Source organism: Acipenser ruthenus, chromosome 18, assembly GCF_902713425.1.
Source record: "Acipenser ruthenus chromosome 18, fAciRut3.2 maternal haplotype, whole genome shotgun sequence".
In the NCBI taxonomy this organism is placed as follows: Eukaryota; Metazoa; Chordata; class Actinopteri; order Acipenseriformes; family Acipenseridae; genus Acipenser; species Acipenser ruthenus.
In genome coordinates this window covers 11324297-11606263 of record NC_081206.1, presented here as the reverse complement: position 1 = coordinate 11606263, position 281967 = coordinate 11324297, and the positions used below count along the sequence as shown (strand labels likewise).

At 41.6% G+C, this 281967-nt stretch overlaps 9 protein-coding genes and 2 pseudogenes across 13 annotated transcripts; 5 read left to right on the top strand and 6 right to left on the bottom strand.

Annotated features, from left to right (window-relative positions):
* Positions 1-19663: 19663 nt before the first annotated feature.
* Positions 19664-25934, bottom strand: LOC117963755 (zona pellucida sperm-binding protein 3-like; annotated as a pseudogene).
* A 3597-nt stretch (positions 25935-29531) lies between these two features.
* Positions 29532-31002, bottom strand: LOC131698624 (zona pellucida sperm-binding protein 3-like). Its single transcript, XM_058991215.1, has 3 exons — positions 30598-31002; positions 29885-29997; positions 29532-29655 (listed from the first exon to the last, which is right to left on the bottom strand). The coding sequence occupies exons 1-3, from the start codon at positions 30979-30981 to the stop codon at positions 29616-29618; spliced, it is 537 nt and encodes a 178-aa protein (XP_058847198.1). The 5' UTR covers positions 30982-31002; the 3' UTR covers positions 29532-29615.
* A 16459-nt stretch (positions 31003-47461) lies between these two features.
* LOC131698710 (collagen alpha-1(I) chain-like) lies at positions 47462-71763 on the top strand. Its single transcript, XM_058992168.1, has 4 exons — positions 47462-47727; positions 48056-48091; positions 68800-71108; positions 71726-71763. Exons 1-4 carry the CDS (start codon positions 47462-47464, stop codon positions 71761-71763), a joined length of 2649 nt encoding a protein of 882 aa, XP_058848151.1.
* A 6178-nt stretch (positions 71764-77941) lies between these two features.
* LOC131698709 (zona pellucida sperm-binding protein 3-like) lies at positions 77942-255379 on the bottom strand. The gene is made up of 8 exons (XM_058992167.1): positions 254950-255379; positions 253738-253841; positions 81284-81461; positions 80147-80258; positions 79911-80002; positions 79117-79307; positions 78407-78544; positions 77942-78051 (listed from the first exon to the last, which is right to left on the bottom strand). The coding sequence occupies exons 2-8, from the start codon at positions 253742-253744 to the stop codon at positions 77942-77944; spliced, it is 828 nt and encodes a 275-aa protein (XP_058848150.1). The 5' UTR covers positions 253745-253841; positions 254950-255379.
* LOC117426036 (uncharacterized) lies at positions 107055-126095 on the bottom strand. The gene is made up of 5 exons (XM_034905505.2): positions 126027-126095; positions 111629-111774; positions 109758-109968; positions 109458-109639; positions 107055-108066 (listed from the first exon to the last, which is right to left on the bottom strand). The coding sequence occupies exons 1-5, from the start codon at positions 126058-126060 to the stop codon at positions 108004-108006; spliced, it is 636 nt and encodes a 211-aa protein (XP_034761396.2). The 5' UTR covers positions 126061-126095; the 3' UTR covers positions 107055-108003.
* Positions 139129-143528, top strand: LOC117427708 (zona pellucida sperm-binding protein 3-like; annotated as a pseudogene).
* On the top strand, positions 178301-202843 carry LOC117970024 (casein kinase II subunit alpha-like). 5 transcript variants are annotated; one of them, XM_058991212.1, is made up of 14 exons: positions 178301-178467; positions 187615-187653; positions 187696-187842; positions 188654-188765; positions 190219-190320; positions 191352-191402; positions 192196-192255; positions 193447-193530; positions 194794-194904; positions 195875-195976; positions 198736-198836; positions 199556-199704; positions 200935-201009; positions 201597-202843. In XM_058991212.1, exons 3-14 carry the CDS (start codon positions 187742-187744, stop codon positions 201704-201706), a joined length of 1158 nt encoding a protein of 385 aa, XP_058847195.1. In that variant the 5' UTR covers positions 178301-178467; positions 187615-187653; positions 187696-187741; the 3' UTR covers positions 201707-202843. The 5 variants fall into 5 exon arrangements, with proteins under 5 accessions (XP_058847195.1, XP_034773819.1, XP_034773816.1 ...); XM_034917928.2 differs by having other exon boundaries at positions 187615-187842; positions 192199-192255; XM_034917925.2 differs by having other exon boundaries at positions 187615-187842.
* Positions 206524-224048, bottom strand: LOC117968456 (tumor necrosis factor receptor superfamily member 5-like). The gene is made up of 9 exons (XM_058991214.1): positions 223863-224048; positions 217217-217295; positions 215860-215976; positions 214778-214924; positions 212967-213060; positions 211786-211844; positions 210305-210406; positions 208067-208092; positions 206524-207645 (listed from the first exon to the last, which is right to left on the bottom strand). Exons 1-9 carry the CDS (start codon positions 223911-223913, stop codon positions 207442-207444), a joined length of 879 nt encoding a protein of 292 aa, XP_058847197.1. The 5' UTR covers positions 223914-224048; the 3' UTR covers positions 206524-207441.
* LOC117968454 (zona pellucida sperm-binding protein 3-like) lies at positions 247843-253728 on the bottom strand. The gene is made up of 6 exons (XM_058991216.1): positions 253496-253728; positions 253274-253377; positions 253045-253136; positions 252257-252447; positions 251542-251679; positions 247843-248104 (listed from the first exon to the last, which is right to left on the bottom strand). Exons 2-6 carry the CDS (start codon positions 253274-253276, stop codon positions 248025-248027), a joined length of 504 nt encoding a protein of 167 aa, XP_058847199.1. The 5' UTR covers positions 253277-253377; positions 253496-253728; the 3' UTR covers positions 247843-248024.
* Positions 255380-257177: 1798 nt separating the features above from the next.
* On the top strand, positions 257178-264478 carry LOC117968963 (zona pellucida sperm-binding protein 3-like). The gene is made up of 8 exons (XM_058991210.1): positions 257178-257610; positions 258391-258503; positions 258733-258836; positions 260338-260516; positions 260639-260753; positions 262088-262278; positions 262703-262840; positions 263766-264478. The coding sequence occupies exons 1-4, from the start codon at positions 257227-257229 to the stop codon at positions 260469-260471; spliced, it is 735 nt and encodes a 244-aa protein (XP_058847193.1). The 5' UTR covers positions 257178-257226; the 3' UTR covers positions 260472-260516; positions 260639-260753; positions 262088-262278; positions 262703-262840; positions 263766-264478.
* Positions 264479-266862: 2384 nt separating this feature from the next.
* Positions 266863-273136, top strand: LOC131698623 (zona pellucida sperm-binding protein 3-like). Its single transcript, XM_058991209.1, has 9 exons — positions 266863-267298; positions 268082-268194; positions 268425-268528; positions 270420-270597; positions 270712-270826; positions 270955-271046; positions 271683-271873; positions 272454-272591; positions 272960-273136. The coding sequence occupies exons 1-9, from the start codon at positions 266915-266917 to the stop codon at positions 273088-273090; spliced, it is 1446 nt and encodes a 481-aa protein (XP_058847192.1). The 5' UTR covers positions 266863-266914; the 3' UTR covers positions 273091-273136.
* Positions 273137-281967: the final 8831 nt, after the last annotated feature.

The window sequence follows — 281967 nt, the reverse complement described above, 5'->3', positions numbered from 1 at the left end:
GAGACAGAAGGGGAACATTAAAGCACATAATCAGCATGAAAGACGAGACAGGACACCAAGCACCACCCCTGAAGTGAAGCAAGAACAGCAAGCTGACTGAGCGAGACCAGAGAAGGCGGAGGTTAATTGGCAATACAAACGACTGAGATCCTGGACTGCCACAGTCTCTAGAGATGGGGAGTGTTGAGATTACTTCCCCTCAAAGTTAAGTGCTGCTTTCTTAACTCGCTTTATTTAGTTTAGTTATTTTATTTTTAAATTCTTTGTTTGAAAGCTACTGAATATAAAATAAGTAACAACGGAATGTACTGCACTCCTCAGTTTTTGTTTTGTTTATTTATTTTGTAGAGTTCTGCTTCTGCCACGCCCCTCTACACTTCAACTGCAACTTCATGAGTTACTTTCTTTGCACACTATTTCGGGCCTGTAAGCAATTGACCCAGAGACTGATTTGCATTCTTTTGCATGATTTGGACTGGTTTCTAACTTGTTTTTTTATTTTGAACTATTATTGTAAATGTATTGATGATATTTTACAGCCTACTTTTAACCTTTTATTCACTGTTTTAATAAATACAATATATTTATAATTACTTGTGGACCTCTTTCTTTTTGCTGACTTCTCAAGTTCAAATTGTTGCTTTCCTGAAATACAAAGAACCTAAACTTTTGATAATTGTTCGTTGTTTATGCAATGAACTGGCGTAGTTGGACTACATAATGAAAATAAGATAATGCCTCTTTTATTTATTTTGATTTGTCCTCTCTGCATCTGAGTGATGTGACACAAGCATCAAAAAGGAAGGGGACACCTTAATTATGGGAGACTTCAACTTCCCAAACATAAATTAGGACCACATGACCTCAGACAACAGTTCAGACATGGGAATGATAGAGTTAGTGCAAGATTGTTTCTTATCCCAACTGGTGAATGCTCCAACTAGGTACAATTCATGTCTAGATTTGGTATTAACAAAAAACTAAGCAAGGATACACAACTTACAGGTAAGAATAAACAACCAGAATATGATAGTTTGTGGCAAATAAATCACGGTAAAAAATCAAAGCCAATGGTATACAAATAATGAAGTTGAAAACAATTGGATTCAATTTAGGGATATCATGTTACAAATGCAGGATATAATTATCTCAAAAATGATACAAGATAAACTTAAAAAAATAATTGGAAAGACATAGAGGAATTGGAAACATAGAGGCATTGGAAAGACATAGAGGCACTGGAAACACATAGAGGCTGGAAAGACATAGAGGCATTGGAAACACATAGAGCCTGTAAAGACAGAGGCATTGGAAACACATAGAGGCATTGGAAACACATAGAGCCTGTAAAGACAGAGGCATTGGAAACACATAGAGGCATTGGAAACACATAGAGCCTGGAAAGACATAGAGGCATTGGAAACACATAGAGGCATTGGAAACACATTGAGACTGGAAAGACATAAAGGCATTGGAAACACATAGAGGCTGGAAAGACACAGAGGCATTGGAAACACATTGAGACTGGAAAGACATAGAGGCTGGAAAGACACAGAGGCATTGGAAACACATAGAGGCTGGAAAGACATAGAGGCATTGGAAACACATTGAGACTGGAAAGACATAGAGGCATTGGAAACACATAGAGGCATTGGAAAGACATAGAGGCATTGGAAACACATTGAGACTGGAAAGACATAGAGGCATTGGAAACACATAGAGGCATTGGAAAGACATAGAGGCTGGAAAGACATAGAGGCTTTGGAAGAATACAGAAGAGAGCAACAGGGTTCATTCCAGGATTAAAAGGCATATCAGACTGAAAGAGCTGAATCTGTATAGCCTTGAAAGAAGGATAGTCACACACGACCTAATAGAGGTATTTAAAATTGTCAAAGGGTTTAACAAAGTAACTGCTGAGAATTCATTTTCACAGATCACAGAGAACACAACCAGGGGCCACAGGTGGAAGCTGAAGAAGGGCATATTCAGAACTGAGGGGGGCGGGGAGGAGGAGGAGCTTTTTCCCAGAAAGGGTGTTGAACCATTGGAGTAGGCTGCTGGACAGAGCTGTTAAAACAGAGACTATTGGATCCTTCAAGAAAAGACTGGATGCTGTCATGAGCAATACTGTATAACCCTCTCTGGAGAAAGGGCAGTCCATCTAGCAACGGATTCCCAGAGGTTTCATTTCCCCTACTAACCTGGTTAGGGCTTTTTAGTTTTTACTCTCCTGAGTGCTAATGGACCACGCAGGCACTCGTTATTGAAGTTCTTATGTAATATGTTCTTCATGTGATTAACAATACAGTAGATTCCTTGTATAGGAACAGCTCCTAAGAGAACACTTTGCCTAAGAGAACAGATTTTTCCCATTGTAAATGTTCTGGCTAAAGGAACAGGAACTTTGCTTAAAAGAACACCTTCTTGGCACCAATAGGGATTCGTTCACAACAGATACAGTACTATTTTATAGTAACCTGATAACTCATCATCATGAAACTTAAATTAAAATGGTTAAATCAGTCTTTTCCAAAGCAACTTGTCATCACAAGAGTCCTGAGGCACACTGACTGGTTTATTAACTCTTTCCAGAACCGTGTCATATCATTGACTCGTTTTGTATTCTGATTTCCACGAGTGCACCTCATTGCTACAATATGCCATGTAAACAAACGGTAAAATGCGCCGCAGTTTCTCTTGCTAAATAAAGTTGGAAATTGTTTGAGAGCTTGAAAAAAACCTGAATCAGACACAAGTCGCCAAGCAATTTGGTGTTTTCCATTCTGGTGAGTTGCCTCACCATTCTGTTAAACAATCTGCATGTCTTGTGTATTGCTGCTGCAATATACAAGACATCTTGACAAGTAATACATATATATTTATGTATTTATTGCTTCATATTGGGCAGCAGTGTGGAGTAGTGGTTAGGGCTCTGGACTCCTGACCGTAGGGTCGTGGGTTTAATCCCTTGTGGGGGACACTGCTGCTGTACCCTTGAGCAAGGTACTTTACCTAGATTGCTCCAGTAAACACCCAACTGTATAAATGGTTAAGTGTATGTAAAAAATAATGTGATATCTGTATAATGTGAAATAATGTATAATGTGATATCTTGTAACAATTGTAAGTCGCCTTGGATAAGGGCGTCTGCTAAGAAATAAATAATAATAATAATATTGTGTCTGGTGGCTAACTCCGTCTATGATTATAGAACACTTTGCTTACTTCCCAAGGAGGCGACTGTAGTAGGATATGGTGTAAAATTGTTAAAGTGTAAAAGAAATAAACACAGTATTTAAGTAAACACACATATCATTTAATTACATCACAGTTTTACATAGCAGATTGAATAAAATCATAATCAATTTACTGTTTTAGTGCGTCATTCAATATCACAATGACAATGGGCTACATTCAATATCAATGACACATGCAATTAGTAAAAAGTGCAGAAATCTGTCAGTACCAGTGATATACTGATTAGAGCAAAGTGAAATCAGAGAAATAAATTAGTTAAATACAGGATGGCTTCAAAGATACACCATAAGCATGGTACATTATATTGAGCCCCACTCAGAGCTGATGGCCTCTCCAGTTATATGTCTGTCTGTTACAGGTCTGCAGCTTAGGTAAGTGGCTGTTTAGTGTTCAGGGCAGTTCACTGTGGGAATACTGAGGGAATCTGAGGGATACGTTATCATGCTCTTCCTTCTGTTTATAGTGGTTTGTGCACCATATGGCTTAGGAAGTGATCAAGACAGTTTATATAACCAGTAAGGGCTGGATGTCTCATTCATTCATAAGATAAATAATATTGAAATGCCTTCTTTCTTCTTAAATTCTATATTGTCATAATGTATATGATTGATTGTGCTGCAAAAATAAAACAAAAAATGAAGTTTATAAATCTGCAAGGTTAAAAATTGTTATTACTAGTCGTCCTTTTTGTTCCAGTGCTAATGTGTATGTATACATGTGTTTGTTTTGCGGTGGTGTTGGCAAGGTATATTCGTGTCTTCCAGGAGTCATTAACTGTGTTGCTTTGCTAGGCTATAGTGGAATGTACACTGGAAGTGTCTCTGGTTATGGGACATTATGCCATCTTGCTATGGTAGCACTATACAAAATATGATATATACATGCCCATTCTATTATGATTTTGATGTAAACAGTGAATATGCTATCCTTTATTTTCCAGGTCAAGTCCATTAATCCTGACTCCACATTATTCACTAAAGAACTACAGCACAAAACTTGTAATTTTGAAAAAGAGGACAAGCATGGAATACTTGAGAGATCCATCATGTTTTGCTTTCAGGGCCTGAAAAGGATTTTTAAATAGTCAAGTTTATACAAACATCATACTAAACAACATGTTAGGATAACAGATGAAATTTCCCCGTCCTCCCCGACCTCTCGGTGGGCTTGAATATAAAACATTATTTTGTGAGCAACCTACAAGAAAATGCCAATTATTTGCGTTTCTTTGCACAAAGAAAAGACTGAATGCCAATTTAAGAATGTTTTAAGTTGTTATTTATTTTACTACCTACCGAGTAGTAAATATGTGTAGTGGATGTAAACTCTTGCTTTATATAATTATGTATTCACTACAATTAGGACTAATTAGGGCTAATTCGTCAAGACATTTTTCTAAGTTATTCATTTAGGTAAAAGTATTTTAGTAAGTTGCAGTCCATCAGCGTGTTTTTAAATTTTGAAATGTGTGTATTTGTGTGAAAGGGTACTGTACATTTAGCATTGACACGAATAAACAAATACATCCAACTTCAAGTGCCAGAGCGCTCTGCCATCTCTACACTGCTTAATACATCTGACAACACAAATAAATAATCAGATTCATGTTATGCACTTTTCCCTGTGGGCCGGGCCCCGAAGCCCTTTTCCCAGTAGAGGCCTGGGCTTTGGGCCCTGAAGCCCCCATGTTCTCGGCGCCTATGCTAGAGGCGCAAAACAATTACATTCCAAAAGTAGACAAATCAAAATCTAAAACAAAATGGTTTAATAGATCAATAAAAAAAATATTCAGAGAAAAAAGGCACTTTACAGAGCGTTAAAAGGGACCAAGAACAAAAGTACTTGGAACTGCAAATGCAAGTCAAAACGGAAGTTAGAAAGGCCAAAAAAGAGATAGAAATGAACATTGCTGTGGCTCCGGTAAAGGCGCTCCGATTCGAGTCCAGGCTATTCCATTGCCGACAGTGGACGGGAGTTCCCAGGGGGCGGCGCACAATTGGCTGAGCACCGTCTGGGGGATGGGGTGGTGGGGGGTTTAGGTTGGCCAGGGTGTCCTCGGCTCACTGCACACCAGAGACCTCTTCAGGCTTGCCTGTAAGCTGCCCAGAGCTGCGTTGTCCTCCGACGCTATAGCTCTGGGTTGGCTGCATGGCGGGCCTGCAGTGTGTAAAGAAGCAGTCGGCTGTTGGCACACACTTCGGAGGACAGCCTATGTTCGTCTTCGCCACTCCCAAGGGGGTGGCGTGGGGGTGGTAGCGGTGAGCTGAGCCTAAAAATAATTGGCTATTCCAAATTGAGGAGAAAATGATAAAAGCAATTGGCGACTACTAAATAATAAAAAAATAATAATAAAAAAAGAAATAAACATTGCCAAAGGGGCTGAAACCAATGCCACTGGAAAATAGTATTGCAGGGGGTTATGGGAGGGCTGGTGGCAAGGGTAATAGTTCCAAAGGGCTCTCTTGATTACTTCAGTCTGGATTTGTAATTTCTCAAAAACAAAAACATTTATAAACAACTATTTAAAGTCTCTGAGGGCAGTGATTCTCTGGCGGTAAAGCTTAGCGATGGAAACATTTTAAAACTGTTCAATTGAATCTCTTCTTTTCACAAACCCACAATAAGCAAGACACACAAAAACCCCTTGTGCTTCTACCCTGCCCAAGCTTTACCGAAAGGAAGGAAACATCTCCTTTGTTATTTATTTTTTATCTCTGCTCATATAGTCATTGAGCTATGTGGTTATTGAATGACCACCGCACTGTAGGCTGTAAAGACTGACTTGGCCCATACTGTAATTTTAAATATAGCATGCACCATTTTACAAATATTTAGATGATGTATGTGTGTTTTATACCTGTTTTGTGTTATGTGCAAGTTGTGCAGTATATTTGAGTAATTGTATTCAATATCGTATACCAAGGTTTTTTTTGATAGTGTAGCATGCAAGAGGGGCAGAATGTACAGTGTGCATTATTCACAGGTCTTATAAACTAGCTCTGTAGGTAGAATACTATCAGGAAGGAAAGCATGTGGTACCAACGTGGTTTCTTCTTGATATCCCTTGCTAAGATGTTCAAGAAATGACAGTGAAACATTATTTAGAAAAGAATTACGTAAGTGAAAATGTTGTAAGCCGTCTCTTATTATTATATAGGTGGTGTCACCATGTGCAGTTTGCTTGACAACCTGCACACGATGTATTAACTGATTATAAATAACAAAGGAGAAGATTGTACTCTCTTATGGTACCACTGTAAAAGATAAAAAGGTGTTGTTGGTTTTTAACTTTAACAAATCCTTAACAGTGACCCGATGATTTCTCACACGTGATCTATAATGTTGCTTATGCAATACATTTGGTATTACCTTTTCCAGTGTGAAAGTTTTACTTTAAATTCAATTTCGATGTTTGTAAGCTTATTTTACTTTTACTCATCTTTTTTTTTTTTAATGTTTGGATTTTGTTGCCTTCTGTTAAGTTATCAGACCAGTGATTTAATGTGATTGGCTTCTCAACAAACTTTTAACAAAAGGAGTACCCTTAAAACATTTATCAGTACGATCTCACAGTGGTATCAAACAATAAGAAATAAATAAATGAATACATGTTTGGAACCGCAAGCAAAGATCCACCAACTTATCTATTTTTTGTATCGGGGGTGTTTTATTGGGTTTTATTGGTTAAAACCAAAAATCAGAAGCTCTAAACATAGCCCATTGAGGCTGGAAAGGGGTTCATATGTTTGTACAGCTATAACAGCACATTCACATTACTACCATTGGTAATTATTAATAATGTACAGTTATCTAGAGCAACGGAAAATATGTTCTATTTACATTAATTGGTAGCCAATAAATAGGCACAGTAAGTCTGAATCGCCTAACAAATGTTGTGTGTTTACTATTACAAAAAACACCAAAAATGTGACAGCAAATGATTTTTATTTATTTTTGTTTTATTTGTTTGTTTTTAGCTTTGATTCCCTCAGCAAAACCAAGGAAGAGGTGTTACTTGAAGCTGAGCTTGGTTTTAACGATGGCGATATCTTTTGTAAGTATCTTATTTTTACTTTATTAATGTAGGATATAATTCGTAATACACTAAGATTAAATAAGTTAAACATTAGTGATCCACCATAACATTGTATTTTTCATTTGAAATATTAGGTATACTTGAGCTCTTTCATTCACCTCACACAGCACAATTTCCAGCCACTCCCAGTTTATTAGGCAAGAGCTAGGAAACTGGAAATACTGGAACCTAACAGATCCTAAATACGTGGGTTTTATTAAAGGAGGAGGCAGAAAATGTTCCAAAATAACTGAACGATGCATGCTACTGGAATTACTAGTCATTTCTGAAGATATGTCAGTTATATACTGGTCATAAAAATGAAATATGTCATACTTTCTCATGACATCATAATGAAAACAGGGACCATAGTTACAATAAAGTGAAAACAAAAGAGCACAACCTCAGAACCTTGTACAGTGGGAGCAGCATGTTCCTACCCAAGCACTGCAGGCTATAGGATGTGTGTTCAAGTAAGTAAATGCTTTTGGAAGACAAACCCTTCGCAGCTACAAAACAGGGCGTTTTCTTACACAGGAATGTTTGTTTGTGTTGTTGTTTTTAACTCAGCCAATCGTTGAATGTTATTTATTTTTGGCTTCTGTCCTGGTCCCATCACAATGTGAAGTGACATGTGTGGATAATAGAATAATATCCTTATTAGTATCATTGCAGGACCACAGCGTATTGGGAAGCAACTGGATTCATAAATACATGTGTTATTGGTTTTATTTGCATTCAAACGCATGAGAATTATATGTAGCCTAGGCTAAAGTAAGATGAAAATATTTAGTTCAAAATGAAAATCCGGTTATACACACAGGCCAGAACATTCAGTATTAATGATGCGGTGGTTGATGTGAATGGTCTAGTTGTTGTTGATTTAAACTCTATAAAAGCATGTACCCTCATACTGTACTGTTAGTGAGTGTATATAAATACATAAATACAGTCAGCATGCATATAACCACCCTATAAAATGTTGACTTCGGTGTCGGTTATTGACTTCATTTTGGCCCCTTCCAACCCTTGTCCGTTTTTCAGGGAACACAAAAAACACACAATATAAAAAATACATAGCTGAAAGGACTGTGTTTATAAATAAGTAGGCCTCCATTTAGATGTACTGTATTGGTTTTGTTGGTACAGTACTATATTTTCAACAGAAGTATTTTAATTCAGAACGATATGATTCTGAAAATATCACTTGACTAAAGAGTCAGTAATACAGTACATACTTTTAAATCATATTGTAGCAGTTTTTAAAATTCCCTCTTACCGGCCCAACAGCAAAATGAAATCACAATGTCACCCATGCACAGAACTGCGTACAACGTAAAAGGTAATGCAGTTTGGCCAGTGTTGTTTTTAGAGTGGCCTTTACCCTGAAACCCAACAGATGTCTTGCCAGGAGGTTGTCGAAAATGAGGCAATATAAAAGACCTCTTGTCAAAGATTGCATTGTATAGAAGAACACACTTCTCTATTGTAAATAGTTTAGCCAGCAATGATAGGCATTGAACCAACCTCTAAAGAACCAGCAGGAATGAAAGGTGACATTTTTTGGGAGCTCCCTAATAGCCTTGAATGTATTAAAGGATAAATCCATAATGTTTGAATACATCCCTTTGTTGAGTTTATTTTGTATTCATTTTGAAAATGATTTATTAATACTTTTATTTATATAACATTGTTTGTATAATCCATGCTAAAGCTTTTTTAATAGGACCATTTAAACGGCACCATTGTAAACAATGATAGCCCCATGCGTGACATGGCAACCGATGAGCAGACAGATGTAGCAGGTACGCAGGTTTTACTCTTGTGGTTATGCACACCACACTGCTATTCACTGAGAAGACAATAGAAACATGAAAAGTCTTTTACAACAATGCAGAATGCAAGTCTACTTTTAGATGTGGAGATTAAAAAGAAAAAAAAGAATTGGCTACAGTTGCACTAGCCATAAAGAATTACATTTTTTTATCTCTGATTTAGAATGTTTGTTTTTCTCTGATTTGCGAATCAGATTTTTCAAAAAGTTAAATAAAAATATATATTTAAAAAATACATATAAATAGTTACTTTGTAAAATGCTTTAACACAGACAATGCAAGTGTCCTTTATATTATTATTATTTGTTTATTTATTTAGCAGACGCCTTTATCCAAGGCGACTTACAGAGACTAGGGTGTGTGAACTATGCATCAGTTGCACAGTCACTTACAATTACGTAAGACAGAGCACAAGGAGGTTAAGTGACTTGCTCAGGGACACACAATGAGTCAGTGGCTGAGGTGGGATTTGAACCGGGGACCTCCTGGTTACAAGCCCTTTTTCTTTAACCAATGGACCACACAGCCTCCTCTTATACCAGGACATAAACCTTTGTTTTGTGTGACAAGGGATAAATAGAGTTTCACACAAAATAAGTTTTTGCTCAAATGAGCCAACTTGGTATGTTTACATACCGTTGTCAAGGGAAAGTGTGTTTGAAAACAAACAGTGGAAGTACTTCTAGGCTTTGGATGTCAACTACGATTATTTGTTTCTAGTTCAATCTATTAATGTGATTGTGATGTCATTCACCACATACTGTAGTTAATGATGTAATGATCTACTATTCCTTTCTGTTTAAACCTTCAGGCATCCTGGTACTGAGTTTATTTATCCATTTATTTTCCTTTAGTCTTCTATATTGTACATTGTCTAATTTTTTTTTCTAAAACTACGAATTTTAGGTCATTCATGTTATTCATGTTCTGCTTGTTCTTTGTAAAGTGCTGAACCACTGGTTCATTTACTTGTGTATTTCTTATGTTTGATCAGTGATTCTGTATGCGTTCTAATATGTATACATATTTAATTGTATTACATTTTTGGCAAAATATACCATAAACAAGGTTGCTAGTTTTGCATGAAGGATTTTTTAATCTTTACAAATATACTTGCATACCTTGCATTTCAAAAATAGTTTGGAAGCATTTATTAGGTATACTTCATAATTCTGAGAAAATTGGGAAAAAATATTTCCGAAAGCGCCGATTGTGGCTTTTAGAAGGGATGCAAATTTAAATGACATTATGGTACATAGTAGACATAAACGGATCGTAGACACATTAAAGGACATTAAAACCTGTAAGAGCACTTGTAAGGCATGCAAATATATTTGTAAAGATACAACTGAAATCACAAAAAGAAATTACAATGCGTTCAAATATGTATGTATAAAGAAACACACAATCTAGTTATTATTTTTAATGACCTTCTTGTTTTTGTTTTGTTTTGTTTAAATAGCATACAAACCTGCAGAGTTCTTGCTAAATTCTAAATTGTTTGTTATCTTTAGGGAAACGGAAGAATTTTCTTTTTGTTAACTATATAGATGGAAATGAGAGTTAATGTCTTTCTGAATATGCTTCAAGCCATTAAGTCATTGCATCCGCGTTTGTGTTACGATTATTTTTAATCCATGCTTTTTTACAGTACCAATCAATGATTACGAGAAAACGCCTCACTTGAATTTATAAGCACATAGCCTGATCTCTGCCTTAGCTTTTACTGTGGAGTCAAAAACTCCAGCCCTGACTAACAAAAAACGACCATAAGTAAATTAATTAAATGAACTGATTGGTTGGTACTGCAAATGCGTGGGTTGAATATAATCGTAGAGGGAAATATGACTGCCTGCCGCCGAGCGATAAACGCCTAGTTACAGTTCTGCCTCTACTGTTTGTTTTCAAACACACTTTCCCTTGACAAAGGTATGTAAACATACCGGGACGTTGGGAAGCGGGCTCTTTTCAGCAAAAAAAAATAAAAAAATATCAGAATAATGAAGAAACGCCCAAATTGAATTTAACCGCTTTATACAGTTTACAGTAGTTCTTTCAATACAACTTCACATTATTGTTTTGAGATTCAGCTTTTATTAGGGAGCTCTCCTGAAACCCTTGTTTAATAAGAATACAAGGTATTAATGCTTGTGACAGAGTGAATGCGTGAGTGACTCCAGCTACTCCACTGGCTGTAAGTGGTTTAGACTTGCTTACTCACTCTTCAGTATCCAACCCTGGGCTGTGTTCTCTCTCTCTCTCTCTCTCTCTCTCTCTCTCTCTCTCTCTCTCTCTCTCTCTCTCTCTCTCTCTCTCAATTACATGTTTAGTCTCAGTTAATCTTGTTTTCAATCTCATATTGATACAATTACTGCATCCTAGTATTATTATTATTATTATTATTATTATTATTATTATTATTATTATTATTATTATTATGCAAGAAAAAAACCATCATAAATCCCGGCTTTCTTTTTTGCTGTTAAATTGTTTGATCCAACTGCACAATCACAAAGGAATCGGTTTATTACTCACCTTACTGTATTTCAAATTAAACGACATATTTTTAAAATATTTCCTTTAAAAGGGTATCCGTTATACTCATATACACATGAACTGGTTTTCATTGCTGTTTTAAAAAAAAAAAAAAAAAAAAAAAAAAAAGACTTTTAAAATAAATGCGGTCATTGAAGTAAAATTAAAAGGTCGGAAGCTCTCCACTTTGCAACAGCATTGGTTATACAGGGTGTCCCACTGCAAGTAGCCCAGTCGATGATGGTTATATTTTCTTGTGTTTTCGTTGTGCTAAAGTGTTTTACAATGAGGAGGTTTGCCGGTTCAGTGGAAAGCTGGGGCTGACACAGGGAGATTCAGCCAAGTCAGTACAACGATGAGATGTTTGATGAGGATGGATATCCTATTGACGAAGGCCAAGATAAAGAGATGATAGAATGGAGACAGGGAAAATAGATTCACCATTGCAAACAAGATGATGGAATGCATTGGAAAGAAGGAGAATTGGTGGAAAAAACTTAGAAACCATATAAAACACCTAAGAGATTAAACCCTTTGAGATGGCTGACACAGAACTGGGAAGCATAAGTGTCACGGGTGACAAAAGTGTGTGTCGATTGTTATTTAATTTTTATTATTTCTTATTATTATGATGATTTTTTTAGTTTTATTGAGTTGCTTTTTCTTCTCACAATTTGTCTATTTGAATTGATTTGTTATTTAGACCACGATTTATGTACTGTGTTTTATTGTAATTCACTATTTCATTGTGTTTCTGTACACTGCTGCTGGATATTCCTCAGACCAACTGTCATTGTAAATTATAAGAAGCTGTGCCGTATTGAATTCAGCACTAGCCTCTTTGGCTGTCAATCATTTTAAAATTGTATAAAGACGTCGGGTGGAGGAAGAGAGAGTATGGTCGTAGGAAGTGACGTATTAGTTGACGCAGTGAGAGAGAGAGAGAGAGAGAGAGAGAGAGAGAGGCTTTTTATGCCATCAAAAGGAGATTCTATAAAATCAATATACCTGTCAAAATCTGGCTAAAATTAATTGACAGTGTTATCCAGCCCATTGCGCTGTATGGAAGTGAGGTATGGGGTCCACTCAGTCAACAAGACTACACTAAATGGGACAAACACCCAATCGAGACCCTGCATGCTGAACTATACAAGAATACACTGCAGGTGCAAAGAAATACACCAAACCACGCATGCAGGGCAGAATTAGGCCGATATCCAGCTCTTATTAATATAAAGAAAAGAGCACTCAAATTCTGGTTGCACCTTGAAAAAAGTGAACCTGACTCACTCCAGTACAAGGCCCTCCAGACCCAAGAGCTCAGCCCTGAAAAGAGTCCCCTATGCCAGCTGGCTTTGAAGCTCATCACACTGACCCCCTCCAATACTAACTCCAACCAGCTTCAGGTCAGCACTGCTTACCAGCCCCCAATCAGAGTAAACCAAATTATAAAACAAACCAAAAACTCCTATCTGGAACACTGGGACACAGAAATAAAATCCCAAAATAAACTTGATTGCTATCGGGCCCTAAAAAGAAACTACAGCCTAGCAGAGTATCTCTCCACTGTCAGAGATACGAAGCAGAGACAGATCCTGACCAAGTACAGGCTCAGTGACCACAGCCTGGCCATAGAGACAGGCAGACACAGGCAGACCTGGCTGCCCAGAGAAGATCGGCTCTGTGGTCACTGCGAGACAGGAGAGGTGGAAACTGAGATGCACTTTCTCCTACACTGTATAAAATACAGCCATATCAGAGAATCATTCTTCATTAAAATACAAGAAAAATATCCTCTTTTCAGACAAATGGCAGACTCAGAGAAACTTGCTGTCCTCCTAGGGGAGGGACACACAGCTCCAGTGGCTGCCAAATATGTAGCCACCTGCCACAACCTGAGGGGCACGCAGTGACGGCACAATTTAATAGTTTCAATATCATTATTTCAATATTTCAATTTCTGTATTATTATTATTTATCTTCTATTTTATTTATTATTATTTTGTTACCATTGTTCCTTGTTTGTATATAGATGCATCTGTTCATAATATGTATGTATTTGCTTTGGCAACACTGTGGAAAATAAGTCATGCTAATAAAGCACTTTGAATTGAATTGAGAGAGAGAGAGAGAGAGAGAGAGAGAGAGAGAGAGAGAGAGAGAGAGAGAGAGAGAGAGAGAGAGAGAGAGAGAGAATGCAGTATGGCAATAAGTTGTAATAGTTTTTTTTTTTTTTTTTTTTTTTTTGGTGTCTAAGCTTACTGTTAATTAATATATGAAATATAGCTTTGACACCACGGATGTTTTTGTGTATGGGAAACTCGTTGGGACAGGAATGATGTCAAGTCAACGATTGAGGAATAAAGTTCCGAGTGATTTGAAACGTGCAGGACCAGTGAAGACGGTTTGCAATTTCGAATACACAAATGGTTATTTAATGCGTGGAGAGCAATCCCTATGAGTTTCTTTTTTTAATGCGTGGAGAGCAATCCCTATTGAGTTTCTTTTTTTAATGCGTGGAGAGCAATCCCTATTGAGTTTCTTTTTTTAATGCGTGGAGAGCAATCCCTATTGAGTTTCTTTTTTTAATGCGTGGAGAGCAATCCCTATTGAGTTTCTTTTTTTAATGCGTGGAGAGCAATCCCTATTGAGTTTCTTTTTTTAATGCGTGGAGAGCAATCCCTATTGAGTTTCTTTTTTTAATGCGTGGAGAGCAATCCCTATTGAGTTTCTTTTTTTAATGCGTGGAGAGCAATCCCTATTGAGTTTCTTTTTTTGTTCAAACAATTGAAGCTGCGGGTAGTGGTTTGTTGCACGAGTCTGTGAAAGCAACGTGGATTCTGCTTGTTGTTTTAAACTAGCGAGACTGAAACCTGGAGTTTTCTGCATATTGCTGTATTACTAGCGAGACTGAAACCTGGAGTTTTCATACTGCTGTATTACTAGCAGGACAAACCTGGAGTTTTCATACTGCTGTATTACTAGCAGGACAAACCTGGAGTTTTCTGCATATTGCATTACTGGCGAGACTGAAACCTGGAGTTTTCATACTGCTGTATTACTAGCAGGACAAACCTGGAGTTTTCTGCATATTGCTCTATTACTGACGAGACTGAAACCTGGAGTTTTTTTGGTTTTGGTTTTTTGCCTGCTGGATTGTTATGGAGTTGTCCTGCACGTGTATTTGAGGAGGACGGCTGACAACTGTAGCGGGACTTAACCAGTATTATGGAAGTTCCCATCGTTTCTTTTTTGGGTAAGTGACTGTTTAGATCTATGTCACTTCCTTTCTTACTTTGCTTGACTTTATTATAGCCTCTCGGTCATTATTACTGTTACATACCTTGATGCAAACTGCTTGTTTATTATCTGTATGTTGGTTGTTGGTGTAATGACTTGGAAAATATTGCCTGTTTGAAACCAGGTATATTTATGACCAGATTTAAAGAAAGTGTTTGATTATTTTTATTCTAATGTTTTTTTTTCTCTCTCCATTTTAAAACTGTATTAACTGAGTTTCTTTGCATATGAATCAGTTAAACTGAATTGCTATTTGCACAACCTGTGATATGAATAGTTTATGAATGTTTGTTGTATTAATGGCATAAAATTGATTCTTTGCATATGAATCAGTTAAACTGAATTGCTATTTGCACAACCTGTGATATGGATAGTTTCTTTGCATATGAATCAGTTGAACTGAATTGCTATTTGCACAACCTGTGATATGAATGTTTGTTGTATTAATGGTATAAAATTGGTTCTTTGCATATGAATCAGTTAAACTGAATGGCCATTTTCTCAATATGTGATATAGATGGTTTGTGAATGTTTGCTGTGTGTAAAGAACTGCATCCAAGGAATAACCATAGTTAATCCATTAGGAGGGCTCAATATAAGTAATTTAATTACCATTTAACTATAAAAAATCTTATTGGCTATTCAGTTTAATTGCCTGTGCTATGCTTAGGATAATGCAGAGACCATGTAAATTGAGAAATATACCAGGGTATGTTTCTTAATAGATATGTTATCAGTAACTGGGAACTAATTGAGTACTAAAGGTGTCAAGGAAAAATGCTCTGAAATGTGTGTTTTGTGTAGTGTAAAAAAGAAAATGAGTGACAGTACTGGTTATGGAATAAATGTTAATTGGTGTTTATTTAAAACCCTATTCTTAAGTTATCAAGAGTCAGTTGCAATTTTTATATTATAGGGTCACGTAGGTAGAAACTTGGTTTTGCTACAAGGTCCGAGTAACAAGTTGTTTTTTTTTTATTGGGAAGTTTATATATACTTTTCTGGCACCCAAACGTTATTATTAGGCCAATTTCGTTACACGAACGACTTGTTGATTCAATTCCAGGTGCAAACAATGTTTATATAGCCACTCACTATAAAGTCAAGTTCAAGTTTCAGTTTCAGTTTGAGATTGAAATCGGGGCGCTGCAAGCAGCAGCATACAACCAGGAGAAAGGAGAGAAATGATCAATTCGGGTTGCCATCGGAAGCTGCATATGGATGAGTGAGGTGTGGGGAAAAAAACCAACTGATTATACTTCCCGTTGTCCTCCTTGGTGTGGGTGGAGGGCTGGTTGCTGTTCCCCTGTGTGCTATAATAGGAATAAAATATAATCGGATAGAATTCCTTATTTTCTTTAAACATAAGGTGTTGTAGTCTGGCTATATTCTTTATACGGGGTATTTGAAGCAGGTTATCAACCCCCACCTGGCATCCTCGCCGGTGACATAAGCAGTATCCCCTGCCCGACTTAAGCCTGTACTTGTATCAAGGCCAGGTGCCATTTGCACCTAGTTTTAAAGTTCAATGAAGATGACAGCTATCTCTGGGGGACGTAAACAAACTAGAATGCAAACAAGGCCCTGATTACGCTGAGAGTGCAGAGGGCTGAACTACTTTTAGACTGCACTAAACAAACTCTAAAGAGTAGAACTGAAAATGAGTGTAGGACTCTACAGCTTTCATACATTAGAATTACAGAAAAGTTTAGCAGCAGCGACATCTAGTGCTCAGCCCCATAATAATTGTGTTCAAACTAATCTTAAAATGTTCTCAGGGAATAGACTAGCATATTAATGGCGATATAACCATTGCTTTAAAATTTTATTACCATTGTCACTGGTCCACCTTTTATTAGTATTACTTTGGATGTGTGTGTTTTCTCTTTGTTTACTAGCAGCCCCACATCCCATTTCTCAGAGCGTCCATTTCTCAAGGAAGAAATAAACAGTGGTCGTTATTCCGCTATTTTGGCCCCAAAACTGCCTTTGGTGTCTTTTGTCCGCCGCCACCCCAATATGTAGAAACGTTCGTTTGCCCGTTTGGCAGGGCACCTAAAAATGTAATCCTGTAAGCTGCTAGAGAATAGTGTGTGTGTGTGCGTATACAGTTGTCGTCCAAAGTTTAAAAAACCCTCATCTATGGAATTGTAACACCCTAAAATGAATGTTGAATATATGTATATAGTACATTCCTACAGACACCACTATTTATTTATGGTAACTATAGATGGTACATATTCTTCTGATTTCTAATAGAAAAGAAAAAAAAGTTCCAAAACAAACAACTGTCAGTTCAGCTTGTTACAGTTCCGCCCTGCTTTGTTTGTGTTGTGTTCTTGTATCCCTGAATAACTATATTATCAAAGAAACAAGAAATCACCATTGAATGTGTGTAACACAAGTATACATTGGGATACCTTTGACAAACAACTGTGGATATTGGCAAATTGCAATATACGCTGAGCCCTTCAGGGTGGAAGACTCACTCAAATAAAGATATGAATGCATAATAATAATAATAATAATAATAATAATACAAGCTTCTGTTCGGGGAATGGGGAAGAGCTGCCAGTCTTACGCTGTCACTGGAAGAATTGAATCAAGCCTTTGACAATTCAAAAAGCGGCTGTAAATATCTCTGCTGTATTTGTAAGGGTGTTTTGAAAGGCCCTTTTATTAGACATAGTGTACATACCCTGATTAACAGTAGTACTAGAAATAATAAAAACTACGTGCCAAGCAAGTACATAAAGGGGAATTAGGGCCTATCTGATTACAACATTCATTTCAAACAACAAAAGCGAACTCACTCTGGATAAAAGCGCCATGCTAGAAATAAAACGTTGTATCCCTACTGAACCCACTAGGGCAGAGAAGCAAGGACAACAATATAAAGTTAAACTCTTTATTTAAAAAATAAAAACAAAATATACATTTAAAAAAAAATTCCAAACACGGCGTCCCCAATCCCGGTAATCATATACAAATATGTTATAGTGATATAGATTAACTATCACTACAATATTATATATATATATATATCTCTCTCAAGACAGGTGCTGAATATCATTCTGCAACCAGTGAACAAAAAAAAAAAAAAAAAAATCCGATATTTAGTCCAACTACATAAACAATGCTCGTAGAAACACGCTTTTATTGCATGGAGGTTTTACTGATCGTATTTACCAGTCTAATTATGATGGCGCTGTATGGGAACAGCGAAAAAAACAAAAACAAACAAACTATAGTCTTCTGCAATCAGAAAACCCGTGGTGAACCCCGCTCTGACTCGTGTCAGAGTTGCTGGTAAGTGACGCTATTATGAACTTTGCAGTCTTCTGGGAATTGTAGTTCGGCACGGTGATGTCGTATAACTGTTATGGTCAGTGCTGTAATGTCTGTCGCCGGAATATTGGTGCAGTTTTGGCTTCGCTGTTATGTCATGTAACCATACAATGCCAACATCACAACTAAATTACCCCCGTCTTATTTTCTATGAGATACATTTGAGTAGCACGGTATTCAGGAAGGGGTTTAGCACAGCTATCAGTAGCATGATTGAAAGACTTGTGTTCAAACCCAGTGAATACTAGAAAGGTTGGAAAACTTTACTGTATTTCTGTGCAGTATTGTTTTAGACGTATCAGTAAATGGCTTTGCCATCTGAGTAGGAGCCAGGGACTGCTTAAAGTTTAGTTATTACTCAAGCAAAGTTTCTGTTTTGACACACTGTCCTTGTCAGGACAGACTGGAGTTCTTCTTGGGGGGGGGGGGGACCCCCCACAACTTACATTGAAAGACATCACTGAATTATTGCAAGGATAGGTAAACAAATGGTGAAAGCCACAATTGGGATTTCATATTTTGTGACTAACCCTCAGGACATGCTCCATTTTAAAAGCAGACAGCTGGAGTTAGCCACAACACTTTGGTCTACTGCAGTACTGGATTTATCTTACTTTGCTGGATCACATGTGCCTTTGATCAAGTAGGACTGCCTGAACAGTGGAGGAAGCCAAGGCAACCACTTAGTGTTATTTAAGAAGGCAGGGCAGTTAAAGGAACTTAACTAACCTTTATATTGTAATACTACTAATTGCTGGTTTCATGAACTACAAATAAGGGCAGCAGTGTGGAGTAGTGGTTAGGGCTCTGGACTCTTGACCGGAGGGTTGTGGGTTCAATCCCCAGTGGGGGACACTGCTGTTGTACCCTTGAGCAAGGTACTTTACCTAGATTGCTCCAGTAAAAACCCAACTGTATAAATGGGTAATTGTATGTAAAAATAATGTGATATCTGTATAATGTGAAATAATGTATAATGTGAACTTGTAACAATTGTAAGTCGCCCTGGATAAGGGCGTCTGCTAAGAAATAAATAATAATAAGGAGTCTAGTGTATTTAAATTACAGCACTTCTAGTCTGTTCAGTTTAATGTTCAGTTACACCCTCTACTGGTCTTAAGAACCAAAGATTGAAGTCATATAGGGCAACAGTATAGCACTGAGTGTATAGTTCCACAATACTAGATACATTGCATGCGTTATAGAAGAGATGTCACCTTGTGCAGATTTAGATGAAAGGACTTCTCCACCAAGCATCTATTATGCAACACGCAGCTCCTATAAAAAACACATGACCGAGCAACGACAATAGCTTTGACAAGGCTTTTATTAGTCAAAACCCCAAGATGTACACATTAGGAAGACATGGCGAGCAGTTTGTCACTAGACTGGGAGCGCCTCTTCAGGAACACAGCCAACAGGATAGCGCAAGACAGAGCCAGAGCCACAGCAGAGACTGCCAGCACAGGGACAGAAGAGCCAGAGTCTGAGACAGGAGAGACAGAGGGGTTAACAGGACAGTGCAGGAGGGAAGCTACACCCATTGAAGACTCACGAGTAGCAACTCTGCAGAGAGCAGCACTATCTACTCACTCCTGTACAGAAACATATGGGGGGTTTACATTGGGACTGGGAAACACTCTGGCCTGATGCTGAACCAGCTATAGCTTAGTGTATACACTACTTACAGGAGTAATGGAACAGTAGATGACAATGCAAACTACAAGCACCAAAACTAAGTCTTTCATTTAAAAGATGTACAACTTAACTCAAGGTAAAATACAGAAGGCAGGCTAACCCTCCATTGACAGCAAGCTGGTTCAGAACTCAGTAGCATTGAGAGCTGCACTTACCCTGCACTTCTTCCACAAACTGCAGGGGGTGGTACAGGGACTCCTTACTGAGCACGACAGCATGGTCTCCAACTACATGAACCACGGTCAGGGGGCCAATGGTGATCTCCTTTACATGCACTTGGGGGTCCTGGCCAGCTACACAGAGGGAGAGAGACAGGAGGGCAAGGTTAAGTTCATTGCTGGAGCCAAGTAATGCACTGGTGATTGAGCTACTCCACAATGCAACTCCATTGAAGGGGAGCACATGGTCAAACTCTCCACTGTAAAAGGAGGACAAAATTAGGTTAGAAATGCTTTAGCCCTAGCCAAGCCACTGGTGCCCATTTTCTTCCATTTAACAGAACGCATCTCATTTCCAGTTCAGCACATGCAGATGTGAAAGACTAACAAGTTGTAGCTGCTTCCTGGTATGTGATCCCTTCATGCGTTTAAACTCACACAAATGGTCAAGCTGCAATCAGACCAATTGGCCTACTGCAAAGGTCAGTCAATGTTAATGGCAACCAGTTGAATTTGAAGCAGTGGTTAGAACTCTTAACCCTTTACTGCCCTGGGTATGCTCCCATACTTTCTCAAAGTCACATATTGGACACTGGGCAGTAAAGGGTTAAGACTAAATTAAACTGGAGTTCCCAAGTGACAGTATTTGTGCAGCTTGGTTAGAGTTCCAGTCCTATGAAGAGGCCTCGCTCAGGCTGGGTGTTCAGACAGTACCTGGATCAAGAGAAGCTGCTCTCTTGTGCAGCCACTTTCCACGCCAGTCAGGCTGGTTGATCCCGGCAGGAATCCCCAAGTGGCCCACCTGCTTGGGAGGAGGAGGGTCTGCGAGGAACCGGGGTGTCACGGAGCAGGAGCCAGCATCACAGCACCCACACACTGCAGAGGAGCCGTCCTCAGAGACCCACCTGGAGAAAAAGGAATGCGCAGCAGGAGGATAGGTAAGAGCCAGCTAGTGTACAAAGGACTGTGCAGAGCTACAGATCTGCAGAACCTCCACTGTCCCAACACTCAAGGATCATACATTTCAACCAGTGCACACACAGGGAGGATCCAATATTTCTACAAGAGGATATTGAATAGCCAAACTTGAAATGAAAATCTTTGCAGGAGTATGAAATGATTCATACAGGATTAGAACATAGGGCACGGAATAACCCAGCTCCTTAAATAAATAAACCCACATACCACAAAATCAGTGTGAACAAAGACTTGCATACAACATTAGAAGCACCAAATATGGGTTGCCCACAAATTACATCAATTTACTCCAGGCTGAGACTGTGGCAGAACTTGTACTTGGAGGAGAGCTGCAACTGTGCCAGAGGTAAACTTCCAGGACTGCAGTTTGCAATGGCAAAGTTCATCCCACATGTGCTTATCAAAACTGGAGATGCTGGGATTGCTCGCTTAGGTAGATGAGTCTGCTACAGCCAATCACAAACTAGCATGGTGGAATAAGGGGACAGGGTCTGGATTTAAAGGCTAATCTGTTCAGCAGAGGATCTAATCACTTGCACTGCAAGAGCTTACCTGTAGGTTTGCTTCTGGTAGGAGCACGCCTTGTTGGCTGCATCAGCTGGTTTGTCAGCATTGACTGCTCTCAGTGTGCAAGTCATGTAGATCTGAAACAAGAGGGGAACAGTCATAATGGGAATGTAGTCAAACACCAGACAGCAAATCAATGCACCAGAAGGAAACACTGGTCATTGTAGATTTGATTAAAAAAGGACCCAGGTCTAGCCAAGCCTTACCATGCTCCTGGAATCCCCCTGGAACTTGAACGCAGTGATGTCAAAGCGCAGCTTGTTCAGAGCAGGTCTGGTGAATGAAGAGGAGGAGTCTGGAGACTTGCTATCCATCAGGCAGCTGGGAGACAGGAGACAGGCATGAGGAGAGGGTTACACCTCCAACACACAGCATTGAAACAGGTTCAATAAAAGCAGAGTGCAGCACGAGCCTGTGTGTTTGAAGGAACTCCAGTTCTCACCCAAGCTTGTCCACGATGGCGTATCTGGGCTCAGAGTCCTTGTTGTCGCTCAGGGTCGCAATGCAGCTGTCAACGTAGAGCCGCAGTGGCGTGTGGTTGTCGACAGCAACAGAAGCCTCAACGTGAAAGATGTCACCCAGGTAGATGACATTGGAGACTCTGGGACCACTCCAGTTATCTGGAACAGGAAGCAAGGAGACATAATACATAAGAACCTCTACTACAGGAAAGAAAGCACTAGCAAATCCTTTATAGGACCACTCAATTTCTGGCAGATGAATCATGCACTGGCAATAAACAGCTGAATGAACCCTCCATGCCAGGGGAGGGCCCTTCCACTGCAGGTTTAACAGACAAAAACTACTCCAGGGTCTGGATAAAAAGTTTTAACCCCCCCCCCCCCCCCCCCCCCCCCAAACTAAGATAATCCACCCCACCAGTAGTGGAAGGCCCAACTTCGTCCACTCCTACTCCATGTCTGTCATGAAGTACTTTTGGAGAAAAAAAAGTGACAGTTTACTTGTCTTCAGTTAAGGCAGACTATTCAATACAATGTCTGAACACACATGAAATGAAGATAGGGCAGGGGTGTCCAACGTTGACCCTTCCAGTCCTGGTCTTCATTCCAGCTCTGTTCTAAATAGTTTAAATCTCCACGCAGACGTAGCTTATATCATTTTACACGTTAAACCTGGAATAGAATGGCCCTCCAGGACAGAGATTGGACACCCCGGGATAAGGGCAAGTCATGATATTTTTTGCAACAATTTATATCGCCCATAACCCAATGAAGCAGCACCAAACTGACACGTAACAGGCCCTGCTGAGGCTTAACTTCACATCATGGTTTCATTGATAATCATTTGTACACTGGTAAAGCATAACTGGTTTTCAGCACAAATATTGTTTGTAAAATATCACTAACATTACTGTAGAAAGGGAAGTTTTTTGTACACATTATTGCAAGAAGAAAAAATGGCAAACTAGCAATATCACGTCAACATGTTTAAAACCAGTGAGAAGTACTATACTGCAGTATATGCACTGCATGGGGAAGGGATATGTTCCCATGGCGTTGTGTAAAATAATGGTAGTTGCATAGAGTTAACTTCTAAAAAAGGATAGGCGGTTTATTTTAGTAAACAGTTATACAAGCAGTGATGTGCAACTCTATACAACACACAAAAACCTAGTTTGACTCACTCAATGGCAGATCCACCACACAAGTGAAGAAAACTAATGCTTCCAGGCAACATTACTAATTTTGTTTTGTTGTATTAATACATTTCATGGCACTTTACGTTAAATGTCCTCTAATAAATCTTTAAAGACTATTTCACAGTAATTACAACATGTGTATTTATATTCATGTGCTGTGACTTGAACTGCCAGCTGTCTTGATGCTCAAATAAAACATTTGATAGATTAGAAGAATCACATTTCAGCCCATAAATCATAATATCCATACGATAACACTAGAACACAATTTTTGTTCCTGGGTAGTAAGTGTTATTTCCCCCCCCCCCCCCCCCCCCCCAACTGCTTATGCCTCAAAAGTATAGAAAATGGCTATTCCCCACAAACTTTGCTTCTTGAAGCCTCTTGATGCCATCTCAGAAAAATGCAGATATGTATCCACTTAGGCAGCTGGAACTAAACCGAACTGGTGGGCTTAAGGCCCCTGTATTTATATTACTGGAAAGTTCTAGAAGTTACTCCAAGTTTACTCAGCACTGAGTATCTGGAATGTTCTGGAAAATAGGTAAATTTCAAAATATCACTGTCCTGGTCACAAAAGCAAAGTTTGTGGGGGAATAGACATTTCCTATACTTGAGGCATAAGCAATTAGGAAATAACACTTACTACCCAGGAACCAAAAAAAAAAAAAAAGTTATAGTGTAATCAATAGCTGAAAATATTAAATCGTCCAGCCCTATAGGGTTGGAAGTCACACAGCATCCCGCAATTATAAATTCTGGGAGGGGAGGTTAAACACCATTTGAAGATTAAACTTCAGCATCCAATACAAGGGAAACTGGTCTTAATGTTCAAAGACAAGCGCCAGGTTCTGATTAAACCCCATCCCCAGCCCATTCCTTCATACCATTCATGAGCAGCAAGGAGAAGTCCAGGATTTGCTCTGTAGAGGCTGTTGAAGTGAAGGGCACCCAGGTTGGTTTTATGGGGCTGCTGCTGACATTCCACCTTCTGAAAGAAATAAAAACCACATCCTTGTAAGGGATATCATGCATCACTGGCATCCTATTTAAGATAACACAGGAATACAAGAAATGTTGGCTTCAATAGAATTGCCCAAATCTTATACTACAGCAGCAGAGACTTGAACCCTGGTACAAGCGAGTGACCAGCAGCAAAGTGATTTAGTGTGAAGTTTACAGATATGGCCCCTCAGGTCCCCGTTTGCTTGGTACAGTACCTCGGGTATCGGCATTCGAGGAGAATATCAGCCATATTAACCCTGGTGATGATGCCAACGCTGGCAGGCTTGTAATAGAGATGGTTTGTGTAGCTCAGGAAGTCTGGGAATACCTAAGGAAAGTTGAAGGAACCCCTTTAATTTTTAATAAAATAAATAAAGTGAAGTTGTCTTGTGCTTTAATCCCTTTACGGTACACAAGGAATGGGGCAGTTCAAACAGTTCCTTGTTACATTTAAGTGCAACTCTAGTATCAAGGAGGAATCTAACCATTTGGATCACCAGCTCTAAAATTTCAGAACACATGTTTTAAAGTTTTGCAAAGAGAAAGTAAGCATAATTTATATTTGTGTAACACATGTGCCTTAAAAGGATTAAACATACTCTCCAGATTCAGGATAGTACTGAACCTGTAGCTCTACAGTAGTGTGCACATGTATGAACACCCCATTGTTTCAGTTTGGTTGTGCATATGAAATCAAACCACTTTAAACTAGAAAGTTTCAGGAAATTACTAAGAGGCAAAATAGTAGTTTAATTTAGTTGAATAGGCCACGCATGCAAGTCATTTAAAAAACAACAAGACAACATGACCACAGATGTTAACAAGCATGAAACTTGAGAAGTTGTTTAAGATGCTTAATCATAGCACAAAGTGGTCCAACATTTTCACACAGACTTCATATGACCTATTACTGACCGAAAACGTAAATTCTCACAGCCTCTCATCATGCAGACTGGTACATACAGCCAATACAAACCCAAGTGTTGTAAATGTGCGCACTACTGTATTGGAGAACGTCACACAAGTGCAAGCAATAAGGAAAGCTGGGCGAGACAGTTTACGTTATTGGCTACCGCAGTTACAAATGCGATCGACACGCAGGGTTACCTGGAAAGTGCTGCCGCAGTCCTGGAGCTGGATGCTGAACAAAACCGTGTTAGCGACGCTGTCGGAGGAGGCAGCAGAGCAGCCCGCGGACCCGACGCTCAAGTCGGCGCTGCTCACCAGGTAGCCGATCCCAAACAAGTCCCGGTTCACCGTCACGACCATGGCGTCTTTCCTGCAGTCCAGGGTGACCGAATTCAACAGCGACAGGTCAGCTCTCTGCACGGAGAGAGGGGTGGGCTTCGCCTGAAATACCGCTCTCGGCGCGGTAAACAGCACTGGGTTATAAACCAGCTGATCCGACCAGCTCCATCCGAAACCGCAGTGGAGCTGCACAAGTAAAATCAAAGCGAGCGAAAGCGCTGTCTGAACACCGCGCGTCCCCATTGTAGACTCTTCAGCTCAGAATCAAACACTGCAGCTGCATACCGATAAGCGCGTAGCCAGCACCTTTATACTCCCCGGAATTAATTAACGTGTTAAACCTGGCTGGGTAATTAAACAATTATACACGGACAAGCATTCGGTTACATGAGATCAAGTTTTCAGAAAACAAATGTAGAGCCTATTCGGAAAACTGACCTGTGTTTACATGACTTGGAAAAGATAATCCAATTACAATTCTGATAAAAATCAACTGGGTAGCCTACATGGATTTATTTTTCCCCCCCGAAACGTAGAGCATTTGTGCATACGCAGTAGCGAGCAGGATGGGAGCAGACAGGGCTCGGTTCAGTCTGCAGTAAGACTGAGGCGTGAGTTATCAGGTATTTTAGATTTAGTGAAGATGCGAATTCGAGTGCTGTGTTCAACAGATTATTATCCTGTACATCTCTTGTTCTAAGCGCGTGCAAACTGCCCACTCCTTGCAACAGCGCATCCCTTTCTTCATATAAGATACTGTGCTTTCTACAGTACTGTACATATGTAATACATTTTACCCAGCTAGAATTCGTTTTCTACTCCAACGGTATAAGCAACTTCTGTGTGAACAACTGTAGTTGTTATAATGGAGTTTTCTTCTCATCAATTACTTTATTTAAATGAATAATATAACTGCATCCGTAACTAAACAATTGGATCAGTGTAAACTGATCGGTGACTGAAATCTGACATTCATTTATAATTATGGTATTTTTTTATTATTATTATTATTATTATTATTATTATTATTATTATTATTATTATTATTATTATTATTATTATTAATGTTATTATTATTATTATTATTTATGTTTCAGAAAAATAAATACAACACAATAGAAAAGCATCCCTCGGACTACATGTTTTTATATAATCCGGACGCATTAAGCGCTTCCCATTATGAGGCACTATAGCCTGCTTTTTATTACCGCCCTTGTATTACACAAGACGCCGTTCTATAACTTGCCAAGCAAAACTGATACAAAATAGTTCTACGTTCCTTTCCATGCGTGCATTGCTGCTTTTAAGTATTGTTATGTTACTGTTTTAATATCAAAACATTAAGTTGTTGGGGTATTTACAAAAAGTATACCCGGAGGGACTAACGGGGTAGTGTCATTTTCAGTTACGCGGTACAAAGTGGTAGACAGCCACTTGCCTTGATCGCGCATGCCTAAACTTCTGCCAAAAGCGCTGATTCAAATCTGGTAGGTTATGCTTTTTTCGCTCTTTTAAATCATTTAAAATTTATTTTATCATATGTTCCCACCATTAAGAAAACAGTATGCAAATATTTATCATATGCAAGACATTGGGTCTTGTTCATTTTTTACTTCTGTAACTGTGGTGGACTTTTCATTTTGTCTTGTTCGTAGTGAATTTATTTTATTGTTTTTAGAGAAATTCGTTGTCTATTTCCAGTTTAAGTTTGCAAAAAATAATGCATAATTAATGTTTGACAATAAGAAAACACCCATCAGATCTTTATTGCATCTGTACCAAAATCTGACAGTGTGCCACTTTCTGACATTCCACTGGCCAAGTTTTGGCCATTGAAGACTCAGGAGTAGCAACTCCAAGAGCATCACTATCTACTCACTCATGTACAGAAACATTGGGATTGGTCAACACACTCTGGCATGAGCCAGTGTGTTTGAAGTAACTCCAGTTCTCACCCAAGCTTGTCCACGACTGCGTATCTGGGCTCAGAGTCCTTGTTGTCGCTCAGGGTCGCGATGCAGCTGTCGAAGTACAGCCGCAGCGGCACGTGGTTGTCGACGGCAACAGAAGCCTCGATGTGAAGGACGTCACCCAGGTAGATGGCATTGGAGACTCTGGGACTACTCCAGTTATCTGGAACAGGAAGCAAGGAGACGCATTGAAAAGAGACCAGCATTAAAACATGCAATACAGGAAAGAAAGCACTACCAAATCCTTACTACAGGACCACTCCAGTTAGCTGGCAGAGGAATCGTGCACTGGCAACAAACAGGGTGTCAAATCAGTCTTGGAGGGCCCTGCCCATCCCGGTTTAAATGGACAAACTACTTCCGGGTCTGGATAAAAGGTTTAACTACATAGTTTAGAACAAAGACCAGTAGAGGGCCCAACTTCAGCCACTCCTGCTCCATGTACTTCATGGCAGACTTTCTGGAAAAAGGTGAAAGTTAACTTCTGTTCAGTTAAGGCAGACTATTCAATACAATGTCTGAACACACATGAAATGAGGATATGGCAGGAGTGTCCAACGTTGACCCTTCCAGTCCTGGTCTTCGTTCCAACCCTGTTCTAAATAGTTTAATTAAACCTCCACCCAAACGTAGTTTATTATATAATTTTACATGTTAAACCAGGAGTGGAATGGCCCTCCAGGACCGAGATTGGACACCCCGGGATAGGGGCAAGTCACGATACATTTTTTTGCAACAATTTATATCGTCCATAACCCAATGAAGCAGCACTGAACCGACGCATAAAACAGGATCTGCCGATGCTTTTAACTTTACATCATGGTTTCATTTTGATAATCATTTGTACACTGGTAAAGCATGACTGGCTTTCAACAAATATTGTTTTTAAAATAACACTACTGTAGAATGGGAAGTTTTTTGTACACATTAAATGTAATTGCAAGAATGGCAAGCTTGCAATATCACCTACACATGTTACTTTATTTTAAAACTATAGTAAAGACACGAGTACTATACTGCAGTATATGCACTGCATGGGGAGAAAAAAAACACACCTATGGCCCTGCTGAGGCTTAACTTCACATCATGGTTTCATTGATAATCATTTGTACACTGGTAAAGCATAACTGGTTTTCAGCACAAATATTGTTTGTAAAATATCACTAACATTACTGTAGAAAGGGAAGTTTTTTGTACACATTATTGCAAGAAGAAAAAATGGCAAACTAGCAATATCACGTCAACATGTTTAAAACCAGTGAGAAGTACTATACTGCAGTATATGCACTGCATGGGGAAGGGATATGTTCCCATGGCGTTGTGTAAAGAAAAAAAGGTAGTTGCATAAAGAGTTAACTTTAAAAGGATAGGCAGTTTATTTTAGTAAACAGTCATACAAGCAGTGATGTGCAACTGTATATTTCCAATAGTATAAAACTATATACAAACACACAGAAACCTAGTTTGATTCTCTCAATGGCAGATCCGCCACACAAGTGAAACGTTAACAATTTTGTTTTGTTGTATCAATACATTTCGTGGCACTTCTGAAGATAAATGTTCTCCAATAAAACAAATCTTTAAAGACTATTTCACAGTAATTACAACAGGTGTATATATTCATGTGCTGTGACTTGAATTGGAAGCTGTCTTGCTGCTCAAGTATAACATTTGATAGATTACAAGAAACACATTTATTCAGCCCATAAATTAATACATACGATAAAAGCTGAAAATATCGTCGAGCCCTATAGGGTTGGAAGTCACACAGCATCCCTCAATTATAAAATTATGGGAGGGGAGGTTAAAGACCATTTGAAGATTAAACTTCAGCATCCAATACAAGGGAAACTGGTTCAAAAGACAAGCGCCAGGTTCTGATTAAACCCCGTCCCCAGCCCATTCCTTCATACCATTCATGAGCAGCAAGGAGAAGTCCAGGATTTGCTCTGTAGAGGCTGTTGACGTGAAGGGCACCTAGGTTGGTTTTATGGGGCTGCTGCTGACATTCCACCTTCTGAAAGAAATAAAAACCACATCCTTGTAAGTGATATCATGCATCACTGGCATCCTATTTGAGATAACACAGGAATACAAGAAATGTTGGCTTCAATAGAATTGCCCAAATCTTATACTACAGCAGCAGAGACTTGAGCACCCCGATACAAGCGAGTGACCAGCAGCAAAGTGATTTAGTGTGAAGTTCAGATACGGCCCCTCAGGTCCCCGTTTGCTTGGTACAGTACCTCGGGTATCGGCATTCGAGGAGAATAGCAGCCATATTAACCCTGGTGATGATGCCAACACTGGCAGGCTTGTAATAGAGATGGTTTGTGTAGCTCAGGAAGTCTGGGAATACCTAGGGACAGAAGTTGAAGTGACCCTTCAATGCTTGATTATAAAAAAAAAAAGTGAAGTTGTCTTGTGCTTTAATGCCTTAAGGCACACAAGGAATTGAGCGCTTGTTCAAACAGTTCAATACACATGAATATGACAAGGAAACAACTTGGATGACAGGCTGCAACTGGTCAGTAAACTGAACTCCTATTTAATGCATCTCGCTGCAAAAGCAAGGTAAAATTAGTGATTGTTTAAGTTAATTGACAATAGGCCACATAAGCAGTTAACTTAAAATGAGAAAGCCACAAAAACATTAAAATGCATGACTTCAGAAGTTGTTCAAGATACCCAATTAATGCACAAAGCAGTCCAACACTTTCACATACCAGCGTCTATAAGATTTGGAACCAAAACTTGAAAATTCACAGACCGAGGTGTTCTGCTGTATATACTTACCTGCATGAACACAAATGACAAGTTTTAATGTAATAAATGTGTGCGTAACTGTATGCGAGACATTCACAGTGAAGTGCAAGCAATAAAGAAAGCTGGGCTACCCACTAGACAGTTTACTTTACTGGTTACCACAATAACAAATGTGATCGACACGCAGGGTTACCTGGAAAGTGCAGCCGCAGTCCTGGAGCTGGATGCTGAACAAAACCGTGTTGGCGACGCTGTCGGAGGAGGTGGCCGAGCAACCCGTGGACCCCACGCTCAAGTCGGCGCTGTTCACCAGGTAACCGATCCCAAACAAGACCCGGTTCACGGTCACTACCATGGCGTCTTTCCTGCAGTCCAGGGTGACCAAATCCAACAGCGACAGGTCAGCTCTCTGCACGGAGAGAGGGGTGGGCTTCGCCTGAAATACCGCTCTCGGCGCGGTAATCAGCACTGGGTTATAAACCGGCTGATCCGACCAGCTCCATCCGAAACCGCCGTGGAGCTGCACAAGTAAAATCAAAGTGCGCAAAAGCGCTGTCTGAACACTGCGCGTCCCCATTGTAAACTCTTCCGTTCAACATCAAACACTGCAGCTGCATACCGATAAGCGCGTAGCCAGCACCTTTATACTCCCCGGAATTAATTAACGTGTTAAACCTGGCTGGGCAATTAAACAATTATACACGGACACGCATTCACTACGGCTACATTAGATCAAGTCTTTAGAAAACGAATGTAGAGCATATTCGGGTACTGAATCAGCAAATTGGTTTTGTGAAAACGACTTGGAATGACATGACTTGGAAAAGATAATACAATTACAATTCTGTAATTCCGAAACGTAGAGCATTTGCCCATACGCACTAGCGAGCAGGATCCTTCACCGTTCTTTGAATAATGCCTACACTCTAGAAGTAAAGGCTCTCGTTAGAACCTTGCTTTGCCGCTGTGGGGAGACCTTTTTAGGTGCTTCTAAGAACCTTTTTACATGGACTCTATATTATCTACTTGGTGACACTCGGTTTTGTCATGTAAGCTATGAAACATGTATTGAAAATTGGAGTTTGCAAAACAATCAGGGGGCGTGGCCCTGGACTGTGCACTGAGTGTGTTAGTTCTCATTGCTTGTGTTATAAGGGGGGCGTGGCCTGGACTGTGCACTGAGTGTGTTAGTTCTCATTGTTTGTGTTATGTCTGTATCTGTTGGGTGTGTTTTCTGTGCTAATTTATTATCTATCTATCTATATATATACATAGATACAGACGTGCTCAAATTTGTTGGTACCCTTACAGCTCATTGAAATAATGCTTCATTCCTCCTGAAAAGTGATGAAATTAAAAGCTATTTTATCATGTATACTTGCATGCCTTTGGTATGTCATAAAATAAAGCAAAGAAGCTGTGAAAAGAGATAAATTATTGCTTATTCTACAAAGATATTCTAAAATGGCCTGGACACATTTGTTGGTACCCCTTAGAAAAGATAATAAATAATTGGATTATAGTGATATTTCAAACTAATTAGTTTCTTTAATTAGTATCACACATGTCTCCAATCTTGTAATCAGTCATTCAGCCTATTTAAATGGAGAAAAGTAGTCACTGTGCTGTTTGGTATCATTGTGTGCACCACACTGAACATGGACCAGAAAAAGCAAAGGAGAGAGTTGTCTGAGGAGATCAGAAAAAAAATAATAGACAAGCATGGTAAAGGTAAAGGCTACAAGACCATCTCCAAGCAGCTTGATGTTCCTGTGACAACAGTTGCAAATATTATTAAGAAGTTTAAGGTCCATGGAACTGTAGCCAACCTCCCTGGGCGCAGCCGCAAGAGGAAAATCGACCCCAGTGTGAACAGAAGGATAGTGCGAATGGTAGAAAAAGAACCAAGGATAACTGCCAAAGAGATACAAGCTGAACTCCAAGGTGAAGGTACGTCAGTTTATGATCGCACCATCCGTCGCTTTTTGAGCGAAAGTGGGCTCCATGGAAGAAGACCCAGGAGGACTCCACTTTTGAAAGAAAAACATAAAAAAGCCAGACTGGAATTTGCTAAAATGCATATTGACAAGCCACAATCCTTCTGGGAGAATGTCCTTTGGACAGATCAGTCAAAACTGGAGCTTTTTGGCAAGTCACATCAGCTCTATGTTCACAGACGAAAAAATGAAGCTTTCAAAGAAAAGAACACCATACCTACAGTGAAACATGGAGGAGGCTCGGTTATGTTTTGGGGCTGCTTTGCTGCGCCTGGCACAGGGTGCCTTGAATCTGTGCAGGGCACAATGAAATCTCAAGACTATCAAGGCATTCTGGAGCGAAACGTACTGCCCAGCGTCAGAAAGCTCTGTCTCAGTCGCAGGTCATGGGTCCTCCAACAGGATAATGACCCAAAACACACAGCTAAAAGCACCCAAGAATGGATAAGAACAAAACATTTGACTATTCTGAAGTGGCCTTCTGTGAGTCCTGATCTGAATCCTATTGAACATCTATGGAAAGAGCTGAAACTTGCAGTCTGGAGAAGGCACCCATCAAACCTGAGACAGCTGGAGCAGTTTGCTCAGGAAGAGTGGGCCAAACTACCTGCAGAAGTCTCATTGAGAGCTACAGAAAACGTTTGATTGCAGTGATTGCCACTAAAGGTTGTGCAACAAAATATTAGGTTAGCGGTCCCATCATTTTTGTCCATGCTATTTTCATTTGTTTTCTTATTTACAATATTATGTTGAATAAAAAATCAAAAGCAAAGTCTGATTTCTATTAAATATGGAATAAACAATGGTGGATGCCAATTACTTTTGTCAGTTTCAAGTTATTTCAGAGAAAATTGTGCATTCTTCGTTTTTTGTGGAGGGGTACCAACACATTTGAGCACGTCTGTGTATATATATATATATATATATATATATATATATATATATATATATATATATATATATATATATATATATATTAGCTCAAAGAGCCAATCAAAAGTACCAATCAAAAGTTTGAGTACACCTGCTTGAAACCAGGTTTTTCATGATTATCTATGCTTTTAACTGTATAAACTTGTCTATAAACACTTAATATTTCATTATATGATACGTGTACTTATATAAGCTGATAATCATAAGTGAATTGCATTCAAAAATTTAATTTTTAAATGAAATTGTAAATCTTGTCAATTTCAATGAAATGGTCCCCCAAAGCAAGGGGATTTCAGTCTGTAGCCCAAGTCAGTTAAAAGTCTGAAATGTGAATAACACAGTGTTAGAACACTGGCCTAAGTATAAAAGTGTCTTTGTTAGATGTTCTCCGAGTTAACTAGCATGTTACCTAATTAACCTTTTGTCACCAATTATTGTTAACAGGTGAGGGTCCATGATTACTATAAATATAGGTAGCATAGGCACAAGTTTGTCATTCCTGAATGTAAGGGAGCAGAAAATGGCAAAATACGCTCAGTTAAGCAAAGAAAAAAGACAGTCTGTAATTACTTTAAGAAATGAAGGTTAATCTTTAAGACAAATCGCAAGAACTTTGCAAGTGTCTGTAACTGCTGTGGCCAAGACCATCAAACGATTTGAAGAAACTGGCACTCATGAGGACCGAACAAGGTCAGGCAGGCCAAGGGTGACCTCAGAATCAGAGAACAAGTTCATTCGAGTCACAAGTCTGCGAAACCGGCGATTAACTGCCCCTGAAATACAAGCTCAGCTAAATGCTACTAGAAGTACAGATGTTTCAACATCAACTGTTCAGAGGAGATTGCGTGAAGCTGGCCTAACTGGAAGAATTGCTGCAAATAAACCATTGTTAAGAGTGCAGAATAAGAGGAAGAGACTTGCCTGGGCCAAAAAACACAGAAACTGGACGTCTGAGGAGTGGAAGTCGGTCTTATGGACCAATGAGTCAAAATTTGAAATATTTGGGTCCAACCGCCGAGTATTTGTAAGACGCAGAGAGGGTGAGCGCATGAGTTCTGCATGTGTGGTTCCCACTGTCAAGCATGGGAGGAGGCAGTGTCGTGGTCTGGGGTTGCTTTGCTGGTGACAGAGTTGGTGATCTTTACCAAGTCCATGGCAAGCTCAACCAGCATGGCTATCATAGCATACTTCAGAGGCATGCCATTCCATCAGGATTATGGCTAGTTGGGCAGTCCTTCATTCTTCAGCAAGATAATGACCCGAAACACACCTCAAAGTTGTGCAAGAACTATCTGGCGAAGAAGGAAAGTGAAGGACAACGCAGTCTAATGACCTGGCCTGCCCAGTCTCCAGACCTCAATCCCATAGAACTTGTATGGGACGAACTGGACAGAAGAGTCAAAGCAAAGCTACCCATAAGTGCCCTACATCTCTGGGAATTACTGCAGAAGAGCTGGGAAGACATGTCGGGTGATTTCCTGTTGAAACTTGTTAATCGAATGCCTCGTGTTTGTGAGGCTGTTATTAAGGCAAAGGGTGGCTATTTTGAGGAATCCAAGATTTTGAGAGAATTTTCAATTTTCTCGAACATTGAAACATTAAAAAACGTCATACAAAAATATATAGTCATTTTAAACAGTCTGCACAGTGACATGTGATGTCAGTGTACCATGCTGTGAGTGAAATACATGGACCTCACAAAGCAGGGGTAATACTTGGTAATACTTACCCACTTTTAGGATACTGACATGTAACTGGTCGAGCTTTGCAGTGACATCATTGCTTTATGTTGCTGTTCCATGATGCTATTGGTGGAATAAAATGACAGCACAAGACTGATCTAGATAGCTCCTATGAGTAATTGTTCTGGTCACCTCGTTACAAAAAGGATATTGCTGCTCTAGAAAGAGTGCAAAGAAGAGCAACCAGAATTATCCCGGGTTTAAAAGGCATATCGTATGCAGACAGGCTAAAAGAACTGAATCTATTCAGTCTTGAACAAAGAAGACTACGCGGTGATCTGATTAAAGCATTCAAAATCCTAAAAAGTATAGACAATGTCAACCCAGGGGACTTTTTCGACCTGAAAAAAGAAACAAGGACCAGGGGTCACAAATGGAGATTAGATAAAGGGGCATTCCGAACAGAAAATAGGAGGCACTTTTTTTTACACAGAGAAATGTGAGGGTCTGGAACCAACTCCCCAGTAATGTTGTTGAAGCTGACACCCTGGGATTCTTCAAGAAGCTGCTTGATGAGATTCTGGGATCAATAAGCTACTAACAACCAAACGAGCAAGATGGGCTGAATAGCCTCCTCTCGTTTGTAAACTTTCTTATGTTCTTATGTTCTTAATTATCTATCGACCACCTAAGTCAAACCTGTTATTTTTAGCTGAATTTAGTGACTTGCTATCTTCACTGACAGTCCATTATGACAGGATTCTTCTACTGGGTGATTTTAACCTACATGTTGATACAGAATCTGACTCCACTTCTGTGGAATTGATGAGGCTACTGGATTCCTTAGATTATCTCCAGCATGTAAAAGGTCCCACACACAATCGTGGCCATACTCTAGACCTGGTAATCCCTCGTGGTTTAGTTGTTAAAAATGTATTAAGTACAGATCTCACCATTTCTGACCATCGTGCTATTCTTTTTGAGGCCAGCATACCAGTAACTACAAAATCCATGGAACGTACACTTACATCGCGGGATATTAACTCCTTAACTGCTGGCAAATGTTCTGATATACTGAGTTTATTAACAATCCCGGAGGGCTTATCTGTGATGAGATGGTGAATACCTACAGCACCTCATTGACTGGTATCTTAGATGTTGTAGCGCCAGTCAAAACTCGGAGGGTGTTTTTAAAAAAAGCTCACCGTGGTTTAATGATGCTTCCCTAATTCTTCTTGATCTAAGTGCTGCTTTTGACACTGTAGACCACTCCATTTTATTCAATCGGCTCAAATACTTAGTCTGCCTGGTCTTATCCTGGTTTCAATCTTACCTATCTGCTAGGTATTTGTCTATATTGCTGATCTCAAGTGCTAGATGTCTTGCATCTTCTTAATGTTGAATTCAGATAAAACAGAGGTTATGTTTGTAGGCTCCCATAACCAACTAAAATGTAGGATTGCATGAGTTTGACCCTAGCAGTCTTTTATCAAAGCCTAAAACTGAAATACAAGATTTGGGGGTTATCTTTGAATCCTGATTTATCATTTGAGTCTCATATTAGGGAAGTTTCTAAAATATCCTTCTATCACTGAGACCTATTATCTCCTTATCTGACGCATGCCTTTGTTTCTTCAAGAATTGATTACTGTAATGCACTCCTCTCTGGCATCCCAAAATGTGCGGTGTCCCGCCTACAGCTTGTTCAGAATACCGCTGCTAGAAATTTGACTAAAACCAAAAAATATGATCATATCACCCCCGTTTTAGCTTCCTTGCACTGGCTCCCTGTGCAATATAGAATTGGTTTTTAAAATCTTATTATTGACCTATAAAGCCTTGAATGGAGCAGCACCTAGCTATCTGCAGGAGCTACTGACCGCGTATCTCCCAAATCACACTCTTAGATCACAGGAAGCAGGGCTGCTCGTTGTTCCCAGTGTCAGTAAAATCAATACGGGAGGTAGGGCTTTTTCTTTTAGAACCCCTAAACTATGGATTGCTCTACCTCCATGTGTTAGGGAAGCTGGGTCTGTGGGTATTTTTAAGTCTAAACTTAAAACACATTTTTATAAAATGGCATTTTTATCTTACTGGTTTTAATGCAACATAATTGCTAGCTTTTAATGATTCTTTTTTATTATTATTATTATTTGTATATTTTGTATTTTATTGTATTTTTATGTATTTATGTACAGTGCCTTGTGAAACTTTGGTATGAAAGGCGCTATATACGAAATAAATAAATAAATATCAGATGCAAATATTGAGTTAAAGTCATTTGCTTTGTAACATACGGCCCTATTTACAAAACATTCACTTATGAGTTAAATAAAGACGTGTAATAGTCTGTTTGGAGAGAGTAAATCATTGTGCATGCATAAAACTCAGACTGTTAAACTGATCTTGGGTCTTCTCTGTTTTTCAAGATGGAGCATGAGGGACGATGTCCCAAAACAGAGAAGAAGATGAAAGGAGTTGCTGCAGCTCCTGAGGTCAAGGCTGCCTCCTGCTGCACAGTAAGTCAATAGGGATACATTGTATATTCATTCATAGGTGAAAATAATGTGCTTCTTCTATATGCTTCTTCATGCAGCAGATGAGCTCTTCTGGTTTTAAGAGTGTCTTCTTACAGAGTTAGCTTCTGACATGACCTGCCAGGCAGAAGAGATAAGTACTGGTCCTTTGTGAGCTCGAGCTCCTTAAGAGTGCCTGTGGCGGAGTGTCCCGCCCCTATTTATTATTATTTGTATTTTTGTTTGCGGCTCGGATAAAAGCGCCGCGTCTTTTATTATTATATTTAAAAACCCTGTGACGATGCATGGCTGATCAGCTACTGATTATTTAACTAGCTGACAGTCATGCATCCTTACTAAACGTGTGCAGACTCTGGCCGAGGGGTAATAAGATAATTAACAACTAGTTAATCCCTCGGCCAGAGTATATAAACCTGCAGCTCTCTGCACTCGGGGTTGAGTGTAGAGAGGAGAGTACGGGAGAGCGGAGAGAGAGAGTGCGAGAACATATAAAATTAACATTTGCTATATTTAAACAAATATACTTGTTTCTATTTGTTTGGCCATCGCGCCTTTTTGTTTTGTGTTTTGTTCATTGTTTAAATCTTTTGTTTTTGTTAATTTGATTAATTAAATACGCTGAACGCAATAGCATTCAGCTTCACCCGCCCATCCACTGTTGTTTGGTTTCTGTACTTCCTGGTCCGTGACGTCATCACACATCACCACTGCGAGCCAGCCTTGTGACATATGGTGTCCTGCGTGGGACAAACAACGCCTCCAACAGCCGGACCAGGAACAGCAAAGGAAGTTTTTTTTTGTGTGTGTTCGTTTTTTCAAAAAAAGTGGGTTTTTTTTGTGAAGGGAGGAAAAAAAAAATGGGGAAAAGTAGCCGGAGGAGAAAGCAGCATCAGCAGCAACAACAACAGCAGCAGGAGGTGCAGCGGGTCCTTACCACGCTGGACGTCTGCCTCACCTGCCTGAAGGGTGAGGAGTGGTGCTTCGCGGTTGGTGAGGTCGGGCACGTTGCACCAGACCAACCCCCTCCATGGCAGGAGAGGAAGGAGCCTGAGCATCCAGCAAGGGTGAGAGAGGACCTGCATCCTCCGAGGCGGAAGAATCCTGTCTCCTCTGAGGGGATCTGGGACTGGCTGGTGGAGCCTGAGAGGGATATAATGGTCGCCCTGCTGTGATCAACCTCCTGTGGGCGAGAGATGGGGAGCGCTGGGAGGCCTGGGAACAGAAACACCACCCAGCATCCCTCCCAGACATCGCAGCCATGGTGCTCAACTACCTGGCTGCAGATATGGGAGGGGCCCCGCTGCTGTTTCCAGCGCCAGAGAGAGAGGAGTCATCGCTGCCGTCTCCAACGCCAAAGGGAGAGGAGCCATTGCTGTCATCTCCAACGCCCGAGGGAGAGGAGCCATTACTGCCGTCTCCAGCGCCAGAGGGAGAGGAGCCAGTGCTGCTGTCTCCAGCGCCAGAGGGAGAGGAGTCATCGCTGCCTTCTCCAGCGCCAGAGGGAGAAGAGCCATCGCTGCCTTCTCCAGCGCCAGAGGGAGAGGAGCCATCGCTGCCATCTCCAACGCCAGAGGGAGAGGAGCCATCGCTGCCTTCTCCAGCGCCAGAGGGAGAGGAGCAATTGCTGCCATCTCCAGCACTAGGAGCAGAGCAGCAGGAGCTGCCTCTGTCTCCACCACCACCAGGAGCAGAGCAGCAGGAGCTGCCTCTGTCTCCACCACCACCAGGAGCAGAGCAGCAGGAGCTGCTTCTGTCTCCACCATCGCCAGGAGCAGAGCAGAAAGAGCTGCCTCTGCCTCCGCCACCTCCACCAGCAGAGGGTGAATGCCTGCTGGTTCTGCCTCAATCGCCGTGGGAGGACTGCTTGCCCCTCCCACCTCCACCAGCAGAGGGTGAATACCTGCTGGTTCCGCCTCCACCGTCATGGGAAGGACTGCTCCTGCCCTGCCTCGCACCGCCCAAGGATGCCTGCTTCGCACCGCCCGGGGCTGCCTGTTGCTCCGCATCGCCCGGGGCTGCCTGTTGCTCCGCATCGCCCGGGGCTGCCTGTTGCTCCGCATCGCCTGGAGAGCCACCAGTTACAGGGAACGAGGGAGAAGTGGAACTCCCGCTGCCGCCTCCATGGCCAGGGGCTCCCCTCCCGAGTTTGCCTCCCGAGGGTCCGCTGCTGTTGCTGCTGTCGTCGCTGCTGCCGTCGCCTCCCGAGGGTCCGCTGCTGCTGCCATCGCCTCCCGAGGGTCCGCTGCTGCTGTTGCCTGCCGAAGGTCTGCAGCTGCTGCCGTAGCCTCCCGAGGGTCCTGTTTTGCCTGGGGTCGCTACCAGTCCTGCCATGTGGTAGGAAATACTGTGGCTGGAGCCCCATGAAGGGGAGCTGCCGGCCACGAAGAAGGGGGGGAGGTCAGGAGACCAGCTCCCCCAGCCGCACTTTCGCGGCAGGAAATAATGTGGCTGGAGCCCCATGAAGGGGAGCTGCCGGCCATGGAAAAGGGGGGGGAGGTCAGGGGACCAGCTCCCCCAGCCGCACTTTCGCGGCAGGAAATACTGTGGCTGGAGTCCCGTGAAGGGCAGCTGCCAGCCATGAAGAAGGGGGGGGAGGTCAAGAGACCAGCTTCCCCCGCAGCAATTTCGCTGCAGGAGAAAGGGTGGCCGGAGCCCCACGGAGGTGAGCTGCCGGCCATGAAGAAGGGGGGGCAAGTCTGGAGACCACCCCCAAAATTTTTCTGGCCAGAGGAACCGGCCTGTGCGTCGTCCACTGGGACGCTACAGTTGTTTGGGTGGGAGGAGGACATCCCACCGTGGCCGCCACCTTTGGTCCGTTGCTGCCCCTGTTCCTGCACCGGGACTGCTAACCGGGACTTTAGGGAATAAGGGGGGAGGTGGCCGAAAAGGTTATGTGTGCTGCGCACAAAGGGGGGCATGTGTGGCGGAGTGTCCTGCCCCTATGTATTATTATTTGTATTTTTGTTTGCGGCGCGGATAAAAGCACCGCGTCTTTTATTATTATATTTAAAAACCCTGTGAGGATGCATGGCTGATCAGCTACTGATTATTTAACTAGCTGACAGTCATGCATCCTTACCAAATGCGTGCAGACTCTGGCCGAGGGATAATAAGATAATTACCAACTAGTTAATCCCTCGGCCAGAGTATATAAACCTGCAGCTCTCTGCACTTGTTGTTGGGTGTACAGAGGAGAGTACGGGGAGCGGAGAGAGCGAGTAACATTGAAAAAACAATTGCTAAAATGTGCTGGATTACCCAGCACATCACTTACTTGTTTGTTTGTTCATTCGTTTGGCCCTCGTGCCCTTTTGTTTTGTGTTTTGTTAAATCTTTTGTTTTATTTATTAATAAATACGCTGAGTGCAACCATCGCACTCAGCTTCACTCGCCCATCCACTGTTTTGGTGTCAGTTACTTCCTGGTCCGTGACGTCATCCACCTCACCACTGCGAGCCAGACTGCCACATGGTGCAATTATTATGACAGCCCCACAATAGTAGGGCAGTGTGTATGTGTGTATATATTATATATATACACTGTATATATATATATATATATATATATATATATATATATATATATATATATATATATATATATATATATATATATATATAATATTTCATCTTATTGTATTTTTATAGAGGGCGTGGGCAATATATTTACTGTAAATAGGCAGTTAATTTAAAAGACTGAGGGACTGTATGTTACCGTTACTGCCACTAATGAGAAATTATGGTAACTAAATTATTTTTCTGTGCGAGGTCTGTTCATGTCAAAATGTTTAAAAAGCGGCTAATGTTCAATAACATATATGTATAGTTAAAACATGATGTATACTATACTGTTATTGATATACACATATTTGAGTTGTTTTATTAATGTGTATCTGTAATAAAATGAAATGTGAAAAATAAAACGACAAATTATAAAAAATAATAATAATTTCACAGGGCTCTAGCAATAACCCTTACACTATCAGTGCACTAGAGCAGCCATTTTGAAAAATGCTTTGAAACGGACTTTAAAGTTATAAGTTTCAAAAGTTGTCATGATGAAAAGAAAAATGACAGGTACGTTATTTAAACCGTTGTGCAACACGTGGGGAGGTGGAAAGCTATATTTTTCTAAACCCCGCTACTTCATCATACATGCCAGGGACGTTAACACTAGAAGACCCACGGCAGTCACTTTGGCGGTTTTGGTTGTTTTTTCTTTTTATTATTTATTTTGATCATGTTTTTACTAATTGAATTCATGAAAGACCGAGAAGTGGCAGTTGTTCCAAGTATTTGGGTGCAGGGGGGATATCTGCAAGTGGACTCCTTATAAAAGCAGAAACTTTATAAATAAGGCAGTGCAGAATAAGCAGTCTGGCAGGAACATGAAATTAGGATTTTGTACAGATCAGGTAAAGGATTTCTTTTCCACCCCAATGATCAAAAAAGAACATTTCTTAAGAACACGTTACAACTAACTGAATCCTGAAATGTTGTGTCTTACATTTTTAGAGTCCTACAGTAAAACTTTGAGAACAAATCTGTGCAGTACCTTTTGAAAGGAACAGTGAAAGAGTGAAGGAATCATGGTACCAATATGTACAAGTAAGTTGAGTGTAATGGGAATGCAAAATACGACCAGTAACATGATATGAAATGTACAAATTCTCAATTACTGAGTCCTGTTCTGAGCAGGGACTTTAGTTCTGTGAAATGTTCTGCTGGTCTTAGATTTCCTTCTTGCAGTATCAACACACCTGAACATATCTTTATGTTTACAGAGAATGATGGAGTTTGATGCCAGCATGTCTCCACGTGAATACATCTTCGTTGATGAGACAGGCTTCAACTTGGCAAAAAGACGCAGACGTGGTCGAAACATAATTGGACAGCGTGCCACTGTGGATGTGCCTGGGCAGCGTGGAGGTAACATCACTATGTGTGCTGCCATCTGCTGGCATGGAGTTGTTTTTGCTGTCTGCTTCAACTAGCCCACCGCGGCTTCGGCCCTTGTGTCCCCCTGGTGCCTGCTACGCACTGACCAGGTGTGTGACCACGCGGTTAGGGTAGGCACAATTGCATAGCTGCCTCTGTACCGCGGTGCACGCATAGCCCTTGGTATCTCAGTGTGCAAGATGCTTATTGCATATGGCACACGGTGCCCAGCGCTACAGCGTCAGTGCACAGACACAGAGGTACACAGTGCACATAGTAGGCGCGCTTGGTCACCCACCTGGCATGGTGAATTTGTTTCTCCCATAGCTGAATTGCTGTGTGGGTAAGCCTCCTTGTTTTCCTATTACTGCCTTCTGCAGTTAAAAAAAAAAAAGCAGTACACTTTTATTCCTGCCTAACACGCCGCAGCTCCTTGAGCCTGTGCTCCACTCTGGCATACGCTATGCGCTGCCACATTGTGTGACTGCACACGGTCCAGAACCAGGTTATCACCGCTCTGCACCGTGTGCTCCCCTGTACTGCTCTCCTGATTGCCTACCACAGCCACTTGAGCCTGTGTATCCACCCCGATGTATGCTAAGCGCTACCCCGGGTTGTTTGCTGCAGCACTCTTACCAAGAATGCAAGGCGTCTCGGCAGGTAGAGAACAAGACACTGTCGTCCGCCATACTCACCAGGCTGTCCGGTCGGGCAAATGGTTTATCAAACTGGACCAAAAGAACACGGATTCCACGTTCCTATTCGTCCAGCACACAGAAAGTATCTCCGCTTCGCCTTTCAGGGGAGCGTCTTTGAGTTTTCCGTGCTATGATTTGGCCTCTCCTTAGCACCCCCCCCCCCCCCCCGCACGTTTTCAAAGTGCATGGATGCCATCCTAGCTCCCTTGCGGCCGCAAGTGATCGGGGTGATTAACTACTTGGACAACTGGTTTATCCGTCCCAGTCGCAGGAAGGAGCAGCGATTTGTGATGAAGCATCTGTCGAGGCTGGGTCTCACCCTCAACGATGCCAGAGCCAATTAATACCGGTGTAAAGTACGGTCTACTTAAGTCTCCGGCTGGATTCCCGTACAATGCAAGCCTACCTGTCAGACGACAGAGTAGCTGCCATTCGCAACTGTCTAGCCCTGTTCAACAAGGGTTCACAGTACAACTGGTGTTGTTTTAAAAACTATTGGGTCTGATGGCCGCGGCTTCATCACCCACCCAACTAGGGTTACTCCACATTCGCCCAATCCAAGTGTGGCTCAGTGCCTTTCGGCTGTACCCCAAGCGCGACAGACACCGTCGGCTGACCGTGTCTTGCCTATGCTGGGAAGCTCTACGCTGGTGGAGGCAAGCCTCTCATCTGAGCGAAGGCGTAAGGATGGGAGTGATACACAACCATCAATTGGTAATGACAGACGCACCCAACTCTGGTTGGGGGGCGGTCTGGGCAAGCAGAGGAGTTCACAGTCTGATCGCTGGACATCCCTACACATAAATGCGTGGGAGCTTGAGAGCAGCCCATGAGTGGCCCTAAGCGTTTTGTACGCTTTCCTGCCGATACCGCTGCTCCATGTCATCTACGAGAAGGTCAGGAGAGACAAGGCGACAGTTCTCCTGGTGGCCCCTAGAGGAGATTCTGTTTTTTAAACCTCTGCTAGCTGCTGCAAGGCCAGCCCTGCGGGATCCTGCTGCACATGGATCTCCTCAATCAGGCGCAAGGCACTCTCTGTCACCCAGGACCGGGCAGACTCCAACTGTGGGTCTGGCCCCTGAACGGGACTGTCTGTCTGCCTTAAGGCTCTCAGACGCAGTTGTCAGTACACTGCAGAATGCTACGGCCTCCTCCACATGGGCGTTACACGCCATATGTGGAAGTATTTTCAAAATTGGTGCATGGCCAGAGGTCATGACCCCAATTATTTCCCTATAGCAACAAAGGCCCCGTTTGAACCCATACACTCTATAGAGTTGAAACATCTGTCTAAAGACAGCCTTCCTCTTGGCTATCACCTCCACAAAGCGGGCTCAGTGAGCTGTAGGCGCTGTCTGTGCACAGCTCCTGCATGCGTATTTGGGAGGATGGCAGCACAGTGTCGCTGCGCACCAACCCTGCATTCCTCCCCAAGGTGATCACAGCCTTCCACGTTAATCAGTCTGTGGAACTGGAGTCCTTCCATCCACCTCCGTTTGCTTCAACGGAGGATGAGAGATTGAATTTCCTCTGCCTGGTGCGGGCATTGAGATGCTACGTGCATAGGACAAGAGCTCTGTGTCAATCTCACCAGCTCTTCGTCTGTCACTTGAGGGTCCTTGGATGTAAGCTCACACCACTAACCTCTGGGTTAGACAGTGTTGTGCGTCCCTCATATGCTGCCGTTCCTTCTCCCTTGCGACAGCTCTGGTATATATTATCCCATAATTAATGTCATTGGTGGTCGTCTTCGAATTGAAAGAGAATGTTAGGTTACTTACCATATCCCTGGTTTCCTGAAAGAGAAGACGACCACCAACCGCGAGGTCGCATCGGTCGCCCTCACAGGTTCAATGGAAAAAGAGAAATGGCTTCCTTAGGATGACAGTTTTATTCCCTCGGTGGGCGGGGTCAGAATGCATCATCCCAGGAAGGGGTCTATCGGCAGCTCTGGTATAGAGAGCTCAGCGATACATACCCAATGGGCAGGCATATCCCATACGTAATGTCATTGGTGGTCGTCTTCTCTTTCAGGGAATCAGGGTTACGGTAGGTAACCTAATGTTTTGCAGGATCTATAAATTGACTAACAATAGTACTAATAAATGATTTGTTTTCAGAAGCTCCAAGCTTCACTAGATTATGAATTATTTGCTAACCTATGCATTGGCTGAAGTCTGCAAAAGGCGTTGTTAAGTTGATATTTATTTTAGATCTCCTGCCCTATACATATTATTATTATTTAAACTAAGCCTATTATTATTATTGCAGTGTATTATTACACTGTCCTGGCGTACATCAAATATAGAAGGAGGTATACAATACAGGGCACCTGCTTGGGCTGCAGGTGCAAGTTTGTGATGGAGCTTATTTTGCTTACGTTCCATTAAATTCACTCTGTACTGGTAGTACTTAGTTTATGTTCACTGGTGTGTATGGTTGCATTTGTTACGGTTTGAGGATTTGACACTGTATTATTACATAGGAGATTGTATTATTATTTCTTGATAATCCCTGTCAGTTTAATGTCTTAATAAGGAAATGGGAGCCGGAGCATGGATTTGACCGCTGGTTTCTCAATTCAGCTCGTTGGGTCTGAACCACTAGAGCTGTAAACAGCAGCTAACAAACTGCATCCTTGGACCAGTTCCAAGGCCATGCACGTTATAATAATAATGAAGATAATAATAACAATAATAATCGTAACCATATTGGCTAAAGTTTGGAAAAGTCTTTGTTCAGTTTATATTGTAGCGATCTTGGTTCCCTTTCAAGTCGAAAATAACCATCAAGGTATTGGATTTGTCTTCAGCATTGGTAGCGGTAGGTAATAGAGCTGGTAACTGATTGTACTCGCTAAGCTTAGGCTTGAGAAGCTGGTTATTGCCCCTTCTCTGAGTTTATTTCAGTTATACTCTTCGGAGTGATTATTATTATTTAAGGATTATATAAATTGTTTTTGCATATATTTCCTTCACACTTTGCTTCGGCATCGCGTTGTCTCGTGGTCTCCGTCTTTCCTGTGTTAATAATTTTTTATAATTATTAGTGTTGTGTTTTGGGGTTTTTTGTAAATAAAATTGTATATATTGTGTGTATATATATATATATATATATATATATATACACACACACATTTTGTGAAGGACGCGCATTGCGTTGGCCTCGGCCGCGCGCGTATCTGCAGCCCCGGTCTTGCCTTGGCTAGACCACGTGTGTGGAGCCTGCACTGCAGTCTCCCACATAATACCTCTGCGGTGTGTTCCACCAAGCACGTGGTAGCTGTACTGTGCCCACATATTATTGTGCCCCAGTCACACATCACTAGCATATAGTGCTGCTGCAGCGTCCCCAAAAAAAAAACAATTCCCATTCACTGCACAGAGGAAGACTACCACAAAGCGCAATTCCCCAGCACCAACAGGTAAGTAGTGCACAGCATCCAAGTCACTGTACCAGCACTTAGCATCTCCGCTCTGCGGGTCAGCTGATGCTTAGGCGTCTGTGCTAGCGTTCTATGCTCGGTACTCACGCTCCGGCGTGCTGCGCTTCGGCGTTTGGTGTCAGCGCTTTGCCGCTTGGTGCAGCGCTTCAGCGCTTGGTGCTAGCGCGTCTGCACTTGGGGACTCGGTGCTCGACGCTCAACGCTTAGGCGCTCGGTGCTCGACGCGCTTCCCTCAACGCACGCACCGTCGACGCTCGGTGCTCGACGCTCGGCACTCGGTGCTCGACGCGTCGGTGCTTGACGCTCGACGCTCGGTGCTCGACGCGTCGGTGCTTGACGCTCGACGCTCGGTGCTCGACGTTGCCTGCCAGCGATCCGCACAATGACTGCATAGCATGTTTGGGGCCGGAGCACGCCGCATCTGCCTTGGAGGAGAAGGCATACTGCCATCTATGTGCGAGGTTCCAGACACGCACCCTTCGCCAGAGAGCAAAGAGGGCGGTTGGGGGTCAGTCCCCATCCTCGGGGTCGTCCCATACTATCTCGGCTCCGCCGTCGTCTGTTATGACGCCGCCGATGGCGTTGCAGCTCTCCAGGAGCCCATCCTCGCAGCTTACAGCTGGTCAGAGGTCCCCAGCCAGGCGTGCTCGGGAACGTTCCCGCAGCCCCTCCTCTCGCGGGGCACGTCCCCGTCGGGAGTCCAGGTCGAGATCTTGATCGCCTCGCCGTAGAAGGCACTCTCGCTCCCCTCCATGGGGCAGACGACATCAGGACAGATTTGGAGTGGCTGAGCTCACCTCCAAAATGTCACAGTTTATGAAGGTCATGATGGTACAGCAATCCCTCCTCATGACCTTAGCGAACGTGGCGCCTCGGGTTCCAGAACAATCGGCTGGGCCCATCGCTAATCAGCCGGTGGCTCCTCCACCAGTGGCTCACGGCCAACCCCAGGAAGTGTGGGATGTCGATGCGGTCTCAAGGGACGCATCCGACATTGAGCCCTTTTTGGAGGAGGAGAGCACAGAGGCCGAGGTGGCATCCCAGCACTCTGGGCAGGACGACCTTGAAGTGCTGGACACTAATGACCCTATGTGGTCAGTGGTGGAGAGGGCAACCCGTCACTTGGGCGTGGACTGGCCCATGTTAGAGCCAACACGACGCTCCCTATTTGAGTTGCCATCAGTCCAGCCCCTTCAGTCCAGGATGCTACCGGCATTCCCGGATTTTATTAAGGAGGTGCAGTCCACCTGGGGGGGGGCCGGCCTCCGCCCCTGCAACTTCTCGCAAGGCTTCGGCCTTCACAATGCAAGCGGCGGGCAAAGATGGGTTAGCATCCTTCCCACCGGTGGGCGCTGCATTCGCCGTGTTGGTGAAGGCACCAACATTATCAGGGCTGACTAAGGACCCTTTGTGCCCTAACAGGCAATGCAAGATCACGGAGACCCACCTGAAAAAGGGGTAGGCCGCAGCTACAGAGGCAGTCAGGCTGTCTAACGTGGGCAGCCTCCTGACGGTCTACCAGGCGGCGCTCATCCAGGATCTGCCTGAGTGCCCCTCCGTTGCCCTTAGGACCGAGCTGGGCACAATTTCTCAGCTGTTGGTGAAGTTGGCTCAATTGAATGCGCGAGCGCAGGGCAGGAGCATCGCTTCTCTTGTGGTGGCAAGAAGGCAGCTCTGGCTCTCGCAGGCGAGGGTACAGGAGCCTGATAAGGTCCCATTGCTGGATGCTCCAATTTCACCAGGGCACACGTTTGGCCCAGCAGTTGAGGAGATGCTGCAACGCTCCGTCAAGGCGCGTGAGGTGTCGCAGCAGTTGGCAAGGATGTGGCCAAACAAACCTTTCCAGCCAAGGCGGCCGCAGGAGCGCCAGTGGCGCAGAGCACCGCCACAGCAGCAGGCGCAACCACGGGGTAGTAAGACCTCCCCTTCAGGTCCATCAGCGCGCGGCAAATCCACGTCTGTAAGACCGCAGCGCGGAGGGTGGCGCCCTAGAGGAGGTGGCAGGCCACGCCCTCGTGGCTCTGGCCAGGCCCCTCGCGAACGAGCGCAGCCGAAACAGCCCTGAAAACTCCAGGCAGCTGTTAACCCACCCCTACACTGTCCCACAGCTCCAGTTCTGGCAACAATGCACCAACGACATCTGGGTGCGCAAAACTATATTCACCGGGTACACCCTTCAGTTCCAGTTAAAACCTCCCCCCTTCCGGGGAGTGGTGGTAACTGCAGTGAAGGACTCGGTTCAGTCCTCAGCTCTGAATGTGGAAATACAGGCATTGCTCAGGAAGCGTGCCATTCAACAAGTAGACCCTGCTCTGATCGACCAGGGGTTAAATTCCAAATACTTCCTGGTGCCCAAAAAGGACGACGGGCTCCGCCCTATTTTAGATCTGCGAGTACTGAACAAATACCGGCGGGTGTTATCGTTCAGGATGCTTACGCACAGGCACATCATCCAGTCAGTCCGACATGGTGACTGGTTCACCACCGTGGACCTGACAGATGCGTACTTTCACGTTCCCATCTGCCCGGGTCACAGGAAGTATCTGCGTTTCGCATTTCAGAGCAGGGTATACGAGTTTTGTGTCCTTCCATTCAGCCTGTCAGTAGCTCCTCGAACCTTTTCAAAATGTATGGATGCCATTCTAGCTCCCTTGCGGGCTCAAGGCGTCCGACTGCTGAACTATCTGGACGACTGTCGAAAGTTCCGTCGAACATCCTCCAGGGCATACGCTTTGGTCCCATCTTCTGAAGGGAAGTTATCATGACCGACGCTTCCAACCAAGGTTGGGGAGCAGTCTGGAATGGCTCAGGGACCCGCGGAGTGTGGTCAGGACCCTGGAGGTCAGCCCACATCAATGCTCTGGAACTCAGAGCGGTATACCTCGCCCTCCGGCACTTCTTGCCAGTGCTTATAGGCAAGCACGTGTTAGTGTGCGGTCAGACAACACCACGGTTGTGGCGTATATCAACCGCCAGGGCGGCCTACGGTCCCCTCGCCTTCACCGGATGGTAACACGGATGTTGCTATGGGCACAACCGCGTTTGACCTCTCTGTGCGCAGTTCACCTACCGGGCAGAGTCAATTATGCAGCGGATCTCCTATCCAGAGGAGGCCCTCTTGCGGGGGAATGGCGTCTCCACCCTCAGGTGGTAGAGCGCGTTTGGGAATGGTTCGGCATAGCGCAAGTAGATCTCTTCGACCACGCACTGCCCCCTATGGTTCTCGGTGAGGGACCTCGACAGCCCCCTAGGAGTCGATGCACTGGCTCACGAATGTCCGCCAGGGCTCCAATATGCGCTTCCACCGATTCCAATGCTCCCCGCTTTCTTAGAGAAGGTCAGGGTAGAGCAAGCGACAGTGATCCTGATTGCTCCTCGGTGGCCTCGGAGGATATGGTTTCCGAGCCTGGTGCAGTTGCTGCACGGTCACTTGAGGGAGCTTCCCCTGCGAGCGGACCTATTGTCCCAGGCCCAAGAAGGGCTTTGGCACCCGAACCTCAAGCTCATGCAGCTATGGGCTTGGCCCCTGAACAGGAGCGCATGTCAGCCTTAGGGCTCTCGAAGGCGGTGATTTCGACCAGAGTGCTAGAGCGCCCTCTACTAGGTCGCAGTACATGTACAAGTGGCAGCTGTTTCAAGATTGGTGTCTGGCGGAGGGCCATGACCCAATATCCTTCCCTATGGCAGTGATATTACAGTTTCTACAAAAACTGTTAGATGAAGGGAAATCTCCCTCTACGCTTAAGGTGTATTTAGCTGCCATATCGGCTTGCCATGTACGCATTGACGGTTTATCACCAGGTTGCCATTTTCTGGCATCTCAGTTCCTGAAGGGCGCAAGACACTTGCGGCCTCCAAGGATGACTAGTTTACCGTCATGGAGCCTTGACGTGGTGTTAGAAGCCCTTACCAAGGCACCATTCGAGCCTCTCCACAGCGTGGATATGAAGCTCGTGTCTATCAAAACTGCGTTTTTGCTGTCAGTGGTATCAGCCAAACATGTGGGCGAGCTACATGCACTGTCAGTGCATTCATCATGTACTCGTCCAAATCCGGCCTTTTTACATATCTTATCCCCGTTTCATATGAACCAACCAGTCGAGCTGATGGCGTTCCATCCTCCTCCTTTTTCTTCCCCAGAGGAAGAATGGTTACACATGCTCTGCCCCGTGCGGGCATTGAGGTGTTATATTGACCGTATGCCATGGTTCTAGGACTTTGGGTCAGCCGTTGTCTAGACAACGCCTTTCCCACTGGAAAGTGGATGCTATTAAATTAGCTTATGAATCTGCAGGCCTTCCACCACCAGGGCAGTTGAAGGCACATTCCACTAGGGGTATGGCGACATCCTGGGCCATCTTTAGAGGGGTGCCGGTGTCTGATATTTGCGCGGCAGCCAGTTGGGCTACACCGCATACTTTTATGAGGTTTTACTGGTTTAACGTACTGGATTCCTCTGTTCCACTATTTGGAGCATCTGTGCTACACTCTATGATGCCTCAGGATGCGGACATATAGAGTGGTTGACTATATGGTGTTCACTATTCCACCTTAGGACAGGTGTCATTGCGAGCATAGACGCTGAGGCGCAGCTCCGCATATGCGTAGATGTATTGCCTACGCAGTTGTGTTATGACGCAAGTCTGTCCTACTGCCGAGAATCCTCCCTCACGACGGCTTGGGTACACTGTTCCCATACCTTGATGGTTATTTTCAACTTGAAAGCGAACGATAGGTTGCGGATGCAACCCCGGTTCCCTGAAAGAGAAAATAACCATCAAGCCGCGAGGTCGCTCCGGAAGCCTTCACGGCCTGAAGAGCAAAAGAGGAAGAGAGTCTCTGCGCGTTGCATGTAGTAAGCTCCCAGGGGGGCGGGCTTACACGGCAGCTCGCGCAGAGACCTATCGGCAGCTTTGCTATAAAGCTCAGCCAATCCCTACTGCCTGACGGCAATATCCCATACCTTGATGGTTATTTTCTATTTCAGGGAACCAGGGTTGCATACGCAACCTATCGTTCTCGCAGGCAGGCGCATCACTCAGAGCGAGGCAATCCACACACAAATGGAGGGCGGGCGCGACCCCTCGCACTAAAGCATAGCGCCGATACCGCTGTACAAAAGAGCCGGCTCCCTTACCAGGAGCGTATATTGGGCTTATGTCTCTGTGTGTGATTACGTCACCTACTTCCCTACTGCATTAGCCGGTAGCAGGCAGCGAACGTAAAGTGGGGCCTTTCGCTTTAATTGTGCACCTGCTTTCGATGTCCATTGGTGTTTGCCTGAGGAAAATAATATTTAAAAAAGAAAAAACCTCAGTGTCTTAATAAATGTGAAATATTGATTTCAGTTTTACAGTATGTCCCACAGGAAAACAGTACATAAATAAAACAAAGGCGAAATTGTGCTTATGAAGCAGGACCAGAGGCAGTCTAAATGGTGCCTGCTTAGAATTATTTTCCGATATATGCGCCAGCAAACCAATGCATGCGTAAGAGAACTGATGCATATGCCAGCAAACCAATACATATGCCAGCAAACCTATATATATATATATATATATATATATATATATATATATATATATATATATATATATAGTCACATTAAAGCAATATATATGCCAGCAAACCCATAGATATGCCTTATTAAACCAATACATATGCTAGCAAACCAATATGAATGACCATTGAATGAATGATTTTTTTCCTGAACGGCGCCTCATCGTAAAACCAGATGCACCAAGTAAAACACATGAGGCATACCGCATCATATGATTGCAGGTTAACGTGATTGGATAGATGCAATGCAAACAACACGACCTAAACCAGTATGCTGTTGCACCGCGAGACAGTACAGCATACGGAATTTCCTAACGAAAAAATAAAAAAATTCACATTTTACGACTGGGTTTTCAACGTTTACTCTAAAAATCGGGACAAATGGCGTCCCGACAGTACCTCAATTGGAACGCGGGACAAAGCCCCTAATATCGGGACGATCCCGATTTTAACGGGATGTATTTAAACAGTATTTACCCGCAAGATGCTTTCAAAACAAACACATTTGGCTGGAAAACAGACAATCTGGCAGCACTGATTGGGGGAGTAGCCTATAAAAGTCGCATGCGAGACGCATGCATTACCTATAGATGTTACCTCAAGCGCAATGAACAGAAATACAACGCGAATTTGTATCATTTTTGTTCAAGAAAATCTGTATTTTATTGGCGTTGTGGTACTTTCAGATTTAGGACTACACCGCTGCATAAAACATATACTGCTTTTACATTTTGTAAAATAACGATTTAAAAGACCAGTGAGGTCTGGATATTAGCAATAAAAGAACGGAGGAACTGGGGAGCTCAAAGAATGCCAATTTTACACAAGAAATAAAAACCAATGATATTTATTTACTACTCTAATTAAAATCATATTGAAGTAAATATCTCTCAGTAATTACAAACAGTAGCAGCAGTATAAAGTGACATTGTGAAATCAAAGTTTTATAGAATGGGGAGGTTAAATGCGCACAATAAATGTGAGCACACCTAGAAGGGTTTAACAAATAATCAAATAATAAAGGAACTCCAAACTAAAGTGCTTAATAATAATCAAACTGCAAAACATCAAATCAAACTCACACACTCAAAAGAACCTCATAAAACTCAATGTGCAATAACAAGCCAACAACAAAAATAAACTCAATAATAAATCCACACACTTGCAAAACCCTTGTAGGCTGCGCTAAAACCCAGTCAGCAATCAACACACCCCCCCCCCTCTCTAGATTTTAATAACATACTACAAGCAGACTGCAATAATACTTTATAACGTAATCCTTCAGTTCTAATGTCCCACCCCATTAAACTAACATAATTATACTTAATATTTAAAATATAATTTACATGCAGTACTATTCGAGGGGAAAATATCACAACCGCTAAAGGAAGAAGGTTTTGTCTTACTTAGTTTGGTCGGTGAACCTGCACGTCATCTGCAGTAAGTTGAAACAGCCAATTCAGGTCAAATTCACTTTCGATACTACATACGCCTTCAAAACCACAAACGTCCAGGTTTAACTTTCCAAAATCCGTGGCGTAGTATACCACAAAAAACCCCTCTCGAACCCCTTTCTCTCTTTACTTTTTTTTTCTTTCTTTCTTTACTTCTCGAGCGGCGCTTAACTCAGCGCTCCCGTTTCGTATCGCAAACTCCTCCTCCCATTTCTCCTATATTATTTCCCCTCCTAACAAGCAACGAATTTACTTGATTAATTAAAATTATCAAGACGATACAAAACAGGTGACAGACATTACACATGTTGTCTTTCCGGTAATTAACACAAAGCCTCGTTGTTATTAGCAACTTCTGGAGGGCGCGAGCTGGTGAGTTGCAGGTTACAGTGGAACATTAATTAATGATTGCTTTATGCTTTGCTTTTAATCTTTTGGACGGTTGTAATTGCTCTGTTTCGTTGATTAATTCACAGTTATGTGATCGTAGCTAAGTCTTCAATTGTATTTGGGACGCTTAAAGGTCTCAGTAAGCAATATGTAAACGTTGTTTCCATTGTAATTTATGTTAAACGTTTTATCAGTATTATTAATATTACTATTGTTGTCATTATTATTTCCAGTGAGAGGGGTGTGATTTATTAGATTGTACAGGTGTAGTACGCTCAAATCACTCGGAGTGTTTTCATCAAAACACTCCACCAGTCACTTTCAATACACAAATCACGTTCATAACACTCTACTTCTACGTTCAAAACAACACACTACTTTCAAAACACCCTGACGCTCTCCGCACTCTACAATTCATAAGCCCTGGCCACACTATGCCTGTAAACCGTATTAGTTGCCTTTAAACTGCTACGCAGCGTAATACCGCACTTGAAACCACTATTATTATTATTATTATTATTATTATTATTATTATTATTATTATTATTATTATTATTATTATTTAATAATAATAATAATAATAATAATATTTCTGTCGGTATAATAATGTATATTGAACTACAATTGCTTGATCTCAGTCAGAAAATCTACCTTTTGTCATTGCTGAAAGAGGACCCATTGGACACAATCATTTTGTTTACTTACTGTGGCAGCTACACACACGCATGCACGAATACTGTACAGTAAATTGGGGTCCTACTAAAAGGAAGATGGGATGATTGCCTGCAATAAATCCTCCATACACTAGATGGCAATGCCTAGTTTCTGTCAATGCCAAAGAACACTACAGTTACTGAAATCACTGTTTTCTAGCTATTTTAACTAGGAACATGGGTATACATTTTTTTTATTTTTTATTTTATTTCATGTATTATTATTTTTCTATTATTTTGTGGGAATATGCCAGCTTGCTTGCTGGGAAGATGGGTATACATTGTTTTATGAGGCAAGCTGGGGGAAAAAATATTTTTAGTGGGAAGATGTTTTACAAAAGTATTTCTCAGGGAAGATGGCCAAAAAACACTGTCAAGATACTCATGTCACTGCTTTCTATCTATTTTTATTGGGAAGATGGCTATTATAAAAGCTGCAAGCGAGATACCACACGTTTTGGGACACCAGAAAAAATGTGCATTACAATAATCAATTCTAGATGAAACAAAGGCATGCATTAGTCTCTCTGCATCAGATACAGAAATAATTGGTCTAAGTTTGGCTATATTTCTCAAATGGTAAAAAGATACTTTAGTAAGTTCCCTAATATGATTCTCAAATGAGCGATCAGGATCAAAGATGACCCCAGAACTCTTAATTTCTAGTTTAAGTTTTGATGAGAGACTGCAAGGGTCGAGCTCATGTAATCCCACATTTCCTTTTTAGTTGGTTCTGTGCATTTGAGAAAGGAGAGGAAGACTCATTAAATTAATTGGAGACTGAAGTTGAAGAGATGCAATTACCCTCCACAGTACGAACTAAAACGGTGTGCTGCTTTTTATACGAAAAATTAGAAAAAGTGTGTTGCGTAGAGGATTTATACTGGACCCTGACGCCCCCGATAAAACGAGCGAGTGGTTCTACAGTATTTGTTAGCCTGTTTGTTTTTTTATGGGTCTCTCACTATATCACAGCCCTCGATATATAGCTGATTTATATTGGACCCCGACATCGGCGATATATCGAGTGGGTGGTGCAATAGGTATGAAGCACATTTTCAGTTATATATTTATTCATCGTACCTTCATTTAAAAGCTGTTGTTTCCTTATGGGCTGGTCTATGATAATGTGTGACTATGAGTGGCAATTTCAATACAATAGAATCCTAATTTAATGAGTCATAATTACAAGAGTAACAAAAATATTAATAATTGCCAGAATGTGATTTACAATCTATCTTGAAACAGTGAAAACATGGATGTGATGAGGACATGTTTTTATGCATACAGCGCTGGCCAAATGTTTTGCTTCACCCTATAGAATGAACTAATTCTGCTTCATAAAATCGAATGAAATCTGCAGAATAAGGTGACGTTATCATATTGAATTACACACCACATTGTCTCGACCCTAAAATGCTAAGTGATGTGAAGGTTTTGGCCACAGCTGTACATCTTACGTGGTTAATGGATGATCAGTTTGTTTTGTTTTTTGTCAGGGTGAGCGATGTAATCTTTACAAAAAAAAGAGTAAGGAATCCTATTAATTTAGTGGATTTGTGGTTTTACTGCATTGAGGTTAAACAGATAGAATCCTATTAATTTAGTGGACTTGTGGTTTTACTGCATTGAGGTTGAACAGACAGATGCGTTTTTAACTTTTCAGGACGTTCTATATAGTAATATACCTGGGAATGTCTACTGAAATTAAAAGTAGCAGTGGTAGAAAGGTTTAAATGTAATACTCCACTCCTACGATGGATAATACAGTATAAGAAAGTAAAGAACAGTAAGCTTGCATCATGGACATTAGACCTTTATCTTCAAATACTAGAAGTACAATCACCTTATTAATGTTACTGTTCACTTTCACTACATTATTTCAAACACAAAAACAAATATGGATGAGACACCTGAACAGCACTGCAAGGCAGGATGGATGCAACATGTCCCCCCAAAAAAGAAAAGGCTCTATCTTTACAAAGCAAGAACATAAGAAAGTTCACAAACGAGAGGAGGCCATTCGGCCCATATTGCTCGTTTGGTTGTTAGTAGCTTATTGATCCCAGAATCTCATCAAGCAGCTTCTTGAAGGATCCCAGGGTGTCAGCTTCAACAACATTACTGGGGAGTTGGTTCCAGACTCTCACAATTCTGTGTAAAAAAGTGCCTTCTATTTTCTGTTATGAATGCCCCTTTATCTAATCTCCATTTGTGACCCCTGGTCCTTGTTTCATTTTTCAGGTCGAAAAAGTCCCCTGGGTCGACATTGCCTATACCTTTTAGAATTTTGAATGCTTGAATCAGATCACTGCATAGTCTTCTTTGTTCAAGACTGAATAGATTCATTTCTTTTAGCATGTCTGTATACGACATGCGTTTTAAACCCAGGATAATTCTGGTTGCTCTTCTTTGCACTCTTTCTAGAGCAGCAATATCCTTTTTGTAAAGAGGTGACCAGAACTGAACACAATATTCTAGGTGAGGTCTTACTAATGCATGGTAAAGTTTTAACATTACTTCCCTTGATTTAAATTCAACACCCTTTTCAAAATATATCCCAGCATCTTGTTAGCCTTTTTTATAGCTTCCCCACATTGTCTAGATAAAGACATTTATGAGTCCACATAAACTCCTAGGTCTTTTTCATAGATTCCTTCTTCAATTTCAGTATCTCCCATATGATATTTATAATGCACATTTTTATTGCCTGCGTGCAGTACCTTACACTTCTCTATTAAATGTTATTTGCCATGTGTCTGCCCAGTTCTGAATGCTGTCTAGATCATTTTGAATGACCTTTGCTGCTGCAACAGTGTTTGCCACTCCTATTTTTGTGTCGTCTGCAAATTTAACAAGTTTGTTTACTATACCAGAATCTAAATCATTAATGTAGATTAGGAATAGCAGAGGACCTAATACTGATCCCTGTGGTACTCCACTGGTTACCTCACTCCATTTTGAGGTTTGTCCGCTAATCAGTACTTTCTGTTTTCTACATGTTAACCACTCCCTAATCCATGTGGCATTTCCTTGAATCCCTACTGCGTTCAGTTTGAGAATTAATCTTTTATGCGGGACTTTGTCAAAATCTTTCTGGAAATCTAAATAAACCATGTCGTATGCTTTGCAAATATCCATTGTCAATGTTGCATCCGCAAAAAAGTCAAGCAGGTTAGTTAGACATGATCTCCCTTTCCTAAAACCATGCTGACTGTCTCCTAGGATATTGTGATTTTCCATTTTGGATCTTATTATAGTTTCCATAAGTTTACATATAATAGAAGTCAGGCTTATTGGTCTGTAGTTACCTGGTTCGATTTTGTTTCCCTTTTTGTGGATCGGTATTACGTTTGCAATTCTCCAGTCTGTCGGTACAACCCCTGTGTCAAGAGACTGTTGCATGATCTTGGTTAGCGGTTTGTAAATAACTTCTTTCATTTCTTTGAGTACTATTGGGAGGATCTCATCCGGCCCAGGGGATTTGTTTATTTTAAGAGCTCCTAGTCCTACATTTTTTTAAAAACAGCCATACTTTTTCTGTGGATGTCTTCTCTATTTTACCCCAATCTACTTCTCTTAGTCTCTGTTTCATACTTTCATAGTTTGCTTTTCTAAAATTGTAAACCTTCGCTTTAGTCATTACTTTTTGGGTTTTAAAAATCTCTTCAAATGTTTGCCAATGGTTCTCTTTCCTCTAAATGTACATGTGGGTTCTCAGAAACTGATAGGGAGATGGAATTTGTGGCCAAATTCGACCTTCTCACTGAAAGGTGTGTAGACGATTGTGCATGTGTTGTCAGGAAATGCAAATGAAATCCCAATACGAAGTTTGAAAAAATGCAATATTTTTTTTTTTTAGGTGGGATCCTCCTCAAAGACCTCATTCCTAAAGGAAATACATCATTTCCGGATCTCATTTTCTAGTTTATTTGATACATGTCCATTCTGCAAACATTCCGAATCAGCTGGAGCTATATCTAAGACTTTGGGGATGTGTATTGAAATAACACAGTGCTGCTATAATTGTGGGCAGGTCCCTTCATGAGGTGGAAATGAGAACAGCTCCGTCTTGATTTTCTTTTCCCGGCAACCACTTACACAGCACAGAGTATAAAACAATGTGTGTATAAAGCACGTGGATACGATTCTCAATGAGAGCTGAGGCACCTCTGTACTTGCCTGCATGTTTCCAGCTCCATCATAGCATTGACCCACACAGCATGTCATGTCCAGGCCAAGATTCCTAATTATTTTTAAAATCAAGTTTGCCACTGCTAACCCTGAGACACCATCTTCACACTCCCAAAAATCCCACAAAATCTTCTCTGATATCATTGTTTTGGTCAACGTAGCGTAAAATTGCTTGAATCCACACTTTTTCCACACTTTCTCTATAAGCTGAATTCAACTGCTGATGTGCAGGTGTTGTAGTTTGTTGCATCACAGATATAAAATCATTGCCAGATATTACTGCTGCTTTGTGGAATTGTGATTTTTCTTCTTGCTCATTCAGTTTTGTAACAGCTGATCCCCAGATTTTTAAAGGACTTGTGTAGAACCTGTCAAGTTTCTCTGCATTTTTTCCTGTTCTGCCAAAAATCAGCCAGTATTTGCAATAGGCTCCATCATCAACTGCTGAATAAAGCAACCAAGGAAACTGTGTGAGCCATTCCCTTCTGAATGACCTCACTTTGTTGTCTGATGTTTTCTGCTTTGGGAATTCATATTTCTCATGAGGCTGCCATGACTGCATGAAAAGCTCATATCGCTTTGTATGTGTCCAAGTTTAAGTGTGTTTTTATGTAATCCAATGTCATTTGGATGGCTATTCTCAGCATCTAATTCTGCAAAGACAAGTTTGTTTTTCTTTTGTTTACTTCTATTACTTATTTTATATAAAAAAAAACATTGTAGTAAATTATACAGCTGTTTTTATCCTCAACTAACTAACCTGAGCTCTTGTCCTCACAATGGCTAGCAGCTGGGCACTGTTTTTTTGGGAGGGCAACATTCTTTCCCTGCACTTTCACTGAAAAACAGAAATAAAAATGTCATCATATTTACAGTATATATTTTATTTTGAAAAATAGTAATACAATCAAACAAGTATTTTATTTAGTATTTGTATCATTATATATTTTTACATATTATAACTTGTGGCAGTGTTTTCTGGAAACATTTTAATGTTAAAGTATAACACTGTAAGGATGGGTGTGCAGTAATTTAGGAGAAAACCACAGTAATTTCACCCTTAATATATTCCAGAATTTGTTTAAACATTAAATCTAAATCTAAAATAATATGTAAAAAAGGTAAGAAGCCAAATATCATGCCTAAACAGCCATTTTTGCCATGGAATCTGTCTTGAAATGCATTTAAGAAAAGGTTTTGTGATTGCATTTAAAAGAAGAAAGTCTCATATGCACAACATAGTCACAGAAATTATTAATAACACCATTTTGTTCTAGTCTAATCAGCTGATACATTGGCACCTACATTTTATTTAAAACTAACTTTATGGTTTCATTTCAGGTTAATATGACTTAATAGCTAAACTACCTTAAAGGTGTAAAGAAGTGTGATATGTTTTTCGCAGCCATGTCCAGGTGTGCGTTCAATAGCCAGAGTGCCACAGTAGCGTTTTCTATTGAACTCCCTCTTAGCAGAGAGCGCTTCAGTCTGAGGAGCTGCCCTGTTTAGCTACCTAGTATAAACAAAGTACACACATTCTCATTGCTTGAGCTCATTGGTTGCGTCGTGCTCGAGTTGAGTGTGACCAATAGAAGATCGATCTTTTCTACAGCTGGCCAATCGGATCTTCTTTCTCGAGGTGAGAACATGAAACAAATCTCTGGCGCAGTATTGTTTTTAGGAACGCACCGCGCTCAAATTATTATTCCATTTAAAATACATCAATAAAAATAAATTCATTAATACATGTTTTGTTATGGTTTTACATTTAAATGGTTTAAAAAACAAACAAAATAAAAGGCATTCAGAGGACTCCAGAAGGGCGTCAGGCTGCCACACCATCTCTTGAGGAGACTGGTCCCTATGGCAATACAGAAAGGTATTTCTAGGTCAACCATTTTAGAAATAATACAATAAAATAATCATGTGCCAGCAATGTGAGCATCAAGCCCCTGCTAAATATGCAGTGATTTTCCCAGAGTGTCAGCTTCAACAACATTACTGGGGAGTTGGTTCCAGACTCTCACAATTCTGTGTAAAAAAGTGCCTTCTATTTTCTGTTATGAATGCCCCTTTATCTAATCTCCACCAGCAAATTCACACAGGAGAGAAACCCTATACTTGTATTGAGTGTGGGGAGAGTTTCAGTCAGGTAGGAAGCCTTCAAAAACACCAGCGGTTTCATACAGGAGTAAGACCTTGTAACTGCACCATATGTGAGAAGAAATTCATTGACTCATGTGCCCTTAAAAGACACCAGAAAACTCACACAGGAGGGAAACCTCATCACTGTACTGAATGTGGAAAGAGTTTCATTAATTTATCAGAACTTCGAGAACACCAGAAAATTCACACAGGAGAGAAACCTTATCACTGTACTGAATGTGGAAAGAGTTTCAGACAATCGAAACACCTTAAATATCACCAACAAACTCACACAGATGAGAAACCATATCACTGTAGTGAATGTGAAAGTCGTTTCAGGGTCTCTGGGCATCTTAAAAAACACCAGCGAATTCACAAAGGAATTAAACCACATCACTGTTCTGAATGTGAGAAGACGTTTTATGACTTGGCCTCCCTTAAAGCACACCAGCAAACTCATACAGGAGAAAGATCCTACCGCTGTACTGAATGTGAGAAGAGTTTCTATAACTTAGGAACACTTAACCCTTTGCGGTCCATTGTCGGACTGGGTCCGACATTGCAATTATTCCTCTCAGGTCTTTTGTCGGACTGGGTCCGACATCATTATAGCAATGCAAAAAACGGGTTTCTAGTCGTTTTTTCTCCGGAAAAAGCCGAGAAAACCATTCAATTGCCGAGTGGTAGCAACAGGAGCCGAGACAAGTCGGAAAAAAAAAAGGCGTATCTCATGAATAGTCATACATAAGGCCCTGGTATCAGATAACGGGGCGGTCATAGTAAACAAGCTGGCTGAGTGCATCAGCGCACAGAGACTATCATGGACATTTGCAGAGCTTTTTTCAGATGTTATAGTAATAAAATAATGACTTTGATCGCAATATTGAGGAGTTTGGTGATAAAACGAGTGATCCGGAGATGATTGATCGGTATGTACGACTATTATTTTTATTATTATTTATTTCTTACACAGATGAAAGCGATAGCGAACGAACGGGTGGGGCGGGGCTGGAGAAGCCTAGTGAGTGCTTTGTTGATATGCAGGGCCATTTAAACCTGTTTGACTGTGAAAAAAAATACATTTTAAACAGCGCGTCTAAAATTAACTGCGCGTATGAAAATAAATTGGACCTGACGCGCCTGACGCGCACTTAATAAATGGACTGCAAAGGGTTAAAAGTCACCAGCAAATTCACACAAGAGAAAAAAATATCTGTGTACCGAATGTGGGAAAAGTTTTATTCGCTCATCACACTTTAAAGATCACCAACAGATTCACACAGGAGTCAAACCGCAACTTTGTGCCGTATGTGGAAAGAGTTTCAGTCAATTATCAAAACTTAAAAATCATTCTCAAATTCACACGGGTGAAACCATATCACTGTAATGACTGTGGGAAGAGTTTCAGTCAGCTCAGAAACCTTCAAACACACCTGCGAATTCACACAGGAGTTAGACCTTATAACTACTATATGTGGTAGGAATTTTATTGACTCAAGTTCCCTTAAAAGACACCAGAAAACACACACAGGAGAGAAACCTCATCACTGTATGGAATGTGGAAAGAGTTTCACTCGCTCCGAGGTCCTTAAAAAACACCAGTGAACTCACACAGGTGAGAAGCGATACAACTGTACTGCATGTGACAAGAGATTCACTAGTTTAGCAGAACTTGAAAAGCACCAACACATTCACACAGAAGAGAACTCTGCCCCTGTACTGTAGCAAAGTCCACAGGAACCGAGAGGGCATGGTGCACACACTTTGTTGAAAGGTGATCCATGAATCACTTGTGTGAGCACTCCTGCACATGACAAGCTCAGGGAAGACTCCCTTTGCTGCTCAGAACCCACACATTACAGTATTTCTGTTACCTCATTCAGCCGATTAATCACAGGTTCAAAACCTGAACGTGTCAAATGAATACAATACTATTCCAACAAGAAGAATCATTCCAGCGCCACACACTACACATTCCTTAAGATCAATAAGTATGAACTTCAATATAAACTTTGTTCTGGACTTGTTCATAACTGACATGTATTTCTTCAGCTGTTGCTGAGCTTGGCTATCTCTGCCCCAGCCGCAACTGGCTTCTTGGTGCCTCAATGAAGAACCAGAGTTGGTTCCAGAATAAATATTTTGTGTATAGTTAGGTATTGTTAACTATGATGTCATTGTGTATGTTTAGGTATTGTATAACGGACCACAGTTAAATCCTTCTTCTTTCAAACTGTTTGAAGATTGCAAATAATGCTTATCCTGAAGGAAAAAAAAATCTTTCAGATTTTAGTTTGAAATCTTAACTCAAGTCTGCATGTTGCTTCTTAAAGTACATCGATCTTACCTTGTATGAGAATCTCATTAGTATAATTTTGCTGGTCCCATGGTTTTATTAGTTAATGTAGATTTTTTCTTTAAGTTATGACATTCCTTGTAGATACCTCAATGCTGCACCTCCACTGTCACCTTCCTGCATTCTACATAAAGACATTGCAAAGCAGTGATTGGTTACTGAGGTACCAAGCTGCTTTCTGAAATTCTAGAGTCTTCACACTTCCTATTAGCCAGTTGCTGCTTTTCCCATGCGTGAGGCTATGGGGCTGATTTAGTGTACACTGTTTAACTGAGAGCAAGTGGTGTGGCAAGTCTAGTTGTCCGTCCAGCTGCTACAAGTGACTGATTGCTACCTGTGAAGGTGTTTGAGATTAAAAAGTTTGTTTATGACTGTCACAAAGACGGCCGGAGTGGGTGGCGTCAGACCAGAAACAGGAACACAAACGACAGAGACTTGGAGTTTGGTGGAGCTGAGCGAATGGTTTCGCTCAGCATTTAATAAAACAGCACAGAAAATAAAAGGGTTTAACAGACAAAAACACGGGACACGGCACTACACGCCAAAATAAAAAGACAAACAAAACGGACTATACAGTAAACGGACAGACACACAAACAAACACAGTGAGTTTTAAATAAACAAGTATCGTGCTGGTCCTACCAGCACGTAATAGCAATTGATATTTAAATGTATTTCTCCTTCTCTCTCACCCGTTCCCCACTCACCGAACACCTAACCCTGAGTGAAAGAAACGTGCATCTATATATACTGTTGTGCTGGGATTCAATTACTAATTAATTATTCACTTGAATCCCAGCACGTGAATTAATTCTGTGCAACCCCGTGCTCACATATTACATTTAACCAGCACGTGAAGTGATTTGTGCTCTCCTCGTGCCTAAATACAAATCTACACTTTAAATACACGTGAAACACAGACCCGTTTATATCCCGTGTACCAATGACTATACACCAACATTAACATACGCACCATACATACAACATATAACACACAAATGCACACAGGGGCGGGGCACATTGCCACATATACCCCCCCTTGTGCGCAGCACACATGGCCTCAACGGCCACCTCCCCCCTTAAAAATCCAGCAGTCCAGGACAAAGTCTCGGGCTGGGAAGGGAGGCTTCAGTGGGCCCATGGCTGGCCATGCTGTCAGCACCCCTGCCGCTAGTGGCATGGCTGACAGCATGCTGGTCCCGTCCTGCAGCGAAAAAGCTGCGGGGGCAGGTGGTCCCCCGACCTCCCCCTTCTTCGTAGCCGGCAGCTCCCTCCTGTGGGGCTCCGGCCACAAGAACTCCTGCAGCGAAACTGCTGCTGGGGAAAGTGGTCTCCAGACCTCGTCCCCCTTCTTCGTGGCCGGCAGCTCCCCTTTCTGGGGCTCCGGCCACCGTACTCCCTGTGGAGGTACGGGCAGCAGAGGCAGCTCCTGCTCCTCTGCTCCGGGCGGTGGCGGAAGCAGAGGCAGCTCCAGCTCCTCTGCTCCTGGTGGTGGTGGAGGCAGAGGCAGCTCCAGCTCCTCTGCTCCTGGTGGTGGTGGAGGCAGAGGCAGCTCCAGCTCCTCTGCTCCTGGTGGTGGTGGAGGCAGAGGCAGCTCCAGCTCCTCTGCTCCTGGCGGTGGCGGAAACAGAGGCAGCTCCAGCTCCTCTGCTCCTGGCAGTGGTGGAGGCAGAGGCAGCTCCAGCTCCTCTGCTCCTGGCGGTGGTGGAGGCAGAGGCAGCTCCAGCTCCTCTGCTCCTGGCGGTGGTGGAGGCAGAGGCAGCTCCAGCTCCTCTGCTCCTGGCAGTGGTGGAGGCAGAGGCAGCTCCAGCTCCTCTGCTCCTGGTGGTGGTGGAGGCAGAGGCAGCTCCTGCTCCTCTGCTCCTAGTGGAGGAAGCGGTGGAGGTGGCGGAGGCAGAGGCAGCTCCGGCTGCTCTGCTCCTGCCGGTGTAGGTGGGAGCAGCGTGTAGTCTCCTGCCGATGGAGGTGGGAGCAGCGTGTAGTCTCCCCTTTTTCCAGGGGACTGGTGCTGCTCTGCCTCTCTTGCAGGGAACTGGTGCGGCTCCGCTTTTGACGGGGAAACCAGCAGGCATTCTCCCTCTGCTGGTGGAGGTGGAACCAGCAGGCATTCTCCCTCTGCTGGCAGCTTGGGTCCTAGGGCTGTGGAAGCCCCGACTTCCCTCTCTTCGGGCTGTGGACGCACCGACTCCTCCCTGTTGGGCTGTGGACGCCCCGACTCCTCCCTGTTGGGCTGTGGACGCACCGACTCCTCCCTGTTGGGCTGTGGACGCACCGACTCCTCCCTGTTGGGCTGTGGACGCACCGACTCCTCCCTTTTGGGCTGTGGACGTTCGGGCTCCCCCCACTCAGGCGTAGGACGTTCGGGCTCCTCCCACTCAGGCGTAGGACGTTCGGGCTCCTCCCACTCAGGCGTAGGACGTTCGGGCTCCTCCTGCTTGGGCTGTGGACACTCAGGCTCCTCCCGCTCGGGCTGTGGACGCTTTGGCTCCTCCCGCTCGGGCTGTGGACGCAAAACCAGCAGGCATTCTTCCTCTGCTGGTGGAGACGGGGACAGCAGGCATTCTTCCTCTGCTGGTGGGACTGCTACCTGGGCTGCTGTTCCACTTATAATTGCCTCCAGGTAGCTGAGGACCAACCCCACACCTTCCTCCCAGGTGCTTACGGTCTGTTCCCTTGCATAAGCCTCCCATCGTTCCCTATCCATAAACTCCAGGAACTGGACGACTACTGGGATAGACTGGGCCTCCAGCCCAGCATTTTCCAGCATCCAGTCCCGCATTTTGATGGCGTCTTCTGCCATTTTTTATTTATTTTTTCTTTTTTAAATCCAAACTGCGGTTCCTGCTCTGGCCTGAGTCCTGGAGGCGCTGTCGATCCCACGCAGGACACCACGTGTCACAAAGACAGCCGGAGTGGGTGGCGTCAGACCAGAAACAGGAACACAAACGACAGAGACTTGGAGTTTGGTGGAGCTGAGCGAATGGTTTCGCTCAGCATTTAATAAAACAGCACAGAAAATAAAAGGGTTTAACAGACAAAAACACGGGACACAGCACTACACGCCAAAATAAAAAGACAAACAAAACGGACTATACAGTAAACGGACAGACACACAAACAAACACGGTGAGTTTTAAATAAACAAGTATCGTGCTGGTCCTAACAGCACGTAATAGCAATTGATATTTAAATGTATTTCTCCTTCTCTCTCATCCGTTCTCCACTCACCGAACACCTAACCCTGAGTGAAAGAAACGTGCATCTATATATACTGTTGTGCTGGGATTCAATTACTAATTAATTATTCACTTGAATCCCAGCACGTGAATTAATTCTGTGCAACCCCGTGCTCACATATTACATTTAACCAGCACGTGAAGTGATTTGTGCTCTCCTCGTGCCTAAATACAAATCTACACTTTAAATACACGTGAAACACAGACCCGTTTATATCCCGTGTACCAATGACTATACACCAACATTAACATACGCACCATACATACAACATATAACACACAAATGCACACAGGGGCGGGGCGCATTGCCACAATGACTTACAAATAATGGAGCAGTTCTTTACAATGCTCTATGATATGATAGTAATATGTAGTTTTTAAAGTGCAGACTACGTTCACATTGCAGATGTAGAGAGCTAGTCTTTATTTACATTCTTGTTACGAGCTGTTGTCTTTAATACTAATTTAATATACATGTATTATTAGTTTGCCAATACATTTAATGATTTCTGTCTTCGTTTAATAAAACTTTTTTTAAATGTTCCTGTTTTTTGAGTATGTTTGATTGGGATTCCCTTCCACTCTTTATCTTAATAATTCATGTACAAAATGAATCCTATTAGTACCATAACACCACACTAATTATAGTAGACAAATAATACATTGTTTAAGTTCTCTGTGTCAAAAACTCGCTGGTTGTAAAGCTGGTTGTAAAGTGTAGAGGAGCGGTGACTTGTGATTGAAACAACTCCCTTTCTTGTTTCTGCAGCACTGGAAAGTAAGCTTTCTGTGCAGGTGTGGATTTCTTTGCCTGTTGGACCATTATTCACAAGGTAATGGCAAAGTACCAACAAAAATTATGTCAACAACAAATGATTTACAGAACAACTGGGGGTGACAATTTGATTGCCCATCTTTCCTCAGTCATGCCTTTTACTTGCTAAATAAATTAGTATCCCTGAATCGATATTCATCTCTTCTTTAAAAATATGCTTCAGTGGTACCTTAAATTTGATTAATTTACTACAATGCTGAATGGCCATGTGGAGCATTTGTTCTCTATTTTACCCAAACACGATTTTCCTGAGTGATGACTGTCAAGACTGGTACAATATTCAATGCAGTGCTGTCCTTGGCAGTCCTTAGCCAGAAACCTATTTGAAGATATTTAGTGGAGACTGTGAGGCAAATGTCTTAATTATGTTTTATGTCTTATGTTTTAATGTGTCCACCACAGATACAAATATTGAAAGTAAAAATACAGTTCTGATTTTAGCAGAATCAAAGGTTCTTAATTATTGGTTGTTAGAATTATAACAGCAAAAAAGACCTTCTGCACTGTGACGTGGCTGCTGGACTGTTTTGAGTTAGGTTGTGTCTGGGGACTAGGGAGAGAGATCGTTGCCACGGGGTACTTTGAGCAAGTGTCTCATCTGTGTATTCTAATGCTGTAACCAAAAGCAACAAACCTGTGCCAAGAAAATACCTCGATTCAACATTGTTTATACACTTCATGAACCCGGACGGTGTTCTGAAAATCTGAGCCTCCCCTCCAAATGGGCTACCTTCACAAACTGTGCATGCGCATGTCCATTTTGTGATGTCATTTACACCCCTCCAGAATATGCGCTCTCATACAAGGTACAATAATTTGTGTTTTAAGATTATATATATATATATATATATATATATATATATAATTGAAAAAAACAAAACAGTTTCCATAGAGAAAGTTCAATCATTTGCAATCGTCTTTGTGTATATTTATTATTTCACACAGGATAATAATGAAAAAATACATTAAATGTAAACTTAAACCGAGTGTTTTAGGCTCTCACTTTTTTTGTTATCGGACCCCTTTTCAAACCCAGTACTAATCACGGACCCCAACTGAGAAACGAATTGTTTAGAAAGAATTATTTAATGTAAAAAAAATTGATAAAAAATTTATGAATATAATTGAGAGCAGAAAAAAGCAGAAGTATTATTATAAAAAAAAAAAAAAAAAAAACCCTTAAATTTCTAGCTATAAAATGACAAGTTATGTCAGCTGGGATCGTTTAAATGCTTAAAGAAAAAGAAATAGTTTCTCCGCTCCAAAGCTTTACTTATTTTTAACAGAGGGAGCCCAGCGAACCAGGACCAGCCCAGAGACCAGGGGACCAGGACCAGCCTGGAGCCCAGGGGACCAGGACCAGCCCAGAGACCAGGGGACCAGGACCAGCCTGGAGCCCAGGGGACCAGGACCAGCCCAGAGACCAGGGGACCAGGACCAGCCTGGAGCCCAGGGGACCAGGACCAGCCTGGAGCCCAGGGGACCAGGACCAGCCCGGAGACCAGGGGACCAGGACCAGCCCGGAGACAAGGACCAGCCCGGAGACCAGGACCAGACTGGAGACCAGGGAACCAGGACCAGCCCAGAGACCAGGGGACCAGGACCAGCCCGGAGACCAGGGGACCAGGACCAGCCCGGAGACCAGGACCAGACTGGAGACCAGGGAACCAGGACCAGCCCAGAGACCAGGGGACCAGGACCAGCCCGGAGACCAGGGGACCAGGACCAGCCCGGAGACCAGGGGACCAGGACCAGCCCGGAGACCAGGACCAGACTGGAGACCAGGGAACCAGGACCAACCCAGAGACCAGGGGACCAGGACCAGCCCGGAGACCAGGACCAGGAGACCAGGACCAGACTGGAGACCAGGGAACCAGGACCAGCCCAGAGACCAAGGGACCAGGACCAGCCCGGAGACCAGGGGACCAGGACCAGCCCGGAGACCAGGACCAGACTGGAGACCAGGAAACCAGGACCAACCCAGAGACCAGGGGACCAGGACCAGCCCGGAGCCCAGGACCAGCCCGGAGACCAGGACCAGGGGACAAGGACCAGCCCGGAGACCAGGACCAGACTGGAGCCCAGGGGACCAGGACCAGCCCAGAGACCAGGGGACCAGGACCAGCACGGAGACCGGGACCAGCCCGGAGACCAGGGGACCAGGACCAGCCCGGAGCCCAGGGGACCTGGACTAGCCTGGAGCCCAGGGGACCAGGACCAGCCCGGAGCCCAGGGGACCAGGACCAGCCCGGAGACCAGGGGACCAGGACCAGCCCAGAGACCTGGGGACAAGGACCAGCCCGGAGACCAGGACCAGACTGGAGACCAGGGAACCAGGACCAGCCCAGAGACCAGGGGACCAGTACCAGCCTGGAGACCAGGGGACCAGGACCAGCCCGGAGACCAGGACCAGCCTGGAGCCCAGGGGACCAGGGGACCAGGACCAGCCCGGAGACCAGGACCAGCCTGGAGACCAGGGGACCAGGACCAGCCCGGAGACCAGGGGACCAGGACCAGCCCGGAGACAAGGACCAGCCCGGAGACCAGGACCAGACTGGAGACCAGGGAACCAGGACCAGCCCGGAGACCAGAACCAGCCCGGAGCCCAGGGGACAAGGACCAGCCTGGAGACCAGGGGACAAGGACCAGCCCAGAGACCAGGACCAGACTGGAGACCAGGGAACCAGGACCAGCCCAGAGACCAGGGGAGCAGGACCAGCCCGGAGCCCAGGGGAGCAGGACCAGCCCAGAGCCCAGGGGACCAGGACCAGCCTGGAGACTAGGGGACCAGGACCAGCCCGGAGACCAGGACCAGCCTGGAGACCAGGGGACCAGGACCAGCCCGGAGACCAAGGGACCAGGACCAGCCCGGAGACCAGGGGACTAGGACCAGCCCGGAGACCAGCGGACAAGGACCAGCCCGGAGACCAGGGGACCAGGACCAGCCCGGAGACCAGGGGACCAGGACCAGCCCGGAGCCCAGGGGACCAGGACCAGCCCGGAGACCAGGGGACCAGGACCAGCCCGGAGCCCAGGGGACCAGGACCAGCCCAGAGACCAGGGGACCAGGACCAGCCCAGAGACCAGGGGACTAGGACCAGCCCGGAGACCAGCGGACAAGGACCAGCCCGGAGCCCAGGGGACCAGGACCAGCCCGGAGCCCAGGGGACCAGGACCAGCCCGGAGACCAGGGGACCAGGACCAGCCCGGAGCCCAGGGGACCAGGACCAGCCCAGAGACCAAGGGACCAGGACCAGCCCGGAGACCAGGGGACTAGGACCAGCCCGGAGACCAGCGGACAAGGACCAGCCCGGAGACCAGGGGACCAGGACCAGCCCGGAGACCAGCGGACAAGGACCAGCCCGGAGACCAGGGGACCAGGACCAGCCCGGAGACCAGGGGACCAGGACCAGCCCGGAGCCCAGGGGACCAGGACCAGCCCAGAGACCAGGGGACCAGGACCAGCCCAGAGACCAGGACCAGCCCGGAGCCCAGGGGACCAGGACCAGCCCAGAGACCAGGGGACCAGGACCAGCCCAGAGACCAGGACCAGCCCGGAGACCAGGGGACCGAATTTTGTTGTTGCGTAAGTCAGGCAAGTTACTACCCCTCGGATGTAGGTTATTTAGTTCTGTCGAAGCAAGTAGATGTTTAAGAAAGGGGTCTCTTGCAGCTGCGAATGGGGGGGTGCTAGTGGCTATTATAGGACATGCGTAATGACACAAGACTCCTTGAGTATTTCCACATGTATGGAAATATCATGGAATGCCCATTATTACCATTATAGGACTATTATCGGATAAGAAGTTGCAGTTGATTCTAAAAAGACGTACCTGTTTTGCAATACAATGGGAGTGAGCAGAGCAGCAGTCAGCAGCACTGATGCTTTCAGTGTGTGCACTCTGTTCAAAATGCTTTCAACACCCCGGGAAATAGGTAGGCAAGTGGAATAATTTGGTAGCCAGTGCCTACAGTTGCTACCGCTACATCCGCCACTGGCCTCTTGTATTATAAGTTATGTCTCTGTTTTTTAAAGCACAGATAGCCATGGACGATAGATTGCAATTTTCCATTCAAAGTAAGTCGATGAAATAGTGGACCCTTACATTTAGTGTTAAGTATTATACGACAAGCCCATTGTTTCAGTTTCAATAACCCTGACATACTTGATGAAATGTCACAGTAATATGTGGATCCTGCATTGTGATTCAGGTGACCTTTTTGAATACCTTGAGTACACGCTTTTCTGAATAAAGTTTTCTGGGATTTCTGCAATCAAGCAACACCGCAATCAACATGGGAAATATTACCTATATTGTTACACAGCTTATGTATTCTAACTATGTATTGATTTTATTATTTATTAGTAGCAGTATTTAGTTGTTTCACATTTGATACATGTGTGTTTACTTAACCACAACTTAACCCCTGTCATAGACGTGAGGAGGACTTGCATGGACACAGTTAGTGATGAACCTAATGATCCTTGTGAACCCAGTCAGACAAACCAGCATAAGAGAGAAAAGAACCTCGACGGGCACAAACCTGGAGTTAAATGGCCAAGAGCTTGTGAGAAAACTGCATGGGACACAGTAAACACAGATCTCTGTTTTGCATTGGAAAGGTTAAGTGGAACAGTTGAAAAGAAACTGGATAAATTTGGGGACATCATCTACACATATGGAAGCGAGAGGTTTGGAGTTGAAAAAAGGAAGGAAAAAGTACAAACTATTCCTAGAAAGTCTAGACGGCAGCAGAAGAGAAGAATGGCACACTAAAAGCATCTAAGGTTGAGCTGGAGAGATATTTGGAGGAAACACATACAGATTCAAAAAGGCAGGAGCCTATGTCAATTCTGTCAGACATCCCACCTATCAATCCACCAGAATACCAAATGGAGGACTGTGCACCTAAGTGGAAAGAAGTAGAGCAAGCTGTGAAAAAAGCAAGGGCTTCATCATCTCCAGGGCCTAATGGAGTTCCGTACAGAGTGTACAAGAGTGCTTCAGGAGTTCTACGAATTCGGTGGAAATTGATTAAAGTGGCATGGGAAAAACAGGTTGTACCAAGAGCATGGCGCCGAGCAGGTGGAGTCTTTATACCTAAAGAAAAAGATTCTACAAGCGTCAGTCAGTTTCGTCCTATTTCCCTATTAAACGTAGAAGGCAAGATTTTCTTCAGCATTATTGCTCAGAGATTGTCAGCTTACCTATTAAAGAACTGCTTCATTGACACTTCAATGCAAAAAGCGGGCATTCCAGGTTTCCCAGGATGCTTAGAACACATCAATGTGATCTGGCAACAAATTCAATCAGCTAAAAAGGAGAGGAAGGAGCTCCATGTGACATTCCTGGATTTGGCTAATGCATATGGTTCAGTGCCACATGAAATTCTTTGGGCAGCATTTGATTTTTTCAGTGTACTGATGACAATAACAAATTTAGTGAAAGCCTACTTTGGAGTTGCAATTTAGTTTTTCAACTTCAGAATTCAGCACTACATGGCAATGCCTAGAGGTTTGAATAATGGCAGGATGCACCATTTCTCCACTGGCTTTTACCATGGCAATGGAAGTAATCATTAGGGCATCAAAATGGGTAGTAGGAGTAGTAGTAGAGCGCTTGGCTTCTGGAATGCTACTACCACCAATTCGAGCATACATGGATGACATGACAACCATGACTACAACAGTAGCCTGCACTAATCGGTTATTGGGCAAATTAACCAATAACATTGAATGGGCATGAATGCAATTCAAGCCCACTAAATCAAGGAGCATCTCTATAATTAAAGGCAAAGTAGTAGATAAAACATTCTTCATTAATGGTGAGGCAATACCAACAGTGTCTGAGAAGCCAGTGAAGAGTCTTGGGAGATGGTACGACGGGGATCTCAAGGACACAGTTTGTGTGGAAGAAGTTAGACAACAAGCAGTGGAAGGGTTGAAGAGCATAGACAGCTGCGCTCTACCAGGCAAACTAAAACTCTGGTGCTTTCAGTTTGGTCTACTGCTGAGGTTGCTGTGGCCACTGACTGTGTACGAGGTTTCTTTGACAACAGTAGAGAAGCTGGAAGCTTTAATCAGTTCATACATCAGGAAATGGTTGGGAGTTCCACGCTGCCTCAGTAGAGTGGGACTTTATGGTAAAGGAATACTGCAGCTACCAGTCTCCGCTCTAACCGAGGAGTTTAAGTGCGCCAAGGTCAGACTGGAAATGACATTAGTAGAGTCACGCGACAAATGCGTAAGGGAGGCAGCACCTGTGTTGAAAACTGGAAGAAAGTGGGCGGCAAAGAAAGCTGTGGAAGATGCAAAGGCTGCCCTTCGAATTAGTGATATCAGGGGGCAAGTTCAGCATGGAAGAGAGGGCTTTGGTCTCAGTTCAGCTCCTCCTAGATTGCACAAGGCAGTCCCAGCTCAAAGGAGGAAGCTGGTAGTCAACGAGGTGTATAAAGGCCATTTCCCAGGCCAAGCAGGGAGAATGGATGAGATGGGAGAGTGTGGAACAACGCAAGATTGGCTGGCAAGACCTATGGTCAATGGAACAGAGCAGGATCAGTTTCCTCATCAGGTCAACATATGATGTTCTCCCATCACCACAGAACCTAAACCTCTGGGTAGGAGAGGATCCCTCATGTCCTTTGTGTTCATCACCTGCAACATTAAGGCACATTTTGATAGGATGTAAGATGGCTCTTAGCCAAGGACGGTTTACTTGGCGCCATGACCAGGTGCTGCGATGTTTGGCCTTAGCATTGGAAGACAAGCATAACATGACCAATAAGTTGCCACTTGTTCCATCAAAACATTACACACAAAAGACAACATTCCTCCGCCCAGGAGAGCAACCACCAAGAAAAGGTGTTAAAACCAATCCTCGCCCAGGACAACTGGAAGCTGCTAGAGACTGGAAAATGCTGGCAGATGTTGGTCAACGGCTTATTTTTCCACCTGAGATTGCCACCACTAACCTTCGACCAGATATTGTCTTGTGGTCTGGATCAGCACGCCTTGTTCACCTGATAGAGTTAACAGTGCCATGGGAGGATGCTGTAGATGAGGAGTATGAGAGGAAGAAACTGCGGTATGCTCAACTAGCCACTGAAGCGGAACAGCGAGGATGGAGAGTCCGGGTTTACCCAGTGGAAGTGGGTTGTCGAGGATTTGTGGCACACTCTACAACCCGGTTTCTCAGAGACGTCGGATTCAGTGGCCAAGAGTTGCGTCGCACAGTGAAGAACTTATCTGAAGCAGCAGAGAGGAGCAGCAACTGGCTGGGGATCTCAGGCACAATAGAAAGAAAGAAACGCTGATGTACAAGTAAGTAAGCTGGGCTGAGTTGAGTGGGGGACGGAGGGGGGTGATGCTGGGACGCCAGAATCACCGTCAAGCCCTCTTGAGGTGTCGTGGGCTAGTCGACGAAACACTGAGGATGGAAGGTGCCCACTTGAAGACCCCAGAGATGTACCCTACTTAGCTCAATCCAGACGGTTGTCATGCTGATGCACTGGGGAGGCCGCACTGTGGTTGATCCCTGGAGCTAGCATCGCAGCCGTTGTGTGTGCTGATGTGCCAGGGAGGCAAAATAAGCTGATCCCTGGAGCCAGCATTACACTTCAGCCATTAACACCAGACAGAAGGATATTTACATCATCATATGGAAGGAAACGTAAATGGATGGAGACACATATGGATCACATTAGTTTACTGTAAAGCTACGTCTTAGTTAGTGCTTATCTTGGCGAGAGCCGAGTTCAAATCAGCATGAAGTTTTAACATCTACTCTCATGTAATGGAAATCATTACATTAAGAAAAATAATCCATGTGATCCTCCTTGGTATTTCCTGATAATATTGCGAGTAGGTGTCGTGTGTTTTGGAATGATTGCGCTGTTTCTATAGAAATGGTGTCGGTATGATCTGCTGACACTAGACATCCCCTAGAAGATCACTATATATATATATATATATATATATATATATATATATATATATATATATATATATACACTGAGCATCAAAAGAAACGAATCACTTCTATTTGGATAAAATTCACTAGATGTGATCGAAAAATGACAAACTCTGTTTTAGCGTAGGTGCAGTGACTTTTTATTGTGCCGATTAACAAATGACATCACGAATGTGCTTGCTTGTATTGAAGCTTGCAATTCAACAGGTGAAATCACTCCATATCCAGTGTCCAATCAACTGTCTCACTAATTATGTGATTAAGTGCATCTGCTTCAGTCATAATCTCTCAAGCGTGTCATTGTCAAGGATGAATGATCGAATGATTAAAAAGAAACCAGAAATATTTTGTCAATGTCCATCATTTATATACCTTATTTATTTTTTAAAATAAATGTGTTATAACAGTGATAAGTTTCTTTTGATGCTTGGTATATATTGTAACAGACCAGGGGGAGGAAGGGGAAAAGATGTAGTCAAGGAGGGGCCAAAAGACTCCATCCCCCAGAATGCCTGACCAATGATCCCTCAACAGTGGGGTTTTTATCCAGAAAATGTGACAGCAACTTTAATGGTTCACAGGTGGAGGCCAATGGTAAATGGTAAGGTAACTGTGTCCTAGTTAGGGCAATTTCTTTCATTGGTGTAAACTGGGAGCTTCCACAACACAGGGGTTGAATACTTATGCAAGCAAGATATTTCAGTTTTTTATTTTTCTTAAAAATATTTCCCAACATAAAACCAATGTCACCTTGCAATAATTGATTTTGAGTTTCAGTGTTTTAAAATAAAATATCAAACAGAACTAAATTTCAATGTACCATTTGTAATTGAGTAATATGAGAGAATTGGTCAGGGGGAAAGTATACTTTTGCAAGGCACTGTGTGTGTATATATATAAATATATATAGAGCCACTTTTCCTGACCTTGGATTCCTGAATCTTGTCAAAACATTTGTCACTGAATTTGAGTTTGAATTAATATTTTTAAATTCTGTGTTTAATAGTTATCCCACAGTCAGTTTATTTTAATTTAGAATATTTCAAACAGCTTGTGTGAGCTCTATGGAGTATAGCAAGTTGTCCTGCTTGAACTTTGAAGGAAACATATGTATTATAAAATAGATAAAAATCTTAATACGGTACAACTACACACAGTGACTGAAGGGGTTAAGGATCAAAGGAAAGGGAAGCGAATGGTGAAAGACACAGTTGGTGTTTAATACTTTGTGATTACCTCTCAAAATGTCTCTTCATTTTAAACAGACTGGATTTGGCTGCAACACTTTGTGATAATCTACTGCAGCGCTGGATTTATTTTCCTTGGCTTGGTCACATGTGTCTTTGTGTCAGTAGGGCTGCCTTTAATACACTCTGCCTGTATAAGGCACAATCACAGGTCTGAACAGCGGATGAAGCCAAGGCAACCACTTAATCTCAACATGTAGAGTGCGGTTTAAGACAAGTAATCTGATTGCTTTTCAGCACCAAGAATGGAGATTACTTCAGATACGATAAATTAAAATGTTTGTTTTCAGGTAAAGACAATACAAATAGAGTATTGTATTTATGTTACAGCACTTTGTAGTCTGCGTGCAATTTAATATGCGGGTTGGATATTCAGTTACACCCTCATACTGGTTAAGAAACTAGAAGAACTGGAGTGATAGTTATAGGGAGTTTGGCTACAAGGGAGGGTTACAATCTAGAATTGCAAATGGTTACAGAACATGACTCTTGTACTCTCCTATCACTGTCTTGACCTTTCTGCTGCCTCCTATCTCTAGGCTATTTCTCCCTACATGGGCAGATTAGCTGTACCCCCTCTCCACTTCCAGAGCTCGCTCCTTCACCCTTGCCCCTCAACAGTGGAACAACTGGCCCATGGATAAGGACTGCTCAGTCCCTGACCAACTTCCAGCACCTCCTCAACACACACCTGTAAAACTTCACAACCCTGGACTATAGCATTCAATTCTATAAGTACTTGCATCACCCTTGTACTAAAAGGCCTCCACAAACTTGCTGTATTCTGCTACTACTCAATTATAATTTTTACATCTTGTACTTTATTTTGCTTTTAAAAAGGTAACCAGTCACATTTGATATTGTTTCTATTCATTTATTGTAGTTACTACTTTTAATGGAATCCACTCAAGCAAATATTACCGAGTTTAACTCCTCTTAAATGTTATTGTATTTATTTTCTCTTATTTGTATTCACTCCCATTTACTACTGTTCACATTTGTAACAAACTCACCCTGGATAAACACATCTAAAAAAATAAAATGAAACACACTGCATGTCTCACTATACAAGAGATGAGACTTTGGGTTAAAGTACTTGGATCTTCACCAAGCATCGATATTGTTAAACACACCTTGTATAAAAACACCTTGAACACAAGACCACTGAGCAACTCCATTAGCTTAACAATGCTTTTATTATTTCAAACACATCATGAAGACACAGCGAGCAGTTTGTCACTAGACTGGGAGCGCCTCTTCAGGAACACAGCCAACAGGACAGCACAGGAGAGAGCCAGAGCAGGGACAGAGGAGCCCGAGTCTGAGACAGGAGACAGAGGGGTTAACAGGACAGCACGGGAGGGAAGCTACACCCTTTGAAGACTCAGGAGTAAGGGTTTACATTGGGAATGGAGGATATTGTGGTCTGATGCTGAACCAGCTATAGCAAAAGTCCTTCAAGGCTCAGTTTCCCAGTACTGCTAAAAGCAGTCTAACATGCTTACAGGAGTGATGGAACAGCAGATGACAATGCAGACTACAAGTATTAAAAACAAAGTCTTTCATTTGAAAGACGGACAACTGTTACACTCTTTAGATCAATACATAAAAGCAGGCTAACCCTCCATTGACAGCAAGCTGGTTCAGAGCTCAGTAGCATTGAGAGCTGCACTTACCCTGCATTTCTTCCACAAGCTGCAGGGGGTGGTACAGGGACTCCTTACTGAGCATGACAGCATGGTCTCTGACTACATGAACTACGGTCAGGGGGCCGATGGTGATCTCCTTTACATGCACTCGGGGGTCCTGGCCAGCTACACAGAGGGGGAGAGACAGGAGGGCAAGGTTAGTCATTGCTGAAGCCAAGTAATACACTGGTGACTGAGCTACTCCACAATGCAACTCCATTGAAGGGGAGCACACATGGTCAAACTCTCCACTGAAAAGGAGGGCAAAATGAGGTTAGAAATGCTTTAGCACTATAAAGTCACTGGTCCCCATTTTCTTCCATTGAATATAGAGTATCATTGCAAGTTTGGCACATGCAGCTGTGGAACACAAGGTGTTGCTGCTTCCTGGTACCCAATCACTTCATGTGTTTAAACTCACACCAATGGTCTATCCAATCAGACCAATTGACCTACTGCAAAGGTCATCCATTAAATGTTACAATGGCAACAAGTGGATTTTGAACCATTGGTTAGAACTCCAAATGTCCCGGGTTCCCATACCCATTTAATGGCAGTTTTGTCTATCATATTGTACACTGGCAGCAAAGGGTGAAGACTAAATTAATTGGAGTTCCCAAGTGACAGTATTTATACAGCTTGGTTAGTGTTCCAGTCCTATGAAGAGGCCTCGCCCAGGCTGGGGGTTCAGACAGTACCTGGATCAAGAGGAGCCGCTCTTTTCTGAAGCCATTTTCCGCTCCAGTTGGGCTGGTTGATCTCGGCAGGAATCCTGTAGCTCCTTCCCTGCCTGGGAGGAAGAGGGCCTGTGAGGAACCGGGGTGTCCCAGAGCAGGAGCCAGCGTCACAACACCCACACACTGCAGAGGAGCTGTCCTCAGAGACCCACCTGAAAAAGGGAGGCACAGCATGATCAGAGAGACAGCTAGGTTACAAGGACTGTGCAGAGCTACCGAGATCTACACAACCGCCACTAAAAATCAGTACCTTCAACCAATACACATAGGGAGGAGCAAGTATTTCTGCAAGAGGATATCAAACTTGATATGAAGAGGTCGGTAGGAAGCCAACAAATGCAGAGGTTCACACAGGTTCTAGCAGAGGCATGGGCAGTTAAAGGGACATGAACAACCCTGCTACTTAAAAGCAGACTGTGGAGGAGGGAAAAATAAAGCCAAAACCCTTAGGACCACTAAGACAGCAATTCTGATTCCAGGCCGAGACTCCACAAGACGTCAGGAGTCTTGCAGGGCTTATACTTGCCGAGGAGAGAGCTGCAACTGGGCCACAGAGGTAGGCTGCCATGATTGCAGTGGCAAAGTTCATCCCACATATGCTCATCTGGATTGAGAGCTGGGAATTGTGCTTGACAAGCTAGACCAAGGTCCGAGAACCACTCAAACAATAGCATTGTGGAAGGGGGTGGGGTCCAGATTAAGACGAATCTGGACAGCAAGGAGGATCTGATCACTCTTGCACTGCAAGAGCTTACCTGTAGGTTTGCTTCTGGTAGGAGCAGGCCTTGTTGGAGGCATCAGCTGGTTTGTCAGCATTGACTGCCCTCAGTGTGCAAGTCATGTAGATCTGAAACAAGAGGGGAAGGAGTCACAATGGGAATGTAGTCAAACACACCACAGCAAATCAATGTACCAGAAAAGCACACTGGTCATTATAGTACACTTTGACAAGACAAAGTTAGTGATGGACCCAGGCCTAGCTAAGCCTTACCATGCTCCTGGAATCCCCTTGGAACTTGAAAGCAGTGATGTCAAAGCGTAGCTTGTTCAGAGCAGGTCTAGTGAATGAAGAGGAGTCTGGAAACTTGCTATCCATCAGGCAGCTGGGAGAGACAGGAGACAGGCATGAGGAGGGGGTTACACCTCCAACACACAGCATTGAAACAGGTTCAATGAAGCAGAGTGCAGCACGAGCCAGTGGGTGCGTTCGACACGTTGCCGGCTAGATTGCAAACGAGAGTCTGCGTGTAACGTCTGTGCAGACTGAGCGTGGACAGCTTTGGTAGATGAACAACAGTTCTGAGCAGAACCAAAATGGGAGGTGGTGTTGAGAGAAATTCTAATCGCAGAAAAAGTGGATGCAATCGAAGTTCCTTTTGTGCTCCACCAGCTTCATAATTTACAGCATGATCAGAAAAAGTATAGTAGAAAAAGTCCCTGCTATAAAAAGATAATATAAACATATGTTTATATTAGACAGCACTGTATTTTGATCTGGGACAAAAATAGTTCAAATACTTGAACATATGGTCACATATCTCACTTCAACTACCTGTTATTAAAGCCGATTTATTCTCCTTAATTCAAAGTAGGTTATTCCCTGTCCCTGATACCCTTGCATCAATAACCAATTAAACTTGCTGAAAATTAGCATTTTTTAGGTTCATTTCAACCATTTAGCATTTTTTACATGTTTAAACCTTTAGAATAAATCTGAATATTTGAAAAAGTAGTAACTGTGTAGGAAAAAAAAGTGTCAAATCATTTAAATTTGTATTTCAAATCATTCATATGATAATTAATGACATGATTCAAAGGCGATTCACACCCCCTGACTAGGTGGCAGTAGCACATGGAGTGAGGATTGTATCTGGTTGCCTACACACTTTTGTCAGCTAACGCTTGTCTATTGTTTTGAGCCGTGGCTGCTCCAGCGCAGTATCTCTTGAGAAGCTGCATGGCTGTGCAGACTTTTAAGCCCGTGGATGCGTGACTTGGCGACGTCTTTTCCGGCTGAGTTCACGCAGACGATGAATTTGAACAGGTTTTCCGCAGAATCTGCACAGACTTAGCAAAGTCTGCTTATCATGAATGCAGCCGGTGTGTTTGAAGTAACTCCAGTTCTCACCCAAGCTTGTCCACGACGGCGTATCTGGGCTCAGAGTCCTTGTTGTTGCTCATGGTTGCGATGCAGCTGTCGACGTAGAGCCGCAGCGGCATGTGGTTGTCGACGGCAACAGAAGCCTCGACGTGAAGGAGGTCACCCAGGTAGATGACATTGGAGACTATGGGACCACTCCAGTTATCTGGAACAGGAAGCAAGCAGACGCACAGACCACCATTTCAACTTGGATGACAAGCTCCAACCGGTCAGTAAACTCTGAACCCCCATTTCATGCACCTCACTGCAAAATCTTGGAGAAATGTCACGAGGTAAATTAGTGATTGTTTAAGTTAACTGACAATAGGCCACACAAGCAGTTAGCTTAAAATAAGAAAGACAGCCACAAAAATAATAAAATGTATGACTTCAGAATCTTCTTCATGATGGCCAATTAATGCACAAAGCAGTCTAACGCTTGCACATACCAGCATCTATAAGATTAGGGACCGAAAATTGAACTTCACAGACTGAGGTATTCATGCAGGTAGGGACATTATATACACACACGAATAGAATTGAGTTGATGTAATAAAATGTGAGAGACCTTCACAGTGAAGTGCAAGCAATAAGGAAAGCTGGGCTACCCACTTATCAGTTTACTTTACTGGCTACCGCAGTAACAAATGCTATCGACACGCAGGGTTACCTGGAAAGTGTTGCCGCAGTCCTGGAGCTGGATGCTGAACAAAACCGTGTTGGCGACGCTGTCGGAGGAGGTGGCCAAGCAGCCTGCTGACCCTATGCTCAAGTCTGCGCTGCTCACCAGGTAGCCGATCCCAAACAAGTCCCGGTTCACTGTCACGACCATGGCGTTGTTCCTGCAGTCCAGGGTGACCGAATTCAACAGCGACAGGTCAGCTCTCTGCACGGAGAGAGGGGTGGGCTTCGTCTGAAATACCGCTCTCGGCGCGGTAAACAGCACTGGGTTATAAATCGGCTGATCCGGCCAGTTCCATCCAAAAGCGCCGTGGAGCTGCACAAGTAAAATCAAAGCGAGCGAAAGCGCTGTCTGAACACATTGTAAACTCTTCAGTTCAGCATCAAACACTGCAGCTGCATACCGATAAGCGCGCAGCCAGCACCTTTATACTACCCGGAATTAATTAACGTGTTAAACCGGCTGGGTAATTAAACAATTATACACGGACACACATTCAGTACGGTTACATGAGATCAAGTCTTTAGAAATCGAATAGCCTATTCAGAAAACTGTTCTGTGTTTACATGACTTGGAATAGATAATCCAATTACAATTCGGATAAATTCAACTGGGTAGCCTACATGGATTACATTTTTTCTGAAACGTAGAGCATCTGTGCATACGCAGTAGCGAGTAAGACTGAGGCATGAGTTATCAGGTATTTTAGATTTAGCGAAGTTGCAAATTCGTGTGATGTATTCAACAGATTACCCAGACCTGGTTACTGTAACGAAGAGGCAGCAGGAGCGTGGGGGGGTTTAAAATCCAATCCACTTGCCCCGTGATCGCGCTAGATAAACACTTGAGTCTCTGACTGGTCACGCGCACGCTGGAGGACGGCGAGAGTGAGAGATAAAGCGCGCGCGAGAGAGAGACTAATACAGAAAAAAAATGGAAAAACTTAGCGGTACAGTGAAACGAAAAAAACAAAAATGAAAAGCAAGCTAGTGAAAAATGACTGCTGGAAAACATTCAGAGACTATCACGTTTCAGGTTAAAATCCTATGAAAATGAAACAACAAATGAACCTGAACAACTGGTCAACGAGAGTTTTGGCGGTGCTACTGTTCCAAATAACGGGCCTGAAGAATTAGAAAGTACAGAAGCCGGTCTGCCCACATCGCCGATTAACGATCAGGGTAACTTCAATCTGCCTTTCGCTTTATCCCACAGACTGGTGGAATAACATTCTGGAGAGATTCGACAAAGCTAGTAAATCCATTCAAGCACACAGCACCGAACTGTCAGTGGTAGTTGAGTTACTTGAATCTCTGAAAACATTTCTGGATGAGATTCGTGGTCATTTTGATCATTTTGAAAAGCGTGCAATGGACACTGCAGTGCTGGAGTAATATCGAGACGAAGAGCGAAGACCACTCAGTGCTCTGCAGGATCACGATTGTCCCAGTGTAACTAAAGTTTTACTACAGGGCAGAGACAGATTTCGTGTCCATATTTTCCTAAAGATTCTCGATACTCTTTCAGATTGCTTGCACCGATCAAAAGCGTATGTTACTGTGCATAACTTGTTTTGCGTCCTTACCGACTTTCAGAACATGTCAGAATATAACATCAAAAACAAAGCTGCTACACTCATGCAAACCTATCCTTCAGATCTGAAAGAACATTTCCCAGCAGAAATGCTCTAGTTTACTAAATTTGTTTCTGGCAAGGACAAGAGAACAGCATTTGACCACCTTCAACTTATCCTGAATTCTCAAGTGATTTCCACATTTCTGAATGTCACCTAAAAAGCCTTGCCATCATGTCCACGGAATGTGATATACTCAGAAAACTGGATTTTATATTAGAGACTTTGCACAGATGAAATCGAGAAGATTAGGGAAGTCTGATTTATCTGTAATTACTCTGCAAAGTAATGTTTACTTAGAACAGAGGTGATTAGGAAAATGTAAGTAACATGATGTTTAGTTTTCAGATAGATTAGAACATGAGAAAGTTTACAATCGAGAGGAGGCCATTCGGCCCATCTTGCTCGTTTGGCGTTCGTAGCTTATTGATCCCAGAATCTCAACAAGCAGCTTCTTCAAGGATCCCAGGGTGTCAGCTTCAACAACATTACTGGGGAGTTGGTTCCGGAGCCTCACAATTCTCTGTGTAAAAAAGTGCCTCCTATTTTCTGTTCTGAATGCCCCTTTATCTAATCTCCATTTGTGACCCCTGGTCCTTGTTTCTTTTTTTAGGTCAAAAAAGTCCCCTGGGTTGACATTGTCTATACCTTTTAGGATTTTGAATGCTTGAATCAGATCACCGCGAAGTCTTTTTTGTTCAAGACTGAATAGATTCAATTCTTTTAGCCTGTCTGCATACGGCATGCCTTTTAATCCCGGGATAATTCTGGTTGCTCTTCTTTAAACTCTTTCTAGAGCAGCAATATCAATATTTTTGTAACAAGGTGACCAGAACTGAACACAATATTCTAGGTGAGGTCTTACTAATGCATTGTAGAGTTTTAACATTACTTCCCTTGATTTAAATTCAACACTTCTCACAATATAGTTTGACCCTAGCAGTCTTTTATCAAATCCTAAAACTGAAATGAAAAATTTGGGGGATCCTGATTTATCATTTGAGTCTCATATTAGGGAAGTTCCTAAAATATCCTTCTATCACTTGAGAAACATAGCCAGACTGAGACCTATTATCTGATGCCGAGAGACTAACACATGCCTTTGTTTCTACAAGAATTGATTACTGTAATGCACTCCTCTCTGGCATCCCAAAACGTGCGGTGTCCCACCTACAGCTTGTTCAGAATATCGCTGCTAGAATTTTGACTAAAACCAAAAAATATGATCATATCACCCCCGTTTTAGCTTCCTTGCACTGGCTCCCTGTACAAAATAGACCTGATTTTAAAATCTTATTATTGACCTATAAAGCCTTGAATGGAGCAGCACCTAGCTATCTGCAGGAGCTACTGACCGCGTATCTCCCAAATCACACTCTTAGATCACAGGAAGCGGGGCTGCTCGTTGTTCGCAGTATCAGTAAAATCAATACGGGAGGTAGGGCTTTTTCTTTTAGAGCCCCTAAACTATGGATTGCTCTACCTCCATGTGTTAGGGAAGCTGGGTCTGTGGGTATTTTTAAGTCTAAACTTAAAACACATTTTTATAAAATGGCATTTTTCTCTTACTGGTTTTAATGCAACATAATTGCTAGCCTTTGATGATTTATTATTAGTATTATTAATATTATTATTATTAGTATTATTATTAGTATTAGGTAGGGCCAGTTTTTCAAGAAATTCAGGAATGGCAATAAAAAAAAAAAAATACATTTCACGGATTGTCACGGAAGTGCCATTTTATTAAAAAATAAGAAAATAAAAAACTTTCTATTGTAAGTTGCCTAAAATTAATAGCGCATCAAAGAAAATCACAGAGGTTGAAACATTTAATGGTAGCTATTGAGTCAACATTTGCATTGTAACGTTTAAAACAATCTTTTAAAATGTAACAAACAAGGGTTATTTAAATGTGTTACTGAAAAAAGTAACAAGCAGACAAAAGTGATTAAAACAAAACAAAATGACAAATTCGACAACATTGTCGAGTTTTGTAAACGTTTAAAAGGCTATGTTCATACAGTAATTAAACAGACTGTGTTATATAACGTTATGCTGACTTTGAAAAACAAAATGTTAAACAGGGTTAAATGCAAGTGACAAAACTGAAACGTTGTGTTTTTCTTTACACACACTAAATTATATATGACGTTTTAAAACCACATAACATCGTGCTGCTTGAGCAAATCAACCTGTACAAAATAATCTAAAGAAAAAAACAAGAAGAAATTGTATGCAACTTTTTATCCATGTAGCGTGCTGTGCACACACACACACACACACGCACGCACGCACGCACACACGCACACACACACACACACAATAATTACCTGGCCCGTGAGCAGAAAACGAGTTATTTGTTGAAGGCCAGCATCGTGATTTGTCTTTGTGGTGTACAAACCTGTCCATATGCGGAAACTGTTTGTTCTGCATCCAGAGTTTGGTGGAATTGACAAAAAGCAACGTGCAATTTTTGCCATGTTTGGGAATCTGATTTCAGACCTCATCCAGAAAATCAACAATATTGACATTTTTGTCCCTTTCAGCGACATGGTGCTTGTAAGACTCAATTTCATCTCTACAGCTTGTGAAATCAGGGATTGCATCTAGTGGCAAAGATGTGACATCCAAGACTGACACCATGATAAATATAAGATCCATTATTAGTCGTAGTTGTATTATTGTTGCAGACATTTCTATGTAGTTGTCTATGGTTTCTAAATGATAAAAGCTGGTGAAGAGTAATGTAAAAAAATAAATAAATAAAAAAGGTTTTTCACGGTAGTCAGTCATGTACATGATTTCCGTGAAATCGTGAATTTTCCATGGCCCTATTCATAGGTGAAAATAATGCATAGAACAAAAAACGAAATATCACTGTACTTTGCATTAATCAGCAAATAAAAAAACAAGGTTGCCCTCTTCTGGTGAAATTTAGATGTGTCTTTGGTATTAAAAGACTGCTTTGGAAAATCTCACCATAAGAGGCTGCTTATGACCATAAAAACTCGTAATTCCTGATAAAAATGATATTGCCTTACCCTGCAGCATATACTGCTTAATACTATTATCACATCTAACAGTAAATCATATAATGTGCCCACTTTATTTTTTTAAGAGTGTAAAATTGACCTTTTTTATATTATTATTTGCCATTTGTTCATAAAATTACTGTGATCTCGGCCTGTACACAAATTTGACAGCTGGGTTATTTAAAATATGCAGTTGAAAGTTCCACAGCGCGCAATGCACTCTCAACGAATCACAAGTAGTTATCAAAATGAATACTAAATCAACATTTATAAAATACTGACCGTTATCCTACAAAAAACACACACGATAAAATGATGCTTTCCAATTAACAAAATGTTGAGATGATTTCCATTTTCACAAGCCTCAAACCGTATCTTGTTCTGCTGTAAACGCCTGGAAGCCTTAAAGTTCCCAGCAACTTCTAGTTTTTTTATTTTTGTAATACAAGCCTGCATGATATTACTCGCAGCTAAAACAATATACTTATCACCAGTCTAACAAATGAATGCTTAACTATGCAACCTACTGTTGGAAAACATGAATGAGTTTAAAACATGAGAAACAGGTTTTGTAGAGGCTGTGTAAATCGTCCCTGAATAAAGGGGTGATGTCAGCAGATTTCACTAGAAAACTAAACTCAGCTGCGACAAGAAACGGCCCACACAGTTCAAGGGAAGATACAGGATGGACAAAGCCTGGACGTTCAGCCAAAGGACCTTGACTTGTAACCACAGTCACACAAACAAGACTAAAATAAGGCAGGGAAATAAAACATCTGTGATGCATCATGCGATGAGAAGCTTGTAAGCACTGTACAAAAAACTTACAGATTAGCAGAAAAGCAGAATAACAGCACAAATGAAAGATAAAGCAACCCCCAAGAGAAACAGATGACTATGCAGATAAAAGCCCTTAACTCACAGCTATAAAAAAAGGATGCAATGTGGTCTTGAAAGGATAGATGAGTTCCTGTTATAAGACAATCAGCAGCCCCCATGGGAGTGGTTCAGGGCTAAGATAGCAGACTGCTTAAAACCAGTATTTGGTACAAGGCAGGTTTGTTTGGGTTGTTAAAGTCCAGTGAGAGTGGAACAGCACTGCACAAGGGGTGTGTGATAACGAGGCGCTGTCTCACGATGATTGGACAGAGAAGGGAGAGCAGCGGAGGTGTCTTGTGAATATGTAATGACTTGCATTCTATATAAGCTTGTGTGAATTCATGTATCATTAGAATACTCACGTGCTTGTGAGGAGTATCTCCTGCATAATGTAATACGAACCATGACCCTATCAAAGGACTTGAAGCTTCTTTATTTTACCATCTGCTTTAATTTTACTCGCAATGTAATGTTTTGGCTCTGTGCTTCGTGCTGTTATGTCTAGAATAAACACGAGTCGTGTAAATTATATTAAAATGTATAATGTATTAGATATAACGTTATTGTTTACAGATATGTCTTTATTTTCATTTTAGAAGATAAGAAAGTTTACAAACGAGAGAAGGCCATTCGGCCCGTCTTGCTCGTTTGGTTGTTAGTAGCTTATTCATCCCAGAATCTCATCAAGCAGCTTCTTGAAGGATCCCAGGGTGTCAGCTTCAACAACATTACTGGGGAGTTGGTTCCAGACCCTCACAATTCTCTGTGTAAAAAGTGCCTCCTATTTTCTGTTCTGAATGCCCCTTTATCTAATCTCCATTTGTGACCCCTGGTCCTTGTTTCTTTTTTCAGGTAGAAAAAGTCCCTTGGGTCGACATTGTCAATACCTTTTAGACTGAATAGATTCAATTCTTTTAGCCTGTCTGCATACGACATGCCTTTTAAACCTGGGATAATTCTGGTTGCTCTTCTTTGCACTCTTTCTAGAGCAGCAACATCCTTTTTGTAGTGACGTGACCAGAACTGAACACAATATTCTAGATGAGGTCTTACTAATGCATTGTAAAGTTTTAACATTACTTCCCTTGATTTTATATTCAACACTTTTTACTATATATCCAAGCATTTTGTTGGCCTTTTTTATAGCTTCCCCACATTGTCTAGATGAAGACATTTCTGAGTCAACATAAACTCCTATGTCTTTTTCATAGTTCCCTTCTTCAATTTCAGTATCTCCCATATGATATTTATAATGCACATTTTTATTGCCTGCATGCAATACTTTACACTTTTCTCTATTAAATGTCATTTGCCATGTGTCTGCCCAGTTCTGAATGCTGTCTAGATCATTTTGAATGACCATTGCTGCTGCAACAGTGTACACCACTGGTTACCTCGCTCTATTTTGAAGTTTCTCCTTATGGCAGGATGGCTTGCAGTGGTGAGGTGTGGTGACGTCACAGACCAGGAAGTAACAGAACCAAAACAGTGGATGGGCGGGTGAAGCTGAACGCTACTGCGCTCAGCGTATTTATTAAATCATAAAACAAAACAAAAGATTTAAACAAACAACAAAACACAAAACAAAAAAGGCGCGTTGGCTAAACAAATAGAAACAAATAAGCGTGCTGGTTTTAACCCAGCACGATACTTAGCAGTTGTTTGTTTTATTCTCCTCGCTCTCCCCGCTCTCTCCGCTCCCCGTACTCTCCTCTGTACACTCTACCCCGCACCACTGACAGCTGCAGGTTCTTATACTCTGGCCGAGGGGTTAACTAGCTGTTAATGATCTTATTACCCCTCAGCCACAGTCTGCACGAGTTTGGTAAGGATGCGTGACTGTCAGCTAGTTAAATAATCAGTAGCTGATCAGCCACGCATCCTCACGAGGTTTTTAAAATATAAATAACAAATAACAAAATTGGCTTTCGCCGTAATAAACAAATCATAATAAATAAATAAACAAAGGGGCGGGACACTCCGCCACACTCCTCTAATCAGTACTTTCTGTTTTCTACATGTTAACCACTCCCTAATCCATCTGCATACATTTCTTTGAATCCCTACAGCGTTCAGTTTGAGAATTAATCTTTTATGTGGGACTTTGTCAAAAGCTTTCTGGAAATCTAAATAAACCATGTCATATGCTTTGCAATTATCCATTGTCAATGTTGCATCCTCAAAAAAATCAAGCAGGTTAGTTAGACATGATCTCCCTTTCCTAAAACCATGCTGACTGTCTCCCAGGATACTGTTACCATATAGGTAATTTTCCATTTTAGATCTTATTACAGTTTCCATAAGTTTACATATAATAGAAGTCAGGCTTATTGGTCTGTAGTTATCTGGTTCGGTTTTGTCTCCCTTTTTGTGGATCGGTATTACGTTTGCAATTTTCCAGTCTGTTGGTATAACCCCTGTCAGAGTTACCTGGTGATGAAAACTGGACTCTCTGTACTTCAGAGTCAGAGCTGCCTGATGATGAAAACTGGACTCTCTGTACTTCAGAGTCAGAGCTGCCTGATGATGAAAACTGGACTCTGTACTTCAGAGTCCGAGCTGCCTGATGATGAAAACTGGACTCTCTGTACTTCAGAGTCCGAGCTGCCTGATGATGAAAACTGGACTCTGTACTTCAGAGTCCGAGCTGCCTGATGATGAAAACTGGACTCTCTGTACTTCGGAGTCAGAGCTGCCTGATGATGAAAACTGGACTCTCTGTACTTGAGTCAGAGCTGCCTGATGATGAAAACTGGACTCTCTGTACTTCAGAGTCAGAGCTGCCTGATGGCGAGTCCTGAGAGTTTATTTGATTCATGATGAGCTCTATGAATACTGAAGATATTTATTTATTTATTATTATTATTATTATTATTATTATTATTATTATTATTATTATTATTAATTGTTGATAATAATAATAATAATAATAATTCGCCGGAGCTCAATAGCTCAACAGACGGAGGAATCGCTTCGTGACGTCATGCTGTAGGTATTTAACAAACTGTTGTTGCTCCAAAGAACCACTGGGTGTCATCAAAGAGACAGGTAGGGTTGTCAGCACACAGAGCGCATGACACTGCAGAGTCACTTACAATTACGTCTCACCCGAAAGACGGAGCACAAGGAGGTTAAGTGGCTTGTTACAAGCCCTTTTCATTAACCACTGGACCACACAGCCTCCTACATTATTTCACTTTATACAGATATCACATTATTTTTACATACAATTACCCATTTATACAGTTGGGTTTTTACTGGAGCAATCTAGGTAAAGTACCTTGCTCAAGGGTACAACAGCAGTGTCCCCCACTGGGGATTGAACCCACAACCCTCCGGGCAGGAGTCCAGAGCCCTAACCACTACTCCACACTGCTACCCTACTAATACTACTTCAAGATAAAAACAAAACTTTGCTGTTTGATTTTATGACAAATAGTGAAACAAGCATGAGTTATCTAACAGAAGTAAAACGCAGAACATTTCGTACTGTTGCGTACAGAGGATGTTTTATGCCAAAATGATAAATCAATAAATATCGAAATAAATAAACACATGTCGACATAAATATATAAATATATGTAGACATTTATTTATTTATTAATGTGTGTGTATATATATACACTACCGGTCAAAAGTTTTAGAACACCTCAATTTTTCCAGTTTTTATTGAAATTTACGCAGTTTAATGTCTCAATGTACTCTGAAATTAAAGCATAGAACAAATAAACAATTGGAGATAAAAAAAGAAATCATGGAATCGTTTTGTTTAACAAAATTTAATCTAAATTTTTTACTCATCAAAGTAGCCACCTTTTGCAGATATAACAGCCGAACACACTCGTGGCATTCTTTCTAAAATGGAAATCAAATATTGTTCGGAAAGTTCTTCCCAACACTGTTGCAGAAGTTCCCACAAATGTGTTGCACTTGTAGGTTGCTTTGCTTTCACCCTTCTGTCCAGTTCATCCCAAACCAGCTCGATGGGGTTTAAGTCTGGAGACTGTGCTGGCCATTCCATGATTTGAAGCCTACCGTCTTGTTCTTTTCTTCTAAGGTAGTTCTGACATAGCCTGGAGGTATGTTTTGGGTCATTATCTTGCTGTAGGATGAACCCCTGACCAACTAGGCGTATACCAGAGGGTATTGGATGGCGCTGCAAAATGCTGTGGTAGCAGTTTTGGTTCAGGGTGCCACTCACTCTGTGCAAGTCGCCGACTCTGGATCCAGCAAAAGAGCCCCAGACCATCACGCTTCCTCCTCCATGTTTGACAGTTGGTGTCACACACCGAGGAACCATCCTTTCACCTACTCGATGGCGTTCAAAAACCCTGCGTGATGAACCGAAGATTTCAAATTTTGATTCATCTGTCCATAAGACCACCTCCCAGTCTTCAGTAGTCCACTGGCGGTGCTTCATGGCCCAGGCAAGCCTCTTTTTCTTATTTTACCATCTTAGCAATGGCTTTCTTACTGCCACTCGACCTGTCAAACCTGCAGCTCGAAGTCTTCTCTTCACAGTTGAAACTGAGACTTGCCTACTTCGACCAGTGTTAAGCTGTGCTTGAAGCTGTTGTCCTGTGAGCCGCCTATCACGCAAGCTGTTGACTCTCAGAAACTTGTCTTCTGATTCTGTTGTGGCTTTGGGTCTGCCAGACCTCTTCCTGTCAGAGTTTCCTCCAGTTTCCAAGTGCCTTTTGATGGTGTAGGAAACTGTACTCACTGACACCTTGGCTTTCTTTGCAATTTCTCTAAAGGAAAGACCTACACTTTTAAGGGTTATAATGGTCTGTCTGTCTTCCTTTGTTAATTGCCTTTTTCTTGCCGTTATGAGAGCAATATACTACTTCCTGCAGTACAATACTGTCCAAATAATGCTTAAGAGGGTGTAGTAATACAGTCTGTTCCAACACTGCTTTTATACAGACAGAGGGTTTGTAAGTAATCAACAAAAGTTGGGACACGTGTAGGAATTGTTAGCATCAACTTTCAAGGCTTAATTTACTTCCATTGCTGCAGAACAGCTGTAAGTTGTTAACCCATTACTTGTTCCCTGAAAAAGGCCTTTTTGTATAACTCTGAAATGTACATTATTTTTCAGTTTTTGGTAACCTAAACTTTTTTTAAAAACCTCTGGCAGTTTACCGCTTACCTTTGTACCATTTCAGGTTATTCACTGGACTTGAACTGCTTAAATTTCAATAAAAACTGGAAAAATGGGGGTGTTCTAAAACTTTTGACAGGTAGTGTATATATATATATATATATATATATACAGTGCCTTGCGAAAGTATTCGGCCCCCTTGAACTTTGCGACCTTTTGCCACATTTCAGGCTTCAAACATAAAGATATGAAACTGTAATTTTTTGTGAAGAATCAACAACAAGTGGGACACAATCATGAAGTGGAACGAAATTTATTGGATATTTCAAACTTTTTTAACAAATAAAAAACTGAAAAATTGGGCGTGCAAAATTATTCAGCCCCCTTAAGTTAATACTTTGTAGCGCCACCTTTTGCTGCGATTACAGCTGTAAGTCGCTTGGGGTATGTCTCTATCAGTTTTGCACATCGAGAGACTGAAATTTTTGCCCATTCCTCCTTGCAAAACAGCTCGAGCTCAGTGAGGTTGGATGGAGAGCATTTGTGAACAGCAGTTTTCAGTTCTTTCCACAGATTCTCGATTGGATTCAGGTCTGGACTTTGACTTGGCCATTCTAACACCTGGATATGTTTATTTGTGAACCATTCCATTGTAGATTTTGCTTTATGTTTTGGATCATTGTCTTGTTGGAAGACAAATCTCCGTCCCAGTCTCAGGTCTTTTGCAGACTCCATCAGGTTTTCTTCCAGAATGGTCCTGTATTTGGCTCCATCCATCTTCCCATCAATTTTAACCATCTTCCCTGTCCCTGCTGAAGAAAAGCAGGCCCAAACCATGATGCTGCCACCACCATGTTTGACAGTGGGGATGGTGTGTTCAGGGTGATGAGCTGTGTTGCTTTTACGCCAAACATAACGTTTTGCATTGTTGCCAAAAAGTTCGATTTTGGTTTCATCTGACCAGAGCACCTTCTTCCACATGTTTGGTGTGTCTCCCAGGTGGCTTATGGCAAACTGTAAACGACACTTTTTATGGATATCTTTAAGAAATGGCTTTCTTCTTGCCACTCTTCCATAAAGGCCAGATTTGTGCAGTATACGACTGATTGTTGTCCTATGGACAGAGTCTCCCACCTCAGCTGTAGATCTCTGCAGTTCATCCAGAGTGATCATGGGCCTCTTGGCTGCATCTCTGATCAGTCTTCTCCTTGTATGAGCTGAAAGTTTAGAGGGACGGCCAGGTCTTGGTAGATTTGCAGTGGTCTGATACTCCTTCCATTTCAATATTATCGCTTGCACAGTGCTCCTTGGGATGTTTAAAGCTTGGGAAATCTTTTTGTATCCAAATCCGGCTTTAAACTTCTCCACAACAGTATCTCGGACCTGCCTGGTGTGTTCCTTGTTCTTCATGATGCTCTCTGCGCTTTAAACGGACCTCTGAGACTATCACAGTGCAGGTGCATTTATACGGAGACTTAATTACACACAGGTGGATTCTATTTATCATCATTAGTCATTTAGGTCAACATTGGATCATTCAGAGATCCTCACTGAACTTCTGGAGAGAGTTTGCTGCACTGAAAGTAAAGGGGCTGAATAATTTTGCACGCCCAATTTTTCAGTTTTTTATTTGTTAAAAAAGTTTGAAATATCCAATAAATTTAGTTCCACTTCATGATTGTGTCCCACTTGTTGTTGATTCTTCACAAAAAATTACAGTTTCATATCTTTATGTTTGAAGCCTGAAATGTGGCAAAAGGTCGCAAAGTTCAAGGGGGCCGAATATTTTCTCAAGGCACTGTATATATATATATATATATATATATATATATATATATATATATATATATATATATATATATATATATATATATATATAATTTATATATTTATATTTATTCATGTATTTATTTCTTTCGATAATTTTTTTTTTATTTTTTTATTTTTGCACAAAATATCCTCCATTATTAGTACACATTGCGAAACGAGGAAAGAATGCGTTCAGGACGGGGGATAGCTCATATACTCTCTGATGAAAAGACATTGGTTATTGAATGCAGCCCGGGTTAAAAAGGTGCAGAAACTATATTGTGCTCATTTCAAATGAAAAGTGGATTTAATTCAAGTAGGAGACATTGAGGAGCTGTGACACGGACGGGTTGTATGCAGGTCGGGATTCAGGAACTCTCCGATGCCGTGTTTAAAAGCTACCGAACGCGTCTGCTCTGGAACAATATGCTGCTTTAAAACGTGTCAGAACTAAAAGTATTTTCTCAAATTAGGGAAGACGCGATGTGTAAAACTCTGGGGATGCAAACTGAACAAGTAGCCAGGACTGTACACCGTCTCCATGGAAACGATGGACGTCAGGCTGGTGTTTGTGACGTTACATTTTTGTGCAGGACACGTGTGCTGTAAGTTGGCGGGCAGTTTAGTCTTGTTGAGAGTTTAGCGGAAGAGGGACGTATTTTTGCGGTTACAATTTTCTTTAACAAACAAAAAACTCAAAATCTTGTTAGATTTTGCATAGAATTGGTTTTCTGACTGTTTTTGAAAGACTTTCTGCACTGAATTTCGTTTGGATCCTGGAAGAAAGCATCTGTTTGTCTTTTTTGCTTTAATAATCCAACTCTAAAAAAAAAAAAGAAAAAAAAAGGTAATTTTCTATTTAAAAAAAAAAAAAAAGTATTGAATTGGTGTGGGATAAGAGATAAACATAATACATTTCGACAGTTAATGACTATTAGAATTCCAGACTAAATTTAGGTTTCATCTATTTCTTTATTTATTAATGCTGGTTGATTTGGACAATTTGAACCTGTTTGTGACAGTTTATTAAAGGCAAAAAAGAGTCTGGTTCTGCTCTTCTGGAAGCCAAGGTAGGGATTCATTTTCACAATAATCTTTAGCTCCCTGATCAAGACCAGTAACATATTAAATTATAAAAGTCTATGAGTGATGTTAAATAATATGAGGAACCACACAATCCTTAAGTACTGTGGTATGTGATGGGGTGAGTCTAATAGTATAAGTAGCTGCTTGGCCTTTTATGAATATGACTATGACATGTATATATACGAATATGGACATTATTTATATATAAACTGACATTATTTATTATTATTATTATTATTATTATTATTTTTATTATTATTATCATTATTATTATTATTATTATTATTATTATTATTATTATTATTATTATATTGTAGCTGCATTTTGGGGTAATGTGTGTTTTATATGGAGTGTTTTATGCTTACACATGGTTTGGGGCTATTGGTGTGTACAGCACTTCAGATAAGATGCGCACTTGGTATTGGAAGCATTGATAAAATCTCAATTAGTTTGCATGTTATCGAGCTTCTTGCACTTGGTTGGTTCCCGCCATCTCATGTTCAATTGAATACAGTGCACGCGGTAACTTGGGAATTCTGGGACAGCTGCCTGGGAATTGCTAGAACCACGTGACCAGTAAGTAGGGTTTTCAATTAAAAAAACAAAAACAAACAAAACCTCGCTTGCAGTTCGTGTTTGTGACTGGTGAACTATGGAGGATATTTTATGCCAAAATTAAATACATACATAAAGAATATATAAAGAAAACGAATAAATATGTGGTGCCATGTGTAAAGAAAGTGTTAATATTTTAATGTCTTTTTTCCAGATTTAACTTAAATCTTGTATTCTTTCCACAGATTTATAAATGTTGTGACAATAAATAAATATTTTTTAAATGTGTACATTCAAATATATAAATCCAGTTACAAGATTTAACATTTAGCTAAATTTTTAACTAAATATTAAATCTCTTAACAAGATGTAACATTTAGCTAAATATTTAACTCAATCTTAAATCTCTTAACAAGATTTAACATTTAGCTAAATATTTAACTGGCCAGCTAAATCTGGAGTCTGTATGCAAATGAGTTATGTCGGCGTTGTGCTTTTACGCGATTTTATTGGCTCTTGTAATGCCAATCGGGAAATATGCAAATTTCAGCATTATTTCGACATTTATTTATTTATTCATTTATTTATTAATTACGACTTTTCCCAATTGCTTTTTACATTTAATTTTGGCCGTTGCTTGACATTTAAATTCCTCCCCTTTTATTTTTCTGCTTGCTTTTTACATTTCATTGCTGCAAAGACGCCCATGTCAATCAAAGCGAGTGGGCAGTATCATTTACACCACTGGCTGACCACAGAGATTAATCACACCCCCTGCAGTCTAATCTAAACGATTGACGATTTGTTAATGGTGTTCCCCGCAATCGGAAAATGTATGAGACCAAATCTTAACTAACAAGCTTTTCAGTTAGAACAGGGGTTTACAACCGAGTACGCAGGAGGGTCAGGGGGTACGCAGGACGACTCAGAAATGCAAAAAATAAAAATGAAAGGAAAACAAAATAATGATCTTGAATGTATTTTTTAAACAGTATTATATATTATCTCTAAACTACTGTGCACACATATATTTCAGTTTTGCTTAGCAGCTCAAAGGTTACAGTTTGAAAATGCTCATCCACCTGTACGCATGCAAGATTTCCATTAAGTGGATTTGCACTCTGATATTAGGGTGGCTGAAGCAGGCATCCGCTCAGAGTGCACAGTGCTACTCATGAACTTCGCAGTTTTTAACTCGTCGTATCATTGAATGGCAATCAGTGAACACAACCTTTCTGCATTTTTCAGTAGTATAAATAAATGCTCTGGTAAACTGAAATAATAACCACAATACTCATACACTGATGGTTTTAATTTTATGTATTAGGTGCATCTGCGTGTTAGTAACAGCAGAGCGGCTGTTTGAATTTGTATATCCGGATTATTCTGTGTGTCACTCCTCCACATTTCTTACTTCCAAAAGAAAAACGAAGGAAGAAAACACAAAAGAGAGCAGAAAGTGCAAAGCGACAGAGAGTTATACCCATCCTTTTTTTGCTGAGTTTAATAAAAAGTTTATTTATTATAGCATATGTGTTTAAAAAAAATCATACAAATATAGTAATTTTAAACTAGTTCATCATGTGATGTCACTGTACCATGCTGTGAGTGAAATACATTGACCTCACAAAGCAGGGGTAATACTTGGTAATACTTACCCACTTTTAGGATACTGACATCTAACTGGTTGAGCTTTCCAGTGACATCATTGCTTTATTTCGCTGTTCCATGATGCTATTGGTGGAATAAAGTGACAGCACAAAGCAGTGACATCATTGTTTCACAACTGTTCCAGCAGCTCCTATCAGTAAAATAGTCAAGCCAGGTTCTAACCATTAAAAGACAGCGCTGTACTCAAAATCAGATGTAACTATTGAGTTACAGTCATTTGCTGTTTGGAGAGAGTAAATCATTGTGCATGCATAACAGTCAGACTGTTAAACTGATCTTGTGTCTTCTCTGTTTTTCAAGATGGAGCATGAGGAGACGATGTCCCAAAACAGAGAAGAAGATGAAAGGAGTTGTTGCAGCTCCTGAGGTCAAGGCTGCCTCCTGCTGCACAGTAAGTCAATAGGGATACATTGTCTATTGTATATTCATTCATAGGTGAAAATAATGCGCTTTTTCTATATGCTTCTTCATGCAGTAGATGAGCTCTTGTGGTTTTAAGAGTGTCTTCTTACAGAGTTAGCTTCTGACATGACCTGCCAGACAGAGGAGTCCCAAACAAAATGCTCATATCCGGGCTAATGGTTAGAAATGTGCCCTTACTCAATATGAATATATTTAGTGTATTACCATGCTGAATAAGTACTGGTCCTTTGTGCGCTCGAGCTTTTTAAGAGTGCCCCACTGTGGTACAAGTTTAGTCAGCTCTGTTCTGATACAAGGATCCAATCCTGTCTGTTGTTAGATCACTGTGTGTATGACCTGTAGTCTAGTCTATACAATGCTGTCTTTAGGACAAACAAAAACATGATTAACAAAAATTGATTTCTTATATTATGGTGACCCACTGCTAAAATCTGCTCCAGGAAAAGGTTACCACTGTAAAAGTACTACATAGTGTAGTGAAGGCATAGTAAAGCATACGCAAGCATGGTAAAGCACAGCTGGTAAAACGACGGTAAATTCTCAAAACAATTATAAATTATATATAAAAGTAGCATACAAAAGAGTTTTACAAGTGTTAAAATTACACTGGGACTTTCTCTTTCTCATAAAAAGCCTAGCTTTCAGGGTAACTCTTTTTCACTCCTGTTTATAGGTTGGTTCAGAGGACTGGGACCCTGTGGAAATCGACCTCCTATTGGAAGAGCCACGAGACATCCCAGTGACACCTGAGAAGAAGGGAAAGAGCAGCAAAGTGTCTGGGGGAGGTAAAGACCCTGGAAAAGGGGAGAACACGCAGCTGAAGGTAAATACCTCAACCAAAAACTAAAAATGAAATGTATTAAACAGAACCTTGTCACTCGGGATGAATGGGTTTGATTTCAGATTCCCCAATATCATGACTAGGTAATGAGTACAGTTTCTGTTCAGATGAGGAATCTGAAAGAGATGTTTTCACACCTAGCATGAAGCCCAAAAGTGTGATCCTGGACGATGCAGAACTTCTTTAGGGCATAGCCTTCAGAGGAGAGGTTCAGCTGGAGGAGGTGATACAAACCTGGGGTGGTTGACTCTCCTGTAGAGGCTGGGAATTACAGTGAGAGGACACCTTCTCCCTACATCAAGTACCTTGAACCGACCAGGCACAACACTGACACAAATTAGAGTGTAAAATTAGACTCTCCAAAGCAGTTAACTTGCTTGTTTATTTCTTAGCTTGTGAAGCCAAAGGCTTCCTACAATCATCAAATGAGGAGGTGTGGTTCAATTGGAAATTACATTGGTAGAGTCACACGATGTGTGAGGGAGGCAGCTGAAGAAAAATACATCAACCACTTCCTACATCAAGTACCTTGAACCGACCAGGCACAACACTGACACATGTCAAATTGGACTCTCAAAAGCAATGAAATTTGATGTGAGGCCAAAGGCTTCCTACGGTCATCAAATGAGGAGGTCTGGCTCTGCTTACAACACATCCACACTGCCCAACATGCAGAAACTTAGAGAGTCGACAGGGTTTAAAAGCAGGGGTCAGGGCTTCAGCAGCTTTCAGCCTTGGAAGAAGGGTTCTCTACAACCAATGGCTTTACTGAGCACCAAGCTCATAATGGAGGAGACAAGGTCTTTAAAGCTTGACAAGAAAAAGCCAATAAGCTCCAACCTATCCAAGGGCATCACGACCATTGTGGAGAACACCAGCGAGGTCAGGAGCATTGACAGCCCAGATCTCCCTCACGTAAAGAAAGGGGTTTATAAAAACACCTCTGTCAGGGACCACAAAATACTCATATCCGGGTTAATGGCTAGAAATGTGCCCTTACTGAATATGAAAATATTTAGTATATTACCATGCTGGATAAGTACTGGTCCTTTGTGAGCTCGAGCTCCTTAAGAGTTCTCCACTGTGGTACAAGTTTAGTCAGCTCTGTTCTGATACAAGGATCCAATGCTGTCTGTTGTTTAGATCACTGTGTGTATGACCTGTAATCTAGTCTATGCAATGCTGTCTTAAACATGAACAGCAATAATTTATTTTTTATATTAGGATGACCCACTGGTAAAATCTGCTCCAAGAAAAAGTTACCTACCATGTTAAAAGTACAACATAGTGTAGTAAAAGCATAGTTAAGCTTACTGAAGCACTGTATGCAGTTGGGTAAGCAAAAACAACTGTAAATTAGCATAAACTATTATTAATGGTAAAAAAAATTGCATAAAAGGGTTTTAATGTTCAAATGACTCTGAGTGTATCTTTCTCATAAAGAAGTATTTGGATCTCAAGGTAACTCTTTTTCACTCCTGTTTATAGGTTGGTTCAGAGGACTGTGACACTGTCGATATAGACCTCCTATTGGAAGAGCTGCAAGACATCCCAGTGACTCCTGAGAAGAAGGGAAAGAGCAACAAAGTGTCTGGGGGAGGTAAAGACCCTGGAAAAGGGGAGAACACACAACTGAAGGAAAGCGATGTCAGCAAAAACAAAAAATCCAGAGCAATAAAACAGAACCTGGTCACTCGGGAAGAATGGCTTCGACTTACAAAGAATTCATTCTTGCAAAGCAACCCAGTGAATATTCCTACTACGCTTGACTGCACAAGGGAAGCATCTGGGGGGGAGGCCCCTGTACACCCTGTAACAGAAATCGAAGAAGAACTCAGGCAGCTTCAGGTGTTTGTGGGTGTACTGCAGAATGATTTAAACAGGAAGCAAATGCAAATTGAATCAAAGTATCAGGCTTTGATGAGAGACTGGGATAAAGACGATGACTACCATCGTCAAAGGCTCAAAGATTCCCCAATATCATGGCTAGGTAGTGAGTACAGTTTCGGTTCAGACGAGGAGTATGAAAGAGATGTTCTCACACCTAGCATGATGTCCAATAGTGTGACCCTGGACAATGCAGAGCTTCTTGAGAGCATAGCCTTCAGAGGAGAGGTTCAGCTGGATGAGGTGACACACAAACCCGGTGTGGCTGTTCCCATGGTGGTTGACCCTCCTGTAGAGGCTGGGAATTACAGTGAGAGGACACCTTCTCCCTATATCAAGTACCTTAAACCGACCAGGCACAACACTGACACAGAGTGTCAAATTAGACTCTCCAAAGCAGTCAACTTGGATGTGAAGCTAAAGGCTTGATCCATACTGCCTCAACCATGCCCCAGTAACAAAACTGTGATTATAGGAGGAAACAGTGAAGAGGAGTCCAAGACCTCATTCAGCACTCCTGAGAAGCGCCTCTCCCCAGGTGACAATGTCCCCAGTGTCTGGGAGCAGATCTGCACCACTGTTTTCAAAAAGGGCAGGGGCAAAGAGAAGAAACAGGGTGTCAAGACAAAACACCAGTCGCCCTGTGTTCCGTTAGGAAAGCGTTTGTGAACCTTTGTTGTATGCAGACATATGCAGACAAGAGAGGTGGCAAACGATGAACGCAGCCTTGGGAATCCGATCACTTCTCTGCCATAGAAAGAAACAGAAGGCTAATGAGGTAAGACTGTTGATGGCTGTGTCAAGTATATATTGGGTAACGTGAACATGAGTAAAGTACTAGTTTGTTACGAGACACAATGGGGTAAGTTTTCTAAGGTGACTACATTTTTGTCAGACATCTAGAATTACACGTTTTCTTAGACAGCTTATTAGAATACTGATGTTCAACAGTGACTATGTAAGGTGATGTTTCTATTTGAGCACACATGTCTGAAACCCTGCATTAGGTTGTGCCGTATTGAATTCAGCACTAGCCTCTTTGGCTGTCAATCATTTTAAAATTGTATAAAGACGTCAGGTGGAGGAAGAGAGAGTGTGATTGTAGGAAGTGACGTAATAGTTGACGCAGAGAGAGAGAGAATGAGAGAATGCAGTATGGCAATAAGTTGTAATAGTTTTTTTTTTTTTTTTTTTTTTTTTTTTGGTGTCTAAGCTTACCGTTAATATATGAAATATAGCTTTGACACCACAGATGTTTTGTATATGGGGAAACTCGTTAGGACAGGAATGATGTCAAGTCAACGATTGAGGAATAAAGTGGCGAGTGATTTGAAACGTGCAGGACCAGTGAAGACGCCGACACGGTTTGCAATTTTGAATTCACCAATGGTTATTTAATGCGTGGAGAACAATCCATATTGATTTAAATTAACGAGACTGAAACCTGGAGTTTTATACTGCTGTATTACTAGCCGGATAAATCTGGAGTTTTCTGCATATTGCTTTATTATTAGCGAGACTGAAACCTGGAGTTTTTTTTTGTTTTTTGTTTTTGTTGCCAACTGGATTGTTATGGAGTTGTCCTGCACGTGTATTTGAGGAGGACGGCTGACAACTGTAGCGGGACTTAATCAATATTATGGAAGTTCCCGTCGTTTCTCTTTTGGGAAAATGACTGTTTAGATCTATGTCACGTCTTTTCTTACTTTGCTTGACTTATTATAGCCTCCCGGTCATTATTTCTGTTACTTACCTTGATGCAAACTGCTTGTTTATTATCTGTATGTTGGTGTAATGACTTGGAAAATATTGTCTGTTTGAAACCAGATATATTTATGACCAGATTTAAAGAAAGTGTTTGATTATTTTCATACTAATGGTTTTTTTCCCTTCTTTCTTTCTCTCTCTCCATTTTAAAACTGTATTAACTGAGTTTCTTTGCATATGAATCCGCTAAACTGAATTGCTATTTGTATAACTTGTGATATGAATAGTTTATGAATGTTTGTTGTATTAAGGGTATAAAATTGATTCTTTGTATAAATCAGTTAAACTGAATTGATACTTGTACAACCTGTGATATTGATAGTTTCTTTGCATATGAATCAGTTAAACTGAATTGCCATTTTCTCAATATGTGATATAGATGGTTTGTGAATGTTTGCTGTGTGTAAAGAACTGCATCCGAGGAATAACCATAGTTAATCCGTTAGGAGGGCTCAATATGAGTAATGGAATTACCATTTAACTATAAAAAAATCTTATTGGCTATTCAGTTTAATTGCCTGTGCTATGCTTAGGATAATGCGGAGACCATGTAAATTGAGAAATATACTGTTGTATGTTTCTTAATAGTTATGGTTTCAGTGATTGGGAACTAATTGAGTACTAAAGGTGTCAAGGATGAATGCTCTTAAATGTGTGGTGTAAAACCAAAATGAGTGACAGTACTGGTTATGGAATACATGTTAATGGGTGTTTATTTAAAACCCTATGCTTAAGTTATCAAGAGTCAGTTGCAATTTTTACATTGTAGGGTCGCGTAGGTAGAAACTTGGTTTTGCTACAAGGTCCGAGTAACAAGTTGTGTTTTATTGGGAAGTTTATATATACTTTCCTGGCGCCCGAACTTTATTAGGCCAATTTCGTTACAAGGTTACAATTGGATTTAGACGCCTAAAACTCTATGGGATTTTTGGAGTTACAGACTTCAATGTCTCCCCTCCATGTAGTACTGTAATGTTTGCAAATGGACAGAAAGTGATGCATTTGACATACCCAGGTGCATCTTTGTTGCACACAATAGCAAACTGCCACAGTACCCAAGAAACCATCAGAAAGCTGAAAACCCCACAGGCAGAAAGATTGCGCCTGGAGGGTAATGTGTAAGTTGCATTTGCACTATACATTAATAAGTTTAAGTTGCATACACATTATAAAACACACATTTGCTCAAATAAATATTAAATCAGACATAGCTAACTGCTGTTACAAACTTGAGCTGTCTCTGCAGGGATGCAGCTGTGACATCCCTGTTTTATGGGAGTGCTTCTCTGACCAGTGTACATGGTTTTAATGGATATCCGCTGTCACCAGTATATTAAAAAAGAACAAAAAAAAAAACAATTTACGTCCTTATACAATACATTGCACTTACACTAGACTCCAGTACAAATGTCTAAAACCCTGTTGCACCCATCTAAAGCCCTTAGTCACCTTTGAAAATGTACCCCAATGTATGTGGGGATCATAGATGACATGTCCATATCAAGGTCTTAGAACCAGAGGGCGTAAGTGACATTTTCATAATTTTACAGGAGAGCAAAAATAAGATTTTGATTGTATGTGTTCAATTGCCATTTATCAGTACATGCACAGTATCAATATAATTTTGAAGAAAATTAAAGTTTATTTTTTTGTTTTAATTTGAAAGAATAGCACCAGAATTTTGCTTAAGTTAGATTTTCCATAATAACACACTGAAATGAATACCCGTTGCAGATAAAAGTGAGTTTTTCTTCACTAGCTATATATGACCTCCTGGCACTAAGTTTACCTAGATTTTGCAGTTGTGTCTTTATTACTTTCTCACTTTATTCAATGCAGTTTGTGATTTCAGTGAGGTCCTTTTGGAAGGGGGGCGGCAGTCCCGTGGGATCTGCCTGCCAGTCATGGCGGTGACACAGAGAGGTGGGGAAGAGGGTGTGTGCGCTTTCCCCCTCTCTGAGTGGCTGGGATGCAGGTTTTAGTGGGATTGTTGAACCTATAAATTAATACTCTGCTGTTTCCTCAGATCTGCCCCTTTAGACCGGAACAGGAGTAAAAATAAAACCGAGCACCTGTGTGGTGTTTCAACTACAATTTCTGTCTCCCGTGTCAGTGAATACCCACACCCTTCCACACTGACTCACACAGCCTGGTGGAGAAAGTTCAGATCTGATCCCAAGGTAAAGCCAGCGGTGGATTCCATCAGACTTGACAGCAAAACAAAATCTTCCTGCTGCTTCAGCTTTCTAAAGAGGGGAAGAAAACACGACCTCCTGACAGAGGCACTACATTCCTGAAGAGAGAGTCAATGCAAAGTCAAGTCTGAAGCATAGTTCTATATATAACACTAGGACCGTGTGAAATGGAAGCTTTTTTTGTCTTGTTTAATTTAGAAAGCCCAATTATTTTACCGCTGGTTTTCTTCCCAATTTACAATGTCCAATTCTGTTTCTTCACCGCAGCAATCCCCACACCGCTCAGTAGAACTGAAGGTCCTCCGATCCCATGACCAAGCCAATTGTCTCTTTACACCAGGGAGCTTGACAGTGGATGTCAGCAAGCTATGGGATGCAAAAGTCCCTGTCGGTTTTGCCTCCCTAACCCACAGGCGCACCAGAGCCAATGAAATCCACAGTGAAGACCGGACACGAACCTGCATTTAAAACTCAACCTAGGCTTTGTAATTAGCAATACATCAACAATCTCCCCTTTACTACAGGATTACCTTCCCACATCAGGGCACACAATAAGAAAGCCTGCTGCAGAACAACGTGTAGAACAAGAGCCCTCCTCAACCATGTCCCATGTCCCTCAACCATGGGCTGCTTAATTCATTAGACAAACTGCTAAAGTCTCACTCTGTAATGTGAAATGATATGAAATAATGTTGCTCACAGAGTAAAATCCTTTCCTTCACAGTCTGAGAGCTGTTGCTGGATGTGCGTCTGATTGTGGACAAACATACACCAGTTCCGGACTCACACAGCCTGGTGGAGGAAGCAGATCTGATCTCAAGGTAAAGCCAGCGGTGGATTCCTTCAGCATTGACAGCAAAACAAAATCTTGTCAATCCAATTAGATTACATCTACATCCCAAAAAACAGTGTGTGATGAAATCATTTGAAACATGAATAATCCAATGTGAAAGGATTTTGGATTGCTCAGACTGAGTCGTGGCTTCTATTGTGTGCACAAACACATCGGAACAGTGAATAACCCTGGAATAAAGTAGCTCTAGCTAACAACATCCTTCCATAGATCTTACCGATCCTGCGCTCCCATTAGCTAAACAAGTCTCACCTGTGCAGTTCTGAAATGCACACACGTTACAGGGTTTTCATTTCAAAACATGATTTCTGTTACTTCTTTAGGTTTTCTCTGCCTTTGCACAGGAAATATATTATGCTTACACTTCCTGGGTCATTTCCCCTCAGCAGTGTCTTGTGGGTGATGTTACTGGCTGAAAGCACGTCAGTCAGTAGGGGAAGCAGCTGCTTTGTTATTGACAAGACAGAAAACATGCAGGGGTGGGGCCACCCTCCAGGTGAAATGACCAAGCAAGTGCATCACTGTCTGAAAGCGCTGATATCAAACAGAGGTTTCTTGAACCAAATGTAATGCCAGATAACATGTTTTCAAATAAAACTGGCCGTTTGACACATATATAACAAGTGGAGGTGTGCACCAGATATGATTTATGGAATTATTAGCTACAATCACCAAGAATACCTGAATAGAATAATGATTTCAGAAATGGGTAAGACAAGCTTCCATCTCACTAGTTCTGCCCACAATCAGCCTCAAATCTGAGGTCACTGGATGCACTTGTAACAATGGGCAGGCTAGTTTGATACAGGCCAGAAGGCAGTATAGAGTCCAGACATGGATTGTGGATACAAGCACAGAGCACATTTATTTTAGTAGTCAAATGCTTCAACCCATACAGTTCCATGAACCGGCTGCAGTAATTTACTCATCCAAGGCACGTCTACACAGCGCTCAGCCTTCTTTGCAACTGAGAAACATTCAGCAACCCAGTAGATGGCGCTAAAGAAGTATCACCATTAGATATCACCAAAGTACAATAATCAAGTAGTAAAAGATCATTGTACCTGTAGCTTTACAATACTGACTCCCCCTGTTAAAAAGTGGGTACCTTTGAACTATTCTGAAAGAAAGAAATGCAATAGAAAGAAAATCCCTTCTTAGGTAGCAGAGCAGTTTGTTCACAGTCCAGTTGGTTTACATTCCCCAATGGGTTCTAAAGGATATAGCGGCAAGAAGTCTTGATTCAGAGATCACGCGGAATCTGTGCCGTGTTTCCCGGGTAAACAAAAAACTTATACTGTAGAATTGTTTTATTGTTTTATTTACATAAATGTTTACAAAAAATACATAAATATATCTACTCAATATAATTTTCTTGACGTAAATTTGTTTTTTTCATGGGCCTGAGCTGGGCCAAATTTTTGGTAAAAAATGGTAAATACCAGCTTTTACAGAATCCGGGAGTTTTAAGGTAAGAAACAGTAAAACAAATCTTTTATGGAACATGTACATGTACATGCCTTCCATTATCAAGGATCTGTGCATGCGTTTGCTGTGAATAATTGCAGATTTTGTCTTCTGTGTTCAAAGCGAATGTACTGCTCATGAAAGATGCTGGATTAGAGCAGGTATCACACACACACACACACACACACACACACACACACACGTTTGTATTGCTATCTTTGTGTGTATTTATGATTCCTAATTCCTAATGCCATAGAAACCAGGGGCAAAAGACTAGATTTTAAATAAGATTTATTTAGCTATTTCTTATATTTTACTTTCTTATTCAGTGTATATCTTTGTGGAAACATTTTTTCCAATTTTGTCCTCCAATGGTTTGAAGACTATACATACACACACGTTTGTTTGTCGTGTTTATGAGGACTTTTCATTGGCTCCCCTAATGTGTACATTTCTTATTCTAAACTCCAGAGAGGCATGGATCACTATAATAAAGAACATTTGGGTAAATAGTCCTGATTCTCTATTTTATGTTTTAAATGTATGTTTATACATTACAGGGGCATGGCCTATGCCCTCATAAAGTAGGTTTTGTCTGGTTTTCTTAGCTTGGGGGAACATTTTTTTTTACCCTGTGCACTGTTTTTCTGCCCCTTATTGCAGGGAAAGTGGGAGCCCTATCAGTTCCATGATCAACAAGACCACGAGAACTCATACTGGCATTCAGCCGATCCACAGGACCTTCTCATGGATTTGAACCGGCGACGTTCCCCGGCGTTGAGGCTTGTGGGGCTGCACTGGAGTCTGTGCTGGTGTGAAGACCCCTATCTGCAGCAGTGGCATCTGTCATAGCGCTCTTTTCTTCTCTCCAAGACCCTGAGACACCCCTGGAGAAGGACACAAGAGGAGAACTCATGAGGAGCGCACAGAACTGCCCCCTTCTGTCAGCTTCAAACAGAAAGTTACAATAATAACTCTTTAAAGGAGTGATGCTGTATATCACGTCATTTTGTTAAGGAATTAAATTTGACAATCGGTGTATGGATTATTTGTTAATTATTATTTGTACACACCCCTCTGTTGGGTTCTCTATCCCTAATACTGTTAATCCCACATTTTTCAGTGACCTCTTATAACAGAGACAATGCTACTCCGAGTGGTTAAAGGAATCAGCTTTGAAGATATGCTGAAAGAACTGAGGGTAGTTTGTTTCACACTATTCTCTAGTTTTCATTTGGAGACATTAAAGAGATACTTCATAATGTGTTCTTTCAATCCTACTTCATTTGACAGGTCGCTCATTTTACTTTATTAACCTGTAACAACTAGCTATCAAGCATGACCACAGAGTGCCTACATGTGAACCTGCTGTAGGACTCTAACAAGCATGAGCACAGAGCGCCTACATGTGAACCTGCTGTAGGACTCTTGTGTGTTGTATTTAAAAAAAAAAACTGAAACATGTTCCAGCTTTCAGCAGTTTTTTCAGAAGCAGACTCCATGGTCATCGAATAAGCAGCTTCAAATGTCATGTTGGTTGCCCTGTCAGCCCCACCAGCTGTCTATATAATGGAGGAGCGTTGGAAAGTCACAGTTGCATGAATTGAGTGGAATGAGGAAGGCTGTTCAGGCCCGGCATGTAGGATTCTCCAGACAAGCTCAGAGCACCTCAGGTAAAGGCTGATACAGAATAATGATCAGAACTCAATACTGGAGCAACAGGACCACGCAGAATGAAAGGGGCTCCGTACAATAGTACTAGAAATGTGAAAAAGCAATAAGAATAACGTGTGAAGCTACTTCCTCTTAAACTCTGTAGTTTTATGAAACCGATACCAATTTAGAACCGTTTCATGAATATCAAACTGCATTTAATTCAGAGAAAACATTCCAGAAATCATTCGTGAAAACTATCTCGTGAGTCTACAGTTACAACATTGTATTGTATGTATTTACATTTTAAAACACGGTATCTGGTACTATAGCTTAAATGAAGCTCTAAGTTTCTATGCCTTATTCTCAGGTTATTTGTTTGCACTTCCTGGGTCATTACACCTCAGCAGTGTCAAAGCATGTTACTGGCTGAAAGCATGTCAGTCAATAGGGGAAGCAGCTGATTGGTTATAAAACAGGAAAGTAGCCAGTGAAGGGGTGGGTACAATTTCGCTCTTCAGGGGAAATGACCCAGGAAGCATGGCTTCCAAAGACAGTTTTCTTTAAACTGTCTAGTACAAGATACTGTGCTCTGATATGAATTCCCATCAGTTCAGTGACTTACCGCTGTGATGCAAACTGACAGCACTACTTTAATCAGACCCACACCAGCAAAACCAACGACTAGCATGCTGATGGACACTTCTGTCACCTGGAGCTCACAGCGGGCAGTGGTGTTACCAGACGGGCTCAGGGTGGCGCTGGAGACCCACTGTACAGGAGAGGTGGACAGGGCAGTCACACACTCTGAGGAGGGAAACAGTAAAACACAGGATTTTACAGGGATCAATGAACTGATGTTTCATCATGTTGAAAGAATTGAAAAGTCACGCTAACACTTTTCAAGCATAAACAGAAGTCGAACCTTGAACCTCCAGATGGATGCTTGTTTGTTGGTTGGTTCCCCCCAGCTGTGCAGAGAGGTAGCACTGATATGTCCCTGAGTCCCCGGGCCTCACATCCGGCAGGACGAGTGCCTCTCGCTCCCCCAGCGATGCCTTCCTGTTGAAGAGGATGTAGGGGGTCACCTTGCTGCCTGCGTTGCGGAGAATGCCAGTCTGGTGTGTGGAGTTCATCTGCAGGGCAATACAGAAAGCAAGGTTTACAGTCCAGTCTTATAAATACTAAAGAAACATATCCATTCTGTGACAAATAACTGTTTTTCAAGAGAGGAAGTCTGTTTAGTGCAGTTAGAAGTCTCCAGACCAGCTCAAAGCAAGTAGAAACAGGCAAGGAGATAAAAATGATAGAAACGCAATACTGGAGTGTCAGAACCCAGATCTACTCTCAATAAAGAGGCACAATAAGTGATAATAAGTGAATATGTCATGCGGCTCTCTCTTATTATAAGAGGCATCATTTGTCATATTTCTTTGCTTTGCAGTCCCCTCCACCAAATGACATCCCTTCACCCTACAAACACCTGGTTAACTTACAAAATATTTAAGAGAAGTTATGAAATTTGGGAATCTTCTTCTTAAAAGCATCTTGCATGGCTTTGCATTGTTCTAATTTTCTCATACATTTTGTGAGCTTTGACTTCTAATGTACTTCTTGGTTTGAAAGCATGGAAAGGCTTTTGAAAACTGGGTCCTGTTTTATAAGGACTAAAATGAGCGTAGTCTTGTTTACTCCCCTTGCCTTCAGAGCAGTGGAAACATTTGTCCTACTTTGTTAACCTGGTCAGTACGAGCAGTGAAGTTTGTTTTCTTTAAACAGACGGTTGTGGTTTAACACTTCTGTCATACTGCAATAACTCAGTGAGCTGCCATGTCTCAGGAAACCGGAAAACTGACGCCTCGGCATCTGTGCTACATACAGACAGTGAATAGGATGCAGGCTGACAAACCACTGGGGCTTTTAAAAGAGCACAAACCAAGGCTTTCACACCAATTCAAATGTTGCCACCTATTAGCACTAGCAACCTTAGAACTACCCTCTCTTTAAAGGATTGTACACGAAAGCTTTCAAATCAATTTCCTTACCTCCTATTACATCTCAATCAATCAATCAATTTATTATATATAGCGCCTTTCATGGCAAGCCATTCCAAAGCGCTTTAGAAAATAAGCAAAGATTAAACTATAATATCAAACATTAATTAGAACAATTAAAAATGCTAACAATTAAAATATAAAATGTCTATTTTTCAGAAGCTTGGAAAAAACAGGTTATTAATAGAGACTTCAGTTCCCAGGTGCCCTAGCAGTCTGGCGGTTGCACAGTAGGAAAACAAGAAATATGTCTGTTAGACCTGCTTTGCGCGCTTGTGGGGAAAAAAAAAAATCGATCTTCTCTCACAAATATTATTATTCTTGTGAGGGTTTGGGCAATTTATTTTGGGGACGCTTAGCCTCCCCAAGCCTCTGATACGCACCGCCTATGCTGTGTGTACACTGCTGTATGTTTCTTTTGTACTGAGCGATGGTGTAAGCTAAAGACACATTTACATTTTAAGCTCTATTTAATGGACAAGCTTTTTTGAATTTTTTAAGACTGAATCAGTGAGGTGGTATAGTCTAGGTCGAGGTTCTAAGACTGAATCAGTGATGTGGTATAGTCTAGGTCGAGGTTCTAAGAATGAATCAGTGAGGTGGTATAGTCTAGGTCTAGGTTCTAAGACTGAATCAGTGAGGTGGTATAGTCTAGGTCGAGGTTCTAAGACTAAAGCTGGGTTTAAGTCACACCTCCTGCAGGGCAGAGAGGCCACGCAAGGCCACTGCATTCTGCCTGTACCTTGTACCAGGTGGCTGTCCGGTAGCGGCTGTTCCTCTCGATGGCTCTGCAGGGAAGGCTCACTGTATCTCCACATTGCGCTGTCACAGTGTCATGGTGCTGGGAAGATATACTGCGGAGCACCATGGCACACAGGATCAGGGTCACTGGTGGGAAACAGACAACACCATGAAAATCAATTGGAACAGGCCTGCTGCTGAGAAACAAACACCATGAAAAACAACTAGAACAGGGTCACTGGTGAGAAACAAACACCATGAAAAACAACTAGAACAGAGTCACTGCTGAGAAACAAACACCATGAAAAACAACTAGAACAGAGTCACTGCTGAGAAACAAACACCATGAAAAACAACTAGAACAGAGTCACTGCTGAGAAACAAACACCACCATGAAAAACAACTAGAACAGGGTCACTGCTGAGAAACAAACACCATGAAAAACAACTAGAACAGGGTCACTGCTGAGAAACAAACACCATGAAAAACAACTAGAACAGGGTCACTGCTGAGAAACAAACACCACCATGAAAAACAATTAGAACAGAGTCACTGCTGAGAAACAAACACCATGAAAAACAACTAGAACAGGGTCACTGCTGAGAAACAAACACCACCATGAAAAACAACTAGAACAGGGTCACTGCTGAGAAACAAACACCATGAAAAACAACTAGAACAGGGTCACTGCTGAGAAACAAACACCATGAAAAACAACTAGAACAGGGTCACTGCTGAGAAACAAACACGACCATGAAAAACAACTAGAACAGGGTCACTGCTGAGAAACAAACAACACCATGAAAAACAACTAGAACAGAGTCACTGCTGAGAAACAATCACCATGAAAAACAACTAGAACGAGTCACTGCTGAGAAACAAACATCATGAAAAACAACTAGAACAGGGTCACTGCTGAGAAACAAACAACACCATGAAAAACAACTAGAACAGGGTCACTGCTGAGAAACAAACACCATGAAAAACAACTAGAACAGAGTCACTGCTGAGAAACAATCACCATGAAAAACAACTAGAACAGGGTCACTGCTGAGAAACAAACACCATGAAAAACAACTAGAACAGAGTCACTGCTGAGAAACAAACACCATGAAAAACAACTAGAACAGGGTCACTGCTGAGAAACAAACACCACCATGAAAAACAACTAGAACAGGGTCACTGCTGAGAAACAAACACCATGAAAAACAACTAGAACAGGGTCACTGCTGAGAAACAAACACCACCATGAAAAACAACTAGAACAGGGTCACTGCTGAGAAACAAACACCATGAAAAACAACTAGAACAGGGTCACTGCTGAGAAACAAACACCACCATGAAAAACAACAAAGAACAGGGTCACTGCTGAGAAACAAACACCATGAAAAACAACTAGAACAGGGTCACTGCTGAGAAACAAACACTATGAAAAACAACTAGAACAGAGTCACTGCTGAGAAACAACACCATGAAAAACAACTAGAACAGGGTCACTGCTGAGAAACAAACACCATGAAAAACAACTAGAACAGGGTCACTGCTGAGAAACAAACACCATGAAAAACAACTAGAACAGAGTCACTGCTGAGAAACAAACACCATGAAAAACAACTAGAACAGGGTCACTGCTGAGAAACAATCACCATGAAAAACAACTAGAACAGGGTCACTGCTGAGAAACAAACACCATGAAAAACAACTAGAACAGGGTCACTGCTGAGATACAAACAACACCATGAAAAACAACAAAGAACAGGGTCACTGCTGAGAAACAATCACCATGAAAAACAACTAGAACAGGGTCACTGCTGAGAAACAAACACCATGAAAAACAACTAGAACAGGGTCACTGCTGAGAAACAAACACTGTGAAAAACAACTAGAACAGAGTCACTGCTGAGAAACAAACACTATGAAAAACAACTAGAACAGGGTCACTGCTGAGAAACAAACACCATGAAAAACAACTAGAACAGAGTCACTGCTGAGAAACAAACACCATGAAAAACAACTAGAACAGGGTCACTGCTGAGAAACAAACACCATGAAAAACAACTAGAACAGGGTCACTGATGAGAAACAAACACCACCATGAAAAACAACTAGAACAGGGTCACTGCTCAGAAACAAACACCATGAAAAACAACTAGAACAGGGTCACTGGTGAGAAACAAACACCACCATGAAAAACAATTAGAACAGGGTCACTGGTGAGAAACAAACACCATGAAAAACAACTAGAACAGGGTCACTGCTCAGAAACAAACACCATGAAAAACAACTAGAACAGGGTCACTGCTGAGAAACAAACACCATGAAAAACAACTAGAACAGGGTCACTGCTGAGAAACAAACACCACCATGAAAAACAATTAGAACAGGGTCACTGCTGAGAAACAAACACCACCATGAAAAACAACTAGAACAGAGTCACTGCTGAGAAACAAACACCATGAAAAACAACTAGAACAGAGTCACTGCTGAGAAACAACCACCATGAAAAACAACTAGAACAGGGTCACTGCTGAGAAACAACCACCATGAAAAACAACTAGAACAGGGTCACTGCTGAGAAACAAACACCACCATGAAAAACAACTAGAACAGAGTCACTGCTCAGAAACAAACACCATGAAAAACAACTAGAACAGAGTCACTGCTGAGAAACAACCACCATGAAAAACAACTAGAACAGGGTCACTGCTGAGAAACAAACACCATGACAAACAACTAGAACAGGGTCACTGCTGAGAAACAAACACCACCATGAAAAACAATTAGAACAGGGTCACTGCTGAGAAACAAACACCATGAAAAACAACTAGAACAGAGTCACTGCTGAGAAACAAACACCATGAAAAACAACTAGAACAGGGTCACTGCTCAGAAACAAACACCATGAAAAACAACTAGAACAGGGTCACTGCTGAGAAACAAACACCACCATGAAAAACAACTAGAACAGGGTCACTGCTGAGAAACAAACACCACCATGAAAAACAATTAGAACAGGGTCACTGCTGAGAAACAAACACCATGAAAAACAACTAGAACAGGGTCACTGCTCAGAAACAAACACCATGAAAAACAACTAGAACAGGGTCACTGCTGAGAAACAAACACCACCATGAAAAACAACTAGAACAGGGTCACTGCTGAGAAACAAACACCACCATGAAAAACAATTAGAACAGGGTCACTGCTGAGAAACAAACACCATGAAAAACAACTAGAACAGGGTCACTGCTGAGAAACAAACACCATGAAAAACAACTAGAACAGGGTCACTGATGAGAAACAAACACCACCATGAAAAACAACTAGAACAGGGTCACTGCTCAGAAACAAACACCATGAAAAACAACTAGAACAGGGTCACTGGTGAGAAACAAACACCACCATGAAAAATAATTAGAACAGGGTCACTGGTGAGAAACAAACACCATGAAAAACAACTAGAACAGGGTCACTGCTCAGAAACAAACACCATGAAAAACAACTAGAACAGGGTCACTGCTGAGAAACAAACACCATGAAAAACAACTAGAACAGGGTCACTGCTGAGAAACAAACACCACCATGAAAAACAATTAGAACAGGGTCACTGCTGAGAAACAAACACCACCATGAAAAACAACTAGAACAGAGTCACTGCTGAGAAACAAACACCATGAAAAACAACTAGAACAGAGTCACTGCTGAGAAACAACCACCATGAAAAACAACTAGAACAGGGTCACTGCTGAGAAACAAACACCATGACAAACAACTAGAACAGGGTCACTGCTGAGAAACAAACACCACCATGAAAAACAATTAGAACAGGGTCACTGCTGAGAAACAAACACCATGACAAACAACTAGAACAGGGTCACTGCTGAGAAACAAACACCACCATGAAAAACAATTAGAACAGGGTCACTGCTCAGAAACAAACACCATGAAAAACAACTAGAACAGGGTCACTGCTGAGAAACAAACACCACCATGAAAAACAACTAGAACAGGGTCACTGCTGAGAAACAAACACCACCATGAAAAACAATTAGAACAGGGTCACTGCTGAGAAATAAACACCATGAAAAACAACTAGAACAGGGTCACTGATGAGAAACAAACACCATGAAAAACAACTAGAACAGAGTCACTGCTGAGAAACAAACACTATGAAAAACAACTAGAACAGGGTCACTGCTGAGAAACAAACACTATGAAAAACAACTTGAACAGGGTCACTGCTGAGAAACAAACACCATGAAAAACAACTAGAACAGGGTCACTGCTGAGAAACAAACACCATGAAAAACAACTAGAACAGGGTCACTGCTGAGAAACAAACACCATGAAAAACAACTGCTGAGAAACAATGTTGTGTGCCCGCTCTCTTGACACAGACATGGTTTTCATGCGAGCAGATTGGATGGGGGTGAAATCTGTGCTGTACCTTCCAGCCATAACTTCAAACACCTCACGTTCTGAGGCAGAGCTGCCAGTCAAGTCAAGCACACCAACGTGTTACAAGTCCAGCACACCAATGTGTTGTCTAAAGCCTTGAAAACAAAGGTTCGGTCATGTTTTATTGTGATTTTGTCATAAATCTGAATGGATTCAAATGTAAAGAACTTCCAATGTCGTTTTTAAGTTTTAATTCTTAAGAGAGAGAGAGGAGGGGAGAGGAGAGGAGAGACATTACAAATGAACCCTACTTCCCATTGCACTGACCCTGTAATAACTCTCCTGGCAACACTCTGAATGAATGTCAATAGCAGGCAGGAAGAGTGAATAGCTGCTCCACATACAAGATGTTTTAATTGAATATTTTTCTATTTTAATTTTTCAGATTTTCATGGTCTTCTGTTTCCATTTCTCACCTGAAGAAGGCACTCTTGTGCGTTCGAAAGCTAGTGGATATATTGTACATATTTGAGCTGATTCTTTTTAAAAGGTATCACCAAAAAACGTGTGCATAATAATCCTGCAGTAAGTGCTTTAGTATCAAGGTTCAGGGCTATACCCCAAGGGGGATGATGCAGATTCCCAATGAGGATACACTGAATGCTCAATTTTCTAATCAAATAATTGTACATTTTTATTTTGGACTAATGATAACAAATATGCATTGTAATTGATGGTTCTGTCTTTGAAAGTCAATGAAGTACAGTGCTGGTACAAATATTCAAATACTGAACAAACACGGCTTGAAAGATATTCATTGACACAAATGACCACGTTCATGTTCATTCATATAACAGACTGGATCAAAAAGATGCAAAGGAAACCCATGCATAAATGAAGTGTGAAGTAAAGTTCTGTACAGAAGAGTGTTTCTCTCCTTTCTTTAGATGTCATCTGATGGGGTACTGGTCTTAAAATGAAGGAATATTCTAATGTTTAATCCATGAATGCCTAGCACTGTGTATTATCAGTCAGAACTATGAAACGTGCTGAATTTAGAAATATTCAATGACACACATTTAAGCTAGAAGTCTTTCTCAGTCGTTTCCCTTTATCTGCGTTTCAGATGCTTCTTTCCTCTTCTCTGAGGTCTTTTATTTTCAGTTGTTCTGCTCAGAATTCCTACGAGTGATAACCAAGGCTTTGAACTATTTTGTTTCTTACTTGTGTTTAGCATTAGCAGAAGCACTTTTAACTGAGTGCACGTTGCTTTTTCAGGACAGCTTTACCAATACTACATGTAGGCAGAAGTTTAACTGGCACTGTATAATCACTAGTGCAATCATTTCTATGCTGAAGGTCACATGGTCTGATCACAGCGCTCTACAGGAAGTGAAAATGTTCCATGTCTGTTTTTTTATGTGGGACTTTCCAACGAACTACAAAGCTTAATAAGGGAAATTTTCTCTAATAAAAAAGCTACTTGCGTACAGCAGTGGAGAGAATAGCACCCTATCTAAGTGTAGGATGTCATGGGGTGGAGTTGAACAACCACACAGAGATCCTTCAGGTGAGCATATTATTGTATATCAGGCGACACACATTTATTTTGGCTTTGTAGCCCAGAAACTCATTATTGCCATTTTATTCTGGTGCTGGGGATGAAATCTCCCGTGAAGGGGATACAGTTGAGGGGTTGTACATACGCAAGTATGCATGTATGTCACAATTCATCAATTTCTTCATATATCTGGAAAAACACCTATCCAATTGTCATTCAACTTGGTACTAACAAAAATGACCATTTGTGACAAGGTATTGTGTCACTTGTGTGGGTAACCGCTGATAGGCAAGACAGAGAGACATGGGAGATGGCGTTGAAACGCCACTCAGGCGCGCAGGATTTATTAACACAAAAGAACGAAAGTAAACTAACGGGTCATGTGACGCTACCAATGATGGTGGCGCACAGAGGACACACACAGCAGCAGGCTGTACAAAAAGCAAAATAAAACACAGTACAAAAACTACAAATAAAAGGTGCCCCACAGGGCGAGTGCTAGCCTTATAAACGAGGCGTCCAGGAACCGGCTACACTACGTAACCCTCGCTATACATTACTTGGGATCACTATCCCCTAAAGTAACCTACTTATGAGCCGGTATTCTTACGATGACTCCTGCTTCTCCATACGGCCTCGGCTGGGCACTGCCTTCACAAGCACTGTGTTGCAGTTTCAGGGTTGCATAGCTGTCGTTCCTACAGAGCGGACGCTCTCCTCCTGAGTATACGCAGCTCCCCTCTGTAGCATGGTGTTGCAGTCGCCCACAGCGATCCTCACCAGATGTTTTTATGCCAACGGACACTCAGTCGAGACCCGCCCACCTGCTGATTGAGGACCAGCACAGTCAATCACTTGCTGCCCTTCCTCTGCCTGGCAGGCAGCAAGTCTCAATCGAGCTCCCTTCTGTTAACAATCAATTCATCAAACAAAACAACTCCAAAATGCACACACAATAAATCCATTTCCCCATATAAGTTACACCAACACAAATTTCCCAATGTGCAGGGCAATCACCCTGCTACACCATGTTATTGGTAATATCAGATTCTGGGGATATAGATTCTGTTTCCCTTTCAATTTGAAGACGACCACCAACATACTTATGGTATTACTGAGATCTTTATATCAGAGCTGCCGATAGGCCCCTTCCTGCGGTGACGTCCTCGGTCCCGCCTACCGAGGGATTAAACAGTCAATCCATGGAAGCCATTTTCTCTTTTGCCTCTCACTTACGGTAAGGTAAGACCTGTGATATTGAACTGTGTGTTTTTGAATGCAGTTCCCCTGCTGTTTTTGTGACATCTGAGCGGCTTTTCAGCCCTGGGTGCTTCGCAATAGGCTGACTAGGGCCACGGGGATGGAGGCTCCATACCCTGTGGCCGAGCCCTCAGCGGCCCTTGGGGCCCCAGTCACTCCACTCCTCCAGTTGTCCCAGAGCCCGTCGCAGGATATTCCCTGCACACAGGCTTGGATTCGACCCCTCGTAGCCGCTCCCCATCTCCGCAAGCGAGGAGGGTTAAGTGCTCGAGGCAGGCAAGGGACATAATGGACCATCAACAGCACAGGCTGCGTCCTTCTGTTTCCACAGGAAACCGTAGTTTAAAACTATAAACCATAAGCAACACACACCGAAATGTCTCTAGGGATGGGCGAGTGCAGCTCATTTTAATTCTGGATTTGTAGTAATGACGGTGGATGTGGGTTCCTGACATCTTGTTGTATTGATGGGTTATAATATGTTATGTTAAAAGGGGAGTCTCATTTGGGCAAAAACAGCCATCCAAGTTCTGACTGCTGTGTGCAACACTGAGCTGCACAATGATGTCGCAATGCGATAGAAACCCTCTACAGAAATGAAGCAGCCATGTACTAAGAACAGTAATGTTTCCACCCCAGTGTTAAAATATTATACACACTATAGAAGGTGTTCGGGGTACCACTGTACATTATTCTTATTACGTAAGGGGGACACATTTGTGGAACTGGAAGTGTATTTATGTATTTCACCATGCTGACATTACTAAATACATAAAGAAAACATTGTTTTGTTGATTTTAAAAAGCTTTAAATAAATAACTCCTAGGTGCACCTTCTTTCAGTTTCCTGTTTCTCTTTGAAGTTCTGTTGCACACAAATGAGTGGTGCACAAAATGGCACAAACATAGCGTGGTGGTAAATTCTTTAAAAACACGGCAGTCATGGGCGTCCACAGAAATAATTCGGGGGGGGGGAGGTGTTTAAAACTAATCGGGGTAACGTAGTTTTGTATCGCATAATAACACTATGTAACACAATTTTTGTTCCTGGGTATTAAGTGTTATTTCCTAATTGCTTATGCCTCAAAAGTATAGAAAATGGCTATTATTCCCCACAAACTTTGCTTTTGTGACCAGGACAATGATATTTTGAAATGTACCTATTTCCAATGAGAAAACGGGCGAATTTGTGTCTTTTCATTCACATAAAGTCAGAAAAAACAACATATGAATCCAAATTAACATGTATTTATACTAAAGTAATACAAAAATGACTACAAAAGATTTAGAAGTGAGTAGTTTTTCGAGATTTACGATTATACTGTAAATCACTTTCACGAATCAGCCCCCAAATGTAGTCTCCCATCATGTTCTCGTTATACTGTCCTTGGTAGCGGCGTTCAAAGTCCAGTATATCCTGGTGGAAGCGCTCGCCTTGCTCCTCCGAGTACGCTCCCATGTTCTCCTTGAATTTATCAAGATGAGCATCAAGGATATGGACTTTGAGGGACATCCTACAGCCCATTGTGCCGTAGTTCTTCACCAGTCTCAACCAGCTCCACATAGTTTTCGGCCTTGTGATTGCCCAGGAAGCCCCGAACCACTGCGACAAAGCTGTTCCAAGCCGCTTTCTCCTTACTAGTGAGCTTCTTGGGGAATTCATTGCACTCCAGGATCTTCTTTATCTGTGGTCCAATGAAGACACTGGCTTTGACCTTTGCCTCAGACAGCTTAGGGAAGAAGTCTTGAAGGTACTTGAAGGCTGCCGACTCCTTATCTAGAGCTCTGACAAATTGTTTCATAAGGCCCAATTTGATGTGCAGTGGTGGCATCAGCACCTTCCGGGGGTCCACCAGTGGCTCCCACTTGACGTTGTTCCTCCCCACAGAGAACTCGGTCCGCTGTGGCCAGTCCCGCCTGTGGTAGTGCGCCTTGGTGTCTCTGCTGTCCCAAAGGCCATATCCTTGATGCTCATCTTGATAAATTCAAGGAGAACATGGGAGCGTACTCGGAGGAGCAAGGCGAGCACTTCCACCAGGATATGCTGGACTTTGAACGCCGCTACCAAGGACAGTATAACGAGAACATGATGGGAGACTACATTTGGGGGCTGATTCGTGAAAGTGATTTACAGTATAATCGTAAATCTCGAAAAACTACTCACTTCTAAATCTTTTGTAGTCATTTTTGTATTACTTTAGTATAAATACATGTTAATTTGGATTCATATGTTGTTTTTTTCTGACTTTATGTGAACGAAAAGACACAAATTCGCCCGTTTTCTCATTGGAAATAGGTACATTTCAAAATATCACTGTCCTGGTTACAAAAGCAAAGTTTGTGGGGAATAATAGCCATTTTCTATACTTTTGAGGCATAAGCAATTAGGAAATAACACTTACTACCCAGGAACAAAAAAAAAAAAAAAAAATGTTACACGGTGTAATTATTAAATTTCTAAGCCTCATTTACATTTACAGCTCAGAATGAAGCCGGCATAGGTCTGGATGGCAGCAGAGATCCTTATCATTTTCAGGTAGGGTTTCCACTTGTCGATCTTTATTAATTCAAGAGCACAGAATGTGCTGCACAGTAAGGGGAATTTAAGAATACACTTGAGCTACTGTCTCCACAGCTATAGAATTATTTTAACCACACAGGAACATGAAAAAAGCAGCCACAATACTTGAAACAATTATAAATATACTTTGCAACCACAACCAAGTAGAGCAGGAAGTGTTAACTATAAAACAAAACATGCCACCTACTGACATAGTGCAGTAACACAGTGCGTGTCAAACACACTGCTCCAAGCTAACTGAATAACACAGTGCGTGTCAAACACACTGCTCCAAGCTAACTGAATAACACAGTGCGTGTTAAACACACTGCTCCAAGCTAACTGAATAACACAGTGCGTGTTAAACACACTGCTCCAAGCTAACTGAATAACACAGTGCTTGTCAAACACACTGCTCCAAGCTAACTGAATTATACAGTGCATGTCAAACACACTGCTCCAAGCTAACTGAACTATTAGAACAAACACACACACACACACACACACTTAAACAGCATGGCACTATGATAGTCATCACACATAGGTTTGTGTGGCTCAGAGCCGCAGCACTGACACGCCTCACTAGAGGCACAAGATTATAATCTTGTAAATGGCCAGCAGAAAGCCATTTCATTACACTCAGCATAATTTAGTGACTTGGGTAAAAAGTATAAAAAGGATTTTATTGTAGAAGACATGAAAACAAGTTTCCTGATTAAACACGTTATTTATAATGAATAACTATATTAGCAGTACATAATAATATTATTTATTTTTACAGATGTGACGTTTCACCATTAGACATTTACAGAAATTCTCTATAAATGCAGCGTTTTTTAAACACCGAATATTAATATTTTTGTATTACCAGTAAAAGCACCATCTTTGGGTCATCCCCTTCCTACCCTAAAAACTTCCTCTTAAAAAAAAAAAAAAAACAAACTGCACATCTGACTGGAAGGAATTCGACCACGTGAAGAGACAAAATGCAAAACCTGGTGTTTAACAGTAAAGCCAACTCAACCCTGTGCTGTAATGAACAGTTCCATTTATACTGTAATACCCTCAGAGTAGCATTGAATCTATGAGTAGAAGCACAGGAAATCAAAGCTTACATTGTTATACATGCAGTAGAAAGGTAAAGCACAGATATGTGCACAGAAATCAGCTAAAACAACAACATCTGATGAAAACCAATACTGTAAATGTGCCTCCATATTATCAAATTCAGACTAACGAACATCAACAAATACAGAGTACAATGATTTGATCTAATAATGTACCTTACTGGTCCTGATTTCTTCGTGCTTTGGTTGTCTGAGTGTGTGAGTTCTTTAATGTCGCAAGTGCCCCCCTAGCCCTCCCCTGTGGACGCCCATGGGCACAGTATATGTTTACTTGGCTTAAATACAAATAAACAGGAACCTACATTAACAACACAGGTGGTTCACATTATATTCATAATGTTTGCTTTTTATAACGTTAGTATTCTCCAACAAGGGCCCTATACAGCTCCTATTTTCAATAATCCACTATTGATGTTATACAAAAGAGACAATTATTTTTTTTAATCAATTTTTTTTACAGAATTTTCAACTGAATGGAAAAAACACCATTTAGAATTCCGATGTGAAGAAGAAACAACGTCACACTTAAATGAAATGTAGGAATCAGGGCGAGATTATGAGCCTTGTGGTTCCCAGTAGAACACCCAGGATGTTTTCTAAAAGCTAACAGGACTAGCATCTTGAGATATGCTTTAAACAATTATATTAGTTTCAGTTCCAGTATAAAATCCAATCTAAAAGCGTGTTTTAAAAGCGGCCTCATTCACAATGCATTTGTATAACTGCAGTATATTCATAATAACGTCTGGTATTTATGAAAATGTTGCACACGTCTCTAGAACACTTTCACCAATGTCACACTTTATATGGCATATAAACAAATCTCCTAGCTATGACTTTACCAATGCAAAATGTCTCACAGTTCACTCAGAAATTATTATTATTATTATTATTATTATTATTATTATTATTATTATTTATTTCTTAGCAGACGCCCTTATCCAGGGCGACTTACAATCGTAAGCAAATACATTTCAAGTGTTACAATACAAGTATATGATCCCAGTAAGAGGGAAACGCATCTTGAAACTAGTGGAGGAAGAGCAGGAGTTCCTCAGAATGAAAATAACGTCTATACTTTTAATTCCGTTTTCACCATGACATAAAATGTGGGGAAGTTTAATTTACTGTGAAATAATACTATATGGGGATCCATATGTGTAAAAAACATGGTAAGATTTGAACATGTCTTTTTTTCCAGATTTAACTTAAATCTTGTATTTTTTCCCAGATTTAACTTAAATCTTGTATTTTTCCCCCAGATTTATAAATGTTGAGAAAATATATTTAAAAAAAAAAAAAATGTGTACATTGATATAATTTATAAATATTTAACTAAATATTAAATCTCTGAACAAGATTTAACATTTAGGTAAAGGGGCAGCAGTGTGTAGTAGTGGTTAGGGCTCTGGACTCTTGACCGGAGGGTTGTGGGTTCAATCCCAGGTGGGGGACACTGCTGCTGTATCCTTGAGCAAGGTACTTTACATAGATTGCTCCAGTAAAAAACCCAACTGTATAAATGGGTAATTGTATGTAAAAATAATGTGATATCTTGTAACAATTGGAAGGCGCCCTGGATAAGGGCGTCTGCTAAGAAATAAATAATAATAATAAATATTTAACTAAATCTTAAATCTCTTACCAAGATTTAACATTTATCTGGAGTTTGTATGCAAATGAGCTCCACCCGCTTTGTGCTTTCAGGCGATTTGATTGACTCTTGTATGCTGAGATTTGCATATTTCCTGATTAGCATTACAATAGCCAATAAAATCGCGTGAAAGCACAAATCGGGTGGGGCTCATTTGAATACAAACTCCAGATTTAGCTGGCCAAATCTTAAGAGATTTAATATTTAGTTAAATATTTAGCTAAATGTTAAATCTTGTAATTCGATTTATAAATTATATCTGAATGTACACATTTAAAAAATATTTATATATTTTCACAACATTTATAAATCTGGTGAAAAAATACAAGATTTAAGTTAAATCTGGAAAAAAAAAGACATGTTAAAATATTAACGTTTTTTTGTTTTTTTTTTTACACATGGCACCCCATAATACTACAGTATATGAACAACTGGATGTAATACAGATTCTTTTGGCCCAGTTTACACAGAAGTTTGTCTTATCAGGAGGGTAACACGTTACGTTAACCAGCTACTTGTAATAAGATAACGTTTTTACAGTATTTATTTTTTAAAAGTGTAACATTGACAAATAATCGGATTACTTTTCATGGCCAAAAGTAATGGAGATTACTTTGTGTTACTTTAGTTAGAAATCCTGCAGTATTTGCAGCTTGCAGAAGCACCTGTGTGCAGATAACTTTTCCTCACGCCTCGTTCATTTTCTCAACTTTACTAGCATTAAAACCCAATTGCAAAACTTGTATTATCTTTTTGGATATGTATTTATTATTATTGGTAAAAGTAGTATAAATGTAATAATTAATCAGTAATATATTACTTTGAAAGAAAACAAACGTTTTTGAGGCAGATTTCTTTTTTGGAGCCAGTAATCAGCAGTATATCAATTGCTTGTTCTTTTTCAAATTGACATTCCATTTTCATCTTGCTGTTCAGTTTTACAATACTGTTCAAATATAAGTCTCTCGTTTTTTGGAAGGACAGCGTGTCAATCTGTCATCGGGGTTACCCTAAAAACGACATGTATAATAATTGCGATACATATTAAAATATTCTAAATACACAGTTGAATAAATAGAATTGCACATTGATTTCAACATTTTATTAAGATGATGTAATTTTGAAAGTATAATGCTTTTTAAATGTATTTTCAATTCTTTAAATATCCATGCTAGAGAATGATTAGGCTAAAGATATATCGATGCATAAACTGGGCTGACTGCTATTTTAAAGTATTGCCTGCTTTTAAAGGTGTGGCAATTATTATTATTATTATTATTATTATTATTATTATTATTATTATTATTATTATTATTATTATTATTATTATTATAGAATGTATATCACCGCAATGCTGGCTGTGAGTAATATAAACATGTATTTGTTGAGCCTCTCCAAAGCGTCAATAGCCTGTTTCGTTTAATGAATGCCTATCAAAAGTATGTGCGATGGGGTATCGCAAAACCACCAAAACAACGACAACTAATAATGAGTTATTCTGTATTACCCTGTTATTCTAAACCCAACACCATGATTTGACTAAGGACAACAATATTCACTGCTAGCTTTCATTAGCATGCTTTTATCAGAAATAATACAAGTAAAAAAGTTAACAAACCAGGAACAAACAACACTGTACAGTTCATTTAGGGACTTGTGAGTGGGCTGAAGTTTGTCTGTTTTTCCCTTCAGAAAACAATATGCGCAAATAACAGCCTAGGACAATATTAACACTACACATGTTTTTATTTTTTTATTTCTGGCAACGTTCAAGTCTTGTCGCAGTTTGTATGTTGTTCGTGCAAAGCTCACAGTAGTGTATCATCTCTTTAACACTCACCCCTGCTATGCAGCGCTGTGGTCGAGAATGCCATTATGAAGCGCTCAGAGCTCTTGCTGTTCAGTTTCCTGTGCATCTCGGTTACTGAAAGCAGAGCAAAGTGTTTTGTAAGACTGCTTTTAACAGCTCCTCCTCTTTTTCCTTTATTGTACGGTTTCGAATTTGCTTTATTGCCTCATATGAATGGCACGACACTGGGTTACCAGCTACAGTGTAGAAACGCCCCCAGTTCTGAGAAATGCTACCGTCTCGAATTAAGGTATACAAACGATTTAACGTTTTTTTTTTCATTTAAAAGTGTCATTCGTTTTTTGCTTGATTACTTTAAACCAACACAATCGAATCAGTACCTGATTGGTGTTTTGTTTGTTAGATTCACACCGATGGTTTAACTGTAATCAGACTGTGTGATAGTCAGCTCAGAAGGGGATTAGATATCAGGAATGGATAGGGTTTATTTGAAAAATCGACATATCCTGAACGAAAACAAAGCACCAGATTATCTTCAGCATAGCGCAAGGTGAACCAGTAACAATGCAATCATTGCTAAGAGGTAAAAAAAAATGTAAAAATCTAAAAGCCTTCTTTTAAGAAACAAACAGCACAAAGGCTCCCTTTGACAGCACAGCATCGGCAGCATGTCACCAATGAAGCATAACAAACTTGATAACTAAAATCCAGGATCTGAATACAAGCAAACGCTCATTTACTGGATTTAACTCAAGGACACATGGAGCACACCTGCAACTGTTACACTGTCAAGTGTGCAACACAAATGGAGGAAGTTAACTCTATGTAATGCTTGAATATTCTGCCCTGGGACTGGAGTTGTCACACGCTGGCTGATGATGTTCCTGCCTCATTTTCGTGTTTTGGCCAAGTTGAAGCCAGCCTCATCAACAAAAATGTGTTTGTGCTGATAGATGTTCGCATTCAGCTCCATTACCTTCTGAAAATAGAGATGCACAGTTGGGTTTACTGATCCATATCAACTCACAGTACTACCACAGTATTACAGTATCTGTACCAAACTCACATACTAACAGTATCATAAGAACATTACTGTACCTGTGTATGCACTTGTATTGCAGTATATTGAGGCATGAATATAGTGTTCTTACTTGAACGTACTCGGCTCGCTGTTGGGATTATTTCTTTCAAAAGGCACCAAGTCAATTTGGTTCATCGTTAGTCACTTGGTGCCTTTGTAGAATCTGAGCCATTGCAGGGAGACTGATGGTGTTCACGCCTTCAAAAACATTGTTGTCTTCAACAATGCGTCACTGGATTTCGGTGAGGTGAATATCATTTTTTGCACGGACCATCTCAACTACAGCCGTCTCCAGCTGATCAGGGAGTAATCGACTGCAGCCATCACTGCATGTCTTTATCTCAATTCTGGAAACAAAGCACAATATGCATGCTGTGGTTACTCCTGCTGTCAGTAAATGTACTGTCAAACTGGGTACATGTTCTATACACTTACCGGTTCTCTGTATGGAGCGTCCGGATGATAGAGGCTACTGTTGACCTTTTCATATTAGGTTGGACAATCAGCCCAGCCGCTCACATTGACAAGCCTCTGTTGATGACATGGTCAGCAACTGTTGCTGTGATTTCATTCGACACGGTAACTCTTTTTGGTCGTACTTCATCTCGTCTTCCTTGACGTTGTCCCTGTCCCTGGCCTCGTCCTCGCCTAGCATCTTGACCTGCAGCCTGCTCCATGTTATCACAAACTGCATGCTGTCTACACAGCCTTTTATGTGGTGTTGGGATGATTGTCAATTAATTCTATTTGCATTTTCACAATGTGAATGTGATGAGCAATTAGAGTGAAGCATTTCGAAAAACAGATATAAACATTTGAAATATAATATCATTTGTATGTAATCAAATACAAAATATTTGGGGTTCCAAAACAATTAGATTTCTGCAACTCAGTTTGGAGTTTTGTGTTTAGCATTTTGAAAATTGCGCCAATGGTTTCATAAACATGATTTTAGCAACTGAAAAAAACTGTAGTGAAATGTTTCTGTTTTTTTTAAACAGACAAGAGTCCTACAGCAGGTTCACATGTAGGCACTCTGTGGTCATGCTTGATAGCTAGTTGTTACAGGTTAATAAAGTAAAATGAGTGACCTGTCAAATGAAGTAGGATTGAAAGAACACATTATGAAGTATCTCTTTAATATGTCTCCAAATGAAAACTAGAGAATAGTGTGAAACAAACTGCCCTCAGTTCTTTCAGCATATCTTCAAAGCTGATTCCTTTAACCACTCGGAGTAGCATTGTCTCTGTTATAAGAGGTCAATGAAAAATGTGGCATTAACAGTATTAGGGATAGAGAACCCGACAGAGGGGTGTGTATTAATAATAATTAACAAATAATCCATACACCGATAGTCAAATTTAATTCCTTAACAAAATGATGTGATATACAGTATCACCCCTTTAAAGAGTTAGTATTGTAACTTTCTGTTTGAAGCTGACAGAAGGGGGCAGTTCTGTGCGTTCCTCATGAGTTCTCCTCTTGTGTCCTTCTCCAGGGGTGTCTCGGGGTCTTGGAGAGAAGGAAAGAGCGCTATGACAGATGCCACTGCTGCAGATAGGGGTCTTCACACCAGCACAGACTCCAGTGCAGCCCCACAAGCCTCAACGCCGGGGAACGTCGCCGGTTCAAATCCATGAGAAGGTCCTGTGGATCGGCTGAATGCCAGTATGAGTTCTCGTGGTCTTGTTGATCATGGAACTAATAGGGCTCCCACTTTCCCTGCAATAAGGGGCAGAAAAACAGTGCACAGGGTTAAAAAAAATGTTCCCCCAAGCTAAGAAAACCAGACAAAACCTACTTTATGAGGGCATAGGCCATTATCCTGTAATGTATAAACATTTAAAACATAAAATAGTTTTAGAAGAGAATCAGGACTATTTACCCAAATTTTCTGTATTATAGTGATCCATGCCTCTCTGGAGTTTAGAATAAGAAATGTACACATTAGGGGAGCCAATAAAAAGTCCTCATAAACACTAGAAACAAATGTGTGTGTATGTATAGTCTTCAAACCATTGGAGGACAAAATTGGAAAAAAATGTCTCCACAATAGAAATACTGAATAAAAAAATACAATTTGGAGAAATAACAAAATATATCTTACTTAAAATCTAGTCTTTTGCCCAGGGAAGTTTCTATAGCTTGGAATTAGGAGTCATTAATATGTCAATCATTGTAATGTCCACACAAAGATAGCAATACAAACATGAGTGTGTGTGTGTGTGTGTGTGTGTGTGTGTGTGTGATACCTGCTCTAATCCAGCATCTTTCATGAGCAGTACATTCACTTTGAACACAGAAGACAAAATCTGCAATTCTTAACAGCAAACGCATGCACAGATCCTGGATAATGGAAAGCATGTTAAGGTTTATATATACAGTCATTTCTCATTAATACAAACTTCAAGAGACCAGCAAAACAATGATTAAATATTGATAAATATTATCAGTAATTGGTATTATTAAGCAAAATGTATACTGTCAGTTTTTATTGAAGTTACAGTAACACTGACATCAAATTACAAAACAATGAAAAGTATTATACATTTAAACTGATTATTTCTATGTTTGTTTATCCGGGAAACACGTGCCATAACAATGACGGCACAGATTCCGCGTGATCTCTGAATCAAGACTTCTTGCCGCTATATCCTTTAGAACCTATTGGGGAATGTAAACGAACTGGACTGTGAACAAACTGCTCTGCTACCTAAGAAGGGATTTTCTTTTCTATTGCATTTCTTTCTTTCAGAATAGTTCAAAGGCACACACTTTTTAACAGGGGGAGTCAATATTGTAAAGCTTCAGGTACAATGATCTTTTACTACTTGATTCTATCTAATGGTGATACTTCTTTAGCGCCATCTACTGGGTTGCTGAATGTTCCTCAGTTGCAAAGAAGGCTGAGCGCTGTGTAGACGTGCCTTGAATGAGTAAATTACTGCAGCCGGCTCACTAATACCAGACTCAGAGACATCTTATAAAATGGAACTGTACGGGTTGAAGCATTTGACTACTAAAATAAATGTGCTCTGTGCTTGTACCCACAATCCATGTCTGGACTGGATACTGCTTTCTGGCCTGTATTAACATCAAACTAGCCTGCCCATTGTTACAAGTGCATCCAGTGACCTCAGATTTCAGGATGATTGTGGGCAGAAATAGTGAGATTGAAGCTTGTCTCACCCATTTCTGAAATCATTATTCTATTCGGGTGTTCTTGGTGATTGTAGCTAATAATTCCATAAATCATATCTGGTGCACACCTCCACTTGTTATATATGTCTCAAAAGGCCAGTTTTATTTGAAAACATGATATCTGGTACAGTAGTCGCAGCGTATAGGAACACCTCCTAAGAGAACACTTTGTCTAAGGGAGCACCCTTGTGGTGAAACAGATTTTTTCATCCATTGTAAATTCTCCGGCTAAAGGAACAGGAACTTTGTTTAAAAGAACACCTTCTTGGCACCGATAGCAATCCGTTCACAATGCTTGCAGAACTGTTTTGTTACCTGATAACTGATTCTCCACCAGGCTGTGTGAGTCCGGAACTGGTGTATGTTTGTCCAGAATCAGACGCACATCCAGCAATAGCTCTCAGACTGTGAAGGAAAGGATTTTACTCTGTGAGCAACATTATTTCATGTACCAGATTTACTCAAATTTAAGACACACCTTTTTGACCAAAGTTCAAATCTGGAGGGGCTGACCTGGATTTGATTCAGGGTTTTTCAGTTAGGGGAGCAATTTATATTTGCATATGTCAGTTATTCTGGCAAGCTTGAACAAGAGCTACTGCACACAGTAATGCCCACCACTACAGCAATTACTCTTGATACAGTACAGGTATATTCAAATGGCTACGCGGCAAACTTTAGGCAAATTTGATGATGCAGCTTTTATAAGAAAAGTCCTCTTGTTTGCTGAAGAAAAGGGACTGTGCAGCAGAACATAAATTTGGGGCATCTGAGATGTGTGTCAGAAGATGGAGATGGAATCATAAATGCTATTTTTGCTTGTGAACGTGACAGAATGTCACAATGGCCAAATTAAATAAAGGAGGACAATAAAACTAACTGAAATAAAGTTAAAGGTAATCTACCCTTTTCCAGCTACCGTAAACTGCAAGGACTGCCGTTCAATACTGGAAGTACCGTACTGTACATGTTTACTTTCCCAGTTCAATTGTAATAGAGGTGATTATTTGATTTTTATTTTTTTGGTCTTCAAATTTGGAGATGTGACTTGAATGCAGGGGTGACTTAAATTTGAGTAAATACAGTCATTTTACATTAGAGAGTGAAACTTTCAGTTTGTGAATGAAGCAGTCCAAGCCCTGCAACACTGTGTTTCTCACTGCAGTGGTGACTGCCTAGTTAGCTATATCACAAGAAACAGTATTGACCATATCAAGGGCTCAGAACCAGAGGGGCTTTAAGTGACATTTTTGTCAAAATGGCATATTATATATCAAATTAAAGCTCTTGATGAGATCTATCTAGTACCAAAAGGACCTCACTGAAATCACAAACTGCACTGAATAAAGTGAGAAAGTAATAAAGACACAACTGCAAAATCTAGGTAAGTGCCAGGAGGTCGTAACTAGCTAGTGAAAAAAAACACACTTATCTGCAATATGTATTCATTTCAGTGTGTTATTATGGAAAATCTAACTTAAGCAAAATTTCTGGTGCTATTCTTTCAAATTCAAAAATATTTTAAACTTTAATTTTCTTCAAAATTATATTGGTACTGTGCATGTACTGATAAATGGCAACTGAACACATACAATCAAAATCTTATTTTTGCTCTCCTGTAAAATTATGAAAATGTCACTTACGCCCTCTGGTTCTAAGACCTTGGTATGGACATGTCATCTATGATCCCCAGGTACATTGGGGTACATTTTCAAAGGTGACAGGGCTTTAGATGGGTGCAACAGGGTTTTAGACATTTGTACTGGAGTCTAGTGTAAGTGCAATGTATTGTATAAGGACGTAAATTGTTTTTTTTTTTTTTTTTTAATATACTGGTGACAGCGGATATCCATTAAAACCATGTACACTGGTCAGAGAAGCACTCCCATAAAACAGGGATGTCACAGCTGCATCCCTGCAGAGACAGCTCAAGTTTGTAACAGCAGTTAGCTATGTCTGATTTAATGTTTATTTGAGCAAAAGTGTGTTTTATAATGTGTATGCAACTTAAACTTATTAATGTATAGTGCAAATGCAACTTACACATTACCCTCCAGGTGCAATCTTTCTGTCTGTGGGGTTTTCAGCTTTCTGATGGTTTCTTGGGTACTGTGGCAGTTTGCCATTGTGTGCAACAAAGATGCACCTGTGTTTTTTTTTACCTCTGTTCTCAACTCAGTAACAGGTGCATGCATCTGAACATCTATATTTAGACAAATGCATCACTTTCTGTCCATTAGCATACATTACAATACTACATGGAGGGGAGACTAAAGTCTGTAACTCCAAAAATCCCATTGAGTTTTAGGCGTCTAAATCCAATTGTAACCTAATGCAGGGTTTCAGACATGTGTGCTCAAATAGAAACATCACCTTACATAGTCACTGTTGAACATCAGGACTCTAATAAGCCTGTCTAAGAAAACGTGTAATTCTAGATGTCTGACAAAAATGGAGTCACCTTAGAAAACTTACCCCATTGTGTCTCGTAACAAACTAGTACTTTACTCATGTTCACGTTACCCAATATATATTTGACACAGTCATCAACAGTCTTACCTCATTAGCCTTCTGTTTCTTTCTACAGCAGAGAAGTGATCTGATTCCCAAGGGTGCGTTCATCGTTTGCCACCTCTCTTGTCTGCATATGTCTGCAGACAACAAAGGTCACAAACGCTTTCCTAACGGAAAACACAGGGCAGACTGGTGTTTTGTCTTGACACCCTGTTTCTTTTCTTTGCCCCTGCCCTTTCTGAAAACAGTGGTGCAGATCCGCTCCCAGACACTGGGGACATTGTCACCTGGGGAGAGGCGCTTCTCAGGAGTGCTGAATGAGGTCTTGGACTCCTCTTCACTGTTTCCTCCTATAATCACAGTTTTGTTACTGGGGCATGGTTGAGGCAGTATGGATCAAGCCTGTGGCTTCACAGCCAGGTCGACTGCTTTGGAGAGTCTAATTTGACACTCTGTGTCAGTGTTGTTCCTGGTTGGTTCAAGGTACTTGATATAGGGAGAAGGTGTCCTCTCACTGTAATTCCCAGCCTCTACAGGAGGGTCAACCACCATGGGAACAGCCACACCGGGTTTGTGTGTCACCTCATCCAGCTGAACCTCTCCTCTGAAGGCTATGCTCTCAAGAAGCTCTGCATCGTCCAGGGTCACACTATTGGACATCATGCTAGGTGTGAGAACATCTCTTTCATACTCCTCGTCTGAACCGAAAGTGTACTCACTACCTAGCCATGATATTGGGGAATCTCTGAGCCTTTGACGATGGTAGTCATCGTCTTTATCCCAGTCTCTCGTCAAAGCCTGATACTTTGATTCAATTTGCATTTGCTTCCTGTTTAAATCATTCTGCAGTACACCCACGAATGCCTGAAGCTGCCTGAGTTGTTCTTCGATTTCTGTTACAGGGTGTACAGAGGCCTCCTCCCCAGATGTTTCTCTTGTGAAGTCAAGCGTAGCACAAGTTTTCATATCAGCTGTTCTCACAGGGCTGCTTTCTGAATACAAATTCTTTGTAAGTCGAAGCCATTCTTCCAGAGTGACCAGGTTCTGTTTTATTGCTGTGGATTTTTTGTTTTTGCTGGCGTCGCTTTCCTTCAGCTGCGTGTTCTCCCCTTTTCCAGGGTCTCTATCTCTCTCAGACACTTTGTTGCTCTTTCCCTTCTTCTCAGGAGTCACTGGGATGTCTTGCAGCTCTTCCAATAGGAGGTCTATATCGACAGTGTCACAGTCCTCTGAACCAACCTATACACAGGAGAGGCAGAGTTACCCTGAGATCCAAACACTTCTTTATGAGAAAGATACACTCACAGAGTCATTTGAACATTAAAACCCTTTTATGCAATTTTTTTACCATTAATAATAGTTTATGCTAATTTACCGTTGTTTTAGCTTACCCAACTGCATACAATACTTGTGTAAGCTTAACTATGCTTTTACTACACTATGTTGTACTTTTAACATGGTAGGTAACTTTTTATTGGAGCAGATTTTAACTGTGGGTTAAAATATAAAAAAATAAATTATTGCTGTTCATATTTAAGACAGCATTGCATAGACTAGACTACAGGTCATACACACAGTGATCTAACAACAGACAGGATTGGATCCTTGTATCAGAACAGAGTTGGCTAAACTTGTACCACAGTGGAGCACTCTTAAGGAGCTCGACCTCACAAAGGACCAGTACTTATCCAGCATGGTAATATACTAAATATATTCATATTCAGTAAGGGCACATTTCTAACCATTAGCCCAGATATGAGCATTTTGTTTGGGACTCCTCTGCCTGGCAGGTCATGTCAGAAGCTAACTCTGTAAGAAGACACTCTTAAAACCAGAAGAGCTCATCTGCTGCATGAAGAAGCATATAGAAGAAGCACATTATTTTCACCTATGAATGAATATACAATGTATCCCTATTGACTTACTGTGCAGCAGGAGGCAGCCTTGACCTCAGGAGCTGCAGCAACTCCTTTCATCTTCTTCTCTGTTTTGGGACATCGTCCCTCAGGCTCCATCTTGAAAAAAAGAGAAGACACAAGATTAGTTTAACAGTCTGAGTTTTATGCATGCACAATGATTTACTCTCTCCAAACAGACTATTACACGTCTTTATTAAACTCATGAGTGAATGTTTTGTAAATAGGGCCGTATGTTACAAAGCAAATGACTTTAACTCAATATTTGCATCTGATATTTATTTATTTATTTCATATATAGCGCCTTTCATACCGAAGTATCACAAGGCACTGTACATAAATACATAAAAATACAATAAAATACAAAATATACAAATAATAATAATAATAATAAAAAAAAAGAATCATTAAAAGCTAGCAATTATGTTGCATTAAAACCAGTAAGATAAAAATGCCATTTTATAAAAATGTGTTTTAAGTTTAGACTTAAAAATACCCACAGACCCAGCTTCCCTAACACATGGAGGTAGAGCAATCCATAGTTTAGGGGCTCTAAAAGAAAAAGCCCTACCTCCCGTATTGATTTTACTGACACTGGCAACAACGAGCAGCTCCGCTTCCTGTGATCTAAGAGTGTGATTTGGGAGATACGCGGTCAGTAGCTCCTGCAGATAGCTAGGTGCTGCTCCATTCAAGGCTTTACAGGTCAATAATAAATCACCCAGTAGAAGAATCCTGTCATAATGGACTGTCAAGGAAGATAGCAAGTCACTAAATTCAGCTAAAAATAATGGGTTTGACTTAGGTGGTCGATAGATAATTAAGAACATAAGAAAGTTTACAAACGAGAAGAGGCCATTCAGCCCATCTTATTTTTTATTTATTTATTTAGCAGACGCCTTTATCTAAGGTGACTTACAGAGACTAGGGTGTGTGAACTATGCATCAGCTGCAGAGTCACTTACAACTACGTCTCACCCGAAAGACGGAGCACAAGGAGGTTAAATGACTTCACACAATGGGTCACACAATGACTCAGTTGCGGAGGTGGGATTTGAACCGGGGACCTCCTGGTTATAAGCCTGTTTCTTTAACCACTGGACCACACAGCCTCCTTTCTTGTTTGGTTGTTAGTAGCTTATTGCTCCCAGAATCTCATCAAGCAGCTGCTTGAAGGATCCCAGGGTGTCAGCTTCAACAACATTACTGGGGAGTTGGTTCCATACCCTCACATTTCTCTGTGTAAAAAAAGTGACTCCTATTTTCTGTTCGGAATGCCCCTTTATCTAATCTCCATTTGTGACCCCTGGTCCTTGTTTCTTTTTTCAGGTCGACATTGTCTATACCTTTTAGGATTTTGAATGCTTTAATCAGATCACCGCGTAGTCCTCAAGACTAAATAGATTCAATTCTTTTAGCCTGTCTGCATACGACATGCCTTTTAAACCCAGGATAATTCTGGTCGCTCTTCTTTGCAATCTTTCTAGAGTAGCAATATCCTTTTTGTAATGAGGTGAGCAGAACAATTACTCATAGGAGCTATCTAGAACAGTCTTGTGCTGTCATTTTATTCCACCAATAGCATCATGGAACAGCAACATAAAGCAATGATGTCACTGCAAAGCTCGACCAGTTACATGTCAGTATCCTAAAAGTGGGTAAGTATTACCCCTGCTTTGTGAGGTCCATGTATTTCACTCACAGCATGGTACACTGACATCACATGTCACTGTGAATAAAGCAGACTTTTTTAAAATTGTACTGTATATATTTGTATGACGTTTTTTAAATACATAGGCTTGATTTATCATAAATGTATACAAAGATTCACTACATCTCATACCACAGTACTTAAGGATTGTGTGGTTCCTCATATTATTTAACATCACTCATAGACTTTTATAATTGAATATGTTACTGGTCTTGATCAGACAGCTAAAGATTATTGTGAAAATGAATCCCTACCTTGGCTTCCAGAAGAGCAGAACCAGACTTCAGCTCAAAAGTTTCAGGAATGCAAGCAATCCGCAATGACTAGATTCACTTTCTTTAAGATGTCTTTTTTGTCTTTAATAAACTGTCACAAACAGGTTCAAATTGTCCAAATCAACCAGCATTAATAAATAAAGAAATAGATTAAACCTAAATTTAGTCTGAAATTCTAATAGTCATTAACTGTCGAAATGTATTATGTTTATCTCTTATCCCACACCAATTCAATACTTCTTTTTTTCAAAATAGAAAATTACCTTTTTTTTAATTGGATTATTAAAGCCAAAAAAACAAACAGTTGCTTTCTTCCAGGATCCAAACGAAATTCAGTGCAGAAGGTCTTCCAAAAACAGTCCGAAAACCAATTCTATGCCAGATCTAACAAGATTTAGAGTTATTTTTGTTTGTTAAAGAAAATTGTAACCGCAAAAATACGTCCCTCTTCCACTAAACTCTCAACAAGACTAAACTGTCCGCCAACTTACAGCACACGTGTCCCGCACAAAAATGTAACGTCACAAACACCAGCCTGACGTCCCTCGTTTCCATGGAGACGGTGTACAGTCCTGGCTACCTGTTCAGTTTGCATCCCCAGAGTTTTACACATCGCCTCTTCCCTAACTTGAGAAAATACTTTTAGTTCTGACACGTTTTAAAGCAGCATATTGTTCCAGAGAGACGCGTTCGGTAGCTTTTAAACACGGCATCGGAGAGTTTCTGAATCCCGACCTGCATACAACCCGTCCGTGTCACAGCTCCTCAATCATGTCTCCTACTTGAATTACATCCACTTTTCATTTGAAATGAGCACAACATAGTTTCTGCCCCTTTTTAACCCGGGCTGCATTCCAATAACCAATGTCTTTTCATCAGAGTGTATATGAGCTATCCGCGGTCCTGAACGTTTCGCAATGTGCACTAACACTAGGAATAATGCAGGAATCTCAGTCAATCAATCAATCAATCAATCAATCTCTCTCTCTTTCTTTCTCTCTCTCTCACTCTCTCTCTACTGAGCATCATATTAAACTTATCACTTCTATTTGGATAAAATTCACTAGATGTGATCGAAAAATGACAAACTCTGTTTTAGCGCAGGTGTAGTGACTTTTTATTGTGCTGATTAACAATTGACATCACGAAGATTCTGCAAAATGATCTGTCGATCTTGGGCAGGTGTTGTGACTTGGTCTCTCAGTTCATGGCCTGTCATTGCCAGAGTGTGTCTGGTTATACCGTCTCGCAAGGTTTGAAATTGCTGGCTGTGAGCACCTGTAGACGGCGAGCCACAGTACGCTTCCCCAGTCCAGCCTCCAACATGCCGATTGCACGAAGGCGCTGCTCTTTTGACAGACGTGGCATATTATTTTTTTCTGTGATTTTCTTTATTGCTTTTATTCAAGCTTGCAATTTAACAGCTGAAATCACTCCATATCCGGTGTCCAATCAACTGTCTCACTAATTAGGTGATTAAGTGCATATGCTTCAGTCATAGTCACTCAAGCGTGTCATGGTCAAGGATGAATGATCGAGTGATTAAAAACAAACCAAAAACATTTAGTCAATGTCCATCATTTATTTACCTTATTTTTTTCGAAAATAAATGTGTTATAACAGTGATAAGTTTCTTTTGATGCTCGGTATATATATATATATATATATATATATATATATATATATATATATATATATATATATATAGTAGAGATCTTGGTTCTCGCAGGCAGGCGCATTACAAAAGCAAGGCAATCCACACACAGGCGGAAAGCGAGAGCGCGAACCCGGTACCTCTCGCACTGAAGCATAGCGCCGATAGAGCTGTACAAAAGAGCCGGCTCCCTTGAAGGAGCGTATACGTCACCTACCAGCGTAATACAGACATAAAACGAGCAATGAGAACTAACACACACAGTGCACAGTCCAGGGCCACGCCCCCTGATTGTTTTGCAAACTCCAATTTTCAATACATGTTTCATAGCTTACATGACAAAACCGAGTGTCACCAAGTAGATAATATAGAGTCCATGTAAAAAGGTTCTTAGAAGCACCTAAAAAGGTCTCCCCACAGCGGCAAAGCAAGGTTCTAACGAGAGCCTTTACTTCTAGAGTGTAGGCATTATTCAAAGAACGGTGAAGGATCCTGCTCGCTAGTGCATATGGGCAAATGCTCTACGTTTCGGAAAAAAAATAAATCCATGTAGGCTACCCAGTTGAATTTATCAGAATTGTAATTGGATTATCTATTCCAAGTCGTAAACACAGAGCAGTTTTCCGAATAGGCTCTACATTCGTTTTCTGAAAACTTGATCTCGTAACCGAATGCGTGTCCGTGTATAATTGTTTAATTACCCAGCCAGGTTTAACACGTTAATTAATTCCGGGGAGTATAAAGGTGCTGGCTACGCGCTTATCGGTATGCAGCTGCAGTGTTTGATTCTGAGCTGAAGAGTTTACAATGGGGTCGCGCAGTGTTCAGACAGCGCTTTCGCTCGCTTTGATCTTACTTATGCAGCTCCACGGCGCTTTTGGATGGAGCTGGTCGGATCAGTCGGTTTATAACCCAGTGCTGTTTACCGCGCCGAGAGCGGTATTTCAGGCGAAGCCCACCCCTCTCTCCGTGCAGAGAGCTGACCTGTCGCTGTTGAATTCGGTCACCCTGGACTGCAGGAAAGACGCCATGGTAGTGACCGTGAACCGGGACTTGTTTGGGATCGGCTACCTGGTGAGCAGCGCCGACTTGAGCGTGGGGTCTGCGGGCTGCTCGGCAACCTCCTCCGACAGCGTCGCTAACACGGTTTTGTTCAGCATCCAGCTCCAGGACTGCGGCAGCACTTTCCAGGTAACCCTGCGTGTCGATCGCATTTATTACTGCGGTAGTTAATAAAATGAACTGTCAAGTGGGTAGCCCAGCTTTCTTTATTGCTTGCACTTCACTTTGAAGGTCTCACGTACAGTAGTGCACACACTTACTACATTAATTTAAGATTTGTCATCTGTGTTCTGCTTTATATACTTGCATGCATGAACACCTCGGTCTGTGGATTAAAATTTTTGGTCCCTAATCTTAGACGCTGGTATGTGCATTAATTGGGCATCTTGAACAACTTCTGAAGTAGTGCATTTTAATATTTGTGTGTCTTTCTCATTGTAAGTTAACTGCTTGTGTGGCCTATTGTCAATTAACTTAAACAATCACTAACTTAGCTCTTGACATTTCTCCAAGATTTTGTGAGGTGCATGAAATGGGGTTTTACAGTTTACTGACCGGTGGGAGCTTGTCATCCAAACTGTCGGTTTCCTTGTGATATTCAAGTCACTCAAATGTATTAAACTGTTTGTTTGAACAAGTGCTCAATTCCTTGTGTGCCTTAAGGGGTTAAAGCATAAGACCACTTCAGTTTTATTATCGAGCACTGAAGGGTCACTTTAACTTCTTTCCCTAGGTATTCCCAGACTTCCTGAGCTACACAAACCATCTCTATTACAAGCCTGCCAGCGTTGGCATCATCACCAGGGTTAATATGGCTGATATTCTCCTTGAATGCCGATACCCGAGGTACTGTACCAAGTAAACGGGGACCTGAGGGGCCGTATCTGTGAACTTCACTAAATCCCTTTGCTGCTGGACACTTGCTTGTACCAGGGTTCTCCAGTCTCTGCAGCTGTAGTATAAGATTTGGACTAAATGCTATTGAAGATGACATTTCTTGTATTCCTGTGTTATCTTGGATAGGATGCTAGTGATGCATGATACCCCTTACAAGGATGTGGTTTTTATTTCTTTCAGAAGGTGGAATGTCAGCAGCAGCCCCATAAAACCAACCTGGGTGCCCTTCACTTCAACAGCCTCTACAGAGCAAATCCTGGACTTCTCCTTGCTGCTCATGAATGGTATGAAGGAATGGGCTGGGTTTGTGTATTGTATTTTTTTTAATGCTGTTATGTCTCCTTGCTTCCTGTTCCAGATAATTGGAGTGGTCCCAGAATCTCCAATGTCATCTACCTGGGTGACCTCCTTCACGTTGAGGCTTCTGTTGCTGTCGACAACCACGTGCCGCTGCGGCTCTACGTCGACAGCTGCATTGCGACCCTGAGCGACAACAAGGACTCTGAGCCCAGATACGCTGTTGTGGACAAGCTTGGGTGAGAACTGGAGTTACTTCAAACACACCGGCTCATGCTACACTTTACTTTTATTGAACCTGTTTCAGTGCTGTGTGTTGGAGGTGTAACCCTCTCTTCATGCTCGTCTCCTGTCTCTCCCAGCTGCCTGATGGATAGTAAGTCTCCAGACTCCTCCTCTTCATTCACTAGACCTGCTCTGAACAAGCTGCGCTTTGACATCACTGCTTTCAAGTTCCAGGGGGATTCCAGGAGCTTGGTAAGGGGGCAACAGTGTGGAGTAGTGGTTAGGGCTCTGGACTCTTGACCAGGAGGGTCGTGGGTTCAATCCCCGGTGGGTACACTGCTGCTGTACCCCTGAGCAAGGTACTTTACCTAGATTGCTCCAGTAAAAACCCAACTGTATAAATGGGTAATTGTATGTAAAAAAAAAAAAAAGTGGTATCTTGTAACAATTGTAAGTCGCCCTGGATAAGGGCGTCGGCTAAGAAATTAATAATTGGTAAGACTTGTCTAGACCTGGGTCCATTACTAACTTTGTCTTGTCAAAGTGTACTATAATGACTAGTGTGCTTTTCTGGTGCATTGATTTGCTGTGGTGTGTTTGACTGCATTCCCTTTGTGACTCCTTCCCCTCTTGATTCAGATCTACATGACTTGCACACTGAGGGCAGTCAATGCTAACAAACCAGCTGATGCCTCCAACAAGGCCTGCTCCTACCAGAAGCAAACCTACAGGTAAGCTCTTGCAGTGAAAGAGTGATCAGATCCTCCTTGCTGAACAGATTTGTCTTAATCTGGACCCTGTCCCCTTCCACAATGCTATTGTTTGAGTGGCTCTTGGACCTCAATCCAGATGTGCATGTGTGGGATGAACTTTGCCACTGCAATCATGGCAGCCTACTTCTGTAGCCTAGTTGCAGCTTTCTACTCTGCAAGTACAAGCCCTGCAAGACTCCTGATGTCTTGGCCTGGAATCAGAATTGTTATCTTAGTGGTCCTAAGGGTTTTGGCTTTATTTTTCCCTCCATGATCTGCTTTTTTAGAAGCAGGGTTGTTCATGTCCCTGTCCCTGCCCATGTCTCTGCTAGAACCTGTGTACCTTTGCATTTATTGGCTTCCTACAGACCTCTTATTAAATTTGATATCCTCTTGCAGAAATACTTCCTCCTCCCTATGTGTATTGGTTGAAGGTACTGATTTTTAGTGGCGGTTGTGTAGATCTTGGTGGCTCTGCACAGTCCTTGTATCCTAGTTGTGTCTGATCCTGCTCCCCTCACGCCGTGCCTCCCTTTTTCAGGTGGGTCTCTGAGGACGGCTCCTCTGCAGTGTGTGGGTGCTGTGATGCTGGCTCCTGCTCTGGGACACCCCGGTTCCTCGCAGGCCCTCTTCCTCCCAGGCAGGGAGACAGCATTCCTGCCGAGATCAACCAGCCCAACTGGAGTGGAAAATGGCTGCAGAAGAGAGCGGCTCCTCTTGATCCAGGTACTGTCTGAACACCCAGCCTGGACGCGGCCTCTTCATAGGACTGGCACTCTAACCAAGCTGTATAAATACTGTCACGCTTGTACTTGGAAACTCCAATTTAGTCTTAATCCTTTGCTGCCAGTGTACAATATTTGGTAGAAAAAAAACAGCATTAAAGGGATATGGGAACTCTGGGCATTTTAAAGTTCTAACCAATGGTTCAAAATCCTCTTGTTGCCATTGTAATATTAATGGCTGACCTTTGCGGTAGGTCAATTGGTCTGATTGGATAGACCATTGGTGTGCGTTTAAACACATGAAGTGATTGGGTACCAGGAAGCAGCAACACCTTGTGTTCCACAGCTGCATGTGCCAAACTTGTAATGATACTCTATATTCAATGGAAGAAAATGGGGACCAGTGATTTTGCAGTGCTAAAGCATTTCTAACCTCATTTTGCCCTCTCAGTGGAGAGTTTGATCATGTGTGCTCCCCTTCAATGGAGTTGCATTGTGGAGTAGGTCAGTCACCAGTGTATTACTTGGCTTCAGCAATGACTAACCTTGCCCTCCTGTCTCTCCCCCTCTGTGTAGCTGGCCAGGACCCTCGAGTGCATGTAAAGGAGATCACCATCGGCCCCCTGACCGTGGTTCATGTAGTCCGAGACCATGCTGTCGTGCTCAGTAAGGAGTCCCTGTACCACCCCCTGCAGCTTGTGGAAGAAGGGCAGGGTAAGTGCAGCTGCTACTGAGCTCTGAACCAGCTTGCTGTCAATTGAGGGTTAGCCTGCTTTTATCAAATCTAAAGAGTAACAGTTGTCTGTCATTTCAAATGAAAGACTTTGTTTTTTACTTGTAGTCTGCATTGTCCATCTGCTGTTCCATCACTCCTGTAAGCATGTTAGGCTGTGCTTTTAGCAGTACTGGGAAACTGAGCCTTGAAGGATTTTTGCTATAGCTGGTTCAGCATCGGACCACTATCGTCCATTCCCAATGTAAACCCTTGCTCGAGTCTTCAATGGGTGTCTTCCCTCCCGTGCTGTTCTGTTAACCCCTCTGTCTCCCGTCTCAGACTCTGGCTCCTCTGTCCCTGTGCTGGCAGTCTCTGCTGTGGCTCTGGCTCTCTCCTGTGCTGTTCTGTTGGCTGTGTTCCTGAAGAGGCGCTCCCAGTCTAGTGACGACAAACTGCTCGCTGTGTCTTCATGATGTGTTTGAATAATAAAAGCCTTGTTAAGCTAATGGAGTTGCTCGGCAGTCTTGTGTGTTTTATAGGTTGATTTGTGTTGCACAATGTCTGCTTGGTGATCATACAAGTCCTTTTTAACCCAAGTATAAGACTTTGTTACAAATGAAGTTAAGATTCAGCAGTAAAAGGGAGTGAATTCAAATACAAGAAAATAAATACAGTAAAAATCAGCCAAATCCAGTCTGTTTTAAAATGAAGAGACATTTTGAGGGGTAATCACAAAGTATTAAACTCCAACTGTGTCTTTCACCATTCGCTTTCTTTTGATCCATAACCCCTTCAGTCACTGTGTGTAGTTGTACCGTATTAAGATTTTTATCTATTTTATAATATATAGGTTTCCTTCAAAGTTCAAGCAGGACAACTTGCTATACTCCATAGAGCTCACACAAGCTGTTTGAAATATTATAAACTGACTGTGTATCTATCTAGATCTCTATCTGAGATGGAGTTTTATAAAAGGGAAAGATGATCTGATCACCTCTTTATATTTACTGCTGAAGCAATGACATTGTTAGGTGTGATCCATGAAGTGATGGAAATAAAACCAGCCAGAGCAGTCCTGATTCCTTGAGTTGACTGCATGCTATTGAGACAGGGAGTGGAGTCAGGAGAGAGATTATACACAGCACTGAATGAATGTGCAATCAGAGACACAGGTACCAAGCCATTCTGGGGTGCTAGCTAATGAACAGGTGGATCTGATGGCAAACAATGGGTTATTGAGAAAGGAAGTGGATATGATACTGCCTCTGTGTCGGGCACAAATAAATGCAATAACTACACAAAGAATCATGGAATTATAGCAAAATCAATGGGAACACAATCCTAAGGGAAGGTTTTATTACAATATACAGGTCAGGATAGGGAGTGAAGCATCTAGAGGGGAATTGAATAGGGTGGAAGAAACTATAATGAACAGATTGAGAATAACATGTAGATGGATTATGTGGAGCATGCCAAAGATTAGAAACTATAACATTATATATTAGAATGTAATAAATTCAAACAGAGGTATTAACAAATCAGTTGAAGGCATTAGAGGTGGATAATTTATCAATACACAGTATATGGAAAGAAAATCATATATTATAATTACGGGTCTACTTAAATCGCGGTAAATTTACGTATTTTTCACGGGTATGTTGTGGAATAAAATTAGGATTTCGCGGACATGTTTAAACATTAAATAAACCTAAGTAGACAGTATTTCAGAACACTATAAAGCCTAAAAATAGTGGTACTTGCTTCCTTACTAAAACAGAGTGCTGTCATTTGTTAAAGGCGAGTATGCAGCATCCCCCTGCAGTTGACTTGCCTATACATTGAGACTGCACGTCTGCATCCACTGAATTGGTTGGAAGTTAAGGCAAAGCTATGCCAAGTTATACTGATGTGGAAATCGATTAGAAACAGCCCAAAAACTCGGTTACACAAGGGCATCTGGAATACTTTAATAAAGTCAATCAATGTATGCAGCACGTTCGTTGTCATGTTATTTATCCCATCCAATAATTTATTTTATTAGTACCGAGTCACAACAAAGAAGACGTGGCTATTCGGTTCTGTAAGCAGCAGGTTGAAGCGAGGTGGCTGTGCTGGATCGTTTTAGTACTGATTTAACTTGCAGACAGGAATACTTTTTGTCTGTGCTGATTTTCCAGTTTGGTTTATGAAAGCTGTTTATTTTACGTTCTGTTCAGAAGCCTCTGTAGTAGCCTTTTGTTTAATATGTGACTCTGAACCTTAATAGCGATCGATCGTACTTTCTCCAAATACACATATACCTCAGTCTGCATGTAGCTTATTTGGGAAATATCTTTAAACGACCATCAGCCGAAATATACTTTGCTTTTTTTGTCGTCCATATCTACTATTTTACCTCCAATGTTGAAAACTAGATTTTAGCAACCTAAATCAAAACAATGCAGCACCTTTGTCCCGCCCCCTCCTGCACAGTACAGGTCACATAAAACTTAAGCAGGAAAGACGCACTGATAGGCTGATTAAAACTTTGTCATTTGAATAGTAAACAAGAACGTTAACTGCTTTGGAGAATTTATTTTGTAAATGTTACTTGTAGACATTTTTTGTTTGTTTGTTCTTTTGCTTAAGTGCAATGCACACGGGACGGCGAAAGAATAAAAAATGGCTATCTACAAAAGGAAGATACGTAGTTTGCATCATTTGCGTTGTGTAGTAGTTCATTTAAACAAGTTTTTTTTTTTCCTCTCCTACTTGTTTGTATGCATTGGCCCCTAAGAGGTGAATTTCGCGGTGACCCCTCAATTTCACGATTTCCGCGAAATCGCGATTTAGGTAGGTCCCTAATTATAATACATAGTGGCTACTGGAAAATGTGGATGCAGCGAAACAAGATACTGTAGAAGGGCGTTAGAGGGCGCTCGTCATCTGTTATTAGATTGCATGCGCCAACTTCCTCTAATCAGAAGAAGGCGGGGGCTGGCTGGGGGTGACGTCAGGACAGCAAGTAGACAGACAGGACTGCTGAGTGAAATGTTTTGGTGCGCCCGTTTATTTTAAACACAACGTTTTAAACAGAACAAACAAAACAGAACGTCACGTTTGCCAAAACAAATAGACAGACAAACAAAACACAGCCAACACTAAACAAGTATCTTGCTACTCTAAAACTAGCACGCGTAGCAACAGTTTTTCTACTTAATTCTCTTCCCCAAACACACTAACCACGAGTGAATGAATCGATATATACAGTGGCTCTCAAAAGTATTCACCCCCCTTGGACTTTTCCACATTTTATTGTGTTACAACATGGAATCAAAATGGATTTAATTAGGAGTTTTTGCCACTGATCATCACAAAAAAGTCCATAATGTCAAAGTGAAAAATAAAATCTACAAATTGTCTACTAAATTAATTACAAATATAAAACAGAAAATAATTGATTGCATAAGTATTCACCCCCTTTGCTATGACACACCTAAATAAGCTCTGGTGCAACCAATTGTCTTTAGAAGTCACATAATTAGTTGAATGGAGTCCACCTGTGTGCAATTAAGGTGTTTCACATGATTTCAGGTTAAATACCTGTCTCTGGGAGATCCCACAGTTGGTTAGTACTTTTCCTAACAGAAACTACATCATGAAGACGAAGGAACATTCAAAGCAAATATGGAATAAGGTTCTTCAAAAGCACCAATCAGGGGTAGGATATAAGAACATTTCCAAGGCATTGAATATCCCCCAGAGAAGAGTAAAGTCCATTATTAATAAATGGAGAGAATATGGCACAACTGTGAATCTGTCTAGAACAGGCTGTCCTCAAAAACTGAGTATCCGGGCGAGAAGGGCACTAGTCAGGGAGGCCACCAACAGGCCTATGGCAACTCTAAAGGAGTTACAGTCTTCCACGGCTGAGCTGGGAGACACTGTGCATACGGCAACAATAGCCCGGGTGCTTCACAAAACTGGCCTTTATGGGAGAGTGGCAAAAAGAAAGCCATTGTTGAAAAAACTCACATCAAATCTCGGCTAGAGTTTGCCAGAATGTGGGAGACTCTGAGATCAAGTAGAAGATTCTATGGTCTGATGAGACCAAAATAGAGCTTTTTGGCCTCAACGCTAAGCGCTATGTTTGGTGCAAGCCTAACACAGCACATCATCCTGAGAACACCATCCCTACCGTGAAGCATGGTGGTGGCAGCATCATGCTATGGGGATGCTTCTCTGCGTCAGGGCCTGGAAAGCTCGTGAAGATAGAGGGCAAAATGGATACAGCAAAGTACAGAGAAATCCTGGAGGAAAACCTGCTGAAGTCTGCAAGAGACCTGGGACTTGGGAGAAGATTCATTTTCCAGCAGCACAATGACCCCAAACATACAGCCAAAGCCACACGAGTGGCTTGAAAACAAAAAGGTCAATGTCCTGGAGTGGCCCCGTCAAAGCCCCGACCTCAATCCAATTGAGAATTTGTGGAAAGAGTTGAAAATTGCTGTTCACCAAAGGTCCCCATCCAACTTGACGGAGCTTGAGCAATTTTGCAAAGAAGAATGAGCAAAAATTGCAGTGTCCAGATGTGCAAAGCTGGTAGAGACTTATCCAAATAGACTCATGGCTGTAATTGCTGCCAAAGGTGCCTCTACCAAATATTGACTCAAGGGGGTGAATAAATGCAATCAATTATTTTCTGTTTTGTATTTGTAATTAATTTAGAACAATTTGTAGATTTTATTTTTCACTTTGACATTATGGACTTTTTTGTGTTGATCAGTGGCAAAAACTCCTAATTAAATCCATTTTGATTCCATGTTGTAACACAATAAAATGTGGAAAAGTCCAAGAGGGGTGAATACTTTTGAGAGCCACTGTATTTGTGCACTGTTTTATTATTATTTGTATTACTGTTTGCAGCGCGGATAAAAGCGCAGCGTATTTGTTATTGTTTTTGTGTTTTTAAAAACGTCGTGAGGATCCGTGACTGATCAGCTAGTGATTTATTTAGCTAGCTGACAGTCACACATCCTTATTAAACTCGTGCAGTCGGTGACCATCTCCCGAGTTAATTAATTGCTGCTAATCGGGAGATGGTCACTGTATATACACCTGCAGCTCTCTACCCTCGGGGAGAGTACAGAGGAGAGTACGGGAGAGCGAGCAAGGAGAGCGGAAAAAACAACTGTTAAAAACAACTGCTAAGTGTGCTGGTTTTCACCAGCACAATACTTATGTGTTTATTTGTTTGGCGCTTGTGCCTTTTTGTTTGGTGTTCTATTTAAGTGTTTTGTTTTTGTTTTATTATTTAATAAAAGAAGCTGAACGCTGCAGCGTTTCAGCTCTCACCCGCTACTTCCTGAGTCTGTGTTTCTGGTCTGACATCATCACTGAAGGCATCCTGTCACACGGTTACAGACTTTCTTTACAAATTAATTGAATTGAAGTTCAGAATCATACATCTTTTACCAGACAAATTTTATTTTATTGTGAAGCGCCTTGAGATGACTCTGCCATGAAATAATAAATAATATACAAATAATTTGATAGATTGAATGATTGAAGTTCAAATTACAGTAGAGCGATTGTGGTGGTCGCAATGCTGAGTAGCCAAAAAGTAGTAGCGGCTCATGTTGCCACACCTTTAGCACAGCACATTAAAGAGTAAGTAGCGGGGTCCGGAACAATGTAGCATTACACGTGCCCACGTTTTGCTACAACTGTTTAAATAATGTACCTGTAATTCTTCTTTTCATTGTTAACATCCTGGCAACTTTTACTATATCAATAACAATCCATAACGTGGTTTGGAACAGAAAAGCCAGAACACCTGCAGTGATTTAGAGAACAGATCTCAAACCCCAGTGCTCTAGAGCAGACATTTAAAAAAAGCTTCGAAACAGACTTTAAAGTTCGAAGTGTAAAAAGTTGTCAGGATGTTAACAATGAAGAAGAAATTACAGGTACGTTATTTAACAGTTGTAGCATCACGTGGGGACGTATAAAGCTATATTTTTTGGAACCCCACTACTTACTTTTTTCCAGAATAATAGTGCAACAATCATAGTGTGCTGCCTCTATTTGTGTTGTAAATGTATCCTTTTAAGATTGTAAAGACTTTAATCATGTCCCTCCTAACAGTATTAGGGATAGAGAACCCGACTCAGGGGTGTGTGTATTAATAATAATTAACAAATAATCCTTAGTTCCTTAACAAGTATCACTCCTTTAAAGAGTTAGTATTGTAGCTTTCTGTTTGAAGCTGACAGAAGGGGGCAGTTCTGTGCATTCCTCATGAGTTCTCCTCTTGTGTCCTTCTCCAGGGGTGTCTCGGGGTCTGCATTTGCATTTGCTTCCTGTTTAAATCATTCTGCAGTACACCCACGAACACCTGAAGCTGCCTGAGTTGCTCTTCGATTTCTGTTACACGGTGTACAGGGGCCTCCCCCCCAGATGCTTCCCTTGTGCAGTCAAGCGTAGTAGGAATATTCACTGGGTTACTTTGTGAGAATGAATTCTTTGTAAGTCGAAGCCATTCTTCCAGAGTGACCAGGTTCTGTTTTATTGCTCTGGATTTTTTGTTTTCGGGTGATTCACTTTCCTTCAGTTGTGTGTTCTCCTCTTTTGCAGGATGTACAGAGGCCTCCTCCCCAGATGTTTCTCTTGTGAAGTCAAGCGTAGTACAAGTTTTCTTAGCAGCTATTCTCACAGGGCTGCTTTCTGAATATGAATTATTTTTAAGTCGAAGCCATTCATCTTGCATGACCGGGGTCTGTTTGATTGCTGTGGATTTTTTGTTTTTGCTGGCGTTGCTTTTCTTCAGCTGCGTGTTCTCCCCTTTTCCAGGATCTCCATCTCTCTCAGACACTTTGTTGCCCTTTACCTTCTTCTCAGGTGTCACTGGGATGTCGATTTCCACAGGGTCCCAGTCCTCTAAACTAACCTATTATCAGGAGTGACAGAGTTACCCTGGAAGCTAGGCTTTCTATGAGAAAGAGAAAATCCCAGTGTCATTTCAACACTTGTAAAACACTTTTGAGTGCTAATTCTATATATAATTGATAATGGTTGCAAGATTTTACCATTGTTTTTACCAGCTGTGCTTTACCATGCTTGCATATGCTTTACTATGCTTTTACTACACTATGTTGTACTTTACAGTGGTAACCTCTTATTAGAGCAGATTCTACCAGTGGGTCATCCTGGTATAAGAATCAGTTATTGCTGATCATGTCTTTGTTTGTCCTGAAGACAGTATTGCATACACTAGACTACAGGTCATACACACAGTGATCTAAACAACAGACAGGATTTGATCCTTGTATCAGAACAGAGCTGACTAAACTTGTACCACAGTGGGGCACTCTTATGGAGCTCGAGCTTACTAAGGACAAGTACTTATCCAGCATGATAATACACTAAATATATTCATATTCAGTAAAGGCACATTTCTAACCATTAACCCTGATATGAGTATTTTGTGGTCCCTGACAGAGGTGTTTTTATAAACCCCTTTCTTTACGTGAGGGAGATCTGGGGTGTCAATGCTCCTGACCTCGCTGGTGTTCTCCAGAATGGTCATGATGCCCTTGGATAGGTTGGAGCTTATTGGCTTTTTCTTGTCAAGCTTTAAAGACCTTGTCTCCTCCATTATGAGCTTGGTGCTCAGTAAAGGCATTGGTTGTACAGAACCCTTCTTCCAAGGCTGAAAGCTGCTGAAGCCCTGACCCCTGCTTTTAAACCCTATCGGCTCTCTAAGTTTCTGCATGTTGGGCAGTGTGGATGTGTTGTAAGCAGAGCAAGACCTCCTCATTTGATGACCGTAGGAAGCCTTTGGCCTCACATCCAAGTTCACTGCTTTGTTCACTGGAGAGTCCAATTTGACATGTGTCAGTGTTGTGCCTGGTCGGTCCAAGGTACTTGATGTAGGAAGTGGTTAATGTATTTTTCTTCAGCTGTGTGTTCTCCCCTTTTCCTGTGTCTTTACCTCCCCCAGACACTTTGCTGCTCTTTTCCTTCTTCTCAGGTGTCACTGGGATGTCTTGCTGCTCTTCCAATAGGAGGTCGACTTCCACAGGGTCCCAGTCCTCTGAACCAACCTATAAACAGGAGTGAAAAAAATTAGCCTGAAAGCTAGGCTTTTTTATGAGAAAGAGAAGGTCCCAGTGTCATTTTAACACTTGTAAAACATTGTACGCTCATTTTATATATAATTTATAATCGTTTCAAGAATTTACCATCATTTTACCAGCTGTGCTTTACCATGATTGCGTATGCTTTACTATGCCTTCACTACACTTGAATGTGTCAAACGTTAATGTTGAAGTTGGCTTTTTATTCGGCCAGCTTCTTCTCCATACGTATTCTTCCCTGTCTAACATGGAATTTGCTTTCATTTGTTATCTTGTCTAATAACCCATTTTTAAGTTTCGTGCTTTCCCCATTTAATACAGCATACTCACACAGACCTGAACAAGAAAAGGTCAATTTAACAAACCATTCTGGAGGAAACGATAAGGTCTTTAAATATACTACGGAGCTAAAATATCAGGCCCCATGTGTCAGTATTGTGTCTGGTCGGTTCAACGTACTTGATGTAGGGAGAAGGTGTCCTCTCACTGTAATCCCCATGCTAGGTGTGAGAACATCTCTTTCATACTCCTTGTCTAAACAGAAACTGTACTCACTGCCTAGCCATGATATTGGGGAATCTGAAGTCAAACCCATGCATCCCGAATGACCAGGTTCTGTTTGAATGAGGGGTTTTAATCGAACTCAAATCAGTATTTTTTACGTTATATTAAAAAGGGCTTGTGGCAGAGCAGGGTTTTGCCCTTGTAAATATTGGCAGGGATGGTGTTAAATTCCCCTCCCTGCCCACGTTTATTGTGTCAGGTGGGAATCATTAACAATCAATCAGCATCCAGCCACCTGACATAAAAGGAGGCCTCAGCTCCTCATTAGAGAGAGGTAGCTGAGGAAGCAAGTGTGGTTTTTCTTTGTGTGCTGGTTTTTTTAAAATTTGTGTTTTAAAAAACCTTTTGTTTGGCCCTCGTGTATTTTGTTTGAACTGCAGTCTGTCTCTGGGCCTCATCCCTTGCGCCGTCCTGTGGTGTCAGAAGTTTTTATTTTTTTTGAATAGCAAATTTTTTTTGTGAATTTTTTTTTTAACAAAAAAAATGAAAATGGGCAGAAGAAGCAGGCAGCGGCAGCAGCAACAAAAGCTGCTGCCACCCCAGCTGGAGGACCCAGCCAGCCTTTTCCCCTGGTGTTCCTGGTGTGGGAAGGAGGACCACCGCCGGAGATCCTGCCCAGAGGTGCCACCAGCGGAGTGGTGTGGGCGCTGCGAGGAATACGGCCACAGCTGAGCAGGATGCTCCTATGCCCAGGCCCAGGAAGAGGAGCAACTTTCACCCCAGGTACCAGTGTCCACCCCTCTACCTCCAATGCCAGTGTTCACCATCATCCCGGGAGATTTGGGACTGGTTGGTACACCTAGAGGGGGACCTCTTCAATGACCTCCCCCTAGCCATCAACGCCCTGTGGTGCAGAGATGGGGGGAGGTGGGATGAATGGGAAAGGCAACACCACTCGTGCCTGTTTATTTTGAGTCTTTTATTTAATAAAAGTATTTTGTTTGAACTGCAGTCTGTCTCTGGGCCTCATTCCTTGCTCCATCCTGTCACAGGGCTCTATTGGTTTTTTAAAAATGTTTTCAGACATGGTATTTGGCTGAAAGAAGTGGAAGCAGGCAGTACTGCGCAAACACAAATGTCACAGAACATAACTAAAATAGATTCCGTGCGTCCTGATTGGAAGAAGAAAGAACTGAATACAGCGATTGCAAAGTGGATTGCAATTAACTCTCGTCCTCTGTCTGTTACGGAAGATGCTGGTTTTGCAGGTGTTATATAAATTGCATCTGGTTGGTCAACGTACAGTCCACCATGTTACTAAACCATCTCTGATCAGATTAAGGGTGCTTTGTAACATGACATTTTTTTGCCGGCTAGATTGCAGACGGGAGTCTGCGTGTAACATCACGGTCTGTGCAGACGGAGTGTGGACAGCTTTGGTAGATGAAGAACAGTTCTGAGCAGAACCAAAATGGAGGTGGTGTTGAGAGAAATTCTAATCGCAGAAGAGGTGGATACAATCAAAGTTCACTTTGTGCTCCACTAGCTTCATAATTTACAGCATGATCAGAAAAGGTGTAGTAGAAACAGTCCCTGCTATAAAGAGATAATATAAACGTATGTTTTGTGATGTGAGACAAATTAATGAGTATTATAACGGGCAGGATTCCCCCCCGCCCTCTCACAAAGGGGTTGTTAGACAGTACTGTGTTTTGATCTGGGACAAAAATAGTTCAAATATTTGCACATATGGTCACATATCTCACTTCAACCACCTGTTATTAAAGCTGATTTATTCTCCTTAATTATTCCCTGTCCCTGATAGCCTTTCATCAATAACCAATTACACCTGCTGAAAATAACAGAGCGGTTTTAGGTTCATTTCAATCATTTAGCATTATTTTTTTTTTTTTACATGTTTAAACCTTTAGAATAAATATCTGAATATCTGAAAAGCATAATAACTGTGTGGAAAAAGTCAAATCATTTTAATTTGTATTACAAATCATTCATAAGATAATTAATGACATGACTCGAAGGCGATTCACACCCCGACTAGGTGGCAGTAGCACATGGAGTTAGGATTGTACCAGGTTGCCTACACACTTCTTTGTCAGCAAACGCTGGTCTATTGTTTTGAGCCGTGGCTGCTCCAGCGCAGTAACTCTTGAGAAGCTGCGCGGCTGTGCAGACTTTTAAGCCCGTGGATGCGTGACCTGGTGACGTCTTTTCCGGCTGAGTTCGCGCAGACGATGAATTTGGACAGGTTTTCCACAGAATCTGCGCAGACTTAGCAAAGTCTTTGTATCGTGAACGCACCCTAATTGTTTATACGAAACACAGAGGGCATTAATCCAGGACCAGCTGCAGAATGTAGGAGGGATCAGCATTACTGCCGATTTCTGGGCAAGCGTTCAGAACCGGAGCTACCTTGGATTAACGGCTCATTATATTGCAGGCTGGCAGCTTGAATCAAAAGCTTTCGATGTAATTGAAGTTCCAGAGCGACACACAGCGGAAACATGTGGTAGCCATATTACTGAAGCGATTCAGAAATGGGGAATCCAGGCTGTTGCAATTTTGTCTGACCGTGGAAGAAATATTGTTGTTAAGGGCTTTGTGGAGCACACGGCTTACGATAATGTGAACTGTCTTGCGCATATTATACAGATTATATTATACAGTCGCTGCAGGTTTTAAAGCTGCATCTATGCATGATCTGATCTCAAAATGCAGGAAGATAGTTGGGCATTTTAAGCATTCATCAGCCGAAGCAACCAACCTGGCTTTTGCCTTCAAGAACAAGGAAATGAAACACCTGAATCTTGTACAAGATGTAGCAACATGGCAGAAAGGCTTGCAATGCAAAAGCAGGCAATTATTTCTGTGCTTAGCAACAATAACAAGTTTGGCATAACACTGAGGCGGACCGAGTTTTTCACGCTTAGAAAACTTGATTAAACTACTCAAACAAGAGAAGGAGATCAGCGATTTCTTAGGCGGTGAGAGCTATGTAACGGGGAGATGTTCCATTTTTGCCATTCGTACATTGGAGCAAATAATGGGTGCTAATGAAGACGACCCGGCCTACGTGATCAGATTCAAAAATGCATTCCATATGCAGGAGTTACCGGCTCACAGTTTACTACAGGAAGCGGCAGCAGCGGATCCACATTTCAAACGTTTGAAGGGACTGAGCCCCGAAAAAAAGGAAGAAATCTATCAACGCATACATGATGAAAAAGAACATGAATCAATGGAGTCGACTTTGAAAAAAATGACAATGGTCAAGAGTCTCGCTGATGACAGTGAGTCTGAGGAGGACACTGAAAGCAACAAAACAAAATGTGAGCTTGACATGTACAGGGCGATAAAGCCTGAACCGCTGGAAACAGAGCCACTTGATTATTGGGAAATAAACGAAGCTGCCTTCCCCAGAATGGCTGCTTTTGCAAAGAGACGCCTTTGTATTACAGCCACCTCAGTACCTTTTGAAAGACTGTTCAGCTCAGCAGGATGCATAGTTGAGGCGAGACGAAGCTCACTTCTGCCAGATAATATTGAAAAACATGTACGTTTTAAAAATGGGCTAGTTTAGAGAACTAGCTATGCAGTTTTTTTTTTCAATTAAAATTTGGACTCTTAAAGTTCCTCCCTTTTTCACCCATTTTGTAATCACAATTTACTAAACTCCGCCAACCACCAAGACTCTCCTCCAAAAACGCAGTCCAGCTATAAGGCAATCACAGGATTTGTGATGTAACACCAAAGGGTCCCTTCAGAATCCCTGTAAGTAACTGTCAAATTGTCGGTAAAGTAAATAGAGTTGCCTGTTAGACGTGATAAATGCGTAAAAAAATAGCATTAATAGGAAGTGTTACTTTTAATTGTCTTTCACTACAATTTAGTGCAGTTTCACTGTAATTTCATATTATACCAAATTATTAAGATTAATCGATTAATTAACCAGATGGTGTGATTAATCGATCAAAAGAAAATGCCACAATTAAAACCCCTAGTTTTAATACATTTCATTTTTAGTTTTTGGTTGAGGTGTTTACCTTCAGCTGTGTGTTCTCCCCTTTTCCAGGGTCTCTATCTCTCCCAGACACTTTGCTGCTCTTTCCCTTCTTCTCAGGTGTCACTGGGATGTCTTGCAGCTCTTCCAATAGGAGGTCGATTTCCACAGTGTCATAGTTCTCTGAACCAACCTATAAACAGGAGTGAAAAAGAGTTACCCTGAAAGCTAGGCTTTTTTATGAGAAAGAGAAGGTCTCAGTGTCATTTGAACACTTGTAAAACACTTTTGTATGCTAATTTTATAATATATATCAGCTATGCTTTACCATGCTTGAGTATACTATGCTTTCACTACACTATGTTAACCTTTTCTTGGAGCAGATTTTACCAGTGGGTCACCCTAATATAAGAAATCAATTTTTGTTAATCATGTTTTTGTTTGTCCTAAAGACAGCATTGCATAGACTAGACTACAGGTCATACACACAGTGATCTACAGACAGGATTGGATCCTTGTATCAGAACAGAGCTGACTAAACTTGTACCACAGTGGGGCACTCTTTTTTTTGTGATGACATTTTTATTTATTTATTTAAAGAAAACACTACAATACACAAAACAATTAGACCAAACCCCCCCCCCCCCCCCCCCCCCCCCCGATGGCAACTCCCACCCCATCCCACCCCATCCAACCCGCCCCACCCACCCCAAGAAGGACCCTAGAAGCAGAATTCAGTCAATAACAGGTAAAGGTCTGTCCAGGAAGGTCTTGATAAAGTCTAAAGCCGACTCCCAGGCCCGCACAGTCCCCTCCCCGGCCCCATGGATCCGAGCAGTGAAAAGCTCCAAATGAACAATATCCAGGAAAAAGAGAATCCATTGACACCAGAGGTGGGAGTGGTGGGGCTGCCAGCGAAGGGCTATCATTTTTATAGCTGCAGTGATGCCGGCTAACCAGATCCATTTTTGATTAACAGAAAGATCAAGTGAAGAGTCATCATCTAATAATAATATTTTAGGTGAACAAGGAATCTCACTGTCAAGAATAACAGATAGGGTTGTAGAGACTTGCTTCCAGAACACAAGCACATCAGGACATTCCCAGAGCATATGTAAGAATGTGCCTACGGTACCCTGGGGACAGAGCATACAGAGGGGAGTAGGGGCCATTTTCATATGACATCTTTTGCGAGGGGTTAAGTATGTTCTATGAAGAAAGTTGAAATGGATAAGATGATGATTAGGATTCTTAGAAGCTGTCCTTAAATTATTCCATACTGTGACCCAAGATATTTCTTTATCTACAAAGGATAAGTCCCTTTTCCAAACAGTATTAATCACCAAAGCTGGAGAAGGAAAGTATAAAGTGTGGTCACCAAGCCCTTTGATTTTCCCCCCTTAACTAGAATATTGTGTAATATGTGTGAAGGCAGCTCGGTACCCCAGGGCACCCCATAGGCACGCATTGCGGAACGTAGACGTAAATAAAAAAAATAGGAAGATTTTGGTACATCGAATTGTAGCTGTAAATCTTGGAACACACAAAGGTACTTATCCCTACAAATGTCTGAGAGAGTGTGTATTCCCCTGTCCCTCCATTGTGGAAAGGAAAAGGGGCACCGCCTGATAAAAGTGTATAATTATGAAAAATAGGAGTATGTGAGTGCCATTTGAACTGAATTTTGGTGTGCTTTTCAACTGTGCGCCACACAGAAATTAGATGGGAGATTACAGGGCCAAAACGCAATTTGCAATGTTTGAGAGGAACAGCTGAGTAAACCAAATCTTGAAGTCTGTGCAGAAATACCAATTTTTCCTCAATTGGTCGCCAGGAAACATGAACATTGGAGTCCAGCCAAGATGCAATTGGACGAAGTACAAATGACCAAAAATAATACTTAAAATTAGGCAATAATAGCCCTCCTGTGCATTTTTCACGTTGAAGAGTAGAAAGTTTAATGCGGGAACGCTTCCCATTCCATACGAATTTAGCAATCATACTATGCAATGTGTCCCAATATTTAGTAGTGGGGGAAAGGGGGATCATAGAACTGAAGAAGTTAATGCTTGGAAGTACATTCATTTTGACTATTGAGATACGAGCTTGTAATGAGTTGGGGAGGTGGGTCCATCTGGTTAAGTCAGTCTCTATCTGTCTGAAAATTGTTATTCGAAGTGATAGCATGCAGTGAGGAGTATATTTCTACGCCAAGATATCTGAAATGCTTAACCACCGGTATATTAGAAGGCAGGACACATTTTCTCATTGCAGCATTCAGGGGCATTAGTGCAGACTTAGACCAATTAATCTTATAACCTGATAACAAACTAAAATCATCAAAAATGGACAGTAAATGAGGGAGTGATTGAGGCACATTATCAACAAATAAAAGCACATCATCAGCATAGAGTGAAATGTGATGCTGAGTATCATTGATATTAATAGGATTAAAAGCTGTTGACTGACGAACAGCCTGGGCAAGCGGTTCAAGTGATAGGGCGAACAGAAGCGGAGAGAGCGGGCAACCCTGACGGGTACCCCTGGAGATAGCAAACTGGGAAGAACATTTACTGCCCGTAAGCACCATTGCAGATGGGTTAGCATACAGCACCTTAATCATACTAATAAAGTCTGACCCCAAACCCATATGCTCCAAAACTGACCACAGATACCCCCATTCAAGGCGATCAAAGGCTTTCTCAGCATCCAGTGACAGGACTGCACAAGGAGTATTGATATCCATAGCTGCATGGATAATATGAAGAAGGCAACGGCGATTTTGATTTTTTCATATCTTGCAAAGCCTCTTTTAATTCAGCTAGAGATAACGGCGCGCCAAGTACAGATGCTTCCTCAGCTGAAAGACGTGGCAGTCTAAGGTCTTGTAGGAAGTGTGTACATGTGGTCTGATCAAAGGGGGTGTCTGAGCTGTACAATTTAGAATAGGAGCGAAATTCCGAATTAATTTGCGAGGGGTCAGTGAATAATCCACCCTGTGTAGATCTAATAAATGGTATGTTTGCCAAAAGCTCATTATTGCGAAGTCTGAGAGCCAAGAGATGAGAGGGTTTTGAACCATTAAGATAATAATTCTGTCTAGCCCTGTGAATAAGAAACTCTGCCCGATGCCTAAGCAAAGCAAGTAATTATTTTTTAACCAAGTCGAGTTCAAGTGCAGTGGTCTCAGAATAGGAATTTTGTAAATTATGATTTAATACGGCCAATTTAGTTTCTAATTCTTTAATCTTACTAAGTCTAGATTTATTCAAATTAGAAGCAAATAAAGTGGAAGTATCTTTAATAAATCCGTTGATTGCATCCCATACTATACGTGGGTCATCCACCGAGCCATGGTTAAAACTAATAAACTTATCCAGTTTAGCTTGCATTGTTACACGAAGAGACTCATTTTGCAGTAAAGTTGTATTGAAGCGCCATCGTGTAGCTCGAGTGGGAGTGTCAGCCAACACTAATCTGGAAGTGACACTCGAATGATCAGATAACGCCGCAGGACTAATGTCAATACTGTGAACCTCGGAAAAAAGTTTTTCGATACAAAAATAAAATAAATCCTAGAAAAAGATTTACGTCTGGCCGAAAAGAAAGTACATTCTTTAGCAGACGGGTTAAATATGCGAAACAAGTCTATAAACCCTAAATCTGAAATAAATCTCTGCAAAGTGAGAGAAGCCGCCTGTTGTGTCCTGCCTTGATCCAGACTCGATCAGTCGATAGCAGGGTTAATCACCGCGTTCATGTCAGCGCCGAGAACAAGGCTGTAATCTGACATGTCCAGCAATATAGTAGTTAGCGAACTAAAAAAGTCTGGGTCATAAATCGCTGGGGCATAAACAGATACTAATGCAATCTTTTTATCAGATATAATAGTCTTCAAAAATGCCACTCTGCCATCTAGAGTTCCGTGTGATTCCTGCACAGTGATAGGTAAACTGCGTCTCAGTAAAGCACCTTTAGACCTGGAGTCGGCACAGCTCGAGGCAGCCACGTAATAGTGTTTATTAGAAAATCTGTTAACATCACGTTCTCTCAAATGTGATTCCTGAATGCAAGCAACATCAACATGTTTCCTACACAGAAAGTCGAGACAGGCAGATTGCTTTTGCGGGGAGTTTAAACCGTGTTAGTTCCAAGATAATAATGTCATATCAGTCATAGGAATCGAAAACCAATGCACTGATCGGAGGCGAAGAAACAGAGTACACGGCTAGCGGTACAACCTTAATACAAGAGTAAAACAGTGTGACCTTCACAGAAATGTAACAAAGCAACCCAAAAAGCACTTGATTAGAGTCCTTCCCCCTCCCCAAGTTGCCATCTTCCCAGCCCCCCCCCCCCCCCACACCCAAAGCCCAGGAATACACCGAACAGAAGTAAAAACAAAAATAACAATTGCCCAGGCGCAGCGCTGAGAAAAAGCTACCTCAGCGCACCCTCCTCCCTCTAATTCAATCGACGTGGCCACTGCCCCATAGAAATAGAGAAGAATAAATAAATATTGATCAGAATAGTGACATTCTCAAAGAAAGACTATGGACCGTACCGGGCCCATCGACGATAATGTATCTTATTAATAGTAATGAGAACAATACGTAAATTAAAAGCAATACCGCTATGAACTAAAATGAGCTGTAGTGTTAATGAATTCTGAAATGTTATTTCACCAATATTAAAGCGATTCATTTGTCGCAAATACAGGCCTGTAATACCACTTGATAGTGACACAGTCCCATGCAGTCCAAAGAAGGACATCATTCCACCATTTCTTCAGTTACCAGGATGGAGAAGCGGCTAGGTGAGCCTTGGGGTGAAGCAGTGCTGTTCAGCGACTCAAGAAAGTCCTGCACCTCCTCTGGAGCATGGCATAGAAAGATCCAGGAGCCGTGCACGATCTTACATATTGCCAGGTACAAGATGAAGGCCTGGATACCCCTACAGTGGGGCACTGTTAAGGAGCTTGAGCTCACAAAGGACCAGTACTTATCCAGCATGGCAATATACTAAATATTTTCATATTCAGTAAGGGCACATTTCTAACCATTAACCCGGATATGAGTATTTTGTGGTCCCTGACCCCTTTCTTTACATGAGGGAGATCTGGGGTGTCAATGCTCCTGACCTCGTTTTAGAGACCTTGTCTCCTTGTGACAGAGATTGTTTCTGTATCACATTACACAGTGAAGATAGGGGAGATCTGTGCTGACTGTCTGATGTGTCCATGGTTCTACAGGAAGAGGGCAGCAGTCTCGCATCCCGCCTGTCAGTCATGGCAATGACACGGAGAGGTGGGGAAGAGGGTGTGTTAGCTTTCCCTCTCTCTGAGTGGCTGAGAGGCGGGCTTTGGGGGATTGCTCGGCCCATAAGAACTGCGCTTGGTTATGCATTCGGGTGGCCAGAGACAGGATACCCAGTGACGCTGGAGAAAGACGTCAGCACGGCTGAGTGGGACAGCCTGCCTTAAAAGAAACAAAAGAATAAAATAAATAATGACGTACCCGAGGGGACGTGTGTAGTTATACAGGGAACTCTGGCCACCCCAGTGTATAGAAAATAGCAGAGCGTAGGTCGGATGCCCGTACTGACCGGCTTAGCGGCAGTGGGGACACTGCGTAAGCAGCACTTTTGTTTGTAGTTGTATTACTGTGTTTCATTTTCCCTTTTTCTTTCGCCTTTTGTTTTCATTATTATTTTTGAGCACTTGTATGTGTACTGGACTGTATACCAGCATTGGTAACCCCGTGGTCCTGTTTACTGTTGCCAGTATTTAGGCCACAGACAACAGCGCCCTCTGTGGGTAAAAATAAATCGGTGCGATGAGCGGCGTTACAAATAAAAGTTCTGTCTCCTTGTGTCATTGAATTGCCCACCACCCTTCCACAAGCACTTATTCACATTTTAAACCACCAACTATTGTTTAAGGCATATCCATCTTAAGTTTAATGCATTAAAGCAGCTGTCACATTATTTTTACTAAGTGAAAATAAAATAATAACCAATCTGGATTTAACATTGCATTTTACTTAATTTTTGAATACTGCGTCGGCCAGCAATGACATGGAGGTATGAAGAAATGATGAATGGACAGAATACCGCGTCGGCCAGCAATGACATGGAGGTATGAAGAAATGATGAATGGACAGAATACCGCGTCGGCCAGCAATGACATGGAGGTATGAAGAACACAGAAAAGCGACTGCAAAAATGCAAAACAAAAAATGTTGGGGAAAAAGCAAATGGATAATCTTTACACAGTGCTACCGCATTGTACTTTACAGAGTCCTGTACTGTAATCTGCCACAAGGGTTATTCAATCTGCAGGGTTTTGTATTTAATTATATCCTGATGTAACTATCACTGACACTGTTATCTGCTCCGATATTGATTCGTATTTTGTAATATACTGAAGTCATTGTATTTTATCTTGCTCTTAATCGTATTCATACTTGTACTGTGATTCTTGAAATGTATTTTTTGTTTACGACTGTAAGTCGCCCTGGATAAGGGCGTCTGCTAAGAAATAAATAATAATAATAATAATAATAATAATAATAATAATAATAATAATAATAATAATAATAATAATTAGGCAACCCTTTTTATAGCTCCGTGTTTTAAAACAGACTGCTACATTAGTTTCTGAAAATATCAAAACCAAACTGAACTCCACCAGTTATTTGTAGACTAATTATTATTATTTGTAGATGAAATGGAAAAGGGATCACTTCCCTCAAATGGCTCATTGGTGGAATTCAATGTTAGAATGGAGTAACATAGAGAATATTGACTTTCCTGTTTGATGACACACACTTTATGATCTCTAGATTTTTTTTTGTATTCTTACTATAATTTATAAATTTAAATGTGCATTTAATTGTATTTCATTACAGGTGGACGTTACCCCACACATGGTGGGTGTTCATAAGGAAAACCAAAGACCTGACGATACTGCTGAAGGAATCTCTGAAGAAGCTGGTTATCAAGATTCTGCAGTGGCAGAAGCAGCTGCATTGGGTGTAGTCTGAGAAAAGGTGTCTTCTGGAGCCCATACATGCCTTGAATGTAATGGCGCAATGTAATGGTGCTATCTGTGGGGATTCATCTGGCAATGAAGAAGGTTATGGTGATGCTGTTCAGTGCTTTTGTCTGTAAAAACGAAAAGCGATACCATAAAACAGAGAGAAAAGGCACTCGAAAGCCTTCAACACTAGGCAAATAAAATGAAAAAGAGAAGCAAAGAGAAGTTCTCTCCTGTAAATGTTGGCACTAGCGTTACCATTCCTGTGCCTGAGTCGGATCATGGCAGATGAGATCCAAACACTATATTAGCTGTTATTATGGAAGTTGTAGATGTGACTTCTATCGCGTGGGAAGGGAGTATGGAATCCTGAAGCAGTGGTACACCAGAGCCCAGTTGAACCCTGGCACACAGAAGGTTCTATCATTAGAAAACGTGACAAATAAAAGCATTACTGTGAGGGGCCAAGGGTTTGTAAAATGTGGTTGCAAAAAAAAGTGTCCTACTGACAAGCAGTGCAAATGTTTAACCAAAGGTTTACTGTGCAGCTCAAAATGCCACAGCACTACTCCTTGCTGTAACAAATAAAAGGCTAATGAAAATAGCAATGTTTGTCTGGGTATGTAATATTTGAAACAAAAACACATTGGAAAAGTGAAAAAACGCCAAGTTATCAAAAGTGCCCAGCCATTTAAAGTGGAAATATCAAAAACACAAGCCAAGTTTCAAGAAACCATTGGAGCAACCTTGCCCAGCACAAAGCAAATAGGCACAACTGTAAAACCGATGGGGGCCAAGGTTGCCCCAACTGTTTCTACTAACTTGGCTTGTGTTTTTCAGACAAGTTAGTAGAAACAATTGGGGCAACCGTGTCAGTTTGTGTTTTATTTTGCTTTGCGAGTATTGTTTTGTGTCAAACCTTTTTATTTTATTTCCAATAAACCGGTGCAAGCAAGCGCCTTCACCATTTCACCTCACAGTACTGTGTGTTTTTTCCGGGTCTGACGTCACCGCTAGAAGCCATCTGTGACATATGGTGTCAGAACCGGGACAACAGCGCCTCAAGCGACACATAGGGGATACTGCGGGTCAAGTTTTACTTCCCTTTTTCAAGAGGATTGTTTTTGAAAGTCTTTTTTGTGTGTAAAGAGGTGTGTGGGGGGGTTTTCAGCGCCCAGAAGGGAGGAGCAGGAGGGTCCAGCACCCAGAAGGGAGCTGCCTCTGCCTCCACCGCCTCCACCACCAGGAGGAGAGGAACAGGAGCTACCTCTGCCTCCACCACCAGGAGGAGAGGAACAGGAGCTGCCTCTGCCTCCACCGCCTCCACCACCAGGAGGAGAGGAACAGGAGCTGCCTCTGCCTCCACCGTCTCCACCACCAGGAGGAGAGGAACAGGAGCTGCCTCTGCCTCCACCGCCTCCACCACCAGGAGGAGAGGAACAGGAGCTGCCTCTGCCTCCACCGCCTCCACCACCAGAAGGAGAGGAACAGGAGCTGCCTCTGCCTCCACCGCCTCCACCACCAGGAGGAGAACATTGCCACTGGCAGTTTTTCCACTGCCAGTGGTGCAGCGGGAAGAAGGATAGCCCAGGCTGGAGGAGCTAACAGCACGTCTGCTGACAGCATTAGCACCGGCAGCATTTCTGCTACCAGTTGTTCAGCGGGAGGAAGAACTCGCCCCACTGTCAGCATTGCCAGTAGCAGACTGGCTACGGGCAACATTGCCACCCATGAACCCCTTGAAGTATATGTTCTTTTGGGATTTTAATGGGGGAGGTGGTCGTTGAGGCCATGTGTGCTGCGCACAAGGGGGGGAGGTATGTGGCAAAGTGCCCCGCCCCTGTGCGTATTTTCGTGTTAGATGTTGCGTGTGGTGTGTTAATGTTGGTGTATTGGTATTGGTACATGGCATATAAATGGTCTGTGTAGCACGAGTGATTTAAAATATATAGTTGTATTTAGGCACGGGGATTGCACAATCACTCCACGTGCAGATAAAGTATGTAATAATATGTGAGCACGGGGAATGCACAAATTAGTTCACGTGCTGGAGTTCAAGTGAATGATTAATTAGTAATTGATCCCAGCACAGCTGTATAAATAGTTGCACAATTCACTCACTCGGGGTTGTGTGTTCAGGGAGAAAGAATGGGAGTGAGAAGGAGAAAAGGAATTAAAATAACAAATGCTACTCGTATGAGAGGACTCGCACGATACTTGTTTAGTGTTTGTCCCTGTTTGTTTAGTTGGTGTCAGTTTTGTGTTCAACCTTTTATTTTGCTCTGTGAGCATTGTTATGCGTCAAACCTTTTTATTTTATTTGCAATAAACCGGCGCACGCAAGCACCTTCACCATTTCACCTCTCAGTACTGTGTTTCTTCCGGGTGTGACATCACCACTACAAGCCATCCGTGAGACGCGGTAAGAAGGGAAATACCCAAACGGTAACGAACAGTGAGCAAGAAAGATTCGCAAGAACCATACCAATTCCCTTAAAACGGGATGTCTGGTCAAAAACCAGACAGCTGGCAACCCTAGTAGGTGGTGGGTGGGTGGGTGGGTGGGGGGGCGGAATGATTGCCTGCCCCGGGCGCTAAAATGCCTCGTTACAGCTCTGGCAGCATATCACCATGGGTCGGCACTTCTTTTCAAAAAGGGGGAAATCACTGGTAGATATCCATACGCCACTAGAATTGAATTTTTACTGCTGTGACGCCTTTATCCGAGCTGCACAAGTATATACTGCTGCCTAGCAACCAGTGACAAGGTTGTCCGAGCTGCACAAGTATATACTGCTGCCTAGCAACCAGTGACAAGGTCGTCCGAGCTGCACAAGTATATACTGCTGCCTAGCAACCAGTGACAAGGTCGTCCGAGCTGCACAAGTATATACTGCTGCCTAGCAACCAGTGACAAGGTCGTCCAATCTGCACAAGTATATACTGCTGCCTAGCAACCAGTGGCACGTTTGTCCAAGCTGTGCAAATTCCGGCCAGTAACAAGTGATTCAGGACAGTGTGAGTAGCGCGAGAACAGAAATAAATATAATAACTGTTAATCGATAAATAAAACAATAAACAATGCTCTCTGGCCGCCACGAAAAGCCTTGTGGGCCGCTGGTACCTGACCCCTGCACTAGACTGTGTGGTCCAGTGGTTAAAGAAAAGGGCTTATAACCAGGAGGTCCCCGGTTCAAATCCCTCCTCAGTCACTTATCCTCCTTGTGCTTCGTCTTTCAGGTGAGATGTAGTTGTAAGTGACTCTGCAGCTGATGCAGAGTTCACACACCCTAGTCTCTGGAAGTCACCTTGGATAAAGGCGTCTGCTAAATAAACAAATAAACACACAGTGATCTAAACAACAGACAGGATTGGATCCTTGTATCAGAACAGAGCTGACTAAACTTGTACCACAGTGGGGCACTCTTAAGGAGCTCGAGCACACAAAGGACCTGTACTTATCTCTTCTGCCTGGCATGTCATGTCAGAAGCTAACTCTGTAAGAAGACACTCTTAAAACCAGAAGAGCTCATCTGCTGCATGAAGAAGCATATTGAAGAAGCACATTATTTTCACCTATGAATGAATATACAATGTATCCCTATTGACTTACTGTGCAGCAGGAGGCAGCCTTGACCTCAGGAGCTGCAACAACTCCTTTCATCTTCTCTGTTTTGGGACATCGTCTCCTCATGCTCTATCTTGAAAAACAGAGAAGACACAAGATCAGTTTATCAAGATCAGTTGGATTTTGAAGCAAAAAAGACAAACAGATACTTTCTTCCAGGATCCAAACAAAATTCAATGCATAAGGTCTTCCAAAAATTGTCCGAAAACCAATTCTATGCAAAATCTAACAAGATTTTGAGTTTTTTGTTTGTTAAAGAAAATTGTAACCGCAAAAATACGTCCCTCTTCCGCTAAACTCTCAACAAGACTAAACTGCCCGCCAACTTACAGCACACGTGCCCCGCACAAAAATGTAACGTCACAAACACCAGCCTGACGTCCCTCGTTTCCATGGAGACGGTGTACAGTCCTGGCTACCTGTTCAGTTTGCATCCCCAGAGTTTTACACATCGCCTCTTCCCTAACTTGAGAAAATACTTTTAGTTCTGACACGTTTTAAAGCAGCATATTGTTCCAGAGCAGACGCGTTCGGTAGCTTTTAAACACGGCATCGGAGAGTTTCTGAATCCCGACCTGCATACAACCCGCCCGTGTCACAGCTCCTCAATCATGTCTCCTACTTGAATTACATCCACTTTTCATTTGAAATGAGCACAATATAGTTTCTGCCCCTTTTTAACCCGGGCTGCATTCCAATAACCAATAACCAATTGTTACAAAATAAATAACAAATAAAAAATAAATAATTATCGAAAGAAATAAATACATGAATAAATATAGAAATAAATAATGTCTACATTTATTTATTTATTTATTTCGACATGTGTTTATTTATTTCGATATTTATGTATTTATTGATTTTATCATTTTGGCATAAAACATCCTCTGTACGCAACAGTACGAAATGTTCTGCGTTTTACTTCTGTTAGATAACTCATGCTTGTCTCACTATTTGTCATAAAATCAAACAGCAAAGTTTTGTTTTTATCTTGAAGTAGTATTATAATTTACTGTAGAACCGAGTCAACCAAACCCTTCATAGCAGAAGTAAATCATAACGGGTTTTTATTCCAGGCTGCAGGTCTCCTGTCTTCCACATGTTTCGATTTGAATGCCCGTGTCGTGCGCTCTCTGTGCTGACAACCCTACCTGTCTCTTTGATGACACCCAGTGGTTCTTTGGAGCAACAACAGTTTGTTAAATACCTACAGTATGACGTCACGAAGCGATTCCCCGGTCAGTTGAGCTATTGAGCTCCGGCGAATTATTATTATTATTATTATTATTATTATTATTATTATTATTATTAATTGTTAATAATAATAATAATAATAATAATAATAATAATAATAATAATAATTCGCCGGAGCTCAATAGCTCAACTGACCGAGGAATCGCTTCGTGACGTCCAGGACTCGCCATCAGGCAGTTCTGACTCTGAAGTACAGAGAGTCCAGTTTTCATCATCAGGCAGCTCTGACTCTGAAGTACAGAGAGTCCAGTTTTCATCATCAGGCAGCTCTGACTCTGAAGTACAGAGAGTCCAGTGTTCATCACCAGATAACTCTGACAGGGGTTGTACCGACAGACTGGAAAATTGCAAATGTAATACCTATCCACAAAAAGGGAGACAAAACCAAACCAGGTAACTACAGACCAATAAGCCTGACTTCTAGTATATGTAAACTTATGGAAACTATAATAAGATCTAAAATGGAAAATTACCTATATGGTAACAATATCTTGGGAGACAGTCAGCATGGTTTTAGGAAAGGGAAAGGAAAGTGTCTAACTGACCTGCTTGATTTTTTTGAGGATGCAACATTTACAATGGATAATTGCAAAGCATATGACATGGTTTATTTAGATTTCCAGAAAGCTTTTGACAAAGTCCCGCATAAAAGATCTCAAATTGAACTCAGTAGGGATTCAAGGAAATGCATGCACATGGATTAGGGAGTGGTTAACATGTAGAAAACAGAAAGTACTGATTAGAGGAGAAACCTCAAAATGGAGTGACGTAACCAGTGGTGTACCACAGGGAACAGTATTAGGTCCTCTGCTATTCCTAATCTACATTAATGATTTAGATTCTGGTATAGTAAGCAAACTTGTTAAATTTGCAGACGACACAAAAATAGGAGTGGCAAACACTGTTGCAGCAGCAAAGGTCATTCAAAATGATCTAGACAGCATTCAGAACTGGGCAGACACATGGCAAATAACATTTAATAGAGAAGTGTAAGGTACTGCACGCAGGCAATAAAAATGTGCATTATAAATATCATATGGGAGATACTGAAATTGAAGAAGGAATCTATGAAAAAGACTTAGGAGTTTATGTTGACTCAGAAATGTCTTCATCTAGACGATGTGGGGAAGCTATAAAAAAAGACCACAAGATGCTCGGATATATTGTGAGAAGTGTTGAATTTAAATCAAGGGAAGTAATGTTAAAACTTTACAATGCATTAGTAAGACCTCATCTAGAATATTGTGTTCAGTTCTGGTCACCTCGTTACAAAAAGGGTCACAAATGGAGATTAGATGAAGGGGCATTCAAAACAGAAAATAAGAAGTACTTTTTTTACACAGAGAATTGTGGGAGTCTGGAACCAGCTCCCCAGTAATGTTGTTGAAGCTGACACCGTGGGATCCTTCAAGAAGCTGCTTGATGAGATTCTGGGATCAATAAGCTACTAACAACCAAAGGAGCAAGACGGGCCGAATGGCCTCCTCTCGTTTGTAAACTTTCTTGTCTTCTAAAATAAAAATAAAGACATATCTGTAAACAATAACGTTATATCTAATACATTATACATTTTAATATAATTTACACGACTCGTGTTTATTCTAGACATAACAGCACGAAGCACAGAGCCAAAACATTACATTGCGAGTAAAATTAAAGCAGATGGTAAAATAAAGAAGCTTCAAGTCCTTTGATATGGTCATGGTTCGTATTACATTATGCAGGAGATACTCCTCACAAGCACGTGAGTATTCTAATGATACATGAATTCACACAAGCTTATATAGAATGCAAGTCATTACATATTCACAAGACACCTCCGCTGCTCTCCCTTCTCTGTCCAATCATCGTGAGACAGCGCATCGTTATCACACACCCCTTGTGCAGTGCTGTTCCGCTCTCACTGGACTTTAACATCACAAACAAACCTGCCTTGTACCAAATACTGGTTTTAAGCAGTCTGCTATCTTAGCCCTGAACCACTCCCATGGGGGCTGCTGATTGTCTTATAACAGAAACTCATCTATCCTTTTAAGACCACATTGCATCCTTTTTTTATAGCTGTGAGTTAAGGGCTTTTATCTGCATACTCATCTGTTTCCCTTGGGGGTTGCGTTATCTTTCATTTGTGCTGTTATTCTGCTTTTCTGCAAGTTTTTTTGTACAGCGCTTACAAGCTTCTCATCGTATGATACACCACAGGCGTTTTATTTCCCTGCCCTATTTTAGTCTTGTTTGTGCAACTGTGGTTATTTTATTTCTTATAATTGTGTACGACTTACAATTGTTACAAAATATCACATTATTTTGGATACACAATGTGTTGCCATTTATTACGGGAGGTTGTTGTCATAATTTGATTCTAATGTGTGATTTAAAAAAAAAATCTATTTATTCTCACGTGCATTCAAACCTGTAATTTAAAGGTGTAGACACACATTATAACTAGGCTTTTAATTTCATTTCATTTTTCGGTGGTTATTTTTTAGCTATTTTCGAGTTTTATGTAAATCTTTTTTTTTTGGTGTTTTCGCTTTTTATATACTGCATGAAATTAGTGTTTTCGGTTACTTTCCAAAATGCTTGAGCGTTTTTTTCTATCAGAATATGTATACAGTAGTAACTCGACAGTAACTCGAAGTTGTCCCTTCTTTCTTTTGCTGTCTTCCACTACGAAATCCTTATGGTCACGGGCACATTCTTCTGAGTTTTTTGTGTGTAGGCGTTTTTTTATATTTCGCCACAATTTGTAATTCTGTTTTAAATCCTCCGTATCTTAACTGTAATACAGCTTTAAATCTTGTGAACAAGCCTCCATTCATTGTAATCTCGTTTTAAATCTGGCAAGCGGAGTCTGCAATAGAAATGTAGGAATGTACTATGCAGAGTGCTGGTTTTGTCACCCCTCTGTTTGTTCCCTACCAATTGACGTGGACATCCCTTCCTGTTGGATCTGATTAAGAACATAAGAAATTCAAGAACGAGAAAAGGCCTTCGGCCTACCTATGCTCGCTCGCTTTGGTGCCTGCGTGGTCTGTTAACACTCAGGTGAGGAAAAACTAACCCCCCCTAAACAGGGAGCAGTGTGGAGTAGAGGTTAGGACTCTGGACTCTTGACCGGAGGGTTGTGGATTCAATCCCAGGTGGGGGACACTGCTGCTGTACCCTTGAGCAAGGTACTTTACCTAGATTGCTCCAGTAAAAACCCAACTGTATAAATGGGTAACTGTATGTAAAATATAATGTGATGTTTGTATAATGTGAAATAATGTATAATGTGATATCTTGTAAAAATTGTAAGTTGCTCTGGATAAGGGCGTCTGCTAAGAAACAAATAATTAAAATCAGAAGGGGAAATGAAACCTCTGGGAATCCGTGGCTAGACAGACCTCCCTTCCTAGGTCTTATTATGCACAGAGAGGATTATACAATATTGTTCGTGACAGCATCCAGTCTTTTCTTGAAGTTAGTACTTTCAATTTCCATACTAATGAAATGAGATCTAATATACAATTATCAAGTAAGAGAAACAATGCTATACAGGGATTACAAATACAAATATTTTATGTAAGTAGATGAATCTGTGAAGAATGCTCAAAAACGAGCTCACATCACTGGAGGAAAGAAAATGTCAACACAAGGTTTCAACTGCCTCCTCACAGCCTCAGATGTAGGAAGTATCTTCCTGTACCGTCACATCAACAAAACAAGATGCAATAATCATGAGAAATCAGTGAGTAAAGATGTGATGTTCTCCTCACACAGTGAGACAGCACAGAGTGCTGGAGAGCCTCAGCAATGCAGTTTATCATGAGAAATCAGTGAGTAAAGATGTGATGTTCTCATCACACAGTGAGACAGCACAGAGTGCTGAAGAGCCTCAACAATGCCCTTCATGCAGTTTATCATGAGAAATAAGAAAACAAGGGCTTCATGTTTTCATTGTATTTGAAACATAACAAAAAGCAAAACAACCAAATGATTATAAGCTCCATTCCAGCGAGTACACCTCCTGAGCTGCTGTGGGGATTCTTGGTTACTTCTGCCAGGACGAAGAATAGTTAGCGCTGTAACCAGCAGGAATGGAGCTGTGTTACTACAAAGATTGATGTTTTGTATGTCTGCATGACACAAAAAAGATGAACCTTTACCAGCATTCTTGCATTGTCTTCACGACCACATGCACTACTTTCGGATGTGTAAAAATTCCACATTTCTGCAAAACGTTCATTACTGTGTTCTGATACAGTCCACCTGGTTCTGCACACATGATGGGAGCTCCGGGATGTCATGCTTTGACATGTGCTGTATCTGGAGAAGCACTTTGGGATGAAGCTTGCTTTGGGCATTCTTTAGTTATGGGGAGTTTGGGGAATCTGGGTAATGGGAATTTGCAGTAAATATCTTCATAGGGTACAATTTCAGGACTCTGCTTACTATTAGAAGTTTAGGAAATGCTGCGGTGCTGATCCAAGCTCTTGCGTATGTAAGAACGTGGGATCCTGGATTTGTTATGCTGTGCTGTCAGTCTGAAGTTGTCTGAAAGCTTTCTGTTGCGCATGTCCCTTTAAGAAAGGAGTTACTATTGTGAGAACGACCAGGAGTGTTAATACACAGACCCCTCCAGTGAGTCCCACTGTCAGACCCCAATGTGCCTGTTCACGTGCTGCCAAGGGAGACTGCTTTACCTCCTTCAACACATCCACTGCTGGTTCAGGACAGCCTGGAAACGAACAAGAAAAAGAGGCATCGCAGTTAGACATGATTGGCATCTGAGCCCCACTGAACCAAGGTCATCTACAGCTATGGCCAAATGCTTTGCATCACCTAGAATTTGAGACATCATTAAAATAATTTAGATCTTTTAATTTAACATCATGCAATCAAAGAAACTACAAAACGATATCTCAAAAGTCTATCGGAAGCCTTACTAGTAGTACAGTGTTTCATGTTAGATTTCACTATGTCACATTTTTCAATTTTAGTCAGTTTTTCATTTAGTATATGGGAAAACTAGAAAGCCTTATGCAATTCAATATGTTAACGTAACATTATTCACCAGGTTTCATTTGACTTTATGAAGCAAAATGAGTTAATTCTAGAGGGGGGATGCAAAAGCTTTTGCCACAGCTGTTATATATTTAAAAGAAAATACGCTGTAGCAATTTGTTTCCTTTACAACAGTTCAAACTCCTAGACGCTTCACGAATGAACTTGCCTTCCCAGTACATCATTAAAACAACTCAGATTCCCCTTTTAACATAAGGTACGCCTCTTTCATATACAGGGAAATACAAGATCTGTGGGGTGACAGCAAAACAAATTGATTTATTGGAATTATTGTGTTAGCTATTGGTACTTCAAGGCAGTGGTTCTCAAACTGAGCTCCAAGAAAACTTTTCTTTTGTACACAGAACAAGCAGGCCTTCAGGCCTTGTGATCCTAACAGACACAACACTGCACAGAAATACCTCCAGTGCTTGAATCTGAAGGCCTTGTGATACTAACAGACTCCACACTGCACAGAAATACCTCCAGTGCTTGAATCTGAAGGCCTTGTGATACTAACAGACTCCACACTCCAGAAATACCTCCAGTGCTTGAATCTGAAGGCCTTGTGATACTAACAGACACAAAAGTGCACAGAAATACCTCCAGTGCTTGAATCTGGGGGTTATACTGAAACATGCACATTCAAAGAAGTACAGTGTTTCTTGTTTGTCTTTCCTCAGCTAAGGTAACACTTCAAGTACAGCTCTCAGTTTCTGTAGTTTTACAGGAGAGCCTAACCCACAGGCCATGTGTGGTGCTGACCGACTCACCGTCAGGGAGGAAAGTGCAGTCCCCCTCTTGCATGCGTTGTCCCAGGGGAGCCCTGAGTGTGCAGCGGTACAGCCCACAATCCCCCAGCCCTGCGCCCGGGATTAGGAGGGAGTAGTCCTCCTCTATCTGGTAGCTGTGATTAGCAGAGCTGTATAGATAGGACCTGTTAGTGTGAAGATCCTTCAGAACCAGACCAGTCAATTCACCCACTCCGCCTTCAACCTGCACATCAAAACAACAAGACAGTTTCACTTTACACTCCACTTGTATTTGAATGCATCACAATATCACTGCTCTCATGCTTTATATGAAAGTGTTGCCCAACATCTTAGCTGCGGCTTACTGTGTTGTTCTATTCCTTTTTCAATGTATTCATTGCAATTGTTTTGCTACAGTTCAGGGAAGCTTGGAGTGTATCATCAAACTGTGCCTATTTCCACACAGGGCACTGTGAAATCAGACTAAGCTGTTAGTATCCTTTTCGCTTGGCGTGTCAAGTAATCTAACTATTATTTGTCTTGTATATAATCACTTTGCATATTTCTTTCTGTTTCAGTCTGTTTCATCCTCGTGACTAAAACTCTGAAGCTGAAAGGACCCCTGTAGCCTTTATAGAGCTCTTAAAACATCTCTTCTAAGTACAGCTGGTACACCAGAGTGTAACCATTAACCTGTCCCCCTGAAACACTCCTCTCAAACATCTCTTCTAGTACATATGGCACACCAGAGTGTAACCATTAACCTGTCCCCCTGCAACACTTCTCTCAAACATCTCTTCTAGTACATCTGGCACACCAGAGTGTAACCATTAACTTGACCCCTGCAACACTCTGTACCTAGTGGATGCAAGTAATAATGACTATTACACGTTTGTACAAAAAGAATATTTATTCACTTACCTAAAAAAAAAAGTTTGAAGTTTGAATACTGTAAATAACTTAAACATAACTACTTTGAAAAAAAAGTAAACTATCCTGCTGCAGATTTTAATTGAGATATTGAAACTTCTAGGCGTCGTTGACAGTTTCCTTCAAATCCATTATCAGAATACTATATCGGTTGAAATGATCTTCCTCAGACACTGGCTCCCTGCTCCTCACAGCCCCACTAGCAGGCGGGTTACAGCCTAGCCCAGCACTGGGAACTCAATTCTTCCTCTGTCTTGGCCCAGGACCTGCTTTTTAAAAGCCTTTGTGATCCAAGGGGCCCAGCTACAGTTGGAGCACTTTACAGACAAAAGGAAAGGCAGCCTGCAAGGGAATCTGTCCTCCCTGCTTCATTCCATGCTCGCCCTCGGGATTGACGCACAGCCAGTCTCTTCAGCCCCCATCACATCCAGATCACACCCCCGGGATTGACACACAGCCAGTCTCTTCAGCCCCATCGCATCCAGATCACATCCCCGGGATTGACACACAGCCAGTCTCTTCAGTCTCCATCACAATCAGATCACACGCCCGGGGTCTCTTCGGCCCTGTGGCCAAGTGGTTTGCAGTGCGCAGGCGTAGAGGTGATGTGATGCTCAAGTAATGACAAACAACAACGTTCACGTTGTAACGGTGGTTTACAACGGTGATGGGCAGCAGTGTGGAGTAGTGTTTAGGGCTCTGGACTCTTGACCGGAGGGTTGTGGGTTCAATCCCCAGTGGGGGACACTGCTGTTGTACCCTTGAGCAAGGTACTTTACCTAGATTACTCCAGTAAAAACCCAACTGTATAAATGGGTAATTGTATGTAAAAATAATGTGATATCTGTATAATGTGAAATAATGTATAATGTGATATCTTGTAACAATTGTAAGTCGCCCTGGATAAGGGCGTCTGCTAAGAAATAAATAATAATAATAATAATAATAATAATAATAATAAGATTGCAAGTATCATTGCTTGGTTTAGACTACAGTACTGCAAAGTCGGATGAATATTATGTAGTCACGGGGGGGCGGTAGCGGGACATACCAATCCTTCCTCGGGGCCCATGACGGCTCTCGGCGGCCATGCCTGCCCTATTACAGTTGTTACACACCAGCAGCAGCGAATACTGTACACTTTTCATCATAACCGTGCAGACTTCATATTTGACAAATTAATGCAGAATGTACCCAACTCACATGTACAGTGGATGACTTGGGCCTATCTATTATGAATAAACACACACATATCTATCCTTACTTATAATGTGTATTGAACAATCATTATATATATTGTCTTTACAAATGTATATATATATATGGAAAATTACTTATATGGTAACAATATCCTGGGAGACAGCCAGCATGGTTTTAGGAAAGGGAGATCATGTCTAACTAACCTGCTTAACTTTTTTGAGGATGCAACATTGAAAATGGATAACTGCAAAGCATACGACATGGTTTATTTAGATTTCCAGAAAGCTTTTGACAAAGTCCCGCATAAAAGATTAATTCTCAAACTGAACGCAGTAGGGATTCAAGGAAATGCATGCACATGGATTAGGGAGTGGTTAACAGGTAGAAAACAGAAAGTACTGATTAGAGGAGAAACCTCAAAATGGAGTGAGGTAACCAGTGGTGTACCACAGGGATCAGTATTAGGTCCTCTGCTATTCCTAATCTACATTAATGATTTAGACTCTGATATAGTAAGCAAACTCGTTAAATTTGCAGACGACACAAAAATAGGAGGAGTGGCAGACACTGTTGAAGCAGCAAAGGTCATTCAAAATGATCTAGACAGCATTCAAAATTGGGCAGACACATGGCAAATGAAATTTAATAGAGAAAAGTGTAAAGTATTGCATGCGGGCAGTAAAAATGTGCATTATAAATATCATATGGGAGATACTGAAATTGAAGAAGGGAACTATGAAAAAGACCTAGGAGTTTATGTTGACTCAGAAATGTCTTCATCTAGACAATGTGGGGAAGCTATAAAAAAGGCTAACAAGATGCTTGGATATATTGTGAGAAGTGTTGAATTTAAATCAAGGGAAGTAATGTTAAAACTCTACAATGCATTAGTAAGACCTCACCTAGAATATTGTGTTCAGTTCTGGTCACCTCGTTACAAAAAGGATATTGCTGCTCTAGAAAGAGTGCAAAGAAGAGCAACCAGAATTATCCCAGGTTTAAAAGGCATGTCGTATGCAGACAGGCTAAAAGAATTGAATCTATTCAGTCTTGAACAAAGAAGACTACGCGGCGATCTGATTCAAACATTCAAAATCCTAAAAGGTATAGACAATGTCAACCTGGGGGACTTCTTTGACTTGAAAAAAGAAAAAAGGACCAGGGGTCATAAATGGAGATTAGATAAAGGGGCATTCAGAACAGAAAATAGGAGGCACTTTTTTACACAGAGAATTGTGAGGGTCTGGAACCAACTCCCCAGTAATGTTGTTGAAGCTGACACCCTGGGATCCTTCAAGAAGCTGCTTGATGAGATTCTGGGATCAATAAGCTACTAACAACCAAACGAGCAAGATGGGCTGAATGGCCTCCTCTCGTTTGTAAACTTTCTCATGTTCTTATGTTCTTATATATATATAATACAGTTGTAGTCAAAAGTTTACATACCCCAATGGAAATGTATAATTTCTAGAAATTATTTTGTAGCAAAAGTTTTGCTTTTGTGGATGAAGAAAACAAAGTTACAATAAATAGATGTCTACAATTATTTATTTCAGCAATGTTTTTGCAAAACTCCAAAAATGCTAATTCAAAAGTATTCATACCCTTTGATGCTATGATAGTACTGTCTACGGGGTGCTAGAAATTTCAATATGATAATGCCGAATGTAATTCTAGAAAAGTCCACAAAATGCTAGATTGGAGGTGAACATTCTTAGAGAGTATAAAAGGGTTAGGCATAGGATGACTGCTGTCATTACCAATAAGTCAATATGGGGAAAAGTAAAGAGCTATCTGAAGACCTTAGGCAGAACATGATTTATTGTCATAAAGCTGGAGAAGGATACAAGAAGATTTCCAAGCATTTGAGTATCCCAATGTAAACTATTGTTTCTACCATCTAGAAGTACAAGACTCATGGTATTGTCACAACGCTCCCTCAATCTGGAAGAAGGTTCTTTCACCAAGAACAAGCAGAAGAGTTGTGAGGAAGGTTAATAACAATCTGAGATTGACTGCCAAAGATATTCAAAGTGAACTGGCTGCAAGTGGGACTGGGGTTTCCATTTCAACCATAGGTCGAGTTTTGCAAGGTGAAGGTCTCAATGGTCGCAGGCCAAGGAAAAAGCCACTCTTAGGAAAACGTCACAAGGACAATCGCTTAAAGTTTGCTAAACGGCAACTGAATGATGGATATGAGTTCTGGTCAAAAGTTTTGTGGAGCGATGAAACACAAATCGAAAGAACACCATAACTATCAAGCATGGAGGTGGTAATATCCTTCTATTGGGCTGTTTTTCCTGTAATGGCACAAGACATTTAGTTCCAATACATGGTAAAATGGATTCCATAGCATACCAAAAGATATTGGCCAATCATCTGAAACCCTCCGCTACAAAACTTGTTTTAAAGTGCAACTGGCTGTTTTCTGAGTGCAAATCTTTCTTGCATTTTCCTGCATGAAACCCGTCCTTCCCTTGTATCTTCTTTGAATAGTTTTTGTGCAAAAGTCTTGCATATCCTGCTTGATCCCAACATGTTGAGTTTGGTTCCAGACGGAGAACAGTGTAAAATATTGTTTCAATGTGGAAAAACTGGTGAACTGGGCAAAAACAAGTTTGACAGGGTGATTACCCAACCATTCTATACGAGTACTAACTAACAGAGGACTTCAGTTTTTTAAACTTAGATGTTGAGTCCTGGTAGCTTGGAATATAAAAACTAGAGGTGAAGATAGTTTTCCGATCTAGCCTCTCCGGCGCGCTGTTTATGACTGCGCTTGCATTGCATTTCCGCTTCCTTGGCACCCTCGCTCTGTTTCCTGTGTGGCTGGGAGAGTGTGGCGCGGCCATATTGTCTCTGATACAGCAGAAATAGCTTCTCTGTCGATACCGGCGAGACAGGGACGGGACCGGCCGCCTTACCGGAGGAACCGACACCGAGAGCAACCGGAGGAGGTAAAGAGAACGCCCGGGCCGAGGCGGGTGAGGTTCCTGGACCGCGTCTGGGTGTGGTCCGGGGTAGCCAGGGCGAGGTGGTCTCTCACTCTCCACAATGACGGGTGCAAGCGATGTGCAACCATTTAATCCAGCCAGCAGAGCATACAGACCTCCGTGAGCTCAGGGGTACATGAGGGTTTACCCCTATTGACAGCCAGTTTGAGCAGCTGGGAGATCAGGGGGCAGACAGATGCGGATGGGTGTAATAGCAGCGGGGTTTGAGAAAAGAAGGCTGTACCGCCGGTGTATAACTTACATTGATATTGTAAGGGTAGTGTGTTCATTTTGTTCTGCTCCGATCAATGTGCATAGAACGGATTAACTGTACATACAAAGATTGTCCGGCCTAGTCCCCCGTGCACGAGTACTAAAAGAAAATTGTAAGACGGCCAAGATATTTTTTTTCTAAATACAGTCCATTAGTTCTAATACCCGGTCAGACACGATACGACCGTGTATTTGTTAAATAAATATCATTTCGGTGCGGAGGTATTTTCCAGTTATTGTGGTACTGTATATGGAAATATATTTAACAGGACTTGACATTATCCGTGGTTAATCATGTAATGAGACAGCAGGGCAGTGTTTGACATTTGTCTGAAAAGAGAATGATTTTTATTATCAGATTGAAGAAAGGCCAAGAAGAGGGTGACAGTGTACAGGCAGTTTGTGAACGGTGGGTTATTTATTGTCTACACAACATTAATCAGATCAGTTCTATATAGTTCAGGAGCAAAAGGATCAATGCTTTAATCACGTAACCAAACTTTATGACATTTATAACTACCTAATGCTGCAAGTTAGCAAAGCAGGAGCTTAAATTACTTTTGTGGAAAAATGAAATTGGTTTTCAAATCATTTATTCAAATGCCACCCTGTACACACATGCAGTTGCAGCTCTGTTGCACTAACTAGTAAAATATGAATGCCTCCTGTCCCTACTCTGTCCAGTTGAACTAGTCATACTATATACTGTACAGTAAGGGGTTTGAACCAGATTTGATATATAGACTACAATGTTTAATGCAGATGTACAAACTGCAATCTGATCATCAGTGGATATGAATCGTTACACATCTCTAATGGCATTATAAGGGAGTAACGATTCATCACGATTCGGTTTAACATGATCCCTTGTATTGTAATAGAGGGATGTTTCATTTGTATTGTGATACAAGACCAAAAGCACAACATAGCTCACTGTAGTTTACCAGATGGTTCTTGAATGAAGAAGGGTGTGTTGAGCACTACAGACTAGTGTCTGGAAGCTGCATGCAGGATTACTGTGGACCAGTAACACGCATCCAGATCGCCTCCCACTAAACCATTTCCACCTGTCACATTTGTTTTTGTACATCTTTTTGGACAATGTATTCCTCATGCGCGAGGTGTGTGTGTGTGTGTGTGTGTGTGTGTGTGTGTGTAACTTTTATATTTCCAAACACACAACTTCTATTCTAGTTCTGAATAACTGTTTCATATTCATGTCTTGTGTGTGTGTTTCTTGAAATGGATCGCATTCATTCAGCTTCAGAATGATATGGCAAATGCTTCAAGTGACACTGCGGTGGTAAGCAGAGCTTGATCTAAGGGAAGTGATTCTTTGAATGTTTCTCTTGGGTTTAAGCATGCTTTCTGTCCTGTGCGTTGTACTTGTGTGCGGAGCGTTCATGGAGTGCTGTGTTTACTGTGCTTCTGAAGGTGACTGTGATTGGAGTTCTCCATCATGAAAGTCAAAGACAGGTATAGCCACTAGGAGGATTTCTGAATACATGGGCTTACTCTCATATAACCAATTGATAATTAGAGATGGCGTTCATGTATTCAATGTGTAGAACCTTCTCTGGCAGAAATATAACTAGTGACTTAATCTGGCTGCTGTATTGGGGTCTTGTGACTTTGTGGGTTCCGAATGACATATTCTGTACACTTTATATGATTAACCAGGCAGTTTGAATGTGGATTCATACGAGAATAGTAACTTTTGTTTCAGTATTTTTACAGAGCTGTCGGTCCCACACAGACACATCAGTCAGTCTTCATATTTGCAGGTTTATTTAAACCCTGCTTGCTATGTTTTGGTGACCTTGACATTGACCAGGACCCAATGTGGGTGCCATATTGAGGTCATGTGACTAAGTTTCTATAGAAACAGTACACTTGAGTTGTTGTCTTAATATTTGGTACGGCTGTATTCTGTAATTCTCAGTCATTGTTTTAGCAGTATCAGTGATACAGACCCTTTTCAGACACAAGTCTCAGTACTATTCCAGAGCGTCAAGTTCAGGTCACGAAGGGCAAGGCAGCATTGCCTCCATTGGGCATGAAGATTCAGGGTTCCAGGGAGCAAAAAGACAAAACATAAATCCAACCCAAGGGCGATTTTATACTCATTTATAAAACAACAAAAAAAAATACAGAGAGCCTATTATGTTGATTAAATTGTAATTCAAACAAACACAAGTCAATGTTTTCTGAGTGATTCACACACTAATTGTTACAAAAATAAAATATAGGTCACTCATTGTAAAAATAAAATGGTACGAAAAAATCAAATTTAAAAACAACAAACTTTCATAATGGATAAAATACAAAGGGTAACTTGGAAAAAAAAACAAATATTCAGGGTATTTTATATTAAACTCGGTCACACACCACTGACTAATACATTAGACTAGAGGCTTAGATACAGCTTCAGTGATACGACATCACAAATAAGCAATGTCAGTGAATGGAAAGTGGGGGGGAAAAAAAAGACCCAAGGCTGGAGTTTAATAACGATAGTGGTCAAATGAGTTATTTGGTCTGCAGTGTAGTTTGCTAACCGCTGTTACAAAACCTGAAAAAAAAAAAAAAATTCTAAATAGAAACTTGGTCAGGCAATGGAAAGTTTCTGAATCACAATGATGAACAGCTGGAAGTACATAATGTTACATGTTTACATTTGAGAGACTTTATATAGGTTCACAGTTCTTAATTTACAGTTGCAAAGGAGTTACAGTTTTGTTATGGTTAAGGCCCTGTGAAAATTGCGTTTTCACGGGCTGCACGGAAATCATGAAATTAGCCTAATACCGTGGTTTTTACAATATTCTTAAGAAATAAAAATAATTTCATAATTATTTGTATTTCATACAAAAAAAATCACATCAATGAAACTGTACAGCTCTGCTATGTGCCAGTGTGTAATATTCGCCATGCACACAGTGCTGTGCAGTGATTGTCATGTTACTATATGCAGTCTGAGTGGGAAATTAAAATACTACACACTAAACAAGAAAATGAAAGTCTCTAAAAAGACTAAAAATGTGTCTGCAGCAGATCACGTAAAGCAGGCATTTGATTTAGATTCAAGTATTCACCGAAAGAGAAAGGTGGAAATCCAGAGCAGTACTGCGACTGCTTTACTTGCAAAGAAACAAAAAACGGTGACTTCCATATTCCAAAAGTCCACTTATTAAATTTGGACCTGACAGAGGCGTTTGTTTATTATTATTATTATTATTATTATTATTTATTTCTTAGCAGACACCCTTATCCAGGGCGACTTACAATCGTAAGCAAAAACATTTCAAGCGTTACAATACAAGTAATACATTTGTTTGCGCAAATATCCCTTTTGAAAAATTGGACAACCAAAAGTTAGGGAAATTCTTCAGACAGTGTAGCAAACGGTGGAATGATTCCTTCATCAGCCCAGCTGAGACATGAATACTTAACTAAAGTTGCCGAGTATCACAAGCAGGAGATTATGGAATTGGTAAAACAGTCTGGTTGCTTGTCAGTGGTCACTGACGAGTCAACTGATGCACGTGATCAGTATGGGTTACACATTTTATTTGTTTTGCAAGACCTAAATGGTGACGTACTGGAAATGAAAGCTGTCCTGCAGATACACTTTACCTACAGGTTGTTAATTACAACACTGTTTCACAAGCTATTGTAAAGTGCTTGAATAACTTTTGATGTTCATTTTGATGTCGGTGCTTTTATATGTATATATGCTGTTTTAAAAAAATAATAATCTGTACACGTAATTTATAACACATTTCTGTGCACATTCCGCGAAGTACGATACTTTACCCGTGACTGCTGTGAATTTTAAAGAATTTCCACGATTTTCACAGGGCCTTAGTTATGGTGCATTGGTAGACACCGATTCAGGGGAAAAAAAGGTGTGCTGTTTTTAAGCATAGACATTCTAACCCCTTTCGTGAAAGCACATGTTTTACTAGTTAAACAGAACTGCGTGAGGTAGTGAATGCACCACACAAAAATAAATGGAAACAGAAACCGATCCACTTCAAGACTGTTTCGTTCACTGTTATGTTATCTCTCCTCGTTTCCTAACGCAGGGAGTTGCTGCTTGAACCATTTTCATAGCTACTTGCTCAATTCTTTTCTGGGTGTAAGGATTTGAGCAAAACTAGTAATTCTCTACCTATTGTGTGTTTATTTTTAGCGTTGGTGTTTTGGGGGGAATAACACTGAATTACAAAACAGCAACGGTCATTGAAATGTCGATATAAATTAGCAATTTATACACTGAATACTTGAAAGGAGTTAGAATGTGTCTTGCACCGTTGCATTTTAAAGTATTCCAATTTTAATCCCGTTCTGTCACAATTAAATTTCATTCTGTCTAATCTCGTCCTTTCTGCAGTACTGCACTTGACAACTGTACGTTCACATTAATATTATTGTTATTGTCGGGGATGAATTGTTGTGCACCCATTTCTTACCTGAACATCGGGTAAATCCTAGAACACTTCACTGCTGTTTTAGCTCCTCTTCCTTTCTTTTTAAACGTTTTTGAGTTAGCATGGTGCCATACAGATGGAAAGATCACACAGTGACACTGCCAGTGAACACGTGTGATTGAAAATTCCTGGAAGCGCGGTCCTATTGAGCTCAGTCTAACAGCGTCCCTCCAACTGTTTTCACGTCATTAACAAATGGCTTTAGTGCTGGGCACTGCGGCAATTGCTACCTGTGTCATCGGTTATTTCGCACCCTGATATTGAACAGATCTTGATTCACTCGTTCATTAGGGTTATTAGAGAGAGAAGTTTGCTGGACATGCTTTTTGCATTCTGTTGCATTCTAGTCATTAACATTTCTAACAGTGGCACCAAAGATATTCAGACTCGGTTGTGTTTTAGTACGCTAGTATCAAATTGTGACATTTTCTGTGTGATCCACACCCGAAGTAGGGAGAATGTCCTGACTGTTATAAATAACATGTTGCTAAAATCTTGGAGCTTGTCCAGAGAAAGGCGTGCTCATTCCATTCTGATCATGTGTCACCTGCTCCCTCTGTCAGTATAATTGAAGCAACAGAACCACACAGTGCAGACACAATACAACAAGTAAACCCTTTGGACGGGAACTCTTGATTGTCTGGCAGTACACTGTTTTCAGGTAGATGGCACTCTGTGTGGGTGGTTTGGTTGATCTTTTGTGCGTTACAGATATCTAGGGCAGGCAACTAGAATTGAAGAGCAGATCCTGAACTCCCCAAGTCAAAGCACCATAACAGACTTGATCAAAAAATTACATTTGAGTAATTTCTATAAAAAAATGAATGTTCTAAAATGTAATTTCCATGTTAAGGGGTTGGGATTAAGGGAAGTTGCCATGATACCAGTTTCTGAGGTCTTACTGGATAATATTAATTTATTCAATGTCAAAAAAGGGTCCTGTTTACCTATTGCATTGCAAACCAGGATATAAACTGTGAGCCTTTTAGACTTCTGCACCCTGGCTACTGATAAGTGCTTGTGTTGACTGTGATGTCAGCTGATCAGTCAGTGGAACACAGGGGTTCAAAAAGGCTGTGCTGACGTGGGCTGCCCTGTTGTACAGTTATCCACACCCACTGAACCGGCTCCTAGTGGAACAGGGGTTCAATAAGGCTGTGCTGATGTGGGCTGCCCTTTTGTACAGTTATCCACACCCACTGAACCGGCTTGGCTGGAACCAATAATCAAATTGCTTGAAATGATTTTGGAATCGCAAATGTTTTGTATTTGTATGAAACATGCAGCCATTCTTGCATGTTGGGTAGGTACAGTAGGTGAATATTTATTTTGCTCCTCAGCTTTAGAAAGTTAAACCTTTACTAAGTTTGATAGGGATTATTGTGCTTTGAGAAACTGGTCCAAATTGATCCTTTTAAAATGTAATAAAATAGGATATTGGAGAGTGCTTAACATTCTCCACAAAGATAAAAGCGGTCACCTATTTATTTCTTAAGCAGCTTTGACTTATGTTTATTGGTAATAGGTCATAAACCATTTGAGAGGCTGCCTTTTATATTTTCAAACTCCATAGGCTTTGGATTCTGCACACAGCTGTGAAACTGCACAGCTTTTCCAGCTGACGGATTGCAGTCATCTGGGACAGAAGTATGAACCAGGATTAAGCCAGAAAAATAACAGGGGGATTGTCTTTGGAAGACTGGATAAATAAACTGTTCTGGGAGCAAGATTGCACCCCCGGGCCTTGTGCTTTAGTTAACGGAGTGTCATACCCACAAGTTTACATAGCTAAAATAGAGTTGATCTGATTGTGATTAAACTTTTAAATGATAGAGAATATAGGTAGAGCTGGCAGGGGTGCCTAACTTTGTTTAAAAGGGGGAGCAGGGGTCCCCGAGTGGCTCATCCAGTTAAAGCGCTGCCGCGGGGAGCGCAGGACGAGTCACACAGCTTGGATGGCGTCGGTTCACGTCCGGGTTGTGCAAAGAGGCCGAACTTTGCTGGGGACTCCGAAGGGGGCATTACATTGGCTACTGGGATGGGGGGTGGGAAACCGGCAGGGACCCTTTTCTCCTCGTCGCGCAACAGCGAACCCTGCTGGCCAGACACCGAGCACATTGAGAGTGGATAAGAGGCAGGGCTGGTCTCTGTTCTCTGGGATTGGTAGCCCCGCCCACCTCTGCTTTGGATTGCTCGGCGTAAAAGCGATTCTGGCTTTAGGCTTGTGAGATCGGAGGACGCTCACACACCCTCAGAACATCTATGCTGTGTGGGGACCCACTGCGGTGAAGAGAAAAAACATAATTGGACATTCCACAAGTAGTACCAGTGGTATATCTGCACAATGTTATACAGTACCTGTAATTCCAATATGCAGCTTATTAAAGGGAAGTGCTAAACAAACACAAAGAATAACATATACAAAATATTATAAGATTGTTTATTGATAGATATATTGATATGTATGTTACCAGTTAAAATGTTCCTTGCTCAGCTTTGTTTTAAATGTGCTGGATGCTACAGTTCCACGTTTTATCATCAGACATTGCTGAGCTATGAGACTCTCAAAGTAAATGCTTCCTATAGCAGGGCAATGCTTGGTGCTGATAGGTTGAAACAATAAGCACCCACACTCACACGGCAATGCTCATTGGTTGAAACGGCTGATTCATGACAATATTACAGGCAGTGCAGATCAACCATACACTGCTCGTACGTTAACAAGAGTACAATTGTGAGTCTGGCTACACTGACAGCACTCCCACTTCCTGTATCCTCAGGCACCAAAGTAAATAAAAATGGATGCGCCAGGGGGCTCCCGAGTGGCGCATCCAGTAAAGGCGCTCCTCGCAGGATGTGCTCTATAGCCTGGAGATCGCTGGTTCGAATCCAGGCTATGTCACAGCTGACCGTGACCGAGAGTTCCTAGGGGGCGGCGCACAATTGGCTGAGCATTGCCCGGGTAGGGAGGGCTTAGGTCGGCAGGGGAATCCACGGCTCACCGCGCATCAGCGACCCCTGTGGCCGATAGGGCGCCTGTGGCTCTGCAGCGGAGCCGCCAGATCTGTGTTGTCCTCCGGCACTATAGGTCTGGGAGCATTGCTGTGGATCTGCAGTGCGAAAAATTACGGCTTGGAAGGAGCACGTTTCGGAGGACGCGTGTTCCAGCCTCCGTTTCCTGAGTCGGCGGGGGGGTTGCGAGCGGTGAGCCGGGGATACAGATAATAATTGGGCATGCTAAATTGGGGTGAAAACCGGGGTAAAAATAATTGGCGACGACTAAATTTATAAAAAAAAAAAAAAAAGAAAATGGATGCGCCAAGTATGTGAAATCTACCTGCCCCAGACCAATGCAGTCGATGATAGACTGAAATCAGTCGGCATTTATTTCTACATTTTTACAGGAATTCAGGGACATAATATACCTAAATGTTTATTATTAAACGAGTTTCAATTATTAGTAAGTACTCAAGTTTTGATATGAAAGCTGAGCATTAATATCAGCAAAGAACAAGTTACAAGTTTTTAATGAAAAAATAATTGTAGCCAACTTTTTCACTAAAGTAAAATTAGGCTTGTGAAAGGCCACTTTTTGATATATTTACTACTGCTTAATCTAAGTTAAATAAGATAAAGGTGGGAATTGAACTTGAACTTGTTCATGGCCCCACGGCAACATTAACCTCATTTAATTCTAGACGCAACATTATTTAATTTACTTTCTCTTCCTTACCTTCTATTCTTTTAATAATGGTCTGTACTCTCTCTTCCTTCAGATATTTTTGCGAGTAAATCTATGCGTATGTTTAAGGATTCATATTTGTGCCGTCGTCTCTCCTGACCGCCTGCCGAGTTCACATTCGCTTAACGTCATCTTTTCTTACTGTTTGTTAACGTTAGCCACGTTTATTGTGATTGTTTATAAATGTGGCCCATCCTCTGAATACTTTACCATTTCTATATTTTAAGCACAGTCCAATGCCAAACACAACAAGGTATAATACAAAAGTGAGGGGGCATATAGTTTGACCCCCCCCCCCCCCCCATATTCAAAGTGGGGTGGCACATGCCCTTCTGCCCCCTGGGTTAGGCGCCTATTGGAGCTGGCTGTACATTTATTACATGTGCATGCAATATGAATCTAACTATAGCAGTCAAAAGGACTGGTTCTGACACGAGTACTGCAAGTGACAATAAACAAATAAATATAAAATGACTAATACTGAATCAAATCTATTTTTTCTATAGGCAGTTTACACACAGGTTCAATAATTTAATCTACTAACCAATACAGGCTTCAGTGCAGTAGCTCTAACATTGTGGTTGTGTGTTTGCTTGCTTACAGCTGTACAGCACAGGCCCCCCAGGCCAGCCCCCCAGGTGTGTGTGCAGATCGGCAGTGGGAGCTCGCTCCGCCCCCCATCGTCTTCACTCCTGCCCCTCGCTCCTCCTCCTCTGTCAAGCTGTCTGACATGTCGGGCCCCGTGCCGAGCAGGTCTAGAGTTTACACGGATGTGAACACGCACCGCCCCCGGGAGTACTGGGACTATGAGTCGCACGTCGTGGAGTGGGGGTGAGTTGACATTAACACGTGACAGGGCTCTTCAGGAGTTTAGGGGAGTAATACTGTTTTCACACTTGAGCAAAATGAGTTGAATCTGGCAGTCAGATCCGGGACTAGTTAATGTGAATTTGCTCCCTGTTCTGTTCACACTGGAAGCTAATCCCAGGTTTGATGCGGTTTAGTTTTTCCTCGGTGTAATCACACTAAAGCTGGAGTTGACTCTGCAGTGCAGTTCTTTGATGTGCGCTTGTGTAATGTTAATCTTTACATGCAGGACACAGGCGCAACTGAAAAAGTATGTTGCATTTTTTTAAAACGTGGCTTAGTTTTTTTTACACACACTAATGCAGGGTCAAATGACTCTAGTAGTAATTCATGTGGATTTGAAACTACCTCAGGCAGGAGGTGGATTAGCTGGTCCAGCAGTCAGTCGCACTCAGAGGGAAGTGTGAAGAAAGCAGGTTGCGAGTCTTAATTCAGTGCACACTCAACACCACTTTACAGTCCCAGTGTGAAAACGGTAAAAGTTTCAGTTTAATTTCTTGGTCGTTGCACCAGTTAGAAAAAGCCACCATTAGAAACTGTCGAGTACTGTTACTGTAAAATATTAGTGAAAAAAACATGTTTGTACCAACACTAGTTTTTCATAACAGCTGACCAATTGGGCTAGATCGCCCCTGCCAGCCCTGCCTATTTCAACTAGTCAAGGAGAATTTGAAATGTACAGGGGCTGTTCTGTGGCTGGCTTTCTGCACACATAGTATCCACATGTGCAATATGGTGATCTGATGGCTGTTTTATTCATTTATTTTTATTTCAGAAATCAAGATGATTACCAGTTGGTTCGTAAACTGGGTCGAGGCAAATACAGCGAAGTGTTTGAAGCAATAAACATCACAAACAATGAGAAAGTAGTGGTGAAAATACTAAAGGTAAGACTGATAAAAAAAGAAAACCATGCCACTGTAGTACTAAAACATACAGGTTATTGAATTGGTACATTTCCAATGCACAGCAGGGGAGTGTCTGTAAAGTGTAAGCTAGTGTGCACAGAACTATATATTCCAGTAATATTACCAGCTCGAGTCTAAGGGATGTGCTCTATATATTCTGCTCTATTGTTGTTGACTTTACACTTTTTAATATTTGAGCAAAAAATGTCCTTTGAAAAGATCAGTGTTGATTGTGGTATTCCACCCAGTTTTGTCTTTGATCTGCACTTCCAAATATCAGAACCCAAGCAGATTGGACTGAATATTTATATAGGAAGCAACGTGTGCAATGGCAATACTGCTTATCTGTACACAAATTAATAATTCAATTGGTAATCTACCTGTGTAAACCAGTCCAGACGCGGCCTCGAGAGTCCAGACGCGGCCTCGAGAGTCCAGATACAGATTGCATGCTCAGAGCAGTTTGTTTTAGTAGTCCAATGCTTCAGAGCTTGCATAGTCTTGTCTCACAGTTGTGTAATGTCACAGAGTCAGGTACTTCTGTTATTGAACCTCTCTGGATACACCCAAGGCTACACAGCTGTGATGATGTATTTCACGGAGTGCAACCCAGTAGATGGCGCTAAATGACTTACTATGTTACTTGAAGGTACAACCGGTTTGTAAAGAATCAATCTGGCATAATTATATTTCAGTTACATACAAATGTGCTCTTGATATCCTCCAGGCTGCTGTCTGTAGGCCTTTGTAATTCTACACTGGAGTATAAAAATCACCCTGTGATCTGGGATACTTTATATAAGTATTGGTACTCCCAGTGAATGAATGGAAGTGTTGTATGTTTCTCAGTGTTCAGTGGCTACCTCCTAATCAAGTTGAGTGTATTTTATTTCTTGTGCACTGTTTACTATGTCAGGCCAGTGCCAGTGAAGCAAGTCAGGCTCGTCAGATAAAGAGTGCATGAGAAAGTACACTCTCACCTCCGAGGCCGTGCTAGCTTTTCTGTTTGTGCCTTCCTGAAACGCACATGCCCCAAATTTTGCGTCCCATCCATCAAATATACATGGTAACACAAAGGTTAAACTCCAGGGATGTGCATTTTGGTACATTTTTATGAACATTTAAACTCCCTGGCATGTAGTAGTTTACAAAAATCTCTGTCTGTGTATCGATATACATATAAACACAGACACACTTTTTTTTGTTTTAAACTACTACATGCCATAGTTTTTTTATATATATATATATATAGACACACACACACACACACACACACATTCAATCCAAACAGAAAACAGACTAAAAGCCAGATTTCAGTGAGATTGTTCATTCGGGGGCTGAGACTAGCCTGGGTGTGCATTCTCTACCAGATCTACACCTATTGTGAACAGCACATGCTTTTGCTGATATGAGAAATCCTTTCTTTTTACAGCCAGTAAAAAAGAAGAAAATTAAGAGGGAGATTAAGATCCTGGAGAACCTGCGAGGCGGTCCCAATATAATCAATCTCCTCGACATCGTCAAAGACCCCGTGGTGAGGATCTCCTTCAACTGCTCTTAAACTGAACCTGGGACAGTGTGCAGGCTCCTGAGCAAGTCCAGATACAAGCACTTGTACAATACGAAGTTAAAGGAGTGCTCGCCCAGGCTTTAAAATGAACACAAGCAATGTTATCACCTCTCCTGGTCAAATAGCTCTTGGCTTGTTTTGTATTCTTTAATCTGGGAGATGTAATTATTTGAAATCCAGTGCATACAAGTGATAAACTGCTCTGTTTCACTCTGATCTGCAATTGGGACCTATAGGACAGGTACCAGGATGCACACATTTACCTATAGCGTGGTCAATATTTGGAGATCACTTTTTTATTAAGTGATGAATCTCTAGATTCCCATCCCTATTTCTTTATTTTAAAAGTCTGTGTTCATGCGACTGTGTTCTGGGGCAGCTGTTTTCTTCTAGTTGCCAGGCATAGACTAGTAATGTGGGATAGATCAGCTGTCAGTGTGCTTCTAATAGTAAGCATTGTGGGATAGATCAGCTATCAGTGTGCTTCTATTAGTAAGCATTGTGGGACAGATCAGCTATCAGTGTGCTTCTATTAGTAAGCGCAGCACCATCTAGAGCACAGTGTATAACCAGAAAAATGAAAGGAAGCCTGATTCAAAGTGGCAGATCACCAGGTGGTGCTGGTTCGTACTTGAAAACACAGGGGCTGATCGAGTCTCGACAGCATGTCTCTCTGGCTGCTCCTGAACTCAGACTTGTAACAGACTTACCAGAAACATACACTGTAAACCATTTGAGTCATTGCAATGTAACAGACTTACCAAAAACACACAGTAAACCATTTTGAGTCATTGCAAAACAAGTGTCGAAAATATGTATATGAAACGTCAAGCTGCTTGCTGTTAGACTTGTACTTTATAAGCCAGGTCTAGCAGTTTGAATGTTTAACTAATATTTGTGAGAGTAGTCTAGGGAGAACAGGCAAACATGTTGAATAAATACAACTAAACACCTACAAATGTACCATGAAGTAACCTGAGGATTTATTTTCTCAGTCCAGGACACCTGCATTGGTTTTTGAACATGTGAACAACACAGACTTCAAGGTACAGTTTTCTTTTTTAAATGTCAGCGTGCTGTTTTAAAGACCTCCAGCATACACCATGAGCATTCATAGAGTCCCAGACCAGCCCCCAGGGAGCTGTATCCTCACGAGGAAGAGAACCACAGCACTTCTGTTCATAATGCATGGAATTGAAATGTTTAACTATACTTAACAGCTGCATTCAGGGAATAACTGTGCTGACATCAATGTATAAATACTAAGCGAGATTAAATGAATTTGCTGTAATTTGGAGCAGTGCAATTCGCCCAGTCATTCTGTCATGGAATTCAAATGAATGTAAAGTTAAATCTTGTAATGAAAAACAAGAAATATTCGATGGTGGATCTGTCGAGACTTTCACAGTCTTCAAATCTCAGCTTAAAGTTCTGCTGCTTTCTCACAAAAAGCAATGTTAGAGCCAGCATCCCAGTTCTAGATACAATACTGCAGGAACGGCTGTAGACAAGCATCAAATCAGTTCTATGACCAGATTTGCCTGATTTATTCTGACTGCCCTGGGTAGGGATAACTGTGACTTCATACTTAATCTGGGTGTTCAGATGTCTAGGGCTGTCTTCATACGCAAACACTGTGTATCCTAACTTAAACGTTTTGTTAAACAAAATACATCTTAAGAAGTGGAAAGCTGAAAGTTTCGATCATAACAGACTTGCATCCCTCGTTTTGGGAGTGTGTATCAACATACTAAGGTAACCATTGTGCCAAAAAGCAGACTAACTAGATATGTGAAGCACTGAACTGTGAGTGACTTGTGTTTTGTGTCTTCTCAACAGCAGTTGTATCAGACTTTAACAGACTATGACATACGATTCTACATGTACGAGATCCTAAAGGTATGTTTTCTATTTTCACACTCCCTTACTTGTAACACCCTGTAAAGTTTCTAGGAAACGCCTTACATTACCGTCGCTGTGTCCTGTCTGTTCAGAACACCCTGTAAAGTTTCTAGGAAACGCATTACATTACCGTCGCTGTGTCCTGTCTGTTCGTCGGATCACAGTGTTAACACGTTGCCCACTTATACAGTTTTTAATTGCACATCATGGGTCATAAATTGGCAATACATTTCTCAACATTTATCAAGAGCACTGGCCAGGAGAAGAAATGATCTTGTAAGGATTGCAGTGTATCCAGATTATACTCCCTCCTGCAACAATGCTGGTCACTGGAATGTGTGGCGTGTTGTGGGAACAGAAAATCAGCATTGTTGCAGGAGGGAGCATGAATTGGATACACTGCGATGTTTGAAGAAAAAAATCTTACCCCTGATGAACTTTCCCAAGTAAAGGAGGCAAAAAAGTCTCAAAACTATCAGGATTATGTTGAAACAGACAACATGGGACAGAAAAGGTGTGAGCACGGCAGGGGTTCTGGAACACTGGGAGGATAGTGTGTTCACAATATATCAAACCACAGCACTTCACAAAGATCATTTCACTTACACACTGAATACTGCATTAGAACATGTATTGAACTCAGTTTGTTCTGTGCATGTATATAAATACCAGAAGCCAAGCCATGCTAAAGGGTTTTATACAGAAAGATATGAGCTGTTCCCTCTGGAGCTGCTGCATAGATGCTGTGCTAGTTCATCTGTTGGGTCATCGTAACAATAATACCTAATTAAAATATTTTTTTAGTGCTGGGATGAATATTCAAACTAACACTATGTGAAATGTATTCGCTGCGAAATGACCATGTTTGTAATCGTTCATATTACATAATTTATAAATGACTGGATCTGAGGAAACCAATGCATGAATGAAGTCTTAAAAACAATTATCTTCTTTAATCGCTAATGGGGTGTATTAAAAATTGAAGGACTGTTCAAACAAGAGTAACCCGTGTTTGCCCCAGCACTATTTAAAAATGATTTAAATAAATGTATTGTAACATTGGTCTTCTGCAGACTAGCGCTTCCACAGAGCCCCTTGAACACAACTGTTTGCTGTATTTATACAGAAGACTTCTCTTACTTGTATTTGGTTTCTTTTTTAAACTCTTTGGTACTGATTCTTTTCCAGGCTCTTGACTATTGCCACAGTATGGGAATCATGCACAGAGATGTGAAACCTCACAACGTCATGATCGACCATGAACACAGGAAAGTACGGATACATCCAATTACATGATAAACAATTCCCTGCATGGATAACCATGGATTCTTCCAGAGCAGGGGGCCCTGGGCAGGGCTTTGAGGTGCAGGGGGGCCCTGGGCAGGGCTTTGAGGTGCAGGGGGGGCCCTGGGCGGGGCTTTGAGGTGCAGGGGGGGCCCTGGGCGGGGCTTTGAGGTGCAGGGGGGGCCCTGGGCGGGGCTTTGAGGTGCAGGGGGGGCCCTGGGCAGGGCTTTGAGGTGCAGGGGGGGCCCTGGGCAGGGCTTTGAGGTGCAGGGGGGGCCCTGGGCAGGGCTTTGAGGTGCAGGGGGGGCCCTGGGCAGGGCTTTGAGGTGCAGGGGGGGCCCTGGGCAGGGCTTTGAGGTGCAGGGGGGGCCCTGGGCAGGGCTTTGAGGTGCAGGGGGGGCCCTGGGCAGGGCTTTGAGGTGCAGGGGGGGCCCTGGGCAGGGCTTTGAGGTGCAGGGGGGGCCCTGGGCAGGGCTTTGAGGTGCAGGGGGGGCCCTGGGCAGGGCTTTGAGGTGCAGGGGGGGCCCTGGGCAGGGCTTTGAGGTGCAGGGGGGGCCCTCGGCAGGGCTTTGAGTGCAGGGGGGCAACATTGAATTTTCATTTTCATTCATGTAGCATCATTTATAGCAAACATATGATGCAAAACCAATGCATAAATAAGGTCTGCAATAAATTATGCATTGTACAGCACAGAAGTATTTCTCTCCTCTTAAGTCATTTCATGGGTATCAGATTTGTTTTGATCCCACTAACATGGAATATTTTTTCTAGGTAAATCTGAATGAAAGCATATTTGAATAGTGGTTTCAGTTTTGAAAGAATATTTAAACGTGAAAGCCATGTTCGTCCCAGTACCAGGGGATGTACAATGGGAACTGCTTGTCTGTCCGGATTTGCCATGTTTCAGCTGATGAAATCCCTTCTCAAAGGGATGTAGTGAAGGCGGTTGTACTGTACGTGTCACACGCTTGCATATATCTGGAGAACAGCTCATCCCGTTGTCATGAAACATGATCTAGATATCGAGGAGGGTATGGGGATTCATCCATCCGTATGCATGTCACACTTACATTGTTACATGTATCCAAAGAGTGATCAGATTGTGATTAAACACGTCGGTGCTAATTCTTCCTCTCTAGTATTCTGTACATACTGTTGATGAACGTCACGGTCATGCCTGGTGACTCTGGTTTTGAATGGACGGCCGTGGCAGAGTGTATATGACTGACATGCTTTCTGTTTCTTTTGTAGCTGAGGCTGATTGACTGGGGTCTGGCTGAGTTCTACCACCCTGGACAGGATTACAATGTGCGAGTCGCCTCGCGCTATTTCAAGGGTCCAGAGCTCCTTGTAGACTACCAGGTAAGCAGGACAGTCCTCCCAGTGGAATATGGGTTTGCAGGGTAAATCACATAATCCAGTATGGATTTGCAGGGTAAATCGCACAATGCAATATGGGTTGGCTTACTTGAAGACTGATGTTTCCTTTTCGAACATGCTTGAAACCCAGCAAAAACACGAAAAGCACTTTCATTCAACAAATGTCTCGAGAAACATGGTGAGGACAGTTTTGTATAAGTTTTTGAGAGAATCAGACTCTAGGGATGTATGGAGACGTCTGTCCTTACTTGCACACTTGTTTTTTTTACAGGTGCAGACGTCAATCTACTTTAAGATGCTCTGATTATCCCTGTTAATTGGGCTATAATGGAGGAGGCTGTACTTCCATCTGTGTCATAGTTTCACATTATTAATAATTGAAGCAGTGTGGAGTAGTGGTTAGGGCTCTGGACTCTTGACCGGAGGGTCGTGGGTTCAATCCCCGATGGGGACACTGCTGCTGTACCCTTGAGCAAGGTACTTTACCTAGATTGCTTCAGTAAAAACCCAACTGTATAAATGGGTAATTGTATGTAAAAAATAATGCAATATCTTGTAACAATTGTAAGTCGCCCTGGATAAGGGCGTCAGCTAAGAAATAAATAATAATAAAATAATAATAATAATTTATAATTTTACACAGCAGGAAGTCCGATTGTAATGAGGCTTGCTAAGTGTACCGGTCAGTGTTGTGTGATACACTGCTGTTACAGATTCTGTCCAGGTCCGTGGTTTAGATGCTTGTGGTGCGTGGGGTTGTCCTTTCACACCCAGCCTCAGTCCTGTTACATAAGGACCTTCTTTAACACAGGTTAATGTGTATACTGTCTGTACAGCTGTGGTTGTATGTTACAGCTTGATTTCATTCATCTTTTTACAGTTTGTTGTGGGCAGTCACAATTGTCAGACTTGGGTTCAGATGTGAATTTTGTGCACCTCTTCTCTGTTGTAGATGTACGACTACAGCTTGGACATGTGGAGTTTGGGCTGCATGTTGGCCAGCATGATCTTCAGAAAGGAGCCGTTCTTCCACGGACACGACAACTACGATCAGGTACTGCTTCTCTGGCCAGGATGGGGGCCTGAATCAGGGGATCGAGAGAATGGACTTTAATGATCTAAACCAGGCCAAATATTATTATTATTATTATTATTTATTTCTTAGCAGACGCCCTTATCCAGGGCGACTTACAATCGCAAGCAAATACAAATACATTCAAGTGTTACAATATAAGTCATACAATAAGAACAAGAAATACAATAATTCTCAAGTGTGACAAACCACAATTCAATAATACAGCAGATAATAGTGAAAGTTACATCAGGATATGATTAAATAGTGATAGTTACATCAGGATATGATTAAGTACAAAATACTACAGATTAAACACTTGGCAGATTACAATATTCTGAGGTACAGGATTAAATGCAGTAAAATAGGGGGCAGATAAGAGCAAAATAAAGCATATTTAAATGAAGGGTGATAGTGTCCCAGGATACAACAGAGGAGTTCTACAGGTGCTGTTTGAAGAGGTGAGTCTTAAGGAGGCGCCGGAATGTGGTCAGGGACTGGGCAGTCCTGACATCTGTAGGAAGGTCGTTCCACCACTGCGGAGCAAGGGTGGAGAAGGAGCGGGCTCGGGAGGCAGGGGAGCGTAGCGGAGGTAGAACCAGTCTTCTAGTGCAGGCGGAGCGGAGAGGTCGAGTGGGGGTGTAGGGAGAGATGAGGGTCTGGAGGTAGCTGGGTGCAGTCTGATCAAGGCATCTGTAGGCTAGTACAAGAGTCTTGAACTGGATGCGAGCGGTGATCGGGAGCCAGTGGAGCGAGCGGAGTAGTGGAGTAGCGTGGGCGAAGCGAGGTAGAGAGAACACCAGGCGAGCAGCAGAGTTCTGGATGAGCTGGAGCGGACGGGTGGCGGACGCAGGGAGGCCAGCCAGGAGGGAGTTGCAGTAGTCTAGGCGGGAGAGTACCAGGGCCTGGACCAGGAGCTGGGTAGCATAGTTGGTGAGGAAGGGTCGGATTCTTCGGATGTTGCTCAGGAAGAATCTGCAAGTGCGTGCCAGAGTGGAGATGTGCTGGGAATAAGAGAGGCAGGGGTCCAGGGTGACTCCAAGGTTCTTAGCTGAGGAAGAGGGAGAGAGTGTGGTAGATTCCAGAGGAACAGAGATAGAGAGATCAGAGGAGGGGGAGGAGGAGGGAAAGAAAAGGAGGTCAGATTTAGAGAGGTTGAGTTTGAGGTGATGCGAGTGCATCCAGGAGGAAATAGCAGACAGACAGGTAGAGATACGGGAGGAGATGGTGGAGTCAGAAGTGGGGAAGGAGAGGAAAATCTGAGCATCATCAGCATAGAAATGGTATGAGAAACCATAGGATGCGATGAGGGGGCCCAGGGAGCGGGTGTAGAGAGAGAACAGGAGAGGACCCAAGACTGACCCTTGGGGGACTCCAGTTAAGAGAGGGTGAGGTGTGGAGGTTGCTCCACGCCAGGTTACCTGGTAAGTGCGGTTGGAGAGGTAGGAGGAGAACCAGGCCAGAGCAGTGCCAGAGATCCCCAGGTCAGCAAGAGATGATAGTAGAATAGAGTGATCAACAGTGTCAAAGGCAGCAGAGAGGTCGTGGAGAATTAGGACAGAGGAGAGAGAGGCAGCTCGGGCACACTTAAGTGAGTTGGTGACAGACAGAAGGGCGGTTTCAGTGGAGTGAGCAGAGCGGAAGCCAGATTGGAGAGGGTCAAGCAGAGAGTGGTTGGACAGGAAAGCAGAGAGCTGGCGGTGTACAGTCCGCTCGAGGGTTTTGGAGAGGAAGGGTAGGAGGGAGACAGGACGGTAGCTCTGGAGGGAGGTGGGGTCGAGGGTAGGTTTTTTGAGGAGGGGAGTGATAGAGGCTTTTTTGAAGGCAGAGGGGAAGATGCCAGAAAGTAGAGAGGTGTTGAGGAGGGAGGAGATGAAGGGGAGTAGAGCAGGAGCAGCAGCTTGAAAGAGGTGAGTGGGGAGGGGGTCCAAGGCACACGTGGTGGGTTTGTGACCCTGGAGCCGGGAGGAGAGGTCAGAGTCTGAGAGGGGCAAGAAGGTGGAGAGGGAGGGCGAGTTAGTAGGGGATGTAGTGGGTGTAGGGGTTGGAGCAGGAGGGGGTGCGGGGGAGGGAGAGGTAAATATCAAATACTAAAGGGCTGCAGTGTGGAGTAGTGGTTAGGACTCTGGACCGGAGGGTCGTGGGTTCAATCCCAGGTGGGGGACACTGCTGCTGTACCCTTGAGCAAGGTACTTAACCTAGATTGCTCCAGTAAAAACCCAACTGTATAAATGGGTAATTGTATGTAAATAATGTGCTATCTTGTAAGTCGCCCTGGATAAAGGCATCTGCTAAGAAATAAGTAAATAAATAATAATAATAATAATAATAATAATAATAATAATAATAATAATAATAATAATAATAATAATAATAAAGAAAATGAATTAAATGACAAATGTTCAACTGGAAGTCTCTTAACATGCCTTCTTGTCATGAACACATTTCATCAAAATGGTGTTCAGAAATCCTGAGAGTTTTGTGTGCACATTTCAAGCAGTGTTTAAATATTTAAGCACTGATGGTAAGCACTATACCTCAGTAAATCTCATAACACAGCAGTTGCATACCAGGAGAATTGTAGAACACGCCAACATATTTGAAAGAGTTCTTTATAGTTTGACCCTTTCTGTGACCTCGTTATCAGAGGATAGACAGGAGTGTTAAAGGAAATCTTTGACTTGAAAGTTTGGCACAGAACACCTTTATATAATTGTCTACAATGTTACTTCTCTCCTCAGTTGGTGAGAATAGCCAAAGTCTTGGGCACTGAAGATCTGTATGATTACATTGACAAGTACAATATTGAATTGGAACCGCGGTTTAATGACATCTTAGGGAGGTGAGTGCTTCCTCTTTCTTTGAAACCTGAAGCTGCTTGTGTGTGTGGCGTATACGGTGCTGTACAGTAGTGTGAGGGGGTGTGTGTACAGTACAGTGAAGGGGTGTGTGTACAGTGCTGTACAGTAGTGTGGAGGGGTGTGTGTACAGTGCTGTACAGTAGTGTGAATGGGTGTGTGTACAGTGCTGTACAGTAGTGTGAAGGGGTGTGTACAGTGCTGTAGAGTAGTGTGAAGGGGTGTGTGTACAGTGCTGTACAGTAGTGTGAAGGGGTGTGTGTACAGTGCTGTACAGTAGTGTGAAGGGGTGTGTGTACAGTGCTGTACAGTAGTGTGAAGGGGTGTGTACAGTGCTGTACAGTAGTGTGAAGGGGTGTGTACAGTGCTGTAGAGTAGTGTGAAGGGGTGTGTTTTGCCATTTCTAATTCCGTACTATTCTGTACGGTATCTGCTATATGTCACACTCAGGCTCTAACGTTGAATTCACAGCCGTGGCAATGGGGGAATGTGTGTTACTGGCATGCTTGTGTACGCTGGGTCATCTTGTGTAGGAGAACTGTGAAACGCTTCTTCTAATAAGACACTACTCTTAATCACTGAAACAAAGATCATCCTGAACAGCTGCTGGGAATCATAGAAAGTGGGGCTGTGTCTTCTGAGTTTGGCAAACCTGTAACTTGCTGGTTGATTTCTCTTGCGTGCTTGCTGATTCGTTTCCCAGGCATTCTCGTAAGCGATGGGAGCGCTTTGTTCACAGTGAGAACCAGCACTTAATCAGCCCCGAGGCTCTGGATTTCCTGGATAAGCTGCTCCGATACGACCACCAAGCAAGGCTCACTGCGCGGGAGGCTATGGACCACCCTTACTACTGTGAGTATATAACTGCACTGCGCCCTGCTTCTGAAACACAGGGGTGAATAGAAGAGATAGAACCACCCTTACTACTGTGAGTATGTAACTGCACTGCGCCCTGCTTCTGAAACACAGGGGTGAATAGAAGAGATAGAACCACCCTTACTACTGTGAGTATGTAACTGCACTGCGCCCTGCTTCTGAAACACAGGGGTGAATAGAAGAGATAGAACCATCCTTACTACTGTGAGTATGTAACTGCACTGCGCTCTGCTTCTGAAACACAGGGGTATGTCCAAAAAGAGACCGGAGTATGTCATACATATCCAAAGCGGTTATCCAGTTGTCATGAAACTTTACTTGGCAAGTTTATTGCTATCTCTTTCTGTCTGTTCATACATCTGTTCATCTGTGTCACACTTCCATGTGCGTATTTATCTGGAGAGCTGCTTATCCAGCTTGCCTCTTCTATAGCACTCTTTGCATCCTGTTCTATGTCGTGATCATCGTCTGTATCATCTACAGCACTCTGTGCATCCTGTTCTATGTCGTGATCATCGTCTGTATCATCTACAGCACTCTGTGCATCCTGTTCTATGTCGTGATCATCGTCTGTATCATCTACAGCACTCTGTGCATCCTGTTCTATGTCGTGATCATCGTCTGTATCATCTACAGCACTCTGTGCATCCTGTTCTATGTCGTGATCATCGTCTGTATCATCTACAGCACTCTGTGCATCCTGTTTTATGTTGTGATCATCGTCTGTATCGTACTGAGAGCTGCAATTGAATTTACAGCCATGCCAATGGGGGTGGATGTTACGTACTTCTTGTCAATGATCTTCTAATAGATGGCTGCTCTCACTCCTCTGGGGGTCACAGTGGAGGTGACAATGTCCTTTTCTGCTTCCCCTTAATTGTTCAAAGTGGCCCTTCCTCTACATTTAAATGCCTGTATAAAATAAAAGGCAGTATGAAAATAAATGTTATTTAATAGTAAAAGGAAACTATGGAAGCCTCACTAAATGAAATTAGTTGTCTGATTTACAGCACCGGGTCCATTATGACTTTGTAAGCACTGTCTGTATAGTATAAGAATGTGCTGTGCTGTAAGTCCAGTGCCATGAAAGCTTGGCTCCTATAACATTCAATGAGATGTGAGCGGTGCGGATGAAGCTGTGCTGGCTCCTATAACATTCAATGAGATGTGAGCGGTGTGGATGATGCTGTGCTGTTGTCTTTGCAGACCCCATAGTGAAAGAGCAGTCCCGAATGGGGGGCCCGGGTAGCACCCCTGTCAGTTCAGCCAGCATGATGTCAGGTAAGCACCGTCCTCCTTGTGCTGGAGCTCTTTAACAGCTTCATTCCACTTCACTTCCGCTTGTTAGTCTCTGAAAGAAACGCATGTTATAGCCAACCTGGATTTAAATTTAAAACAATAATTCATACGGTTCACATCATGCATATCCATTCACTGTACAGGTCTCAATAATTCATACGGTTCACGCCATGCACATCCATTCACTGGACAGGCCTCAATAATTCATACGTTTCACGTCATGCACATCCATTCACTGGACAGGTCTCAATAATTCATACGGTTCACGCCATGGTATCTGGTGCGAGGTTCGACCTGGCCCCACCCTTTCAGGGCTTTGTCTTGTAAGTAACCAACCAGCCCCTTCCCCTAATGACTGACATGCTTTGAAGCCAGTAAGATGCTTTGACCAGCATGGATGTTTTAAAATGAGAATACGTTTAGCGCATTGAGATCTATAGTCAGGGGAATTGCACGACGGTGAAATGTATGAAATGATTTTGTAGCTGAAGCCACACCTTGTGTAAACATGCCCTGTTGGGTTGAAGTTGTGAGTGGATTTAAACCACTCTGTTTTGTATCTTGTCCAGGGATTTCTGCAATGCCAACCTCCTCCCCTCTCGGCCCGATGGCTGGCTCGCCCATCATTTCTGCTGCCAGTGCCCTGGGGACACCAGTGGCAGCCGGAGCCCAGCAGTGATGTCAGTTCCTTTCCCAGTTCCATTGCCAGAGCGGCAGTCTCCTTGCCTACCCTTTTTTTAACGGGGTTTGGAAGCAGAAGGGATTTCTGGGACAGCACCTCTGAACAGTTTTGCTTGTGGATTTCTAAGTTCGATGAAACTAAAATGGCTAAATTAATACAATTCTTTTTTTTTTTTTACTTGAATTTTTTGTATGTTCTAGATATACACGGGTTCCATGGATTTGACAGTTGTGAGATATATACATATATAAATATATATAAAATATGAATCTTAGTAATCCCACTTAACCTCATTTGTTGTAACAAAAGCAATCTTTATAGACAGTATCTTTATTTTTTGCGCAATTTAATCGAAGGTAAATCTATTGGTTTTTTACCTTGTATTATTTTTCCTGTCTTTTTTTTTAAACTGCTGCTCACCTTCGGTCACTTCAATTAGCACGTGTAGCCTAACCAAAGTTGATGCTGGTTTACTTGGAAACTTGACTGCCATTTAGGTAAAGAAAAGCAACACCAAAATAATTAACAGCTCAAACAGATACTGTCTTTGAAAATGCTGTTCACTTACACTGTTAGAAATATGGGAAACCTGTAGTTAGTTTTAACATAATAAAAAAAGAGCACAATATTCATTAAACGTTGTGCTTGAAAAATGATTTTCTACCACGGACTGCTGTTTAAGCCAAAAGACAATGTTTGTTTTTAGTTTAATATCCTTCTAAATACAATTCCTCTGGAGTCATAGTCGCATAGGGTTACTTCTGGTCAATCTGATTTAGGGTTAAAATAAATCACTTTCTTTTCTTGAGTTTTTACCTGGGTATTTTCTTACAAACTGTATTGTCACGTAATGCAGTATAGGAGGCCGGTTCTAAGTTGAACTTGAAGAGGGTGACTCTCTTCTGCCTTTTGTGCCATTTGATGGGAATTTTGAGAACCTTGGGCTTGCAAGCTTAGACCCTGCTGTACATACGCATCTGGAATGTTTGTTTCTTCATTCAAACTGAATGTCACATTCTAAGGAAGTTCTTTCAACCCTACCATCACTGTATATAATTTGTCCTCTATGTGGAAGATCAGTATTTGGAAATATTTATGTAAATAAACATTTGTGTTTTATTTATCAAGGCTTAATTGAAGTCGGTGTGTGACGTCATTTCATATTTAGGCTTCTCTGTGAGGGGAGCTTGGATGAGTCTGGAGCTCCTCTGGTCCATGCATGCTCATGTCTGATACACCACTGAGGTTTCAGTGAGACGACCCTTTCACCTCTTGCCGAAGATGCCCACCTGATTGAGGCCTTGCATCTCAAAAACCATTTCAGATAGTGACTTCATATTGTCGGGTTTTATAAACCCTGCATGATAAATGTGTTGCTAACTATGACAGAGACCTCTTGCTTAATGTGGCTGCAATACTAAGATCATGTGAAGTTTCTTCTGTGTAGACGGTGCACTTTGAGTTACTGTCTTTATGTTTGATACAAAGCTGTATTTGATTTTCTTAAGTTCCATCCGTAGTGTTGTCCTATAAAGATCAACCCTGCATTTATCAGTTAGGAATCTGAATGAAGTGAAAAGCCCTCTCGGAACAAACCCGCTCCTTTAAAAAGATGAGCCATTAATACAGTATTTTGTACACGCCTAGAAAACAAAACAGAAAAATGCAAGCTGTATAATTAGACGTATGTGTACTTGAGGATCACAATTTACAGGAGCAAAAGAGACATACAAAGAATGCAAATGGTACACATACTGGTTTAAGATTAATTTCTAGAAACACTGGGGTACAGGGATTTTACATCCATGCAAAAATAAAATAGTTTTCTCGGGAGGTTTAGTCTTATTCTATTCATTCCTTTTAGAAATGGTAAACTATCAACATGTGGCTCCAGCGGCTGTTTCTGCTTCTCTATGACGAGACGCAAAATATAAATATAATAATTTTATACCTGCAATATAACGTTTAAACATGCATTTTTTTTAGTCTAGCGCCAAACTCGTATAAAAAGATTATTTCATCTGAATAAGGACGCTTGCCACATTCCATGCTTGCCATACAAAACTCGCTTCAGTCGCTAAATCAGCTTCTTTACTGAACGCCGAACATCTGCCTTAAGTCTGATCCAGAAGGATATTCTGATGAAAATGTGTTGTGATTTGTTTGGTAATGACGTTTGAGGTTGCTCGCCTTGTAGTAGGCTACAGACAGTATGTAAGAGATTTGTTGCAGATGAGACACAGGTTTACCACTGTTTGTAGTGAAAGCAAACTCTTCCTCCCAGTCTGGTTTAAAGCCTCATGCATTCGTTTATTACTCGTGGAGGGTTTGCTCAACGCCATTGTCCATGAAACGAATGAAATTCAAAATTATGAAAGTTTCTTTCAACTGCACATCCGGCTTTGAAATACGCATGCAATCAACAAGTGAGCCTTGCCGTGAGCATGCAGGCTGAAAGAAACAGGAGAGAGAAACAGAGAAGAATGAACCCAAAGAACAGAAATAATAAATCATTTTGACTTTCTCTCTCTTTGTTTTTGTTTATTATTTCATTTCATTCGAGGTGCAAAGTGTGCGTCACCCAGCATTTCACCGGGAGCCGCACTTGAAGTGCTGAAGAGCCGCATGCGGATCACGAGCCGCGGTTTGGCCACCTCTGATATAGACCACGTGTCTCAAAATAGGAAATATTAGCGTATCCCTATCTACAAGCAAACAAGTAAGAGATCTTAAGCAGTGACAAGTCTGCTAGTACGTCAGTAACATACACTCCCCTGCACAGCTGTGCATTCCGAATCACAGCTATCAGTACGATGACGTACATGAACAGTAAGAACAGAAGAGTAAAAACTAAGAAACAGCAATGAACAACTGAATGAAAATGAGATAAGTGGTATTTAAGAAACAGCAATGAACAACTGAATGAAAATGAGATGTGGTATTTAAGAAACAGCAACGAACAACTGAATGAAAATGAGATAAGTGGTATTTAAGACCTAGATGTCATTAGTTAAGCAAATGTGGTGTTAGTATCATTGTCAATTAAACTGTACAGTATGTAGAATATCTTCTTGTGTTCTCAAGATTCTGTAAAAATATCAGTGTGGCTTCCACAGTACAGATAGGTGCCTCTATATATCCCCACAATCATCCTCCCGATAACTTCTACTAATTAATGTTCACTCCAAGTTTCATCACAGTTTAATAAGCAGCTTTCCTGATAAATGTAACAATGTAATGTGAGAGACAGATGGACACATGTATGGACATATAGACACCTCTATATATCCCTATAATGTACTACTCTCAATCTGTGATAAATACTGTTAATACAAGTTTCACATTTCCAGATATGTGCACAAATGTAAGTGTGACATACGTGCGTACGACTGCCTCCACTACATCCGTCACTAGAGAGGCGAGAGGTGAGAAGAATGAATCGAAATCAAGTTTTAAATACTTATATGTCACTTATTATAAAGGAATTCCAATGGAGTTTCTCAAACCTTTTGGAAGAGGAATTATGGGACAAGCACGGGAAAGCATTATATTTAAATCAGTGCGTATGCTTTCTCTTGTGAATTAAATTTTTTCTGCTAGTTTGTCAGCATGCTGGTTGCTTTATATACTCCATGTTCAGTAATCCAATGTCTATTTGTAATCTTCTCAATGTCTTTTGAGAGTGCTGGAGGAACTGAACCAGGCCTGAAATGACTCACCTCATTTTCAGTGCCTGTTCAAAGTAGGTGTTATAATGGCTGTTCTGCAGTCAGATGGGAAGGTGTTATTTTCAGATGACAAATTAGTCAAGCAAATGACCGCTTGACTAATAACTAACCAATTTAAGATCAACCCGCCTATAAACTAAAATATCAAATGCCTTTATTTGAAGAGGACAGTAGTTTTAGTTTACAAATAGGGGTATAATAAGGGCTTCTGGTTTTCGGTTTTAATCGATAACACCAACCCCCCCCCCATTATACAAAAAAAAAGGAGGCGATCGGTGTATAGCCAATAAACACCAGAAAAACCATGGAAATGGTTACTCAGTTCACACTGACCAGCTCTTTCCCATTAAAAAAAAAAAAAAAAAACACACACAACCTTTCCCAGTGCAGCTGGGCAGTGTCCCTCCTTCCTGACTTATCTATCACTTACTCGTTCTGAATACTTTAACCCGCCCCAACTACTGAGTGACCGCACAGTCCTACATTTCTATTGGAGACTCCGCTTGTGAGATGTAAAATGAGATTACAATCAGGATGGAGGCTTGTTAGCGGGATTTAAAGCTGTATTACAGTGAAGACACAGAGGATTTAAAACAGAATTGCAAATTGTGGTAAAATGTAAAAAAATGCCTACACACAAAAACCATAGCAAGAATGTGCCCGTGATCATAAGGATTTAGTTGTGGAAGACAGCAAAGGAAAGAAGGGACAACTTAAGTGTGCAAGTACTGTCGAGTCACTAATATAAATATTTTGACAGAAAAAAACACCAAAAAAAACCAAAAACGTCCAAGCACTTTGGAAAGTAACCGAAAACAATAATTTCATACAGCATATAAAAAGCGAAAGCCCTGGAAAAAAACCCCAAAACAACGATTTACATAAAACTCGAAAATAGCTCATATAAACACCAAAAACAGTATTTCATTCTTTTGCTTAACCTTCAATACTTGGTTTTCTAGCTGAGTTTTTTTTGTGCCTTCTTCAAAACATAAATTGGCAATAAATAAAATTACCTAGACAGAAAACCCCAAACTACTGCAAATGATTAAATATTGTGAACAAATACATACTTTTAACAACACGCATGACAAATGTTTTATTAAGTACATATATACATTTAATAAAGGAGAGCACCCTTTTGGAGAACATCACAATATCAAACCAGAAACCTACTGTACAACATTAATACTTTAAAAAATGACGTTTCTTCATGTTTTTTTTTTTTTTTATGTTGCTGCAAAATGCTTGCCTATGAAGATCATTGAAAGTTGTTTAATATATTGAAAACGTTTAAACTTTTGAAAGCCAATGAATTTGGAACAGGCATTGCAGTGTGGTCCTGCTAATTCAGTAGCAGGCTGATCCACAGTAGAATGGTACTGCGATGGATTACCAGCAGTGTGGATGTTAATGCTAACGTGTTGATACCATTCTACACATAGCAGCCTCGTCCTATTGTAGCTGCCCTTGCCTGTTAGTTCTTAGGGCAGTGGGAAGGAGACACTTCTTCGGGAGTGGGGAGGGGATGGAAAAGGTTACCTAGTCATGTTGTTGATGCTGAATCACTTTAAGACCCAACTTGACAAAGTTCTGAGATCAAACAGCTGTTAGGAACTGGACGAGCTTACATGGGCTGAACGGCCTCCTCTCATTCGTGAATGCTCTTATGTTTTTTCTGGTACTGCAAGGTATAGGGGAATTTAGCCTGCTTTGACCCGTGTTGAAATTAAGATATAAATACGGGCAAAAAAAAAAAAAAAAGAAGTGTATTTACAATGAAAACACAACAAACATTTAATGCTCCAGTCCTCCCGTTTTCTGATCCACCGTCATTCACTGCTGTGCAGAGATGCAATTGTCTTATACTCCACAAAAAGCTGTAATCTTTGCAGAACACAGCGTACTGCCCCCTAGCCCCTGGGAGGTGTAATGAATTGATGCGTGCAGTCCCGGGTTAGTGTTGCCTCCTCATCTCACAGCTGCTTGTCTGCTGGCTTCTCCTCAGAAGCGGGAGTCTTGTGAATCTTGCTCTGGCATGTGGGAGTCCTTCCCCACCTCCTGGGTCACCAGCCTTTTCCCGTCGGACAGAGTTTCCTCAGTGGGACTCTTGGGTTCTGGTTCCTCGAGAGGCTGCTGGTCATCCATCTCTACAGGGTTGTTGGCCTCCTTAGCTGGCGCTGGCACTGTGTGGTATTGTCCCTTATGCTGAAACACAGGGTGTCATCTGATAAGTATTCACTGGATATGGGGTTTTAAAGAATGCAGCAAGCACATGTATAGCACAATATATATTTTCATTTTAAAACACGGTACCCGAGAATACACTAGGCTCAAGTAATCTATTTGCAAGCCATGCTTTTACACTGTCTTGCACTTCCTGGATCACCCAGTGTGAAACTGCCCCCTCCCCTTCACTGGCTTCTTCCCTTTCAATAACCAATCAGCTGCTGCCACTATTGACTGACATGCTTTCAGCCAGTAACATGACCCAGAAGACACTGCCAAGGTGAAATGAACAATTAAGTAAATCAATAAGAGACTTCCTGGAAGACAAGACAAGCACACACAGAACTTGGGGGTGGAGAGCAAACATTTATATCAAACATTGTTTTTTCTAAAGACATACCTTTTTGCAGTGCTCCGTCAGCTTTGCTGTAAAGAATAACAGAAATGTTATCAGCATGGTTGCACAAACTGGTATTTCTTTATACAAATGCAGTATGGTTTAAAAAAAAACCAAAAACCCTAACCCTCTATCTAACCAGCAGACCACACTTTGAGTGATGAACAATGAGAAAGACAAAAGCATAACTGAAAGCAGCAAGACAAAAGAAACGGTATGTAAAATAGTGCAACCCCTTTATTAAGCAATATAGACTATAGCGTAGAGGAGACACAAACATTCATGGAGTACTGTGGTTATTGCACACAATAGGATGACCAATATCCCACAAGTTCTTCATGAGTGAAATCATTTAGTAGAAGATATGCATTGTAAAGACAACACTGGCAACCCTACCCTAACACCATGTGACATGAACACTGGCAATGCGACCCTAACCCTAACACCATGTGACATGAACACTGGCAATGCGACCCTAACACCATGTGACATGAACACTGGCAATGCGACCCTAACCCTAACACCATGTGACATGAACACTGGCAATGTGACCCTAACCCTAACACCATGTGACATGAACACTGGCAATGTGACCTTAACCCTAACACCATGTGACATGAACACTGGCAATGAGACCCTTACCCTAACACCATGTCACATGAACACTGGCAATGTGACCCTAACCCTAACACCATGTGACATGAACACTGGCAATGTGACCCTAACCCTAACACCATGTGACATGAACACTGGCAATGTGACCTTAACCCTAACACCATGTGACATGAACACTGGCAATGAGACCCTTACCCTAACACCATGTGACATGAACACTGGCAATGCGACCCTTACCCTAACACCATGTGACATGAACACTGGGCAAATACTAGTTTGTATTTCATAATATCGACTGTGTATTGGTGAATAATGATTTACATTATATATACCATAACAGAGATATATATTGTTTTTATCGTGATACATGGCCAGAAGCGCTCAAGATAAGTGTATCCACTGACTCCGTTTCCAGAATGTCGCAGGCAACCCAAACGAATGGGATATGTAGACTTAATCTGACAGACAGTTAGCAAAGAAAAGGCCAATGAAATCCAGGGCAACTCCTTTCCTTGAGAACATTTTGGACAATTATGAATCTGACCTAAACTATTAAAATGACATTTCAAATCAATACAATAAAAAAGAAAACAATAGCACTAATATCATTTGTAACTTGAATTATGAGAACCCATCAATGAATGGATTGTACATGCAATCCTATAATGACAAACTCCAGTTTTTTCCATCACTCACACAGTGATCACACTCTACTTTGCGGGTTGTACAATGGCTGTCACTTGTCTGCAGGTTTGAATGTCACTTGGGTGGTCTTGGGTGTCACTGTTATACACTCACTGGCTTGAGAAGAGCAGGAAGACAGGAAGCAGTGCTGATGCGATTGTGGGGTCCAATTAAGACACAGCCCAGGATTAACCTAAACATCACTATCTAATGAACACCTAGAGGGGAGTTTGAGGACAAAGCATCCACGGTAGCATAACCTACGAGGTATGTCCTATCAGATCGAATGGTTTGTAAACATGAAGTAATATGGACAGGATGTCCAGAGGTTAGAAACAAGGAGGCTGTGAAAAGGTGCTACTGATCCCCGCTGTAATGGAAGTTTATTGAGAGAATCATAGAATACAGCAGTTTACCTACTGGAAAGACCCTGTGGAAGCATGGGGTCTGTAACATTGATATGGCCATTAAAGAAATGCGGCAGGGAACGTTTTGTTTACTGGACAGCACTGGCAACGGCACTGAAGGCAGCGGAGTACCAACCAGTCAACAGCAGCTCACACTCTACCGTCTCAATGCAGCTGTAACTTCAAATGACCTCGATACAGGCCAGTGTTGTGGTCAGCAACACACAAAGCATGCAGAGTTCATATAACCCTGTGAATATGAAGACACTAGCTCACATGGTTTCTGAGATAGGAAGCTTTGACACCCACAATCAAAGTTAACCCAGGAGATTGCAGAATATATGTGTGTGTTGAAGATCTTTATCACATGGGAAACCAAAAAGTCACATGACCCCAATATGGTGGCCATCTTAGGTCAAAGTGAAGGGTGCCGTAAGATTTTGCCAAACTACTGAAAATATGAAGTTGTCATTGAAATGGTTTATGAGATATTACGAGCAGGAAGTGTTTGCAAACTCCCACAGGCTCCCCTTACCTCTTTGTGTGTAAACACTAAAGCCCACTGCTACCAGAACTGCAAGAACCCCCACTGTAATCCAGACTGCCATGGCAACTCTCTCGTCTCGTTCACCGGGACCTGGAAGACAAATTGAAAGCGCTAAGCCTCAAGCCCCTTGTTGTTTTATAACCTCTGAGACTCTGATTACCGCTGTGCTGGGTTTCTATTGGATTTAGAAGGGTGGGCGACAGCTTGACGGGAGTGAAACACAAAATCAGGAAGTGACCCAAACCCCCCACCCCCTCCACTGCTACCCCTGTATCTAACCGGCAGACCACACTTCCTGAGTGATGAACAACAAGAACAAAAAAAACCACGGGCTGTGACGGATAAACAAGTACATTGTAACATTAAAGAGATGGGCTTTGTATCAGAAAACTGGTGACGAAGTCGGAAATCACCTATATATATAGGTGATTGATTTTGGGCTTGTAAAACGCGACTGACATGTATCTGGGTAATGGATATCTGAGTGCTGATTAACATGAATATATACAACAGAGTACTGAACTGTGCTGTAAACACCAGATCCTGACCTGTGCTGTAAACACCAGATCCTGAACTGTGCTGTAAACACCAGATCCTGAACTGTGCTGTAAATACCACACACTGGGGGCTGGAAAGGCAAGGTTTACAGGGCATGAGACCTGAATAACCAAGATTTTACAGTAATGTGAAATGAAAGCAATGAGACCGCTGCACTGCTCACAGATTGGTATTATATTGCATCAATAGTGAAATGGCAGTTCAGGGGCTCCCGAGTGGCGCATCCAGTAAAGGCGCTCCTCGCAGGATGTGCCCTATAGCCTGGAGATCGCAGGTTCGAGTCCAGGCTATGTCACAGCTGACCGTGACCGAGAGTTCCTAGGGGGCGGCGCACAATTGGCTGAGCGCTGCCTGGGTAGGGAGGGCTTAGGTCGGCAGGGGAATCTACGGCTAACCGCGCATCAGCGACCCCTGTGGCCGATAGGGCGCCTGTGGCTCTGCAGCGGAGCCGCCAGATCTGTGTTGTCCTCCGGCACTATAGGTCTGGTGGCATTGCTGTGGATCTGCAGTGCGAAAAATGACGGCTTGGAAGGAGCACGTTTCAGAGGACGCGTGTTCCAGCCTCCGTTTCCCGAGTCGGCGGGGGGGTTGCGAGCGGTGAGCCGGGGATATAGATACTAATTGGGCATGCTAAACTGGGGTGAAAACCGGGGTAAGATAATTGACAACGACTAAATTAAAAAAAAAAAAAAAAAATAAGCAATGGCAGTTCAGAATACTGTGTAGAAATAACAACGGCTTTAACCAGGGGAAGTACACAAATACAGTGTTCAACTCCAGTGAGTCCGTGTCAGCTCTCCTGAGACTTAGATAAAGACGTCTCCCAAATAAACAACAACAACAACAACAACAACAACAACAACAACAACACTACTACTACTACTACTACTAATAATAATAATATCACTCACCACACACGACATCAGAGGTTGCTGTGCCTTCTATTTTCACGACGAATCCTGGTGCACACCTGGCACACAAACAGCCCAAACACATCAGGTTAGTTCCAATCTTTCACTTCCATCAGCTGCACAGGTCTCAGATTTGCAGTTTTGAAAGTGCAATTCATTTAATTTTAAAACACACATCTGGTACTACACGAGGTTAAAGCAAGCTCCCAGTTTGCTTGCCTTGCCTTTCAGGAAGTCAGTTACTGCTTTACTTCCTAGGTCATGTCACCTCACCAGTGTCTTTTGGGTCAAAGCATGCTACTGGCTGAAAGCATGTCAGTCAATAGGGGAAGCAGCTGATTGGTTAATGACAGGAAAGAAGCCTGTGAAAATGTGGGAACAATTTCATCCTACAGGTGAAATGACCCAGGAAGTACAAGACTTCTTTAACCTAGAGTAGTACAAACATATCATGTTTTAAAATGAAAACACGTTTCTTACAAAACTGCACACTGGAGATCTATAAATTGAACACATGTGCATGGCGGAGACAATTTATGAACTATTGTGTCAGCTACATTTACTTAAATCTACACTGTTCAATACTACATGAACTAAAACTGCATTGGTGTTGGTTTATAGCCCAACCCTGCTCTCCTCAATGGGAGGGACAGCCCTGCTCTCCTCAATGGGAGGGACAGCCCAGCCCAGCCCTGCTCTCCTCTCCTCAATGGGAGGGGCAGCCCAGCCCAACACTGCTCTCCTCTCCTCAATGGGAGGGGCAGCCCAGCCCAGCCCTGCTCTCCTCTCCTCAATGGGAGGGGCAGCCCAGCCCAGCCCTGCTCTCCTCTCCTCAATGGGAGGGGCAGCCCAGCCCAGCCCTGCTCTCCTCTCCTCAATGGGAGGGACAGCCCTGCTCTCCTCAATGGGAGGGACAGCCCAGCCCAGCCCTGCTCTCCTTTCCTCAATGGGAGGGGCAGCCCAGCCCAGCCCTGCTCTCCTCTCCTCTCCTCAATGGGAGGGACAGCCCAGCCCTGCTCTCCTCTCATTGGGAGGGACAGCCCTGATCGATTCTCCTCTAAATGGTAATTGCTCCTTTACAGGTGCAGCATCAAAGCTCTTTTTGGGGGGATTGTGCATGTACACTTTTGTAAACCGTTGTATCAATGCTGAGTTTTAGAAGGTCTTCGATCAACACTCACGATGTCCAAGGAATGCAGGGCTCTTTTGCTGACGTGATGTTGGAGTAGTAGTTCTTAGGGCAAGCCTCACACTCAGTGTCTTTCTGCTCAGTAGCTGTAGAGACAGACAAACAGACAGACAGACAGGTAAGTTATACTTGCCTTGACTGATATCCAGCTTCTTAATTCAGTTGGTGTTACTTTCCATATTATTGAGGATGATGAAGAGGGGTGTGTGGAATGCATTGAAGAGTGTTTGTTATGTATTATTTGTTTTTCAAATTTGGTGCGTTTCCGCGTTCTTTGTTATACTTGATGTCCTGGTGCATCACAATAGTAACACTAGGAAAATACGGTTACAGTATAGGGTTATATTATAAAATGCACAATGTAACAAAACAATGTAAGACTTTTAGAAAATATTATACTTTATAGAAAATATATTTCCATTACAATGATCAACACATATTTAGCACTGACCATTTCTAGACTTAACTCTGTTCAGCCAAAGAAAAAACACACTTTCAATTTAGGCACATTGCTGAGCCCACAGATGTTTACAAGCAGCTAGGTGACCAGTCAAAGACACTTCTTTAGATCAGTTAGCCCTTTATTCAGTGGATTGTGGGATACGAGAAGGTGGTTCTTTCTTACAAACTTGCTAGGACTTTCTCCCGTAATACATGTGGATATAACCCTGACGCTGGTCCTGAGTCGTCTCCAGTCTCTCGTACTGTTACACTATATACTATAACCCTGACGCTGGTCCCGAGTTGTCTCCAGTCTCTCGTACCGTTACACTACATACTATAACCCTGACGCTGGTCCCGAGTCGTCTCCAGTCTCTCGTACCGTTACACTATATACTATAACCCTGACGCTGGTCCCGAGTCGTCTCCAGTCTCTCGTACCGTTACACTATATACTATAACCCTGACGCTGGTCCCGAGTCGTCTCCAATCTCTCGTACCGTTACACTATATACTATAACCCTGACGCTGGTCCTGAGTCGTCTCCAGTCTCTCGTACCGTTACACTATATACTATAACCCTGACGCTGGTCCCGAGTCGTCTCCAATCTCTCGTACCGTTACACTATATACTATAACCCTGACGCTGGTTCTGAGTCGTCTCCAGTCTCTCGTACCGTTACACTATATACTATAACCCTGACGCTGGTCCCGAGTCGTCTCCAGTCTCTCGTACCGTTACACTATATACTATAACCCTGACGCTGGTTCCGAGTCGTCTCCAGTCTCTCGTACCGTTACACTATATACTATAACCCTGACGCTGGTCCCGAGTCGTCTCCAGTCTCTCGTACCGTTACACTATATACTATAACCCTGACGCTGGTTCAGAGTCGTATCCAGTCTCTCGTACCGTTACACTATATACTATTACCCTGACGCTGGTCCCGAGTCGTCTCCAGTCTCTCGTACCGTTACACTATATACTATTACCCTGACGCTGGTCCCGAGTCGTCTCCAGTCTCTCGTACCGTTACACTATATACTATTACCCTGAATAGAAAAGGAAGAGTTTTCCAGGACAAGCACAAAGCCAGATTTAGAAAAAGAAAATGTTGGACCAACAGAACTACCCTGAATAAGTTCAAAGCAAGGGACAAAGCTATTAAAATTACTATAATGAAAAAAAACATGTATTATAAAACTGTATTGAAATTCATAGCAATTAACCATTAAGTGCTACCAATATTTCATTCATGCAAGGTCCTGTCAAGCTATTTCAAAACCCCATTGTTTCTGCAGTAACAGACCGGTGTTCTGCTTTGTACCCTGTGAGGCCTGGCATGTGTGCAGCACTAGTACCTGCTGCCTTGACTCCATGTCCTTTGTCACATTCTGTGTTTGCATTGCAGGTGTCACAGTCCACACTGGAGCAATGGGTCCCTTCTTTGCATAAACACTGTGCATTTTCAAAACGGCTCCCATGAGTCTTATAAACAAAGTTAAGATCTGCAAATGAAGAGCAATACATGAAATCTCAATGTCCCGTCAAAACCTGCAAGCTTGCATTTTTAACGAGAGTGATGTACAATTTATCAAGATACACTTTTTGAAAAAATCAATGCAACATCCTCATACATTTCATTACTTTTTTTTATTTTTTTACAATTTTTATTCATTTTCTAATTCTCCCAATTTGGAATGTCCAATTATTATTCAACCTGGCTCACCGCTGCAACCCCCGAACTCGGGAGAGAGGAAGACGAGCACTCGCGTCCCCCGAAATGATGCCGTCCGCTTTTTTTCACTCTGCAAGCCCGCCGTGCAGCCATATCCAGAACTTACAGCGTTGGAGGACCATGCAGTTCTGAATTGTGTACAGGCCGGCCTGCAGGCGCCCGGCCAGCCACGGGTCGCTGGTGTGCGGTGAGCCAAGGACTCCCCAGCTGCCCTAACCCCTACCAGGCCCGGGAGGCGCTCGGCCAATTGTGCGCCGCCCCCTGGAAACTTCCCATCCACGGTTGGCAGTGGCATAGCTTGGATTCGAACTGGTGATCTCCAAGCTATAGGGCACATCCTGCACTCCAGGAAGAGAGCCTTTACCAGATGTGCCTTAGGCATCCTCTCTCTTAAAACATGAATGTTCATATTACTATTATAATAATAAAATATAAGAGGAGTAAAGTTTAAAATGTACATACAAAGCAAGTTTTAGTCTAGAGCAGGGAAAGCAGGTGTTTCTGGGTAACTAGCTACAGCATGAGGCTCCAAATAGGGCACCAGGGCAATTAATCGATCAATGAATTATGAATGTTAATGGAGGCAAAATAAAAGCCATGGTGATCAGTAGTTGATTAACTGTACTGTGCCAATCAGTCTATCCCCTTCTACTAAAATGCAAAACCAAAATTTCTAAAAAAATACAAATGTAATTGAAGCCCTACTTGGATCACAGTATGTCTTCACAATGCAGGATGTCTTGGGGTTGTATTCTGGCATGTACTCTCCATCCCCACAAGGTACACATACTGGGCTTTCACATCCAGACACTCTCTTCTCACCTGAAGAACACACAAGGGGGGTGAGAAAACAAACGCATATTCGGAGACCCCGTTCTCAAAGCATGATCATGTTAAATCTCACATCAAATGTAATTGTGTTGAACTATTTTGTAATGCCAGACTCAGAGCACAGCTTCCCAAAAACCTTTGCTGGAAATTAAATCTAGGTAATAACAACAAATGCCGTTTTTCCCCCCAAGCACATGCATTTTTTACTTTTGCCCTTTTGCAAAGAGCAGATTAGCATCCACTACATCCATTTCTGAGGTGACGTTCGATAGTACCATTTGACTAATGGATTATTACAATATTTTGTCAATAAGACTACATGCTGGGCTTGAATCCCTGCCCCCCGTCCGGGGTTTCAGCACTCTCCTTGTTTATTAAAATGACCATGTACCAGGAGTTTGAACTCTCTGGTAAATCCGCTCTGATGAACTGATTCTCATCACAGCATGAGAAAGTCACACCTGAGTCTGTATGTCTACTAATAGGGTTGTTCATTTATATGGATTATGGTAAAGAATTAATAACTGACAAATACATATTCAACATGAAAATGTTCCTTACTGTACAAGTTCTAGCATCTATGTTATGCATATCTTTGAAAACAGTTGTTCCAGAACCCCTGCAGTGTTTACCAGAAACACATTGCTTTACTTTGCTGCATCACGTGTTGTCCATACCACAGGAGATTCCTTTCAAAATATTTCACATTGTTTTGAGATTTCTTTTATTCACACATTATAGGTAAATAAACTAGGGAATTCATTTTACAGGGTAATGTTGACTGGATTTTTTTTTTTTTCTTCTGAACACTGCGGTGTATCCAGTTCATGCTCCCTTCTGCAACAATGCTGGTGCTCAGATTGAATCGAATGCCATATTGTGGGAACAGAAACCCGGTGCTGTGATCTGGATACACTGCGATGCACAGAAGAGAAATGCTTTTTCTCCTGGCCAGCGCTCCCAAGTAAAATGTTGAGAAATGTATTGCCCAGTTGATTTATTACCATGATGTGTGATTAAAGTAGACAACACGTTTACAAATATAACACGCAGCACAGCAAAGGGAACCTTGCAGGGTGTGCTGTAACCCATGTAATCAAAACTCTGAACCTTGAACTCTGCTATTGTCCGCTGGTGATAAAAGTGTAAGACTCAGAGGCTGGGAAGGGCATTACAGATATGAGGGATTGAGTCTGGTTCCTTGACAAGAGTGGTAGAATACTAGACTTACCCATCGGACACTTTTCACAGCACTTATTGTTTTCATCAAGGTATTGTACCGGTCCACAGGTCGGAGCGGATCTGCACCCCTGAAATACAAGAGGAGGTACGATGTTAGCTTTGAAACCCCCATTCTCCATGCTCGTGAAAGGGCTGACACTTACTGTACCATCTCCACATGTACTCCACTTGTCATGCATTTCACAAATGTGTACAGAAACAAAGCATTCCTATGTGTCATCGTGCCATGTGACATGCACATACGGTAGCTTTGACAGAATGTCACTCGTTAAATCAATGGGTGCTAGTGAAAGTTTTTAACTACCCTCGTAATGGAACTTGCCTGACAATCATAGAACACAGCTGTGTACCAAATCTACAGAAGAGTTTAAATTACTATACTTGACCTAGGGAATCAGAGAATGTACTAGTGCTGCATGAAACGATTAATCTTGTAGATGAATCTATTGATTATTGCTTAAATTATTAAATTATCTGGATAATTAACAAAACCTCAGCAAGTTTAACCATTTTATTATGTTATTTTGTGAATAAAGCAATATTAATGTATGCACACAAAGGGGCATTGCTTCCTTTGCTCCAGTACAACATTCGTACCAGTTTTTCCTTTTATGAACATTCTGTTTCCTTTTAAGGAAAAACAAAGTTCATATTACAAAACTTCAAATAAGCAACCTATATACAGGCCGAAAACAATTTTTTTTTTTTTTTTGCGTTACTCAAAAAACATAACTATTATTTGATCAGTGGTACTGCAGTTGTAATATTTATTTGGAGTACAAGAAAAGAGGATTGCAGTACAAAATAGAAAGCGGCGACTTTAATGAGATTTTTAATCAGTAGTAGTTTCTTTTAGGTCTCAGCAGATGCAAGAGCGCAAAGGCCAATGCAGCGCTACCTGAGGATTCAAACCAGCCAGATCCTGAGTGCATGACTCATCCCACTCCAGTGCCTTCACTAGCTTGGCTCAGAACACAAGAATTTACAAACGACAGGAGACTATTCAGCAAATCTCAGCTTGTCCAGTACCTAGTAGCAGATTGATCTCAGAGCTTTGTTAAGTTGGGTCTATAGGGATCCAAGTGATTCTGCATCAATAACGTGACTTGGTAGCCCATTCCATCCCCTCACTCCTGTGTGTGTGTGAAGAAGTGTCTCCTTCCCAATAGAAAAGTATAAGAAAAATAACCCACTTAATCAGAATATCCCTCAAAAAGGTTCCCCAGAGCAGGTGTCAGGAAGTGACTCAAACAGATCATTTCCTGTGTAAAACTCAAGACGCTTGCAGCAGCTTGTGCATTAGCAAGGCCAGGGATTTTCAAAAGATCCCCTTGGCTAACCAACTTGGGGAGATTCCCCCTGAAGGAGAGGTCCCACCTAACTGAAACAGCAAGCAGAGGTAACTAACAAGACCCGCCCAGACAGCCCCCTACTGGGACAGTGCATCACTGAATAGCATTACAATAACATCACTATAACCCAGTTTATATACACACTGAATAGCATTACAATAATCTCACATACCACCCAGTTTATACACAGACACGGTCTAGTCACTGTTATGACCTTCACCTATCAGGCCATCGTCTCCCCTGATCACAGTCCTGACACGGCATGGCATAGACTCCACAAGGTGCTGGAAGGTGTCTGAAGGGATCTATTCAGTCATTAATATTTCACACAACTAGCGCAGAGAGACTGGCAGGTGATCATGATGACGAATGCATTGTTCAAGTGCATCATCTTGATCTGTAACAATGCTTAAGTAAACCACTGCATTTCTTCAGTCTTCCAGAGTACTCAAATCAAACCCAGAAATAACCATTGTATTATACCTTTACAAAAGGTTTAGAAAATTCCTATACTGGAAAAACCCTACCAGAACATAACCTAAAAAACACCCCCGAAGACCTACCTAGAAAATTCGGTTTTTATTTTTTAAAACCGATAAAACACAGCATTAGCAATATAGATATATATATATATTTTTTTTGTAACCAAATGTTTTTTTTTAATTGAGGAACTCAAAAGAACAATAACAGTACATAAAAAAGATCACATGAGATCCTCATTTTCTTTATAAATGTGCAAGTTACTGACCCTCTACATAAGGAGCAATTTTCACAAAACTTTCATGACAGTTTAATCTTTAACAGTTTGTGGAATACATGCTCAGTGGACCCCCTACAAACACTGAAATTACAGCACAGCGGATTGGAAGGGGCAGCATGTACAGTGGCCACCATTGGATTATGTTGGCAGTGCCCGTATCCAGTGCCAATGTGGAATGCTCTTTCTCGCAAATTCATGTCAAAAAGCAAAGGCAAAAATATTGTGTATTTCTCTGCTGCTCTGGACGAAAGCAACAATGCCACTGATACAGTCCAACTTTTAATTTTCATTCGTGGAGTGACAGAAACATTTGAAGAACACCAGGAGAAGGCATCTCTAGTTTCTCTGCATGGCAGAACCACTGGATCTGACATCTTTAATGCTTTTAAGAAAGCTGTTGACGGTGCTCCGGCTATGGCTGGCAAGACTAACAGTTTTATAGAGTGTTTAAAAAAGCACATCGGGGATCGAGCTGCGCTGCTGAAGCAGTATCACTGTATAATACACCAGGAGGCCTTGTGTGCAAAATACCAGAAGTCTAAAGAAATGATGGACTTTGTTGTATCCACAGTTCACTTTATTCGTTCGCGATCTTTGAATCACTATGGACTTCAGTCTTTTTTGGAGAATATTAGCGCCACTTGATTTATCACACTGAAGTGAGATGGCTTAGCCGGGGCAACGTCCTAAAGAGGTTCTTTTCACTGCGAAAAGAAATAAAACATTTTCTGCAAGAGAAGGGAAGAGACATGTCTGTCATGGAAGAAAGCAACTGGATTGCTGATCTGGCTTTTTTGACTCACATTTAAATGATTTAAACCTAAAGTTACAAGGAAGTCAGCATCTCATTTGAGATTTGTTTGAGGCAGTGTGTGCGTTTGAAATGAAAGCTGTTAACAAACCAGCTCGAGAAAGGGAAGCTGACATACTTTGAAACATGTCAACAAGCCTTTCCATGTGAAGAGACATACAAATGGAAACGCCATGCAAGTGTCCTGAAAGAACTACATGAGGTGTTTGCCAGCTGATTTGAGCAATTCAGGAGCGAGCGAGCCTCTTTTAAACTCTTTGCGGATCCCTTCTTTGTTGATGCAGAAAGCGTGCCTGACGATCTCCAGCTTGAAGTTATTGAACTGCAGTGTTCCACTGCGCTGAAGAGCAAACACAGGGACCGGCCTCTCCTAGAATTCTACCCATCACTGGACCACAATCAGTCTCTTAATCTTAGGAGAGAAGCTTTGAAATTGCTGTCTTTGTTTGGAAGCACTTATAACTGTGAACAAGTGTTTTCCCTTATAAAGCTAAACAAGTCACACCTCAGAACAAGGCTGACAGATGATAACCTGCATGCAGTGCTTAGAGTAGCCACCACTTCACTGGAGCCCAACATCCCTCAGCTTTATATATATTATATATATATATATATATATATATATATATATATATATATAGGCATTGCATTTTACAACGTGCATTGTGGCCAGTTGTCTTTTTCATGATCTGGCCCTCACAAAAATAAGGTTGTGCACCCCTGGTCTAGATGAAGACATTTCTGAGTCAACATAAACTCCTAGGTCTTTTTCATAGATTCCTATGTATCAGTATCTTCCATATGATATTTATAATGCACAATTTTATTGCCTGTGTGCAGTACCTTACACTTTTCTCTATTAATCATTTGCCATGTGTCTGCCCAGTTCTGAATGCTGTCTAGATCATTTTGAATGACCTTTGCTGCTGCAACAGTGTTTGTCACTCCTCCTATTTTTGTGTTGTCTGCAAATTTAACAAGTTTGCTTACTATACCAGAATCTAAATCATTAATGTAGATTAGGAATAGCAGAGGACCTAATACTGATCCCTGTGGTACACCACTGGTTACCTCGCTCCATTTTGAGGCTTCTCCTCTAATCAGTACTTTCTGTTTTCTACATGTTAACCACTCCCTAATCGATGTGCATGCATTTCCTTGAATCCCTACTGCGTTCAGTTTGAGAATTAATCTTTTATGCGGGACTTTGTCAAAAGCTTTCTGGAAATCTAAATAAACCATGTCATATGCTTTGCAATTATCCATTGTCGATGTTGCATCCTCAAAAAAAAAATCAAGCAGGTTAGTTAGACACGTTCTCCCTTTCCTAAAATCATGCTGACTGTCTCCCAGGATATTGTTACCTAGGTAACATAGGTAACATACCTAGGTTATATAGGTAATTTTCCATTTTGGATCTTACTATAGTTTCCATAAGTTTACATACAATAGAAGTCAGGCTTATTGGCCTGTAGTTACCTGGTTCGGTTTTGTCTCCCTTTTTGTGGGACCTTTTACTTCTCACAATTACCTGAATCCTAAATGTAGACTCTAAGTAAACAGTTGTATTATTATTATTATTATTATTATTATTATTATTATTATTATTATTATTATTATTATTATTATTAAGTAGCCTAAATAATTACATTAGACTTACAGTTACAAAGTACTACAATTAAGGAAAATGTGACTAATTTAAATTATAGAAACCGAAAGTTGATATGTTTGAGTGGTGTTTATTTTTAATAGCCGAAAATAACCAATTTTGCAAAACAATAATAAAAACCGAAAAAACCCCAAACTAAACAAAAAAAAAACCTGAAAAAATCAATATCCTTATCTCCACACACAGCAATATTTAACCTGTTTCCTATAAGTAATAAAAAATGAAGGGCTCTTACTTTTACACGAAAACGTGTGCTCAATTCAGCAGGAGTTTCCATTTTTTGTCCTGTACAGTATAAAGCTGTGCACACATATTTTTTTGGTGCCTCTATATAACCCAGTGCTGCAACTATGAATCTTTACAACCAAAGAATTGTGGCATCAAGTCATATTTTTGAATAATGTTACTTTACTGGATCAGACAGGAGGGCGCGTGAAGATCAAACTGCTTTAAAAAGATTGAAGCGGGGTTATTTAAAAATGCCAGCAAGTGAAAAGCAGACAAAAAAAGAACTACTGAATAGAAAGTCTCCATTTAGGGGAGCTAAACCCTGATTTAAGCTCATTGGGGTTAATGTGATCAGCTGAAAAACTAGCATTGAAAATGTCACTACATTCCAACCGTACACTGCAAATGCTCTGCAATACGCCTCTTCACAAAGCCACAAAACACCTGTGGTGGAGATCAGGTGGTGTGTGGTTAGATGTCAGCATCACTGTACCTCCTACAGAGAGCGACAGGCTTTGTGTGTGCAGTATACCGAGCGACAGGCTTTGTGTGTGCAGTATACCGAGCGACAGGCTTTGTGTGTGCAGTATACCGAGCGACAGGCTTTGTATGTACAGTATACTGAGTGACTGGATTTGTATGTACAGTATACTGAGCGACAGGATTTGTGTGTGCAGTATACCGAGCGACAGGCTTTGTGTGTGCAGTATACCGAGCGACAGGCTTTGTATGTACAGTATACTGAGTGACTGGATTTGTATGTACAGTATACTGAGCGACAGGATTTGTATGTACAGTATATTGGCATTTGCCAGTAGTGACTGATCACCAAGTCTTGTCCTCCCTCTTACCAGGGCTGCTACCACCACACTGTGCGAGTGGAGCTGACCTACAGCACCAGTTTCAATGTTAATCGAACGGGCCTTGCCTGTCAATGTCTGTCGGTCTGCTGAATATAGGCTATTACAAACAGGATGTACTTTACTCATTTGAACATGTACAGCAACCACAATCACACCGAGCTGGCGCGAAGCGAGTGGAAAGTCCCGCGTCAGTCACGTACAAAGCCCTTGTTTAATACAGAAAGTCCATCATTCCCTAACCTTTAAACACTCGGCCGACCAACAATAATAAATAAATCTTAATTCGAGAAAACGATGGTACATTATACGATGCATGCACAACTGCTGTGGTATATTTAAATACTTTCTATCAAACGCCCTTCTTCATATTGTATTATTTAATACCATTTACACGGTATCTCCCAAAAAAGGTAAGGTACGTTGGTCGCATATTCCCAGTACAATTTTTTTCAATATTCCCAGAATTATTTTAGGTCATATTCAAATAGACGATGAGAAGCGTTGAAGTCGGTTGCGTAACATCTAAAGTGAAACCAGGGTCTACACAAGACAACAATAACGTCATTTTTTAAATTTTGTTAAACACTGCCAACCGACAAACCAAGAAAGAAAGTCGTTATAAAAATGTTCATAAATGCATTTCATTGAGTTGAACATTTGTGCTTTATGGAAATCCCCACAGCCACACAAAAATACGAACATAATTTAAAAAACAGGAAACTGCCTCACACTTGCCATTAATAAAGATTAATAGAACCACACCTTTTATATTTGAATCCACAAGCTTGCACGGAAATTAAGCATTTTACTAAAATGAACAACTTTCTCGAATATATCTGTATAGTGGCGTGTCACGAGACCTCTACTTGGTTAATGCTCAAATACTAAATAATCTACTTTATAGAAATACTGCTTATTTTAACTACTTGTTGATTAAAGTATTTATACAAACCTGAAAGAAGACGATAGCCATCTTCACAATGAGTACCGAGGCAAAATGCATTTCTCTTCTCAGGTAAACGCAAAAACAAAAAATCTATCAGTAAAATAAAACAATATGGTTTTGCACAGCAATACCGAGATCAACAAAGACGCCCACCACTTCTGTACTTTCGAGTCAGTCTGAATTCAGTCTGCTTTAGACAGTCCCAAACATGACCTGAGTACCAATCAGAAGGGAGGGTGTGTTAGACTGAGGGGCTTTCCGCGATCACACTGCGTCACACTGTGACAAGGGGCGTTACAGCGATTTAACTGCCCTAATATTCCCAAAGTAAACCAAAAAAAAAAAAAATACTGCAGCATTCATGCAGCGTCACTGCAATCAAACACGTGTTATTGTATTACTATTACATTGTACGTACCAGTAATACAATAAACAACTACACTGTACAGCACGTCTGCAAAATAACCCTGTCCGCAATACTGCAGTGACGCTGTCTCACTGAACCCTAAACATAACCATAATCATGTATTAAGCGTACATGCTTTTAAAGGAGTTTATTTCCCTATACTATACTTACTATTTATGAGTGATTGGTATTGCAGTTCATCAAACGTGGTATTATTATTATTATTATTATTATTATTATTATTATTATTATTATTATTATTATTATTAGAGTGTTTTGACTAAGTTACAGGGTTGCTGTTCTAGTTGGCTGCCTTAGACATGTGTAATGTAGGCTGGATCACCCAAAGTGCTTTTATATTAGTAAGTGCTAGCCACTGCAACCTTTAGTGTATCGACAGATAAGAGAATTACATTTGAGACTTGGGGTGGAGGTTGTATTGCCCATTTGTCTCACTTATACCTTTGCAATACAAAATATCTTGCTAGCTCTGAATAGATAATCATGTCCACTGTAAAAATATGCCAAACATGCAATGAGCAAGACATCTCACAAGTAGCATGGTCCCCTGATGTGTTCTCCTGTTTCTAGGAAAGCAGTACACCTGGGGATGGGGAGTTTGTTGCTGCTAGCCTCGATCAGACTGTTCACTAAATATCTTGGTATCCCTGAAGAAATTGTCTCCACTCTAAAAATATGCAAAAGATTTTGATGAGCAATCCGTCACACAAGTGCAGTGATACCCCAAATCAGATCCATTTTCAATGCTGAATCACTGGGTGGAGCATTTGTTCTTTATTTTACCCCAAAAGAGTGACGGCCCAGACTGGTACAGTATTCAGTGTAGTGTTGTCCTTGGCAGCCTGAAATCTCTTTTATGAGGGTAAAATGAAGAGAAAATATCAGACCCTGTCATTCCACATGGAGCGCTCCCTTGTTTCACTATTGCACATCAAATGATGTTCATTTCAATTACAAAATTGTGAACTGTGATTTTTGTATTGTATTGTAACAGTATACATTAGAATGACACATCAGTGTCCCTACAATGTGGAATATACCTTAAATTATGGAATGCATTGGTCATAGGAAAGTTTGGGATTTGTGTGTGCGTATGTGCGTGTTGTCTAGTTTCTGTTACACATGACTTTTCTTTCTCTGTATTGGGAAATTCTTTAACATTCTCACTTCCCTTCCATGACAGGTGGTAAACAGAGAACCAATGACGGCAGCAACATTAGCAGCACTATGACACACTAGCTCACCATGACATAAAGACAGAAGCACAGAGCCTCAACAATACTTACATTCTCACCCTCTCAAAGCCTCAACGAATGCTCTTTTCAAGCTTCATAATCATGTGTTTTTTTTAGATACACATGCCGGCCACTTTATTAGGATCTGTCTGTCTCTATCATGACATGTTCTCTGGTATCTCCTGGGGCCAGTTTTTCAGAACTTGTTACGTGGATAAGTGTGATCCGGATTTTGTAATCCTATATTCTGTGATCGAGATTATGTTTTTTCAGAAAATGGCACTGCTGGAATAGGAGGCTGTGTGGTCCAGTGGTTAAAGAAAAGGGCTTGTAACCAGGAGGTCCCCACTTCAAATCCCACCTCAGCCACTGACTCATTGTGTGACCCTGAGGAAGTCACTTCACCTCCTTGTGCTCCATCTTTTGGGTGAGACGTAATTGTAAGTGACTCTGCAGCTGATGCATAGTTCACACACCCTAGTCTCTGTAAGTCGCCTTGGGTAAGGGTGTCTGCTAAATAAACAAATAATAATAATAACATTGATCCAGATTACAAACAATTACAATTAGGATTTTTTTTTTTTTTTTTTTTTTTTTTTAAGTAATTTCGATCATGAAATTTAGGATTACAAAATCTGTATCACTGTTTCCGGATTATAAATTTTGAGAAACCAGCCCCCTGGGTACTTTATTTACTCTGGAAGATTGAATAAATAGATTACTTCTGCATCATTCCACCCAGCAATGCTGCACTGAGCCAGAACTGTGTGCAGATCCACTGAGCAGGAACTGTGTGCAGATGCACCCCTCCAGAACTGTGTGCAGATCCACCCCTCCAGAACTGTGTGCAGATTCACTGAGTCAGAACTGTGTGCAGATCCACTGAGTCAGAACTGTGTGCAGATCCACTGAGTCAGAACTGTGTGCAGATCCACTGAGTCAGAACTGTGTGCAGATCCACTGAGCCAGAACTGTGTGCAGGTCCACTGAGCCAGAACTGTGTGCAGATCCACTGAGTCAGAACTGTGTGCAGATCCACTGAGTCAGAACTGTGTGCAGGTCCACTGAGCCAGAACTGTGTGCATATCTTTTGGAAGCGTGCCAAAGTCTTCAGACGTTTTCCTTTATCAGAACGTTTCAGAAGCACCGAGCAATTCAAATGCATTTCAAGTGAAGTCAACATGAAATCCTCACTTTGTCAAGCTAAACCTGTCGCTGATTCCTCAAGAACAGGCTGTTATCAATAACACACAGAGTGCGATCAATCAATCTCCATTTAGGACAGAAAGTACAAGAGTTATCCTAATTGATGCATCTTGTTTAGATTTATTTTGTGCTTCATTCATCACATCCTGGTGGCTTTTTAAAAACATAGCACCTACTACTTGTCTGTCTTTATATATATATATATAAACTTAATTTAACCAATATTGAAGAACAAGCTATGACTGAGTTGTTAAATGATGATGATATAATGATAAGACCAGTAGATAAAGGCTCAGGAATAGTGATAATGAACACAGATGACTACATAAAATCTGTAGAATGTGAATTAAATAATACAGATACATATGAAGAAGTTAAGAGAAATAAGATCAATTAATCGGTAAAAGAGGTTAAGGAAATTGCGGAGAGACTATACAATAAAGAAATTATATCAAAAGAATTAAAAAAATACATGCAGCCACATAATGCAAGAACAGGCCTAGCAAGAGGAAATCCTAAAATGCACAAAGAAAATCACCCTATGCGAATGATAGTCAGTACAATTGATAATCCAACACACATAATAGCTGAAATAGCAGAAAAACAACTTAGGTCGCACGTTGAGAAATTACCAAGCTATGTTAAGGATACAACACAATTTTTAAAAAGACTTGAATCACTAAAACACAACCTCCCAGAGAATACAATTTTATTTTGCATGGATGTAAAATCCTTGTACCCAAGTGTCCCTCGTAAAGAAACTTTAGAAGCTTGTCAAAAAGCACTAGATAATAGACTAGATAAATCAATACCTACAGCAGAGGTATTGAACATGATCAACATAGTTTTAGAAAACAGTTATTTTACATTTGTTGATAAGAATTACAAACAAAACGATGGTACAGCAATAGGATCTAAATTAGGAATGCATTTTGCCAGTACATACATGGGGAAATGGGAAGAACAATTACTTAGAAAATCGGAAAGAGAACCTTTAGAATACATTCGGTTTGTAGATGATATTTTTGGGGTTTGGACACATGGAGAAGAATCTCTTTTCCAGTTTCACAAAATGGCAAATGAAATACACAGTAATATTAAGGTGGACCTTTGATGGACAAGGAAACAAATAGAATTTTTAGATACCATAGTAAAACTTGAAGAAGGTTCAATTGAGACTGACCTCTTCTGTAAACCTAGTGACATGCATCAGTATTTACACATGTCCTCTGCACATCCGATACACACTAAAAGGGCAATCCCAAAGGGTCTAGGAATAAGAATACGAAGAATATGCTCTAAAGAAAGTGACTATGTAAAACAAAGAAATGTATTAAAAACAAATCTTAAAAAAAGAGGATACAAAGAAAGAATTATAGAGACGGAGTTAAGAAAAGTGGATAAACTAAAAAGAGATGATCTACTAGATTCTAAAAATAGAGATAAAAAGGTCAAAAGAGTCCCATTAGTAATTACTCTTACTCTGAAATTTTGCCCAATATTTCTAAGATAGTTTGGAAACACTTGCGGATTCTACATAATTCAGAAAAATTTAAAAAAAGTATTTCTTAAGGCCCCAGTTGTAGCATTCAAAAGTAAAGCTAATTTAGATGATATTTTAGTTCACAGTAAACATAAAAAAAAAATTGACAAAATAGGTTCTACGAACATGTGCACCAGTAGATGTAAAGTGTGTAAATACATAGACAAAAGTAAAAATATAATTAAACATAAGAACACCACATATCCACTAAAAACTAATACCTACTGTAAAAATAGCAATGTTTATGGAATAGCTTACACACTTTACATCTACTGGTGCACATGTTCGTAGAACCTATTTTGTCAATTTTTTTTTTATGTTTACTGTGAACTAAAATATCACCTAAATTATCTTTTCTTTTGAATGCTACAACTGGGGCCTTAAGAAATACTTTTAATCTTTCTGAATTATGTAGAATCCGCAAGTGTTTCCAAACTATCTTAGAAATATTGGGCAAACGTTTAGAGTAAGTCATTACTAATGGGACTCTTTTGACCTTTTTATCTCTATTTTTAGAATCTAGTAGATCATCTCTTTTTAGTTTATCCACTTTTCTTAACTCCGTCTCTATAATTCTTTCTTTGTATCCTACTTTTTTTAATTTTTCTGAATTATGTAGAATCCGCAAGTGTTTCCAAACTATCTTAGAACTATTGGGCAGTGTATTAGGTACAGCACAGTGTAATCATGAACCTGTCTCACTTAAACACCAAACTTACAAACTGCCCGCTCTACCGCACACCACTCTTGCAGCTGGAAGTGTGCAATCACTCAGCCATGCGAGCAGTGCAACCAGATAGGCACTCCTGTAAGCGCCGTGCTGGTCATGAAGGCAAAATGACCATACCAGCAGATGAAACCAGAAAGGTGAGGCAGATGTCAAAGCAAGTACGGGCAGTTTTAGTTTCAAAGACACAGGTCTTTATTTCAAGCCAAAGGAGGCTGAATGGCTGAGCAAGCTGCATGACTGCGCTGTGTTTAAAATACAATAAAAACAAGCACTTTATTGTACCTTTCTAACCATGGCCATAGCAATATGAGTATTGCATTGCTGTGCTGCATCCTTGTATTGTTTTACACACATTTATTAAAACCATTGAAAACTCATGTTCAGAGTTACAGACATTTCAGACATATGAACAGCCTCCATTGCCAAGGTGTTTGAGGCTCTACTGCAGGTAGAAGAAAATGCCACATGTTTCATGATTGGATCAGGCTTAGACCAGATGTGGTTTATGTGACATTCACTCTGGGTAAAGTGTTACCTGGGGGACATGTATAACTAAAGTGCTTCAAGCTGAGACATGATTCTCAGGGCTCTAGTGATGTTCTAAACTTCAGTCCCCAGGATGTGATGACTGAATCAGAAAATAAAAGGAAATCTAAACAGCAACAAGAATACATTGTATAAAATAACTCTGAAATAATGTCTGTGAAAAATCTGCTTTAGAAATGGACGGTCTGCTTTGAAATAGGTATTCAGCTAAAGTACAAAGCTGTTTAAGGTCGCAATAAAACTAGTTTACCGCAAATTAGCATTTCGATATATTATATTTTCTACAAGCTCTTGCAAAGTGAAACAATAAGAAATGATAAGCAGGATTGAGTGGATCTGAACCCTGGGATATAGAATAGTGGGTTCATATAAGACTACACTGTGGAATGACCAGCTGTTAATACAGAGGAGGATCTGAAGCACTGTACTTACCTAACACTCTTTCTAACACTAACTCACAACCAGAGGGGATAACCCAGCTGGATTCTAAGAACAGAAGGGATTTCATAGCCGACAGTGAAACGAATATAAATAATGAATCCCAGTGAAAGGCTGTTTGTTCAGAGTAAACTCTAAACAGTCCTTGTGGTTCAAAGAAAAGGGATGTTGCTCTTTTCGAAGGCCTGTGAGTAAGAGAGCCATCGCTGGTAGAATACACAACAAGGTTCTGCTTTCTTAGCTTTGGGACTTGCTGCTGTGTGGAGGTGGTTTCGTACTTGTGCAGTACAGCATGACAAAACTGCTCACTCCAGTTGAAGAGAAGCCTGTGCTTTTAAAGACATGCCATTTACTATTTGGCAATATTTCATTTCGTTCCTGTTATTTGGTTTGTAGAATCTATAATGCTTTATTCACTTCCTAACGATCGCTGAGCCTGCTTCTGAAGTTTAGTACAGTAAATATATGCAGATATTACAGTATGAGTACACATCCCCAGCTAATTCAAATGAAATCAATCTGAATGATGAAAACCAGAACGATCATGACGTATAACAGCATGCACAGAACAGTATAGAAAAGGAAATGGCAGTGAATAGTTTAATACCAATTCGATAATGGGAGACCTAGATGATGAGGTGTTAGTATCATGATAAAGTGTATAAACTTTGAGTGTGGTGTGCATGATTATCTATAGGTGTACCATTATATACCAGGCTTACTAACTATTCCAGAAAAATGCTTCTGAATAGACGGATTGTGGCAAATTGAGGTAGGGAAGTGTGTTAGGGTTGCGCTGTTTACAGAAGCCCATAGGTGGAGAGCAGTGCCTGAAGCATGTGCAGCATCGATATGCTTCCCCACCTCACTTCCCCACAACGAGGCTCGAAGAGTCTTTTGAGATGCATTCTTTGCTAGAATAGTTAGCAAGCATGGTAAATAATGAGTGAAGCAGAAACTACAATATAGAGTGATAGAACATAATTGAATTTGCTAATTGTGACAAAGAAGCTGGCAGTTGCTATACAGTTTGATCCTGTACAGTAACAGTATTGTAACTTGGCTAGTGTCCCAGTTCTACAAAAGATCTCAGATTGCATACAAAATGCATGAGTGCTATTCACCTGCAGCTGGGAATCCTACCACAAGCTGTCACTCCTAAACACCTGCAGATTGGACCAAGGGTTCTTATATCTCTAGTGAGACAGTGCCCTCAGATCTGATTGTTAACATGAGCAACACGTTTCAAGTTACCATTAAAGTGTTGATCATGAGCCAGGGGCTCCTGTTCCCTTTGCACGCTTCATTAGCTGACTGACAGGCACACAGTGCCTCTTTTTCACAGGGTATTTGCAATATAGCGCAAAGTAGATTGGCAATATATCAAAATGTAATCTATATATACTTATTGTTACTTTTTGTAGTATTTATTAATGTTTTATCTTTGTAAAGCACTTAGCACCGATCTATCGTGAAAGGCGCTATATAAAAATAAGGATTGATTGATTTATCTAAGTAAACCCGGTCACCTGTGGTGTCCCTCAAGGATCTGTCCTTGGGCCCCTTCTCTTCAACATCTACATGCTTCCCTTGGGTCACCTCATCCGCCAGCACAGCCTCATGTTTCACTCCTATGCTGACGACACACAGCTCTACTTCAAACTGGACCCTGGAAGCCCCTCTGCCATGGTCCGGCTCTCGGCTTGCATTCAAGACATCGAGTGCATCCTGTACTCCACACATAGTGCCTTTACCAGATGCACCACTCGGGAGCCCTTGCTTTCCATGCTCTTAAGCCTGTATCTGTTCTATATCTGTTATTAGCTGTGTTGTTGCTATTTTTTTTCTCCTCACATCCACAATGTTTTTGAATTCTTTTTACATCCTAGTCTTGTATTTCATGTATTATGCATTGTTTCACTGTATTTAATGTATTACAGTGAAAAACAATGCATAATACATGAAATACAGTGAAAAACAATGCATATTTCATGTATTATGCATTGTTTCTCACTGTATTTAATGTATTATGCATTGTTTTTCACTGTTTCATGTAATATGCATTGTTTTTCACTGTATTTCATGTATTATGCATTGTTTTTCACTGTATTTCATGTAATATGCATTGTTTTTCACTGTAGTTCCTGCTTTTTTTTGTTACTGCATCTTGTAAAGCGCTTTGTGATGGTGGTCCACTATGAAAGGCGCTATATGAAATAGATTGATTGATTGGTAACAACTTGTTCTAACACAATTGGGACTCGCTGATCTCAGAATGTGATGTTACCAAGTGGAACTGTAACCCTGAGTGCTAATCCAGTTCACTGTGTCTTCCGACAGGTCTCATTCTGAGCAGTGGCTGTTTCATTTGAACACAATCAGTAACAAAGCAGCCCTGTGCTAATGTCACATAAGAAACACCTTTGAGAAACAGTTGTTTGGTGCAGATACTGTAGACTACACAACACATAGTTTTAAATGTTTATTTTTACAGGACTTGATGCATTTCATTATTACAGAAATCAGGATCCACATAACAATATAATAAGTGTTGGGAACATCTTTAAATGTATCAATGCATACACATACAGCTATAGCCAAAAGTTTTGCATCACCTAAAATTTTTGGAATAATATAATAATAATAAACTTTATTTTGTATAGCGCCCTTAAAAGCAATCATCTCAGAGCGCTTCACAATTAATAGTACAGCAATAAATAAAAAGATTATACATAAAAAAGCACAAGGAAATAAAACAATCATAAAAATCATAAAAACACCTTTCTAAAAAAGGAAGTCTTTAAAATTAGCTTTAAAAACACTCAAAGAAGCTGAGTCCCTGATCTCTAGTGGAATTGAGTTCCATAATTTGGGGGCATAGCAACAGAAGACACTGTCGCCCATAGAGTACAGGTGAACAGGCGGGACACACAGCAGTCTGAGATCAGCAGAGCGGAGGTTGCGAGTAGGAGTGTAAAAAGATAAAAGATCTGACAGATAAGTCGGAGCTAGCCCATGAAGAGCCTTATATGTGTCAGCATTAATTTTAAAATCAATTCTGAATCTGATAGGCAGCCAGTGCAAGGCCTCCAAGACAGGAGTGATGTGATCTCTTGAGCAGGACTGAGACAAAATTCTGGCTGCAGAGTTTTGAACAAATTGAATTTTAGTGAGGATGCTATTAGACACCCCAGCGAGCAGGGCGTTACAGTAATCGATCCTGGAGAAAACAAAAGCATGAACCAGTTTTTCAGCTGCAGGTAGAGAAAGCAATGGACGCAGTCTGGCAATATTTCTAAGGTGAAAAAAAAGAAACCTTGACAGTATTCAGCACATGCGATTCAAAAGTTAACCTAGGATCAAAAATCACACCCAAATTTTTCATCTTAGATCTGAACTCAAGCAATGTTCCATCAACAGACAGATTTAAAGCATTGGTTTTACCTAGCTGGCGGGGAGTACCCAACAGCATTACCTCAGTTAGATGTAAAACATTTTGCGACATCCAATTTTTTATATCAGAGATACAGGCAGTTAGGACAGAGGCAGCAACATTGGTATCAGGTTTAAAATTAATATAGATTTGAGTGTCGTCTGCGTAAAAATGATAGTGTATGCCATGAGACCTTAAAATGTGGCCGAGGGGAAATATAAATACTAAATAACAGGGGGCCGAGGGTGACACCAGAAGTTACTGGCCCAACATCAGAACTAAATCTACCCAGAGAGATAAATTGTTGACGACCTGTTAGATATGATCTAAACCAGTTGAGGGCAGTGCCAGAGATGCCAAATAGACACTCTAAACTATCAAGTAGGATCTCGAGATTTACAGTGTCAAATGCCGCACTAAGAAACAAGAGGATTAAAATTGATAATGCACCTGAGTCAGCAGCCATTAACAGATCATTAGTGACTTTGACCAGGGCAGTCTCATGCTATGAAGATGCCGGAAGCCATATTGATTTCCATTACACGAGAGTAGATGTTAAAACTTCATGCTGATTTGAACTCAGCTCTCGCCAAGATAAGCACCAACTAAGACGTAGCTTTACAGTAAACTAATGTGATCCATATGTGTCTCCATCCATTTACGTTTCCTTCCATATGATGATGTAAATATCCTTCTGTCTGGTGTTAATGGCTGAAGTGTAATGCTGGCTCCTGGGATCAGCTTATTTTGCCTCCCTGGCGCATCAGCACACACAACGGCTGTGATGCTGGCTCCGGGGATCAACCACAGTGCGGCCTCCCCAGCGCATCAGCATGACAACCGTCTGGATTGAGCTAAGTAGGGTACATCTCTGGGGTTTTCAAGTGGGCACCTTCCATCCTCAGTGTTTCGTCGACTAGCCCACGACACCTCAAGAGGGCTCGACGGTGATTCTGGCCACTGAATCCGACGTCTCTGAGAAACCGGGTTGTAGAGTGTGCCACAAATCCTCGACAACCCACTTCCACTGGGTAAATCCGAACTCTCCATCCTCGCTGTTCCGCTTCAGTGGCTAGTTGAGCATACCGCAGTTTTTTCCTCTCATACGCCTCATCTACAGCATCCTCCCATGGCACTGTTAACTCTACCAGGTGAACAAGGCGTGCTGATCCAGACCACAAGACAATATCTGGTCGAAGGTTAGTGGTGGCAATCTCAGGTGGAAAAATAAGCCGTTGACCAACATCTGCCAGCATTTTCCAGTCTCTAGCAGCTTCCAGTTGTCCTGGGCGAGGATTGGTTTTAACACCTTTTCTTGGTGGTTGCTCTCCTGGGCGGAGGAATGTTGTCTTTTGTGTGTAATGTTTTGATGGAACAGGTGACAACTTATTGGTCATGTTACGCTTGTCTTCTAATGCTAAGGCCAAACATCGCAGCACCTGGTCATGGCGCCAAGTAAACCATCCTTGGCTAAGAGCCATCTTACATCCAGTCAAAATGTGCCTTAATGTTGCAGGTGATGAACACAAAGGACATGAGGGATCCTCTCCTACCCAGAGGTTTAGGTTCTGTGGTGATGGGAGAACATCATATGTTGACCTGATGAGGAAACTGATCCTGCTCTGTTCCATTGACCATAGGTCTTGCCAGCCAATCTTGCGTTGTTCCACACTCTCCCATCTCATCCATTCTCCCTGCTTGGCCTGGGAAATGGCCTTTATACACCTCATCCTCTCCTCCTGCTTTTGCACCTCATTGACTACCAGCTTCCTCCTTTGAGCTGGGGCTGCCTTGTGCCATGTAGGAGGAGCTGAACTGAAACCAAGACCCCCTCTTCCATGCTGAACTTGCCCCATGATATCACCAATTCGAAGGGCAGCCTTTGCATCTTCCACAGCTTTCTTTGCCGCCCACTTTCTTCCAGTTTTCAACACAGGTGCTGCCTCCCTTACGCATTTATCGCGTGACTCTACTAATGTCATTTCCAGTCTGACCTTGGCGCACTTAAACTCCTCGGTTAGAGCAGAGATTGGTAGCTGCAGTATTCCTTTACCATAAAGTCCCACTCTGCTGAGGCAGCGTGGAACTCCCAACCATTTCCTGATGTATGAACTGATTAAAGCTTCCAGCTTCTCTACTGTTGTCAAATAAACCCTGTACACAGTCAGTGGCCACAGCAACCTCGGCAGTAGACCAAACTGAAAGCACCAGAGTTTTAGTTTACCTGGTAGAGCGCAGCTGTCTATGCTCTTCAACCCTTCCACTGCTTGTTGTCTAACTTCTCCCACACGAACTGTGTCCTTTAGATCCCCGTCGTACCATCTCCCAAGACTCTTCACTGGCTTCTCAGACACTGTTGGTATTGCCTCACCATTAATGAAGAATGTTTTATCTACTACTTTGCCTTTAATTATAGAGATGCTCCTTGATTTAGTGGGCTTGAATTGCATTCGTGCCCATTCAATGTTATTGGTTAATTTGCCCAATAATCGATTAGTGCAGGCTACTGTTGTAGTCATGGTTGTCATGTCATCCATGTATGCTCGAATTGGTGTTAGTCGCATTCCAGAAGCCAAGCGCTCTACTACTACTCCTACTACCCATTTTGATGCCCTAATGATTACTTCCATTGCCATGGTAAAAGCCAGTGGAGAAATGGTGCATCCTGCCATTATTCCAACCTCTAGGCATTGCCATGTAGTGCTGAATTCTGAAGTTGAAAAACTGAATTGCAAATCTCCAAAATAGGCTTTCACTAAATTTGTTATTGTCATCAGTACACTGAAAATCAAATGCTGCCCAAAGTAGTTCATGTGGCACTGAACCATATGCATTAGCCAAATCCAGGAATGTCAGATGGAGCTCCTTCCTCTCCTTTTTAGCTGATTGAATTTGTTGCCAGATCACATTGATGTGTTCTAAGCAACCTGGGAAACCTGGAATGCCCGCTTTTTGTATTGAAGTGTCAATGAAGCAGTTCTTTAATAGGTAAGCTGACAATCTCTGAGAAATAATGCTGAAGAAAATCTTGCCTTCTACGTTCAATAGGGAAATGGGACGAAACTGACTGATGCTTGTAGAATCTTTTTCTTTAGTTATAAAGACTCCACCTGCTCGGCGCCATGCTCTTGGTACAACCTGTTTTTCCCATGCCACTTTAATCAATTTCCACAGAACTCGTAGAACTCCTGAAGCACTCTTGTACACTCTGTACGGAACTCCATTAGGCCCTGGAGATGATGAAGCCCTTGCTTTTTTCACAGCTTGCTCTATTTCTTTCCACTTAGGTGCACAGTCCTCCATTTGGTATTCTGGTGGATTGATAGGTGGGGTGTCTGACGGAATTGACATAGGCTCCTGCCTTTTTGAATCTGTATGTGTTTCCTCCAAATATCTTTCCAGCTCAACCTTAGATGCTTTTAGTGTGCCATTCTCACTGGTGAATAACTTCTTTACAAATTTGAATGGGTCTTTATAAAAGTTAGCTCTCGCACGCTCCTTTTTGTAGCGTTTCCGTAGGCGCTCAGCTCTGCGCAATGTTGCAAGCTTATCTTTTATGACCCTTTGTAAGAGATTGAGTCCCTCCTTCTGACTTTGTTCTGCTCTTCTCCATTGGTTCCTCAGCTGTCTCCTTTCTCTAACTAAGCGTTCAATCTCCTGCTGCCGTCTAGACTTTCCAGGAATAGTGTGTACTTTTTCCTTCCTTTTTTCAACTCCAAACCTCTCACTTCCATATGCGTTGATGATGTCCCCAAATTTATCCAGCTTCTTTTCAACTGTTCCACTTAATCTTTCCAATGCAACGCAGAGATCTGTGTTTACTGTGTCCCATGCAGTTTTCTCACAAGCTCTTGGCCATTTAACTCCAGGCTTGTGCCCGTTGAGGTTCTTTTCTCTCTTATGCTGGTTTGTCTGACCGGGTTTACAAGGATCATTAGGTTCATCACTAACTGTGTCCATGCAAGTCCTCCTCACATCTATGACAGGGGTGCTGATATCCTGCGAACTGTGGTTTGAAAGGGTTCAAAAAGATTGTTAGCAGTGAGATGCCAGTTTAATTGCCTAGTGACAGCTCGTTCCAGTAGTTTGGCTAGAAAGAGCAATGCCACATATTGAAATGCCACATATTAACTTATTAAGTTATACTTTCACAGAATGGTACTATTGTTTTAAATAAAGAAAAATAAAAGCACAGTAAAGCTGTTTGAATAACACAAAGGAAGTTTTTGTGTCCAGGCTCGACTCCTGGACACATCAATGTTTGGGTTCATCATGTCCTGTTTATATTAGAGGGAGATGTTGCCAAGCTTCACAAAGTATAAAATACACAGCACCACAATTAAATAACCATGGAAAATGATAATGGCGTGTTTTTATTTAAACTAATTTCAAAGGCTTTAAAATACATAACATCCATTTTAGGATTCAGCCGTCTCAAATTTTATTAAGTCATGTTGCCAATTTAAATGTTATATTCACTTACCTCATCAAGTCCAGGCTGGATGCATTCTAAATAACCACATCTTTAAAATACTCGGCTGGTCCCTGTTTTAGAGTGCTTAACATGGTCGCAGTGGACAAAATAATTTCATAAATCTTACCTGTAATGCATTTCCATTCCCTATACAGGTCTCAAATGTGCAGTTCTGACAAACACACAGAGAACTTGCATTGTCATAAAACATATTACACTGTGTAAAAGAAGCTAGGTTGCCTTGCCTTAACCTATCTTTGGGGGTCAAAGAATCTTTCTGGTGGCAAAGCATGTGAATCTTTAGAGGAAGCAGCTGTCTGGTTACTACCAGGACAGCAAGACCTGCAACAGAAGATTCCTTAGTGTAGTTCACATATCATGTGTTAAAAGTACATGGAAGGTAAATTCATCTATCTACTGCTGGGAAAGTACAAGCCCTTACCACAAGAGCACGCCAGCATCGGCTTTGTTCTTTAACTTCTCATTAAAACCAAAAGCTATGAGAAATCTCAACAAGAATAAAAAGGGAAGTGTTTTTTATTTGAAACACAGTTCAACTTTAAACCAGAGCTATAGTGGAAAGGAAGGAGGTTTAGACAAGGAAGCAAACGCTGATGTTTGTATTTGCAAACTACACAATCTTAAACAGAACTGTGCTAGCTCTGGGGCAGGAAATCTGTTCCTGGGAGCAGAGCCAGAGAGAGAGAGAGAGAGCTTTTTCCACGTGATTTCTTAGAAACCTTTGGTTTTCAAGAATCCCAGAGAACAGCACTGCAGAATCTGGTAGATCTGTATTTGAAAGGACAAGCAGAAACAGGTTACCTTGGCCTTTACCTTACAATCTGCTGTTTGATGCAGAGACCGCCTTAGACAACTAAATGGAATGGAACTTTAATACACGTACGTTTGTGTTTTGGAATCAAACTAATCTTTTTAAGTTTCAATTACGAGTCATTCGAGTCTTAATTCTACTTTATTGATAATCGGTGATACTGACAACAGAATGAAACACAGCCCTACAGCATATTAAAATGATAACTTCAAACTACAGCTAAGGGCAAACGTTTTGCATCACCCAGTAAATTAACTAATTTTGCTTCATAAAGTCGAATGAAACCTGCTGAATGATGTTGTGTTAACATATTGATTTACATACAGCTTTGTAGTTTTCCATAGATAAAAAACTGACAAATTGAAAAATGTGACATTTCGAAGTCTGACATGAAATACTGTACTGCTATTATGGCTTATGGCAGACTTTTGCGATGTCATTTTGTAGTTTCTTTACCCCCTCAGGCTGGTGTGTGTGAAGCACCTGGGTTCTGCTTGACTAACAATGCATACAGGCTCAACAAGTTGGGAGCCACAGTGAAGCAGACTGGGCTCTACTTCCAGTAAACCCAACGCAGGTCTGTTGTAACACAGACATGCACCTGGTTAACTGGAATTAAAACTGGACATCTCAATCTTGAGAGGTGTATTTGTGAATCATTTCAACATTAGGATTATTAGATTTGTGTTGTTAAAATCTCTTTTAAGGAAGGCCAATCACACAATCATAAAACAGACCATATAATTGATATGAGCTTAGTGGTGACCTGCGAATCAACTTAAAGAGTGATGACCCTGAAGCAATAAACACAGACCTTCTGTGGCTCCAGTTCCATTGCAGAACTTTGAACATGTGCAAACTCAGAGAACTTCTTTGGAGTCACTGAAATGTCAAGGACAAGTTAATTCCTAAACACAAAGAGGTCAACTCTAATAATGTATTGGGATTATAAACCAGGGGGCAGTGCTCTCCCCTGACTGTGTGACACTCTGCACACAACACGGCCGTGCTTTTACCAGTGAGGAGAACTAGAAGCATCTTGGAATGGGCTTCAGTAGAGACTGCTAGGAACCAGGCTGAGCTGAAACATTATAAAAATGAGAATCCCAATACCATGAATGAGACACTGAGATTCTTCTTTTTTAACGTTGCACACCCTGTTTGTCAAACCTTTAAATGGACCAGGCCCTTTGTCTACAGAGTCTGCGACTCCCTCCCTCTGCAGCCTTCAGACAGGGAAGTGTGGCCTTCTGCAGCTCCTCTTAGCAGGGAAAGTTCCTGTGATTCGACGAAACGGGGCAGTGCTTTTTTATAATTGTCACGGATTGGAAATAAAAGAGTTTGGTGCTAACCAGATGATTCACTGATCAAGAAAGGGGAATTCAGTCACCCCGGGGGGACAGCAAAACAAATAATAGATGAGAAGTGATATTTCTGGCCCTACGGAAATCCCCTTCTAGCTCTGTGAAGAGTTCAGGGCTGTAACCACGGCAACCAGGCTGCAGGACCATCCACCGTCTCTGGGGGCACGCAGGACGACTCAGAAATGCACAAATAAAAATGAAAGTAAAAGTAAATAATGACCTGGAATTGTCTTTTTTTTCATGGTATTATATAATAATATACCACTCTGCATTCAAAATGATCATCCACCTCTACGAATGCATTATTTATATTAAGTGGCGTCTGGCGATCCTGCCTATGGAGAGCGGTATGTCTGCTCATTTTATATGCCACACATCATTATGCTGAGATGGGAAGTAAATGGTAACGTGACAATTAGAGTGCAGTCTATTTTGGATTATTTGCAGAGTGTTTCCGAAGAGATTCACAAATACTGTCTTTTGAGTCTCGCTTCCAAAGACCTGTAATTACAAGTTTTTTGAATTACTGTTTGGTATTCTGTCCTAAACCAGCAGTTTGTCAGTCCCAAACTGTTATAACAAATTATATATTAAATAAACAAATAAATGTGTTAATCAAATTATTCTGCCTTTCATTGCAGCTGTGGTACCATTCAGTAGAGTGAAAATTGTAAAGGGGTTCTTGAGACCTCCAGACAGAAGGGGTAGGCTTTGGTTTAAAAAAAAGGTTCAAAACCACTGGTCTATAGGATGTGTATTGTGAAGAGAATGAAATGTGTATTGTGAAGAGAATGAAATGTGTATTCTGTAAGGTATTTCACCTGACATTGAACTACTATAGAGGATGTTGGCAGAACAACTTGAGGCCCTAGTCTATATGTAAACTATTATCTACCTTCTCCTCCCTCTCCTCCTCCCTCCTATCTCCTCTGATGACTTTGCCTCCTTCTTCTCTTCTAAAATATCAGATATCCGCAAGCTCTTTAACATCTCTCCCTCTCCCGCACCCCCTCCTGCTCCAACCCCTACACCCACTGCATCCCCTATTAACTCACCCTCCTTCTCGCCCCTCTCAGACTCTGACCTCTCCTCCTTGCTCCAGGGTCACAAACCCACCACGTGTGCACTGGACCCCCTCCCCACTCACCTCTTTCAAGCTGCTGCTCCTGCTCTACTTCCCTTCATCTCCTCCCTTCTCAACACCTCTCTCCTTTCTGGTCTCTTTCCCTCTGCCTTCAAGAAAGCCTCTATCACTCCCCTCCTCAAAAAACCTACCCTCGACCCCACCTCCCTCCAGAGCTACCGTCCTGTCTCCCTCCTACCCTTCCTCTCCAAAAACCCTCGAGCGGACTGTACACCGCCAGCTCTCTGCTTTCCTGTCCATCCACTCTCTACTCGACCCTCTCCAATCTGGCTTCCGCGCTGCTCACTCCACTGAAACCGCCCTCCTGTCTGTCACCAATTCACTAAACTCTGCCCGAGCTGCCTCTCTCTCCTCTGTCCTAATTCTCCTCGACCTCTCTGCTGCCTTTGACACTGTCGATCACTCTATTCTACTATCCTCTCTCGCTGACCTGGGAAACTCTGGCACTGCTCTGGCCTGGTTCTCCTCCTACCTCTCCAACCGCACTTACCAGGTAACCTGGCGTGGAACAACCTCCACACCTCGCCCTCTCTCAACAGGAGTCCCCCCCAAGGGTCAGTCTTGGGTCCTCTCCTGTTCTCTCTCTACACCCGCTCTCTGAGCCCCCTCATCGCATCCTATGGTTTCTCATACCATTTCAATGCTGATGATGCTCAGATTTTCCTCTCCTTCCCCACCTCTGACTCCACCATCCCCTCCCGTATCTCTACCTGTCTGTCTGCCATTTCCTCCTGGATGCACTCGCATCACCTCAAACTCAACCTCTCTAAATCTGACTTCCTTTTCTTTCCCTCCTCCTCCTCCCCCTCCTCTGATCTCTCTATCTCTGTTCCTCTGGAATCTACCACACTCTCTCCCTCTTCCTCCGCTAAGAACCTCGGAGTCACCCTGGACCCCTGCCTCTCTTATTCCCAGCACATCTCCACTCTGGCATGCACTTGCCAATTCTTCCTGAGCAACATCCGAAGAATCCGACCCTTCCTCACCAACTACGCCACCCAGCTCCTGGTCCAGGCCTTGGTACTCTCCTGCCTAGACTACTGCAACTCCCTCCTGGCTGGCCTCCCTGCGTCCGCCACCCGTCCGCTCCAGCTCATCCAGAACTCCGCTGCTCGCCTGGTGTTCTCTCTGCCTTGCTTCTCCACTACTCCGCTCACTCCACTGGCTCCCGATTACCACTCGCATCCAGTTCAAGACTCTTGTACTAGCCTACAGATGCCTTGACCAGACTGCACCCAGCTACCTCCAGACCCTCATCTCTCCCTACACCCCCACTCGACCTCTCCGCCTGCACTAGAAGACTGGCTCTACCTCCTCTACACTCCCCTGCCTCCAGAGCCCGCTCCTTCTCCACCCTCGCCCCGCAGTGGTGGAATGACCTTCCTACAGATGTCAGGACTGCCCAGTCCCTGACCACATTCCGGCGCCTCCTCAAGACTCACCTCTTCAGAAAGCACCTGTAGAACTCCTCTGTTTTTCCCCTGGGACACTTACCACTCTTCCTTAAATGTGCTTTACTTGCTCTTATCTGCCCCCTATTTTACTGCATTTAATCCTGTACTTCAGAGTACTATAATTTGTCAAGTGTTTAATCTGTAGTATTTTGTATTTAATTATATCCTGATGTAACTATCACTGACACTTATCTGCTGTATTATTGAATTGTATTTTGTCACACTTGTACTTGCTTGAACCAAAGTCATTGTATTCATCATTGTATTTATCTTGCTCTTAATTGTATTATTACTTGCACTGTGATTCTTGAAATGTATTTGTTTACGACTAAGTCGCCCTGGATAAGGGCGTCTGCTAAAAAATCAATAATAATAATAATAATAATAATAATAATAAACTACACATACTGTGTTTTAACAGTATATCACAGAGAGTCAAAATGAAAAACAAGACACAAATAGAATCAGCAGGTGCCAAGCTGAGAAACTAGCAGAAAAGAGGCATTTCACAACAAAAAGCACAGTCCAGAGCCTTCAAGGAAATGACATAAAACACCCCTCCCACTCCAGGGTTAAAGATAGCTGTATTTCCAGGGCTTGTCCTCTTACTTCCCTTTACAGAATACCCAACGAGAAACCCCATGACCTAGTATTGAAATGATTACATCACTTCATTATTAGCACATATCACCGAGAAGGATCTGTTCAAATGCTTACCTGTGTATCATCCCACACACACAGAACATATTAAAAGTTAAAAAAACAACAACACCATTTAATAGGGCTTCATGAAAACAATCTTCATTTGTGTGATTTGTAGAAAGTTCACACAGCGTACAGTATGTCTCTTACTATAACATGAATCATTTCTCCCAGTCTGAGCAGCCAGATAATAGGAGACAACTGGATTTTAAGCAGCCTCTTCCCTGGCCCTCTATTCTTTGCTGTAGACCTCTTCCTTCTTTGTTGTATACAGGGATATTTTCTTTAATCTTTCATCCGATTATGAGACACAGGTTCTATATCATTTTTAAGCAGTGGCGTAACTTTGGTTTCAAAAGTGCGGGGGGCAGTTTCTATAGCAAGGGCTGTAGTAAGAACACTACAAAAAGATTTTTGTTTCGAGCGGGGGTGGGTGCAGGAGAATTAAGATATATACAGACCCTTTTTTTACTTTTTCCCTGTAAAGCAGGCGAGACAGCAAGAGAGCGAGGGGTGGGCCGCTTCTTAGAGAACATTTACTTAAGATAATAATGTATTACAATTGGCAATCTACAATATCAGGAGTTTGAGTCTAAATAGGGAGTCTGCCGACGAAATCTGGAGACTTGGCAGGTATATATTTTTATATTATTGAAACCATAGGTATCGGAAATCACGATTGAGAAACTACAGGACTTTTCTAATAAAATGAATGATGGAGGTGATTTTTGTACATACGACTGAATTAGCAAATTCAATATAATAATTACACCTAAGGATTTCTTCATAGTGATTAATGGCACATAATAAATCACATACACTACATAATACTATAATGAAGTATATTCCCACACTCTCCATAAAGGGTATTAATATTACAAATGATAAATATAGTAATTCTCATATTAGAAAAGTTTTAATATCCGATATCAGCTGTATCCCAACAGCTCCCAATAAATGGAAATTTATTTAATAACATTAATTGGAAAATTGCTTGAAATTCTCCAAATAAACTGATACCAAACAAAGTTAAAAAAACTGATTTTAAAGTTATTAATAGGTTTTATCCATGTAACTTCTTTTCAGATATGTCTTGCTGCTCCTTCTGTCTCACAGAAAATGAATCAGTCCTACACTTATTCTATACATGCAAGTTCTCCGAAATCTTTTGTAATGACGTGTCCCTTCTGATATTTAGAAGCTTCAGCAAATGAGTTCAAATGTCAAAACACATGGCCCTGTTCCCGGATAACTACCATGTAAAAGTAATATCAATGTATTTGAGTACAATATTTACAATATTAGGTGGTTTGTATGCTGATCTCAATACTGCCTCTTTTTGTAACTTTGTATTGTTAATAAAAACCTAATGAAGGGGGAAAGAATTACATAAAAGTTTAGCAACACTGCCATCTAGTGATTAACGCGAAAATAATTGTTAAAACGTATGATCTTTAATTACCTCAGGGAATAGACTAGCATGTTAAAGGCGCTAGAAACACTGCTTTAAAATCCCTTGTACCTGTTATTAATATTATTAACATTATCACTAGTATTAGTATTCAGATTGAGGATGGGCAGATATTTCACAGGTATAGATAGAAAGCAAGAAAGAACTGTTTTAAATGAATGTTAAAGATTATCAAACACTGAGAACAGAAAGCAAGAAAGAACTGTTTTAAAGTAATCTCAAGGACATACAACATGTAAAGCACACACATTAAATGACAATAATGTTTGAAACATTACAACACGTCAAAATGATTGCCTTCCTACTGTAGCTGGCATTAACATGTAATTATAGTAGATGCTGGTTGAAGAGTCCCTCCATTATAAAGACAAGTATAGCATTATTATATACACCTGTAATACCTGCTATACATCTACACCCTTAATATGTTCTCACAATGCTCAGAGCTTTTAACTTCCAATTGTTATGAGCACAGTTTTGAAAAGGAACAATATCATTTCTAGATGAATCGGAGAAACTTCAAATGTGTGGATTGTTAGTGTCTGGAAAGCTGATCAATCTGTGATTATTTCACTCATGCGTTTGATATCAAATACATTACACACCTCTCTCGTTTGAATTCTCCAGCGTGTGCAAAGTGTCCACTTCCTGCAACAGCGGATCCTTTTCTTCCTATAAGCTGCTGTACTTTACATACGATCCTGTACATTCTCATACATGCCAACAGTCCCTAGGCTATGGTCGAGACAATCCCGATTTCATAGCAAATGTCCCGCGTCCCGATGCATAGGAAGAGAGTCTGTGTATATTTACCTATAAGAAATATATAGAAATAAATAAATAAATAAATAAATCATTTATTCTCCAAAGCAGAGTTAGTGAAAACCCCTTCGTATGGCTGACACATCTGCTGATCACTAACTTATACAAAGGTAAGAAGTCTTCATTATGTCATTATTTTCTTTTGATCAAATACTATTACGTTATTTAAATGAATACAACTTTATCCGCAAAATGTTGTATATTATATATATATATATATATATATATATATATATATATATATATATATATATATATATATATATATATTGGTGCACAGAGTATAAATTGGGCTATGTAGCACGAGTGTTGTAAAAATGTGTATTTGTATTTAGACGGGGGATTGCACAATCACTTCACGTGCAGATAAAATGTGTATTAATATGTGTGGGCACGGGGATTGCACAAATTAGTTCACGTGCTGGGATTTAAGTGAATGCTTAATTAGTAATTTAACCCAGGCACAGCTGGTTATATATATATATATATATATATATATATATATATATATATATATATAGATATAGTCACTCACTCGTGGTTAGTGTGTTCGGTGAGGAGGAGAATTAAGTAGAAAAACTGTTGCTACGCGTGCTAGTTTTAGAGTAGCAAGATACTTGTTTAGTGTTGGCTGTGTTTTGTTTGTCTGTCTATTTGTTTTGGCAAACGTGACGTTCTGTTTTGTTTGTTCTGTTTAAAACGTTGCGTTTAAAATAAACGGGCGCACCAGAACATTTCACTCAGCAGTCCTGTCTGTCTACTTCCTGTCCTGACGTCACCCCCAGCCAGCCCCCGCCTTCTTCTGATTAGAGGAAGTTGGCGCATGCAATCTAATAACAGATGACGAGCGCCCTCTAACGCCCTTCTACAGTATCTTGTTTCGCTGCATCCACATTTTCCAGTAGTCACTATGTATTGTAATATATGATTTTCTTTCCATATACTGTGTATTGATAAATTATCCACCTCTAATGCCTTCAACTGATTTGTTAATACCTCTCTGTTTGAATTTATTACATTCTAATATATAATGTTGTACAGTTTCTAACCTTTGGCAGTCTCCACATAATCCATCTACATGTTATTCTCAATCTGTTCATTATAGTTTCTTCCACCCAATTCAATTCCCCTCTAGATGCTTCACTCCCTATCCTGACCTTTGGCTGTATATTGTAATAAAACCTTCCCTTAGGATTGTGTTCCCATTGATTTTGCTATAATTCCATGATTCTTTGTGTATTTATTGCATTTATTTGTTCCTGACACAGAGGCAGTATCATATCCACTTCCTTTCTCAATAACCCATTGTTTGCCATCAGATCCACCTGTTCATTAGCTAGCACCCCAGAATGGCTTGGTACCTGAGCTGATATAATGTGTGTGTCTCTGATTGCACATTCATTCAGTGCTGTTAAAATATCATGTATAATCTCTCTCCTGACTCCACTCCCTGTCTCAATAGCATGCAGTCAACTCAAGGAATCAGGACTGCTCTGGCTGGTTTTATTTCCATCACTTTATGGATCACACCTAACAATGCCATTGCTTCAGCAGTAAATATAAAGAGGTGATCAGATCATCTTTCCCTTCTACAAAACTCAATCTCGGATATATATATATAATATATAAATAAATGTGAACCAGCCAGGCACCACTCACGGTTCTTGCCCCCTTTAAAAATTACACCCAGACACGGAAATGGATTTTATCGTGCTGTTGCGCTATATTTTTAATTTACAAAAACACAAAATAAACAAAACAAACACCTAGCTCCTTTTAGAGCACTGACTAAACACACAGGAACCTAACTGACCCGAAGGACGGCTAAGCCGTTTACCCGCTACAAACACCAAAACACGACTTACTTCTCAACGACTGCTTGGAAGCCGAACACCCCTTCTGCCGCCTCCTCCTCAGCAGCGATGAGCAAAATTACTGCTTCAGTTTTATACCCTGCACCTGGCTCTAATTTAATAATAAGCACCAGGTGCTGGGGATAATTAGGCAATAAAACAATTCACAAATTAATTAAACAATAAAGCAAAACAATAAAACAAACTAACAAAAAGGTACCTGCACACATATCCTACGCAGGGAGGATTTTAACCCCCCTCCCTGCGGTCTTACAAATATATATATATATATATATATTAGTGCCACAGACGGTTCTGGCATGTCCCTTTTGTGCTATAAGTCATTAGATCCTCTTGCAAGGAAGGCCTCGGTTGTAAGGGTGTGCGGTTCTTTGATGGACCCAGATTCAGTTCAAATGTGTTTGCCCACTGACCATGGGAATGAGAATGCAGAGATGGGAGCCCAGCTAACAAGATTGAAGTTTTTGCAGGTATCAGGCTTTTAAAGACTGTAACCCACACCACAGCAGAAACTGACCCAAGACTGTCACAGCTACTGGAAGCAGGCCGATCTCTGAGAAACAAATTGAACATTTGTGAAACTGCAACAAATATTGTAATGACTGTAATGTGTTTTAGAAAATATTTTTAGCAGATGTGCACAGGCCTGTCGTGGTGTTCACAGAACCAGTCCAACCTGAGCCTAGCGCAGAGTTCCAATCCTGTTGGGAATGTGCTGAGTTATTAGACATGGTGTGGCGGAGTGTCCCGCCCCTATTTATTATTATTTATATTATTGTTTGTGGCGCAGATAACAGCGCCGGGCATTTGTTATTTGTTTTATATATTTAAAAACCCATGAGGATGCGTGGCTGATCAGCTACTGATTATTTAACTAGCTGACAGTCACGCATCCTTACCAAACGAATGCAGACTCTGGCCGAGGGGTAATAAGATAATTAACAGCTAGTTAACCCCTCGGGCAGAGTATAAGAACCTGCAGCTGTCCGTGCTGCGGGTTTGGGTGTACAGAGAGGAGGTACGGGGAGATAGAGAGGAGACAAAATTTAAAATAACAATTCCTAAAACGTGCTGGATTAGCCAGCACGACACTTACTTGTTTGTCTGTCTGGTTTGTTTGGCCCTTGAGCCTTTTTGTTATTGTTTAAATCTTTTTTTTTTTGTTTATTTGATTTATTAAACACGTTGAGTGCCGTAGCATTCAACTTCACCAGCCCATCCACTGTTTTGGTTCAGTTACTTCCTGGTCTGTGATGTCACCACACCTCACCACTACAAGCCATCCTGCCACACATGGATTGGAGGATTTAAACTGGCCTGTATTGATTGAATATGATATATTCTTTGTCAATTATAATACTGTGTATGTTCTTTTCAAAAAGATCTGTGGAAAATCTACAAATTGTTCTAAATTACAAATACAAAACAGAAAATAATTGATTGCATAAGTATTCACCCCCTTGACTCAATATTTGGTAGAGGCACCTTTGGCAGCAATTACAGCCATGAGTCTATTTGGATACATCTCTACTAGCTTTGCACATCTGAACACTGCAATTTTTGCCCATTCTTTACAAAATTGCTCAAGCTCCGTCAAGTTGGACTGGGGCCTTTGGTGAACAGCAATTTTCAACTCTTTCCACATATTCTCAATTGGATTGAGGTCAGAGCTTTGACTGGGCCACTCCAGGACATTGACCTTTTTGTTTTCAAGCCACTCCAGTGTGGCTTTGGCTGTATGTTTGGGGTCATTGTGCTGCTGGAAGATGAATCTTCTCCCAAGGCCCAGGTCTCTTGCAGACTTCAGCATGTTTTCCTCCAGGATTTCTCTACTTTGCTGCATCCATTTTGCCCTCTATCTTCACGAGCTTTCCAGGCCCCGACTCAGAGAAGCATCCCCATAGCATGATGCTACCACCACCACGTTTCACGGTAGGGAATGTGTTCTCAGGATGATGTGCGGTGTTAGGTTTGCACCAAACATAGGGCTTAGCATGGAGACCAGAAAGAGGTGTTGAGAAGGGGAGGAGATGAAGGAAAGTAGAGCAGGTCAGAGTCTGAGAGGGGAGAGAAGGAGGGTGAGTTAGTAGGGGATGCAGTGGTTGGAGGGAGAGGTGTTAGAGTTTGCGGATATCTGAGATTTTAGAAGAGAAGAGGCAAAGTCATCAGAGGAGATCGAGGAGGAGGGGGAGGGTTTAGGAGGGAGGAGAAGGTAGAGAATAGTTTACATGGATTGTTAGTGGAGGCTTGGATTATAGATTGGATATAACATTTAGCAGAGGAGAGAAGAGAGCGGTAGAGGTCTAGGGCAGCAGGGAGTTTGGTTCTCTTCCATTTCAGCAGATTGCAGTTTGGTTCTTGCTGAGCGGAGCCAGGGTTGGGGAGTTGAGGGAGGAGAAGAAGAAGAGGGTGGAGGTAGCAAAGTCTACAGAGAGTTGGGAGAAGGAGTCGATAGGAGGGAGGTTAGAGAGCGGTGGAGGCAAGGGCAGAAGGGGAGAGAGCCGAGGTTATGGTGGGAGGTCACCGTGGGGGTAGGAGAAGCAGGGAGAGGGGAGAGACAGAAAGATGAAATAGTGATCAGAGGTCCAGGGGGGGTGGCAGAGGGTAGAGGGGCAGCAGGCCCTGAAGAAGGTGAGGTCCAGCTGACTGCCAGCTTTGTGGGTAAATGGAGAGACAGAAGTCAAAGGAGTGAAGGAGAGGGAGGAACCTGGCAGAGTGGCTGGGGTTGGAGAGACTATGCCAGTTGAATAGTCAGTTACACCCTCCTACTGGTGTAACTGAATAGAAGAACCACAGTGATAGTTATAGGGAGTCTGGCTACAAGGAAGGGTTACAATCTAGCACTGCAAGTGGTTACAGAACATGAAACGCTTGTACTCTCCCATCACTGTCTCGACCTTTCTAAACGACCCTAAACTGTGGAACTGACCCATGGATAAGGGCTGCTCAGTCCCTGACCACCTTCCAGCACCTCAACACACACCTGTAAAACTTCACAACCCTGGACTACAGCATTCAATTCTATCAGTACTTGCATCACCCTTGTACTAAAAGGACTCCACAAACTTGCTGTATTCTGCTACTACTCTCAACTATAACTTTTGCATCTTGTACTTTAGTTTACTTAAGAGGTAACCATATTCACATTTGAAATTGTTCTGATCCATTTATTGTACTTATTTGCTCTTAATGGAATACACTCAAGCAAACATTACTGCAACTACTTTGTCAAAATTGCTCTCAAATGTAACTTGCCGTTTATTCCCTTATTTGAATTCACTCCCATTTACTACTGAATCTTATAAATAAAAATCACCCTGGAAAAGCACATCTAAAATATGAAACACATTGCATGTCTTATTATACAAGAGAGGTCACCTTCTGCAGTTTGAGTGAAAGTACTTATCACCACCAAGCATAGACATTGTGCAACACAATCGTCCTATAAAAACACCTTGAACACAAGACCACCGAGCAACTCCATTATCTATGACAAGGCTTTTATTATTCAAAACACATCATGAAGACACAGCGAGCAGTTTGTCACTAGACTGGGAGCGCCTCTTCAGGAACACAGTCAACAGGACAGCACAGGAGAGAGCCAAAGCCACAGCAGAGACTGCCAGCACAGGGACAGAGGAGACCAAGTCAGAGACAGGAGACAGAGGGGTTAACAGGACAGTGCGGGAGGGAAGCTATACCCATTGAAGACTCGTAAGGGTTTACATTGGGAATGGAGGATATTGTGGTCCGATGCTGAACCAGCTATAGCAAAAGTCCTTCAAGGCTCAGTTTCCCAGTACTGCTAAAAGCACAGTAACATGCTTACAGGAGTGATGGAACAGTAGATGACAATGCAGACTACAAGTATTAAAAACAAAGTCTTTCATTTGAAGCGACAGACAACTGTTACTCTTTAGATTGGATAAAAGCAGGCTAACCCTCCATTGACAGCAAGTTGGTTCAGAGCTCAGTAGCAGCTGCACTTACCCTGCATTTCTTCCACAAGCTGCAGGGGGTGGTACAGGGACTCCTTAATGAGCAGGACAGCATGATCTCGGACCACATGAACCACGGTCAGGGGGCCGATGGTGATCTCCTTTACATGCACTCGAGGGTCCTGGCCAGCTACACAGAGGGGGAGAGACAGGAGGGCAAGGTTAGTCATTGCTGAAACCAAGTAATGCACTGGTGATTGAGCTACTCCACAATGCAACTCCATTGAAGGGGAGCACACATGGTCAAACTCCACTGAAGAGGGCAAAATGAGGTTAGAAATGCTTTAGCACTATAAAGTCACTGGTCCCCATTTTCTTCCATTGAATATAGAGTAGCATTGTAAGTTTGGCACATGCAGCTGTGGAACACAAGGTGTTGCTGCTTCCTGGTACCCTATCACTTCATGGTGTTTAAACTCACACCAATGGTCTAACCAAATCAGACCAATTGACCTACTGCAAAGGTCAGCCATTAAATGTTACAATGGCAACAAGTGGATTTTGACCCATTGGTTAGAACTCCAAATGCCCCAAGTTCCCATACCCATTTAATGCTGGTTTTGTCTATCATATTTTACACTGGCAGCAAAGGATTAAGACTAAATTAATTGGAGTTGCCAAGTACAAGCGTGACAGTATTTATACAGCTTGGTTAGAGTTCCAGTCCTATGAAGAGGCCACGTCCAGGCTGGGTGTTCAGACAGTACCTGGATCAAGAGGAGCCGCTCTCTTCTGAAGCCATTTTCCGCTCCAGTTGGGCTGGTTGATCTCGGCAGGAATCCTGTAGCTCTTACTTTGCCGGGGAGGAAGAGGGCCTGTGAGGAACCAGGGTGTCCCAGAGAAGGAGCCAGCGTCACAGCACCCACACATTGCAGAGGAGCTGTCCTCAGAGACCCACCTGAAAGGGAGGCACGGCATGAGGGGGCAGGATTAGACAGAGCCAGCTAGGATACAAGGACTGTGCAGAGCCAATGAGATCTACACAACCAGCACTAAAAATCAGTACCATCAACCAGTACATAGGGAGGAGCAAGTATTTCTGCAAGGGGATATGAAACTTAGTATGAAGAGGTCTGTAGAAAGCCACTAAATGTAAAGGTTCACACAGGTTCAAGCAGAGGCATGGGCAGGGAAAGGGACATTAATATTAAAAGCAGACCGAGGAGGGAAAAAAAGCTAAACCCCTTTAGGACCAATAAGACAGCAATTCTGATTCCAGGACAAGACTCCACAAGACATCAGGAGTCTTGCAGGGTTTGTACTTTGAGGAGAGAGCTGCAACTGAGCCATAGGGGTAGCCTGCCATGATTGCAGAGGCAAAGTTCATCCCACACATGCTCATCTGGATTGAGAGCTGGGAATTGTGCTCGACAAGCTAGACCAAGGTCCAAGAGCCAATCACTAACAATAGCATGGTGGAAGGAGGCAGGGTCCACATGAAGACTAATCTGTTCAGCATAGAGGATCTGCTCACTCTTGCACTGCAAGAGCTTACCTGTAGGTTTGCTTCCGATAGGAGCAGGCCTTGTTGGAGGCATCAGCTGGTTTGTCAGCATTGACTGCCCTCAGTGTGCAAGTCATGTAGATCTGAAACAAGAGGGGAAGGAGTCACAATGGGAATGCAGTCAAACACACCACAGCAAATAAATGCAACAGAAAAGCACACTGGTCATAGTACACGTAGACAAGACAGTTAGTATTTACCAGGTCTAGCCAAGCCTTACCATGCTCCTGGAACTTGAAAGCAGTGATGTCAAAGCGCAGCTTGTTCAGAGCAGGTCTAGTGAATGAAGAGGAGGAGTCTGGAGACTTGCCATCCATCAGGCAGCTGGGAGAGACAGACGAGCATGAGGAGGGTTACACCTCCAAACACACTGCATTGAAACAGGTTCAATAAAACAGAGTGCAGCAAGAGCCGGTGTGTTTGAAGTAACTCCAGTTCTCACCCAAGCTTGTCCACGATTGCATATCTGGGCACAGAGTCCTTGTTGTCACGATGCAGCTGTCGACGTAGAGCCGCAGCGGCACATTGTTGTCGACAGCAACAGAAGAATCGACGTGAAGGAGGTCACCCAGGTAGAGGACATTGGAGAATCTGGGACCACTCCAGTTATCTGGAACAGGAAGCATGGAGACAGCACAGCATTAAAAAAATAATACAACACAAACCCAGTCCATTCCTTCATACCATTCATGAGCAGCAAGGAGAAGTCCAGGATTTGCTCTGTAGAGGCTGTTGAAGTGAAGGGCACCCAGGTTGGTTTTATGGGGCTGCTGCTGACATTCCACCTCCTGAAAGAAATAAAAACCACATCCTTGTAAGGGGTATCATGCATCACTGGCATCCTATTTGAGATAACACAGGAATACAAGATGTTGGCGTCAATAGAATTGCCCACATCTTATACCACAGCAGCAGAGACTTGAGCACCCTGGTACAAGCGAGTGACCAGCAACAAAGTGATTTAGTGTGAAGTTCACAGATACGGCCCCTCAGGTCCCCCGTTTGCTTGGTACAGTACCTCGGGTATCGGCATTCAAGGAGAATCAGCCATATTAACCCTGGTGATGATGCCAACGCTGGCAGGCTTGTAATAGAAATGGTTTGTGTAGCTCAGGAAGTCTGGGAATACCTACGGAAAGTTGAAGGAACCCCTTTAATTTTTTTAATAAAATAAATAAAGTGAAGTTGTCTTGTGCTTTAATCCCTTTACGGTACACAAGGAATGGGGCAGTTCAAACAGTTCCTTGTTACATTTAAGTGCAACTCTAGTATCAAGGAGGAATCTAACCATTTGGATCACCAGCTCTAAAATTTCAGAACACATGTTTTAAAGTTTTGCAAGAGAAAGTAAGCACATTTATATTTGTGGAATGCATGTGCCTTAAAAAGGATTAAACTCTCCAGGTTCAAGTTAGTACTAAACCTGTAGTTTTATACAGTAGTGTGCACATGTATGAACACCCCATTGCTTCAGTTTGGTTGTGCATATGAAATCAAACCACTTTAAACTAGAAAGTTTCAGGAAATTACTAAGAGGCAAAATAGTAGTTTAATTTAGTTGAATAGGCCACGCATGCAAGTCATTTAAAAACAGCAAGACAACATGACCACAGATGTTAACAAGCATGAAACTTGAGAAGTTGTTTAAGATGCCTAATTATAGCACAAACTGGGCCAACATTTTCACACGCACTTTTTTATACGACCTATTACTGACCGAAAACGTAAATTCTCACAGACTGGTACATACAGCTAATATAAACCTAGGTGTTGTAAATGTGCGCACTACTTTATGGGAGAACTTCACACTGAAGTGCAAGCAATAAGGAAAGCTAGGCGAGACAGTTTACGTTATTGGCTACCGCAGTTACAAATGCGATCGACACGCAGGGTTACCTGGAAAGTACTGCCGCAGTCCTGGAGCTGGATGCTGAACAAAACCGTGTTAGCGACGCTGTCTGAGAAGGCAGCCGAGCAGCCCGCGGACTCGACGCTCAAGTCGGCGCTGTTCACCAGGTAGCCGATCCCAAACAAGTCCCGGTTCACAGTCACGACCATGGCGTCTTTCCTGCAGTCCAGAGTGACCGGATTCAACAGCGACAGGTCAGCTCTCTGCACGGAGAGAGGGGTGGGCTTCGCCTGAAATACCGCTCTCGGCGCGGTAAACAGCACTGGGTTATAAACCGGCTGATCCGACCAGCTCCATCCGAAACCGCCGTGGAGCTGCACAAGTAAAATCAAAGCGAGCGAAAGCGCTGTCTGAACACTGCGCGTCCCCATTGTCAACTCTTCAATTCAGAATCAAACACTGCAGCTGCATACCGATAAGCGCGTAGCCAGCACCTTTATACTCCCCGGAATTAATTAACGTGTTAAACCTGGCTGGGTAATTAAACAGTTATACACGGACACGCATTCACTACGGTTACATGAGATCAAGTCTTTAGAAAACGAATGTAGAGCCTATTCGGAAAACTGCTCTATGTTTACATGACTTGGAATAGATAATCCAATTACAATTCTGATAAAATCAACTGGGTAGCCTACATGGATTTTTTTTTTTTCCCGAAATGTAGAGCATTTGCGCATACGCAGTAGCGAGCAGGATGGGAGCAGACAGGGCTCGGTTCAGTCTGCAGTAAGACTGAGGCGTGAGTTATCAGGTATTTTAGATTTAGCGAAGTTGCAAATTGGTGTGCTGTATTCAACACATTACCCAGACCTGAATACTGTAACGAAGAGGCAGCAGGAGCGGGGGGAGGGCGTGGCCTGGACTGTGCACTGAGTGTGTTAGTTCTCATTGCTTGTGTTATGTCTCTGTTGGGTGTGTTTTCTGTTGTAATTTACACTCATGTATTACTGTGTTTGTTATTAACCAGGTCCACCTGAGCTATATTATTATTATTATTATTTATTTCCCAGCAGACGTCCTTATCCAGGGCGACTTACAGTTTATTTCAAGAAAAAGATATATATATATATATATATATATATATATATATATATATATATATATATATATATATATATATATATAATCTCAAAGAGCCAGCTGCCCAACGTTTCGATATATATATATATATATATATATATATATATATATATATATATATATATATATATATATATATATATATTCTTGAGCGATCTCGGGTAGCAGCAGGCAGGCGCATCACACAGGGCGAAGCAATCCACACACAAGCGGGGGCGGGCGCGAACCCGAGAAAAGCATCGCGCCGATACCGCTGTACAAAGGAGCCGGCTTTTTTGTTTGCTACATTTGGTGTCGGAAGTGGACGCAGGTACCCCGGTACGCACTCGTCGGACTCGCCTGGTTAGCAAGTACGGGGCGGACTTGAGGCTGGCAGGGGAGAGTGATGCGCCTGCCTGCGGGAACCGAGATCTCTACAATGTTATTATTATTATTTATTTCTTAGCAGACGCCCTTATCCAGGGCGACTTACAGTCGTAAACACCAAGTCTATACTGGGTGTCTTTTGTTGCGAAACCTTTCGATTGCTTTTTGTTTTATACTTGTTAATTACAAATGGTTTCAGAAAAAAAAAAAAAAAAAAAGGGCTGGTTTTGAGATAACTTTGTGCTATAAACAACGTCCAGTAAAAACAATAAGATAAAGACCTTCTCCAGTGAAACAAAGTAGGCTACGTCAGACCGGTGCTTTTTTAATAATCCAACTCTGCTGTTTAATTTTGTATAAAAACATATATTAGTATTACATTGGTGTGCCATAAGGGGAAGAATTATCAGTGTCGACAGTTAATAATTATTATAATTGCAGACAAAATTTGGGTTTCAACTATTTCTTTATTTAACGTTTCTTCATTTGGTCAATTTGAACCTGTTTGTGACAGTTTATTAAAGGCAAAAAAAAAGACTTCTTAAAGAAAGTGATTCTAGTCATTGCGGATTGCTTGCATTCCTGAATCTTTTGAGCTGAAGTCTGGTTCTGCTCTTCTATTGATGTTAAATAATACGAGGAACCACGCAATCCTTGTATGTCACCTCATCATAACCGAATGCGTGTCCGTGTATAATTGTTTAATTGCCCAGCCAGGTTTAACACGTTAATTAATTCCGGGGAGTATAAAGGTGCTGGCTACGCGCTTATCGGTATGCAGCTGCAGTGTTTGATTCTGAGGTGAAGAGTCTACAATGGGGACGCGCAGTGGTCAGACAGCGCTTTCGCTCGCTTTGATTTTTCTTGTGCAGCTCCACGGCGGTTTCGGATGGAGCTGGTCGGATCAGCCGGTTTATAACCCAGTGCTGTTTACCGCGCCGAGAGTGGTATTTCAGGCGAAGCCCACCCCTCTCTCCGTGCAGAGAGCTGACCTGTCGCTGTTGAATTCGGTCACCCTGGACTGCAGGAAAGACGCCATGGTCGTGACGGTGAACCGGGACTTGTTTGGGATCGGCTACCTGGTGAACAGCGCCGACTTGAGCGTCGGGTCCGCGGGCTGCTCTGCTGCCTCCTCCGACAGCGTCGCTAACACGGTTTTGTTCAGCATCCAGCTCCAGGACTGCGGCAGCACTTTCCAGGTAACCCTGCGTGTCGATCGCATTTGTAACTGCGGTAGCCAATAACGTAAACTGTCTCGCCCGGATTTTCTTATTGCTTGCACTTCAGTGTGAAGTTCTCCCGTACAGTAGTGCGCACATTTACAACACTTGGGTTTGTATTGGCTGTATGTACCAGTCTGCATGATGAGAGGCTGTGAGAATTTACGTTTTCGGTCAGTAATAGGTCATATAAAGTCCGTGTGAAAATGTTGGACCACTTTGTGCTATAATTAGGCATCTTAAACAACTTCTAAAGTTTCATGCATGTTAATATCTGTGGTCATGTTGTCTTGCTGTTTTTAAATGACTTGCATGCGTGGCCTATTCAACTAAATTAAACTACTATTTTGCCTCTTGGTAATTTCCTGGAACTTTCTAGTTTAAAGTGGTTTGATTTCATATGCACAACCAAACTGAAGCAATGGGGTGTTCATACATGTGCACACTACTGTATAAAACTACAGGTTTAGTACTAACTTGAACCTGGAGAGTTTAATCCTTTAAGGCACATGCATTCCACAAATATAAATGTGCTTACTTTCTCTTGCAAAACTTTAAAACATGTGTTCTGAAATTTTAGAGCTGGTGATCCAAATGGTCAGATTCCTCCTTGATACTAGAGTTGCACTTAAATGTAACAAGGAACTGTTTGAACTGCCCCATTCCTTGTGTACCGTAAAGGGATTAAAGCACAAGACAACTTCACTTTATTTATTTTATTAAAAAAATTAAAGGGGTTCCTTCAACTTCTTTCCGTAGGTATTCCCAGACTTCCTGAGCTACACAAACCATCTCTATTACAAGCCTGCCAGCATTGGCATCATCACCAGGGTTAATATGGCTGATATTCTCCTCGAATGCCGATACCCGAGGTACTCTACCATGCAAACGGGGGACCTGAGGGGCCGTATCTGTGAACTTCACACTAAATCGCCTTGCTGCTGGGCACTCGCTTGTACCAGGGTTCAAGTCTCTGCTGCTGTAGTATAAGATTTGGGCAATTCTATTGAAGCCAACATTTCTTGTATTCCTGTGTTATCTCAAATAGGATGCCAGTGATGCATGATACCCCTTACAAGGATGTGGTTTTTTATTTTTCAGAAGGTGGAATGTCAGCAGCAGCCCCATAAAACCAACCTGGGTGCCCTTCACATCAACAGCCTCTACAGAGCAAATCCTGGACTTCTCCTTGCTGCTCATGAATGGTATGAAGGAATGGGCTGGGGATGGGGTTTAATCAGAACCTGGCGCTTGTCTTTGAACATTAAGACCAGTTTCCCTTGTATTGGATCCTGAAGTTTAATCTTCAAATGGTCTTTAACCTCCCCTCCCAGAATTTATAATTGCGGGATGCTGTGTGACTTCCAACCCTATAGGGCTCGACTATATTTTCAGCTTTTATCGTATGTATTAATTTTATGGGCTGAATAAATGTGTTTCTTGTAATCTATCAAATGTTATACTTGAGCAGCAAGATGGCTTCCAATTCAAGTCACAGCACATGAATATATACACCTGTTGTAATTACTGTGAAATAGTCTTTAAAGATTTGTTTTATTGGAGGACATTTATCTTCAGAAGTGCCACGAAATGTATTGATACAACAAAACAAAATTGTTAATGTTTCACTTGTGTAGCGGATCTGCCATTGAGAGAATCAAACTAGGTTTCTGTGTGTTTGTATATAGAGTTTTACTCTATTGGGAATATACAGAGTTGCACATCACTGCTTGTATGACTGTTTACTAAAATAAACTGCCTATCCTTTTAAAATTAACTCTTTTTGCAACTACATCTTTAGTTTGTTTTTTCTTTACACAATGCCATAGGTGTTTTTTTTCCCCATGCAGTGCATATACTGCAGTATAGTACTCGTGTCTTTACTATAGTTTTAAAATAACCTAACATGTTTAGGTGATATTGCAAGCTTGCAATTACATTTAATGTGTACAAAAACCCATTCTACAGTAATGTTAGTGTTTTAAAAACAATATTTGTTGAAAGCCAGTCATGCTTTACCAGTGTACAAATGATTATCAAAATGAAACCATGATGTAAAGTTAAAAGCATCGGCAGATCCTGTTTTATGCGTCGGTTCAGTGCTGCTTCATTGGGTTATGGACGATAAATTGTTGCAAAAAAAATGTATCGTGACTTGCCCCTATCCCGGGGTGTCCAATCTCGGTCCTGGAGGGCCATTCCACTCCTGGTTTAACATGTAAAATTATATAATAAACTACGTTTGGGTGGAGGTTTAATTAAACTATTTAGAACAGGGTTGGAACGAAGACCTGGACTGGAAGGGTCAATGTTGGACACTCCTGCCATATCCTCATTTCATGTGTGTTCAGACATTGTATTGAATAGTCTGCCTTAACTGAACAGAAGTTAACTTTCACCTTTTTCCAGAAAGTCTGCCATGAAGTGCATGGAGCAGGAGTGGCTGAAGTTGGGCCCTCTACTGGTCTTTGTTCTAAACTATGTAGTTAAACCTTTTATCCAGACCCGGAAGTAGTTTGTCCATTTAAACCGGGATGGGCAGGGCCCTCCAAGACTGATTTGACACCCTGTTTGTTGCCAGTGCACGATTCCTCTGCCAGCTAACTGGAGTGGTCCTGTAGTAAGGATTTGGTAGTGCTTTCTATCCTGTATTGTATGTTTTAATGCTGGTCTCTTTTCAATGTGTCTCCTTGCTTCCTGTTCCAGATAACTGGAGTGGTCCCAGAGTCTCCAATGTCATCTACCTGGGTGACGGCCTTTCACATCGAGGCTTCTGTTGCCGTCGACAACCATGTGCCGCTGCGGCTGTACTTCGACAGCTGCATCGCGACCCTGAGTGACCACAAGGACTCTGAGCCCAGATAAGCAGTCGTGGACAAGCTTGGGTGAGAACTGGAGTTACTTCAAACACACTGGCTCATGCTGCACTCTGCTTTATTGAACCTGTTTCAATGCTGTGTGTTGGAGGTGTAACCCTCTCCTCATGTTCGTCTCCTGTCTCTCCCAGCTGCCTGATGGATAGCAAGTCTCAAGACTCCTCCTCTTCATTCACTAGACCTGCTCTGAACAAGCTGCGCTTTGACATTGCTGCTTTCAAGTTCCAGGGCAATTCCAGGAGCATGGTAAGGCTTAGCTAGACCTGGGTCCTTTTTAATCAAATCTACAATGACCAGCGTTGCCTTCTGGTGCACTGATTTGCTGTGGTGTGTTTGACCACATTCCCATTGTGACTTCCCCTCTTGTTTCAGATCTACGTGACTTGCACACTGAGGGCAGTCAATGCTGACTGATGTAACTTAAAACGCGAGTATCGATGTTTCTTAAACTGCACAGACGCCATTTCTTAATCTGTGTTAAGTTTATTTCATACATGCAGGGAAACCAGTCCAAGTATAGAACTGATTACCAGTTGTTACATCTTTTACATGACCTTAAATACCCTTCTGCATAGGTGTCTCTCTCTCTCTCTCTCTCTCTCCTCCTCTTCCTATAACACTCAACCAATGGCAAAGGGACAACACATTATTTAATGTGTGGCGACCTCTGAACTATGTGCATTCTTCAGACCCCTGGTGCCCAAAAAGGTCCATACATCTGGTTTTTGTCATCTTCCTTGTTCCTATCTCTCTGTTTTGCCTGAGACCCTTTGAGTCCAGTGGCATTATCTCTTATTCTCCCTGTAAACCTTTGGGGCCAATGGCAGTCCCTGGGAGCCTTTTAGCTCCTTTATGCTTTGTATTCCAAAAGTCTTAGAGCCTGGCCCCTTCTGGTCCACAGCATTATCTTGTTAGCTTGCAGTCAATGTTGGACAAGAAGCTTGTAGACGCAAGGTCTCTTATCAATTGTTAGCAGTACATGCAATTTGAACCAAACAGTCTGCTATCTGCAATATTAGTCTCTCTTCAGAAAAGAACACCAGTATAGCTCTGCCAGTACACATGTGTAGCAAACTGCTAATCAATTGTCAATCCATGTTTTCCAACACTGACAAACCAGCTGATGCCTCCAATAAGGCCTGCTCCTACCAGAAGCAAACTTACAGGTAAGCTCTTGCAGTGGAAGAGTGATCAGATCCTCTGCTGAACAGACTAGCCTTTAAATCCAGACCCTGCCCCCTTATTCCACCATGCTATTGTTTTGGCTCCAACAGACCCGGTCTAACTAAGCAAGCAGTCCCAACATCTCCAGTTCTGATGAGCACCTGTGGGATGAACGTTGCCATTACAAATTGCAGTCCTGGCAGCTTACCTCTGGCACAGTTGCAGCTCTCCTTGGAGTACAAGCTCTGCCACACTCCTTCCAACAGTCTCGGCTTGGAGTAAATTAATTCGTGGCCATCCCATATTGGGTGATGGTGCTCCTAATATTATATGCAAGGCTTTTTGTTCACACTGATTGTGTGTGGGGTGTTTTTTTTTTTTTTTTTTTTAAATTCTGCTGTGCCTACCTCTTTCAGGTGGGTCTCTGAGGATGGCTCCTCTGCAGTGTGTGGGTGCTGTGACTCCGGCTCCTGCTCTGGGACACCCTAGTTCCTCACAGGCCCTCTTCCTCCCAGGCAGGGAAGGAGCTACAGGATTCCTGCAGAGATCAACCAGCCCAACTGGAGCGGAAAATGGTTGCAGGAGAGAGCGGCTCCTCTTGATCCAGGTACTGTCTGAACACCCAGCCTGGGCGAGGCCTCGTCATAGGACTGGCACTCTAACCAAGCTGCACAAATACTGTCACTTGGGAACTCCAATTTAGTCTTGAAGGAGTTCTAACCAATGCTTCAAATTCAACTGGTTACCATTAACATTAATGACTGACCTTTACAGTAGGTCAATTGGTCTGATTGCAGCTAGATCATTTGAGGTTTTTAAACGCATGAAAGGATCAGGAAGCAGCAACAACTTGTTTTCTTTCACATCTGCATGTGCCAAAGCATTTCTAACCTAATTTTTGCCTTCAGTGGAGTTTGCCCTTGTGCTCCCCTTTAACCGAGTTGCATTGTGGAGTAGCTCAATCACCAGTGCATTCATTGGTTTCAGCAATGACACTAACCTTGCCCTCTTGTGTCTCCCCCTCTGTGTAGCTGGACAGGACCCTCGAGTGCATGTAAAGGAGATCACCATTGCCCCCCTGACCGTGGTTCATGTAGTCAGAGACCATGCTGTCATGCTCAGTAAGGAATCCCTGTACCACCCCCTGCAGCTTGTGGAAGAAGTGCAGGGTAAGTGCAGCTCTCAATGCTACTGAGCTCTGAACCAGCTTGCTTTTAATGGAGGGATTAGCCTGCTTTTATGTATTTATCTAAAGAGTGTAACAGTTGTTATTTCAAATGAAAGACTTAGTACTTGTAGTCTGCATTGTCATCTACTGTTCCATTACTCCTGTAAGTAGTGTATACACTAAGCTATAGCTGGTTCAGCATCAGGCCAGAGTGTGTTGACCAATCCCAATGTTTCTGTACATGAGTGAGTAGATAGTGATGCTCTTGGAGTTGCTACTCCTGAGTCGTCAATGGGTGTGGCTTCCCTCCCGCACTGTCCTGTTAACCCCTCTGTCTCGGACTCAGGCTCCTCCTGTGCCTGTGCTGGCAGTCTCGGCTGTGGCTCTGGCTCTGGCTCTGGCTCTCTCCTGTGCTGTCCTGTTGGCTGTGTTCCTGAAGAGGCGCTCCCAGTCTAGTGACAAACTGCTCTCTGTGTCTTCATGATGTGTTTGAATAATTAAAGCCTTGTCAAAGCTAATGGAGTTGCTCGGTGGGTTGTGTGATTTGGTTCCCTTTTTAATAGGGGGTGTTTCATAATATCGATGCTTGAAGATACAAGTCCTTTTACCCAAACTGCACAAAGTGACATCTCTTCTATAATACATGCAATGTATCTATAATTGTGGAACTATACTCTCAATGCCAGATCTTTTTGATTCCTAGAATCTGTAACTGAATATTCAACTGACATATTAAATTGAACAGTGACTGCATCAAAGTGGTTTAACTTGTACACTAACCTCCTTATTTGCATTTCCTGAAACTTTTTTTTTTTTTCTCTTCAATGGTTACTGTATTGCCCTGCTTACTCAAACAGTACTCTGTGTTAACTAAGGGATGCCTTGGCTTCATTCACTCTTCAGAACTCTGATCATGCTTTCTACAGGTGGAGTGTTTTTAAGGCAGCCATACTTACTTAAAGGCACATCTTCTCAAACCAGGAAGAGAAATCCAGTGCTGTAGGAGACTAGCAAGAAGTGTTGCAGCCAAATCCAGCCTGTTTTTAACCCTTGGATTTTCTCTTCATTTTAATCGCCAAATATCTGGAGACCCTCAAGTTATGTAGCCTAAATACTACCCTAACTGTTCCCACATGTTGCAAAGGGGGATCATTGGGAATATAAATTAACGTGGTGTGAACACTGTCTGATTTCCTAATAGAGGACACACTAGAGGAAGAATAACAAGGAATACACCAGAAACCCCTGAACTGCAGAGTGTCTATGTGGGTGAATAAAGAAGCTGTCTGCCAGCATGAACTGCCTTTCCTGTGTAACCAGCGCTGAATCACTTTGTAACTGACTGTTTGACCCATACTAAAAACACACACTGATGGTCTATCAGTTACATGTCCCAATTTTATTTGTCCTATTTATATTCTAAACACATGTTATAGATATGTATAAAGAATAGTCTTTAGCTTGTATTTACATTTTATATAATTTAGAAAGGAAACACATTTTGTATCAACACATGTTTCATGTAAATGTATATTCATTGTAGGAAAGCTGTAGCTAACAAAATAGTTCTATACATTTTCAATATTCACAAACGGTTTGATATAAAAGTGTCCCAGGTCTCTATCAGCAGGAAAGTGAGTGTCCTACTGGGGAAAGGGCCCTGGTGCTTGCCTCACTTCCCTGCTATTGGGTGTATTTCCTGTTAAACCTTGTCTATGTACCCAAGCAACCTGGCTTGTGTGTGAAACATCACAGTTCTCTGAACTTTTCTTTTTGTTGGTTAGATTGTTGATATATTTTCTGTTTCAGTCGTCACGTCCTGTCGACTTTTTAAAGAAGATTAAAGAGCTCTAGAACATGTCTTCTCTCCAAGCAGAGCCCTGCAACACCCTGCCCCCAGTGGATGTAAGAAATATCACAGTTATACTACAGAGGGGTGCTTTCAAGTTTTGAGTAAAATAGTATACAAAGTGATTCTAAACAACAACAATACATAGCTGACAGAGTGCAATCAGGGTGCAGCACTGTTGAGTGGGCTTGATCCACAGCAATGCTTCAGTAAACTACAGCATTCATCCTGCCTTCCAGAGTAATCAAGGGACCCGGGATATACCTGGGCAAATCCAATCAGGTAGACAGGCAATCTTGTTTTTTTTGATTACTCAAATTGCTAAGCTGGTCACAATGTTCAGCTAGTATGCTAATCAGTATTAGCATACAACTGTTGCTACCTTCAACAGAGAATTGCCAAGGTATGAAAATGTGACCGCTGATCTGCACCCATCAAGTTTTACTACCTTCAATACAAAACATTATCAAAGTATGATATACAGTATTTTAACTATCTATCAATTGTTAGACCCACAACAATTACCACAATACTGTATTACATTTTCACAACACACAGGATTCAGTCTACATGGGAACTATATTGATTTATTATTATTATTTGTATTATTAATACATCTATTTGTGTTAGTTCCGTATGAGTTCCGATACCATTTATCATGTTGATATTAGTTTGAAAATAAGTCATGTTAATTATATTACATTATTTTAGTTCTGCTATATCTTGTAACAATTGTAAGTCGCCCTGGATAAGGGCGTCTGCTAAGAAAATAAATAATGGTGGTACACATACCAAAACTTGGCCAGTGGAATGTCAGAAAGTGGCACATTGTCAGATTTTGGTACAGATGCAATAAAGATCTGATGGGTGTTTTCTTATTGTCAAACATTAATTATGCATTATTTTTTGCAAACTTAAACTGGAAACAGACAACGAATTTCTCTAAAGACAATAAAATAAATTCACTACGAACAAGACAAAATGAAAAGTCCACCGCAAAGTTCCAGAAGTAAAAAATGAACAAGACCCAATGTCTTGCATATGATAAATATTTGCATACTGTTTACTTAATGGTGGGAACATATGATAAAATAAATTTTAAAAGATTTAAAAGAGCGAAAAAAGCATAACCTACCAGATTTGAATCAGCGCTTTTGGCATGCGTTAGTCCCTCCGGGTATACTTTTTGTAAATACCCCAACAACTTAATGTTTTTATATTAAAACAGTAACATAACAATACTTAAAAGCAGCAATGCACGCGTGGAAAGGAACGTAGAACTATTTTGTATCAGTTTTGCTTCGCAAGTTATAGAACGGCGTCTTGTGTAATACAAGGGCGATAATAAAAAGCAGGCTATAGTGCCTCATAATGGGAAGCGCTTAAGGCGTCCGGATTATATAATAACATGTAGTCCGAGGGATGCTTTTCTATTGTGTTGTATTTATTTTTCTGAAACATAAATAATAATAATAATAATAATAAAATAATTATAAATGAATGACAGATTTCAGTCACCGATCAGTTTACACTGATCCAATTGTTTAGTTACGGATGCAGTTATATTATTCATTTAAATAAAGTAATTGATGAGAAGAAAACTCCATTATAACAACTACAGTTGTTCACACAGAAGTTGATTATACCGTTGGAGTAGAAAACGAATTCTAGCTGGGTAAAATGTATTACATATGTACAGTACTGTAGAAAGCACAGTATTTTATATGAAGAAAGGGATGCGCTGTTGCAAGGGGGACAGTTTGCACGCGCTTAGAACAAGAGATGTACAGGATAATAATCTGTTGAACACAGCACTCGAATTTGCAACTTCACTAAATCTAAAATACCTGATAACTCACGCCTCAGTCTTACTGCAGACTGAACCGAGCCCTGTCTGCTCCCATCCCGCTCGCTACTGCGTATGCGCAAATGCTCTACGTTTCGGGGGGGAAAAATAAATCCATGTAGGCTACCCAGTTGATTTTATCAGAATTGTAATTGGATTATCTATTCCAAGTCATGTAAACACAGGTCAGTTTTCCGAATAGGCTCTACATTCGTTTTCTGAAAACTTGATCTCATGTAACCGAATGCTTGTCCGTGTATAATTGTTTAATTACCCAACCAGGTTTAACACGTTAATTAATTCCGGGGAGTATAAAGGTGCTGGCTACGCGTTTATCGGTATGCAGCTGCAGTGTTTGATTCTGAGCTGAAGAGTTTACAATGGGGACGCGCAGTGTTCAGACAGCGCTTTCGCTCGCTTTGATTTTTCTTGTGCAGCTCCACGGCGGTTTCGGATGGAGCTGGTCGGATCAGCTGGTTTATAACCCAGTGCTGTTTACCGCGCCGAGAGCGGTATTTCAGGCGAAGCCCACCCCTCTCTCCGTGCAGAGAGCTGACCTGTCGCTGTTGAATTCGGTCACTCTGGACTGCAGGAAAGACGCCATGGTCGTGACGGTGAACCGGGACTTGTTTGGGATCGGCTACCTGGTGAGCAGCGCCGACTTGAGCGTCGGGTCCGCGGGCTGCTCTGCTGCCTCCTCCGACAGCGTCGCTAACACGGTTTTGTTCAGCATCCAGCTCCAGGACTGCGGCAGCACTTTCCAGGTAACCCTGCGTGTCGATCGCATTTGTAACTGCGGTAGCCAATAACGTAAACTGTCTCGCCCAGCTTTCCTTATTGCTTGCACTTGTGTGACGTTCTCCCATACAGTAGTGCGCACATTTACAACACTTAGGTTTGTATTGGCTGTATGTACCAGTCTGCATGATGAGAGGCTGTGAGAATTTACGTTTTCGGTCAGTAATAGGTCATATAAAGTCCGTGTGAAAATGTTGTACCACTTTGTGCTATAATTAAGCATCTTAAACAACTTCTCAAGTTTCATGCTTGTTAACATCTGTGGTCATGTTTTCTTGTTGTTTTTTTTAAATGACTTGCATGCGTGGCCTATTCAACTAAATTAAACTACTATTTTGCCTCTTAGTAATTTCCTGAAACTTTCTAGTTTTAAAGTGGTTTGATTTCATATGCACAACTAAACTGAAGCAATGGGGTGTTCATACATGTGCACACTACTGTAGAGCTACAGGTTCAGTACTATCCTGAATCTGGAGAGTATGTTTAATCCTTTTAAGGCACATGTGTTACACAAATATAAATGATGCTTACTTTCTCTTTGCAAAACTTTAAAATATGTTTTCTGAAATTTGAGCTGGTCATTCCAAATGGTCAGATTCCTCCTTGATACTAGAGTTGCACTTAAATGTAACAAGGAACTGTTTGAACTGCCCCATTCCTTGTGTACTGTGAAGGGATTAAAGCACAAGACAACTTCACTTTATTTATTTTATTAAAAAAATTAAAGGGGTTCCTTCAACTTTCCGTAGGTATTCCCAGACTTCCTGAGCTACACAAACCATCTCTATTACAAGCCTGCCAGCGTTGGCATCATCACCAGGGTTAATATGGCTGATATTCTCCTCGAATGCCGATACCCGAGGTACTGTACCAAGCAAACGGGGGACCTGAGGGGCCATATCTGTAAACTTCACACTAAATCACTTTGCTGCTGGTCACTCGCTTGTACCAGGGTTCAAGTCTCTGCTGCTTTAGTATAAGATTTGGGCAATTCTATTGAAGCCAACATTTCTTGTATTCCTGTGTTATCTTAAATAGGATGCCAGTGATGCATGATATCCCTTACAAGGATGTGGTTTTTATTTCTTTCAGAAGGTGGAATGTCAGCAGCAGCCCCATAAAACCAACCTGGGTGCCCTTCACTTCAACAGCCTCTACAGAGCAAATCCTGGACTTCTCCTTGCTGCTCATGAATGGTATGAAGGAATGGACTGGGGTTGGGGTTTAATCAGAACCTGGCGCTTGTCTTTGAACATTAAGACCAGTTTCCCTTGTATTGGATGCTGAAGTTTAATCTTCAAATGGTCTTTAACCTCTCCTCCCAGAATTTATAATTGCGGGATGCTGTGTGACTTCCAACCCTATAGGGCTGGATGATTAATATTTTCAGCTATTGATTACACTGTAACATTTTTTTTTTTTGTTCCTGGGTAGTAAGTGTTATTTCCTAATTGCTTATGCCTCAAGTATAGAAAATGGCTATTCCCCACAAACTTTGCTTTTGTGACCAGGACAGTGATATTTTGAAATTTACCTATTTTCCAGATACTCGGTGCTGAGTAAACTTGGAGTAACTTCTAGAACTTTCCAGTAATATAAATAGTAGTATAAATAAAGGGGCCTTAAGCCCACCAGTTTAGTTCCAGCTGCCTAAGTGGATACATATCTGCATTTTTCTGAGATGGCTTCAAGAAGCAAAGTTTGTGGGGAATAGCCATTTTCTATACTTGAGGCATAAGCAGTTGGGGAAATAACACTTACTACCCAGGAACAACAATTGTGTTGCATAGTGTTATCATATGGATATTATGATTTATGGGCTGAAATGTGATTCTTCTAATCTATCAAATGTTTTATTTGAGCATCAAGACAGCTGGCAGTTCAAGTCACAGCACATGAATATAAATACACATGTTGTAATTACTGTGATAGTCTTTAAAGATTTGTTTTATTAGAGGACATTTAACGTAAAGTGCCATGAAATGTATTAATACAACAAAACAAAATTAGTAATGTTGCCTGGAAGCATTAGTTTTCTTCACTTGTGTGGTGGATCTGCCATTGAGTGAGTCAAACTAGGTTTTTGTGTGTTGTATAGAGTTGCACATCACTGCTTGTATAACTGTTTACTAAAATAAACCGCCTATCCTTTTTAGAAGTTAACTCTGTGCAACTACCATTATTTTACACAACGCCATGGGAACATATCCCTTCCCCATGCAGTGCATATACTGCAGTATAGTACTTGTCTCACTGGTTTTAAACATGTTGAGGTGATATTGCTAGTTTGCTATATTTTCTTCTTGCAATGTGTGTACAAAAAACTTCCCTTTCTACATTAATGTTAGTGATATTTTACAAACAATATTTGTGCTGAAAGCCAGTTATGCTTTACCAGTGTACAAATGATTATCAAAATGAAACCATGATGTGAAGTTAAGCCTCAGCAGGGCCTGTTGCGTGTCAGTTCGGTGCTGCTTCATTGGGTTATGGGCGATATAAATTGTTGCAAAAAATATCATGACTTGCCCTTATCCCGGGGTGTCCAATCTCTGTCCTGGAGGGCCATTCTATTCCAGGTTTAACGTGTAAAATGATATAAGCTACGTCTGCGTGGAGATTTAAACTATTTAGAACAGAGCTGGAATGAAGACCAGGACTGGAAGGGTCAACGTTGGACACCCCTGCCCTATCTTCATTTCATGTGTGTTCAGACATTGTATTGAATAGTCTGTCTTAACTGAAGACAAGTAAACTGTCACTTTTTTACCCAAAAGTACTTCATGACAGACATGGAGTAGGAGTGGATGAAGTTGGGCCTTCCACTACTGGTGGGGTGGATTATCTTAGTTTGGGGGGGGGGGGGGGGGTTAAAACTTTATCTATACCCTGGAGTAGTTTTTGTCTGTTAAACCTGCAGTGGAAGGGCCCTCCTCTGGCATGGAGGGTTCATTCAGCTGTTTATTGCCAGTGCATGATTCATCTGCCAGAAATTGAGTGGTCCTATATTAAGGATTTGCTAGTGCTTTCTTTCCTGTAGTAGAGGTTCTTGTATCGTGTGTTATGTCTCCTTGCTTCCTGTTCCAGATAACTGGAGTGGTCCCAGAGTCTCCAATGTCATCTACCTGGGTGACATCCTTCACATTGAGGCTTCTGTTGCTGTCGACAATCACGTGCCGCTGCGGCTCTACGTTGACAGCTGCATTGCGACCCTGAGCGACAACAAGGACTCTGAGCCCAGATACGCCATCGTGGACAAGCTTGGGTGAGAACTGGAGTTCCTTCAAACACACAGGCTCGTGCTGCACTCTGCTTTTATTGAACCTGTTTCAATGCTGTGTGTTGGAGGTGTAACCTTCTCCTCATGCCTGTCTCCCAGCTGCCTGATGGATAGCAAGTCTCCAGACTCCTCCTCTTCATTCACCAGACCTGCTCTGAACAAGCTGCGCTTTGACATCACTGCGTTCAAGTTCCAGGGGGATTCCAGGAGCATGGTAAGGCTTGGCTAGACCTGGGTCCTTTTAAATCAAATCTACAATGACCAGTGTTGCCTTCTGGTGCATTGCTTTGCTGTATGGTGTTTGACTACATTCCCATTATGACTGTTCCTCTCTTGTTTCAGATCTACGTGACTTGCACACTGAGAGCAGTCAATGCTGACAAACCAGCTGATGCAGCCAACAAGGCCTGCTCCTACCAGAAGCAAACCTACAGGTAAGCTCTTGCAGTGCAAGTGATCAGATCCTCTGCTGAACAGATTAGCCTTTAAATCCAGACCCTGTCCCCTTATTCCACCATGCTAGTTTGTGATTGGCTGTAGCAGACCCATATACCTAAGCGAGGAATCCCAGCATCTCCAGTTTTGATAAGCACATGTGGGATGAACTTTGCCATTGCAAACTGCAGTCCTGGAAGCTTACCTCTGGCACAGTTGCAGCTCTCCTCCAAGTACAAGTTCTGCCACCCTCCTTCCGACAGTCTCAGCCTGGAGTAAATTGATGTAATTTGTGGGCAACCCATATTTGGTGCTTCTAATGTTGTATGCAAGTCTTTGTTCACACTGATTTTGTGGTATGTGGGTATTTATTTAAGGAGCTAGGTTATTCCGTGCCCTATGTTCTAATCCTGTATGACTCATTTCATACTCCTGCAAAGATTTTCATTTTAAGTTTGGCTATTCAATATCCTCTTGTAGAAATATTGGATCCTCCCTGTGTGTGCACTGGTTAAAATGTATGATCCTTGAGTGTTGGGACAGTGGAGGTTCTGCAGATCTGTAGCTCTGCACAGTCCTTTGTATACTAGCTGGCTCTCTTACCTATCCTCCTGCTGCGCATTCCTTTTCTCGAGGTGGGTCTCTGAGGACGGCTCCTCTGCAGTGTGTGGGTGCTGTGATGCTGGCTCCTGCTCCGTGACACCCCGGTTCCTCGCAGACACTCCTCCTCCCAAGCAGGTGGGCCGCTTGGGGATTCCTGCTGGGATCAACCAGCCTGACTGGCGTGGAAAGTGGCTGCACAAGAGAGCAGCTTCTCTTGATCCAGGTACTGTCTGAACACCCAGCCTGAGCGAGGCCTCTTCATAGGACTGGAACTCTAACCAAGCTGCACAAATACTGTCACTTGGGAATTCCAATTTAATTTAGTCTTAACCCTTTACTGCCCAGTGTCCAATATTTGACTTTGAGAAAGTATGGGAACATACCCAGGGCAGTAAAGGGTTAAGAGTTCTAACCACTGCTTCAAATTCAACTGGTTACCATTAACATTGACTGACCTTTGCAGTAGGCCAATTGGTCTGATTGCAGCTTGACCTTTTGTGTGAGTTTAAACACATGAAGGGATCACATACCAGGAAGCAGCTACAACGTGTTAGTCTTTCACATCTGCATGTGCTGAACTGGAAATGAGATGCGTTCTGTTAAATGGAAGAAAATGGGCACCAGTGGCTTGGCTAGGGCTAAAGCATTTCTAACCTAATTTTGTCCTCCTTTTTACAGTGGAGAGTTTGACCATGTGCTCCCCTTCAATGGAGTTGCATTGTGGAGTAGCTCAATTACCAGTGCATTACTTGGCTTCAGCAATGAACCTAACCTTGCCCTCCTGTCTCTCTCCCTCTGTGTAGCTGGCCAGGACCCCCAAGTGCATGTAAAGGAGATCACCATTGGCCCCCTGACCGTGGTTCATGTAGTTGGAGACCATGCTGTCGTGCTCAGTAAGGAGTCCCTGTACCACCCCCTGCAGTTTGTGGAAGAAGTGCAGGGTAAGTGCAGCTCTCAATGCTACTGAGTTCTGAACCAGCTTGCTGTCAATGGAGGGTTAGCCTGCTTTATCTGTATTTTACCTTGAGTTAAGTTGTACATCTTTCAAATGAAAGACTTAGTTTTGGTACTTGTAGTTTGCATTGTCATCTACTGTTCCATTACTCCTGTAAGTAGTGTATACAGTAAGCTATAGCTGGTTCAGCATCGGGCCAGAATGTTGCCCAGTCCCAATGTAAACCCCCATATGTTTCTGTACATGAGTGAGTAGATGGTGATGCTCTCTGCAGAGTTGCTACTCCTGAGTCTTCAATGGGTGTAGCTTCCCTCCTGCACTGTCCTGTTAACCCCTCTGTCTCTCCTGTCTCAGACTCTGGCTCCCCTGTCCCTGTGCTGGCAGTCTCTGCTGTGGCTCTGGCTCTGTCTTGCGCTATCCTGTTGGCTGTGTTCCTGAAGAGGTGCTCCCAGTCTAGTGACAAACTGCTCGCCGTGTCTTCCTAATGTGTACATCTTGGGGTTTTGAATAATAAAAGCCTTGTCAAAGCTATTGTTGCTCGGTCATGTGTTTTTATAGGAGCTGCGTGTTGCATAATAGATGCTTGGTGGAGAAGTCCTTTCGTCTAAATCTGCACAAGGTGACATCTCTTCTATAACGCAATGTATCTAGTATTTGTGGAACTATACACTCAGTGCTATACTGTTGCCCTATATGACTTCAATCTTTGGTTCTTAAGACCAGTAGAGGGTGTAACTGAACATTAAACTGAACAGACTAGAAGTGCTGTAATTTAAATACACTAGACTCTTTATTTGTAGTTCATGAAACCAGCAATTGGTACTACAATATAAAGGTTAGTTAAGTTCCTTTAACTGCCCTGCCTTCTTAAATAACACTAAGTGGTTGCTGTGGCTTCCTCCACTGTTCAGGCAGTCCTACTTGATCAAAGGCACATGTGATCCAGTAAAGTAAGATAAATCCAGTACTGCAGTAGACCAAAGTGTTGTGGCTAACTCCAGCTGTCTGCTTTTAAAATGGAGCATGTCCTGAGGGTTAGTCACGAAATATGAAATCCCAATTGTGGCTTTCACCATTTGTTTACCTATCCTTGCAACAATTCAGTGATGTCTGTTTCAATGTAAGTGGTGGTGGGGGGGGGGGGGGTTCTCCCTGCCCCCCCCCCCCCCCCCCCCCCAAAGAAAAACTCCAGTCTGTCATGACAAGGACAGTGTGTCAAAACAGAAACTTGTCTCATTTGCTCAAGTAATAACTAAACTTGAAGCAGTCCCTGGCTCCTAATCGGATGGCAAAGCCATTTACTGATACGTCTAAAACAATACTGCACAGAAATACAGTAAAGTTTTCCAACCTTTCTGGTATTCACTGGGTTTGAACACAAGTCTTTCAATCATGCTACTGATAGCTGTGCTAAACCCCTTCCTGAATACCGTGCTACTCAAATGTATCTCATAGAAAATAAGACAGGGGTAATTAGCTGTGATGGCATTGTATGGTTACATGACATAACAGCGGAGCCAAAACTGCACCGATATTCCGGCGACGGACATTACAGCACTGACCATAACAGTTATACAACATCACCGTGCCGAACTACAATTCCCAGAAGACTGCAAAGTTCATAATAGCGTCACTTACCAGCAACTCTGACACGAGTCAGAGCGGGGTTCACCACGGGTTTTCTGATTGCAGTAGACTATAGTTTGTTTGTTTGTTTTCGCTGTTCCCATACAGCGCCATCATAATTAGACTGGTAAATACGATCAGTAAAACCTCCATGCAATAAAAGCGTGTTTCTACGAGCATTGTTTATGTAGTTGGACTAAATATCGTTGTTTTTTTTTTTTTTTTTTTTTTTTTTGTTCACTGGTTGCAGAATGATGTTCAGCACCTGTCTTGATATATATTGTAGTGATAGTTAATCTATATCACTATAATATATTTGTATATGATTACCGGGATTGGGGACCAACAAAAGGACATGATGTGTTTGGAATTTTTTTTTAAATGTATATTTTGTTTTTATTTTTTAAATAAAGAGTTTAACTTTATATTGTTGTCCTTGCTTCTCTGCCCTAGTGGGTTCAGTAGGGATACAACGTTTTATTTCTAGCATGGCGCTTTTATCCAGAGTGAGTTCGCTTTTGTTGTTTGAAATGAATGTTGTAATCAGATAGGCCCTAATTCCCCTTTATGTACTTGCTTGGCACGTAGTTTTTATTATTTCTAGTACTACTGCTAATCAGGGTATGTACACTATGTCTAATAAAAGGGCCTTTCAAAACACCCTTACAAATACATCAGAGATATTTACATCCGCTTTTTGAATTATCAAAGGCTTGATTCAATTCTTCCAGTGACAGCGTAAGACTGGCAGCTCTTCCCCATTCCCCGAACAGAAGCTTGTATTATTATTATTATTATTATTATGCATTCATATCTTTATTTGAATGAGTCTTCCACCCTGAAGGGCTCAGCGTATATTGCAATTTGCCAATATCCACAGTTGTTTGTCAAAGGTATCCCAATGTATACTTGTGTTACACACATTCAATGGTGATTTCTTGTTTCTTTGATAATATAGTTATTCAGGGATACAAGAACACAACACAAACAAAGCAGGGCGGAACTGTAACAAGCTGAACTGACAGTTGTTTGTTTTGGAACTTTTTTTTCTTTTCTATTAGAAATCAGAAGACTATGTACCATCTATAGTTACCATAAATAAATAGGGGTGTCTGTAGGAATGTACTATATACATATATTCAACATTCATTTTAGGGTGTTACAATTCCATAGATGAGGGTTTTTTAAACTTTGGACGACCACTGTATACGCACACACACACACTATTCTCTAGCTGCTTACAGGATTGCATTTTTAGGTGCCCTGCCAAACGGGCAAACGAACGTTTCTACATATTGGGGTGGCGGCGGACAAAAGACACCAAAGGCAGTTTTGGGGCCAAAATAGCGGAATAACGACCACTGTTTATTTCTTCCTTGAGAAATGGACGCTCCGAGAAATGGGATGGGGGGCTGCTAGTAAACAAAGAGAAAACACACACATCCAAAGTAATACTAATAAAAGGTGGACCAGTGACAATGGTAATAAAATTTTAAAGCAATGGTTATATCGCCATTAATATGCTAGTCTATTCCCTGAGAACATTTTAAGATTAGTTTGAACACAATTATTATGGGGCTGAGCACTAGATGTCGCTGCTGCTAAACTTTTCTGTAATTCTAATGTATGAAAGCTGTAGAGTCCTACACTCATTTTCAGTTCTACTCTTTAGAGTTTGTTTAGTGCAGTCTAAAAGTAGTTCAGCCCTCTGCACTCTCAGCGTAATCAGGGCCTTGTTTGCATTCTAGTTTGTTTACGTCCCCCAGAGATAGCTGTCATCTTCATTGAACTTTAAAACTAGGTGCAAATGGCACCTGGCCTTGATACAAGTACAGGCTTAAATCGGGCAGGGGATACTGCTTATGTCACCGGCAAGGATGCCAGGTGGGGGTTGATAACCTGCTTCAAATACCCCGTATAAAGAATATAGCCAGACTACAACACCTTATGTTTAAAGAAAATAAGGAATTCTATCCGATTATATTTTATTCCTATTATAGCACACAGGGGAACAGCAACCAGCCCTCCACCCACACCAAGGAGGACAACGGGAAGTATAATCAGTTGGTTTTTTTCCCCACACCTCACTCATCCATATGCAGCTTCCGATGGCAACCCGAATTGATCATTTCTCTCCTTTCTCCTGGTTGTATGCTGCTGCTTGCAGCGCCCCGATTTCAATCTCAAACTGAAACTGAAACTGAAACTGTGAACTTGACTTTATAGTGAGTGGCTATATAAACATTGTTTGCACCTGGAATTGAATCAACAAGTCGTTCGTGTAACGAAATTGGCCTAATAATAAAGTTTGGGCGCCAGAAAAGTATATATAAACTTCCCAATAAAAAAAAAAAAAACTTGTTACTTGGACCTTGTAGCAAAACCAAGTTTCTACCTACGTGACCCTACAATATAAAAATTGCAACTGACTCTTGATAACTTAAAAATAGGGTTTTAAATAAACACCAATTAACATTTATTCCATAACCAGTACTGTCACTCATTTTCTTTTTTACACTACACAAAACACACATTTAAGAGCATTCTTCCTTGACACCTTTAGTACTCAATTAGTTCCCAATTACTGACAACATATCTATTAAGAAACATACCATGGTATATTTCTCAATTTACATTGTCTCCGCATTATCCTAAGCATAGCACAGGCAATTAAACTGAATAGCCAATAAGATTTTTTATAGTTAAATGGTAATTAAATTACTTATATTGAGCCCTCCTAATGGATTAACTATGGTTATTCCTCGGATGCAGTTCTTTACACACAGCAAACATTCACAAACCATCTATATCACATATTGAGAAAATGGCCATTCAGTTTAACTGATTCATATGCAAAGAACCAATTTTATACCATTAATACAACAAACATTCATATCACAGGTTGTGCAAATAGCAATTCAGTTTAACTGATTCATATGCAAAGAAACTCAGTTAATACAGTTTTAAAATGGAGAGAGAAAAAAAAAACATTAGAATAAAAATAATCAAACACTTTCTTTAAATCTGGTCATAAATATACCTGGTTTCAAACAGGCAATATTTTCCAAGTCATTACACCAACAACCAACATACAGATAATAAACAAGCAGTTTGCATCAAGGTATGTAACAGTAATAATGACCAAGAGGCTATAATAAAGTCAAGCAAAGTAAGAAAGAAAGTGATATAGATCTAAACAGTCATTTTCCCAAAAAAGAAACGATGGGAACTTCCATAATACTGGTTAAGTCCCGCTACAGTTGTCAGCCGTCCTGCTCAAATACACGTGCAGGACAACTCCATAACAATCCAGCAGGCAAAAAATCAAAACCAAAAAAACTCCAAGTTTCAGTCTCGCCAGTAATGCAATATGCAGAAAACTCCAGGTTTGTCCTGCTAGTAATACAGCAGTATGAAAACTCCAGGTTTCAGTCTCGCCAGTAATACAGCAATATGCAGAAAACTCCAGGTTTGTCCTGCTAGTAATACAGCAGTATGAAAACTCCAGGTTTCAGTCTCGCCAGTAATACAGCAGTATGCAGAAAACTCCAGGTTTGTCCTGCTAGTAATACAGCAGTATGAAAACTCCAGGTTTCAGTCTCGCCAGTAATACAGCAGTATGCAGAAAACTCCAGGTTTGTCCTGCTAGTAATACAGCAGTATGAAAACTCCAGGTTTGTCCTGCTAGTAATACAGCAGTATGAAAACTCCAGGTTTGTCCTGCTAGTAATACAGCAGTATGAAAACCGAGTCAACCAAACCCTTCATAGCAGAAGTAAATCATAAAGGGTTTTTACTCCAGGCTGCAGGTCTCCTGTCTTCCACATGTTTCGATTTGAATGCCCGTGTCGTGCGCTCTCTGTGCTGACAACCCTACCTGTCTCTTTGATGACACCTAGTGGTTCTTTGGAGCAACAACAGTTTGTTAAATACCTACAGTATGACGTCACGAAGCGATTCCTCGGTCAGTTGAGCTATAATAATAATAATAATAATAATAATAATAATAAACTAGAATTTGAAATTTCTCAAAGTTCTATGACAGTTAATTCAACAGTGGGAAGTAGCCAATTGAAAGATGTTGATGCGGTTACTAAAACAGCTGTACCTCTTGATTGGCAGATGTCATCCCTGTTTTGATTTCACATTTGAATAGCTGACAAGTAGAGGCAGATTTCATTTCCGGTAAGTATTTGTCTAACTTGTTGGGAAAGTGGTCAAAACGGCAGTTATTTCTAAAAGTTCACAGAAAACGTAGTTGGTGCAGTTACTAAAACAGGTGTACCTCTTGATTGGTAAAAGTTATTTATGTTTTGATTTCATATTTGAATAGCAGAGAAGTAGATGAAGATGTCATACCCTCTAACTTTTGTATAGCTTGTTGGGAAAGTGGTCAAGATTTCAGTTGTTTATAAAAAGTTAGAGAAAATTTAGTTGATGCGGTTACTAAAACAGCTGTACCTCTTGATTGGTAAAAGTTATTTCTGTTTTGATTTCAGATTTGAATAGCAGAGATGTAGAGTGAGATTCCATATACTCTAACTTTTTGTCTTACTTGTTGGGAAAGTGGTCAAAGTAGCTGATTTGTGTCAAATGTTAAATCATTTACAGTAAATAGAATGTTGGAAGTCTGGGAGTTTTTAAACAATGGGGAGCTTTAGAATGTTGAAAAAAGTCCCATTAAAATGAATGAAGATAGGCTCCCGAGTGGCGCATCCAGTAAAAGCACTCGCCTGGACATCGCCGGTTCGAGTCCAGGCTATTCCATAGCCGACCGTGGACGGGAGCTCCTAGGGGGCAGCGCTCAATTGGCCGAGTGTCGCCCGGGGGGAGGGAGGGTTAGGTCGGCCAGGGTGTCCTCGGCTCACCGCGCAGCAGCGACCCCTGTAGTCTGGCCGGGCGCCTGCGGGCTTGCCTGTAAGCTGCCCAGAGTTGCGTTGTCCTCCGACGCTGTAGCTCTGAGGCGGCTGCACGGTGAGTTCGCAGTGTGTAAAGAAGCGGGCGGCTGACGGCACACGCTTCGGAGGACAGCGTGTGTTCATCTTCGCCCCTCCCGAGTCAGCACAGGGGTGGTAGCGGTGAGCTGAGCCTAAAAAATAATTGGGCATTTCAAATTGGGGAGAAAATAATAAAAACTATTTGGCAACGACTAGATTATTAAAAAAAAAAAAAAAAAGAAAAATGAATGAAGATGGACAAAAAAAGGACCAAATGCTTAATAGTTTAAAAAGTATAAAAGATATCAAAAAAGTTATATACAAGCACACTATTCCAGACCGGTCTACACGTTTTAAAGTTTGAACGGCGTTTGTAGCTTAAACGGTGTAAGAGGAGTAGCGTGCCAAAGAAGAAGAAGACGAAGAAGAAGAAGAAGTATGTCGAAGATTTAAAGTGGGCCCCACTAATACATATCTTCAGTATTCATAGAGCTCATCGTGAATCAAATAAACTGTCAGGACTCGCCATCAGGCAGCTCTGACTCTGAAGTACAGAGTCCAGTTTTCATCATCAGGCAGCTCTGACTCTGAAGTACAGAGTCCAGTTTTCATCATCAGGCAGCTCTGACTCTGAAGTACAGAGAGTCCAGTTTTCATCATAAGGCAGCTCTGACTCTGAAGTACAGAGAGTCCAGTTTTCATCATCAGGCAGCTCTGACTCTGAAGTACAGAGTCCAGTTTTCATCATCCGTTGTCTTGATTACAAAAACAAACACAAAAATGATGAAGATCTGAAATATTTTGGAGAATAAAAGCATTTTCTTTTTTTGTCATTTTCTTATCAAGGGAAAAACAAACCTGTGAATGCCGACCCCACTCTGGAGAAGGTATGCTTATTATTGAGTCTAACCACAATGAATGTTATGAAAACTAAAGGCATGGGTCCTCTAGCTCAGTAATTTCAACTCCATCCTGAAAAAAGGAGGGAAAAGATTTGTCTTCATTTGCTCTCTTGATTTCTTCACCTAACGACATCCTTCACTCTGACCTGTGACCTAAGATGGCTGCCATTTTGGGGTCATGTGACCTTTTGGTTTCCGAATGATAAAGACCTGATGCTTTGAGATACTGGCTTCATACTTGGTGTACAACTGATTCTGTGATTCCTTCGACCAAGTTCAATTGCTGGTGGTGTCCACTAAACTTTAACCATTGCAGTGCCACATTGTTTTAACCGTGTCCATACTAATGCGATGCAGATCACTCACTTTCAGAGTTAGTCTTTATAGTTGGTACACGGCTGTATTCTATGATCCTCCGCAAATAGGCTGATCCCTGGAGCCAGCATGACACTTCAGCCATCAACACGGAGCCAATAGGAAATCCACTTCGCCTGGAGGAACAGCGCTGAAGGCTCCTATATTACAGTCTGGGTCGGACCCCACCCCTATTATCTATTGTGATCTGGGCAAAAGATGAGTCCAGTATTTGCATGAAGTTAATACAAGCTGCTCTCATGTAATGGAAATCACATGACAAAGTGTTCCATCATTCCCCTTAGCTGATACTTGCTTTTGTTTGCAAAAACTCAAATTTATCTAAACAGAAAAACTTTGCAGTTTTGCTTGATAGTATATATTGAAAGCTTTCTAATAATGTTTGAAAAAGATTGGTATTGGTTTTATCGATTAATATGCATATATACATATGTGCACATTTAATATCCTTTAATCATAATTCAGTCTTGATTTCAATTTATTTGGGGCTTAAATGACATTTGAGGCATTTTCTTCAGCTGTGTGTTCTCCGCTTTTCCAGGGTCTTCACCTCCCCCAGACACTTTGCTGCTCTTTCCCTTCTTCTCAGATGTCACTGGGATGTCTCGCAGCTCTTCCAATAGGAGGTCGATTTTTTGGGGCTTAAATGACAAACATTCTTACACTATTATTAAAACATTATTTGAATGAATGACTTCAGATTGTACTTCAGATAAAGTCACAAATGCTGTGCCATTAAAATAATATTAATATGATACATTCATTCATATGATTGTGGGGAGCAGCTAGGTTTTTCTTACAAAATGACAGTATATGTTTTGTCTGGCAGTCCAGCAAGTCACAGACTTCTGAGAACAAGTGAAGTGCTTCAGCAATGCTCATCCATTCCTGTCACATCCACACTGTGCCTATCAATGGGCAGCTCGGACAAAGAGAGACTATGAACTGGGAGATTTTACCAGGACTTGTTTAAAAAGCTCTTCATCTATATAGTCAACAATGTCTGTTTAATGCATTAAGGGAGTGCTGGTGCAAGGTTACAAAGTTACATTTTGTGTGCAAATATCACATCCATAACGCTGGAATTGCCCTTGAGGCATTTTCTTCAGCTGTGTGTTCTCCCCTTTTCCAGGGTCTTTATCTCTCCCAAACACTTTGCTGCTCTTTCCCTTCTTCTCAGGTGTCACTGGGATGTCTCGTAGCTCTTCCAATAGCAGGTCGACTTCCACAGGGTCCCAGTCCTCTGAACCAACCTATAAACAGGAGTGAAAAAGAGTTACCCTGAAAGCTAGGCTTTTTATGAGAAAGAGAAGGTCCCATTGTCATTTTTACACTTGTAAAACACTTTTGTATATTAATTTTATGTATAATTTATAATGGTTTTGAGAAATTACCATCATTTTACCAGCTGTGCTTTACCATGCTTGCATATGCTCTACTATGCTTTCACTACACTATGTTGTACATTTACAGTGGTAACCTCTTATTAGAGCAGATTTTACCACTGGATCATCCTGGTATA

Bases quoted from the DNA above. Each gene is read 5' to 3' on its own strand.
- LOC117968963 (XM_058991210.1), top strand. From the start codon at position 257,227: ATGGGGACGCGCAGTGGTCAGACAGCGCTTTCGCTCGCTTTGATTTTT. The intron at 257,611-258,390 runs GTAACCCTGCGT...TTCTTTCCGTAG, and splicing joins ACTGCGGCAGCACTTTCCAG to GTATTCCCAGACTTCCTGAG. The intron at 258,837-260,337 runs GTATGAAGGAAT...TTCCTGTTCCAG, and splicing joins CTCCTTGCTGCTCATGAATG to ATAACTGGAGTGGTCCCAGA.
- LOC117970024 (XM_058991212.1), top strand. From the start codon at position 187,742: ATGTCGGGCCCCGTGCCGAGCAGGTCTAGAGTTTACACGGATGTGAAC. The intron at 198,837-199,555 runs GTGAGTGCTTCC...TTCGTTTCCCAG, and splicing joins TTTAATGACATCTTAGGGAG to GCATTCTCGTAAGCGATGGG. The intron at 199,705-200,934 runs GTGAGTATATAA...TTGTCTTTGCAG, and splicing joins TATGGACCACCCTTACTACT to ACCCCATAGTGAAAGAGCAG.
- LOC117426036 (XM_034905505.2), bottom strand. From the start codon at position 126,060: ATGGCATTCTCGACCACAGCGCTGCATAGCAGGG. The intron at 111,775-126,026 runs GTGAGTGTTAAA...GTTTCCCACCAG, and splicing joins CACAGCGCTGCATAGCAGGG to TGACCCTGATCCTGTGTGCC. The intron at 109,969-111,628 runs GTACAGGCAGAA...ATTGCCCTGCAG, and splicing joins GGACAGCCACCTGGTACAAG to ATGAACTCCACACACCAGAC.
- LOC131698710 (XM_058992168.1), top strand. From the start codon at position 47,462: ATGGTACAGCAATCCCTCCTCATGACCTTAGCGAACGTGGCGCCTCGG. The intron at 48,092-68,799 runs GTAGGCCGCAGC...TATTTTTAACAG, and splicing joins GAGACCCACCTGAAAAAGGG to AGGGAGCCCAGCGAACCAGG. The intron at 71,109-71,725 runs GCAAGTTACTAC...ATTGTGATTCAG, and splicing joins TTTGTTGTTGCGTAAGTCAG to GTGACCTTTTTGAATACCTT.
- LOC117968456 (XM_058991214.1), bottom strand. From the start codon at position 223,913: ATGCATTTTGCCTCGGTACTCATTGTGAAGATGGCTATCGTCTTCTTT. The intron at 211,845-212,966 runs GTGAGTGTTGAT...TTTGTGTGCCAG, and splicing joins CCCTGCATTCCTTGGACATC to GTGTGCACCAGGATTCGTCG. The intron at 208,093-210,304 runs GTAAGGGGAGCC...TATTCTTTACAG, and splicing joins TAGTGTTTACACACAAAGAG to CAAAGCTGACGGAGCACTGC.
- LOC131698624 (XM_058991215.1), bottom strand. From the start codon at position 30,981: ATGGGGACGCGCAGTGTTCAGACAGCGCTTTTGCGCACTTTGATTTTA. The intron at 29,998-30,597 runs GTAACCCTGCGT...TTCTGTCCCTAG, and splicing joins ACTGCGGCTGCACTTTCCAG to GTATTCCCAGACTTCCTGAG. The intron at 29,656-29,884 runs GTACTGTACCAA...TATTTCTTTCAG, and splicing joins CTCGAATGCCGATACCCGAG to AAGGTGGAATGTCAGCAGCA.
- LOC131698709 (XM_058992167.1), bottom strand. The intron at 78,545-79,116 runs GTACTGTCTGAA...CCCTCTGTGTAG, and splicing joins AGCGGCTCCTCTTGATCCAG to CTGGCCAGGACCCCCGAGTG. The intron at 78,052-78,406 runs GTAAGTGCAGCT...CTCCTGTCTCAG, and splicing joins GCTTGTGGAAGAAATGCAGG to ACTCGGGCTCCTCTGTCCCT.
- LOC117968454 (XM_058991216.1), bottom strand. The intron at 252,448-253,044 runs GTAAGCTCTTGC...CCTCCCTTTCAG, and splicing joins TATCGGAAGCAAACCTACAG to GTGGGTCTCTGAGGACAGCT. The intron at 251,680-252,256 runs GTACTGTCTGAA...CCCTCTGTGTAG, and splicing joins AGCGGCTCCTCTTGATCCAG to CTGGCCAGGACCCTCGAGTG.
- LOC131698623 (XM_058991209.1), top strand. From the start codon at position 266,915: ATGGGGACGCGCAGTGTTCAGACAGCGCTTTCGCTCGCTTTGATTTTT. The intron at 270,598-270,711 runs GTGAGAACTGGA...CCTGTCTCCCAG, and splicing joins GCCATCGTGGACAAGCTTGG to CTGCCTGATGGATAGCAAGT. The intron at 271,874-272,453 runs GTACTGTCTGAA...CCCTCTGTGTAG, and splicing joins AGCAGCTTCTCTTGATCCAG to CTGGCCAGGACCCCCAAGTG.